The 246732-nt window shown below is 43.6% G+C and overlaps 5 protein-coding genes across 16 annotated transcripts; 3 read left to right on the top strand and 2 right to left on the bottom strand.

The window, feature by feature from the left end:
* Positions 1-71470: 71470 nt before the first annotated feature.
* Positions 71471-86546, top strand: cdc27 (cell division cycle 27). Its single transcript, XM_088906230.1, has 19 exons — positions 71471-71643; positions 73844-73919; positions 74459-74606; positions 75328-75453; positions 76432-76529; positions 76670-76821; positions 77019-77233; positions 77687-77795; positions 77887-78002; positions 79729-79828; positions 80209-80416; positions 81165-81337; positions 81633-81785; positions 82349-82557; positions 82697-82814; positions 83019-83147; positions 83223-83297; positions 83642-83804; positions 84318-86546. Exons 1-19 carry the CDS (start codon positions 71617-71619, stop codon positions 84401-84403), a joined length of 2481 nt encoding a protein of 826 aa, XP_088762356.1. The 5' UTR covers positions 71471-71616; the 3' UTR covers positions 84404-86546.
* A 5984-nt stretch (positions 86547-92530) lies between these two features.
* Positions 92531-149095, top strand: kansl1b (KAT8 regulatory NSL complex subunit 1b). Of its 5 annotated transcripts, XM_088906218.1 has the most exons (16): positions 92531-92655; positions 95318-95701; positions 106328-107786; positions 138725-138866; positions 139539-139637; positions 140706-140821; positions 140937-141132; positions 141496-141661; positions 142412-142588; positions 143625-143831; positions 144282-144439; positions 144922-145043; positions 145402-145459; positions 145764-145876; positions 146188-146440; positions 147234-149095. In XM_088906218.1, the coding sequence occupies exons 3-16, from the start codon at positions 106414-106416 to the stop codon at positions 147447-147449; spliced, it is 3396 nt and encodes a 1131-aa protein (XP_088762344.1). In that variant the 5' UTR covers positions 92531-92655; positions 95318-95701; positions 106328-106413; the 3' UTR covers positions 147450-149095. The 5 variants fall into 5 exon arrangements, with proteins under 5 accessions (XP_088762344.1, XP_088762345.1, XP_088762343.1 ...); XM_088906219.1 differs by lacking the exon at positions 92531-92655 and having other exon boundaries at positions 144925-145043; XM_088906217.1 differs by lacking the exon at positions 92531-92655 and having other exon boundaries at positions 141493-141661.
* Positions 149096-157814: 8719 nt separating this feature from the next.
* On the bottom strand, positions 157815-212114 carry maptb (microtubule-associated protein tau b). 8 transcript variants are annotated; one of them, XM_088906221.1, is made up of 14 exons: positions 212022-212114; positions 192725-192931; positions 187207-187305; positions 185346-185414; positions 183837-183890; positions 176745-176800; positions 175742-175927; positions 174052-174190; positions 172566-172831; positions 171167-171259; positions 164691-164772; positions 163612-163683; positions 163389-163495; positions 157815-158635 (listed from the first exon to the last, which is right to left on the bottom strand). In XM_088906221.1, exons 2-14 carry the CDS (start codon positions 192912-192914, stop codon positions 158420-158422), a joined length of 1629 nt encoding a protein of 542 aa, XP_088762347.1. In that variant the 5' UTR covers positions 192915-192931; positions 212022-212114; the 3' UTR covers positions 157815-158419. The 8 variants fall into 8 exon arrangements, with proteins under 8 accessions (XP_088762347.1, XP_088762348.1, XP_088762349.1 ...); XM_088906222.1 differs by lacking the exon at positions 212022-212114 and adding an exon at positions 203302-203539; XM_088906223.1 differs by lacking the exons at positions 171167-171259; positions 212022-212114 and adding exons at positions 160586-160733; positions 197689-197794.
* A 7165-nt stretch (positions 212115-219279) lies between these two features.
* LOC148814778 (myosin light chain 4-like) lies at positions 219280-226805 on the bottom strand. The gene is made up of 7 exons (XM_088906166.1): positions 226646-226805; positions 223594-223621; positions 222573-222722; positions 221919-222092; positions 221221-221298; positions 219748-219791; positions 219280-219537 (listed from the first exon to the last, which is right to left on the bottom strand). Exons 1-6 carry the CDS (start codon positions 226748-226750, stop codon positions 219763-219765), a joined length of 564 nt encoding a protein of 187 aa, XP_088762292.1. The 5' UTR covers positions 226751-226805; the 3' UTR covers positions 219280-219537; positions 219748-219762.
* Positions 226806-237372: 10567 nt separating this feature from the next.
* On the top strand, positions 237373-241871 carry ghrhr2 (growth hormone releasing hormone receptor 2). The gene is made up of 10 exons (XM_088906308.1): positions 237373-237528; positions 237617-237732; positions 238361-238493; positions 238870-239023; positions 239476-239536; positions 239710-239776; positions 240074-240165; positions 240866-240995; positions 241493-241534; positions 241758-241871. The coding sequence occupies exons 1-10, from the start codon at positions 237382-237384 to the stop codon at positions 241848-241850; spliced, it is 1035 nt and encodes a 344-aa protein (XP_088762434.1). The 5' UTR covers positions 237373-237381; the 3' UTR covers positions 241851-241871.
* The last annotated feature ends 4861 nt before the right edge of the window (positions 241872-246732 follow it).

The raw sequence follows: 246732 nt of genomic DNA, 5'->3' as shown, positions 1-246732 counted from the left end.
TTTTCACAGTTTATTGCTTTAAAGCTTGCAGTCATAACACTTTGAACTTACAGTTAATACTTGTCATACACACAACCCACTCCACACATTTGACACAAAAAAACAAAAAAACAAAAGAAGGAAACAGATCATTAACATGAAATAAAAATAGGAAAGTCGCGAGTGCGTAAGTATTCCAACTCTTTGCTGTGGCAAACCTCAGTTAATTTAAGTGCACAACATTACCTTAACGAGCCAGACAGTAAGTCGACTGGCCTCCGTCTGTATGCACTGACAGTGGTTCACATTATTTCAGATTGGATACACCCATCTCAGTAAAGTACCTTAGTCACACAGTGAATTTCAAGCAAGGATTCGACCATGAAGAACAAGAAGCTTTCAAAACAACTCAGGGATAAAGTATAAAAGGTACAGAAGAAGAGTGTGAATGGTGAAGTCTATCATTAAGAAGTGGAAAGCACCCAGACACTGCCTAGTTCAGATTATCTGTCCAAACTCTATGGTGTGGACCCATCATGCTTTGGTCTACTTGTTTCTCTGGGATTGCATAGTGGTTTGCTACGTTTTTCTTGTATTTACTGTGGCATGCAACTGTGAACTTTCAGACAGGATGCTCATTAAAAACGTATACCTGTTGACCTTATCATCTACCGGCCAAGCCCATACAGAGAAAGACGTTAGCTTTATTGCACCTGAATGGTTTAAAACTACCCACATTGCATTTCCAGACAGCAGCAGTAATCTTGACCCTTGTGCTGCTCAAACTGGGTACTTTTCTTCAGGCATTGCATATGCAATGCTTTGATTTTTGTCTTTTGTGTGGACGCTAATTTCCTGCAATTAATCCGCAGCACACAGTGCAGAAGCCACTTAGAGCTGGACCAGTTACTGCTGAGGGATATCCTGGCCTGCTACCAAGTTGATTTTCGAGTCTGGTTTACAAGCTTAAACCGTAATTTGTTTTTTCCCCCATAATGCTGCCTTTCAATCGGACCTAGAAGTAACACAGCAGGATTACATCAATCTGTGGTTCACTAGCCTAAAGCCTCCCATGTTATGCGAAACCAAAGTTCAGTTGAAGCTCTTTACTGGTTTGCTTTTATTTTATGAAATAGAAAAATTCCTCCTTTTCTAGAAAACAAATCGCAAAGCCATCTTGTTTTGTGTTTGAGGATGGTCGACTGGCGATATTTCTGTCTTGTGTGATTTAGCAATATTGCTTCCTCAAGTCACAGATCAGAGCCAGAGCAGCTGTTCAGGAAGTATTGTCAGTGCAAACTACGTCTGGGAGTTACTCTTCAGTAGATATTAAAATTGCAGCTTTTAAATAATGGCAACTGAAGGGGATTCACTTAAAGACAGTTGAGTTTCTGAATTGCGTGAAACTGCTAGTATCATGATTAAACATCACAGACACTGTTTATTCTGCAAATATCTAGCGCCCACGTATGCATGTCGGTTACTTTCATCCAGACAGCAACTTGCTGAAAATTGTGAATCTTCCCTTGAACTCCTCTAGAAAAATGAATATTTCAGATCAGCGAAGGTAGATAACTGGAGTCTCTGTTGTAGTGCACTGAGGCAAGAGGAAACCTAGTTTTGATAGATATTCATCACTGTGCTCCTGATTCTTTAATTGGGTGTAATTGGCCAGATGGAGAAGATGTAGTTTTAAAAACAAGCATGGCAGTGATTAGGAAACAGATGTCTATATTATTGTTATCTATAATATTGTTACTCCTCGATTTCTGTCATGTCAGCGAGAGAGATATCCATCAATCATCCACATGGCTCTGACAAGCCTAGAGACTTATCCAAAGTTTGTTTAGCCTCTGAGATTCTATTTCAAGAGAAGGTGGGAAAGAGTCTTAAGACTCTTTTTTACTTTGGAGAGCGGTTAGCGATGCTACAGCTTGTACCGATGCACAAACAGGACTAGCAATGCTCTAGATCATATTGTACATATGCACAAATGGGACTAACAATGAGCTGCTGATGACAGTATTGGTCCAATTTGGTCACGGTAAAATATTGCATTAGTAATCGGAGGGTTTCAGGCTCACTGAGCTACTAATAAATATCTGTAACTGGGATAACTGGAGATCTGCTTTGGGATTTAATCACAGTCACTTGCAGGCTCAGAGCTAGCACAGCGAACCAGCGACAAGTAGGTGATTTCAGGAACAGGCTCATTACCACTGAGACCTGTTGCTCAACCTCATAAGCTAAATAGCCCTTTAAGTTGCATGAAAGGTAAAAGATTAAAGACAGTGTCTTCATAACTCCCCATACTGTGTACGTACAGTAATTAAGAAACATGGAAAACATGGGTATGTTTTCCTTTTTCCTGTGTGTGTAACAATGCCTAATGCAATAAAATCGCTGAAAACCCCAGAAAATGGAAGATCCGTGCACAATATCAATGAAAAGGTCACAGGGTCAATCTTATCGGATTTAATCATGACATCCTCTGCTTTTAGCCTAACCCATTAAATGATATAGTCATCAAAAAATTAAAATGGGAATGGAAGCAAAGCAATGTTCCAGCGTGACTCAAGAGTGACGACTGTACTTGGCTGAAAGAGGGGGCAGGCTGCATCTTGTTTGGCCTGCCTCATCCTTGAGGATGACCTTGATCATCTGGCTGAGAGGAAGAGCCTGGCTCCAGCCACTCGTGTCCCATGTCTCTTTACTGAACGGGGCAGAGGGATGAAAGGCGAGATCACCCTTCTGAGAGCAACAGCACAAGGGAACTTGTACTCCCTCTGGGCTTCAGCCCGTTTAACGTTTCTTAAATCAATAAGCTCTACAATCAAAATATAAACCAGAACAAGTGGCCCCTGATGGTAAAATTAATATGGAAATGAGATGATTGAGTTGATGCTGAAGTTTTGTGGTGCTCAGCAGTCCTTTAACACAAGGTAAAACAGAAAGAAGGAAGCTTTCATCAATCATCCCAGGATGAAAAATTACAGTTGAGGGTTGTTATGATAGTATTTTGACTAACTCCCTTTTCAGGGATTTCAGGCATTCTAAAAAAAAAATGCTGTACGACTGCAATCTACTGAGTACGCAACCCATCTGCTCTGTCTGCTCCATTGAGTCTGTCAAAGTACATCAGGGTCTATCAGGGACCGGACAGCTATTCCCTCTTCCACATCGACTCCAGTTTAATTAGTGATTTCTTTCACTCACACAGTTTTTCTGAGCCAAGTTGTCTAGGGTGGGGAAAAAAATAATTCCATTAACTTTGCTTTGCTTCTAGTTCTCTTTCACGGCATTCGTCTATATCTTTTTCTATTGCCTATGGCAGAAGGATGATTTTTAAATCTTCTTAATATTTCGATACGTATTGTTATTTTGAAAAAAGATTTGACCTGTACCTTAAGCCTGTCTGCAACAGCTGAACCTTTTCATTCAAATGGAAGTGTCTTTTGATTATCAGTGCTTTAGACCATTTGAAGACATTTTGTCTTTAATGAAATACTTTTTTCTATTAATACCTTCAAACTTTTTAGTAACTAGGTTAATAATCCACTGTGTGCTTGAACTTCTACATCTAAATCAGTTTTAAATGTGGTTTATTATACAGTGTTCACATTATATCAGTGTGAAAACTTTTACTGTGGCAAATCTACAATGACACCAATGATGAGGTGCAGTTACTGCATACGTTGATGTATTCCTACACCACTCTTTACTTCAAAGTTCAACAGCACTACAATTTTATGAAGACTAATGGTTGCAAAACATCATCTACATTTCCCCCCCCCCAAAGTAGAGTTATATTAATAAAACAGTATGCTATTCTTGTTCTTTTGCAGGTATTTCTATAATACATTTCTATATTATGTGTAAAAATATAACATACAGTATATATATTTGTATTTATTTAAATATATTTGTCACAAAGATTTTTATATTTATCATTTATTTAAGAGTATAATATATCTGAAACTGCACAGGGTCACATTTGTGTAATACAACACACATACTGTGTATATACAGTATATACATACAGTAATTACATTAAATCTGGGAAATGTTTCTTTGTGAAGAATAGCTGTACATACAAAAGATGCAGTAAATATATAATGTTTTTTTTTTGCTTTTTGTGGGACGACCTTGCAGTCCCTTTTATGTCCGTTTCTTTTTAAGGTTGAAAAAGAAGAAAGTATTTATTGACTTTTGCTTTTGTTACTTTTTCTTTTGTAAATGTCAGATATTAGAGAACTGAGAATTGTACATACTTTGTAAAAAAAAAAATAGTGTTCAACGAAGATGGAAATACTTTGAAAATTAAATGAAGTACAATAGCGCTTAAAACTTGTATTAAAATGTGTTTTGTATGTCAAGAAGGGAGTCTGTGCCTTTTTTTGGAATCCCCAATCTTCAAGTCAACACTAATAGGCCTTCAGACCTCAGAGATATACCCCAGCATCCTGGCCAAATTTCTCATTGGCATTTACCAATCACCATCTATGAAATCTTCATCACTCTGTTCTCCTCCCTGCTGATAGTTGGTGTGTGGTGAGCATAATAGCACACTCTGGCTGCAGTTGCATCATCCAAGTAAGGCTGCATATAGGAGGGTATTAATTATTATTAATGGAGTTATTAATGAATGATTATTCATTAATATTATTAATGAGTCTTTACGTTTGTGAAGCACACTTACGTGCTGCATTTTAATTTCTTCTCAGCTTGGCCTGATCAGAACATTTTTTTTCCCCCGTTTTCTGGTGCCTTTGCTTTTCATCTTCATCCCATCTCCCCTTTGCGCTTCGGAAGAAGGCAGCCAAGTACTCCAGGAAGAGAGAGTCAGTAGCGCAAAGCAATGGCACAAAAACTGAGTGAGTTAAAAAAGGCGTAGTTGAATTGTGGCTGCTCTTTGTAGTGAACCATTAAAAAAAATAAGCTGAGAACTACCCACAGCCAAGTTCTTCTTCCAAAAAAGGTACGTGATGCCATTCTGACAGGTGCAGAATGCTATTCCATTCAATTAATATTTAAAATATTTTTTTTCCTGATGTTTTCCTGACTTTCATCAGCACATTAATCTTAGTGTGTCCGTTTCCACAAATTCAATATAAATCTGCACACTACCGAAGACTGAAGAGTTCAGAATATGGGTTTAGCTGAACACAGAATATAGATGCTGACAGACTATAAAACCATAGTAATTTCTATAATGATGTACGCATTGTGTTTTGTTGTTTTGTTAATTATGTATTTGGGCTGTATGCTATAGTTCATTTTAGAGCCCTGCACAATTAACCAAAATATCTCACGTTCAAACAGATTTTAGTCTTGCATGGACCATCTTTCAAGATTATGCTGAGCTTGCATACAAGTATATGTTATAAAGCATACCCGTTTCTCTTGGTCAAAATAGGATTATGCTTCACCGATAACTCCTAAGGGCAAATCTGCTGTCAAAAGCTGCTAAAATTGTTACATACTATAATTCTGCACAGCAATGTGGAAAAGGGTGCTGTGGGGGAAACAAAGGATTGATCAATTAGAATACTATGTAGATGACATGGTTCTTCATAGACCGATCTATAGCTTGTTGCATCTTTTTAATTTGAGCCAGATACAATAGAATACTGTATATACAGTAGTTCATTTGTAGACTTATAGAAAGGAGTTCAATATGAAGTCACTCACTTAAAGCTGAGAGGTGTAGCTGAAGGATGTTTTCAAAAAAACATTAAGACCAGTTGAGTTCCATGCAATTTCGAGAGTTCAACCATTGCAACTATCCACCGATTTTCAGGGAGATTCAAAGCACCACTTTACGGTGCAGGTGCTACTATGAAGGCCAGAGCTCCAAGAAGGAGGGCTGTATAAATTCAAAGCAGGTGTGATCGGTTGCTTGCTGATGTTTTCAGCCCGTCAGACCTTGCAGAGCTGTGACATTGTTCCAGATTCTTGATGATCGCGAAAGAACGTGAATAAGAAAAAAGGTTAAAAAAAAGAGGATGTCAGCATTCTTTTTTTCAATTTAAAGAGGAAATAAGCACAGACATTTTGACAGCTTTAGAGAATTCTAAACACAGATCTCAATTTCAGCTCTGTTTCCCTTTTATGCTAGCTCTATCCTCAAACACTAGATGCTTGTACTATCTGCAGTATGATTTGATGAACCCAAGCCTCAGCTTCAGTCAAGTTTGGAACAGGTACAGTACAGTAAGTGTCACAAGACCTGAAGCTCTGAATCTCAATCAATCCTGACAGAAACACGTTACAATTCATCTGTAGGTTGTCCACTGAACAAGCAGAGACTTTGTGCATCGTGTTCATTTTGGCATGTAAAATGCATTTGCACAATCCATCTCCTGTGTTGGGAACATCACACCCTAGTCCAGCATCGGTGGGTTTTCCCCGAGAAAAATGAACAGCATGAGGCTCTGTGAAGTGGCCAGGTGCAGCAGTTGCCTGTTCAAAAATGAGTAAGCATGCCGTTTCGGACGTGATGACACAGGGACATGCTGCCATGTTGCTTGAAGCCTGGACAAACCATTTCAGACCAGAAGATGTCAAGCTCTGAATCCTTGTCATATCATTTTCAGTCATCCTGCAACATTTCCTCTCGTTTGAGGACCAATTAGAAGAAAACTGTACTTCACACAGCCCTGTCTTGTGCTTGTCTGGCTGATATCAGGAACTGTGCAGAAATGTCCCTGCAGTTTCTCTTACCTCTCATTGTCATGATACAAGCCAGTCGTACAGGACTCACTATATTGTGGGGTGAAACTACAATGCACATAGCAATGGGCAGCAGCATGAAGGTATGTCCTTGAACACTTATGTCCTTCATGCAGTTCTAACCATTTCACAACTTAACTAAGAGGTTTTCACCTTTAACTTGCAAATGGGGAGTTTTTGGAAGAAAGCCATTTTAAAGCTCAGAAAGAGCAGAAATAAATAAAAAGTATGTCTCAAACTGCCAGCGATACGGTCTTATCTCCTAGCTATCACTGCCTAGTGTTCCTGAGTCTAGATGCCCTGTTCCCATTTAGCTGTGGTCAGTATTAATCTGGCTCTAAGGGAGTTTAGGCCACACAAAAGTATGCCATCGAGTTTCAGTTTCCTGTCATCTCTTATGAAATATGAAAAAAAGGTCTGTTTCCTTCCCACGGTCGAACATCGACAGGTAAAATGGGTTTTCTGGAGGTGAATTTTTAACTTGCAATAGTGAGAGGGCTTAAGCAAAAATCGCAATGAAAACGGGCCAGAGGGCTTATGAAAAAGGCAATCTGTATCTATTCCCCCTTTCAATTAAAAGAAATAAAAAAAACAAGTGTTCTGAGCAATTTCTAAAGTCAGAATATAAAGAATTAGATCATTTATTAACGTTAAAGTGAAACAGCCTTTTCAAATTTCATACTGAGAGTCTTGAAGATTTGGGTTAAACAGATGCAGATGTCTAATCTAAGAGATCTGTTGAATGTGTTTTTAAAAGCCTGTATGACAAATAAGACTTGCAAATCTGTGCGGATAATCATACACAGCCTTCCGTTCAAATTTCAAACCACTCCTGAACCGAAGAGGGCAGCTATCCGACTGAAAAAGAATTCTCTTTTAACTTGCACAACAGTTAATCTTTGCAAAGTCAGCTCTAAGTGATAAAAACGATCAGTAACAATTAAGGAGAGAGATGACAGAGACAACAGTAAGAGAACAAAGCACACAGACTGGGCTTCAAGCAGTTTAAATACAATATGAACAGAACAGATAATAGTTAAAGCCTGTAGTATTTTTTGGTTAACCAAAAAACAGGGGCCACTCAAAACAAGAAAGGCTGAGCAACAAAAGTCAAAGCTTTTCAGTAATTTAGTAATTTCAACTGTTTAATGTTGAGATAATTTCATGACTTTTGTGAGCCAATAGGTATAAAATGCATTAATTAGCAGGCGATGCTGCTCCGTCTCCATGGTAAACAAGGTTGGTATAGCATTTAATAAGGAGACCACAGTGGCTCCAATATATCAGGCATCAGTGCTGAAAAGTGATATAGGATGTTTATAGTTTGCCCAAAGTAAACTAAGGGGTGGGGGGAAAAGTGAAAAATAAATACGATGTTTTTTGGCAGAGGATTAAGAGGGTGTGTTCGGGATAAGTCTGCTGTGCGATATACAGTAACTCCTGGAGCTTGCAGTGCCACCGGCTCACATGACCTTCTCGCTCAAGAGATCTGCTTGTCTGCCAATGCTCTCTGAGGCTTTAGGGGCTTGGAGATGCCTAAGAGACCGAGGACGGACAGCAAGAAGGAGAGTGAACCACGTGTCACACAGAATTAGACTCAGTATCTCACTTACGGTTGTGACTGCTGGGATGAACAATGTTTACGTCTGCAAAAATGAATATAAACAATTCCTATGATCTATTGTGCTGTCCACATCCCATACCTAAATTCATCTTCTTGACAGAAAGGAGGTCTGTAACTAAAAAGCAACATGCTGGATTTTTAATTGTTTTTTTAAAGAACAATAATGAAGGCACGGGGCTGCTGGCACTGGCAGCAGCCACATCTTTTGATGCTGTTAAATTCCTTTGAAAGCTGAAAAGGGGCTTCATCAGAATCCCCAGAAACGTGCAACTTCTGCACAATTAGTTTTCTTCACCCATCCAATTTTTCTAAAAACAAATGCGGACCAAATGGGACATCAACGTTCTCATGTTGTCGCCTTCAGGAGGTGAAGGAGAAACCGACAACCGGTGAACTTGGTAGAAAAGAGGTTTCCTCAACACACAGGTAAAATGTAGATCTAGATCCATCCGTCCATTTTCCAACTGCTTTATCCAATACAGTTACATGGGAGTCTGAGCCCGTCAGCAAGCATTGGTTCTAGATGTAAAAAAAAGCATAAGTATTGGGACAATGAAGTAAAAATTAATAATTTGTGTCCTAATTAAATTTGTATTTCAAATCAAAAAACTAATTTGGGGCTAAAGTAAAGAATTTCAGATATACAGGTACAGTAGATGTTTCTCTCTGTACTTCATGTTCCTATATCACGTATTTTCTTATTTCCATGCTAAATTGCTTGGATGCGTGGGAGTCAAAAACATGAGGTTTAGGTTACATTTTTAGTCATCTTATAAAGCCAAGAACAAGATGCTGTGCAGGCAATTCGGAATGTCAATAGCGGCAGAAAGGAATCCTTATTACTGTTAGACAAGTCGCAATAAAACTTGTTTTGGAAAGTTTCGGATAACTGGAGAAAATGCCTTATGCATGCGAAAGGATATTTGTTGCCCAGCTTATGTACAGATATTAGATGAGAGCAGTGGGTTTTGGGTTGCTTTCATTTCCCTTCTATTTAATACTCTTTTATTCCTGCCCACCTCATTGTAGCATGAAATGTATAGGCAGATCCTTTTCAGTAAAGTCCAATAATTTTCCCCTATCCGTTACCCCAGCCACACATCATAACAACCTAATTAAATATTAAAAGGAGAAGAGCAAAACTCAGAAAGCAGAGGCTACCCTCTCCTCCCCACAGAACTTCATTATTATTTATTGACTGGGGATTAGACAGGTGCTCTCTGCTTCAATCTTATTAATATACCATGGCTTTCAGGCCATCATGCAGTACATCTTAAACAATAGTGTAGGACACAGTGTAATTAACTCTGGATTTAAATCCATGTACTTAGCAATAAACAGATCTGTATGTGGTTCAGGAAAGCGGTCTTCACTTACCAAGATAAATACTGTACTTCTAGCCACTTGTGACCACAGGCCAGTGCAATCTTGCACTTCGGTATTACGGCCAAAGTAAATTTCCAGCTGTCAATCACAATTCTGGAATTGTAGTACTTGCTTTTGGCTTTGCTACAGTCAACCCAGCCACACGGCCTGGATATTGCGATTGGTGAAGCACTGGAATGTAAGGATGTGAGGAGGGTTTGCATTGCTATTTAAATATCCAGCTGTATAAATACAGTACGTGAATGTGAGCAACTAACTTCGAGCTGTAATACATGCCATGCAACAAAGGTACACATATTTCTGCATGATCTGATATTAGAATTTGCTTGTGCCTGCGTATGCAGTGCCCTGAATTGGAGGACGAGGCAGAATTCAGGCCTGACTTTGACACTACCACAGTCCCTGCCCTGCCCATCCCTGGCTCCCTTGCTTCAAACCTCATCCTTGCATTTTGCTTCATCAGGTCCCAATCAGTACAACTGGGATGCAGTACAGGTTCCATCAAGAGCTTGCATTTATCCATCGTGGGTAAAACAGAGCATAGAAAAAGCAAATCACATGCAATTCCCTTTAGTACACCATGAATGCATTATCCGTCTCGAATACCACTTAATATCTCCCTTTTGTTCTAGAACTTTCCCATGCATACAGTTCTTCAAAAGTGGGCAACTTAAATAGCCTTTCATCTTAAAAAAGGGATCATTAACAGCTGGCAGTAACTACCAAGTAGGGTGCATACCACTTTAGGATGTTAATTTTCCATTAACAAAAAATTATCTGATTAGAAATAAAAATGACTCATTATTTCACTAAGAAAACACTTGACTGAAGCACCTCTTCAGTGAACTCGACTGGATAATGCAATTTAACAGCTGTTCAGATTTCAATCTCCTGTCCAGGAGATACAGATGCAGGAACAACTCTGGACAGGAGCAAAAATTCCCTCTAATTTTTAAAGACCTATGTGCGCAAAAATTGAGTTGTGCAGATTTTTTTCCCCAGTGACAAACTTGTGTGCATGTTTAAATGCAAACCTGAACTTATTTTTGTTGATATCGTCATTCTCATAGAAGCATAGAGATTCAAACGACAGGGACGTCGATTCAACGAGCCCAGTCATAGAAACTGAGTGTAGAGCAAGCATGAGCAGAGAGGTACGAGACTACGAGAGCAGGGATATCGATGATTGAGTAGCAGCAATAATGCACACAGCCAAGTTGGACCTCTCACAGCCAGTCTTGTGGTCAAGTTCGCATTTTTCCAATTGACGACCGGTGTTGGTTTGATCATTTTTGGTGGGGAATTTAATTTTTTGTGTGCAGTTCTATTTCCTATGTGCGCTGATTTCCCAACCTGTGTGCGCGCGCACACTTTAGAGGGAACATTGGGCAGGAGCCAGATTGGGCTGCACATGAAGTTAAGTTTCCTCTTTAAAAAGACCAAAGCTGTGGGTTTTAAGCTGGCAATGGACAATACCTTCCCCTGATACCCATACTTTTTTAAAAGAGAAATTAAAGTTGACAATAGCTATGTATTCATTCTGACATGGCTGGGTTATTTAAGAAAGCGCAAGTGTTTTCTTATCCTTTCTGCTCATGGGATTATATTTGACAAGTTGTCTTAATGGATTTCACATCCTGTCACGGCATATTCTGAATTTTATGCTAGAGGCACACCAATTTGGTCTGACAGTCCCACTCACCTTGGCACAGTCAGAAATGCCCATTATCTCCAAAAGCAGACAAAATATACATATTTATCCACCTCCAATGTTCAGAAATTGACTAGGAAATGCAACGAACACTCCTGTCAGGAGAACTCATGTGATCAGCTACTTTGTAGAGCATGAACGGAGCACATCCCCAATATATGTGTATGAAATGGCATCAAAGTCATCTGGCTTGTGGCCAGAGCCTTCAAGGAAAATGTATTTGGGGGAAAACCAAGCAGCAACATGGGGCTGGTGAGAAAAAGGGGAAATTGTACAGCAAGAGAGATTGTTGCAGGTAAGTCTAAAACTTCCTTCTTTGTGGTTCGTTGAGGACTGTTATTTTACTCATTACTAAGTGGTCAGCCTGGTATATAGAGGGGAGTTTTGTTAGCTGAAATATAAAAAATACTTTTAGTTTGCTTTGTGGCTTTTAGGCTGTGTATTCTATTTATTAGGCTCACAAAATAAAAAGACCCCACCTGAGCCCTTATTACTTTGCTTTCTTATTTCAAAAAATGATTTATGTTTTAAACAAAACCTTCGACATAGAGGAGTGGAAGCTGATCTTTTTTTTTCTGATCTATTTATTGCATAATGGAAAATTGCTGTGATGGGCCAGCACAAAAGTAGCTCTTGTGTAAGCGTGTTAGATAGTTGTTGTTTTTTGACAGACACATTCTCCCACTGAACCAAATGTGCTCAGTGCCAAGAGGATGATTTACAATGGGCTCTGGAAGAGATAGAAGTGTTTTCTCCAACGGGCAGTCCCAAGCACTGTTCATATGCTGAGTGGGTGAGAGTGCAGGCTTTAAAAATCCATTAAACATGTCAATCAAAACGTGTATCAAAAGTTTTTTTTTAACATTATATAACTATAAAACTAATTGGCAGTTTAATTGCCACCTAATCAGAAGATTGTAGTGCTGTGTAATCTACCCTCTGAGAATTTATTAACTCCTGTTCTCAATTAAAATTGCTCAGCAGCAGGAATGCAGGAACTAGAACATCCAGATTTAAGTCCTAGTCTGTACCGTCAACATAATTTGTTCAAAAAAGTTCAAAACAAAATTAACTTCAGTTGTTACACTTGTAGGATATCCAGCAGGACAGTCATACATGAAAAAAAAATAAATATCAAAGCTTGTGCCAAAAATAATGAAATGATCAAAACATGCGATGATGGATTCATTTTGGAAACCGCTAGAATAATTCCACAGCGGTCTTGAAACACTGAATAAAATCTGAGAAGATAAATGTCAACCCAAATAGCCCTACGATTAACATTGCCATAACTCATTGATGATAAAAAAAAACTTGTTTCAAAGTTACACAGGACAGATTCAAATTCTCTCTCCCCCCACCCTCATTAACCATCTAGGGTTCTTCAAACAGTGAATCACTCTCTAGTATCTCCTCTTAAGATGCAAAGATTCTTGCAAAGTAAACACAGCCTCCTGTTAAGTGCATTATCAAAAAGGCAAACATTTCTAAAATCATGGACACTCCTACATTAAAGACCAAGGATATTTTTGAACAGCTGTTACAGGATGCTGTCTTATTGAACATCTTCACTTTTTTTTTTGTTTTGTTACTGGCTGGCAGACTGAAGAGTTAATTTGTATGTTCCCTGCTGCATTTAGAAATATCAAAGCATTGGCCTCCTGGTCTCACAATTAGTTATGTAACACCATTGGCAGTAAAACCTTTACAAAACAAACAAACAGGAACTTTCAAGAACACTGAGGCTCACTTAGATCTTTCTGGTGGGTTTGCATGCAGCAACAGCTCACCATGATGGACTGGGAAGACCAGTTTCTATTCTTGTTGAGGCCTGCAGGTTCAACAGGTGATTGTCCCCAATCAGCAACAGATTGAGCCTGGAAGAAATTTTCAATTTTATTTGCGATCCAGGTAATTAGTTAATTTACGTAATCTAGTTCAGAGGTGGAAAGGGGTTGCTGCAGAGGCACATGGTGGTGTCATTTGCAAATCCTGGCAAAGAAGTTTCAAATTCACGTGACTGTCTGATGAGGCTACATCACTGCTGGCTGGGATCTTTCTATTTTATAACATTATCTCCTACAGGAAAACAGGCCACACAAACATTGTTCTAGTAGTTACCAAGTACAGCACAGGGTTAAATCTTTCAACTTACTTTCAAAACCAGAAAAAGTCCAACTCCTTTTCTGGAGCCTCAGCTTTCTTTCAAGCTCTGACTCCAATCCGAAATCCAAAAGATTCAGGTCTCTCCCAAACCACAAGACAAAAGATTGGGCTTGTCCCACTCTTTTACAGGTTGAGAAAACAAGCTAATTGTTGACAGCTGAGTCTCTTTACTCAGCTAATCAGGTCCCCTTTTTCAAAAGCACCAGGCAGAGGAACATATCACAACTGTGAGGATCAAAGATCTCTCCAAACTGGTAGCCCCACTCTCACCTTGATCTCTCTGATCTCTCTGTGTCTTCATAGAACGGTTTTGGGACTCTTATTCTAGAAAGACATCCAAAGTAAAATTATCCTTAATCTTGGATCATACCTTTTCCGCTTCTCTCAACGACAGACTCATCTTCTAAGTCCTCTCTACTCATTTGCAGATTTCAGCTTATCACACCTCTCCTCCTGCTCTCCCTGAGTTTGGACTCTTATTCTCACCTGCTTCATGTCCATTTCCTCACTGTTCCCCACACCTTCTTACCCACTCTGTATTTTGTGCCTTATTTATTTCCTACTTTCCCTCTCTCCCTCACACCTGAAGAAGGCTCCACAGCCGAAACATTGTGTCTCTTTTCTTTACCTTTCAGCACGGAATGAACCTTTACCTGTTCCTTTGCAGTCTACGCATGCTGATGCAGCCACCTACTTGAAAGATCTTTTCATGTCAGTTAACATTATTACATCGTTTAAGGTCCTCATTTATCCTGCTGTTTAGAAATTCAAGGTATCTTTAACCGATCAAATTGAGTCCTGAGTTGCACAGACAGAGCTGCAGGGCACTCTGCTCTCCCTGGTCTAGAAGAGAGGAAGTCACTTTGCAAGACTCCTCTCTCTCTCATTTATACTGAGATCAATGTCTCAACCTTCAGGAGAGGGGGGGCCGCTATCACTCACTGCCACAGCAATTAATGTTTATTTCCGGTCAGCACGGCAGTCACTGCAAAAGCAAACACTCCCCCAGGGGATGACATGTTTCTCAACTTAAAGAGGAGATACAATTTATAACCCGTCTCTCTGGTGCACAGTTACTGATGATTTATAACCAGCACGACCTTCTGGGTTCACCATACACCCCTCAACTAGATAAGAAGGAGCACTGACAGCAAGGAATGCTGATCAACACAATCCTATCACTCTCCAGTCTCTGGTCCATTCCCTGCAGCATCAGAACATTTATCCATCCATCCATCCATTTTCCAGCCACGTCTTCCAATTCAGGGTCTCAGGGGGACCAGGGCATATCTTGGCAAGCGTAGGGCAGAAGGCTGGGTACACCCTGGACAGGATACCAGTCCAATGCATGTCACAGAAAAGCCATTGTCTGCCTTCACTCTGTACTGCTGGAGAGGAAACCTGTGTGCATATAGTAGCTTTGATGACACAAACATTCCAAGATACTGTACAGTACGTCAAGGTCTAGCAAGAGGGAAAGGCAGGCATGAACAAATCAGTCTCGCTGAAACTCATTTCACTAGGGACAACACCCAAGGATTCAGTGCACTGAAAGGATTATGGGACTATTTAGTGAAAATTTGGCTTGGGCTGACCTCCTGGCCAGGGGACAAAGAGGCTGGGACCCCCCTACAGAGTGAGGGGTGACTAAGGGGCAGCTGCAGAGGGGGAGGGAGGGTGGAGAAGGGACTCACCAATGTACGCGAGGGACAGAAGGGGATCCCGTCCAGTATCTATAGTGTTTTAGGTCAAGGAATGACGTCAGGATTGATGGCTAATTATTGACAAATGAGTCTAATTGAACTTGGTTGTCATCCCTCCCAAACTTTCGTTCCCAACTCCATTAAAATTCCCATGAGCCGTAACTCTGAGTTATGAGCAAGGTAACATTGATTTCACCCAAGCGCTTTCGTTGTAACAGGACGTGAAGTGTTCGTTCATGTGAGCAGCTCCTGTGGACTGCTCCCGTTTGGGGGAATAAGACTAACAGTCCTTTTTCTAGAGAAGGTTATGGGGTCAAACTGCTTTTATAAACAAGGTGTGAAGGGTGTTGAACAGCCCACTCCCTTAACAAGCTGCTGCGCCATAGGAGAATGTTGTCACAGGCGAGCGTCCTGGCCAATTGGTGTCTCACTTACTGACCCGTCAACTGAGAGAGAGGTGTCCTTATCTTTAAACCTCCAGGTGGGTTACAAAGGGGGTCACAACAGCAGATGGAGTGGCAGTTAGGGCCCTGGACTCCAGCTCAGATGGTTTCTTGCTAGAAATGCCTGGATGAAGTCCAGGCATCAATTCCCTGCTGAAGAAAACAAACAAGCCAGATGCACATCCTCCCATTTGTCTTGTAGTTCTTCTCATGTTCAGAGACTCCTATTTGGGAAACTGCTATACTGGACTATGACGTACGGTGTGTTTCCAATCTATACCAGGAGCTTTTTCAAATTCAATAAAGGGCATTGGCTTTCATATTAATTTGTTGCATTTTTAATGTCTCTTGATATACCTTTCAAAATGGAAAACGCTTTGGGAAAGACATGTGGCTCTCAGGTTATATTTAGCTTCTATGTGGGATGACTTTCCAAATGTCATTTACAGATTAGTGGTGATGAGAGCCACATAGATGAAAAAACCCAAATTAATCTTTAAAATAATTAATCTATTGTGAAAGAGGAGAGTGGGGATCCCAAAGAAGTAATAGGATATCTTACAGCACCCAGGTATTGTGTCTTGGGACATATGTGTTGAATCTTTATCACCGGATACCCTTCCCATAGGTCTAAATTTATTTAAGGCCAGCAGAGTTTGTTGGCACAGCTCCTCTTCACTCAAGGTATTGTGTTAAAAGACAATATGACCATTATGTCTTTTTCAAGACTCCAGACATCAATGAAATAATTCAAATCAGCCTTCTGCTTGAGCACACACACCAGACACACACAAGACAGGCTTCCATCCTATGCTAGCCATTGTGTCATTGTGTGTCATGCATTTAGCCTCCATGCTGAAACTGCTTGTCACTGGTTTTTAAACACCATTGCACATGGTGTTTAATTCATCTCATTTGTGAGATGAGAAGCCATTCTATTTAGTGACAGGCACTTCTTTAATTTTTCCCATTATGTTAATTTGTGCTCACAACACTACAGTATTCCATCTATAAAATACAGAGTTATGGCACCAAAATCTTTGGCCAAATGATGAAATTTGTCATGTCTCAGAAATCCTGCAGTTCATCTGTATGTTTTTTATAAACAGTGAACAGAGATTAAAATTCTGCTCTCCTTTATTTTCACTCGGTAATTGTTTCTTTTCCCCCATCACACATTAAAATCTCATTTGCAATGAGAGTCTTCCTGTCTGATTGCAACAATACAGCACCCAGAAACCGAAAGATTTAAAGCAGGCGAAGAATTTTAATAGTTCCATATTTGTAGTGTGGTTTTCCCGGTTACATTACTGACGCATCTACCTATCATCAAGTGCATTTTGTGCCAGCTGTTATTTGAAACTAAATTGATCCAACCTAATTAACCATAGGATCGTTTCCAAGAAAGTGTCTTCTTCCAGTCAGTGAAGGAAGGAAAGCAGCCAGCTGTCTAACTGTTGTTCATTCTTCTGTGTCCCTGAAGCACATCTTAAACAATATAATTTCAATGCAGAGGCCTAGTCAATCTTTTCAGTTATTTCTTTACTAATTGTATACTTTATATGCTTTGATGGGTTCAGCAAGAGTGTATCTCTAGATGCCTTCTCCATTTGAAACAGGTGGCATGGTCTCTATCCACTGTGAGATGAGAGTAAGGTTATCAGTGTGCATGAAAGAATGGGGAGATAAGTGCTTTTTGTCACAAGCTACAGAAGTGGTTCCAGGATATAGACCATATAGAGTATATCACAAGTGTAATATTTCAATGGTTCACATACATCCTTTGACTTCTGATGTCACTACTTTGGCCACAACCCAGAGTTTACCTGAAAGTCCCAGCAATGATCTTAACCCCAAGCAAATACATGCCAGGAGCATCAGAACACAGGGGTGTCTTCATCAGTTAATCAGTTACTTTCATGTGGTTTAATTGAAGAGTGCAAAATGGTTTAAACAGTGCAAATGTCATCCCGACATGCATGTACAGTAGACAAGAGCTTTCAAACCCAACAAGTTCATCAGCTGGTGATTTCTATAGGAGACAAAATGAAGCTTGTTTCGTTTAGGAATATTTTTCACTTGTGTTTAGTTCAATGCAAACAGAAAACACATTTATTTTGTTTGCAGCTGACTAAGTGCCTTTGGGATTTTTTCAAGGGCAAAAATGCCTAAACCAAGAACACTTTCACCACCAAGCTGACCCCCTGGAACCAAGTTCTGTGTGTTGCTTTGTGTAGTGATATATTGTACAGTACTGTATGTCACAAAGGCACTTCCATTTAATTTTTCATGGCACTTAAAATACTTGAACAAACTAAAGCAATCTCAGAACAAAACCCAGATATTGTTGGAATTGAACATGAAAACTGCTTACAAATCAGACACAGTGAGATGCCAGCACACTCAGGACCATATGACAGACACTGCCAGTGAGTCATTTACTGTAGGTTTTTCTCATTTTAAGTTGCCTGTCCTTGTCTTTCAGACCTGCTCCGGGATACTTGATTTAAAATGTTGGTTCCCTCTCAGGAAAAAGTACAGTCACCTCGCTTCTCAGGCGTTCTTTTTTCAATGCAGTTCCACTAACACAACCAAGACTAGCATTTTCATATTCGCTAAATTACATCCAGTTTCTTATTGTCTTCATTGGTCTCTTAATCAGTGGGCGCTGGAAGATAATCCCTCTAACTCCCCAACACCCATTTGCGCTCTTCGCTAAAACAAACTCCTCTAACTCCAGACATTGAAGCATTAAACTCAGTTTTAACTCAAGGCCCAGTTTTTAATTTCCACGTCCCCAATCACTGCAACATGACCCGTCTCTCCAAGTCTTCACTAGTAACCACTAACTTTTCCAGCAGATGCTGTCTGGCCAGGGACACTTCACTTTAATCAACACTTCAGCCCCTGACACAGCAGCAGTAGCCAGTTTGAGGTCTTCACTCATTGCACATTGTGCAACCACCTGCATCGGTTGATGTTAAGGTACAGAAATATTCAGGACTTGACTTATCCAGACTCCTAATTATCCATGAATACAGAGCACTTCCCTGGAGTTCAGCTCTCATTCACTCTCTCCTAACATCCTGGAGACTAAATGCAGTCTAAAACCTATTTCCTCCTAGCTGGTTTTATAAACCTCTTAATGAACCCTGATCACTGACAAATTCCACACAAGGACTTTCACACCATCTCCTTTCCCTCACATGGAATTGCACTTCCTCTGAGTGTTAATTACTCATTCAGGGCAGCTGTGTCTCATTTTTTCAGGTTCTTTTAATTAACAGCCATGCATCCTGACACACGGCCCATGATGCTTGTTTAATCCAGGAAATAGATTCAACATTAAACCCATGGCCATGGTGATGCTTGAGCCAAAGGACATTCTTCCAGTGCAAGGTTCTGTCTGTGTTGTAGTCCATGTGATCCTAAGACACCTCAGCCAGACAAAACACTGCACTGCATTCCTTCCATGCAGTATTGCTAGTGAGGTAGTTTCACACCTGAAGCAGAGACTGGATAATTCCCTTGTGTTATTATTTTTGGAACTGAAATGGCTGAAAACAAGGGAACAAAAACAGAGTGCATCACCTGGAAACACCATAGTCAACCAGCCACTGCTTTGTGATATTTCTTACCACAACATGGAATCACAAAATGCTCCCATAGTCATTTATCTGGAAGAGTAAGTCACTCAATTAATACATCTTTGTTGTTTGTCCATTGCAATAGTTTGCCACAGAATGCTTTACTGACTTACACTGCGGTTGACGGTATTGTACAGCAACTGAAGTCCATGTGGGGGTGGAGGAGAGGAAAACACTGAACAAAAACTGAAGATTCCAGTCAATGAGTTTGTGGTGCATCAATCATAATAGAACGTGAACAATCTCTGCAAGATCAAGGGCTGGGATTCTGCTGTCCTGTGTCTGTCATCAGGGTTGTCAGAAGTCTCACAGGTCCCGTGGACATGGGTGTGCTTCCTCATATCAGGGGACTGCAATCCAGGCAATGGAGGAGTTAGTGCAATTTGCTTTTCCTTTGTTCTCTTCTATTCAGACTCCTAAAAGGGAAATGTGTATGTAGCTAAGATAAGAATCAAAAGCAGAAGAAAAATCACAAGTGAACCGCAGATAGCATGATGAGAGGAGTTTGCAGACCTTTTGCATTTCCTGTCTATCTAATTGGACAAATCCTGTATTTTCATATGTTAGGTTTGGCAGAGGATGAGACAGATGACTGGGACAGCACAGATGGAGCAGAGGTGTTAATAGGAATGCAGTCCAGTCTGCTTTGGGAAGAATTAAGAAAATAGTCTCCAATAAGTATTAAGCACATTCTTTACATTCGTATTTTTGGTCTTTTTTAATGACTTGAGTGATGATCATGCCTCAGTTATTGTTTTTCCAAAAATCACAGTCTGATTTTACAGCTTCTTTTGCTTAATGTTTGAAGCTGCTTTCTTTTCTGTTCGTAAACCATTGCAGAGTATCAGCCCTAACATTTCAAAAACTGAACTAATGCTCCAAATCATTTTAAGTGATAAAATGGACTCCAAAAAACACGCAGCTTGATTATTTCTTTTGACCAGTCCAACATTCATACAGCACAAGGAAAGGGTTTCCTTAAGCTTGCTGCCAGTAAAAGTAACTTAGTTTCCATGTAACTGAAGTAGGTTTAGCAGAGATCAAACAACGAAAAAGAAAGCTTCTGTTTTGCCAGTTTTTTTTGCTACGGCAATCACTGGTCCTGGAGTTTCAGGTTGCTGTAGGTTTCAGCGGCACTCTTTAATCAGCACCTGATTAAGACCTAGAAAACACTGCAGATTTGACATCATAGCCACTTAATTGGTTTGATTAAATCATTAATGCCTGTGCTCAAATGAAAACTGGAAACAAATTGACACTAAAGCTTTGTGTTTCCAAAAGCATTTGCAGGGGTAGGGTCACATTTGCAGACCCTGTGCAATGCCCTTCTGAAGAAACACCCCTTCCAAAAACGGACACATTATCGTGGCAACAGTCGGTTGTAGTTCTTACAGCTGTGTTTCTCACACCACACTGAAAAAATTGCTCTGCCACGATTCCAAAATGGCTGTCTTATAGTGTCTTACCATCCAAAACTTCAGTCACTCAATTAATAACTCCGAAGCAAGTGTCTAGAGGATGCAAAAAAAAATCTTTTCTGCTATACCTGTCCTGAAGACCATATCAAAAACCACCTGCTGGCCCTACATCTTTGTTTTGTTTGAAGTAATCGTGCTTCTAAATCCCATGCTGGTTCACCATGTTATTATTATTCATTAATTTCTTCATTTGTAGTCATAGCAACTAGCAGGTCCCACATGCAAACATTTAGCTCTGTCTAAGACGTCAGTGCTGCCCTACAAACCAATGTGTTGAAAGTACATCTATTCTGAGCAGTGGAAGGAGCATGCATGCCCAAGAGCTTTGTGATCGGTGTATCTGCTTACTTAAGTTCGAGGGCTGGAAGACAACTGATTTCCAATATGATTCATTGCAAGACAATGACAGCTTTTGAAAGTCTTTTGTCCCTATTGTAAGGTTGTATTCCTTCTGACACAAGGAAAAGCCTCTAAAATAACTTGATCTCTCTCTCTATTTCTGGCTTGAGGGTCAAATTCAGGCTTTGTTTGCATTTTCAGTCTTACCAAAGTACTTAAACTTTCACTTAGGAAAAAAATCTTGTAAAAATGCATAGCCCATCAATGTGTGTTCCAAAATGAGAATAATTTCAGTGCCCTTGCAGAACATCTTATTTTGTGATGCATAACAATATTAATAAAGTCCTCTTTTTTCAATCCTGTGCACTTTACAGAGGACCTGAACCTAATCTCATTAGCGCCTCTGCAACTGCTCTCTGTGCATAATGACAAGAAATAACACTCTGATCCAAGAGCTCTCTCTGCGAGGAGAAAAAAGGTACAAAGATATTCTTGTTACTGCCAAGAAAATACCAGAGTGTTACAGAGTGGGATTGCATGCATATTATTAAATGGGTGTTTTTTTTCACTGAAATCAACTGCCTGCAAAAACACAATTTCATTCCTTGAATTCAACCCAGGTAAACAGCGCTTAGATCTTATGAAGTTGTCCTCCTGCAATATATTACAGCATGTGAATTTTAATGCCACTAGAGAATGTCTCTCAACCCTCATTCATCATCCTCCCTCTGGTGTGCCGGCAGTTTTAACTATCCAGCCTTGTTTGGCATTTCTGACAGCTGAGGTCTTGTTATCCGCGAGATGTGCCGCCGCGCATCGGCAAAGCCCTTCGTCGCCACAAGAGATGCCCCTAGTCTTGCGATCCCTCTTCCTCGTTCTCTGACAGCCACCAGACAGAAGCATATTAGCAGGTCACCTCAAGAATACTGATTAGTATTATGAAAGATACCTTAGCAAATACACAGTACAATGGGGGGGGGGAGAGACTCTAGCATCTCCTTAATTTCCAGCTCTGCATTCCCATATGCTTGTCATGGATCGGTTTGACTAATACCCAAATGAATTAGGTTTTGCTAATGTATGGATTTTCGTGCAGGGCAGTGCAGACTAGGGCAGATGCTCTACCCGGCTTGAAAAACACAGTGCTTTGAGATCCAGTCTCCTTTGCTTTGTGGTGGAACCCAAGTGTCTTCTTCCCTGCTTCAGAAAAGAAAACAGCAAGGCTTCTGCAATCTCAGTTCTTCAGGAGGGGTACTGGCGGGGGAAAAAAATAAATATTGCATTTGAATATTAAAATGGACATTATAAATTGTTGGTGACATGGATTTTCAAATTTATTCTTACAAAGGTGATGTGATGGCCTGGTTGAATACGTGTTACAAAATTGGTTGGGGGGGAGCTACAGCTCATGGAAGTAGAGAGTCATGAGTCCTTCATCGTACCATTGATTGAGCTATTGGATTCTCTCTGCCTGAGCTCTGGCAACACCGATGAATAAGGACGCCACAGCAGTTCTATATAACCACATAAGAAAGGTTACCAATGAGAGGAGGTCATTTGATCATCTAGTCCTTTAGGTAGATTCTAGTTAATGGATTCAAGCATCTCATCCAGATGCGTTTTAAAAGAATCCAAGGTATGAAACTGGTGAAAATCAGGAACTGACCGAGCAGTTTAGTCAATAAGTAAAATAACCATTCATAACCCCTGATTTGTAAGTGATTTCTAATCATATATCTGACTAGAGGGATGAATTCTTTATCCTCTGGCACAGCTTTGTTGAGAGGAGTAATAATCCAGGCACACTTGGCTAAAACAAATATTTCTTACAATAAAATACACAAGACACAAAACATATAACACACCAAGTTACATTATGTTGTTACAAATTGGGCTGGACAGATATTTTAAAACAATGACAGCACACAACAAAACCTGTCTGTAAATACTGTATATAAAGTAACAAGGCGTTTCAGAGGCCTGACATCTTGATCACCCACAAAACCCCAGACTGTTACTCAGCAGTAAACTCTTATTATGTCTACAGAGGCCACACAAGAGATGAGCTGCCTTCTAACTAAATAAAAAGTAACCAGCAGTTAAATCTCTCTCTCTGCATCCTGGATGCCACAAAATAAATGGGAGCCTATATCCCTATCCATGAAATGCACCCTAATCAGGAAAGACGTTTCTAACTGAGGTACCAGGAAACCCAAGTTCCCTAAAAACACAGAATAGCATGCTCTCTCTAACAAGATTCAAATACTTAGCTCCAGTCAGGTTTGATTTGGATGATCATGAAGTAGGAGCTCTCGCTTGGCGCAAGCTTCAAGTCCCAACACCTCCGGACTCCTCTCTCTTCTCTCTGCTCTCCTTGCTTCTTCCTTCCTGCCTCTCTCCATTCTCTCCTCCTTTCTCTCTTAATGTGTTCTTATATTCTGTCTTTCTGCCCTGCTCCTTGCCAATCATTAACCCACAACCTGCCTAGGCATACTAAGATAAACTTTACTATTGTTTCTGCTCAAGGGACACCCCCCAGACCTCAGCAAACATCCCCGCTCCTTTAAAATTAGAGGTGTTTACTTTTCCCCAATGTCACAGAGACACTTCTCAGTTACCCAAAGCTGTAACAGCAGGGTAGCCTGTTCCACACTCCCTCAATCCTCTGGTTAAAAAGCGCTTCCAGTTCTTGGTTTCAAATGTACTTTTTAAAATCCATTGCAAAACTAAGGGATGTTAAGGTAGTGGAACATGTGAAACTCACAATAATAGATGAAATAATTAATATTCCTGGGCTGTTCACCGGGATTGAGCCCGGGAGCTGCTACAAGGGTGAGGATAAGGTGGAAGGAGGGGTTTAGAAAGTAACACAAATGAGGTGGTCAGCAAGCAGGATATTCATATGTAAGAGAGAGTGAAGTGACGAGATTTGACTTCTTGAACTTCTGTTTTAAAAACATAATTTGGAGGAATACCCAAAAATGAGCTGGGCATGGCTGATGCAGGAAGGATTGTGGGTAGTGTAGTTAACATTTCTATAGGGCTATATCTGTGCTTTGAATAACTACCTTTAATGGCACTTTAAATTCAGCACAGCCAGTATTTAAGGACAGATATATCCAGGCTAAACTCTCGTTCAGTCTCATGAGGACATGTGTTTCAGCTGCAAGTTGTATTTTTCTAGGGGAGAGCGCTATTTTTTAGATTCTCTGTACAGCACTGATCCAATTTATCAGGCAGTGTCAGCAGCTCACCTGAGGGAGTTCCCACAGGAAGGGCAAGCTATAGGAAAATAAACTGTGTGCCAGTTTTGAAGGAGTGCTGTGGTGTTTTAGAATTTGTGTTCTAACACCTCCAAAGATCAGAGTCAGTGTCACGGATGTTGGAGAGGACGAACCGTAGAATGGCAGGAGAGAGAAAAGACCCTGTGCGTAGCGGCGAGACGGGGGGTAGCCTGGGCTCAGCAGTTCAGGGAGTGCCATATAGAAACCTATGCCCTCAGGTAGCAGACGTGGGGCGACCTGGTGCTAGGCGGGTCTCAGGACATCCGAACGTCAATGCTGAGCGAAGGGAGACTGAAAGACCCGGAAATATATAGCCCCAGAGAGAGAGAAACACCGGAAAGACAGCAGAGAACTGGAAATGAGAGACAGGACAGCGAAGGAGCGCCCTCTGGCTACAGAGGGCATGACAGTCAGGCCCAAAGAAGAAGGATAATTGTTATAATTGTGATATGATGGACTGCTTGTCATATCAAAATGACTGCTGGATGGAGCACAATCCTGTAAAAGGATCTCTGAATGCCTACTGATGATTGTAGAGAAAGTGACAGGAACTGTCTCGGTACTAAATGACCAATATAGCAGAGTGGCAGTCTTACAAACGTGTTTGTAAACGTGTTTGAATTGAGGGGGCTTTCCCTTTAATGGAGTGTTTCCATACCAGTTTTGTGTGATAATACATTATACCCAAGCTCTTTGCCCCGAGCTCTTTTCAGTGAACTCATTAAAAATGGTTTCAGAGCCTCGCTAAGGCAGAACTGGTCAATCACTTCACTGTAAACAATCCAGGCAGGACAGAAGCCAGTAATTTCAATGACAAGCACAAGGCCATCTGCCTTGCTTCTGAGCGCCCAATTCTTTTTATGTATATTGTTACCTGGGCAAGTGCAGAAAATCAAATTACCTGGGATAAAATTTTTAATATAAAAGCAGAGACTGGCTCAGTTTTACTGCTTTGATATGTCACATGGGCCATTACCAGCTTTTCATTCGCTTTTCCATTAGTTCCAGTTTTGGTTTTACCTACAGAGTCTGCACTGATGAATAGTGTCTTACTGTAGCTGTAGGTTTGAATTTAGTATACTGTATGCACTGCATGTTGCACCACTGAAAAGCACTGTATTTTTAGTTAACATTTTTACATAACTAACGTAAAGTAATTATAAAAGCATTTGTTCATTTTTTAAATATGTTCTTTTTAAAATATCCTTCTTACCTATCATAATTATTGTCCGAGTTCTTAATTTACTATATTTTCGCTACAGCAGGGGTAGCCAACACTAGTTGCTTTAGGCTTCAGCACAGTATTTATACCTTTTTTTCTTTTTGATTAAGTTAGTGAATGTTTCTTATGTAATAAACTACATTGTAAGATCAGCTTGTGCAGTCAATACATATGCATACTTAATGATTTTTCATCCATATCTGGATGAAAACCACATATCTGGTACAGCACAGTACTGCGGCAGGTTTTGATTGGCAGACTTGGATCATATGAGCTGGAGTTGACCAATTTACCTGTGCCTCAGGAAAGAAGACAAGGGAAAATGTGGAAGACTAGAGTCAGAGGGCATTGACTGCTGATGAAAAGGGAGGGCAAATATTTTCTCAATGGTATTATTTTAACATTTTCTGTGTAGTAATTTCTGATTATATGTAGCAAGTCAAATAATTTTTCACCAATTCTGGCTCACTTTATTTTAGCTAAAGAAGAGAAATTAATCTTATAAGGATACAGTGTCCTTTAGAGTTACATTTTAATTGTAGTTCCCAAATATCCCTGCGATAACAGCCCTGCAATAGACTGGTATCCCATCCAGAGTGTATCCTGCCCAGTGTTTCCTGGGATAGGCGCTGAATTGGATAAGCAGTTATTGACAGTGATGTGATTCCTGTAACTGCACTGAAGAGAAACTTGTTTTTGTTATTTAAGTGCAAGTAGAGTTTTTCTTTTGAATTTTGAACTTTTTGCTTTTGTTGCAAACACTAGTTTGCAGAGAAGTGTTTTTCAAATTGCTTGTTATAATTGTTGGAGTTTAAAGTCACATACTAATTGCTACAGTTTCCTCATCTGTATGCGGTCTTGCAGGTGGACAGCTATCCATCTGGAACTTTTTTATCTTTTCAAATAAAAGCTGTGTAATTTCATTATCTGTTGCTTTTTTATTCAGAGTTACAGCTCTAAAATAAAAATGAGATTCTCTGGAACTCTCTTATCACATGGAGACTGTATAATAATTAGGGAATGTAATATCCAATTCTGAGGCTTCACAACACAAACTGTCTCTTTAGAACATGTGTTGATTATTGTGCTTTGTCTTTCTTTTAGCATTAATTAAACCAGGCATTTTCCTAATCTTGTTGTTTACTCAAAGTTTCCTTATTTCACACATTGCATTGTTTTTCCTTCCAGCTGTGAGATATGATCAATTAAATTTGGTTAGTTCAAAGTAGATATCAGACTGAAGTCTGATGTGTAGATCAGGCAATTAATAAGATTTTCCTTCCTAAGGAGGTCCCATAGATGTGGCACAAGCAACATGGAGATTTATTTTCCATTGGCTATAGTCAATCCATGCTTTTCCCAGTATACAGTATGTGTTAGGTGTGGTACGTGCGTAGCGTTGGAAATTGGGGGCAGAACAAAAATGTATTTCCTCTCCCAAAGCTAACTTTTTGTTTGCTATTTTGAGGCAAAAACCAAAGACAATCAAGCATCACCAAAATCATAAAATTTATAGCTGAAGTGGTTAAATATCCGCCACTATTTGACATCTAAAACAAATGCTATAAAGTCAACAAACAATAAATAATTTTTTTTCTATCTAAAAGTATGAAACCCTCAAGTGTAATGAATTAATGTTTTAGAATCATGTTTACCAATGAACACTCAATGCTTTCTCTGATGGCTGGTTTTATTGATTTTAACAGATGTTTGTTTTTGACCCGTCTGAAAAGGTTAATCACCAATGACAAATTTCTATACTTCTGACACGTTCAACAGCTCATTACCACAATGGCAATAGTGTTTTAGTGCACAGTTACACACAAAATTCAAATTCTTAATAATACATGTCATGTCACACACTTTAAATACTGAAATTGCTCTTCAAACACTGTAGATACAGATATCTGCACACACAGATGCTTAAATCTGTGACAGATCACTGAAGAAGAAAGGAAGAAAAGGAACAGTAAATAGAGACAGTTTGGTTTCAGTAATGTTCATGCATTTCAGTGAGTTTCAGTAAAAAAATAAATTTCTATTTTCTATGAAATATATTATAGCTATGAAATATACAAAATAACACAAATGACAATTACATCAAATAAATCTAACCTTTCCCCCTGTAAATATAGTATATTTTTGGACATCATAGCATGTAATTACAGGCTTATGCTGTTGTCCTGTTTTACAATATGTACAGTAACTATCCTAATGGTGTTTTTATATAACATAACACCTTTATGTATTTGCTCACTGTATCTTATATTGAAATAAAATGTATTCAAGAACTGCATCAGAGCTTTAAGATTGTATGAATTCATATACAGCTATACTATGTCACTGTATGTTATTGTTAAGAAGTCTTTAAAATATCAAGCTAGCTGTGACCTACTGTAGAACTCCTAATTTCTTTTAGAAAATACTGGGCTGTCTATTCATATTGGGAGTTTGACTGACAGAAGTCTGAAATATTGGACAGGTTTATGGTAACTATGGCCCCACACACATATAAACAGAAAGTACATTGGGAAACCACATCATGAATCTTAAATGCCTGTCATCATCCCCATTAGCAATCTAAAACATCCAGGCCCCAAAACAACTCATATGGTTCTCCTTAGTTGAATTTGCTCTGAGGGTTTTTTAAATCCTGCTGGCGATTAATGTTCAAACCCATCACATCCAGTTGCTCAGGAATTGAACACTTTCTTTGAATGCAAAATTTGAGAAGGTTTAAAATGAACACAAGTAGCACACTTGCTGTATTGCTTTTATTTTTCATCTACTTAATTCTGTTTTGGAATTAGTAATAGTGGTAGTGAAAATGTTGTTTGTGTGCAGGGCCTCTGGTGTGACCAGTCAGTTCTGATTTTCTTTCCCCAAACTGTAACATGACTCTCTCGGTCAACAAGGGTCGTTTCTATTTTAAAGCTTATTCACAGGAAGCAATGTCCTAGATGAAGTCTGGCTTTGATTATTTTTAAACAATTAAAGACTTCAGTTGCATCACCCATGAAAAGTACCAAAGAATTCTTAGAAAAAAAAATGTGTTTATAATGTTCTTGTTCTGCTAAGTATTTATTGGACATGAAAAAACAATAATGGTATTCAGTCCATGAACGACCTTGGGATAGATAGTTCATCTTTCCAGTGTAAGACGGCTTTACAGACATGGAGCTTGTGGTTCCTACAGTATGCGAGTTTCAGACAATTCAGAGAAGAATCTGACTCATGCCTTCTTTTCTTAGCCCATGGATAATGATCAGAGAAATTCCATGCGGGATCTCTTTGAAGAAAATCCATCTGTTACACCAGAATGCTGGGTTAAGACATTAAGTGGGGCAACTGTAGACACGTGCTACTGTATATTTTCACCCTGCCTATGAGCTATACAGTGTTGTTTCACCCAAACATCATGACTATCACTAGCTGGGGAGAACAGACCCAGGAGAAGCATAATTTAAAAACAAATTAATTCAACCAAACTCACTGTTGCACTTCCACTGTTACCTAAAACTTGTTTCACATATAGGGCGTATATTTGTACGTCTTTTAATCCATAGTGAATACTGTCATGTTAATAATGTCACAAAACAAATGCCTTGATCCAACCTTTATCAGAGAGCTCTCATTCCCAGTACGACTCCTGGCAATCCATAACCTGTTTCAGATTCACGGGACTCAAGTGCACCCTGCATGGGATGGAAAAGCCCACAGAAAAAAACAGGAGAAACAGCAGGTCAGCTACAGTACGTGCTGTATGTCCTTGTATGTGAGAGGAAACCAGACCACCCAGAGAAGACACGCAAAATGGGGAGACAGCTTTACATAGAAAGTTATATGTTGAGAAAGTAAAAACTGGGAAAGTTACAAGAAGGAATGGAGTAGTGATAACTGTAATTTTATACATAGCAAAATCCTAGAGAACCGACAACTGTTTACAATTTTTAACTTATACCCAGCCAAATCATCCAGACGTGATGCTACAGTACCATTCCACACAAAAATTCCAATAGCAGAATTCTTGTCAATAATGAAATTGTACCACAGTTGTTGATGTATTTTGCTGGGTGTGGAAAGGCTGCTAAGTCTTTTCAGACTAATATTTTGATCCCTGAGTTATATTGTCTGCTTAAATGAGTGTTAGGTTGCATTGAAGAAAATCTGAACCCTAACCCTAACTACCCAAACCCTTAGCTAGGGTTAGGGTTAGTATTATTAGAAAACATAGAGGATGTTTGATGGCATGGCTGTGTTTTAGGACAGAAGTGAAATTTAGGAAAAGTGATATTTTAATGTTCTCTGCACTTTTTTTCTTTCATAAATGGCTCTATGTACTGCATTGCCCTGAATGGGAATCTTGTCTAAATCCCCCAAAAAGTAAGTTTCGGATGGATGGGCGCTCTGAGGTTTCAGACCTGGATGTTGCACACGCAATAAATGAACCAAGCAGAGATAAGGAAAACAGTGCCGGTCGTCAAAGCCCTTCTGTTTCCTGTCACATGTTAAGCGTGTTTTTGGCTGTTTCAGAGAAATGGGCTGAGAACTTTTTCCCTCTTACATCAAAGTTCCCCTGAATTTTAAATGAGGCCCAGCCTGGAGGACAACTCATGAAAGCATTTTTTCTTTGATACGGCTGTATTAATTTAGTTTGTAATTAGTTTTAAGTGCACTTAGTGTATATGCCTGTTGTAACTCATAAAAAAATATCATGGTCCTTATTGGGGAAAAGTGTAGGTGTTTTTTCAGATGAGCTGGAATGAATTAAATGACCCCTTTGTGCTCTGTTGTTTTTAACGAAATAATGATTCAAGCCTGAACACAGATATTTATTGATGAAAAAACTCTATGAAAGCTCTGTGAAAGCATTGTCATTTCCTTCCTTTGATCTGCACTTCATTGCATTCTACTATTTATAATGCACATGGTTCAGGAACACTGGGAATAGACCCATAGTTAGGTGATCTTGACAAATGCTTGAGATAATGCAGTTTTGGCTGTGTCAGACATTAACAATGAATAATCAGCAGCATAACAAAATGCACTGCGTTAACAACACACCTTAACGAGCGCAAGAGATCATCACTTAAAAGCCACCACCAATCATTTAAACACCCGCCTGTTTTCCCCACAGCTGCTGTCTAACATCTTAAATTTCGTTAATAAACTCGCACCGTCAAGGAAAGAACAATAATTAATCATTCAGCCAATTGTGTTTGACTGTTATGCAACTTTATTATACAAATGCCTGGGGCCACCTATGGCATCATTCACGATTGCAGCCGTTTTCAATTGGCTTCATAGCCTACCTGAAGAAGATCAAAGCACAATGAGGGAATTTGCAGTTTCACAATACTTGAGCGTCCTGGTAATAAATCCTTTAGCGTTAGCTCGGGGCCCTCTCATAGAGAGTCTTCTTACATTAGTTCTACAATAAATACTGAAATAATCAAATAAAAATGGCGGTATCGCAACAAATAAAACAAAGAAGCGATTGATTTTTTTTTTATCTTGTACTTGGCCGATCCGCCCTCTTCACGAAGTTCCCGGGTAAGTAATAAACTAGTCATTGAATCTAATCGCAGAAAATCGCCGCCACGTACAAGGGTAAATTCAGAAGTAATAATAATAATAATAATAATAATAATTGCTTACACTTATATAGCGCTTTTCTGGACACTCCACTCAAAGCGCTTTACAGGTAAAGCTTTACAGGTAAACCCCCCCCCACCACCACCAGTGTGCAGCATCCACCTGACAACTAATACAAAGAAGTAACAGAAATATATATTTTTTATATATTTTTTTAAATGTTTCGCGATGATGCGTCATATTAACGAATACCCTTTGCGGAATCAAACAAAGCAAATTAATTTAGACTTCAAAAAGGGCTTATTTATAGCATAAGAGCACAGAATGCGCATCTCAAATTCGGGTTATAGTTGCAGGTCAACGCAATGTGACAAGTATAAAAAAGCATCATAATACTTTCAGACTTCTGTTATTTAAAAACCTTTAGGGAATATTCTTCAGGCTTCGGCTTCAGCCTTCCTTGTCCCCGAATATATATATTATAAAAGACTGCTATTTTCATTTTAAACCTTGTCTCACTAGATTTGCTGAGACATCCTATAATTTAATAAGTCTTGTCCTGGTATTTTTACCACAGTTTAAAAAAAATCTGTTACCCTTTCTGCTCTTCAGCTTTAAACTGACGCTTAAAATCTTTCAAAACGTCCGCATTCGGATTTTTTTTTATTTCAAAATGTAAGCTGTCAGATCGCGCTCGCTTTAGAATAGAGTTTACGAAAGGGGTTTGCTGTTTGCAACAAAAACGCTGTTTTAAGCATTTGTGGGACTCTGGAGAAAGATAGTTTGGCCCCTTGAGAAAGATCAATAAATAAACCGTATTATTTTTCTTTTATAAAAAGCAGGTAGATTAAGCTTAAGAGCTGCCCGAAGAGTTGACCCTCAAAAGCTCTGGTCGAAACCACAAAGACCATATAGAGTGTCTGGGAGACTTCAAAGAATTTTATCTGGAAGATGCAAATCTTCTAAAAAGCATAATAATTATTGGTTGAAAGTTGAAAGCTCCGGGCCAAGATTAAGAGTTCGCTTCTGCAAAAAAAAAATTTAGGTCGTCTACAATAATAAAACTGTCACAGTGGCTAAAGCTACACGAACTAGAGATACCCCTGACACACGATTAAACAGAGCATGTATGGGATCGGTATGTCAACTAGAATTAGGACTAGGAAAAAAAAGTATATTTCCGGTTTTTCCCTTAAAACAAAGTTTCTTATTGTTTCTTATTACACAGTACAAACAGAATTACATATTAAAATGTCATATAATTGTCAGTAATTAAAATTACTTATAAACGCATGTTTATATTATTATAACGGGTCATAAGGAAATGCTGTGCATTCTGTCCCTACAAAAAAGTCTTTTAGAAATAAGTATAACAGAACTCAAAACTATTTTAAAAAACGTTCAGGGATTCCAAAGACTAACAGAGCCTCAGGAAAATTATATTTTGTAAAAAGAGTAAGTACTCTTTGTGTCTGTTGTTGAGATTGTTAATTTTTATAAGAGTCAACATGGGTGGGCTGCAGTATCTCCTCTGAAAGCAAGTGCTTATGAACTGCAGTTATATTTATCACTGCTGCAGTTAGTGAACATGTGTTTCAAATGCTATCAAGGCCGGTTCTCTCTCATCCTGCCCATTAATTTTCTTCACAAATTGAAAACCTGTCCCTCTAACCCTAATAAATGTCTAAGATCATGCAATCAAACTCGGCAATAGCAAAGCTGAGCTCTTTAAGTTCTGAAACATTAGATCTATAAATTTCAGGAAATGCAGGTTCACATATGACACCTTATATGATTTTAAGCTATATTGAAGAAATTATATTCATAGAATTCTTCAGGCATATGTCACAGTAGTGCTGGAACTCTGCAGTTCACTTTAACATGTGGACAGCTGCATGATATGATTTTAATATGCCATTCAATGCTATTAATAATGCAGAAGTAGCTCAAACCTATTCCAAGACACAAATTTAAGCCTTTTGATCTTAAGGTATCATCTAAGAATAATCACAATCCCTGTAAAGGTCATGCAGGTAATATACAATCGTTTAAATACCATACATAATTCCATTCATAGTGTTCTTAATCACATTTGTGATTTCTTGTTCTAAATAATTAAATTAGTTGTTTAAATACTTCCCTGTGTGGTGAGTATTGTTGGGCAAAGACATACAGTATATGACGCAAGGCAGAGGAAGAGCTGCATCCTTATCGTCTAGGAAGCAAAGTGTTTTGATAAGGTTTAATCATAACAATTACTTTCTCTGCACCTTTCAAATAAAACAAATCTAGATCTTCACGAGCAAAAAAAAAATAGTAACAAAACATTTGTATAAATATCCTCCCAAAATGATATTTCTTGACATAAAAATAAATAGCTTGGATGTATCAAATTTTGGATGACAAACAGGAAAAGACTGTACCAATAGCAACATCAAATTAAGTCACGGAACAGGTCTGTGTCTAAAAATCACATTGGTTCTGAGTCTTGTAAGCAGACACAGGCTCTGAGTGCTTAGTAAAGAAGCCTGAAGTGTCTGAAGCAGGCAGCTGTGAGCAGAACGACACAGTACCCCATACTATGCTGCTGGCTCTTGGGTGTAAGAAATAATAATTGCTTACACTTATATAGCGCTTTTCTGGACACTCCACTCAAAGTGCTTTACAGGTAACAAGGACTCCCCCCCACCACCAGTGTGCAGCCCCAGTCCCTTTTTACAGTATAGTGTCCCAGTCACTATAGGACCAACATAGACCACAGGGTGAGTGCCTCCTGCTGGTCCCACTAACACATCTTCCAGCAGCAACCTTAGGTTTTCCCAGGAGGTCTCCCATCTGGGTGCTGACCAGGCTCACACCTGCTGAGCTTCAGTGGGGCTGCCAGCTGTGAGCTGCAGAGTGATGTGACTGCTGGCACTGCTAGGCAGATCACAGGACATGCATGGATGGGTAGCAGTGAAGGCAAGTCCTCAGTGTAACACAGACCCAGGCCATTAAAATGTTTGCAGCATTATACAGTAAAACATTACAGCGAACATTACAGTAAGAGTAAACTGACCATGTGGTCTAGTTCTGGTTACGATCTGAGCATGATAAATATGAAACACTCGTATCACAATTTGTCATACTGCAGCCTTTTAGCTCACTGAAAGAAACATTTGGGGATTTGATATACTATCTTCCTTTCAGAATGTCATTTTAATAATTACTTGCCCCTTTCAAAATAGTCGTGATCATACCATTTACTGTCGCAGAATACCCATAGTGTTATAATACCCAAGGGTACTGTACACGTAAATGCAAACATATTTATTATATCTACTGATGAGGTTAACTACTCTGTGGTGTGCAGGGTAAAACTAAGTCAAAGCCATTGCAAATCAAATATGACAAAGACAATTTAAGGTGGGGAAACACAGAGACATTTAAATAGCTAATGGTTATACATACATAGATAGATCATTCACTGTCAATTGCTTATGCTTTGAACAATTTTTTAAAAGATGTTTCTGTTACCTGAACTAAAGCCAAAATGAGTAAAAGATGTATGTAACTCAATTCAGAGTAGCAGAATTTGCAATGTACTGAGACGATATATGTGCTCTTCAGAGTCAGACTACTGAAATGGACAGAGATGAATTTGGCGAAAATGTCACTATTGCCTTGAGCTTTGCGAGCCTGAAGAGTTGTCAACACTCTTTCATGACAGAGGCAGTTTAGAAAGGTTCTCATTCCAGCTCATTCCAAAAGGTCTCTTTGGTGGATTCAAATGTGCAGTTACAGAGCGCTTTTCCGCTGGAAGCGTAGTCGCTTTGCAACAGCCTTTGAGACACAAACCGCCTAAAGAGATGAGGAGTCTTCCCAGAGGAGAAGAGAGCCACAGGCCTCTTGCAAAGCTGAAATGACTGGAATATACTGGATATGAGCAATGCTGTGGGTTAAGCACATGCCTAAACAATCAACGCTTCTGGAAGACTGGAGCTTTGGAGTATGGGTTTGACATTTTCTAAGCGAAAGTCCGGACTAAATCAGAAATTTAACCCACCTGCTAGTCTCAAACTGCAAGTTCTGTAGCTTTTGTTATCAGAACCTCCTTTCTCCACCCTAGAGAAGCTTGGCAGCTGGACTGGAGTTCTGTATTTTTTTTCTGTTGACTTAATAATAACCTTCATGCCATTTATGTGTGAGTAGAACACAGGCTAATTTGCAAAACAAGAACATCCTGTGCATGAGCAAAGCTTTTTTCTGTAATTACATGTCCTGCCACAAGATTTGATTTTCCCCACAATCGTGGCTAACTCTTACTTCGAATTTCTCTCCCGTCTGGAGACACGCCCAATGCCCCTCAAGCCTTTTTCTGGAGATCAGCGTACTCACAGCACTTTTTAAAGTGATGCATTTTTAAATCGGGAGCGTGTGTACTTTTTAAAACAAATGATGTTCAACAAAAGTGATCTGCCAAAGATGGTGTGGTTGTCATTCAATGTAATAGCACTATAGAAGTTAATATGCTCAAGTTGGCTCCAACGCTGTTTGATCAGATAAAGGGTAAAAGCTACTGGCAGCAGGATATTATTTTTTACTAAGAGCACTGGCTGAGAGCAGGACAGAGATGGAAAGATAAGGAGTCAGTTGTTGTCTCTGTTACTCAAATCCAGCACTGATATGCCGTACGAAATAGTGGCTGCCGTTGAGGACAGTGTCTTAAATAAAAGCCCTTTATTTGAATATGCTGTGCTTTTAGAAACCACAGGGAGACAGGGCATGTCTGTGACAGCCAGCTGGTGAATCCCAACTATATTGACAAGGATAAAATAAAGAGGGATATACACTCAAAACTGATTTACAGCAACTGTCAAGTCTGGGGTGCTTTATTTTCCCCACCACATATATTGCAGAACATAAATGCTCCCTTCTTTAGGAGACTCCTGTTCTTCTGAAGGGGGTCACTGGCTTCAACAAATTCTTTCTGACAGCTCTTCCGCCCTCTTAGTGCGCATAGACAGATTATTCCCAAACTGCACTGACAGCCCTTGAATGTGTATCTCTGAGCCCTGCTAAATCAGTCTGCTTTAAATCCACCATGTTCTCCGTTACTCAGTTGCTCTGGTTATGAAGTAAATTGCACACGTCTCCCAGGTCACTCAAATCCCTTATAGCACTTCTTGGGACTCCAGCTGATTTTCCTTCTGAGCTCTTGATTAATTCATGCAAACAGAATGTGATCTGATAACGGATGCCATTGCTTAGAAGGCCAACCTAAAAATGAACGATGTGCAATCTGGTGTGGAATCGCCAAACTGAACAAACCCCACCGCCAAAAACACCAACACAATTGCGTAAACCGAAAACACAAACAGCCCTGATTCAAACATATTACAGGTTACAACATGTTACAACTTGTTCAGTAAGTGTTCAATACTGGCATGTGCACCATGCAGTAATTATCTCAGAACAACATAAGAGAAGACAAAAACATCAGTGAAGTAATGAAAGCTAAAACTGGAATGTTGACTTAAGAACATAGGAATGGTTACAAATGAGAGAGGGGCATATACAGCCCATATAGGTTCTCTGGTTAAAAAATACTATGGAACTACAAGAATGGAGTTTAAGCCCTTTGGTGTTACCAAGCCTATATGCCATGAATTTTGGGGTTTAGATCATGAAATACTGAATAAGTCTATTTCTATGTTTTTAGAGTAAAATATTATTTTCCTTTGACAGTAGATTAAATTAATTAGTCTCTTTATAAACAGAGGATGTAGAAAATTATGATACCCATAATGGCACGGAAGATGCTGTGCAGCCATGTGGGGCGCCTCTGGATGGCACCACATGAGTCCCCGTGGGTGACGCCACTACGCACCTGTGGGCATCACCCGTGTCTCACAAGAATTTGAAGTTGTCAATTGTTCCGTCGTGGAGCTCAGCTCCAGACTTATAACTAGCGGCCTGGGTAGGTGGAGGCAGATCTGGAGAGAAGATGGATTGGTTTGAAATCGTGCTCTTCATTTTAAAGAGATGACTCGCGCGTTTCACTGCGCAAAGGGACAGCAAACAAAAAAAGACAGTCTCATTGGATTTGAACAGTTTCACCAAACTTTCCTGCATGAAAATCCGTGAGTAATGTGTGTTTACTGCCTTGACTGTAAATACATTCTTACTTTTTAAATACCTGTGAAGTCACCTCTGTAAGGAATGGAGTCTATTTTGATGTTCTCTGTACAGTAATGCTTTTCATTTATTTTAAGAGGCGGAGCACTTGTATCATTTAGGGTATGTATGCTCTTCGGATGTGTGAATTAAAAAAAATAAAAACCTGAACATACAGATTTCAAGGCCTCTCATACTCATTGACTTCAGAGTGCAGCTCCATTCCCCTGAGTGGTGCTGGGTCAGATCACTTCCCAGGTCTCTGAAGTGAGGGTAACACAAAGCAGGGATAGAAAGGCTTCTGTGAGAAGCTGGTAGATGGCTAATGGCTCTGCTTTCCCACTGGGGTCTGTCCACACAGCCACCATTCCAGCGCAAGGGAAAGCAGATTGTTTGAGTTCATTCACAACGCGACTTATTTTCAGTGTCTCCTTGGGGCCCACTTGCTTTCAAGCAAAAGAGCAAAAAAGAGAAAGGTACTGTGTCACACTCTCCTCAGCTAAGATAAGATAAGATCACTTTACTGGACATATACAATTTCTTGTATTTGGAATGTGTCTTTTCGCAGACTCCAGCTTGCTCTCCATGAGACACACAGACAGGGAGAGAAGCTTGGGGTCAGAGCGCAGGGTCAGCCATTTATACGGCGCCCCTGGAGCAGTTGGGGTTAAGGGCCTTGCTCAGGAGCCCAACGGAGTAGGATTCCTCTGCCAGCTGCGGGATTCGAACCAACCACCTTCCAGCCGCAGGCGCAGATCCTGAGCCACAGAGCACCCCCACTGGAGGGATGAAGGCAAATTGAACTGCAACGGGTGTCCCTTGTCCATCTTTCTTGACTCCTTGGCACTTTTGCTTTGAAACAAATAAGGAGGCAGGAGGTGATCAGAAGAATACTGTTCCTTACACATTAGCCAGAGTAGATGACCTGTACAGACACTTCCTTCACCATATGTGATTGTAGAATACCTAGGAGACCAGGGAGCAAACGTTATACACCAGAAAAGGTTAGAATTATATAGATCATTTAGCTGGTACCTTTACTTCATTTACGTCAGTGCACGTTCTTGGATTTCCAGAATTGAATTTTTAGGAAGTGCTGAGGAAAGACAATTTTTGCAGAATACTGAAAACCTTTCTTCTTACAGCCTTACCTAGAGCCTGGTATTTATGTTATTAAAGGATTTACTCTGTTTATCTCTTAGTTGGACTAAAGCACCAAGCTTAGACACCCAGTATTGCATGCTGTAAAATCCTTTGTCCTGTATACCTGCAGTTCTCTAATATGAACATACATCTAATAAAAGGTAAAAAAAGGCCAAATTGATTTCCATTTGGCATGAGCTCGTCATATACTTTTAAATACAAGAGTTCCCATTTCTTTCTTCTATTACATCCACAAAATCTACTGTACACAGCCTTTGCCTCTCGGAGAAAACCACTTCATGCGCATGATGGCAGGCGTTAAAGACTAATGACAGGAAGCGAGGTTCACAACCGCCTGCAAGAGTTTAATAGGTGGATGAGAACAGAAAATAAGCAAGACGGCACCAGCGATTAATACCTCTGATTAAATTAAAGTTCTCTGCGGGAGAGGCTTGAAAAACCAAACCCGACACAGGCAGCCTCTGGATTTTATGGACTCTGACAGTGCTAAGCACTCAGCAGAAACTGTCTTCAGTGGGACTCCCCCAGATGAGCAGCAAGCAGAATCCCCTGTCAGGGGTGACATAAGAGAGGGCACCTCGTTGAGTTCAACAGACGGGCTTGGTTGCGTCATTCTTATGGCACTGATAAGCCTGTGACACTTTATTTAAGGAGCTGTGACCTTTCAGTACAGAAAGCAGACTACAGCCTCTGCAGGATCGGAACAATGCAGTGTAATTTGATGTGCTATGCCAGTACAACACTTGGCATTTGCTGGGGTGAAAACGGGCCCATCTGTCCACCTGGGCTGGTGCACAGCTGCATGTATTACAAAGGAGCAGCTGTTCCAAGTTTACTCCAGTGGGGTGTGGTAAAAACATGGTAAACACACGATGCAAGCACGGCAGAATGATTGCAAAGGGTAGAGGAGCAAGTTAAAGCCTGTCATAAATTATGGGCATGTGTTAACGGGGTAGAGAAACAAACACACTGACTTATCTTATGCCAGTAGCCTTAACACCCTGCAGCTCACAGCTGGCAGCCCACTGAAGCTCCGCAGGTGTGAGCCTGGTCAGTACCTGGATGGAAGACCAAAGAATGTGCAGAAAACACACACAAATATTCGTATTTTATAATACATGCAGAAAATACATACATAAAACCTAAATGCAAAATACAGTAGTGGATTTCAGCGACGAATAATCTCTCGAACCATACTGTTCAGTTGCTCTATCATCCGACTTTTCTTAAAAGTTCATTCTCCTTGCCTAGTGGGCAATGATATTACATTACCTGGCAGTTGTTCTTTGCCTACAGGGAACTTAACATTTCGGTATCACTGTCCTTCACGACTGTGGCAAAACTATCTTGATCATTTGTCATTGTTTCCTCTTGCAGGAGCCCTGGTGACCTGCCTTTTCCCTGCTGCCTTTTGCAATGCAGTGCAGGTTAAGAGCAGAATTATTTTAAGACTAAGCATGCCTAAGACAAAGCCAAACCAGCTTTTGAGTTTAGAGGGAGTTTAGAGACAGTTGCATTCAGCACATTGAATCAGCACGTTCTCTCGATGAAATGATGAGTTTACCTTCCTTTGGGAGAGACACTGAATAATCTGAGCATTTAAGAATCTCGCAGTCTTTTTTTCTCTCTTTTGCAATCTTTTTACCCAGTATCCCATACTCCTAAATTGCATGAGGTAGAAGTACTGAAATGCTGTCTGTCACAATTGTAATTGTATGATAACATTAATATTATTGCAACAAATAACATCCTTTAGTAGCAATCTAGCAGTTCTGTATATCTGAATTTATAGTTATATCTGAACTTATGTCATATTTATGACAGCAAATTTAGCATACGTAGGAAACTGTCATCTTCCTTTTATCAAGACATCTATCAACTACATTTACAGTGTTGTTTAAAGAGGTCCTTTTTTATCCTCCTATAGCATTGCGGGTGGCTTCTATTGTTTCTCCCTGTTGTTTCGTCTTTCGATGGCCATTTGGCAGGTAACGTTACAAAGTTTTCCACTTGCTTTGTCTCTTCTTGTTTCCTCCCTTCAAAATTCAGCATCAGGATAGAAGCAGTTCATAATCCAATTCATTGATGGATCAAGTGATGAACTGATCAAGGCAAGACAGCATAAAAACAGGCTTAGAAGAGATTGTGTTTGCATGGTGCCTGGATACCATTGCATTTCAATGGAGAAGCCCTCCACATCTTAGGTGTAGCTATTGGCATAAGCCTAAACCTTATAGGGCATAGACAGCCTAATTTTTTAGGTTCACAAAGGAAAAGTATGTCTACTAGATTAAACGCATTTTCATATGTGTGGTTCTCAAAGATTAAGAAATTATAATTATATTTTACTCACATCTGAGATATTTTATTCACAACAGCTCCTATTTCATAATACATCATACTTGAGATTGCTGAACAGCTGTCTCTCTTCAGCTATCAAACATTGGCCTCGCCATATTGAGAAATCTCATCAACAGTTGCCCAAGAAATCAAATATATTTATTCATCTTTAGCATTATGCCTTTTCAAAATATATTTGAGCCATTTAGCAGTCTTCGTATTCTTATTATTCTTACTTTATATTTTGATTAAAGTATCCTAAAGCTATCAAAACGAAATGTACTAGGTTTCTTTCTGTCCTTCTAAACGAGTCCAATTTATTCTGAAGCTATTGTACCAATACAGGTCTAAAAGTTAAAACACGCCAAGTGAAATGATCAAATTTGGCAGGTGCCTTTTCAATCAAGAAGAAATTTAATCAGGAAACAGTGAAGCGTGCGAAGTAACATCCAGATTGGGCACCGAGGACTAATGTGGGTCAACCACTGGGAACGTTTTTCTGTGGATGGGAATGCTAAAGTCAGCACTACAGAGCTGAAAAGACACGCGAAACAAGTAAACTTACATAATATGCTGTCATTAATGATTTCGAATATAATAAGTGTAAAAAGTGATAGCGTGCCTTGAGCCCTTCATAATTTGTACACTCGCTGTCTCGTTAATAACTTTCTTTGTGTTCTCCTTTACAAGAGTGAAACACAACACTCGAGCCCACCAGTGAAAACTGTAAGCATGTGCGCCCAACACTGAGAACAGGAAGCACATCTTTACAACTAGGCTTGTGGGAATCTGGAACATTCGAGTTCCAGTTAAAGTTCCAGTTCTCTGCACTTCGTTAATGATTTTGGGTTTGCCTGCTGAAAGTCTTTTGTATCTCAGAACCAAGAGATTCATGCTCAACCAATTACCTATGGTCTACTGGAAGGTCGAAACACTAATTGTGCTGTAAATCAAGGTTAGTGATTTCCAATCTCTTTTGGCTTTTGATTCTGGACGAATTATGCCGATATCCTGGCTTCTTTCAAGAAATGACTGCATTGGATTCCCAGATCAATGAGCTGCTAGGAATCAAAAGAGCTACGTGAAGCTGATGGGCTTCCCTAATTTATTACGTGTCTTCAAATCTTATTTGCATTGCTGTCTTTAGCAGAGGTAGACATTTTCTTGTGAATGTTCTAATAACAGTGGGAAGATTCAGCTATTCAGAATGAGTCAGAAAATCAAACCTCACCAACGAATAGTCTAGGTAAATTGGAAGGGATGTAATTGCCCTTAAAACCTCCCAGCTACCGAATTTGACTTTTAATCCTTAAAAAAATGTCTTGGGGGTCCTCTGTTCTGTGACCTTTGACCCGGTTTTAAAAGGCGTACAGAGCAAGGCCAATTTCAATTGACCTCCACATAATGCATTTCCTTCTGTACTTACCAACCTGAAAATGTCTTATTATCTCTGAGTCTCTGAGGATCCCGGTGGTGAGAAGAGAGACACTGCAGGTCTCGCCTCTTAAAGCACAAAGTGCCATCGTCTGACTTGTATAATCATTCCACCCGAGCCACAGCCCCCAGCTCGATGAAAGAAATGATCCATGCTGGCCTCCAGAGGCTCAGCTGACCTGCCCAGTTGGATACCACTTATTTCGGAGTTTAGAAAAATAACCAAATACTTGAAGTCAAACACAGCACCTTAACAGCAGTCAGGTTTTCTGACATCAGATTCACAGCTGTAGCTTATCCACATGCAGTACAGAAATGTGCTCCTAATACATAGAGCAGACTTCTTTCCAGAAATGAAATCAGATCCATTAACTACTAGCAATCAAGCACATGGCCTTCTCTTATTGGTAGATTGTCTTATGTTCTTCTTTAGCACTTTATTCATCATAATAGACTAATTCTTCTTCACCAAACTGCAGTCCTTACATTCACATTACAAGGGCTCCATAGTCAAATTCTGCTTGTTACAGAAATCTTTCTTAAACTACTTTGACCGGCTGAGGTTCTCATTAGTTCCCTGATTCTCCTGCTCCCTCATTAAGGAGTCCGTTAACACTAGTTTCCCTCCACCAAATCCTTATTACTTATAGGCCTTGACTGCAGTTGCATAGCATACTGCCCAGGGTGCTTCAGACTACTTTCTGTGAAGAAATTCATTGGTATTTGGGCTCATTTTTACCACAGTTGTGGTCTGTTGCTTCTCATTTTTGCTTTCTTTTTTTTCCTTTCCTTTCTTCTAGTATAATGGATACCCTCCAGACACATCTGAAACCACAAGATTGCTTTTTTTCAGATGGTTTTTAATAAAGACCAAATAACAGGGTACCCTAAGAACACATTTGCATTGCTAAATAAACAAATAAACAGAGAAAGGAATGGCACCAAAAATTAGCAAACTGAATCCTTTAATATTCTCCTTTCTTTACTGCCATCCCTTTATTAGAATTGTATTGTATTTGTACATAAATGCAAGAGGAAGCCTCTATACATTATCCTAATTATTGCCACTTATACAGTATACTGTATATGCCACTGTACCTCAAGGTGAATGTGTTCTAAAACAGCAGGACCAAACTCAAAATCACCTCTGGAGCTCTTGGTTCATTAGTTGCACACACAAAGCTTTTAGCCAAGTGAGCATTAATTTATACATTTACTTTCATGTTCATAAGTTAATTGTGGCTTTTAATTTGGATAATAGCCTGAATGGAATCGTGGCTTTCCGGTGGCTTTCTGCATTAATCACAGTATATGCTCTCCTGAACCTTTTCAGTGGGCGTCATTCCTAAACATTTATCAAGCCAGGTTTAACATGGGGAGCTCCTGTTTCTCTTCAAAAATGTTCCTCTTTTTCAGTGCTACTTTCACTGCTTGATTAATGTTATTAGCCATAGTAGTGACAGTAGCAGTTGCTGTAGTATTCCTTCTAGTGTGTGCATTATTCAAGCTTGTGTGTATTAAAGTGACATATGTCTGTGCTTCTACCACTGTCAGCGCTTTTCTACACAGGATCTTTTTGGTGACATCCAGCAGTTCCTCTTGCCTCTTGGGTCAATTTCATTTGACATCCATAGATAGAACCTTCCAAAGCCTTCGAACAGTAACAAGGTAGTCACTGCAGAGATTGTGAACGGCAGCACTGAACGTCTAAGGATGGGGCAGCAGGAATTATGCAGTGTAACCAAAAGGGCAACAGTAACTTCCAGGAAGCTATAGTACCCCATATCCTTCCTTCAATTATGGAGGCTTGGCTAGTTCACTTTTTACTGAGGGACATCGATCATCTTTATTTGTGCGTCTAATGTTTCACTTGCAAGCTGATGTGGCAACACATGTGTCAGTAAGGAGCATTAAAAATAAAGAACTGCAGAGCTAAAATGCACAGGATGAAAGCACGTTAAAACGGCATTAGAAGAACCCACCGCCTTCAACATAACCCTGCTAACAGATACCACATACCGCAGTAGCAAAGCACTCATTTAAAGAATGGTCAAGCTAAGAAAAGCAAAGATAAGTAAGATTGGAACTTTGGGAAGCCAACGTAAACCGAAGCAAGGACACGGTAAAGCTGTTTCATTTTGTGATATTTAAGACAGGATTTGCAATTTATATGAGCTCCTGATTATGTGTGTTTTCCTTGCCTGCAGACTGCCAGTGTAAATCAGTACATAAGTAATTGGTGCAATACATCACATGACTAATCAGAAATGTTAAATGTTGTATTTTGTCCTTAATCAATATTGGAAGGCAGTAACAAATACATCATTCATAAGGAACCCATGCTCCTCTCTTATGCTCCCCTGATATCACAGTCCTGGAGTCTTAGTTTGATTTGAGCTGAGGGCATTCTATATCACCATGTATTTCAGAGTTTCCCTAAAACAGGGCAGATGTAGATAAAACTGATACTGCAATGGTTCATTTGGCCAGCCGGAGAAGCTCTGCTATGCTCTGAATTCCGCTGGCACTCTGGTGGTATTTTTGGTCTATTTTCAAACTCGCAATCAATAATTCTCATAACCCTATCTGCAAAATCTCTTTTAGATCTGCTGAGCTCAAGTCTGATTGTCTGCAGTTTGACCTGAAATTTAATCTCTTTTTTTCCCCTCTTCATTTATCTCTGCTGTTCCCTTCTGTCTTCTGGATTCAAAGCAGGTAATTCCATATGGACGTCAAAGTAGGGTATAGCAACTCTAGATCAATGCTTAAGAGATAAGATAAGATGACTTTTTTGGCCATATACAATTTCTTGTATTAGGAATTTGTCTTTTCACATACCCCAACTTGCTCTCCATGATATATACAGACAGGGAGAAAAGCTTGGGGTCAGAGCGCAGGGTCAGCCATTTATACAGCACCCCTAGAGCAGTTGGGGTTAAGGGCCTTGCTCAGGGGCCCAAAGGAATAGGATTCCTCTGCCAGCCGCGGGATACAAACCGCCAACTTTCCAGCCACAGGCGCAGATCCTGAGCCACAGAGCCACCGCACCACTTTCCATAGTTACAGACTGATGCATATTATTCGTATAATCCTGTATCATTCTAGCTAAGTCCTCAGTGGTTAAAAACCAGATAATTACAGTGAAGTGATTCTATGTGGGATTTCTTTTCCATGCATAATGACAATCTACATGACGGCCAAGACAATAGCGCAGGTGCAGCCAGGACTGTAACCCAATCAATCAGCATTGATTACAATCAAGCAGGAACAGAAAAGACCTTTGTCAAAACTTTTTTATAATTAGGGTAGTCATAAGAATATAAGACATGTTATGAGGAAGGAGGCAGCTACCCGGCCCATCTATCCCTTTTTGTATTTAGTAGTTAATTTTTCAGAGGATATCATCTAGCTGTTTCATGAACGAAACCAGGGTATCAGCGTCAACAACAGGATGCTTAGCTTGTTGCAGGCTCCCATACCCTTCCTGTTCTAGGATTTAAATTCATTTCCACATAGTTTCTACTAGAAATTCGCTGGATCAGTGCCCTTGAGCATATTGAATATTGTATCAGGTCCTCTCGTAATCTCCCCTGTTTGAAACTAATGAGGTTCAGTCCTTTTAACCTGTCATTGCAGGATGTTCTTTAAATCTGGGAATGTATCTGTTTCCTCTTCTCTGGACTGATGTTTTACATATCTTTTATGAAAAAAAATCATTGATAATTACTTGCTTAAATGCAGCACACAACACACTGTACTGTGCAATGGAATTGTTCTACTCCTGTGAACCATTTAATTCTGATGAGCTGCCTCTAAAAGTACCTTATTGGATAATGGCTGATCCTGCTGGCAGAGGTGTGTAGTTCCTGGATGTTTCTAACCAGAAATAGTCCTTACATAAAGACTGGAATGCTGTTTTTGAATGTGCGAGTCATACATGAAGAGCAGGGTGAGATCTGTTTCGCAATAGTGTCAGTAGAGCGAGGATGTCAGAAGCAATCAATTAGAACTTGAGCGGCGCTGTCCCTTCCAATTAAAAAAGAAGTCATTGACACAAGCAAAGCACATTTCTTAAAAGAAATAAAATTACACCATGTGAGGCAGCAGCCAATATTACACAGGCCCGCAATAGCAATTTTCAGCTGTTGAACGAGGGCTGAATAATCAACTTACAATGCTGTGCAGCTGCTCTGAAATGCTATTGCCTTAATTAGCGTCCAGTGCAGCAGACAGCACTTAAGAAGTCTGTCTAGCTATGCAGAGTGAAATGTTCAAATGAACACAGCAATTAGGCACAGTCAGAACAGCGTGAAACTTCAAGCTCGATACTTTTGCAAAGGTTAATATATTGAATTGCACTATAGTGAGGGAAAGAAAAGGCTTTTTGCCTTTTGTTTGAGGTGGCTTTTCTTATTTATTTTTTTCCCATTCTGGATTAAAGTTTGCCAATGAAAGCATTAAAAATTAACAATTCTCCAGCCCTTAACAGAACAATAGTGCACATGATGAATGAGAGATATAGCTGTGATCATTCCATCCCTTTTTCCCGCCATCCATCCATTTTCTCACTGCTTCACGGGGGGTCAGGGGGGAGCCGGAGCCTATCCCAACAAGCCACGGGAGCAAGGCGGGATACGCTCTGGATGAGACGCCAGTCCACCGCAGGGCACACACTCACACAGAAGCCAGCTGACCTACTGCTACGTCATTGTTAGGGCTGGACCCTGTGCGGATCCAGGGAACTCAAAGACTGCCAACAACAGGAAATCCAAGGACAAAAAGCCGCAAATCAAAAACCAGAAGCAAGGTAGAGCAAAGGTAACCGAGGGAGAATCCAAAAACCCGTGGTCACAAAATGTCCGTAGGCCAAAAAGGGAATGCAGGAAGTGGAGCTCTCAGGTGAAAACCTAATACTGAACTAGGATGATCCAGAGAGCTGGGCTCACGTAGGCTGGGGAGGGGTGGGGAAGTGCTGGGTTAAAGAGGTCTAGGTAGTCTAAGTCTTCCCCAAGTAGCTGAAGTAGGTGCCTGTGGGTTAGGAGCCCCCTGGTGGCGGGATGGTGGTACCGTAACACCTACCAGTATATTTTTGGACTGTGGGACGAAACTGGAGCACTTAGAGGAAACCCACATATCTGCAAGGAAAACATGCAAACTCCACATAGACAGCACCCCAGGAATTGAACCCCAGGCACTAACCACTGCGCCACCTCACCCCTTTTTCTCTCTGGATGATTAATTTAGGATAGGATTTGTATCAGGACCTTGCACAGAGTCCTTTGTATCAGGATCTTTATTTATTACCGGCTGCAGATCTGGATCACCTTAATGCTCTTTACTGTGTTACCATTAGGACACTTCTTACCAATTGAATGTGTACAAAAATATCTGCAATCTCAGATTTCTTCCATCTTTTCAGCAGGGGCCATAAACCTCTCTTGAAAATGCGGCGTCTTGTTTGCTTGAAGTTTAAAACCTCCCAAGCAGACTACTACACAGGGCTCCCATCTTTTTTGGGGGGCTGCTCCTTTCAACGTGACACCTTCATTTAAAAAAACCCCGCAGAGTTAATAACCACAGAGGCTTGCACTTGCCATAAGCTCACGAAGCAAGCTGCTGCTTTCATCACGGTGGCCTGAAATTAAATCTATACCGCTGATCGTTATTAGAGGGCTCTACTGTGGAGAGCTGAACTGCGAGACAGATGTGGGAGCAGACCTTTTCCCCCAGCTCCAATGCATCAGCCAAGTAATAAGATACCACATCTTCCTTGAAATGCCTAATGCAGTTTCTAATAATTGCTCTTTAGAAATGGTGGTGGAAGGCACTGTTATAAATTCCACTCGCTGCCGATTTCCCTGGAGATTCTTCATTCCCTCTTAACACATTCACTCTGCCCATCCTGGCCACCTCCGCCAACATCGTTCAACCGGCCTCCTCACCGGCGACAGCAGCAGGATATTTTAGACGTTGCTAGCAGGGGCCACAACCTGTCGGTGGCCGTTTTTTGGTGTGTGTCGGAAGGAGGAAGGGTTCTGAGGGCCTGCTGGCGATTACAGAAGGGAGAACGGTATCATCAGTATCCCGGCAGAAGCGTGCACAGGTGAGAGGGGAAACACAAGTGTCACGATTGTAATCCCTCCCCCTTAAGGGCGCTCCGGCTCTTTCACATTTTAGTTGCTTTTCTGCGCCTGCTCCCTGTTCCAGCCCACCTTTAAAGCCGGACGCTCACTCTGTTGCGGACTCTGCACTGGAACACGGACGCCCGGAGGCCCACCTACCTCCAAGTCTCTACTGTATGTCCGCCCTATGTCAGTGTGGGGAGGAGAGCAGAGTGATGAAGTTCAGTTAATAATCCCCAGTTCATAGGTGTGGATTATTAGGAGGCCATGATTGCTAAGGGCCAATGGGAAATTTGGGAAATTTGGCAAATTGGGCCAATGGGAAATTGGGAAATTTGGCCAGGACGCCGGGGTTACATCCCTATTCTTTTCGAGAAAGCCCTGGGATTTTTAATGACCACAGAGAGTCAGGACCTCGGTTTTACATCTCATCTTAAGGACGGTGCCTTTTTACAGTATAGTGTCCCCGTCACTATACTGGAGCATTAGGACCCACACAGAGCGCAGGGTAAGCGCCCCCTGCTGGCCCCCACTAACACCTCTTCCAGATGCAACCTTTTTTTTCCCCAGAAGGTCTCTAATCTAGATACTGGCCAGGCTCACACCGGAGTGTTAGTGTTAGCAGCACTGTTTCACTGTGATAGGGGCACCTGTGACCACAGATACTAACATATATGTATGGATAAAAATATCTGTGTTTATTAAAGGCTTGAGTCTGCATATTCTTCCTACACTTACTGAATTAGGGTGGATTGCTTTTCTCCACACTCCAAGCATTGGTGCTGCTTAGAAGAGTGAAATAAACTCGTTACTGACAAGTGCTGAAGTAAAGTGCACTCTAGGACCTCCCTTCTTTCAGTCTGCCGGTTTAAAGAGCAGTTTCAACCATCTCTTGGCACTGGAATAACTGCAATCTCTTCTTCATCTTTAACCCCAATTCAGCCCGGCTCTCTGCACCTTGCATTTCCTTCTTTTCACTGTGCCTCGTCATTGCAATAATATGTCGGAATTTAACGAAAACAGCTCTCCAGCGAAACGCTTCGAACCCGTGTCCACATAAGCCAGCAGCTTAGTAATGGAGGAATCTGCATCTGTGCCGCGTCACGGAGGTAATAACATGCCTCAGTCTTTCAACCTGCAGCCCCTTGGCGTGACTGTGGGGGTCAGAAGGAGAAAGCTAATTTCTCTCAGACAAGCTAGAGGCTGTGACCGTGTCTAATTTGTTGCCGAGCGGTGCATTAATAATAGGAAGTTGGTTTATTAAAAATTTAAGCCCTTGGTGTCTACAAAAACAGCGCGCCTTGTATTATTCATCTCAATGTGCTGTGAAAATAGAAAGTTTTTTTTATGTTGCTTTTTTAAGAAGAATGCTTTGGGGGGTTTGGTTCTGTCCGTGATATATTAGATAATCTTCCTCACACTTTGTGAAATCTGCTTTTCACACTCTCACTAAGAACGAAAACGTAATAGCTGAGCGATTGCCACGCAGCTAATGTGCTTTGCAGCCCTAATGTTTTCTTTTTCCACCTACAGCTGCTTAGATAATCACAATAATAAGCTGCATTAATATGATGCGCTCGTCCCAAAGGATCTCTAAGGGCTCCACACGTAGGACGGGGCTGGGACTTCATCTAGCGCTGAAGTGTAGCCCCCCCCTATCAGCCCTATAGTACATCAGATCAGGTGGAGAAGTCAGAAACTGATTGTTACCAAAAACTAGTGAGGAAAACCAGGGCAATCTCCAAAGGCGTAGCCGAAAGAACAAGCCGAGGTCCGAAAGCCGAAGATAAACTAGCCGGCGCAAAAGTACAAATAACCAGAGGCGGAGCCGTAAGTTATGAGGAAGCCGAGAGTCAAAACCAGAAAGAGTGCAAAAGTACCAAAACCGAAACCAGGAGACGTAGACGGAGAACGAACCAGGGTCAGGGAGCCGAAAACCAAGAAGTGAGTATCAGTGAGAATGGGAGTAGCTCTAGCCAGGAAAACCCTCATACTGAGCACAGGGGAGAGTGTGAGGCAGCATTAAACAGGCTGGGGAAAAGGGCTAATTGGGAACTGTGCTGGAATAATAATAATAATTAACTCTATTTTATATAGCGCCTTTAAAGGTGAAATCTTAGGAAAAGGCCAAATTGTGCAACCATTATCAGTTACCCTCTTTGACACCCCGCTCTCTGTAAATCCTGTAAATAGCCGTGCCTCCCAGTAAAACTTAGAGTGAAATGTAAGGTTCCCCCACCAGCCCACTGCCCCGAGACACAGTGGATCAGGTGTCAGTATCTGTAGCCCTACTGGCCCAGCATAGCTCTCTTAGCGTGATGTCAGAGGCCGCGTGTTGTGTTAGAGCATACTGTATGTGTTTTAGAGTCAGCATCACGTTAGAGCACAGCATCGAGTGTACGCTTAGCCTCCCAAATGAAATCATCGGGTTTCTGAGAGACATGTCAACTTCGGAAGCTATGCCAAACAACGCAGTATAATGAGGCTTTAAAACCCTGTTCAGAAGCTGAATGGGTGCCCCCAAAGAGAATTGCTTCTGCACTGCATGCGCCCTCATTATATCCATCGTAAAAGCACATTGGAATCCTTTCCTGGCGTTCGCCTTCGGTGGAGTGGGGAAAAGGTGGAAAGGGCAAAGTCACTGGACATGATTAACGAATCGGCTTCACAGTAACATCTGTCTGAGACCCTGAACATGAATGGCAATCGGTATCAATGGTCGAGGAATTCCGAAAGGACAATGATCTCTTATATAGGTTCCCTTAAATCTGTGTTTCCCAGAGGGCTCCATCCAGCCTGAAGCATTTTTTTTATTTCCTAATCACCATAGCCTAAGGTGTCTCATTAAAATACAGCTCAGCAACGAAGCTCGTTCGTTTAAGCATTTGATCTTTCATGTCAGTTAAACAGTCTTAATTGCTCTGGTCCATAATAATTTTTTTTGGGTGAATTGAGGCTTTCGTGTGAAGCTTTTCTATGCTCCGCGCTGCAAAGCACAGCCTATTTCCTATGATAAAAGAGACTAGTGTGCAGCAGTCTATATGTTCAACAAGGAGTTCAACACAACTTCTGCTAGGTAATACATAATGAACGTTCTGCACTTAATGGGTAGAGAATGCCTTCTTTTGTCTAAGGAAGCAGCTTCAAAAGACGAGTTGTGACTGTTTTGCTGGTGGATAGTATATCCCTCCTCTCCTCTCTTTTCTCTTACTGTGCCTTCTCTCTGTCTTGCTTTTCTCTCTTTCTCACTCTCTCTTTATGTCCTGTATATCTACAGAGCTTAATTGTACACATTTCAGCTCATTATAGGCAACTGCAGTCTGCTGTTCAGTGCTGAGTCTGCAGGCTCTATAACACACACACACACACCAGGCAGTACTATTCCACACACATCTGCAGCTCATGTTTGGCCAGGCTAATTGATCTTCTGCTGTGTGAGAAAACACTTTCTCTTTTCGATTTCAAAATCTCGCCCCGCAAAGCGCTTCCGTGCACTGTAACGCACCGAGATTGACTCTTTTTGATCAGGAAAGTGTCTTCCAGTTGGTAAAAACATCCCTGAAGGGATGAGAAACTTTCTTTTTAGGGATGTAATAGCCGTTTGATGAAGTGCTTCGTCTGAATGAGAATTGACAAGGGTAGCGAGCAATTCAGCTTTCCCAGTTCCCCAGCTCTGTTCGTGATTCAGCATGCATTATCTGGTGAGGCAATCAGTCTGTACCACAGGAACTATTTCACATGATTAATAGACCAGGTTTTTACAGCTTTTTACTGGTGCATTTGTTACATTTCAGAATCCTTCACAAATAAATCCAAAATAGAAAAAAAAATATTTGTGTGGTAGTGCTGGTATGCTCTAAGCAAAAGCTGTTTCTTTTATTTTTGCAAAAGCACTCTCTAATTATGTGTACTTTACCACAACAGCGACAGCAGTGGATGCTGACATTTAATAGTATTAATATTTGCTTTTGATTACTGTAATGTGTCCCAGGTTGGGTTCTGTGATATATCGGGATGATTTAATTACTGGATGTGCTCTGGGCTCTAAGGCTGGGCATTTCAGATCTGTGTCTCTTATTGTGTGTGTATCGCTTCCTCACAGAGTGGGCAAAGAGAGAGAGAGGTGCTTCCGTCTAGGAGACAGGACAAAGAAAGGGTCTCATCTGCAAATTGAACATATAAAAAAACATCTAAGTACATAGTGTTGCAACAGCTGTAAGAGAAGTGATTACAGTGTTGGTTTAATAAGTATTAACAGAAACACATGGTCCTTGGCACTCATAGATGTATAGGTAATGTTTAGAGAGGGATAAATAATAGCTAACTAATCCCTGTAACGCCTTAGAACAGTGACTGACAAGCCAGTAATTGCTACCTTCTTTATTTTTATGCAAAGATGATCAAGTAAATGTGGCTTGTTTTCTCTGCAATACAGGCCCACACTCTTGAGCTCTGTAGCTGTGACTGTGATGCCAGTGAATTGTGTTAATGTGCTGTTCTCTCAAACTGCATGTCATATTTGAGTTAATGACAGTCTGGGACATCAATTCGGCAATTATTCAGAAATGCTGTTTGTATTAAAATTGAAAGAGTATGACATTCTAATTTTATTGGCTTCTCTTTTCAAGCATTATCCAAAAACAGTCCTAAGCATATGTTCTCGTACAGTTTTCATTCCAGCACAACTGTTAATTATCTAATGGCACAAATGTTTAACAGATCTCCTCAGATCTTCAGACATTGCTGATTTAAAGACCTATAAATCCTGCAAGAATGACTCTCCAGGACTGGGGTTGGGAACGCGTGTCCTAGACATGACAGGAAAATCCTAGGAATTTCCTTGTGTCCAGGAAATCACAGGAGTCACTGTCCCACCCAGATTTAAAAGAGACCTGGCTGCATCATGCAAACCCACCACCCACTGGTGCACAAATCATCTGGGGCATTGTCAACATAGTCAGCTAGTGGCTGCAAATGTCAGGATCACGGAGGTGTCGTTTAATTGGTTTGTTTCAGAAATAAGTTATAATAAAAATCCCTCAGTTGTGAGGACCTCTAGGACGAGGACAGGGAATCCCTGATCTGAAAGTAAACATATTGTAAGAGTGAAAAATATCTGTTATTATAAGAGTTCACTAGGAATGACAACACCCAAGATGAAAGCATCATGGAGCGAAATTGTGGCTTAACCGGCTTGGCTGAGGGCTGACCTCCCGGCCAGAGGACAAGGAGACCAGGACCCCCATGCAGGGTGACCAAGGGGCAGCTGCAGAGGTGGAGCTGGGGTGGAGGTGGGATGCAAGAGACATGCAAGAGAGAGAGATAGGGATCCCGCAGGTATTTAAGGCGTCTGGGAGAGGAATGGATTGTCGGGAGCTGAGTCTGATTGAGCTTGGTTGTTGTCATCCCTCCTGAATTTGTGTTATAAACTCCATTGAGAAAATGTGCCATCTGAGAGAGGAATACACAGTGACATCACACACTTGAGCTGCAGAGCTGCGAGTCAGAGCTTTATGAGCAATCTTTCTTTGCAGGGTCTTTCTCTTACAGAAGCACTGGCTGGCTTCGCTTCAAGAGCAAAGGTATTACAACTGAATCAAAATACTATGAGGCACTTAAAAAGCCAGAAGGATGAAAAAACAAACAAACATGAAAGTCTGCTTGCTTCATTTAGGCAAATTCTTGTGCTAAATGGCTAGTCAGGACCAAAAGTCACACACTCTTTTATTATGGTTCATTTTTTGAAAGAATTACAGAGGGGAGGGCAACAAGTGTGAAAGGCAGAAGGCACCTTCAGGTAAGAAAGACTCGCTAAAGGAAACTCTGCTTGTGAGTGCAGTAATGGTGGTGATCCTGAGCCCTGATCTCAATGGCACTAGCCACTCAGATACACAAGCTCATATTTAAATGGTTCCTGTGCCCTTGACTGACGGGATTCAAATTTCCCTTCAAATTTCCATCAATATTGGGTAACAGAAGACTCTGTGCTGATGGGGACACAACGTGCCTAGGATAGATATATCTGTGCATTGCGGTTTTACTGTGAGATACAATCAAGACACATGAAATATTAATCAAGTGCATGCTGCTTATACAGTGCAGTACAGGGAAACCATCCTCTGTGCCTTTCCATTGAAAAACATTCCCCATGCTTCAGATTTCAGACGTGCAGCTGGGGCCCCTGGGTTTTGACAAACAAACAAGGACAATTTTCACAGAAAAAAAAGAGCTTGCTTTTCAGTCTTTAATGGAAGGCTTGTACCTACAGGCTCTCCATCGTGCCCTTGAACTCGCTTGTGGTAAATGTGGTGCCCGGATATGATTGAAAAACGCACACAATTACTCTTCATTGGGGACACCTGAATACACAGAAGTTTTCAGAGAGAAGTACAGTAGCTGGGAGGTACTGTACTTCCTCTTGTTTTTCAATCTTCTGGAAGGTTTAGAAGATTTACTTTTTGGTGATATTTATCAATTACGTTCTGAACATTTTTTTTTTCTGAGATCATAGACGCACAGGAAGGTTTTCCATGCACATAATTCTTTAACGGAAATCGCTCAATCACTGTAACTGATGAAAGGAATCAACTTAAATCTCTGTGAAAGTGTTCATTGTCCCTTCCATCCACAGTTCTAGTGAAGCTTTCTTCACTGCTCCACACGTATCTCTGACATTGTAACAGTGCATTCTCATCCAGACAGGTTCGTTCTACCCTATCGACAATGTGCTGCTGCAATAGATACTGTACATAGAAAGAGCATTTGCTGTACTGAGCTGTACTGTATCTGCTGTGCAGAGTGAGAAAGCTTTAAAATAACCATGTTGTCAAAAATGATGTGATCGTTATGAGATGCTCTTTCCGTTCTATGTAATCTCTGCTCAAAAGAGGCCCTTTTTAATGGATGAGACTTTGCAATATGCAATGAAACAGAATACAAACTGCATACCACAAAATTGTTTTACAATGCATGAATTTCTGCCATGGGGATAATGCAGTGCAGGTTCTTTCCTGTCTGTGCGGTTCCTCCTCAGCTCCTCTTCAAGGCATATTAAAGAGTGGGGCTGCTGGCTGGGTACAGTACGCCACTGCCCCATGTGACAGATGTTCCAGTTTAAACATGGTTGTGATTTCTCTGTTCTTGAATGTACAATACCTTCCCCCAGCTCTCCGACTATCATATCAGAAACAGACTGAATTGTAGCTTTAAATAGCAGTTTTTCACAACGATATTCCCACTTGTTTGGAACATAAGAGAACCCTGGAAGTTCAGTAGTTCTCTTTGTTTTTCTATCCTATTTTGTTTTTCCTTGATGGGCAATGTCATTGACAGTAGGAGGAAGATCTTTTGTGAGATCAGTGTGGTTCCCATGTTGTGAGACGTGAAGACTTTGAGACAAATGAAATTGGCTGATTTTGTGACTGGGCCTGGCGTTAAATTGTAAGCAGATAGTTGTTGTGTGGAGCAACACTGACGATGAGGCATTTTGGGTAGGCAAACAACAAAACGTTTTGGGGCTTTTGAGAGGAGATGGTAGTTGCCCGTGGAACTAGTGGGATGATTTTAAGGTTTGATCATCTGGGACATTCATCTTTGCAGTCCAGGGTTCCTGCAGCGTCCTCCATGCAGGAGACATCTGCAAAAAAATGATCAAACTGGACCTACAGGGATTAAACAAACTCTGCATCTCACCCGGCAGCATTCCTGCCTCATTGCGCTCCACTCCAGCAAGGAGTTTAGATGTTCTTCCCATGCTCTTGTGGAATTCCTCCCTGGTGGGAGTGTGGGCGTGTCTGTGTGTCTGCCCTGCGATGGACTGGCATCCTGTCCAGGGTGTATCCTGTCTTGCACCCACTGCTTGCTGTGTTAGGCTCCACCTCCCCTGCAACCCTGTTTTGGATAAAGTGGTTAGAAAGTAGATGGATGGAATTTTCTCACCAACAACACACTGGACCAAAGGGTTTCTTGAGCTTGATCTCATAAGCACCTTTCACTCCTAACAGATTTTGCCATGTGGGTGGGTTATGACTCCAGTTGCAAGTAGACCCCAGAGCATGGTCCAAAAAAACTAACAATCTCGAAACAGCTTATCTCCAAAGATATATCATCTTATCGCCCAGGCCCAGTGCTATGAGATGCCTCCAGCTACTGATTTCTTCCATTTACAGAATGATTCGATCCTGCAGAAGGTCTTACGTTAAGCAAATCGCTTGTGTTGCCCTTTTCCTATCCAAGATTTGGGTCTGATCATTTTTTAGTACTGTTAGTATAACTTCCCTCATTAAGTTGGCGCACAAAGCCAGAAGTGCTTTACTCCAGATGCCAAAACGTGTTGTACCGTGGGATCTTAGGATGTGGGCAAAGAAATGCAGAGTTAGTCAACTTTCCCGTGGGCAGAAAACGAATGGGAACATTTCAGCACCGCCCTGAGGTCTTTCTCTTGGGTTCTAATCTGTGGTTTCCCTGACATGTTGCAGACTATCTGTGTATTTGCCTCCTCTACCCCACACATCGAATGTGAACGCGTCCGTCCATAAGGCAACCACTTCATGTCTTCAGTGCTTTGTCTTTGCTGCTTCTTTTTCATTTGATTTGTACTTCAGCCTTTATGCAATTTGTTTATAGAGATCAGGAGATCTGAAGCTTTCCTGGCCGTCCCACACTCTTTTAAATGTGGCTTTCAGGGCTCCGGGTCAGCCGTAAGTTGCATCTGCCAAAAGATGTCGATCCTCAGTGTGTGTTGAGTGCAACAGGGCCAAGGATGATGAAATTTCAGAGTAAATTCACCCTCAGAACAGCAACAGATAATAGACGATTCTGCTTGGGGAGCCACCTTCTCCCATTTGAAGGATTATATCGTGCTGTTACCCAGTGTCCTAGAATATGGTTCCAATATTGTGTCTTCACTGACTCAATGGTACTTACCCTGACCTCTTTTTAAGGAGGAAACCCCTGCCAAAGAGAGAGTGTAAGAGGTGCAGGAGGTCACCAGTTTTACATCAAACCCATTTCAGACTATATCTGACCACTGGAGCTTGTAATTTTGAACAAAGGTTGTATGTTCGTTATTTATTTGAGTGAGAGAGTCATGGAAAAAGGTAACCTTATAAGACTAATTTTAATTAGGTGCTAGGAACTTGAAATAAAAAAACAAGGGAGAGGTAGAATGAGAGCAGTGAAGTGGCCTTACGTTTTCATCACAGCAATTAATGAGTCGTTTTCACATTTTCTCATTCTCACTCACTGCTAAATGTCGATGTCAAATGTCAATCAAAAGGTCAACCGAAAATGCTATCGAAACAACAGCAGGATTCAACTTTTATTTGCAGGTTAAGACATGAACGTTTTAAAAATGCTAAAAAATAGGGATAGGTGAGTGTCTCATGCAGATAACGTTTTGCTCCCAAGCTCTCTTTGAAAGATATGTGGGACATGTTTTGGGAATGTTTTTGGAACTTAATTATTGATCTTGATCAGACTAATAGTGTAAGAATAGACTATAAACAAGCCTTCTTAATCGTCTTCCTCCCTTAAAGGAGTTGCACTCCTGAGGGAAATAATTGTTGATTGTTGTGTTTCTGAGTCTTTCTGAGACAGAATGCAAAACACTCTTGTTTATTTTGAAGGTACATAAATAGTTGACACAGACCTCAAGTCACAAACAAAACAGGTTTACTAGTCCTGTTCCTGGCTTGTCTGTAAATCACTTTCATTATACAGCCTGTGCCACAGATATCATGCTGTTTCCTTTACTTTACTGGGTTTAACCCATTTCTAATGCTAGGCTGTTTACTCCTGTGAAACCAAAGTTCACAAACTAAAACAAGAAAATATAACAAGAGTTCAATTGTTTCAGGTTCCATTAGCTTTTGTAATGAGGCACGCAGGAGTCTTGAGATACATTTGAATGCTCATGTCTTTCTAGACAACAAAAACAACAAACTTGTGACAAGTTATTTCAACTTTCGTAACTTGTTTTGGTTTTTTTTAGCTGTGTGAAGGACAAGCCTAATCTTTGTAACTGATATGGAGACTACTGCCCTTTTTTGTATACTGTATATGGTAGCTCTTAATTAGAAACAGTAATGGAACATAAAATGTTAAAGTATGCGAGATTAAGAAATGAAATAAAAGTGGCAAAGAAATGTAGGACAAAAAGATTTGCACAGTTATTATGCACTGTTATCATAACCATCATATCCTAGAGATAAAGATCTGAACGGGTTATCAGCAGCAAAGTCACAACATCATCAGTGGGAATCAGCACGGGTAGAGTCTATTAAAGATTCTATTTGAACTACAGGCTGTAAAATTATAAAACAAAGAATTCCCTCTGAAATACTGTTCGTTAAAATAAAAAATTCATGGGGCTGTTGCCCTGGGCATTAAATGTAGAAAAATGCAGTTTGCAGAAAAGACTCACATTTGATTTGTAAGGATTTTACTTCCCGACTACATAACTGTCTTATTATTCGTCTCAAAAGCTGAACGGATTGAAAAACATTAGTATGTATATTAAGTTAAATGAAGAACATCAATTCTACCGCCAGTGGGTTTTCAAGAATCTTTTCCCCCCCAATATTCATATTTCTGCAGTGTGCAGATCGATGGAACCTGTCATGTACCGTATCTGGAGTTCACTGATAAAATAAAGTTGACAAGAATATCAGGAGCGTAATTTAATAAAAGTTTAAAGCCCTCCTTACAATGCAGTGGAAATCTGCTGCGGTGAATATTCCCATTATCTGTGCCATTTATCCTGGTTTTCTCGGCAGGACTGATTATGTTGGATACATCAGAGTGCATTTAAAGGTGGTATGGTGGCTCTGTGGCTCAGGATCTGTGCCTGTGACTGGAAGGTTGCCCGTTCAAATCCTGCAGCTGGTAGAGGAATCCTACTCTGTTGGGCCCCTGAGCAAGGCCCTACTCCAGGGGTGCTGTACAATGGCTGACCCTGTGCTCTGACACCAAGCTTCTCTCCCTGTCTGTTTGTCTGTGTCTCATGGAGAGCAAGCTGGGGTATGTAAAAAGATGAATTCCTAATGCAAGAAATTGTATAGGGCTAATAAAGTGATGTTATGTTATAAACTGCTCCGTCCAGGCTGCCTCCCACCTAGTACTGGCATGTCACTGATTGGATTTGGGGCCCAAGTCAAGTTTAGGACGAGTGATTTCTTGCTCCTAGCTTGGTACAAAAGGTGTCAGTAGCGCTTGCATGCTTAAATCAAGAATCAGATTGGCCCGACTTGCAGTTTAAGTGAGTTCCTCACATTAGCAGGGAAAGACAACGAAAAAACACACTGTGGCAACTCTTCTCAGCCTGGATCCCTCTCATTCCTGGTGCAGTCTTTGTCTCCTGCCTAATGGTTCACACAGACCCACAAACTGAATGATTTACAAGCTTATCCTTCAGGAGGCGTGTTCAGATCTATAGCCAATCGATTGATGCTTCAGCCTCGGCCACCAATTCCTTTCAGTTAGCGAGGAACAGGGAAAACGATACAGTTCAGTGGTGGTGGCGGTGTGTGTGTGGGGGGGAGAATTTGCGAATCTACAAGGAGCAAATTAAAAAAGGACTTTCATTCTGAGTCCGATTTGATTTTTAAAGGTTTTTTTTTTCCCCAGATAAATATCTTGCGTTTTAATTTATTTGGGTTATTAAAACCAAAATAACAATCAAAATACTCAGATGAGTATGAGATATGCCTTAGGGGTTTGGTCGTCCTCCAGTATTGAGCAATTGTCTCCCAGATCAATGAGCTTGACTTCTGCAGATATGAGTCTTATTTTCACCGGAATGATATGGGAGAAGAAACGTGCAATTTTGCATTTTTAAAGCCCAGGCGGAGTAGGATACTGCAGACAATGAAATACCTCTTGGGGTCACGCTCCTTGTATTTCATCCAAAAGGATCTCAGAGCGATTTACATGCTGTATCTGAGGATGCTCACTTCATGCTCCACTAAGGCTGTCTCACAACCATTTATCAGTGTATTGATGAGAGACAACTTCTTTAACTGTCTTCTAATCTAAACTTAAAACTTACCTTTTTACCAAGGTCTACGTCTGATTGTCTACAGTTTTTTTAAAAAAACCTATATGCTTTTATTTTTTTTATTTACTCTTATTGAAGTTTTCTTGTCTTTAATTTATTTTATTTGTCTTTTATTTATTCAAGATGTACAGTGTCCTTGGGTTTGGAAAGGCACTTTATACATAAAAGTTGTTGTTATTATTATTATTATTATTATTATTGACATGTGCGTGAAGATTAGAAATGGCCAATCAGCTCCAAGCTATGGCTGTTCTTGCATTGTCCATGTAATGGCCAATCAGAATCTTCCAATAATAATCCCACACCTCTGTTTTATCACTAAAACACTCAAACCACTATCACATGACCTGAGGGGCTGACCTTTGACATCATTTAATTGTCCTGACACCACAAGGGCTATTTCTTCTGTAATGTTTTTAAAACATTTTTTGTTCATTTTAGAGGTCTGCAGATGCCATTCTGAAAAAACAAAATAAACTGATAATTTGCCATATGCTGTTACTTAATGAATGCATGCATTTCAAAAGCAACATGGCTGTGCTGTCTTGTAAAATAGAACCAATTAAAAACTAAATTCCACATGTTACAAGTAATGCTTAACCTCCAGGGTTAAGGTGATTTTTTAAGAGCGTGCAGTCACTAGAAATTATGGGTAAAGGCTAACTTTGACTTTATATATACAGTATTTTATACAGTACTTGCAAAAAACAGAGTAATAGTAAGTTGAAAGGGGGTTCTGTATCCTAAGAGTTGTGAAACAATCAGAACTGTTTAATATACATAAACATAATATATATTGTATCTACTGTATATGAGTGAGTACAGCCATTTGGACTGTTTTATTCATTTGAGTGTCAACAGAAATCTGATCTAAAAAATTCAGTTGTAAAAACAATCCTTCTTGGCGTCAACTGCAGTTTGTTCCAGACTCCTACAGCTCTTTGTGCATAGATGCATCACCACTTTTGTATGCTTAATGTACTGCATGCTTTCAGTTTCCACCCATGACTCCTTGTCAGTGTTCACTCATTATATTAGAGCAATCCCTTGGGTTGACTCTGTCTGCACCTTTAAGGATTTTGAAAACCTAGCTCACGCTCTCTTGTAAGCTCCTGTGTTCGTGACTATATAAGGAGGTTGCTGGAAGGCTTCCAAACATCTGTGGAAATGAGAGTTAGTTGATGCAGCGAGGGCTATCTTTAAATACTTGCGGTTTGAGAAACAAACTCTGTGTCAAAAAACATAAATCGCAAAAGTCACAAACAAAAAATCATTACAGGAGATCATAGTTTTTGAGTTGCTCTCAGAAAAACACATGTACTGAATTTTTTTTGTGGGTGGTAACTTTGCTCTTGTTAAAAAAAGATGCCAAAATACACAGCAATAGGAAATCTGACTTTCAAGTCAGAATAGCAGCTTTTAGTAAATCCTGGAGAGCACAGTGCAGAGGGCAAACGTTTTATTGGGTCGAGCGTCCCAGCACCTTCAGAGAGACCAACAATCCTGTGACCCTGATAGTATCACTGGTCCATTTATTTCACAGGAAAGTGGTAAAAGTTAAGGACATACAGTAGTTACACCATGGTTTCTTAAAAGAAACTGCACATTCTGTTACATTCCACTCAAAGCTTTACAGGTAATGGGGACTCCCTTCTATCAGTTTTAGATGAAGAGCTAAAACACTTCCATACACTCTCCTTGACTGTCATTGCAGCAGACCTGCCTCTCTGGCACTCCTGATGTGAACATTAGGGGGGGTGTTGTTTCACTTTCAAAAGCACTGTCAGATGATATTGTTCACTATCCATTATACTGGCTCATGTGCTTGTACCACAGAAGTGCTATATCAGATGTTTCATATACTGTATATATAATGGATCATAAGTACATTTAAAAAGGTTTCAATTGAGAGTAGCCTTTTTTTTTGGCCTTTTCTGCTATTTTGAACTAACTTATTTCCTTTGCTTTACGCATATAAAACATACAATACATTTTGTAATCACATTTCCGAAAACACAAGTATCTAGCAATTGTGTTCTTCCACCCTATAAACTTAAATTAAGTGAAATTAAAAGCTCCAGTTTAATAATGTGCAAAAGACAGTTTGCCTGTCCTTATCTCTCAGCTGGTTTGAGGGGCTTTCTGTGCAATGCTTTTCTGTTTACCACAAAATGTAAAAGTCCCCCCCACTCGTGTCTTTTGAGGAACATGTGAACGTCTAACACTTTGCCCATCAAGGTAGAAGTTTGTGAGTGGATTGTTTTCAATGTGAGAACAACATCTGGGATTGTGTGTCCATAATGGTGAGAACTCCTGACCAGAAGGGTCTGAAAAACTCTGCACAATAAAAAAATATTTTTATAAAGAACGACATTCGACACTGTCTAGTTTCATTTTGATGGAGTATAGAATGAGAGGCAATGGGTGATTTTCACAATCCTGTGTGTGTGTGTGTGTGTGTGTGTGTGTGAAACACCAGATAGTTTAGCATCTCTGTCTGCAGCTGGCAGCCCTTCTAATGCTTGAGTGATTTTTCGGTCCTGACCTCCCCTGGTCACCCCATGAATACAGACTGTAAAAAAGGCTCTGCAGAAAATCACCTCTTGGCAATAAAAAAAATCACCTTTGCAGTGAAAGACTGATGGATGTCTTCGGTGTCAGGGGACGGAGAAAGAGGATTTTCATTTTTGCTGATTTGTGTTTTTTTTTTCCCCTGTTTTTCTTTTTCTGCTTACCCATCAGTTGACAGAACTTGTTTTGGACACGCTAACAGAAGCTGGATTGCTTCGGCCTGTACAAGAGCATCTTCTGTCTCTGCATGGATCACTCTAATGAGGCCTGTGACCTAAGGACTGTCAAAACAGCTCTCGCTTGATTGCGCGCCAGCAGGTATGTTCGTTGTTGTTACGTAAGTGTATCTGTGGAGCTCACAGTGTAGCAGCCTTGGCGATTTCTGCACCACGTTAAAGAGTCACCTCAACCGGGCCTTCTTCAGCTTTGAACACTGACCTGCCATCTTGGATCATCCTACGTCAGTGTGCATTGGCCACAAAGGATGAACTAAAGGGTGATTCAATGCTGAAAAAAAAGCAGAAAGATAAAAAAAAATAGATTTCAGCTGTTAAGCCTTTTTCAATCTGCTGTGCCCTCATGTTTCCATAAAAAAGCTGTAACTGTGTACTGAAAGGATACAAGAACCACTGCAGTGCTTCAAAAGTCTCTCCCTGGGAAACACCTAGCAGATTAAATTCAACATCGACAAGTACAGAGTGATACAATACATGCAAGGAGTAGAGACATCAATTCAAAATGCAAGATAAGAAACAATTAGCTTTAACAAGTGCCTGTGAAAAGGATTCTAGGTCTTCATCATGGTGCATCTATTTAGTTTTTGACATAATATGGGGAAGCAATAAAAAGGCACATGCAATGTTTGGATATGTATTAAAGATACAGAATTCAAACTAAGGGATGTTCTTCAGTGTGCTGGTAAGACCTCATTCAGAATATTGTGTACAGTTTTGGTTACCACGTTCCAAAAAGGATATTGCTGCTCTGGCATCAGACCAGAGAAGAATGGCCAGATACGTTCCTGGGCTTAAAGGAATTTCCTACTCTGACAGGATTAAAGAATTGAATTATTATATTCTTAAACAGAAGACTGCAATGGGACCTCATTCAAGTATTCAAAATCCCTAAAGGCATTAACAAAGACAAACATATTTGCTTCAAAATCAACAGTGAACAAGGAAACAGAGGCCACAAGTGGAAACTACAGGGTAGGGCATTTAAAACCTAGACCAGTCCATACCTTCTACACAAAGGGTTGTGGGAGTATGGAACAAGGAACCAGGACATGTCTGTTGAAACTGATACCCTGGCTTGAGATGCTTTGACCAATTAGCTACTATTTAACAAAGAAACTAGGTGGGTCTAATTTTTCACCATTCTTATATTCTTATAAACTCTCCAAACCTCATTTATTGACACCTGACGTGCATTTTATTACCTGTGAGGCAGACAAGTGAGTACCTGCTTCTCAGATGCCAAAGGCCTGGGGAGAACAGCTAGTTCAGGACAGCCAAGATAGTACCAGAGAGGCACACAGACCTTTTTATTGAACAATAGAGTGGGAACACAGACAGAAAAAAAGGGAAATTGGAGACAGAGAAAACTCTTTTCTGTTTTCACTGTAATATACCAAACTGTAAATAGTAACTAAGGAAATAAACTAAAAGAAAACAGCCAAATTCTGGGAAACATAAAGCTGGCTTCGCACAGGGGTTGTATTGTCAGATTCTCATTCTCACACACCCACATCAAACCACTCGTCCACCTTTCTGCCTTTTCAGGTGTGGGATCCAGTTTTTTTTAGGTGTGTGATCCAGCTGTTTTCAGGCGTGTAATCCAGCTTTTTTCAGGCGTGTGATCCAGCTGTTGTGAGGTGTGTGATCTGGCTGTTGTCATGTGTGTGATCTGGCTGTTGTCAGATTGATCCAGCTGGTGTCAGGTGTGTGATCCAGCTGGTGTCAGGTGTGTGATCTGGCTGTTGTCAGGTGTGTGATCTGGCTGTTGTCAGGTGTGATCCGGCTGTTGTGAGGTGTGTGATCTGGCTGTTGTGAGGTGTGTGATCTGGCTGTTGTGAGGTGTGTGATCTGGCTGTTTCAGGTGTGTGATCTGGCTGTTTCAGCTGTGTGATCCGGCTGTTGTCAGGTGAGATCCGGCTGTTGTCAGGTGTGTGATCTGGCTGTTTCAGCTGTGTGATCTGGCTGTTTCAGCTGTGTGATATGGCTGTTTCAGCTGTGTGATATGGCTGTTTCAGCTGTGTGATCTGGCTGGTGTCAGCTGTGTGATCTGGCTGTTTCAGCTGTGTGATATGGCTGTTTCAGCTGTGTGATATGGCTGTTGTCAGGTGTGAGATCCAGCTGTTTCAGGTGTCAGATTGATCCAGCTGGTTCAGGTGTGAGATACTATTAAATAGTGTCATACCTATAATCGTCGGACCACAAATAGTCACACCAACCTCACTGCTAACAACCTTAATCGTTTCAGCCCATCAGTAGCCATCACAATGTGCTACAGGAGGTAATCAGTGTCTCCCATCAGACTCTGATTCCTTCCAGTATTTAAGACACACCTTTCCATGCTCCTGTGCTTGGTCTTAGTCTTCATAGACTTCTTGCCTGCTCATCGTGTTCCTGGATCGCCCTTGTACTGTGCCTCTCCTGCCTCAGACCTCTTTACTGTTCCTGTGTGTATAGCAGTACTACAAACAGGCCATCAGTCACCATATCACCGTAGCAGGTCCCTGGTTTACTGAGGAGTCACAGCTCTGCTCACATGTCTTGATTGCCACGTCCTGTCCATCTTCTCAGTACACACACTGGCCAAATTATTAGATACCCTGTCCAAATTATTATTATGATCCTGTCATGAGCAGCACCATCATGGCCTATTTCTCTGGCAGAAATGCCTACGCCAGAGATTGTCATGAGGGTAATGGTGTGACACTGAGAATATTTTCATTTCCCCGGAGGTGCCTTATACTTACTAAGGAGTGAACCTATGAATTCCCATTTATGTTTTAAAAATTGTGCAATGCACAGCATTGTCAATTTTAAAATTCATAATTATGCATCCATTGACTTGTTTGATCAATTTACTTGGCTGCCATTCTGATCAAAGTTGACTTATACAGTACATTTATGTGGTCAGGTCTGTTGGAGAAATCTGGAAAAGGACCTTGTTTCACTGCATAGCCAGGATTTGAACTCCAGGCATAAATCCAGGACTCTCACCACAACTCCACATTGCCAAGCACATGCTAAACCACAACACTGAAGTGGGTAGATCTGGAAACTCACATCCAGCTCTTGTCTCAATTTCCCATACTTTTTTTTCTTTTTACAATTGCTTAGACATCTACAAATAACAGCCTATTAAGATCACAGAAATGAGTCATTAATAAATCCACCTTCTACACCTGCCTACCTACACCTATATATTTCACTAGGAAGGGTGAAAAGATGAAAACTGCAATTAAAACTGTCTTCTCAATAGGGCCGCACTGATTCTGTCAATCTACGAAATGTATTTGTTTATTCTTAAAATGACTATCGAAGGTCGAGACCCAACATCTCTGAATCCATCTCTTGCTCAGATCAATCCACAAGCAGAGGAAAGGAAATGTGATTTTTTTAATGACCTCCCGAGACCTAGCAGAAAGCAAAAGCATTCAATATAAAAGATAATAATATTGATTCCTGTAATAGAGAATCAATCCCTTGTGCCTGTACCCTTGGAATAGCTACAGCACCTGCTGTACGGTTCTGGGTACCTTGAGGACACTTTGGAACAGCAGAAGATAGATAATCCACCTGCATTAATACCTGTCGGTGCAGAGGAACCTCTGGAGTACAGCAACACCCTCTGCAACAAATTAACCACACTTCAGCAATCCACTAATCTCTTCTCCTGATGTAAGCCTTCTTTATTTTTTGGAACTCCTGTTTTTTTTTTCTTTTGCCTTGAGGATCTGAGTCCACACGGGGATTAGATCCGAGCTTTTTCCAAATCCGCCCTGGCACGATGAAGTCAGACTAAGTATGACCTCTGTCTCGAAAGTGAATGGAAGAAATGGAGGGTAGAAATTCAGACTGGGTGCGTCTAGGGCTTAGAAATGAAGGCAAACAGTGCCAGTGGGGTCTCTAACAAAATACCCAGAAAAAGTGCTTTTCTTATAAAAAATTATTTGTGTTTTTAAAATTACGAATTGTACCCCCACTCACATTTGGAATCACACACGCTTTACAACAGTCAAGGTGAAGGCAGAAACCATAGAAACGACTAAACACAAATGACTGCAGTCAATTTAAGGGAATCGAAAGCTGATGTATGAAAGTCAATTTTAAGTCGTGGGCTTAGGGATCATTCCCACAGCCTTGGAGAAAAACAGTACAGGAAACATGATCTCCCCATTATCTCGGGGTCACCCAGGGTTAGGATCCTGTTTTGGGGAACTAAAAGCAAAACCAAAGAGCAAAGAAAAATGTGACATTGTGTAGGGGGCTAACGGTTCACTGATTTACTTAGGAGACAAACCGCTCAAGCCCTTAAAGACAGCAAGATTTGGATTTTTATCGTAAAGTTCACAGGATGGCAGTGCAAGAAAACTACAACAGGGGAGATCCATGAATTTAAATTGAGTTACAAGCAGCTGGTTTGAACATGCTGTAGCATACTAGTTGTGTGACTGTGTAAATCTAGGTACTTCATTTTCCTTTAGGAGAGTTTTGGACAGAGTTAGGAAAACTAGAAGGGTAACATATTGTATTAGTGGAGTTGTGGCGCCACCTGGTGGCTTTATACACTTAAAACTTCAGGCTCTATTGAAGCTTTTGACAACATATCCATTTCTGTTTTATCCATTAAAAGGTCACAGGGGATGTCAAAGCCTAGCCCAGCAAACAACAGGCACAAACACCCAACAGGACCCCATCCCATCACAGGGTACACGCAGGCATAAATACACAACCACATCAGGGCAAAGTTATCTACCAGCAAGTCCAAGTCCAAGTTCAAGTTCATGTTTATTCAACTCAATTTATTTTTATATAGCGCCTTTCACAACAAGGTTGCCCCAAGGCGCTTAACAATGCAACTGACGATACATTTTGTCAATACAGAACAGAAGACCAGAAGACAACAGAGGAGAGGAACCAAAAACTCCTTAGTAAGGAGAAAAAAAAACTCTAGGGGTCCAAGGTCAACTGGTTGCCCAACCTCTTTGGGCATGCTAACATTATACAATTAAAAAAAGGAAATGATGAGGGTATTAATCCATCCATCCATCATGTCTTCTGTGTGTTAGTACTCCATGCAGATCTCTGTAGACCAGTAAATTCCTCCTAAACAATAGCTATATCTACGATGTCCCTCTTGGATCCAAGTTTATTGTCATTATACTCATATACAGGTATATGGTATAACGAAATGCTATTTAGCTCTCAGATGGTAAGCAGTACAAAAAAAACAACAATACAATTTTATGAGAAAAGAAAAACAGAGACAACAGGCAATGTGCAAAACAACAACAGGTAATGTCCATACAAACGCAAGGAGAACATACAAACTCCACACAGATGGATTGAGCCCAGGGCCTCAGTGCTGTGAGGTTACCATGGTAACTGCTGTGCCATCGTGTCGCCCAGAACAAACCCAGTGGCATTTGTCACAGAAATTCTATTGTTCATGAGCATATGAAGTCTGCATTGATCTAAACTTTGGATTTAAGCGGAGTGTGGCTGGAAAGTGATATAGTTAATGCAGATGTGAGCACTAGAATTTGATCGAGGCTGGGATCCAGGTTCCATGCTTCTGCATAAGAAAGGTTACAAACTTGTGCAGTCTTTTCTTGAAAGAATCCAGGGTATTGGCTTCAACATCCTGGCTGGGTAGCTTGGTCCATACTCCCACCACCCTTTGGGTAAAGATGTACCTCCTGTTCTTGGATTTAAATGCTCTTCCGCTTGTTCTGTCTGACTCATGTTTCACTGTTCGTGTGGAAGACATTCACTGAGTTGACAGTGGCAATACCGTTAAGGATTCTGAATAGTTAAACTAAGCACTAATATTAATACATACATTAGATCTGAAGTGCACTTTATTCTGTTTATGACATTCCCCTCTGCTCCTACTGTATCTACAGTAGTTGCTTTTTTTCTGGACTGATGTTAGAGCAGCAGTATCTTTTCTATAAAGTGGTGACCACAATTGTACACTATATTCTAGTAAGAGACCTTAGTAGTACATTAAACATTTTTAACATAACTTCCATTCATTTGAATTCCACTTACAGTATATGTCAACATAATCACTTACGTCTTTTTCTCATAAGTAGCTTCTTCTACCTCAGTGTGTCCCATTTTTACTCCAGATGTGCTATACTTTATTCCTAATGGTACTTTTGCTGTTGTAGAATGACAAGAACCCTTTTTTAATTTCTTCTAGCCTCCATTGTAATATTTTTTTTTATTTTCATTTTTTAATAACTTTATCACCTGTGCATGTATACTAATTGTCTTTTTTTCTGTTGTTTTAAATGTGTTATAATATGCTTTACTTTTCCAAAAAAAATAAAAATAGATATTTCGTAACTGTTTTCAGATCCCTTCGGATGCTGTTTTTCAGATTTTGATTTAATCACTTTTTTGATAAATTTGTTCTTTGCTTCAGACTGTTTAAACTCTAACCATCCCTTTCCAAATGACTTCGTACCTATCCTGTCCTGTTTTATTTCTCTTCCCCCGCATCTCTTTCCTTCAAAAGCCTGCTGTCCACAAATTGGACACTTTTGCTCCCAACTCACCTGTGCAGATTCAAAATATCCATCAGCACCATATTGTGGCCAAAAGCTCATAAAGGTTCTCTCATCTCTGTTGTCCTCATTCTCTCCTGACTACTTGAAAAGACAAGACTTGCTCAAGCAGTTCCACTTATAAGCCACCTGTCGTGCCATCAGTGATGAACTACTGTCTGCCTTCCATTTCAGCCTGCTGCTGACATCCCTGTCAGCCCTATGTTCCCAGTCTGTGTTGGGAAACCCATAAAAATGATTTCTTCTGTGGCGTATACATTTTTAACTTCATTATACGGTGTTGAGTAATAATCTACATCTGCAATTGGTGGTGGTGTCTAACACACTGCTAACACCACACCTATAGTTCAAAGACGTAACTCCTCTACCCTTAATTCCCCAGCCTGAATACTCTTTTTGATACATTGGGCTGTAGTCCCTTTCTGGTTCTTCGACCTCATTTCTGTGTCTCGACTTGCATTGCTTTTGTTATGTTCCTGCCAAGTTTTAAGCAGAGCCTTTTGTCTTTCCTATCTTCCCAGAAGAGAATCCGCTTACAGTATGTCCCGTTCCTCTCCATCAGTTTCAGTAACATCATAACTCCCTGCTAATGTGCCAGCTTCTATCTCATCTCATTTGTTTCCCAGCTTTTAGGTATCAGAGCCTAATTACGGAATAGTTTTTTTTTTCCTTTGGTCTTTGTTCCCCATGTAAAGTTTAAGTGTTGCTGGACTTTAAGTGGGTTATTGAGCCAAGACGACCACCATCTATCTCACTCAGATGCAATCTGTCATGACCTGAGCTGGTGGCCTTTGATGTGGAAAGGTTTTCAGAGACCCAGAAAGCTAAAAAGTTTATTCTGCACGCTGTGTCTTCATCCAGGACTTGTTTTAAAACCAGTCGATTCCAGATGGGACTCAAACCCACAATCCCTGGGTTAGGGGGACTACTAGCTTATCCAATTCTATGAATTGGCTTCATTACTCTGCTCTCCTCCCCACTGATCGCTGATGTGTGGGGAGCGTTCTGGCGCACTATGGCTGCCGTCGCATCATCCAGGTGGGGCTGCACACTGGTGGGGGTGGAGGGGAGTCCCCATTACCTGTAAAGCGCTTTGAGTGGAGTGTCCAGAAAAGCGCTATATAAGTGTAAGCAATTATTATTATTATTATTATTATTATTATTATTATTATTATTATTAGGCCACTGGGGCTCATTAAAAATGTGCTTTAAAAACATGTTGATTAAACTGGACAGAGTATAGGGCAGTTTTACTTTTAAAGAGGCATATATTGGAGAGAAGTCCATACAGAAGGTCCCAAACCCTAATTTTTCATTGAAGACAGGAAGAGAGAGCAAGTAATTGAGAACGAAAGCAGCCAGCCATTATCACTGCGCGCTGTAATTAATTGTGAATGGAAGTGTTATTTCACACTCCTAGCTTGCGCTTGCGTTTCGGGCTGTTGGCGAAGCTATCGGCAATTTCCGTCACAGTCCGTCTTTGTTCGTGCCTGTTCCGCATTAATCGGCAATCTCCGACGGGTCTCGGTTTGGTCGCTAACGGTCGATGTGTTTAAATCCTCGGAGCTCCTTCGGGCCCTGAAACTGAGCAAAAGGCGAAACAGGGGTTGCGGAAAGGGGGAAGCGAGTTAAAGGCAGAGAGAAGGAGCTTGATCGCGTAATGACGGTGCTACAAGAACCTGTGCAGGTAACGGAGGAAAATAAAGAAATGCGGCGCAGCTACTTGGTTAAAATGAGAGCGGCCTGTGGTGGGAACGCGCCCACCCGAGTCCGGCTCTCGCCAGCCGGTAGGGAGCTCTACTCCGAGCCCGAGGCCTGAAAACAAATAGTGGAGGCCTCGCGTACTCTCCTTTGGGGAAGCTAAAAAAGACGCGATTGAAAAGCCAAAAACGATGCGTTTGTTTGATTTAGAATTCCGGTTTATCAGAATTATAACAAGATTTTCGGGTGATATGCGATTCTTTTATAAACGCTTTGTTGCAGTTTATTGCTCTTGAAATTGTATTAGTCTTAAAAGTCCTAATTATTCGCCGGTGTGGCATCTTGCCCTATAGGGGAAAGAGGTGTTTACTGTAGTATTTTGTTTTCTAAAATACGGCAGGTAGTTCTGTAGCATTTTGCGACCTTACACAGGTAACTTAGCTGATGTGTTAGTGGTTAATAAATTGTGATTGGTCATTAACAGTTTGATCAGATGGCGAATTCATTCAAATTGTGGTACTGTGGAGTAAGGAGACATTGTGAGGGTCGTTTTTGAGGTTTTGTTCTGCTTTGAAAGACTTTGGTTCAACTACTGAAGTTTGCGATTTTGAGATGTGGAACATTGTAACGTAGATGCCTTTGAAGTCAGAACACCTGCATCTTTGTTTCCTCTGGCTTCAGTGCATTGCTTTAGCGACTAATTTTAGAATTTGAGTGACTATTGATCGGTAGGCTTTTTTTAGGTCTTTTTAAATAAAAATCAAACGGGAAAATTGTTACTTGGTGTTAGCGAATGCTGTTTATCTCGGAGTGTGTGGACAAATAAAACTAGGTAGATACAATTACACAACAACTTTCTAAGTTTTTGACTGCTTTTTTTTTTAACAATTTCTTTGGTCCTGAAAAGGCAAAGGTATTTTTTCGTATTCAATAAACACCTGAAGGGTGATGTGCGGTGATCCTGTAAAGTGAAATGTTGCATGTGAAGGACAATACTTTGAACGTGTCTGCAGTGCAAACGTCTTCATGAACAGTCGTTTATAATCAAATTCGGTTTATTGCTTTGTCGTCTAATGTTGCAGAACTGTGGGTTTAGTCTATCAAAGGGACTTTCTTAGTATTGTTTTCCATCTGAAGATATGCCCCAATCCAACACCTTCATAGTAAGTGAGGCTGTTGGGGTTAGGGGTTTTAACTGGGAATAACTGTGCTCTTTTTCTCCTAATAGCACCAATAACGCTCGTGCTTGTAGAATATGTACAGGTGTTTGGAGAAGTGTTTTACCTGCTGAACTGAGGTACTGTTGGGCGACATAGAAAGTAATGGACATAACTAGACTGGTGTATGATCACTGACACAAGTACATAGCCACCTATATTTGAAAGAGAATGTGGTTATGATAGCTTGAACTATCTATAACGCGGAGAGTAATACGATTGGTGACTGGATGAAGTGTCATTTCTGTGACTATGATGCCCATGAATAGCACTTTTGGGTTACACTTGAACTTCAGCTGTTAAAACATAACATGGCCAATCTATCTTGTGTGGCATATAATGGAGAACTAATGTGAGAGTGTTATCCACTCAGTTTCCTGAGGGGAGTCAAGAGTACCAGCTTCAGCTGTTGTATCTGAGTTCCAGACTCCCACAAACCTTTGCGTAAAGAAGTTATTGCTGCTTTTGATCTTAAATGCACTGGGTATGATATTATTCAAAGTAATGTTTTCTTTTTCACAAAATGTGTCAAGTTTCTTTGAGATAAAAAATGCCGCTAACAGGACAATAACGTTCTTTTTAAACTGCCTTACTCTAATTACACTGCCGTTTGGGTTGTATCTAGTTAATCTCTCTTGGCTATTTACTGAACTTAACCCATGTTTAGTCTGCTTGGTTATATGCGAACAGCAGTTAGTAATTATGACTTTTGGTTTTATTGAGAAACATTTTGTGAATATTTCTTAATATGCAGTCTTACTATTAGTATTCCTGATACAACTATATATGAATGGGTTTTTAAAAGTTTGATCTTGTTACCCAATTCAAAAAAGATTTTTAGTTTGTTAAATCTTTCCTGTTTCAAAATGTGTACAATAACTTAACACGTCTCGGATCTTGATGATATTTGTGCTGCAGATAAGGACCTCTGCTGCCAAGATGGTACTGAATTTTTCATTTCATTCCTAGGCAGCTGTTTGGCATGCACTAAACCAGTATGCCTACCGAGATGCTGTCTTTCTGGCAGAGAGACTCTATGCTGAAGGTAATGAAATAGATGTGAGGAGATCACCCAGCTGTTCGGGACTTTTTCTTGGTTGTAATAAATCATTAATGTCTCAGAAGTGATGGAGTCAGACTGGGAAATAAAATTATTAGGGACTCATGTATCCTTAATAAAGGTGGTGTAGTTGTACATCTTTAATCACGGCCCCCAAATTATTGTGAAGTGAGCTATATTTTAAGACACCTGATTTTTAGAAATAAAATAACAGTAGAATTCTTTGTGCCGATCTGTTTTGCTTCTCCCTGTTCTCCCTGTTCTTGACAGGTCTAATATGTTTTTAACAATTACGCCTAGACATTTCGTGGTCTTGAAATCCTGTTTTACATTTTAATACTCTTTTCTGTATAAATGTATAGTCTTTAACAAGAGTCCCTTTTTTTAGCTATTTGGGGTGGTTTGCCGGGGGGGAATAAAGTATAATGAAATGTTTGGTTGCCAGTTGTGTTTTGTTTTTATGCTTTTGAAATCTAAGCTCTTCATTAGGGCTGAAGCTTGTTTTTTTTTATGTGCCCGGACAGTGCATTCTGAAGAGGCTCTCTTCCTATTGGCCACATGTTACTACCGGTCTGGCAAGGCCTACAAGGCTTATCGCCTTCTTAAAGGGCATAGCTGCACTACCCCGCAGTGCAAATACCTGCTCGCAAAGTGCTGTGTGGACCTGAGCAGGTAAGGCCGACGGTTCTGAGCTATCTGTTGGGTTTTTGTATGTTCTCTGTGTTCTGTTTAGTCCAAATTCTCATTAACGCTAAAAGTATTGTATAGAATAACATACTTTTTTTAAGCAGGCACAGATCAGAGTAGTGTGCTATGTAAAAGTATTTTAGTTACCCCATCCAGTATATCGGGATGACCAAAGTACTTATTTAAGCTTACAGCAACTCGCAGCCTATCCAATAACATGGCAATAATAAAAATGTTCTTACATTTATATAAGCGCCTTTTTGGACACTCAAAGAGCTTTAAAGATAATAGGGGCTCGCCTCCACCACCGCCAGTGTGCAGCAGCCACCTCAATATATGTTGCACCTTTGCAACACAGGGTGCGAGGCAGGGCTACACCCTGGACTGGGACTTCATCCTGTCGCAGAATGCATGGAAGCAATTGGGAAACCTAGTTATCTTACATTGCAATGCGTGAGAAAATGGGATGAACTGGAATATACCCAGGTGGAGAACACGCAGACTGCTCCCACAGACAATCCCTGTCTGAAACTGAGTTTTAATTTAAACAGCTGGGAGACAGTGGCACTAACTGCCATGTCACTGTAGCCCCTTATTTTTTCTGCCTTGAACGTTTACAGTCTTCGTCCTAATTGTTTGGTGTTTCTTCCTTTGGCTTTACATTTTCATTTTTTTTTCTTTCCAAAAAATTCTTTTTTTAACTTAGACTTGCAGAAGGGGAACAAATATTAACTGGGGGAGTCCTGAATAAACAGAAGAGCCATGATGATATCGTCACAGAGTTTGGAGATTCTGCTTGCTTTACCCTCTCTTTACTGGGACAGATTTACTGGTAAAGGACTTTGGACGCTTATTCTTTCTGCATTTGTTTGAAAGTGTTTCTTTTTTTTTTTAAAGGTTAAAAAAATGTACATTACTTGCGCATTTGTTGTGAAATTCGGGCGAAGTAATATTAATCTCTTCATGGCACCGGTTTCTAATGCTGAATCTGGAGAGTCCAGTACAGCAGGATACTCTTAAGTCCTTAATTTTGAAATGCATGGAATGATTTTATGATGACCAATTAAGAAGGTGTTCTTTTTTTACAATTTTAAATATCATCTGGGAGTAAAATATCAATATCGTTCAGAACTCTGACTTCTTAAGAGCTGGAGTTCTTTTCATTGAACAGACTGCTTAATTGATCAATAACTTACAGGAGTTCCCAGTTTTTAGAAAGGGGTGACCTACAGGACCCCAAGAGTTGGAGCTGCTTTGAGGTGTCGAAGAACTCTGCTTTGCACCAATTCAAGATTGATTTTTATTTTTTGTTAACAACCTAAAAATCCTATGGAGAATCCAATTGTTCGTCTCAGTTAGGGCTCAAAATTAATGCTTTTTAATTGCTAGCTTCATAGAGTCTTGTCTGTTTTTCGAAGCATATAAATCTGTTTGATTGTTAACTGTACAAGCTGCTGCCTCATAATCTGAGCAGAACAAATAGCGTATTGCATCTGCATTGCAGGAATGCTTTACAGCTAAGATCTATAGCTACAAAATAAGTGGAAAAGCAATACGCAAGTCCAGGAAATTTGTAGTGTCAAATTGAGTGTTATGGAAAACATCGTTCAGCAGTTGAATGTAAACTTTAGCAACAGTCCAAGTGTTTGGTTTACTTTAGTTTATTTTAAGCTGTAATAAAGACCTCACAGTTACTTGCACATGACATGCTGTCAGTGCTTGACTGGTTCAATTCAAGGTGGTATAAAGCAGTTTTAATATGTGTAGTAAATTGCTTTCAATAACCTTGTTTTTCCTCCTCTGTAAATAGCAAAACAGATCGTTTGGCCAAAGGTTCAGAATGCTACCAAAAGAGTCTAAGTTTAAATCCTTTCCTGTGGTCTCCTTTTGAATCCCTGTGTCAAATTGGTGAGTCGCTGAATTCATTATCTGGTCAATGTATCTCTTGTTTGATAATTTGATAAATGTGTGACTAGAATTTAATAAACCGATATTTCTGAGCTAAGCGTCACTCTGTATTTCTTAATTACTTTTGTCTTTTTTTGCAGGTGAAAAGCCAGACCCTGATCAAATGTTTAAACTGACATCCCTTCAGAATTTTAGTAGTTGCCAGCAAAACTGTCCCACTTACATCTCCACTCACACTGTACCCCACAGACAGGTTGACACAGTGCTGATGGAAACACCGCAGGATACTTTAGTATGTATGATTTCATTGTGGGTAGACTTTATTAAAATTTGCAATCATTTTGTACTTGTAAAGTGTAACACTTTTTGGAATGCTGCTTTTGAATTGATTTTCTTTGGTTTGCTTCAGTTTATCTTGTTTGCAAATTACAGTTTTATTTTCTTTTTCTATGCGTGTAAGCTAAATACTTTTCTGTATTCTTTTTAAAGGAACTAAATAGACTGAATCTAGAATCTTCAAATTCCAAGTACACGTCTTTAAGTACAGATTCTACAGCTCCCTATATTGATTCTTCAGTGATTTCTCCTGACTCTGTGCCACTTGGAACTAGTAGCTCTTTAATATCCAAACAACCACAGAACAAACCAAAAAGTGGACGTAGTTTATTAGGTGGACCAGCAGCTCTTAGCCCACTAACACCCAGGTAATGTATTTAAAATGGGGCTTTGTCTTCTGATGGCTTCTATTTAGTATGTTATTCTTGCATAAAAATGTGCAAGGTAAGCTGTTGCAAAAAGATTGTCATGACATTGAAATTTTGCAAGATTGTACCATGCATCTCCACAACAAGTAGTGCCCTTCCCAATCATTAACTAAGGCAAGTGATCTAAGGCAGTTTTAGTTATTTTGTTTACAACCCTTGTTACAATAACATAAAACACAAGTTGGTAAGGTGCCACTAGGACCTTATTTGTTACTCGCTGCTGTGAATGAATGATTTACTGAGACAGATTTGACCAAATCACAAGTGTCATTTCTTATCTGTAATCCTCGCTGATTGATCCAAACTGGAGCAATATTTCCTGCTTAATACTGATCTCTGTTATGTGTTGAGCTGTTGGCTTTAAAATGAAATGAAGCTTACTTGTGATTTCAGCTTTGGAATTTTACCACTTGAGCCGAGTCCGGGAGATGCCTCCTACTTACAGAACTTCACAAATACGAGTTCTGTAATGGACCCACCCACTGGCGCGCCGCCAAAGAAGGTAACGCAATATTTTACATGCACCTTGATTTCAAAGGTTGAACATTTATCCTGTTAGCAACTGTTTATGTGCCTTGTCTCTTCTCATGCAGTCTGTGGCCCGAATTAGCCAAGCCAGTACAAAATCTGTGTTCGCACAGAGTGGGAACAGCAGGGAGGTTATCCCAATACCTTTTAACCAGACGCAGAGTTCAGCCCCACAAACGAGGTATGTATCACTGGTGCTCAAACTGTGTCGCACAGAATCCATCAAATGCCATGGTCACTGCACTGAGAACTTTTATTTTGTCATCATCTCTTTGCCAGGGGAATGAGCTTTTATGTTTAAATTAAGAAAGGGGTTTAGATGTTTTGTATTTAGTCTTTGGTGAGTGATTATTGATTATTATGAGTATATACCAAATGACCTGTCAAATAAAGAAACGGAAGCAAAAAGCTAATGGCTTAGCTAATGCTACATTAAACAATCATATTTTAATGGTTATTGGAAGTGACTATTGAAGTCTCTTAAAAAGTCCCAGTGGCAATTATCACCTGGCTAGTATCCACATTTGTAGTTCTGAGGAGCTTCAAATACAGAAAGGATTTGAGGAGTTTACTGAGTGGAAGTGGGTCTGAGACAGACTGATGAAAGGAATCATCTGGTAAATTAAGTTATGGGTAAATGATTGAGTTGTGAACAGCGCATCATCCAGAATCTCGCCGAGAAACTTGTCGAGGGGACCAACATCACATCGGTGCCCGTGTTTACGACCTATCTCCTTGGAAATGGAGACCGTTTGACTTTCTGCTGATCCGATCCTGTGTTTTGTGTGCAACGACTATGTTCTGAACAGCAAACTGCTCGGCAGTGAGGCATCATTTAAAATATATTGTAGCAGAGCTTGTTCGGATACGGTGACATCAGCGCCCTCACTGCACGTAGCAGGGACCTCAGCTGCCTGGGCTGGGGGAGGTCTCCTTTAGCTCACACAGCTGGTGCCCTGTTGCGTTACGCTGGAGACCCGGGTTCGCGCCCCAGGTGCTGAGGGACGGAACGGGTGGCGGGGGGCCCGACACCGCGCGGAACCACGACGATCACAATATCATGAGCTTAAAAAGACAAAAAAGGATTAACGTTGTTAGAAGATCATGTTTCTCTTTAGATCAAGCAGGAAGAGCCATTTTACTTCACAATTCGAGCGAACTCTCACTCTCGCCAGTGGTGACTGGTGCTTTCTCGTCTGCCTGTGACAACATGGAGCTTGCACAAAGCTCACGATTCTTAATTCGAAATTTGTAAAATTTTGCAATACCGTCAATTTATTTTGTTACCTAGATTTTATAATCAGTCTGAGAAATCAGGACTACAGTTTCCCTTGTTACCTTGTTAAGAGAGTGTACCCGCCTAGTACCCTCTTTACCACAGCTGTACAGGAGAAGAAAGAACTGTGGTGCCTCTAATCATACCAACTGCCTGGGTATTGTCTTGGCATGATCTTTACATTTGGGGTTATGATTTTCTAATTATTGATAAATCCAGTGTCATTTTTTGATATTCTCTTTTTTCTGTAACCCCCTTTGTAACAATATCTGAAGTCCGGAAACTTGTAATGCCGTTGAAATAATAAACGTTATTTTATATAGCGCCTTTAAAGGTGGCTTCTCAAAGCGCTTTACAGAACAACAACAGCAACAACAAGCATTAAAAATTAACAATTATAATACACAAAATTCAATACAAAAATACTGAAAATAAACACAGTAGATGGTGGTACTAAATACAGTAGGGGTAAAGAATGGAACCAGTTAAGTAAAGGCTCTTCTAAAGAAGAAGGTTTTGAGTCTGGATTTGAAGGAGTTTAGAAACAGTGACTCTCTGATATCCTTGGGGAGAGAGTTTCAGAGTTTAGGGGCATAACAGAAGTGTGATTATTTTTTGTTGTCCCTTAAAGTACAACACCGCAAGTGCTGAGCCCAACCATTGCTGCTCCTCCAAATGTGCAGCCAAGGAGGAGCACCAGACTGTTTACCAGTGCCAGCTCTACTGCCAAGGTGAAGCCACTGAATTTCCCTATCTGCCCTGACTTGTAACTCTGCATTTTAAAACTTCAAATCATTGAAATTTCTTCCTTGCATAAGGTAACCTATAATGCAACTGGAAAACCACACTATTAACTGATGCCTCCAAAGTATCATGTGAGAACTGTAAGCAGTTTAATCATGTGAGCAAAATGCTTGTCAGTGCCAAATAGGTTTTGTGGCTTAAGGTGTAAACTTAAGGTTGTATTGTCAAAAAAGGCTATATCATTAAATGGTTCATTTCGTGCAAGTAATGTTATGAGTAGTTCATTCAACTTCGTTTGATGTTCAGAAGCATGGGTCTACTGAAGGGTTGTCTTAACTTAAAGTTACGTTATGATTTTCTTCAACAGGAGAACAGTAAAAAGTTGAAAATGAAGTTCCCCACCAAAATCCCAAATCGAAAAACAAAGACAAAAACAAGTAAAGGGGGGATAACGTCGTCAAACTTGAACGAAAGTATAGACATTCTTAAGTTAGACTCTTCTCTCATTTCGGAGGGGAAAGGCAATGCAGTTACACCTCAGTTACAAGCCTTCACTATCCAAAAAGCTGCTGCAGGTAGGTATGAGCTTGGCTTATATTTTAGTACAAAGTACAGTAAGATCTGTATCTGCCGGCAAGTCAACATGAGCCCCTGAAGGGTTCAAGCAGTATAGTAGCAGTACAGAGGGAGCCATATAGTCAAAATAGTACTGTCCTGAACCAAGGCTATGTGATTTATCGTCAGGAGTGTCCATTGGTTGGCCAGTATATACACACTTAAACTGGTCTTCCATTGGATGCTCAAGCTGTATTAAGTCCTTTCAGGGTTCGAAGTTTGTATTGTATTTGTATTTGTATATATACTCTGTATTCATCCTGTGCTGGTACAAGGATTACAGTGATAGATCAGTCAATTGACAAATAGTACAAATTATGTGGTACAAAAATATATTTGAAGTGTTTGAACAAAATTGAGAGAATGCATGTTAATCCAAACACCTTTTGATCCTTTTATTCTTTTAATTAATATGGCGTAATAGCAGAAGCTTATTTTGCGAAAGCATTTCTATGCATTTTTTTCCAGTGTATTGTACATGGATTGAAATTGTTTTTGAGGTGAATGAAAATTCTGCCTAGTTGAGCAATCCCTAAGATTCAAGTGAAAGATGGAATTAATTTCTCCCAGTAAAATATTTAATAGATAACTCAGATTATTAATGTTGTTACAAGACAAAAGATGTCTGTGAAATGATTTTGATAGGGTAGAAATCCAAACCTTTTGTGCTGTGGATCTGTAGTTTAATTCTGTAAAATCCCATTTCAGATGGTTTGATGAACCTCATGCGTGAAATGGGAAAAGGTTACTTAGCACTTTGTTCCTACAACTGCAAAGAAGCAATCAACATCCTGAGTCAGCTGCCCTCCCACCATTATAACACGGGCTGGGTGCTCAGTCAGATCGGGAGAGCACACTTTGAGCTGGCGGAGTACATGCAGGTAAGCTACAATATGTTCTTCTTTGAAGCAGTTGTAAGATGAGGGTGGGCATGTATTTGTTCAGTTGCTTCTGATTTTCAAATCTGATTAAGTAATGACATTTCTGGCTGGGGTTATTCACTGCTGCTCCGTCGTACTGAAGTAAATGGCCTTTGAAACATCAAAGTATTACTTTGTGTTTCCTTAGGGGGGCTTAACCATGAACCAGTTGTGAATTGTCATCCATAAAATGAATCCATTTTGCAAAAACCTTTGTGATTTTTTTTCCCCCCCCAATGATATGTCTTATTGGCAGGCGGAGCGGATATTCTCTGAAGTACGGCGCATAGAAAGCTACAGAGTGGAGGGAATGGAGATTTATTCTACAACACTTTGGCATCTTCAGAAGGACGTGGCTCTGTCCGCCCTATCTAAAGATCTCACAGACATGGACAAAAACTCTCCAGAGGTAACGATTCAATGCCCAATTCCTCTATAGAATATGTAAATGGTAGTGCCATTCATTATACAAAATGTAATTCGGGAGGTCTCGCGATGTACTCGGGATAAAAAGAAATTGCAAATTTGGCCAGACCCTTACTGTAGTTTTCATATCTGTTTTCATGAGGTATGATTTGCTCTGGAGTAAGCATGTTGTAAATCGTATTTTCTGAGCTTAGCGCAGTGACATATTTTGTGAATGTGGGGTGGATTTGTTGATGAGTGGAAGTTCCTTTCACTAATAAGGGGCGGAGCAGTGGCTCTGTGGCTAAGGATCTGTGCCTGTGGCTGGGGGGTTGCCGGTTCGAATCCCGTGGCCTGCTCCAGGGACGCTGTATAAATGGTTGACTCTGCGCTGGGGGTCAGAGCACAGAGTCAACCATTTATACAGCGCCCCTGGAGCAGTTGGGGTTAAGGGCCTTTGCTCAGGGGCCCAACTCCTCTGCAAAAAGTGTCTCTCTGTGTCTGAGAAAAGACACGTTCCTAATGCAAGAAATTGTATATGGCCAATAAAGTGATCTCTTTCCCTAGGCCTGGTGCGTCGCTGGCAACTGCTTCAGTTTGCAGAGGGAGCATGACATCGCAATCAAATTCTTCCAGAGGGCAATCCAGGTGGATCCCAGCTTTGCATATGCCTACACACTACTGGGGCACGAGTTTGTACTCACGGAGGAACTGGAAAAGGCCTTGGCTTGCTTCAGAAATGCCATCCGTGTGAATTCAAGGCATTATAATGCATGGTAAGTGTTTTGTGTCAATTATGTCTTTTGGTAAGGGTGTATTTACTTGGAATGGTCTGCAGCTGTGAATGTGTGCAAATGAATTGGGGGGGAAAATCTAGCTTTCTTTAGAATTAAATTAAACTTTTTCACCACACAGGTATGGCTTGGGAATGATTTATTACAAACAGGAAAAATTCAGCCTGGCGGAAATTCACTTCAAAAAAGCCCTCAGTATCAACCCGCAGAGTTCTGTTCTGCTGTGCCACATTGGTGTGGTAAGTACATATTTTTAAAAAGTGTACATTCTTTGAAAGTTTTAATCTTAATTGGTTTATTCTTAGCAGCTGGATGCATAGATTTTTGTTTGCCAAATGAGGTTCATGCAAATCACTGTGGGTCAGCTGGTATAATTCAAGTTTATATTCTCTATTAAGGTTTATTAATTTTATATTATTTTTTCTATTTCAACTTGATTATAGGTGCAGCATGCGCTAAAGAAGTCAGACCATGCATTAGAAACTCTGAACAAAGCCATTAATATAGACCCCAAAAATCCACTATGCAAGTTCCACAGGGCTTCAATTCTATTTGCGAATGAAAAATACAAGGTAAGATTTTGCACTCTAAACTAAGCAGATTCTATAAGTTGTTCTGAATGTGTACTAATTGCATATTTTCTTTAGGCTGCTTTGCAAGAACTTGAAGAACTGAAACAAATTGTGCCCAAAGAGTCTCTTGTTTACTTTTTAATAGGAAAGGTAAGAGAAGGACATTTACATTTTCGTCTGTGAGGGGTATGTAACTGTATAAATACAATGATTTTCTGAGCGTGTGTGATTCTAAAATAGATAGAAAAAAGTAAAACAAACTGTAAAACTTGTCGCATTACAGTGTGATCCGCTTCAGGGTTTAGGAGCTGCAGAACATTTGACAACTTGCTCAAGTTTGGAAATAAGGCAAAATGGGTCTCAAATTGGAATGGAAACTTTGTCCACTCCTGCTGCTACAATACAACATTTCACTAAAGCAGGCAGGTCTCGTTACCTCGGTGTAACTGCGGACGACAATCGTTTGAGGTTTTTGTACTTTTGTATGTTGCCAGGTGTATAAGAAACTGGGTCAGACGCATTTAGCTCTGATGAATTTTTCTTGGGCCATGGACTTGGATCCCAAAGGGGCAAACAATCAAATCAAAGAGGCCATTGATAAACGTTACCTGCCCGATGATGAGGAACCAGTTCCAGAAGATTTTCCTTACGATTCAGGTAAGCACTTCTAAACCTATTACTGTTTTTCCTGGATGTAATTGTGCCGTTCTGACCCATCTTATTTCTAGTCTTGAGTTGCAGATTTGTGAATAATTTGTTTTCATGATACCAAACAATAGAGATAAGACAGTAGTTATTGACATTTAGTTCAGGTGGGGAGCTGCGTCAGCATGGGTAGGCTGCAAAGGAAAAAGTAATAGGTTTATTCCAGGCTGAAAAGAGAAGAAAGAAAACACAACGTTTCAGCTGTGGAGCCTTCTTCAGTTGTGGTGTTCCCAATCACACCTGAAGAAAGCTCCACGGCCGAAACGTTGTTTTCTTTCTTCTCTTTTCAGCATGGAATAAACCTATTACTTGTTATTGACATTTGCTGTGTATGATGGAAAAACCAGGACAATTCCACAAATTAGCACAGCTTCTTGCAAGAAGAAACTGACAGACATCACTGCATAAACATTCACCTTTACATACAGAATCTGGTTTATAATTCTAATTTTTATATCTTTACAGCCGAGGCTGAAGAGTCGCAGGAAAGCAGTATGACAGACGCAGATGACACACAGCTGCACACAGCGGAGAGTGACGAGGTCTTTTAACTCTAAGAATGCCAATCTGGAGTCAGCCGCTTGATTTCAGTTGTGAAAAACAAACTGCTGCTAATACAGTACCTCCTTACCTTTCTGCCATCTGCTTCCCCTCCCCCCTTTTGCCTTAGTGTTCATTGACCTCATCATGCAGCTAAAACCCATTCTGTTTTCACCCTGAAAACAAGTACCATTTCATGAAAAAGGCTCAAAACTCCATCTAATGAGAAAGGATACACCTTTGGACTTCCATTTAAGCGTTGTACCTTCCAAGGCAGCATTATGGTGTAGGAAGTGCAACTTTGCACCCTACTGTTTGGAACCTTGCCCTCATAAATTGAAAGCCATTAACTAATAATTTTAGTTGTCATATTTCTGCTTTTTCTTACTATTATTACATATGTTAATATCATGATAAGATGTATCAAAATAGGAACCCAAGATAGTGAGTATTCTCTTGAATGGCAATTATGGTATTTTAAATGGGTCCAGATTGTTGGTCTGGAGGTCGGTATTGTGGTGCAGGTTTTCTGTTGCTGCAACAAAGGGGGGGGTAATTGAAGCTGAACCATCACAGCTTGAAGTGGCATCACTGTGGCTCCGGGGCGTAAGGATGGCATGAGTGAGGAGAGAGAAACTGACTGGTGAAGCAAGCCCTGCATCTGAGTGGCTTAAATGACAGCACGTTTTTTAAAGAAATAACAGATCAATTCTGAAGTATTTCCCAACCTCCCTTTTCTAAAAATTGATATGGCAGCAAGGGCTAGTGAATTAGCAGGGGCAAATGCTATCCATTTGAAAGGCTTCAACAGTCTTGCCATTTTTAACCACCATTTCCATCCATGGGACACTTGTCTTTTTTTATAACTGTTTAATCAGAGGCACTTGAATTAACTGTCATCCAAAATATTTCAGTCACTAGTTCCCGTTTGCTTTTAATGTTGTCAATAGTATCCTTTTTTGTATATGGTAGCCCGGTTGTTAGTTAACATTGTATGCTTGTGTTGTGTACAAACGTTTTCTTGTCGAGATGAAATTTTGTTGGAAAAGCCAGTGTTTAATTGTATCACTGAGGTATTTTTAAAATCACAATCACAGTATAGTAAGAAAAAGTAATTGAAAAATTGTTCCAGAAACGTGTCATTTAGATGTACATTTCTCTATGCTAACCTTCATGCCTGCTGAATGATACCTGCATATGCAGCGTCCCATACATTTAGAAGTGAGTCTAAAATCTAAGATGCGTCAAAGTACGTATTTGCTGTAACTTACAAAAACAATGGGAAGTTTGATGCGGAAAGGTAGAGTCACATAAGTTCTAGTTTTTACATGTCGGAGTCCTAATTCCATTGACTTTGCCAAAGTTGGCTGGAGACCCACTGGGATTGTTCATTGGTAGTCTTGTTTTGAGGTGTGGCGAGTCATGCTAAGCAGACGCCCAGTCTGTGCAGACCGCAGACCTCCAGATGCTAATGCTCAAGAGGTTCTGATGAAGAGATTTGGAAGAAGTTCTGCATGTTAATATGGGAAGAATATTGCTTTCATGTTTTTCTGTTTGCTTGTGTAAGATGAAGTGGGCATTTATAATGCGATAAAGTAATGTAAGAACTAGCATTCAGCACACTTAAACTTTATTATGAATTAAATATGCCAAACCTTCAAGTAATCCTTCTTATACATATTTTTTATAGAAGACAGGTTTGAAATATTACTATTACTAACGACTAGTGTGAAAAAGGATACTATTACAGCTTTCATTATTCCTTTATGTTAATACAAATGTCCATCTTTTGCTTCAAGCCGTTCCAAAATTGTGCTGCTGTTTTTTTGTTTTAAATCAGACATGAATTCTTCTTTTAAAAAAACAGTATTTAAACTGCATTTTTCACGTTAATGTCAGGCATAAGTGACTGGAATATGGTGGACGTGTATGGCGATGGAGTCTGCTTCTAAGAAAATACTTGTTTTAAATTGAATTCCGCAGAATGAGTTTTGCATACAACGTTTTGTTTTTGCATTTTACAAGTGTAACTGGTGTCTTTTTTCTTATTTTGGAATTGTACAGTCTTAGGGAAACAAAAGTCTTTCTGTTAATATATATTTGCAATTCATTTTAAGGATGTGAAAAAATACAGAATAAACTACTTTGAACAAAGCCTTACAATTGGTCATTGGGTACACTTTACACTTTAGTTTCATTTAACATTTTAATTATTTTGGCTGAGGTACTATATATTTGACTATGAGATACTGCATACGAGGAAGGATTGGGTTCCTAGATTTTAGAACACTGATAGAAATGTTTTAATTATATTTACATTCTAGAAGAACACAATATGAAATTACTATATTCTGCTTAAGTTTTAGAAGTTAAAACTGTACATTTTATTAAAATTTTTCAAAAGCCCAATTTATCTCAACATATTTAATGCTTTCTTTGAACCTAAAGCTGAAGGGTTTTTTGAACTCCTGGAGAATTTCTTCAAGATGGCAACAAAAGAGGATCAATATCACAAAGAAGAGACAAAGATTGAAAACAATGTTGAACTTTGAAAACAATTTTGAAGTGTATTATAAAGTGGGTATTAAATTGAGGAGATTTATAAAAATATGCGATAAATGTTCACAACATGCTATATGAGCCCTTTATATAGTTTGGCATTTTTTCAATCCATTGAAGAATTGTGACTTTTAACACTTTGCACAGTCCATCCATGTGCTATGGTTGCTGTTTGACTTTGTCAGCACACAGGCAACTGCATAAGACTGCGATGAGATCAGGAAGGCCTTGGCAGCTTTCTGAGTGTTCCATCAGCCTCTTCATATTCCATTTGGCTTTTGCTCCATCGGCTGGATGTGTGGGGTCATTGTAGTAAGATGTACCCCGGCAACCATATCACTTAATAAATGCTCAAAGTTTGTATCTGTTGGTTGTTAAGGTGTCTTTGACTTTTTTTTTTGCCAATCCTTGTCACCCGTTGCTGAGATACAGCTTCACACTTGATCCACCACCATGCTTTACTACAACTTATTGTACACTGATGCACGCAGCTCTTCAGTTCACCGATGAACAAACTGTTGTTGATTCCTGACAAACAGCTCAAACTTAGACTTGTCTGCACTCTTTTCAGGTTTGATCATCCCGCTATTTCATTTCTGTCGCCTGATGTTTTGTTTTTATTCTGCTGGTCTCTTCGGAGCAGAGGTTTCCTAATCGGAGTATCCAAGCTTGTGTACGCTCTGTGGGTGACAGTTCTCTTGCTGTGCCCCAGAGCTCTGGAATTCTACCCAAAGGATAACAAAGAGTTGGTGTCCGGGAGCATATTCTGATTCAGACTTAAAGAAATCTTCTTCAAAATGGCTTTTTGTTTCATTGGTGGCTTACAGCAAGTGCTTTGAGTAGCTTCTTCAAAAAGCACTACATAAAATTGTAATAATAAATTACTACTCACTCTACCACTGCTCCCCTGTGGTTCTATTGGAAACATTAGTCTGTACTTGTAGCAAGATCTCTACTGGATGGTTATCCATCAGATGGAGGATTTACTGAACTTTATCACTATTGGATAGTTTGGATTTTTACTCCTTCACCCACAGTCCTGTCAACAGATCAGTTTCATCAGCCGTCGTCTGCTGGACCTTGTGTATAAAACTGGGGGGCTATGATCTGTTATTTTTCTAGAACTGTGTGATTTCCTTTCCAGGAGCCATTGGGTTCTAGTTTCAAACTTGAAAAATCCTGTTTCTGCCTGTATTTAAATAGGCTTTGTGCTGGATTAGAACGATTGAGTAATTGGTTGTCGGGCAACCAATGGTATTGTGCCGTATCTGTACGACCCTAGATCAAACAACGTTTCGTTTTAACACAAGCTGTATTCTGTTGTGTACATTGCGGGATATACCCTCCTTGTCCTGTTTCTGTAATTGCCTCCAGTGTAATTTGTAAAAGCATTTCTCTGCGACTTCCCTCACTGTGCCGCACAAGCAGGTAAGCTGCTCCCTTCATGTCTTTGACTTGTGAAATCGGGACGTCTCAGTTAGACCCGTTCCCCTTTCTGTTGTAATTTGACACTTTAGTGAAATGGATTTATAATCTCATAAAAGCAAGCATGAAATATTTCATGATGCAGTTAATGATGCACCTCTTCATTGATATCACAGTGTCAAAACTTTTACATCTTTCAGCTCATCTTCTGCTGCACACTAATACTCATGCGTGTTCTCACTGAAGCCAGGCTGGCCGTTACGCTGGCTGTTGTGTGTGCCAGGCTCCCTGGAAAGGGAGCCGTTTCAAATAAACCAATTCTCTCATTTAGCTAAAAGCTCACAAGACAACAGCATTTTATTACGTCTTCTGCTTTACGGGCACATACAGCAGGTAGATGGAAACTGACTGGAAAATTTTATGAAATTCATTGATGTCATCAAGTCCCTGCTGATGCAGTATTCTACATTTTTGCTGTACGTACTGTAGAACAACTGCAGGCAGAAACGCTTCAATGTATCTTTTCTCCTTGAATGCAAAGCTCAGTGGTTCAATTTGAAGCAATGGAATTGTAAATTCAATGAAAAAGCCCTGGAAGTCTCCTGCCTTCTGTAATTGCTGGTCAACCTTGGTGTGTCATTCCCCTGCCAGCTTTCACTCTGATAGGTAGCTATGTGGGAAACATTTGGCATTTTATGCATTGATTTTTGCCGAGACCACCAGCTGCATTTTAACATTAACTGCATCTCTTATACATTTCACCACCCCTTTTTTTTGTAAGGGGAATGCAGCACAGCTTTGCTGTTTGTTTGTTTTTTTAAGAAAAGAGACCAATTTTAATTAGAGGGCTATTTAGCTTTGACATTTACAGGAATTTGCACATATAAATGGGGCAGCAAATCGGGCGTTTTTTTGCAGCACAAATTAGAGTAGCTAGTTAAGAACTCCCCATTGTTATATCAATACTCTAACAATTAGGCTTTGTTAAAAAAGGATGCATACTACGATCCTTACAGAAGCATGTGCTGAAGAGGCAGAATGAGTTCAGTTGTTCCCAGTTCTAGATGTTGAGATCTAGAATCGATTAGGTTTTTGTGCATCTTTATATGGTCAAAAGCCTAGGCTAAGAGGAAGGAAAAGTTGGCCAAGCTGCAGTTTCATTTGGAACATTTAACACATCTGGAACAAGTAACAGGTTTATTCCGTGCTGAAAAGAGAAGAAAGAAAACAACGTTTCGGCTGTGGAGCCTTCTTCGGGACAGCCACTGCCGAAATGGTTGTGTTCTCTTTCTTCTCTTTTCAGCGTGGAATAAACCTGTTACTTGTTCCTTTGCAGCCTACGCCTGCTGACGCAGCTCCCCACCTGAACTAATTTAACACATCTTCCAGGTGAAGAGCTCTTTACAACTTAACGAAACAAAATAACCCTGAAGATCTCATTTGGTAATCCCTGCTCTAGCAAATTGAAAAGCTAGCGTGGTGTATGTAAGCCCTCACACAAAAGGTGTGGATTCCCTTCAGCTATTAATAAAGGCTTCTTCTCTGATCCTGGGGTTTAGTGTTAATACACAATTTGGATAGCTCCTGTCTCTATTTTCAGTTACCAAAAAGCTTAGAGTTGATGCTGCAGTACAGCATAATAGTAACATGTTTTATGTAAGTGCAATATAATTACCCTGAGGTCTCCACAAAACAGTCTTAATCCCTTTCAAAACACACGGGAGTTATTTTCAATTTTAAAAAGATGGCTTGATTTCTGTCAATGTATTTGTCTCGTCACATATAAAGCATAGTACATGTTGCCTTGTCTGCTCAACACTCCTCTAACCCTGAGGGTACCCCAAAAATGGTGTTAATGCTCTCGCACTATGACGGTACATTTAGAGAGTGGATCAGGAACGACAATGAAAACAGTTGAATCGTGGTTAAAATCCACCAAGCACTGTGATGTTGTGGGAAGGAAGACAGTGCAGTGTACGAATGACAGTGTTGTTAAAATTCTGGGTTACCCCGTTAAACAACACCCATGCTTTCTCATTTGCGAAAACAAAAGTCCTGCAAACTTCAATTCAACACACTTTCCATTATACGCCTCTCCGAAACGAATGACAGCCCTGCCTACCAATAGACTGTCCGCTCTCGCTGCGTTGTCCAATCAGAAAGCACAGAGGGTGGGCGATTTCGCTTCAAGGCTGGTTGAATTGTGCAGGTAAGTGAACATGGATTGCAGATTCAAGATATATTGTTTTTTAAAAAATAAGGGTTTTTAAGAAACACTGTGAAACAAAACGTTTGCTGTTCCTAAAGACAACGACAAGGGTAAGGTAGGGTCAGGTTTTGTGTACGTAGGATAGCTGAATTAAAATTGCACAGCATTGCATAAAGAGAGTTCTTTGCTCTGGTTACAGTCAACAGGCCAAAATAGTGGTTTAGTGTACAGCAGTACAAATAATGTCCAGACAATGAATCATTACAAAGAAATGAAACTTTTGCTGGAGTAAATGAACGAGAAAACATGTACAATATCGACATACTGTGCAAGATCTGTCAAGTTTAATGACAAAATGCACTGTTGTGAAAGCAGTAAAGCCAATATTTGGAGAAAAAGCTGGATGCACAGGCCAGATGTACTAACGGTGTAGCATTATTTTGTGCAAGAATGAACGATGTTAACTCACAAGCGTAAGGAGTTCTTGGTGTCAGACATAAATTCCAGGGTCTTGAACAAGTAAGTACGGAATTATTTTCAAACTTGGACGAGCATTATTTCCTGTTAGGAGGAGGAGGAGGAGGATAACGATGAAGATGATCTGAAATTGTAAAGAAAAGCATAAGGCCAACAAAAAGAAGCACTTTGCCTGGTCCAGTTTCCTAATTTCAAAATAGAGCTCGTAAGAAATTCGTTAGCCAGTAGTTATGAATATTATTAAAAGAAAACAACTAAGACTGTAACCACGGGTATATAATACGTTTTTTTTTATTCAGTTGTTTTGACTTTTTAAAATACAAATGCGACGCTTATTTCTACGTTTTGATGTTTCTTTTATAAATTATTGTTATATGTTGGTGTTTTTTTCTAAATACAGCGTAATATTTATAGATATTATGTCTTGCGTGCTATCGTCACGAATTCGTTTAAACATTTGTTTTAGGCACCTTTAATTATTTTCGATATTTACAGTGTTTTCAAAATGGGTACGGTTTCATTCATTGCACAGTATTTTAAATATATAGATGATACAGTTTGAGAACGTAAACATTTTCGTCCAATTTTATTACTGCAAGTGTAGTACTGTTTGTGTGATGCAAACAGTAGTCTAAATTAAAATTAACGTATTAATAGAATAACGAGAAAGTAGTTAATTTCATTCGAAAATGTATTTGAGGCCAGAGGCCAATATGTGTGATCACCGTAGATGTATCTGAAAGAATTGTGGAACTTTGATTTGAGAAAATCAAAGTAATAGAGGCCTTAGCAACTTCACACCAATATAACCAGGAATATGGTCCCACCTCTTTCATATTTGCACCACAGGAGTGATACAGTGAAACAACACATATTGTTTGTACCTCTGAAAAAACAAAACAAGTGAGAGAATCTTCAGATAGAAACAGCAAATAGAATAAGAGCTTCAAGCTGCAGCAAAAATCTCATTTCTCAGTAATGCTGTTTTTACAGGACAGATGAAGAGAACGGAACAGGTATAATATAAGCGTTATCCATGGAGAGATGTTTTTATGGGAAGAGTTTCTGCACAGGGTGCTCTATGATAAAGGCTTTCATCATTGCTCATGGTTTGCAGAACCAAATTTGTGGATATTTCTGTGACTTCTTTTAATACAGATTCAGCCTGAATGGTGTTAAATCCTGGCCAAAATATGTACAGTATTGATTTTTGCTGGAGTGGACATCTCTCGGCTGTTCTGACACATGTATCTGAGCAGGGCTGGGCTTGGCGATCTGTTCAACCCCCTGTGTGCACAAGAAAGAATGGATATGATACTGAATTGAAACCATAGTACAAGATTCAGGTGGTCCTGATTTATCTAACGTTTGCAGCTTGCAGTTTGCCTCATCGCTGATGGTAACAAGTTGTGACGGCATTCCTGTGACTACAAAACTGAAACTCTCTCTCCTTTCCGCGATCTTAGGAAATTTGGTTCCATCAAGATCCGTGGATTTATTGCCTGGCGAGATGGGCTGGCCTGGGAGAACCTTCTTGGAAAAGGCCTTGTATTTGATAAGGGGCCATGAAAATATGAACCCAAAGCTACACAGGTAAGTTCTTAAGTGCTGGTTCTTTTCACACGGTAACTACATGCAACTTTTAAATTCTACTTTAAATGCTAAGATGATAGTACTTATGGAAACCATCGCGTGTGTACGTATTAGATCCAATTTCCAGGTCACAGAGTTTGTCCTTTTTTACAGAACGATTTGGAGTTAAGTTTTCATCTTGATAGCGCTTTACCTTTATCTTATCTGCTTGGCCCGAGCAAGTGCCTGTGCCCCTCGAGTACAAAGCGCACCTGGATCTGCTGTCCACGTCTGTGTTCCTGCTCGGAGAACGAATCGGCCGGCCTATTGCAGTCATTTATCTCCATTCCTTCTGACACGCGTCTGAGCGCCAGCAGAATGCCAGAAAACATCTGAATCCCCTGCCTGCAGGACTAAGTTTCCCTTTTTTCCCCCCCCTAGAAATTTAAAGCAGCCCCCACTATTACAGTCAAGTGCATGTCTAGATTGCTGTTTCTCCAGGTTCTTTAGATCTCTTTGAGACCCCAGCACCTGAAATTGTTTAATTGCTCCAGTTAAGCCATTAATCTGCTAATTTAGGTCAGTGAGCTGATCTCATATTCACACCATCCCTCCTCGTCCAGGACTGCATTTCCCTGTCAGGGACCCCTTCTATATATATTTGCAGGTAGTATTGCTTACATTTAATGTGCTACTCTGCAGCAACTACTACTGTTTGTACATTTCTTTTTTTCGTGAACTCTGTTAATGCAGCATCCGAAGTCAGAGCAGCCAAGTCTTAATTCTCGTTGATCTAAAAATTCTTATAACCGATTGGAGCTGTAAAGAAAAAATGAAAGAGATCTACATGCATCCAAATGATGGTGTTCTATTAGTAAAAAATAATAATATTACTTAGAAATGTTGCAACAGGAGTGGGACTTGCTTCAGTGCAGTGGAAGATGGTTGAGTTATGCAGGATGATGCATTAAAACATAGGTGTGTTTTTCATGTGCGGACAGCACAGCAGCATTTTTGAGTTGATTAAAAACGGGCGCAATCGGCACTCGGAGCGCCACCGTTACCTTACTGTCATATCCGTGAGAAGACTGCCTTTGCGTTATGCGAGCGCCAGGGGGCGCTGTGGCTCCAGATGGGAGGGATCCGCAGCAGAGAGCTCCTGAAACAGGTGCTGACGTCAGCTTAGTCTAATGGCTGCGTGCGGCGTGGTGGTGGTGGGGGGGGGGAGGAGGATGTGTTGTGTCGCGCTCGCAGAACAATGACACCCGTGTTCGCGGTCTAGCCCTCGTGGCGGAGGGAGAGTCTGCTGCTGGACCAGAACCCCGCTCCCTCCTTCTCGAATAAAAGCATCGCGTTTCTTATTCTCGAAGCTCCCAACTTCCCGAGAGTAAAAATGTGATTCTGGGAGGCATTGTCATGGTGCTGCTCCAGCGGCAGGCGCTTCTTAATGCGTCACTGGCTGTTGAAAGATAGTGTCTTTATTTTTTTTTGGGGGGGGGGAGACAGTGGGCGTCTGCGCCTGTTTTGGACTGATGCGTCCATGATAACCGCCAGGACAGGCTGCCCCAGCGGCCGGCGAGACGGGTCCGTGTTGTGTAACGTGTTTTCCTCCCGCCTGGACGGGGGCGCGGGGGCGCCGTGTGGCCGGCAGAGGGCGCCTCGCAAGCGCGCGTGTGTGCGTGTGGGAGAGCACTGCGCCACGCCGGGCTGGAGGGCGGACCCGCGCCCTTGCACTTGCGTGACGCGCCCGGGCCGGCGGTGGGCAGTGACAACTCGTCTCGGGGCAGGGTGGAGAGAGAGAGAGGAGAGACCACGCAGTTTGCCCCACGGAGACCTCCCCCGGCTGTGACGGGAGTGACCGCCAGGGAGCACGCCAGCAGCGGCAGCCTGGGTCCTGGGAGAAGCTCCGCTCCCTCCGCCCGTGTGTCGTAAAGCAGCAGCCGGCAGGGCTGTACCCACTGAAGAGCGTGCTGCCCACAGGCGGGGTCCTCACTCCGCCCCCCTCAGCCGCCGCTTGCCGGCCATTGGCGCTTGGCTGGAGGCTTCCCTTGGCCGCTGCGGTAATGGCGGCGAGTTCCCTCTAGTGGCGCAGAGCAGGGTCTCTGTTCACTCTCTCCCCCCCCCCGTCCACCGGGACGTTATCAGCTCTCGTATACCCGCAGCCAGCCCGTGGAAGTTTCATTCCATTCACTTGTAGTTCCTTTGCGTCTAAACACGAAAAGCACCCTTCCGTACGCCCTATAACCCGCGCCTTTCTAGAGAGAGCACGACCCCGCCTCAACCTCCTCCTCCAGTTCCCCTCCCTCGGCCGGCACTCTCGGAGCAAAGCCCTTTAAGACAGCGCAGGGCCCGTCGGGCCTCTGCGAAACCACTGAACCCCCCTAGCGAGCGTCACGAAAGTTGGCAGTCCAGGATGGTGCAGTCGGAGCCGCGAAGGCGCCGCGGTCCTTGATCCCGTTTCGCCGTCCGGGAGGGTGGCGAGGCCGCCATTTTGAGCCAAGATGGCGGCCACCGGAGCGCAGTTTCCTCCTCCCCCCCCCCCCCGCTCGCCGGCGGAAGGCGCCCTCTGGCGGCCGCGGACGTCCCCCACGAGCCCCCGAAAGCTCTTCGTCGCTCTAGCGGCCAGTATGAGGAATGTCTCCCGCCGCGGCTCGACTACTCTTCTCCGTTTCTGTTTTGTCAGACTCAGAGATCCGAGGGAGAGGAGGCGAGCCGCCATTTTCCGACCGTCGCTCTCCCTGAAACAACGGAAAGAAAGAGAACCCCCCGATTCGCGCCGGGGAGAGAGGGCACCCGCGCCGGAGCGAGCTCGGCACGCGGATCACGGAGGCAAGGGGGAGACGGAGCCCCGCACAGCCCGCAGAGAAAGCCGAGGGGTCGGAGGGGGACCCTGTTTTAAACCGTGCTCCGTAATTTTTTTTTTCCCTCTCTCTCCTCTGCGAGTCGGGCTTCTTGACTCGTCGTCGTTTCGCCCATTTCGCGATTCCGAGAGCAACACGGGCTCGCCGACGCCGGGGCCCCGCCGGGAGCTGGTCGCCAAGGGGCCGGTGGGGACGGCGTGAGCCCGGTAATTCATTATTTTTTTTTTTACTATTTTTTTTTTGTGCGTGTGTGTGTGTGGGGTAAGGAGGGAGGGAGGAAGGGGGGGGTTGTTTATCGCGTTTTATTTTTTTTTGCTTCTCCAAACTGCGGGGATTTGTTGCCGAAATTCCCCCGGACTCTGCGCCTCGTCACGTGGTATGTTCCTCCTTTTTTCTTTGTTACTTTAAACTCGGCGGTGGAAAAAAAAAATTGGAACTTTTTTTTTATCATGGCCGAGGGAAATAAATCTTTTTTTTTTTAGATGGGGGGGGGGGGGGGTACCGCAGGACGGCCTTTTGTTTTGAGGAATTTGACGTGCACGGTGTTTTTATAGCAGACGGTGATGGGGGGGGGGGGGACGGCGGCCTTGTGATTCAGAAGTGTTTGTTTAATTTATCGTGCAGGATCGGCGGTGCGAGCATTTATTGTTGCCTGGCGCGGCTGAAGTTGTCGCCGTGAAAGGGGTTCATTTTTTTTTCCCCTCTCGTTTTAGTTTTCTTCCTCTCTGCCTGTAAAATAGCTAAAACAAAGCGCCGAAATGTGCGGTGTTTTTTTTTGCTGTACGGGGAGGCGAGTGCGTCTCCCGGGTTATTGTTAGGCAGCCCGGTGCCCTTGAAAACGCATTAAAACGCGTTGTTTGTTATTCGTGTCAAAGGGCAGCGCGCAAGTTTAAGAACATTCATGTGTTTTTTTTACTTTAACTCTTTTTTTGTTTTTACTCCAGCGGCTCCGGCCTTCAGCGCTCGGAATCGGGTTTTTTTTTTTTTTTTGAGTAGACCTTTCCGCATTTTGAAGTTGGTCGGGGTGCTTTTCTTGCTGTTGTTAAAAACTGGTGTAATCTTCAGAAACGCAGCTCGCCCAGAAGGATAGGGGCCCGTTTTGTGACTTGCCTGCTCCAGATACACCCCACAGGCATCGCTGCCGCCCCCGACACGCACACTCTCCCGTTTTTACGAGAAGGAACGTTTCTGTAAATTTAATTTCCCTCTCTTGTGTCAGAGATGTGTCTTATCTCTTTTTTTTTTTCGGTGAGGCCGTCATGATGGCGAAGCCACTTTCAGGCGTCACTTTCTAACCCTCCGCTCCCCGTCTTCTCTCCTCCTTAAGCTTGTGTTTATTAACCCCGGAATAAACTCGCTTATTAATAACGAGCGAAAATAATAATAATAATAAAAGCAGGGGGAGTGTGTGTGTGGAGGGAGGGGGGAGAGAAGGAGGAGGAGGAGGAGGAGGCGCGCGGGGAGGGGTGGGGGGTTGCTGGGAGCTCTGGCGCGCGCTCCCTGACCGTCCGGGGGTCTCGAGGGGGTCCGCGTGCGCCCTTCCGACCCGTTTCCGACCGCGGCCGCGCGCGGGGCGGGGGGGGATTCGGACCCGGTCTCGCTCGCTCGCTCGCTCGCTCGCTTGTTGTACGCGAACACGCCGGGTCGCCGCAGCACCGGGCGCCCATTTCCTCCAGCGGGGAGCTGCCGAGACAATAAAGGCGCGTTTTAAATAGCGAACTTTTGACATGTGCTGGGAAGGAAGAGGGAGGTGTGTGGGGGGGGGGGTGAGTGTAGGGCGGAGGAGGAGGCGGGGGGGGGGTGGTCACAACAAAACCTAATCAGATTTGTTTAAGGCGCGGGGGGGGGGGGAGTTTTTTATAACTGGGTGAATTACATAATCTCCATTTAAGTTTGCGAGCGCCTGGCATCGAGTGTGCTCTGTTCTTTCTTTGCCGCCGCTCGGAGCCGAGTGTTGTCACCTGCTTTTCGGTTTCACGGGTTGTTGTGTTTCCTCCTCCTCCTCCTCCTCCTCTTCCTTGCCGGGTTCAGCGTGTAGATCCCGCCCGGCGCCGCCACGAACGCGTCCCCCACGACCCGAGCCGCGCTGGGTGCTTAACGCAACAGAGCGTGGGATAGCAGCCTCGTGTTTCTCCTGGCCGCGCTGGCCTCTGCCTGGTCGACACACTTGTAAGAGGGGTGATGCGCCTCTTCCTCTGTCCTCCTGTGTTGACGTTTGTTTTGGAGGGGAGGCGGCGGGGGGGTTACAGATCCTTGCATCAGGCATGTGATCTTGGCAGTTTGATGATGTAATTTTGTGACAAAAGAAATCCTAAAAATAAACCCGTGAACCACCAGACGGATAGTAGCGACGTTCGGACAGATTATCCCCCTCGGCTGGTGTAATCTTTCCCGGCGGGATGTCGGGATCAGCTTCCAGGGCTTGTGCTGCGGCTGCCTGCTGTGAGACCCTCAGCCCTGTGACAGGGGAGGTCAGGGCCCGAGGGCCTGCAGGCACAGCCAGCACCGTCCAGGAGCCCGGCACAGACAGAGCCACAGGGCCTAGAGGCGACACCCACCCTTCCTCAGATCCGCTGACCTTTCCCTGGCGGAGAGCCGCCGATCCCACGCACCGAGGTCGTCGTGAAAACGGGTCATAAAAAGGATATCTCAAACCACACCGCTGCGCCGCAGAAGTGCTGTCGGGGGTCGCTGTTACAGCATAGCCCTGGGCTTCGATCCGATACTTCCTTACTCGCACACGCGCACAAGCAGAAGTCGCCGTATCGGCGCGAAAACTTGTTGGGCGACCTGCGGTCCGCGCTTGTTAGTCCCCACAGACTTGAGGAAAGGGGAGTCTTGACGCCGAAGAGCAGGGCACCTCTATAAATCATCCGGCGCTGGTCACGGAGGCTTGTGACCAGATCTCTGCTGCGTGGAGGGCGCTCCGCTGAGATCTGATCAGCCCGAACAGCGGGCTGCTCGGAGGTTCCTGCTTTACGCTCCAGCCTGCAGTTTGTGCCTCGGGTGTGGGTCCTGGCCCTGCAGTGGGGGGACGTGACAGTGGCCAGTTGCAGTGTTGTGTAGTGGCTCGTGAGGAGCCGGGTTGAAAGCGTGGAGCTCAGCTAGGTTGGTAGGTCGCTGACTTTTTTTTTTTAACCAGTTAACCTGTTTTCTGATACTTCCTGCGGTGCCAGTTCTCCATTCAGACTCCCCAGCCAGGGCTTGGTGGCTTTTCCTGCTGGTGTGGGTGGCTGAGAGGGACACAGAAGGCTGGGATAAGTGAGGCCCAGGGCCTTAGAAGATGAGTCTTAAGTTGATGCTTGAAATCCTGACAGTATGCTCAAGTTGAGGATAAGGTCGTTCCGGCTAAATGTTAAAAATCAGATGAATAAAATGAGTACAATAGTAAATATATTCGCAATCTTACAGAGTGAAAGCCTCTGTTTGCACCAGAGGGAGTATATTCCAGGATTGTGGGGTTGGCATCCTTTTTTTTCCCCCCACGTGGCTTTGTGGAAGGATGCAGGAGTTGTGCTGCATGTCTGAACACCAGGAGCTGCTGAGGTTTTCAGAGGGAGGAAGCCAGTGGCACCACGGTGCCGTGGGACTGAGCGAGCCGAGCACGTAGTCGCACTGCTGGGGGCTGGGCGTCGGGATCGAGGTTCCGGACCCCGGCCTCACGCCCCTGTGGGGTTGTGGGGTCGGACACCGCCGTCGTGTGTTTGTTCGCGCTGGCCCTGGCTGGGGGCGGGTTGCCCTGGCGTGGCGAGCGGAGATGGCGAGCGCAGTGGGAGGAGTCTCGAAATCTCAAGGGGGTCACTGGGCGGGTGGGGGTCAGTCCTGCAGGGCAGCACGGCCGCGATCGCCGCCCGCCGGAGGGTGGCGATGGCGCGGGTCGGGCTGGGTCGCGCCGGTTGACCCCTCAGCAGGCTCGGCAGTGTGTGGGAGACCAGGCGTGAGCTCTCGGGGGGGGGTGACCTCTGTAATCAGTGGGGGGCAGTGTGAGTGAAGTTCAAGGCCAGGGGCAACAAGGCCTCTCTTGCAAGGTTAGATCTTCCCCCTCTGTTGGTGGGGGACGTGGGCATGAGCTCTTGGGCTGGGGCACTTAAAGAGCACATCTTCTGCTTTGCCAACATGCCCACTGAGGAGTAGGTGCGGGCAGGTAGCATCCAGCAGTTGAAAAATAATGGACTTCGGACTTGCTGTGCAAGTTTGTTTTTGTAAGAGTGAATCAAAATTTCATAGCTGCGCCTATGGATAGGGCGAGTTCTTATTCACCATGTGATGTCTGAGCTACCCTTTTTTTTAACAAAGGGTAAAAATACAGGTAGGGATTGGCACAGTTGAGAATCTCTATGACTCTGGCGTACTTTGACAATTCCTGCCGCTCCGTACTTTTTTATGTAGATTGAGGGAAGAGAAATTGTGGGGGAGGGAATGGAGCTACTGAGTTTGTTTTTCAGGTCAGAGCCCCATTGTTCTGCACGGTTTTATTAAGACTGTTTTAATTTGTCTGCGACTTCGGATGTGATCGTGTGGGCTGTCTGAACCTGGTCACGTCCAAAACACTGGCGTTTGTCACCTGTGCTTGAGGGAAACCCGGAGGAGCTCAGTGCCATGTGGCTGCATCCAGTCCAGTCACCTGGAACCTTAACTCTCTGTGTTGGAGGTAGAAAGGACCAGGGATAGTTTCTGGAAGGTCATAATGTAGAAAGTCATATCAGCAGCCAGGTTTCATTTCTCAGTGACAGTGAAATAAATTCAGCATTAATGCTGATTCTGGTGGCAAGTACCAAATATTACCCTGCCATTTTTTTGGCAGACAAAACAGTGATATTGAGACAGGCTGCTGTTTGAGTGTGTGACTGCAGTTTTGTAGGCAGCAGACAAGGAAGTGTTTTGTGTTGGACATTTCCTACTTACATTCTGTTTGCTAGCAGTGTTGGAATTGCATCCCCTGTTGCAGGCAAATAGGGAAAATGACAGAGAGGAACAGGAAAAGCAGTGGACTTGAGCATGATAGTATTTCCAACCCTTGTGTCTGTTGAGTGCAACAAGTGTGACGTGTCCGGCTCCTGGTGATGTCTTGCACATGGGGCAAGACTTGAAAAACCCCAGATGGTTCGCACTGCTGTGCAGTACGTCTTTAGCGCCGTCTTTGAGGAAGGATGTTAAAACGGTCTGTCTGGTCTCTTTTAACACGTTCGGGTGACAGTTGTACTTTGAGGCTGCTTTGAGGCTTATGCAATGCCGAATGCCCTGGTAGTCAACATTCAGGTGCTGTGGTATGCTAAAACCTGTAATCAGATGTTCATATCTGAAATCTCTCAAATGCATACATGAAACGGTTCTTAATCCCAAGTATTTGAGCTTGTATGTTGGCTAGTATATGTTAGTGACTTCTGGTCCTGCATTGCTTAGGAGTGTAAAATCCCAAAATTGGTCTTTTCCAGTGCTAATGAGGAGAAAAGTCATTTTTTCCAGGGTCCAGAACGCTTTGAAGAATGACTAAGCGTAGTTAGCATTCTAAACTGAGCTCTCAAATCCCAAAAATACCTTTGCAGTTAAAGGTTTTTTCCTCAGGGTAGCAGGAAAAGTTATTAGCTTTTGGCTTTTGTCTTAAGGATGCCAAGCCTTTGCACTATTTCTTCAGCCCTTCTCAAGATCCCCTTTAAACTCCTTTTCTGTCCATTTTTTTTATACTTGCAACACCATTTGGCTCCTATGATGAGGGGACTTGCAGGAACAGAGTGTAAATCCTCTCCACAGTTTTCCTCTTCCATTAGCATTTTATCATGGTGCAGGATTGTTATTAGAGGAATCGCAGAGGCCTTGGGATTTTGTTCCAAGTTAATCCTCCCTTTTTCCTTCCCTTTTCAGTTTCCGGGCATCTTGCTTGGGCTGTGTAATCTCCCCAAGACGAGCATTCCAGGTTGGCACTGGTTGGTTTCTTGGGATTTGCCTTTCTGACTATCGTTCGCGTTTGATCAGATGTCCAGCAGCCTGGGCACCTGAGCTTTCTGACCAGGGAAGACCAGGCTGGGGGCTTGAGATTCTGTTGTCCCAGGTTAGATGTGGAAATTCTTCTGGATCTGCAGGAATTTCTAGAAGGACGTTGGGTTGGGGTGGTGTGCGAGTGCCTGCTTTGTTTCTGTTCTCCTCCTTAGGTGCCTCCGGTGTTGTGATCCAGTTGTGTAGTGACCTGAATGTGTGCCTTTCATACCACAGTGGTTTGTTCTTGCTATCTGATGGGCCTAGTGCAGTAGTAATGGCCTCTGGTCATTCGGTCCGGTCGGCCCACGCACCTGATGAGAAGGGGGGTGTGTGGAGCTATTAAAACTCAGGAAGGGGCAGTTAGCTCCGCGTTATTTTTACTGGGTTGTGTTGGTGGGGTGGGTTAGGGCGATCCCCTCTGCGATTTTGAAGTGAATAACCCCACTGTGGAATTTCGCTTCCCAGTCTCCAGTGCCAAAGAAGCACTCCCTGCTTATGACCGCATTCCCAACCCAATTCCAGGGAATCGGAGTCAGTAACACGGCTCTGCATCTTAACACACAGTCACAGCCTTCTTCTCCAATAACATGTTCTCCCATGTTCCTTTTGTCTCTTTGGCGGCTTGGTTTTGTTTCTGCGCCTATGATGCAATATGCTGTGTGAGATAAGAAGGCCAATACGCTGGCCTTTTTATTTTGGGGAACAAGGTTCCCTGAAGTACCGGTTGTTATGCAAAAAACTTCAGTTTTTGTCCTCGGACAGAGCTGACCGCTTTAAAACTGCTTGATTTTTTTTCAGCCTTTAATTAAAACGTTATACTCTGCATCTGTTGCTGTTCGGTGCTTTGAAAAGGAAAAATGGGATCTGATTTATACAGGGTGTCGAGGTGAGCACTTCCTGATGCCCCTCTTGTGCTGAGACTGGGGGACTTCAACCTGAATTTAACACGAGTACTAATCTGAAGCAGGTATTCTTCTAGAAGTTTTGAAAATGTTGCCTCGGACCATTCTGACAAAACATTTCTGCCTTTGTGTGCCTTAAGACCTTCAATTGTTTTATCATACCTGTATTAACCTTGTTGTGTTATTTATGTAGGTTGACTGTACCTGTTTGAAGAACTGCTTCTAAAAAATCAGCGAGGCAAAGTGAAACTAAGCAGCTCACAGCCTCTTCCTGACCATATTCCTTATAGTAGTTCAGGTGGGGGGCTGCGTCAGCATGCATAGGCTGCAAAGGAACAAATAATAGGTTTATTCCATGCTGAAAAGAGAAGCCAGGAATAAACGTTTCAGTTGTGGAGCCTTCTTAGGGTATATTCCTTACAGACCAAACTCTTGTCCATCATCCAGCTTTTCAGTCAAATGACGTGTAACTGATCTAGTTAAATACTGTATATGCCGGTTTATTGCACGAAGTTTCTAATATCTTTGCGTGCATGCTTACTGCGTTGCATGGTGGCGGAGGAGAATTTAGTCACGTTTGCGGGGAGAATCAGCTGGCGGTAAGATTTTGAGCCATTTGGTTTGGTTTGTAGTTACTCACAAGCCACCGCTGCAACAGCCAAGAGATGTCATAGTATTGGAAAGCCGAGCATCAATGTCGGTAGCTTAAAAGGTTTTCCCTCATTAGGAAAAATAAATCCACTCTACAAACATCCCCACCCTAGGTGCCGGGTAATGCAGGCCCACATCGGGTGAAAATAAGATGGCACGATGGCCCTGCAACGGATATAGAAAGAGAGTTTTATGTGGCCAGCTTCTGCAAACCACAGATAAGGCACAAGGATCAACCCAGTCAGCTCGAAGTCTCTAGTAAAAATAAAACGTCTTTGTCCACCCTCACGAAATACTGTGAGATCATATGAAGGCGTGAGGGTGTCGTTTTTCACAGCGTTCTGAGAGTGATGGGAGAGCTGCGTTCACCCAAGAGGGTTTCCTGCTGCTCTGCTTTCCAGGTTCCTGGGGTTTGCAGAGAGACTAGCCTACAGCAGGCATGGCTGCACTTTATTTTAAGGGAGCGTAAACTGAGTTTGAACTTGCAGAGAGGTGCTGGCGTTGAGGCAGCCACGTTTCCTTACTGCAGTCGACTCTTCCTCTCTGGTCTGAGGCGTGGGGGGGCAGCCCAGCTTTGATCAAGGTTCTTGCTGAGGAAGTGCATCGCGGCACCTCTCGAAGGCTGAGAAGGCCAAGGTTAGAGTGCGCGGATTAGTGGAGGAGAGAGGGCTCCGGGGGGCCGTGGGGGAGCGGGGGGCCGCCCCCTGAGGCTGCACTCCTCCTGGCTGGAGCGCCGTCGCTTCCCGATGCTCCTGGGGAGAAAACTAGTCGGCCCGCATCCGTGTGCGTCCGACACGAAGGCCTGTTGCGCCAGAGTGAGCCGCTCTACAGAGGAAATCGAAGCTAGTCTGAACAGTCATCTTCTAAAGCTGCTGGGGACTATTTAAAAAACAAACTAAGAAGTAGTTTTCACACGCATTGAGAAATACCGTCCCGCGCTTTTAGTGCGAGTGAGGTGGTTTCGTTTCTGTGTCCTTGTATGCTAAAAGCAGGTAGAAACTAGAGCATAAAACTGGAAGACATTGGAAGGTGTTGATAACTACAGTTTATTCCCCAGCTGCTCCCTCTGTTTCTTGCTGTACACCAAGGAGAACGTTTTCACGAAGAGGATGCTTGGTCCGTTGCAGGTTGTGTCTTCCAGTCGATCTGCTGCACTGGAGGAAGTGGTCGAGCCTGGTTTCCAGTTGCGTCCGAGACCGTAGTTTTACCCTCCTTTGGTCCCGTCTTCCGTTGGGAACCTGCCGGGACACCCAGAGTTAACTTTGACCGCGTTTCTGCTGAACTGAAAAGCCTTCTCGGAGGAGGTGTAGCTGTGTGTCGGTTGTGCTGTGGGCTCTGGTGGGAAAACGCTGAAATGGAAAAACGACTGGTATTAATTACACCACAAACAGGGCCAGCGGTGAGCTGTGTCGGTTCTGCTTTGGCAGCAGCCTGGATGGGGTTGGTGCGCTTGTGTGAACATGGCTTTTCAGCCGAGGATCGTGTCCTTAATGAGCCAGTCAGGGCCGGGGGGGGATAATGAGACACTGTTTTTGTGTGGACTGGTGGTTAGGGGTTAGGGGGTTCCAGTCCCAGGGAGAACCAGGGCTGCTGTCCCCCTGAGTGAGCTGTGTTGCCCAGACTACTGCAGCCACCCCAGCTGTTGCTGGGTTCCCCAGTGTGTGTGTGTGTGATAGCAGGCAGCCGAAACCACTGTACGTCGGGGTTGAAAAGGGCTTTGGCCAGACTAAAATGAGACGCATGGAAGAAATGGAATATTTAGTTGTCTGGGCTTTGGACAGAAATGCTGAACTGTCACCTTTAGTATGTTAATCAAGTATTTTCTTTTGTTACATGTGAAAAATGGAGAAATTACATGTTACATGTGAATGGAGAATTCATCATCTCTTTTTTGATGATGAAAGCCAGTGTGTTTACACTTACAAGAGTGCGTGCGTCGGTCTTCCGTAGTTCTGTGTGTTCCTGTGTGATGGGTAAAACTTGCCGGTGGAGCAGCCTGGAGTTTTCAGCTCGAGCAAAAAATTCAGCAGCCGCACTCGTCGTGCAAAACTACCCGTGCGCTGTTGGCGCGTTTTGATCCGAACATCAGTAGGCTTTATTGGTAGGACTACCATGGGATGATAGGTTGGCTGGAGTAATCGGAACCGGGTCTCAGTTCAAGTGTTATGACTGCTCCTCTAGTCCACGCCTGGTTCTGGAAACCAAACAGCGCTGCAGGCTTTCCACACCCGGTTCTGACCCAGATAAATGGGTTTAGTGTTCTTGACTGACTTACAGAAGGCTGTCTTAACATGAAACCCGTCCACGTACATGCCACAGCTGTGGCCAGACTGCGCTGTATTGAACTTCAGTACATTTGATTTGAAAAGGGCTGTTCAAAGAAATAAACGGCATAAAAAATAATTTTATAAAATTCTGTTATTTTAAAGAGGAAAAGGGTTGTGTCTTTTTAATCCCTCCGAGACTTCTGTGACCAAATTCTTTCTGTAGTTATAAATTAGGTCTAAAGTAATGCAAAGTAAGTCTTTTTATCACAATATGAATGAATGAGACTCTGCTTTATTAAAAATTAACTTCTATTTTTTGCCAACTTATTAACTCCACTGGTGTGTTAATTCAAGGATGTATCTTACACTTTGTAACTCCCGTTAGAAACATGTCACAGCTTGTCAAAAATCTGTCCTGCCCTGAACACACAAGTAGTGGCAAAATTGAGCTTGCTGGCGAGTTTGATTTAGTTGGAATTTAGTTTAAACCGTGCAGTCTAAGCAACGCAATGCGTAATACTGAATATAACTTCGCTATAGTTAATGCACCACGGTTTCGGTCCCCTGTACGCGAGAAGAGATCTGCAGCTGCCCTGTATGTGTCCGGAAGGACAGCGTTAGTAGGTTTCAGGAAGGCTGAGCCATTGTAGTGTTTTTAAAAAGGTGCACCTTGTAGGTTTTAAGCTGCAGTTTTCATTGCGTTGCAAATTGAAGATCGTTTACTTGAACGAGCAGACGCGCTTGAACTGGTGTTCCGCTCCTGGTGGGTGGGGAGGGAGGAGGGCGAGACGTGGCTGCACAGCTTTTTATGTTCCCGGGCACCGCACTCTCTTGCGGAGAGCCAGCCTTTCCGTGCTTGTGGCCGCGCTCTCGTGTAAGTCCGCGCAGGGCGGCGAGTGACTTGGAACTGCGGGAAACGCGCGTTGCTTTTGCACATGGGGCTCTGCAGCCTGTGGGGCTCCTCCGTTCGGCCGTGCCACCCCCCTGTGATGTCTCCTCTCACGGTTGTCTCCTCTCTTCCCGTGTCCCCCGGCAGGCTGTCCTCCGGAGAGGCAGGAAGCGGGCGGTGTGGAGCTGGCCTCGGCACTGGGAGAGGCCGCCGCGCCCGTGTCTCTGCGCTGCATGGCTGCGATGGCGCCCGCTCTTACCGACGCGCCAGCCGAAGCTCACCACATCCGCTTCAAACTGGCTCCCCCGTCCTCCACCCTCTCCCCGGGCAGCGTGGAAAACAACAGCAACGCCAGCAACATCCTGCTGTCCAGCAACGGCGCCGTGAAGCGCAAGCCCGCCGTCGCCCCCGCCCCCGCCGGCAGGAAGGAGGAGCCGCCGCGGCAGGAGCCCGCGCCGCCCACGCCCCTGGGCAAGCTGCAGCCGCTGGTCACCTCCTACCTGTGCTCTGATGTGACTTCTGTCCAGCCGCCCAAGGAGTCCCTGAAACTGGGCAAGCAGCCGGTCTTCAAGCCCCACACCTACTTCTGCAGCGGCGATTTCCTCCCCATGAAGCACCAGGCTCTGGAGTTCCCCGGTGAGCCCCTCAAGAGCATCATGAGCGCCGACGGCCCCCCGGCCGCGCCGGCGCCCCCGGCCCCGGTGAACGGCCTCGCCAAGAAGCTCGCCAAGTCCGCCGCCGGCGGCCCCGAGCGGGAGCGCGCGGCTGCCGCCCTGGCCGCCGTCAATGGGGACAAGGCCCCGGCCGGCCAGGACGCCCCGGCCCACGCCGCCAAGGAGGGCAGCGGTGGGGGCCCGGCGGCGGGCGGGGCCGAGGCAGAGCAGCCACGCCGGCGGCCCGCTGGGATTTTGAGAGACGCGGCAAACGGCCCCGACCAGCCCGCCCCTCCCGCGGCTCCGGGTGTGGCCCCCGCCGCCGCGGACCAGTCGGGCGAGCCGGCGCCTGAGCAGGCGGGCGGCGGGGAAGGGGAAAACTTCAGCGCGTCTTCCGATCGCCTGGACTCCGGTTCTGTGGATCCCCAGGCCGCGGGCTGCAGCGGGAGCAGCTGGCCGGCGCAGCCCCCCGCCTCCCCGTTCGGCAGCCCGGACGCGGAGGTGAGGGCCAGGACTCTGGCGAACCAGAGCCGGCAGGGCGAGATCGAGAGCCGGCTGCGGCGGCTGCGCAAGCGGCTGCAGGTGGTGCAGGCCAAGCAGGTGGAGCGGCACGTGCAGCAGCAGCTGGGCAGCTTCCTGCAGACCACCTTCAGCCGGCTGCCCAGCCTGGACGCCCTGCGGCAGCGCAGCCCCGCCGTGCTGACCCGCAAGGCCGAGGCCGCGCTGCGCCGGGCCGCCGGCGACCCCGGCGCCGAGGACGGGCTCAGCCGCTTCCTGAAGAGCGGCTCCGTGCCCACGGAGCTGGAGAGGCTCTCCCTGAGCGGCACGGCCAACCTGCGGGCCGCCGAGAGCGCCTTCGACTCGGACGTCACCGAGAGCAGCTCGGGCGGCGAGACGGACGTCGAGGAGGAGGAGCTGACCAAAGTGGACATTGAGCAGCGGCACATTCCTCTGTAAGTCATAATCCTTACACTCGTGTAGTGCTTTCCTGGACCCTGTTCACTGTGGACGGTTTGCATAATGAGATGCATGTTTAGGCCAGGGGGAAATCTGGCCAGGATGCTAGGGTGAACACCCCTACTCTTTTTACGAAAGGCCCTGAGATTTTTAAGAGAGTCAGGACCTCAGTTTTAAGTCTCATCCGACGGGCAGCCCCCTTTTTACAGTATCGTGTCCCCCTCACTGTACCAGGACGATAGGACCCACAGAGATTGCAGGGTGAGCGCTCCCTACTGGCCCCACTAACACCTCCTCCAGCAGCAACCTTAGTTTTTCCCAGGAGGTCTCCCATCCAGGTACTGGCCAGGCTCACGCCTGCTGAGCTTCAGTGGGCTGCCAGCTGTGAGTCTCAGGGTGATCGAGCTGCAGGCAGTGTGCGTGAAAGGTACGCAGGGCGGACTGCGCAGAGAGGGGGTGCTGTCTCGGTGGTGTGCACGGCTGCTGTGGGTAAATGCTGCAGCAGAGGCAAGAGATCACCAGCCATGCGTTGAGGGTTCTGGCGAGAGGGGAGCGCTTCTGGTCTTTTGGGGTCCAAGGTCCGATCGGCAGGACGTCGTGCAGTGCTAGAGGCCCAAAAGAAAACCCACTGATCCCGATGAAATAGTTGTGGAGCACTGAAGAAGAAAGCATGGACTGTTGAGATATTAGCAGTGTGTCTTGTGCTCTCCGTTGATGGGACCCAAAGCCGTTGTTATAGCTGTGTCATTGCTCGGACCGTTAAATAATGAGTGACGTAATGCTTTATCTGCACAGACAATTACCGTGGAAGGCTATCGGCTGTGCACTGTGTCTAATGCACTTGATCAGACTGCAGTCTTTCTGTGTGGTGGTATTTCACTGGAGGCGCTCTTCTTGGACAAACCAGCTACTTCTGCGCCCCCGTTCCTGAGTTTCATTCATGAATATTATCGGTGGGTCAGTTCTCTCCACTAGTTTGACCAGGGCTCATGGAGAGCTGCTTGCTTGTGCTTATTAATGTACAAAAAGACAAAATGCCGGTTCTCCATAATTGAGAAAGACTGCATGTGTGTGATGCTCCATCAGCCTTGCTTGCTTTCTTTGGCTTCACCACGTGCACCAGTCGTGTGACACTGCCTATACTAGGCTTCTCTCGGTACAGATAAGCTGAACCCTCTTCTGTGCAAACAACAGCTGAATATTTTACCATAATGCTCAGCATGGAAAAGGGTATTTGGTGAATGCTGATGGACGTATAAATGAGCTTTTAGTGTGAAGCACAGTATTCCAAGGTGGTCTGGGTCACATTTGTCCACCACTGACTCAGCAGGCTGCTGTAGCCTGGTGGGGCGTGCCCTGCTCTTTTGAAGGAAAGTGCTGGGGTGCAGCCTGTTGCACAAAGCCTGGCACCCAGTAGAGCTGACATTCGGCACAGAGCCCTGTTGATCCCACGAGAGGACCGAGAGCTGGAAAAGACGCTAGACCAGCGCGGTTAGTCAGCGTAACCCTTCGAAGGATCTAGGTTTCCGAAGTAGAAAAAAAAAACTGGAACAATCCGTCCTTTTTTTGTTAATTTAGTTTTTTTGGTTGATTAGATGCACGTCACAAGCTGGGGGGTGTACCCGGTGTGGGGTTACGCTAGTGGAAGCTGTTCTCCAGGTTCAAGTAAAACAGGTTTCTGGGCGGATCGGTCAGTAAGGACACTGGCTCGGAGCTCGGAGCGCCGTGGTGGAGATGCAGGCGGTGTGAGCCTCGGCTGTGCTCTCTTACCCGGAAATGAGGGGGTTTCCCCAGGGAGCAGCAGGAGATTGGACAGGGTGGGGTTCATCCAGCTTGGCAGCGACTCGGCTGTGAACCCACACACCCCCAGTGGCTAACATAGCCCCCTACTGCAGCTCCAGCAAGGCCTCCTGTAAGGCACCGTGGGGCTCTTGGCATGTCAGTTGACGATTCATTAGCAAAACTGGCCAGCAGGCTGATTAAAAATGAACTACATTTTTAAAAACAAAACTACAGTAGTTTTGGATTGGGGACGTTTTTTTGCCATTTGTGGAACTATGAAAGATTGCGTAGGTTCTGAAAATGTTAGTCAAGGGGGGAGTTCTTAAACGCTCTGGGGTATCCGATTATTTTTCTTTCTGAATGCAGTATGAATGTGTTTCTAGGAGGGACACTGGGATCTTGGCATTAGTGAGCAAACTAGGTTGGCGTGCAAGTGCTTGTGCATGCGCGCAGGTCGATCCTGGGATGAAGTGTGCAAATTATTGGGGGAAAGTTCATTTTGCGTGGTGTTTCTCTGTCCGACACATGGTGAGCCTTGGCGGAATGAGCTGGGCGCAGCTGGGATTCACGACGGAACAGCTCGTAATATCCGGATGTGTGGCCAGTGCTCTCCTGGCACCAAAGCAGTCTTATTGATCCGATTGGCTCTGGGCGCCGCGCTGCTCCTGGATCCGCGGTCGACCTTTCGCGGTCGGAGTATGAGGGGTGGCAGCTCGTCTCTCCGCCAGGAGGGAGCGGCCCGGTGCCCCTGCGCACGCGGGTCCACTCGCTGGGGACACCGGGTGTCCAGCGGTGGACGTGCGTCTCTGCCTGAATGAGCTGCTTTCAGCACAGGCGTACCGCTGGTTTGCTGCTCGGTTTCCACACAGATCGTGGGCATCTGTTGCCTAATATCTGTCTGGGGGAGGGAATCTTTCTTGCGTGCCATGAAGAATAGCACAATTTAATGTATGTGTGTGTATATGCATGCATAAATCCTTTATACTGAAGAAACATTTCAAATGCATCTCTAGCCCTGGTTTTGGAGGGTCCCAACCCAGATATATGTATAGGCTACCCTACACCACTTTCAGTGAAACAGTTCAAGCTCATCTGATCAGTGGTTCTTTCAACAATCAAGTAAAGTTTCAGGGAAAGGAGCACTGTTGGTTCAGGACTAGAGGAATGTCTTAGTTTTGTTCCCAATGATCCCTAAACGACTTAATTGGACGTGCCACCTGATTGTCTTTCCGGGCTTTTAAAAATTTGTTGCTTAAGGGCAAACTTGCTGGACTGGAGTTCTCCAGGATCAAGGTTTGAGACCCCTGCTTTCCAGGGATTTCGCTACCGATACGAGATGGCTCGTCACTGATGTCTAAAATGCCAGGTGTTACTGACACCCTGGTGTGCTTTGAGAAGTCTGTGATGACTCTGCCCCTCCCCCAGTACCCTTTGCATCACATCAAAGGCCGCAGCAGAGGAAGCTGTTGTCAGTGGTCTGCACGGTGCTGAGCCTTGGTTCTGTCAGGCCTACAGCATCCGCTAAGGTGAGTCACTGCTAGAGCTCTCATCCTGAAAGCCCCGCGGTGTCTGATACGTCTGTGCCTCCAGGAATAGCCCAGCTGTTAAAAGAAAACCTTACTTGAGTGCAAGCACACACCCACAGTCTAATGTGTTGAAATGGTTCCATTGTAGTTAATGTCACTGCTCAGAGAAGGGCCTGGAACTGATGGACTTCAAGTAGCTTTTGTGGATATTGACTTGTCAGTGTTTTGCATGAGAGTAAAAAACAGTGACAGCTACAGGGAGCTTGTGTTACATTTGCATTTCTTTTGTTTTCTTGCGGCCAAACCTGAGGGGCGTGTGTGTCTCGAGTACCTCCTTCGGGCCTGCCTGTCATGTGACGTGCAGCGTGTCTGCGTGTCCGCAGCCCGTGATGTCATGCGGGCGTCACCCTTATTGCATCGAGGTTGTAAGTGGAGACCCACATGGTCCCCCGACGATGATGAAGCACGCATGACCACATTTTTTAGTCCTAGGAAACATTTCCCCATCAACCTCTCCAACTCCTGAAAGAGTACTTGATGGCTTTTAGTTTGTTTTTCTGAATGTGAACAAGAGGGCTCAAACAGTATCTATAATCCAGCTCTGTTCTCTTCTGAAAAGTGTTGTTGTGTATTTATTGTAGTTCGGCACATGGTGGAGGTCAGGTAATTGATGACGAGCCTGTATGATGGAATTGAATGCAGTTAGGACAGGAGGGTGCTTTTGGGGGTATTGCACAGCACTGTGGGACAGTTTAAAGCAGTTAGTGTGTACATCTCGCTTGGAAGCGATCTCTGAGAGCCTGTCTGTGACGTGACTACAGAGGCTTCTTCTCAAGACGGAAAGCAGCACAGCGGTGCTGTGTTGTGTCCCGCATTTTCACTCCAGGGCACACATTTGGAAAGTGTTTTGTTGCGGGTTCGAAGTTCCCTGCTGTGAGAGACGCCTCCCGTTTCTTCTCGCGTGAAACCTGTTCCAGGCCGCAGTCCCCAAGGGCAGAGTATGGTAGACGGGTTTAAAAAGGGTCAAGTCTTTGACAGGAATAGTTCAGATGATTTTAAAAAAGCAGAGGGTCAATCGGATGACTGGAAGCAGTTATTTTTGCTTTGTCTTAACACTGCAGTGCACTGATTTGCAGGGGCCTTCCAGCCTTTGCTTTTGATTTTGGCTCTTATAAACAAATCACTGGTGGTGATCGTCCTGGCTTCACAGGTGGTGAAATTAAGTGTTCGGTACCTTGTCCCTTATGCAGAGTGCATCACACACTCTCCATATTCTTACAGCAGGTAATCATTGCAGCCTGCTTGAAATAGCTGCTGTATTTCTTGAAAAAGGTTATTTTTTTTCATGCATCAGCTGATGAAACAAAAATCAGCTTCTTTCTCACATTAAAGATAGAAGCACAAATGAAATCTTTGCAGAGCATCCAGTCAGTCACATGCCTATCTGATAGAAACAATAGGATTATATTCAGATCATGATGAAAAATAGTGAGACAGCTAAACCTGGTTGGTTGTAGTGTGGTGTTTTTATTTCTTTGTAATGAGTGTTTGTGTTCAGCTTTAGCTTGCTGTTTGTGTATTTTTTCACTATTGGTCACCTTTATCAGGAGATTCTGAAAGAGTGCTTAATGGCTTTTAGTCTGGGGATATTGGACAATTGAAGCCTAACTTTATGGCTGGTAAATTAGATGTGACGCACAGAGGACACCAAAAGAGGTTGCTTGCACTTTCCATTAAAAGAGACATCAGGATGGGTGTGTGGTTAAATATGTGTAGGAAATAGAAAAGTGTCACACAGAAAGTGAGGAAGATGGGATTTTTTGGAGACTCATCTCTTTCTACAGCTAGACAGTGTGGGGAAGCAATGGAAAAAAAGACCAGTAGCATGTTGGTATATTTGCAGTAGAATTTACATGGAGGGAAGTCATGTCAGGGCTTTGGAATTTAATAGCGAGTCTTTCCCTGGAAGGCGGTGCACTCTGAGAAGAATATCGCCGCCCTAGAGGCAGATCAGGGGAGAAAACCAGACTAGCCCGTGGCCCTGAAGGGCGTGCCATTCTAGCACAGGTAGGGAGAGTTGAACAGAGATGGTGACATAGGGGGGCATGATTCGGGTATTCACAACCCCGACAGGCATGGCCCACGCGAACGTGGGGGGGACCTCAAGGTCAGCAGCAAGACAAAGAGCCAGGGAGCACGACCGGGGCCGGAGATCGTTTAGGGCCAGTCGAGACCGGGCAAGACGGGGCGTTCCTCGTGCGGAGAGGATTATGGGAGCCTGGAACTAACGTCCAGGAGGCGCGACTGAAGCTGGCTCTGTGACATCCTTTTCGAAAGGGATAAATAAAATTGTGAAAACAAGAAGCTACTACCAGCCAAATGAGTGTCGTGGGCTGAGTGGCCTCCCCTCCCCTGTCTAGTGTGATGTGGAGTTTGGATCTGCATGCGGCCGATGAATTCACAGGTCCTGCTGTGCTCTCGTGGGAACGTCAGTTTCTTTTAATTACGGTTGCGTCGGCTGCGTTGGTGCTCCACCCTCTCTGCAGGCAGAAGTGAACCATAAGAGAGCAAGTTCTTGTTCTTGATCGTGTATGAAGTGTCCCATCCCGCAGCATGCAAATGAGCACCCCGAGCCGAGTTTCCTGTTTATCTTCTCTGAAGCACCTTTGACACAGCGAATCACGGGCTCGGTTTTTGAGTCGCAGACCACAACTGTAGGACAGGATCTTGCACACGTGCTCGAGCTGGGGGAAGTTTCACGTGCTCACAGATTGTTTAAAGTACACCCCACCCCCCCACCCCCCAAAAACTCAGGAATGAAGCACATTTCTTCCTAGGCCGAATTTGTTTCAGATATCATTTGTAAGATTTCAGCTAGAAAGACCTTGTTGGAGATGAGCCTCTGGTTTACAGATCCAGGTGGTACAGCAGAGGCTGCTGAGACCAGGTGACGTTTTTTTTAACAAGCATGCACCAGGCAGGCCTGTACTGTGACTGTATGTGCAGCAGAGATTTCTGCCCTTGCTCAGCTGACCTGTGTGCGTTTTGGCCAGATTGATCAGGGGCACTGTGCTGCCACTGCTAGAATATGCCTTTTTTCCTGGTATGCTGGGATGGGGGCAAGTATACAGTCGACTTGCAACTTGCATTTGCAAAGAAAACTGAAGAATAGCACAGATTTAGGGGTAAATTTTATCTAAATTGACGGTATGTAGATTTGTAGTGAAAATCGGAAGAAAGTTGTGCTTCTCACCCTGTAGCCACATGGCTTCCTCTTCTGAAGTTACTGGTGCATTGTGCAAGGTTTTGCTTTTTTCCCCACTGTGGAAGGCGGCGATGGAAATGAATCGTGAAGTTCGCGAAAGAACCAACCAGCCAGTTGTGTTCCTTCTTTTAACAGATGTTGACTTGTTGTTGTTGAAATCGACCATTGGTTTTCCTAAGGAGGCTCACCGGTGAATGAGTAGGTTTCAGCGGGTTGCCCTTGCTGCTGACCTTGGCAGTATGATCTCCACAGCCTGCAGATCAGGGCCACTTTTTCTTGGACTTGCATCTTGCAGTGGAAATCTTTGTGGTTCCTGGTGTTTTGACACACCCAGTCTGGTCTAGGAGTGAGATTTCAGCCTTGCAAGTCCTGCTTGTTCGGTGTTCTCTCTTTTGTTTCACAGCCTCATTTATTGGCTCAGGATGTGTGGAGACAACTGCTTGTCCTTGTGCATTGTGATAGTGACCTCCAGGAAAAATCGTACTCAAGAAATTTAAAATGGGAGAGATGAGCTTCCCAGTTTTTTTCCTTCTGTGAAATCTTAAATGCTCTCCTGATCAGAGTCCCCTCGCCCTCCACTGTGAAAACGGATACTTAATTGTACTGCATCATAGGTTGAAGGTGTGATTTCCTAACCCTCGGTTCTTAATTTCAGTAGTGTATGACATAAAAGCTGTAACAAAGCTTCGCTGAGCAGAAAGGCTAACAGCTATTTCAATGTTTGTTGGTAATACAGCAGTTTTTACATTATGCTTAGTTTAAACCATTGAGTGTTGGTATACAAAGTGAATGAACTGAAACTGATAACTCCCTGCACCACCTCTGAACCTCATATAGGTGAAAGGATAATACATTGATATACCGCTGTAGTGAGAGTCTTTGGCTTTCTGCAAGTTTCACAGCCTTGTTTCTGATTTAATAAGATTAGACTGCCGGGACGTTTCTCAAGTGTCCGTGCTCTTGAAGTGCTGCTGAGCAGTGTCATTCTGAAAAGGATGTTGATATTTCTGCGATCTAGAATGACAGTAGGCTCTTACTGATCCATCTGCTGACCTTTGACTTTGCCCTGGTCGTCGGTGTTGCGTACTGTCTGAAACACCTTTGTGAGGAATATCTCTCGGCTCACGTTTTAATTGGCCCGAGGGGGAGTCTGTTGGTTTTGTCTAATTGTTCTGCTGATAATTTTGCTTCCCTAGTTTTGTTGTTGGTAGTGAGTCTCATCAGCAAGCCCTCCTGCAGTTGGTTTGATCTAGATCTCGGCTGTGTGTATTTGTTTTTCACATTTTGAGACAGTGTGGCTGAAACCTGTGTTAAACCGATAGAGGCCTGGAGGACGCTGGGCACTGTTCACTCACAAGTATTGACTGTCCAGCCTGCAGTAGAGGAGGCTGATGGCTCTGCTGAAATTTGTTTATAGTGAGGCTTCGGGTGGAGGGCTTTCTGTGCTCTGTGCTTTGGATAAAACCTTTTGTCTGTATTTTTCATCAGGGGTGTCACCTATGTGCACCTTAATATATTTATCTGAGGTGTTTCCGCACGTGACTTTTTTTGTGTCAAATCTGTTCTGAACGCTCTTTTCTGCTTTAATTAACTAAAGTGAATCATACTCTGTTAGGCCCCTGAGCAAGGCCCTTAACCCCAACTGCTCCAGGGGCGCCGTATAAATGGCTGACCCTGCGCTCTGACCCCAAGCTTCTCTCCCTGTCTGTGTGTCTCATGGAGAGCAAGCTGGGGTCTGCGAAAAGATGAATTCCTGATGCAAGAAATTGTATAGGGCTAATAAAGTGATGTTAAACCAAACCAACGTGACATTTTTCGTGTTCTGCCCTTAATATCAGGTAGTAAGTTTTGAAACCTTGATGTGGTTTCCAGGGACTCCCCTGCTGGAAAGAGACTGTCATTTCTTTACCATGTTGGTGCATTGGTATATGGATTCCAGGTCTCCAGTGTGCTCTCTTTGAAATTCAATTACATTGAAAAGTAATGAGACGTAGGTTAGAATTTAGGAATTAGATGCCTTTTTAATTAGTCTGGAAGATTGATTGTTCAGGATTATTGTAAATCCCACACGCTAATGGAAAAATAGTATAGTAGCAGTCCTGTATTTTATAGTAGACCACCTCTATTTAGCACTTTCCTCCTGCAGAAAATTTGACAATGAAATGACTTATTTGGAAATTCAAATACATTTAGAACAATAGAATGAGACTTGCCAAAGATTCCATTTACCAATCCCACTCTGTCACCTGGATGTTTTATTTAGAAGCAGATGGACTTGTTTTAGTTATCTTTGATTCCAGGTTTAATAGTACGCTTGTCATGTTATATCGAATACCGATAAGGCTTTTTTTTTTATCTTTTGCGCTTTAATCTTGCATAAGCTTCAGTACCTCTCTGTACATGCATATACACATCAGTATTGCTACCCAAAAGTATCCCGCTGAACTTCAGTCTGAGGAACACAGAAGGATTCATCAAAATAAAGCTCTTGTGCTTTATGTACTGTTAGGAAAATCGAAGCACAGAACAGCAGTGCTGGTGCATTTTCTTGTGTGACTGCCTTAGAAAATGTTTTGTGTGCTTTCGGTACTGTGCTGTTGAGTGTCTTCAGGAGCACAGGGAGTTGCAGTATTTATTCAACAAAAAGAAAAAATCGAGGCTCTTGACGAAGGCAGGTGTACATGGCTGTGCATCTCGCACTTAAAAGGCAGATTCTTGGACAGACAATAACACAGTATGTGAATCTGATGCTTTTTCTGCCTCGCTGTTCACAAGTGGAAGAACCTTTTGCGTATTGCAGCCCAGAGCGAGCTGGCTGAGATGGGCTCGCTTTTGGGTGAGAGCCCATTGTGTAGTACACTCAGGAAAGTCACAGGGGCTTTTATATAAACCTGTAACTTGTATTCTTAGCAGGCCTGCAGAGATGGGTAGGTAGATCTCTCGTATTCAGTTTCTCTGTTGCTTAACACATAGAGCGATAGGTTGCAGACAGTGTGGTAAGAGGTGTTTTCTGGTGCTGATTTGTGATGACTACTCCAGCAACCCTTCTAGAAGCCGTTCTTTCTTACTGGCATGTTTTTTTTTTGCACAGAAGATTCATGCACTTCCTTACAGATAGGGGGCACATGCGCGCACCCACACCGTCGGGGGAGCGGGGGTGGGGCGGCCACAAGTGCAGCCGGTCTTCCCCGAGTTTCGAAGTAAAAACGAAAGAGAAAGAGCCCTGGGGGCTGGCCGGCTCCCGGGGCGAGGGAGCAGGAGCTGGAGGAGACGACAGGAGCATGGGGTACGGCCGAGGGGAGCTGAGTGACCCTTGGCAGGGCAAGGGATCAGCTCTGTCAGTTCTCAAGTGTGGCAGTCCTGCGCACGATCAGGTGCATTAAAGAGTTCAGGTCTGTGTGGTTTTGGTAGGTTCTTCTTGCGTTTTGCTCAGCTGAGCAGGTGAAAGGCCCCCCTGGCAGTTTGTATTGGAGAGTTCAGGTGTGCGCAGGCTTGTTCCCCTTCTGTGTAAATTTATACACATCACAGGCCTTAAAGCTGTGTCTTTTTATTGCACTTTATTTTGAATACCACTAGAAGGGAATAATGGCCTTTAGGATTGTCCTTCACCTGGAGTAATTTTTGCCCATTTTTCTGCACTTCTTCAGGGCAGAAGCGTTTTGCTGAGTAGCCTGTAGCCACATTTTGTCCTTGCCGTTTTCTTTCATCAGGCAAACAACATGGAACTTTTGCCAGTAGCAGATGCTTTCTCTAATGTGAAAGTGGTGCAGGGCAGATGTGGTGTGAAACGGATCTTCTTTAGGGCTTAATTGGTGTAGTCCAGCAATCGGATAATTTAGCAGGATTTGAGGGAGGCCTGGAGTCTTTGAAATGTGAGAGAAACCAGGAGCTCCCAATGGAAAAACCCACCTAACCACAGGGGGCATGCACACTTCACACAGAAGGTGCCCCAGTGCCAAATCGAACCCGGTTTTCCGAGTGCTGTGACACAGCAGGGCTGCCATGACACTGGGACGCACAGCGGCTGGACTTGACCAATCAGATGTGCACATCAAGGTGCAGCAGTCAGTCACTTGGGGCTTTGAAGAAATAAGAAGCATCTGCTGTACTAGTCCCTTGCAAGAGATTTGTTTTTTTCTTTTCGGTATTTGGCCGTGCCTGTCTACTGGTCTAAGCAGAGACTGCTTGCTCGACTCGAGGAGTTAGGACAGTGACAGGGCTGACACAGCCCTGCAAATGTGTGTGAACCTGGTGAACGTGACCGCCTTTTTCTTTCTGCAGCTGGATAAGCATGCTGTGTCCAGGGCCTGTCTCAGCCTCTCCTCTCCACGCATTGTTGTCTTCCATCGTGTGCTCTGCTCCGGGGCGCCACTGCCAGACAAAGAGCCCGACTGTTAGGGAGAAAGGCTGCAGCTTCTGCGTTTTGAGAAAATGTTTCTGGTGCATCAGCGGTGAGCTTTGCTGCCTGGGTACGGTTCCAGACCTGGGGTGCTATCGGTGCAGATTCGGTGTGGTCTCCCCGTGTTCGCTTGGGGTTCAGGTGCTCTTGCTTTCCTCCCACAGTCCAAAAACATACTGGTGGAGTAAATGGCTTCTGGGAAAATCGGCCCTGATGTGTGTGTGTGTGTGTGTCTGCTCTGCGATGGACTGGCGTCCCGTCCAGGGTGTAACCCGCCTTGTGCCCATTGCTCGTCTGAATGGGCTCCAGCTCCCCGCGACCCTGAATTGGAAGCAGCTGTTAGATGATGGGTGGGTGAATCTCTGGTGCATGTGCAGTTCCAGTCTGGGGAAAACAGAGCTGCTGTGTACCTAATACACGTGACCCTGCTCTCCCAAAACATAATCCTGAGAGGTAATATTTTGTTTAAACATTGGCCAGTACTGAAAAGAGTACTGGCCAATACAATTAAGAGTACTGCATTAATACAATTATCTGTTTTGCATTGTGCAGTTAGGATGTTTGCACGTGTCCTCAGAGGCCTTGTTCTGGGGTCAGCTGGTCATGGAAGTATCTACGTAGTAAAGCATATGCTTGCACATTACTATGAATAGTATGTGCAGTTCAGTCTCCACTCTCTAAAAAGGGCATTCCTGACCTAGAAAGGGTTTGAAGAAGAGCAGTCATAATAGTACCGGGTTTAAAAGGAAATGCATACAAATAGGTTAAAGGAACTGAATCTCTTCAGTGTTGATTTGACTAGGTTTAGGGACTCTGCAAGTATTCAGAATTCTGAAAACTACGGACAGGCAACTCAGTAGATTTTTATTCAGCGAAACGAGAGCAGCCTTTTCCTCATTTCCAGCTACATGTATTATGTACTGAGAACAGGAGGTGCGTTTTTGCACAAATGTGTGCTCGGCGCCTGGAACGAGCTGCTGAGCCATGTTGTTGAAGCTGGTTCTCCATGATTCCTCGAGAAAGGGCTGGGTGAAATTCTTCGGCCTCAAGTAAGCAAAGGAGCATAACGTGGTCACGTGGCCTCCCCTCTTCTGTACCCTCCTCGTGCTTTATAAATAAAAGTAGAAACATAAAAGGTGTTGCAGTGTGCAGTAAAGCACTTAATGCTTTTATCCTAGTCTTCTAAACACATGAGTGTGCTAGCTTTGCTGATGCCACCAGGGATAGAATTGGTCAGGCACAGGTTATTAGAACACGTTAAGGAAAGGCTAGTTTTGCACACTGAACTCTCAGGGGGTCTAAATTGTGCCCAGGTGCCTTAAAAGCTCATGATGAAGCCATATGTGCCGGTGTTGGACCTGTTTCTAGTAGGACAGCTGTTATGAGTTAGAAGGCCTGTCTCTGATGGCTGTCAGCTCTTAATGATCCTAGTTGCTAAACCATTAGTGCAAGAAAAAGCGTTAAGTGAGTGTTTTAAACAAAATCCTGAAACCCCACCAGAGAATTTGGATTTTTGAAACTGGCAGAGTATAATTTCCCTGCATGTGCACAATTCATAATTACAGGATAATGGAAAGCATTTATTTGTATAAATTCTCTGTTGCATGTTTCCTATATGGTGCTTTTAGTTCCTGTACCTGATGTTGGGATGTAGTGCTACAGTAAAGTAAAACTGCCACAGTAATTGTTGCACAAATGTTCTAAATACTGAGAGATTTGCATGCAGCACTGGTCTCTTCAGCAGTATGAGGTTCACAATGCTGTTTTAGACTTACGGTAACAGTGTGTTAGGCTAACAAACAAGCAAAGCAAACTTATAATTTGCTTTCAAATGTGGGAAGGCCTTATACTACACAAGACAATAAAACATGAATAGTGTGATTTGAATAGATTCTATTGTTTTTTTTAAATTTATGGCACCCTTGTTTGTGTACTTGTAGAATATGCTGCTAATTTCAGATTTGTGCATGAATAAAACTTCATGATCTGCCTTCCCTGCTTCACAGTGTAGCAGCTGTGCAGGCTGTACCATTGTGTGCTTGGATGTGGGTGGGACGCTATTCACACATCTGCAAAAGCTTTTCATCTGTAATTTGTAGGTAAGATAAGTAAAAAAAAAAAGGGATTGTGTGCAGTTTGATATTTTTTAAATAGTCTGTCTGCACAATCACAGAAGTATGGAGATGGTTATGTGAGACAGGTTTAGATCATGCTTTCAGAGAAAGAAAGGCCTACAAATTGATGGGCTAAAGTTTATCTTTCATCTGTGCAAGGGCCCCATTACATTACGCAGTACAGCTGAATCTTTCTCCCTGCTTGGCAGATGTGGAATCGCAGTGGGTTTGCGTCCCTGGGGATTTTCAGATCGCTGCGCAGGAGGGCAGGGCCTCCATGGTGGCTGTGACTCAATGAGTAAAGAGGGAGGAAATAAAAGGTTAATTTCCCAACAAAAAGCTGTGGAGCAGAAGTACAGATCTGCTGATTTAAAGTCGATAAATATGCTTAAAGAATTAGCTTGTGATCCCTTGCAAAGGCTGGTAGTTCTGCAGTAGGTCCCGGAATGTCTTAATTTATATATGTATTTAGGACCTTAAAAGATGTATTCAATTGTTGTGAATACCTGATGTTACCTGCAGTTATTTACTATAGAGTGGAAGGGAGAACAAGGCATAATCGTCTGTGATTAAAATGTTACAATTGATAGTGCCTGCATTTTACTTGGCTGGAACCCGGGGCCTCCTGCCACAGGCTCTGCTCCCTCACAGGATATATTTTTCTGAGAATCGCCCCCATCCAGAGCTGGGCAGGCTGGGGGAGTGTTCCTCATGGCGGCTGGTAAAACGGAGCTCTGCTCTGCTCTCGACACGCCTCTCCCTGCCGCACAGACACAGATCCAGGAAGTCGGCGTGTGTTGTGCAGGGCTGAGGTCTCGCAGGGCTTCCTGTTGCTGTCGATTGTGTTTTAGCTTCACGCTGCTGTCAGCGCTGGCTGGCGGGCCTGGAAAACAGCACATGTCGTGCCTCTCTGGCGGGGAGGAGGGGGAGGGCTGAGCAGTAGGGTGTCATGAACAATAGAGCATCTTGTGTCTTTCACCCCAGCTTGTAAATAATTCTAAATGTGCAATTCAGAAGGTGTTTCGTGAATCTGTTTTTAAAGACCAGCCTGTAATCATGGCTGATTTTACAATTATTACAGCTCCCTTAGTCTTCCTGCTTTGGTTTTTGATGCTGCAGCGTCTTTTCCAGGTTTTCATGCGGTACTGTAGGCTGGGAGCTCTGGATAATGAGCTGATTGGTTGTATGCCTTGGTGCACGTTTTCAGGCTCACTCAAAAGTGAGGCTGGGCCTAGTGGCTGAGTATGAAGAGATTGAGGATGCCTCATGCATGCACAGACTGGGTGACATAATCATGGCTTCGCATAAAATCTTTGTCTCTTGGCTTACCTCTGGCTTTTCAAGGTTGTAAGAAGATCTCCGCAGTGACCTGAGCTCTCTTGCAGAGTTATCAGCTGGGTGTGGCATGAAAAAGTAATTCTTGGCCTTTATATTGTGTGCAATAGTTTTTGGGAACTTTGTGTAGCCTTATGTGCATGGTTTACCTTATTCTTATTGAGCATGTGTAGAAATGGTAGTTATATGTGATAGATATGATATTTATGCAGGTTTGTGCACATATGAACTGTAAATAATGGATTTGGCTTGTCACAATATTCCAAGGATAGAGATCAGGTTGGTTTTCTTTGTAACATTCCAGGTACAGCCCTCCTGTTGGGGCTGTTGATTCATCTTTTAATTCTCTCTGAGCAGTTACTTTGTATGTATGGGAGTGAACCTCCTCTATCACAGTGTTCACTTCAAAATAGCATCTGTCTCTGGCAGCTCCTGCAGTGTCTGTCCCATAATTAAAAGCCTTTTATGTGAGAGTCTGAGGAGGAGAGGTTTGCCTCGCAGACCACACACCGCATCCAGCAGACCTGGGTAGCTTGCGTTTGTCAGATGCAAATTGCTAATGGGATTAGCGAAATAACAGGGACAGGCAGGGTGAAGATGGTTTTTTTCTTGTAAAATGGGATTTGAGGAGGTTTACCTGATTTCATTTTCTAAATGGTAGATTGGAAGTTGGGTCATCTTTGATGCATTGTCTTTGTCAGCAGAAGACTGGCGCTTTGCAGACCACACATGCAAGGTGGCGAATAGGCTGCCTCTTGTTTTAATCTCTCTGGTGGTGGGGGGCTGCTGCAGTGGCCGTTTCAGATACAGCCAGCTTGTTGCCCTCCAGTGTGGTTGGCTACAAACCAGAGAAAGCCATGTGGCCCGTCTAGCTTGTTCGGTGGCTGTCATCCAGTGCATCCAAGTATCTCCTCCAGGGGATGTGCGGCTCCGGCTCGGGTTTGCTTGTTCCAGACTCCCGCAACCCTTTGTGTAAGAGAACCTCTCCTGTTCTGAATTTTCAATCCATTTCCCTGTAGTGTGCGCTCGTGTCCGCCGGCTTTTGTTTCATCGTCAATTCTGAAGACGTCCAAAGGGTTGAGTTTGCCAGTGCCCTTGGGCATTTTGAAGACTTGAACCAGGTTCTCGCAGTCCTCTACGAGGAGGGGCGTGATTCAAGTCTTCTGGGTTGCAGTGTTGCCCATCTTCCTGATTGATCTTCAATCAGGAATCTTCAATGGCAGAAGACTAAAGATAAAGAGTAATAGCTGTGCTTGGTGTCGTTCTGCCCGATCCTATCACGCTGTGTGGGGAGTCCGCTCGATTGGTTTGTGATCATTCCCTCCTCTGCGGGTCTCCCCCAGCTGTCGCGTCGAAGATCCCGGGGAATCTGCCTCTGTAATGTGGCTAGGTGGCTCTTCCAGACGCCTTTGTGCGCTCGGTGTGGGTTTGTTGGGAGCCCAAGGCCGTGTGAGTGAGCAGGAGAGCTGCAGCCTGATTTGTAAGTAAGGATATGCTTCCCCACGTGTGGTCAACCACACCAAACCGGGTAAGGTCTGTTTCCAGGGTAACCCGTGGTTCAGCTCCCGGTCAGGTAAAGTTACCTCTCTTGGCTTGAGATAATTTGCCGTCTAGTTCTCAGTGGCCAGGAAAGAAAGGTGCTGGAGCCCTGCGGCATGTTTATGTGGTTAGAGAAATGGGGTGCAGTGAAGTCAGGGGTGCTGTCCCTCCCGGCTTTGTGTTGTGTTTTTGGCATCGGCCATCCCAAGGGTGCAGGTTCTTGATGTGCTGCTGCAGGTCGCTTTCGTGCGAGAGCAGTAGTAAGATGACTGTGTGTTTCTGTGCACAGGAGTCAGGCTGAGAAATTCTGACCTGATTTCGTGGTTAAATTAGGTGGGGAGGAGCTTTGTTGAGTCATGTGGATGATCTGAATGACGGCTCATTTCTCCTCTAGCTAAGTGGAGGCAAGCTGCTGAATGTGTAGGAGCGCAGGCCTCTTTGCTTGGAGAAAACAGTAAGTGTGTAGAAGCAGAAGTCAATCTGCCTGTTCAGCAGTGCTGTTTCTGGGCTTGCTGCTTTTTTACAGACGGACTAAACTCATTTGTAATTTTAAATCTTAAATGTATTTGCAGAAAGATAATTTTACATTGCCGTCTACCAGTTCTCACATTTGCAGTAATAGTATCCCTCGAAAAATGATGTAATTTTGTCTGTGGAGCATTAGAGTCGAAGAATTGTTAGGAAAAAGTCTTTGGAAATATCATAAAGTCCAAACAGGAAAGTTGATTTGCTCACAATTCTTAAGATGCAGAGGCCTTTTAGCTCAGTGTAAATGTGCTCATATCAGGAAGTGCAGCAAGCAAGCTATAGCGTTATATTGGTGAGACTAACATTTTCCGACCCACCACGTCAGGAGTACATTAAACAGCTTAGCAATGTTTCGACATGTTTTTAATTTTCACGCATAGTAGCATGCGTGTTTGTGATAAGTAGCAGGAAGTGAAATGGGAGCTGATTTAATCCAGTTCCAGCTAGGTGGAACCCAGTGGAACAAAGCGCATCACTGGCTGGATTTGCTCCGAGAATATTGTCCCCATTTCGGCGTCGTGAAATTCCTCATCAGTGGGCACCGACGATGCCAGGCGCCTGTAGATCCTGCCTGGTTGCTTTTTTTTACTTCTGATGCAAGATGGTGTAAATGGGCTCTAGCCTCTCCGTGGAGGAAATGAAGGAAACAAAAGTTGCTGTGAAGTGCCAACAAAGCTCTCTGTCAGAGACACGGGCACGTGACTCGGCAACCCACTCCACAGCAGGGACTCCGAGAGCGAGGTTACACATCCTCTCTGAAAGCCTGTGTCTCAGGATGCAGGGGGAAGGAAAATGTAATTCAGTTAAGCTCGTTGAAAAATGCCAGCAGTTCTGGTGGTTTTACTCTGCCATCCAGTCTTTTTTTTTACCAGTACGTTGGTTGCTGGCCTTTCGCAACAAATGTGATGCCCTTCAGCAAGCTTGCTGAAAATAATCTTGCATTTCTAGAACTCACTCTTGGTTTTGCCTCTGATTTAGTTCAGTTCCTTGCTGCCTTGACCCCAGTTTTGCACCCGTTTCTGGTGCAGCTCTTGGCCTAAACACTGGTGAGCATTCCTTCATGACGATCTGCCATCTCCCTGTCTCTGGGACAAGAGTGGTCCAGGTAGGACAAGCAGGCCTTTAGGGGTTTCACTAAATGACTGATTATGTACCCCTGTGTTTTTTTTCTTGAATCGAAAGATCATTTTAATAGTTTAATAGTTTTTTTTGTCACCTTCCTTTTTACCAAGGTCTGGGCAGTTCTTGTCAACAGTCTTTATCTGTAATTTATATTAATATACGATAAATGAGAAATTGGAACAAAGTGCAAGATATGGGTTTGCCTAGAATGTCTTTGCTTACTGGGGCTTCTCTGTATACCTTTCCTTTGTTGGAATCCAACTTTAAAATATGATCTGATGCCCTTAGTGTGTTTTGGAAGTGCCCCACACAAGATGAGCTCTCCTGCTGTTTGTGGAGCTCACTGAAGCCATGTGTGTCACCCAGTTTCGTTTGCTGCTGATGTTACCTGTTGGGTTTAAAGTCCGTTTTGCAGTCATCTCACCTGATCATCTAATAAATCGCTCTGAAGAGAATTGGAAAGGAGTCTTTGCCTCTGGTCCTTGCCTCACAGTCCATTTAGGCTCTGTGTTTAAAGGGGGATCGCAATGCTATTTTTTCATTTGGAGTGGTAATGAGTCCGCAATGATGGATGCATTTCAAATTAGATTGAATACTACCATCATGTATATATAGAACCCCCAATTTACATCACAAACTTTAAGAAGTTTCAATGTCTGTGATTCGGAATGAGGCAATAAAACGCCCATGATGATCCAATGATAAAGTGGCCCCTTTACATTGTAAACACGCTTCAAAACACCTTAATACTCAATATTTTTCATGCAACAGACACATACAAAGCGACATGGTTTTTGAGATACTTTTAAGTATTGCAAAATAGAGCAACCTGGCAACCAAATAAAGTAATCTCATAATAAACTGCGTTGTTAGGAGAGCACGTTTCTACTTGCTTAAAGAAACTAGTGACCAGGAAGGGCTGTTGTAATGGCGCAATTTGTGTAAACGCTCGCTCTTACTGGTGGTGAGACCAGTGGTTTCTCGTCTGCCTGCGACAACATGGCGAACATACAGAAATTTCACAAAGTTCACCATTTTACACTTAGTTCACAATTTGTAAACTTTTGCAGTGCTGTCAATTAATTCATTTTGTTACTGCGATGTAATAGCCTGTCCGAGAAACTGGGACTGCGGTTACTCCTGGTGATTTCAGAATGTTGATCTTTTAAAGGGCCACATCTGTGTTTTTTTCATAGTTTCTGGTCTGTTGTCGTCGCAGATTTGTAGACAGTGCCGTGGTTTTCAATTGTGTTGGTGCCTGCCCTGTTTCGAGGATAAGTTTAGGCATCTGCAGAAGCTTATTCTTTGCTTTTTTCATTGTCCTTCCGTGTTCGTCATTCAATCGCAGGCTTGATGTCTAAAAACTGTCCTTGCTGTACATGGTGCCCAGGTTGTAATGGGTCAGTCTATTTCTCGCATGTTGTGCTACATTATTTAATATGATATGATATGGGGTTGATATGCATATTTTATTGTCTTGGCTTTCGTTTTCCTTTTCAGAATGATTAGAAGACACCAAGCACCTGGTGTTTAGACCCGCTTTGTGTGTTGCAGGTTGAAGTGTTGCATATGAATGTGCAATGTGTAGTTAACAAAACAAAGAAAGACAGGAAAGTGAAAGTCTGCGTGTGCTGTTTTCTTGATTTTCAACATCTGTTCTGTGAGGGCTTAGCCACGTCTGTGTGAAGGAGCTGTGCCCATGCGTGAAAAACGCATCATCCCAGCTGACCTCGCCTCGTCTGCCCAGGCACATCACACGACTGGCTGGAAGCTTACTCCCGATCTCTGCCTTCCAGTGAATCCTGCAAAGTGCGAGACTAAGGACTTGAGTGGCTCTGCAGTGGTGATTGTCCAATGTCCGCATTAGAAATAAAATACAATTAAAAAACAAACGGGAGACTATACCTACAGGTTGTCCGAAGGGGTTAGGCAAGAGCTTGCATGGAGACATGATTTCAGTTTTCACTCCAGAGTGTTGCAGTGAGCTCATAGTGCAGACTGCACCTTGTGGCCGAAACAGGACGCTCGATAAGTCTAAATAGTACTACTTCAAATAATACTAAATTCGAAATAAGAGGGAATGTGTTTGTTTGCCACCTGCTCATGTGTGTTTTAAGGAGGTACTTCCAGAGGATCGTGGAAGTCAAAAACAAGTTACCTAGCCATGTCGTTGAGGCGTTAACCTGGGTTATTTAAAGAAACGAGTGGAAAAGATGCTCGGATTAATTGACCTGAAACCCAGAATGAGCTAGATGGGTATGTATGGGACTTTTGCTGTTGCAAATATTTTCTGAGGAACCATTATTTTTGACTTCGGATGTGTAGTGCAGTCAGAATTTCTTCAATGAGTTTCCTGTCATCCTTTAGCTCCTTGAATAAATTCGGTCTGAGATGACTGTTCTACAGGTCAAGCTGTTTGGTCTGTTCATTAGATGGGTCGTTTTTCCTGCATTTCGATATGTCCTCAGTAATTTACAACCTTTTTCTCAAGCCCTGTCTCTTCAAACACCGCATGCTGCGTGGATCCTGATGAACACGGAGCGAAAGGCACTGTAATTTAATTATCCGGCCTCGGATCAAGGCGGTGAGCTAGCACCGCCTTCGTGCTGATTCCAGTTACAGTAGTGTCGTGACCTCTGCACTAGTAAAGATGTTAGGTGCCTTTTGTGAGATTTGCTGAGTGCTGTGAAATGGAAGGTTTATCCTCTGGGGGTGGTGGGCTGGTAAAAGTTTAAGCTCAGCTCATTAAAAATACGTTTTTCCCCAAGATTGATGTAGAAGTGCCGTATTGATTCCGGAGTGATGCATATAGATTTTCCTTTTTCAACGAAGCTGAATTGTGTGTTTCACCTAGGTTCCTTTTTTTCCCCCAATGTGTGAGCCGCGATTCCCATTCCAGCGAGCGTGTTGAACTGATCCGCAAGCCAGCCGAAATACTGGGAAAACCAGTCGAGACGAGCTGCTGCACGAGCTCTTTTACAGCGCAGCCCTGCTGGTCCTGTCTGCTAGCGCCAGTTGTGTTAGTAGCGTTGCACTTTCCGTGCTGAACGTTGCGATTGTGCAATCACACACAAAGGAAGTTGTTTATGCGTAATTTCCCATAGTCAGCCCCACATCTGGATGTGTTTTGGCGCAGCGCCTCCGATTTTCGCTCCCACACCCATTTTGTAACCAGGTTTATGTAACATCGGCCAGCATCCCGTCTGCACTGCACTGTTGCCCTGGTACCATTAAAGAAATGCATTTCTAAGCCGGAATTTAACTGTAACACCACATCTCGAAAGACTTAGATCCTCTTAGGAGTAGGCTGGAATTAATACAATATTAAATTTATAAACCAGGAAAAAGTTGCTTACAAATCCATTTTCTCCCGAAGTCTTGCAAGATCATGCAGGCTGTTTCTAAGGTCCTCGCAGTGTTTAGACACCAGATATAGTTTACCTACAGAGCTTCTTTTCCTGGCCTTGTTGTATTAAGTGTGATAAAGGAATACCTTTAACTCTGTACGCTTAAAGAGAAAAATGTGCGAAGGGGCTGTTAATGCTGTAGGAATTGAGTTCTTTGAGTTCCTTTTGATACTCCAGTCATTCCTAGTGGAGACCTTGTTTTTACCTATGTCTGATTTAATCAGCTAGAGGCAGAATGGATTGGGTCCTTTGTTTTTTCAAAATCCCGTACCACTAGTCGTACCACTAAATGATTGATTAAGGAAGCGAAAAATCTACTGTACGTTTTAAAGAATTTTATTGTTGGTCTGTCTTTGTAACACTTGATTTCTTTCTTTGTCCCCACATAAACTTTATGCACTAGAAATGTTACTTCCTAGCACATAGAATCTTGTATTACTTCTTAGGCACTATTACATATTAAGGTATTTTATGACACTTTTAAAATACACGTTTTTCACTTGCTGTTATGACTGCAATGTTATTATTTTACAATGTACATCATAATGGATATGTGTGTACATTGTTATTTGTGTTATTTTGGATATGGTGGATTAATGCAACACATAATGCAGTCAGCAGAGTGTATGCTGGTGGGTAATACTGTTCTGTCTTAACTATCTTGTTTTTAATACATTATAGATTACTTTGAACTGAGTTCATTAGGTCAGATTCAGGCTTTGGCACTGTTTCCCCTTACTCCATGATCCTGGAGAAGTGATTTTTTTGTGAACTAATATTTCTGTCGAACTCCTGCTATTTTTGCCGCTGAAGTCACTCAGCGAAGACTTTGTTTCCGATCTCTTTTACTGTAGGATTTGTGTGGTGTACTTGTGGGGGGTACAGGCTGTGCTGTTTGTGCTTTTCAGGATGCCGGTGTTGGGGTACCCTGACAGAGCTCTGGCCATAGAGACTGTACATCCGTGGCCAGTCTTAAATAAGTAGAACACCACATCTACTCATGCACCACTATTCTCCATATCATACAAAACACACGTTTCAAAACATCCATTCTGTAACATGTTGTTCCTATGACTATTGAATTGTCAGGCACAGATTTTTTTTAGTAATAGTTCACTGAAACATGGCGTGAGCAGAATGATATTCTAGCTCTAAATCTGCTGCCACCAGTTGATTTCCTGACGTGGCTACATGCAACAGCCGGCTTTCTCAAAGCAAGGCGGGATTAGAGGCCATCCGTGTGTCCTGGTTCCTGCTCCTTGCTGATATCGTCCTGTGAAATCAGTGGTTTCGCCTTCTGTCTCTGCTGGTTTGGTTTAGCTGCCCCTGAAGTTTGCTTCCAATCGTAGAGCTGCATTTTCTGAAGCGCAGACCTCTATACTCTGTGAGGAATCTAAATGTTAATTGACCTCCCTCAACGTGAGTATGCTTGAGCAACAACAGTCTAGCTTTTGTTAGACATGGTACTGTTTTCACTTTGTTCTTCCTTGCTTTGCTGGTGAGAGAAGTTCCATGTGGGTTGCAGGCGGATGCCTGGCATGCAGATGGAAATTCACTGGAAAATGGCTCTCTGGGCTGATGTGTGTTTACAAAGAAAGTGCATCCAAACCTCATGCAGAAATCATGGCTTGGTTTTCACTGTCTGAGCAACTAGAAGCCCATTTTGTCATTTGCCCGTTTCAGGTCAAGGTTTTGGAGTATGTGGTAGTTTTTCGATCGCGTTAACAGCTTTGCAGTCATTCTGCCATTTCAGTAGGGCTGGTGCAGAGGTTGGAATTGCTGCCTTGCAGCGCTGGGGCCCTGGGGCCCTGGGTTCAGTGCCAGAGCTGGGATGTTTTTGTGCATGGTGTTTGTATGTTCGCTTGGGACTCCTCTGGGTTCTCCGGTTTCTTCCCACAGTCCAAAGACGTGCTGGTGGGTAAGTTGACTTCTGGAAGTATTGTCCCTGGTGTGAATAGTGTTGTGTCTGTTTGCTCTGTAGCGGACTAGTATCCTGCCTTGCGCCCGTTGCTTGCTGGGATAGGCGTTGGCTCCCTCACGACCCTGAATTGGATAAAGTGGTTGGAAAAGGGACGGATGAACACCAGTTCAGTGCAGTGACAACGTGACAATGTGAGAAAGGTTACAAACTATAGCTGGCCATTCGTTAGGCCTTTTGGTGCTTGATTGATTCAAGGATTTCACTCCGCCCTCTTTCTGAACGAAGCCAGGGCTTTGGTTTTGGTGATGTGGCGGGGCGGTTTGTTCCACACCCCTGCATCCCTTTCAGTACAGAGGTTCTCAGTTTTAAAGGGGAGCTGCAATGCTGTTTATATATTTCGGGGGTTAGAAAGAATCGGCACTGATGATGTGGCGCGTCGAACCACAATAAAAGTAAAATGGGCACAGTAACTATTAAAACTTCCAATTTACATCACAAAATAGACAACATTTCTGGGTACGCGCAGCGCCACCTTCAGTGATACAAAACATCCAGTGATGTGAAGAAGCTCGATTGTAAAGAAGTAAATACTAATTACTTGTTAACTCTGCCTGTAGATGTTCACATTGGAATATTTTGCAGTGAAACATCTGGTGCACAACCTGTACTTATTACAGTGACTAGAGAGCAGGAAGGGCTGCTTCACGTCCCAGTTCACACAAGACCAGGGGTTTTGCGACGACAAAAGCTACCATGCAGTACTTTCAAAAGTTCATGATTTTGTGCTCAATTTGGTATTTGTAAAACTTTGCGATACTGTCAGTTTATTCTGTTACCGAGATTTAATCAGCGGCCTAAGAAATTGGGACTGCTGTTATCCTTTTAATTATACTCCCACGTAGTTTGTGCTCATTCCACACCAGCACAGTATACAAACAGCTCTTTCGAGTTGTGAATGACCCTCTGATGGCTTCTGATTCTGGATGCCTTTTCCTTCTGGTTTCACTTGGTCTTCGTACTGTATTTGATACTTATACTGTATTTGACCACAGTATTTAAGTAAGAGGACTATTAGTATCTGAGGTGTAGCCCTGGACTGGTTTACACCATATGTGCCCAATAAATATCTTGTACTTTCTCTTCACAATTTTCTCCTTACCATGCAGTAATTTTTGGTATTCCACAGGGCTCCATTTTGGGACTCTTGGTATTATAAGAATTATATGCTGCTTTTAGTCCAAGTTATTCAACACCAATATATATATATGTTCTTATGCTGATTTATGGTTTCTGTTACTTCAGAACTAATTTTTGTGGGTGTTTTGTCCCATGCCGTGTTGCTGACACAAGTTGTATTTATGAAATCTTCCTATGGTTAAATTCTGTTAGGTCTGAATTTCTGTTAACAGGATCTGGCAAACAACTGCGCACACTGGTTTTCTCCTCACTGCCTTTTGACTTCCAGTATCAGAAATGTGGGTGTTACCATGAATTCTTCCCTCACCTTTCTGCCTCTGAGCTGTTACTAAGGCAGCTTTTCTTTCCATCTGTGCAGCATATCCAATTTAGATCATTATAGCCATTAGTAGGTGTTGGAACGGTTAGTTTGTGCACTTCACCTGAAAATGTGATTGTTGTAATAGACTGATTTGTGGCTTTCCCAACAGAACTTTGAGCTTTGGTATGTTTAGAATGCAGCCTGCTTTTTTTTTTTTGCAAGAACAAGATTTCGCCTGTATTTTGCTAAATGCATTACCATAAAATTTCAGAATTGGTTTCAAAGTTGCCCAACCATGTTGTTGGAGCCAATTCCCTGTTTTTTTTTCCCCCGAGGGGCAGCTGAATGAGATCCTCGGATCAATTGAGTACTTATTACCCAATAGAGAATTGCCTCTGCTGTGTTGTCAGCATTCTTCCTATGACTTCGTTTTCCTGATATGCAGTGCTCTATGGCTTACGTGTCGCACTAAACTCCTGGGTGCCTGCTCGGTGTGACAGGTTCCCACTTCCCCAGATGGAAGGTTTCCTTTCCGCACGCTTTTACACATCTCAAGTTTTCCACTGGGAGTCGGAAGTGATGCTTTCTTCTCCGTCGTGTGGATGCCCATAGAGAACGACCACTGATGATGTCTAGAAGTAAAAGAGCCACTTGTTATTAACAAAAATAAAAAACACCTAGTCGGATTCATGTACGGGTCTTAAACCAGCTTCCCAGCTCATCCTAATAGGTTTGTAAACAGATACCCCCCCCCCTTGTTTTATCAATGGTTGCGAAGCGCCTTGCGCTGCTTCAGAAAGGCGCTGAATAAATGAGATAGTCGTTAACGGGCTTAGATCAAAGCTCATAGCAGCGGTTTACCTGCATGCTGTACACAGACTGTGCCCGGCTCGCTTGGGGGCTCGGCCTGCCCCCCGCAAGAGGGAATTTTCCAGCCCCAGTTTGCGACGTGCGTTAGCAGCGCGTCTCCCAGCCAGCCAGCCGGCAGGAATGGGACCCGCTGTCCTGCGGCCCAGGAAGGGTTATTTAAGGGAACGCGCGTCCGCGGAGGGGGCGCACCACGCTGTCCGGCAGGCAGCGCGCGTTTCCAGTACGGGGAGTGAGGCCGGTGCTGTCCGCTTCCTCCTGGGAGGAGGGAGGAGGAAGCAGCCGCAGGTCTCCGAGATCCGCTGACAGCAGGAAACGTGGTGTAAGTAGTAGTGCCTGCCGGGGGCGGTGGGAGCCCAGGAGCTCGTCTTGTAAAGATGCCGTATTTGTCGAAGTGCCATCTGTCAGCTGAGAGTTTACAGCCCTAGCATGCTTGTTTGTTTTATGTTCCCGTGTGGGGAATACTATTTTTTTAAGGACGGTTCGCTCACTTTGCACTGTGGCCCTGATGTTCAAATGCTCACCTGCAGGACCTGCAGGAAAAGGCGGATTTTTTAGTATTTTAAGATCCTCCCCCTCCCTCTCCGCCAGATCTGCTTGTTCCCTGTTTCTAAGTGGCCGCCTGCTCGCTAGCGCAGGGCACTGGTTAATGGCGCTGCGCTGAAGGTCTGAGCTGTGTCGGTGTGAATTCCTCGCTTCTCTTTGTTCCCTGGAGAGAGCTAAGCCTCTGCCCCTGTCCTCCCTCTCTCTCTTGCTCGTGCTCCGTCTCTCTCTCTCATTCTCCCTCCCTGCCTCTCTCTTACTCTCTCTCTCTCGTTCCCTCTCTCTCTTGCTCGTGCTCTCTCTCTCTCTCTCTCACTCGTACTCCCTCCCTGCCTCTCTCTTACTCTCTCTCTCGTTCCCTCTCTCTCTCTCGTACTCCCTCCCTCCCTCTCTCGCTCGCTCCCTCTCCAGCTGGTTCTGTGCGCCACAGGCTGGTCACATGGTGCAGGGGCGGGCTGTTTGTTTTCATCACATTCAATTCTTTGTTCTCCAGACCCAGCCCAGAGATACGGTTTCCCTTCGGATAAGCCAGCAGTCTGAAAGAGAAGGCAGGCGCGTCGGCGCCCCCTCGGCAAAGTAACCCCCGTCAGGCTAGAAACGAAGTCCGTGTCCCTGGGGATTTGGAGTTCTTTGGCTCCCCTCCTCCCACCTCCTTGTGGCTAAAAGGAGCATTCCCTTTTATCGGAGGGAATAATATAATTCAGTAACTTCTCAAACCAGCAAACCCCCTTCCACACCCCCACCCCCTTCCCCTGTCGTTGTTGTTCTTCTTCTCCGCTGACTTTTCCGTGTTCTCCTGCGTGTGTGTGCGCGTGTGCGCGCGAGTTACGGGAAAGACATGCCTGTAGCGTGTGTATAATTCAGTACTGGGAGTCGGCAGACGTTTTGTGCAAAATGGGTTAAGTTTGATTCCGAAAAAACCTCAAGGGTTTCTTTTTCTTTGTAAAGGCACACGGTTAAAAATAATCCATACACTTATATAGCTCTGGGGGACTGCTCTCCAGCAGTCGGAGTGCGCCAGTCCGCTCCCCACACACCAGCTCTCGGTGGGGAGGAGAGCAGTGATGAAGCCAGTTCAGAGATGGGGTCTGTCCAGTCCTGTGGGTGTTTGTAATCCAAGCCACACACGCCTGGATGATGTGTGTTCCTTCTTTGACTTCTATCGGCAATGCTGTGGGCACGCCGTGGTGTTCACTGGCTTTGGGAATCTATCCCACGTGTGTTTGCACTGGTCAGTCTTGCAGCTGGGACGTCTTTTGAGAGGACAAGAGGATGCGTTCTGAACCCTGCTGGGTTCAGCCTTCACACCGCCGACGTGCTGCAGGAGAGAACTGGCTTCCTGCATGTTTCTGCAAGTGTGAACGGACCCTGTCCAGCGCTGCCTCCAGGCTTTCCTTCATCTTCCTCACTTCTCGCATTGTCTCCTGGTCCCACAGGGATGAAGGTGTGAAGTGAATCCTCTCATCCGTGTTGAGGTGAAAGGTCAGACAACCTGTGACCATGTGGATTTTCTCATGTTTTGTGAAGCACCTCCCTCCTCTTCTAAGGGAATGTGGTTCTTGGGTGCAGTTGGTTTATAAATGTAAATATTACTTGCATGTGTCCATCGAAATTTTGTAATGGCATGAGAAGTGCCTTTACTATAGGGCCTGGTAATGTTCATCATCCAGTAGCCTCTTAGTTTTCATTAAGAGAAATTAAAAAAAAAAATCAAGGTCATATGTTTAAAAAATGGTTGCTGTGCTTACAATATTGCTAGAAATGCGGTAGGTATAGTGATGTGACTTTAACATCTTTATTTAGTCCTCTTCAGCTATATTTTTATTTATTTTATTTTATTCAGCTCTGATTTCAAACCTAGCAAACCAACACATGATCCATATGGCTTCTAGGAACATTGCTGTGGGAGTGACAGTCACAGTTTACCTTCTCACTCACATTTCTGGACATTCTCCATTTAACACAGAGGTCTTCTGTGGACGGCAAAAGTTTACCGCTTTCCTGCTGACACTTTTCTGTTGATGCTGTACTTCAACAGGAGTAGGAACCTAGCAGATTGATTTCTGCCATGATTTGCGGAATAGCTCTTAAAAACACGTCGAACGTCAAAGCACATGTTGAAACTTTTCAGCTAGGCTGTTCGTGTTGGGTGTTATTAATTATACCGATTTCAATTTCTTCCAAGGTCAGACAGCATTGGATTCTACATTTCAGTGTTATGCACGGTGTGGCCATAATGTTTGAAACAATTCACTTCTAAGCTGGTGACCGGTGGATGCAGTAAATTGTGGGTAGTTTTTCTCTTTTCGATGTACTTGTCAAAAAATTGACATACGCTTAAAGTATTTTGCAGATTCAGATTCTCATTAGCTTTGAGCATGTCCCATCATCATCCTGCATCAGTGAGAATCGTACTTGAAACTGCCTTTATCAGCGTCTCAATCGCCTGCATTCCCACTGTAGCGCAGTCTTTTGTGGAAGACGGTGGAACTGCAACATCCTCTGCTATTTTGTTGCCTACCCCTCCCCCCACACAGGCATGCATACCGTGTTTCTGGCCAGCGCACTTTTGCAACCCAAGGCCGGCTTCAAGATGACCTGGGGCGTTGGGATAAAAAAAAATGTTATCAAACCAGCAAAGGGTTCGTGAGAAATAATCATCTAGCAACTGTTCGTTAGCTGAGCAGCACTCTTCATTGTTCTCCAAATGGATCAACTGTTAATAGTGATATAGCGCCCCCTGGATTGCAGTTTCCTCTCCTGGCTTGCTGCTTCCATTTCAGTTTTCCTGCTGTCCTCCTACCTCTGCTTATATGCTGTCCAGGGCTTGGAATTTTGCTTAGGGAAAACCACATTTAAATTTCACTTAAGAGGTGGAATAGCATATTTTGTCTACCTCCCATCTAAACAATTTTGTCCATGCAAAGTGTTACACACAGCTGCAAGGAAAGTATAGATCGCTTTTTTTCCATGTCATATTGTAAGTTTCTTATTTACATATCCCACAGACTAGACCTATGTCAACATAAGGCTTTTTGCTACACATGTTCATTTTAGTATAATTTTTAACTGTTTTATTTTCTGGTCCTGTGTACTTTCATGTCTGGGTCAAAAGCGGATTTGCTTTTAGCTAGAGGAGGATGGAGTCTCTCCTGCACAAATTTAAAGATTATTAGTGTAAATGAAAGGATCAGAAGTTGTTTCCCCTGGGCTGTGGGCTGGATATGCGTCGGGGTGTCTGGGTGATGCCTGCAGGGCCAGTGTCTCAAGGGGGTGTTTGGATGGTGCTCCCTCTTTCACAGACAGGTCAGACCTGGCCGTTACAGCATTGTCCACATTTTTGTATTGAGCACGATGATGCTCTGGAATCTCTCTCAGCTGTTTCCTTCAAGAATCAAATATACCCATGCCTGACGCACGTGTCTTTGAGAACAGGTTGCTCAGTGACACTTTCCTGAAGGGAGATTAATTCTCTGCTCGAGTCAGAATGGAGGATTTTAATACCTCTCCGTTTTGTGTTGGTCACTCCCGATTAAAACAAGTGAGAAAACGGGCGCTATAATATTTTGTTCCATCTGAACCTGGTTGCAGGTTTTCAGTCTTTCCTGTCAGGTCTCAGTTATAGTGGGTCAGGATCTTCGATTACACAGATCAGCCACTGTAATGCGTGTGACTCAATGTGAAGGTGCTCATTTGTGTTCCAAGAAGCTTTCATACTGTCAGTCCTGTGTTTTGTTTCCAGTTTTTCCCCCCAGTAATTGAAATTTCCTTTATCGTGATGTTGTTCCCTCAAAACTGATTATTAGATCAACTTCAGCAACTTAATACCCCATATCTAAGACTCAAGCATTATTGCAATCATCATATCAGTGATTGGAAGCTGGTTTTGTCCTCTCTCAGGGGAGCTGGCATGAGTCCGGGTGTTCTGAATCTATTACAACACAGCAGCTCAGCCCCAGCTTTGAAGGAGGGGGGGGCTCTTTTTTTTTAAAGATGTTGCAATAGTAAACACATTTCCTGTGACTGTGCATTGAATAAGCTGTTAAATTCTGTTCAATTCTTGGATCGGGCTGTTTATCTGAGCAGCCTGTCGGAAAGAGGAGGTAGGCACAGCTAGGTTTTAATTACTCGTCAGAGTGACGTTCAGCGTTTAGGACTTTTGTATTGTTGTATTCTTGTATTAGAGATGCAGCAAGCGAAGTAGCTAATTGTTAGTGACTGTAATTGTGGCTCACTTAAACCACATAGGGCAGATTCCATTAAAAAGGAGAATCCTTTTACAAGTGTGCAAACGCAAGGGAGATTATCAGCATGCAGGAACCTCCTCTGATTTCAGGAGCTTGTGGAAATGTACACAATCCAACTCGGAGCACATCAGCCACGTTGCTGTCTGGGGTATGATACTTAATAGACATTGCAAAAAAGAAACTCAGTGGCATCAAATGGGGACTGAAGACTAAACAGTTTAGATGTCAGGTACAACTTCAGTGCATCTTATCAACATTGAGCAAAATGTGAATTTTAATTAAAAACACAACTGGAAGTCAGTCGTGTAGACTTAAGACCGAGTTTTAACACCTTAGTTCTGTCCCGTCTGAACTGCAGTGACTGCGACGCGTGCAAGTGTAGCATTGGCGAGTTCAGTCAGTGATCTCTTAGCTGATAATTCTGTTTTCAGTGATGAACATTTCAAGAAAAAAAAAATGTGGTAAAAGGAGGAACTGGCTGCCGCCAGATGGCTAAGCTGTGAGTTTGCAGAGACAGGCCTTGAAAAAACATACCTTCCTTGCATTGTGTTTTGCTGTCGCAGAGTGTTTTTTGTTTTAAACCTGGTTGCTTCTTTGCCAGCGCTGAGCCAGACTATACATCGGCTCTGTATCAGTGCAGTTCTGTTGCCCGAGCTCTCCGCGAGGTCGGCCGGTTGAGTCCATCGTTGCAGTGTGGTTGTGAGTCGAAGGTGTTGAGCGTGGAGGCGAGAGTCCTGTTTGTGTAGCCATTGCAGCACGTTGCGTCCTGCCTGGGTCAGGCTGTGCGGGGGTGAGTGGCGTCAGCCAGAGGTGCTGATCACCTGTTCTCTTCTCTTCGCAGGTGGAGGAGGGCGGAAGGAAGATACGCCGTCGAGAGGGCCTCCATTGTGAGTCACTGGAACTGGCTGCAGGCTCACATTTCCGACCTGGAGTATCGGATCCGTCAGCAAACTGATATCTACAGGCAGATCCGTGCAAACAAGGTCAGTAAAGGAGAGAGGTGCACTGCTCTGTGTACCTTTTCTTCGGACAGTGGGTTAAATGGCACCTTACCATCCCAGTTAACATTGCGTTGTAGTGTGGTGCAGAGGTTTTGGAAGAGGTAGGAAGTTTTACCAGCTCCCTTACGGTTCCAGTTGCACTCTTGAAAATCTGATAGTATACAGATTTATTCCTCGCAATAGTGACAGAAGATTCACGCCACAGGAATTATTTAAAAAATGCACAATCAAACATTTCTGCAAACCAGCATATCAAAGACCTTTCAGGTATAATTTAACGGAATTGCTTTCCAGTCCCCTTCAAGTTGTATTTCACTTCACATTCATGGATAGAAAGTCTCCTGTGATTTTGTGAAGTCTGTAAAGCTCTGAAATAGATTAAAAAAGCTAAGTAAGTAAAAGCCCATCACAGTTTTTATAGTCCCAGTTTATCATATTGCTTTCATCATGCACAGTGTCATTCAACCATCTCTGGCTTGGAATATTGTGCCCCCAAATTAAACACTTGCTAGGCCACTAGAATGGTCTGAAACTGGAAATGAGGCAGAGGATGATGGATAGTGTCATAGTTGCTTTGCAAGTGGTCACACACCCATACCTTTCTGTGTTAAACTGAGCTGGGCGGAGCTTCATCAGTGTGTCTCATGTTGGCAGGGCATGATAGTCCTGGGAGACTCCGCCCCCTGTGACATCACCGCCGAGGATGGTCTGGAGGTGAAACTGGAGCCCTCCGCCTGCAGCCACCTCATACAGGTAAGACGAAGCTGTTCCGGGATGGTGCTGGGTGAAGCAGGCGGCCTTCTGAGCAGCTGCAGAGTGCCTGGTGGCAGAGCCAGTCCAGCCATGTTGGGTTCCAGCACCTGCAGCCTGTCACAAATGATCTCTGAGGAAAGTCTGGCAGACATCAAAACCTACAAAGCATTGCCCACTGAGCTGTTCTTGCCATGGAGATGCATGACCTGATCTGGTTTGCATTGATCTTGCAGATTGCTTACAATCCCAAGACAGAGCAGGACAGATATTTTAAAAGTAAAGGGTCATATTAGATCCATAGGTGGACTTCCTGAGTGTTTGTGTTGTCCATTTTCATTGTAATTATTGCTGCATTTCATGAATTTGTATCAGCTTTGTATCAGTGGAGTTGAAATGTGATCAGGTGTGTAGTCTTAGAGCCCAATTAATTTAAGAGGTTTGTCTGACTGTGTGTTTTGAGGTCCGCAATGTGGAGAGCAAGAGCAGACCAATAGCTAATGTCAGTATGTAGGGTAGTTTGGCCATATTCCCCTACTCTTGCAGTCTGGATAACATGTCTGCAAAAACATGTTGGTTTCTGGTGGACAGTTTGATCCAGTTTGTCCATGTACATGAAGGAAGATATTAAAGTACATGTGGGTCTTCAAGACGTTTTTTTGTGTAAATAAACCCAGACCGCTTCTCTATTGTACACTTCAAGATGACTGACAACCACATCCTTAGTTTCAGTGATCTGAAAGGGGAAATTCCAGCACAGAATCTACTGGTGCTTAAATTCCCCTATTGGACAAGTTCTACACAGCACCTGCAGCCCCAGTCTGGCCCTCTGCCTGTCCCATAGAGGCTGCAAACTAGAATTATTCACTGAATCAAACAGTTTCTCCTGGTAATGGGGGCGAGTTGTGGGCGGAAGTCGGGACAGTGCTGGTCTTTGTTTTCGGTTGGACAGAGTTAAGTTTTTCCACCTGGCGCGACCCAGGAATTCTCTTGTATTTGGACACCTTTCCCCATGTCTGGGCAGCTGACAGGAGGCATCAGGGATCTCTAATCGCCGTGGCTGTTTTGCAGGACAACCGCACTTCGGACTCGTCGGAGAGCCTGGCCCCTCCACACAGCCCCTCTGCCGACGGCGCCCCCCGGAAGGGCTGTGCCCCTGCCCGGCCCGTCAATGGAGTCATCAACAGGTAGGACACGCGTTTCATTGTGCTGATAACGCAGCGTCCCGGAGAGGGTTTAGCGTGTTGTTGCCGTGCGGCCCGTGACCACCTTGACGTGACTCTTGCGACCTCTCGCCCGTAGTCTCCACCGCGGCCTGCCCGACGCGGGGTCGCCCGACAGCTCCGACACGGAGGAGCTGACGGGCAAAAAGCAGCGCCTGAACCCGCTCCCCTCGCCTGCCGACAGCACGTGTGTGGCCGCGCGGACACGCCCCGTCCTCACCTACAAGAAGCGGCGGCTCGTCAGGCCCAGTGCCGTCGCCAACCTGAACCGTAAGGTGAGAGAGCCGAGCCGTTGAAGTGTCCTGGTGGCTTTCGGACAGATCCTCGCCTTCAGGGCTCTTTCCCATGCATCCCCAGTCTGCACGCCTGGCAGTGGTTTTTACAGCCCCTAAAAAGTTCCATAAAGCAACTTAATAGCGCGAGTGGTGTTGATGTAGTGGGTTTGGTGCAGAATAGATCTGGCACGTTGTTCATCCTGCAGTCACTGAAACCGGCTGTGACGGGATTGGTTGCCAAAACGTATTTTGCACCTTTTCGATTCTAACGAGGATGAGAAAAGGTGGGGGGGCTCACAGATCCCCGGAAACGGGGCCTGGTCTTTCTGGGAGTCGCGCTCACCCCTGGTCTCCGGTTAGCAGGTCCAGCGGAGCGCGGGGCCGCGCTGCAGCTGTGACGTCAATCCGCAGTGCGTCATCTGCGGCAGCCGCGTGTCGCCGTCCCCGGAGGTCCAGTACGAAGCCCCGCTGCTGGAAAGACTGTCCCTGTTCGACCCCTGTGTCCACCCCATCCTCTCCTTCTCCGATGGTAAGCACCTGTGCACCATGTCTTTACTAACATGAACTCTCTCCGTAGTCTATAAATGTGCTTCAGGCGGAAAAGATCAGGCATTCGGAGTCCTTCTAGTATGTCATTATCATGAGCAGTTCTCAGCATTTTCTTAGCTCACTGTATCGCTACCTTTCAGTCAAATCAGGTTTTGCTGAAAAAAAGACTAAAAACTCCTTTTTTCGCTATGGAAAGGGAGCGATCTTCATGCCCTTGATTTACGGAAACAGTTTAGATCAAATCGGTATTGAACATTATTGTAAAAAGTAAAAATGGTTACTTAAGAGAGTTGGGCAGGAAAAAAAATTGGGCAGAAAAATTCACGTTTAGGTTTGCCTCTCATTGACACCTTTGGATTTCTTAATGACTGAGGGATGTGTAGAATTCTAATTCAAGGAAAAGTGGAGGCAAAAAATAAGGCTTGATCTTGGGACAGTGTTTAAAATTCTGGCATAGGGCACCATCTAGTGGAGCTCCAGGGAAAGTTCAGATTGTTAAAAATGATGTTTCATTTTTAATATAATTTCTACTCACTTTCTACAAAGACAGTAACAATATCCAAATTGCAAAATGAATCGACGGAATGTGAAACTGGAATGTGGCAGAGGAAGATAGTATAATAGATAATATGTGTAATAAATAAGTATAATAAATAGTGTTGTAGCTGTCTGCCTAAATTGACTAACAGAATTTAAATAAGCTCAATACCCTGACTCCCTCTGGTTCCAGATGTGTCCATGAACCTGCACTTCCAGAGGGTGATGAAGTCACACTGGCAGAACAAGCCTCTGGAGAAAATCAAGCCCCTGAAGAAGCTCTCCCTAAAACACAAAATATCCCTGTCGGGTCGCCTGCCGGACTCCACTTCCAAAGACAAACACAAGCTGACAAACTCCCTGCTTGCAAGTAAGTCGTGACCTTCTTACAGTGTTTCATTTTTTCCAGCTCCCTCTGTTTCCATGAAGTCTTGAGTTAATGCAAGTTTGTAATATTGGAAAGCCCTTTGCAGAATCCTGACATGAACACACAGTGTTACCGGTGCGTCTGCATTAAAGGAGAACTGCAGCACTATTTTTGTATTTAATTTCATACCATGGTAAAAGTACAAATGTGCAGAGTATCTTGTAGCGGGCGGTGTGGTGGCTCTGTGGCTACGGATCTGCACCTGTGGTTGGAGGGTTGTCGGTTCGAATCCCGCGGCCAGCAGAGGAGTTGTACTCCGCTGGGCTCCTGAGCAAGGCCCTTCACCCCAGCTGCTCCAGGGGCGCCGTATAAATGGCCGACCCTGCGCTCTGACCCCCAGCTTCTCTCCCTGTCTGTGTGTCTCATGGAGAGCAAGCTGGGGTATGCGAAAAGACAAATTCCTAATGCAAAAAAATTGTATATGGCCACTAAAGTGATCTTATCTAAAACCTCCAATTTACACCAGTTTTGGTTGCATTTACAGTAATTTAATTTACTGTAAACAAGCAGGCATATGAATACATCTCTATTAATCCAATAAAATTATTGCTCTGGATTTCAAGAGCCGACAAATACTACTTGTTAGTAGTGAAATGTCTGCTTCGCAACCTGCAGTTATTCACTCATACATTTACGTTACATTAGTCACTACAGTGACTAGTGAGGAGGAAGGGCCAGCTTGCATCACAGTGCCATTCATGGGAACCCGCTCTCGCCCGTGGCGAGACCAGCGGTTTGCAGTTACTTACAGCACTTTCAGAAAGTTCACTATTTTGTGACTAATTTGACATTTCAAAAACTTTTCTGTTATATGGTCAATGAATTCGTTTTGTTACCGTGATTTAATATCCAGTCTGAGAAACGGGGGGCTGAAGTTCCCCTTTTAATGCCACAGCTCTTCCAAGACCGTTCGCCAGCGCAGCGTTCCGTCTTCCGGGCGAGGAGGCGCTGATCCGTTTCCCCCCTTCCCGCTCCCCAGGGCTTTCGCACCACAAGGTCCGACCCGACAAGCTTCACCGGCAGCAGCAGCAGCAGCAGCAGCAGCAGCAGCTGGACGAGCTGCTGAGCATGTCGAAGCTGGAGAGGACGCCCGCGGAGCGCGCCCCGGCCCTCACCCCCACCGCCTACGACAAAAGCAGCCACAGCAGGAAGAGGCAGCGAGAGCACTCCCTCGAGAGGACAGACAGTGAGTAGGCCCTGCTGCACCTGCCCCCGGCTAGCTCACACGTGGAGATCCTGATGAGTGATGATGAGACGTAGTGGCAGCTCCGGAGTAGTTACTTACAGGAAAATGTCTTGGGGGGGGGGGGGGGGGCAGGTGTATGAAAGGTGGTCCGGTTCTCCTGAGATTAACGCTACCAACCATCCACCATCCAGGTGGGGCTGCACATTGGTGGTGGTGTAGGGGAGTCTCCATTACCCGTAAAGCGCTTTGAGTGGAGTGTCCAGAAAAGCGCTATATAAGTGTAAGCAATTATTATTATAGCTGTTTTTTCTTGTCCTAAAAATGTTGCCACAAGCTTGCGGTGTAAAGCCTCATATGGGATGATGCACTGCTTGGAAACTGCCTGGTTACAGTACCCTAGCCACTTTTAACCTGGTCTTTTTGTTTCGTTTTTGTCCCGTTCCTTCCCAGCAACTCCCAAGATTTTCCTGGACACAGGAAGCCCGTGCTCCACCTCCCTGGCGAGCCTGCACACCCCTGCCCACAGTCCCTTGATGAGGCAGCTGTCCACCTCCTCGGAGAGCTCCACACCCCTTGCTCCCAACAGTCAGAGTGCCAGCAGTACCCCAGTAAGCACAGGGCACCGGCGCCCCTTCTGAGTAATGAGGCCCTGCTCAGTGCAAAGGCCTCTTCTCACTCTTGTTTTGCCAGTGTTGATGAGTTATTGGGTGATTAAAAAAACATGCTAATTTAATCCTTGCAGGTACACTTCCAGCAGAGCCTCACACACAGACGGGCACTGTACTTTCACAGATATCTCTGGTCTGATCTATGTGTCATGCTTGGGTTCTGCACAATACGAGCTAGTGATTTTTTTTTCTCCCATTTTTCATTGGCTGATATATCAGCAGTTTAATTCCAATTTCTTATATGCTCCTCTTTTGTGTTTGAACGGGGTTTGTTCATCCTGTCATCCAAAATATTGATCATTTAAACATGTCTTTTTTTAATGCTTACTAGACAGCACGCACACAGTTGATTTAAACATAACCAGTATACCTCCAGCGTTCGTTACCATGATTTTTACCTTTTCTTTGCTGTGTTTTCCTAGCAGCCAGTGCGAAGGCGAAGAGGCGAGAGTTCCTTCGACATCAACAACATCGTGATTCCAATGTCTGTCGCGGCCACAACTCGAGTCGAGAAGCTCCAGTACAAAGAAATCCTGACGCCCAGGTAAAGCGCTGTACACGATCTGGGGCACAGTTAGCTTTGCAGCTTTAAAATCCAGCTGAAGACGTTTCAGTCTCCAGGATTATAGCATTGAGCATTTACAGATACAGCTAGGTAGATGATCTTTCTCATCCGAGATGCTTTCTATTTTGAGACAGCTGCTTGTGCATTTTTATTTGAATAAAATAACTTCAGATTTCTCAGATTAAAGATGATGATTTTACAAGGCAGCGTGTACTTTACAGTTTCTGCTCAGTGCTACGTAACGCATTTCATTGTATTAGTTTTGATGTCAGTGTTAATGTTTAAATGCTTAAAATTGATCAATTTGTGAACATACTTGATCTTCAATCTTTTCCAGTTGGAGAGAAGTGGATATTTGTGCACAGCCAATAGCCGAGGAGGATGATAGTGTTGAGGTATGCGCTTTCCAAACACATGTGCAATGACGTGCACGTCCTGTAGTTCTCTGCGTGAAGAGCGAAGATTGAGGGTTAAGGGCCCGGCGCAGAGATGAGCAGTGTGGTTGGATTGGTTTGTGATGTGGGAGTCCATTTGCTCCCCTAGCGTTCAGAAATCCCCAGGGATGCATCAGTAAGGCCAGCAAGAGCAAGTGACTTCCCTAAGGCCCTGCGATAGGGTCGGGGTTGGGGGGTGGGGAGTGTGTGGATCTGTGGCTGTAAGGACTGCGCTGACGGGGCTGTGCTTCCCCTGTGCTCCCAGATCGAAGACCTGTCGGACGCGGCGTTCTCGCAGTTGCACTTGAAGTGCGAGGAGCAGGAGCGCTCGCGGTGGACCTGGACAGCCAGCGCTCCCGCCAAGAGACGGGGAAGCAGGTGAGGGCCAGCGTGCCGACTTACACTGACCGCCGCCCAAACTTCAAGCCCTCCCGGTCAGATATCTCCCGTTAATAATCTGGGAAGCTCGTTCACCACGTTTGCCTTTTGTGACGTTTATGATGGCTGTTTGCTGATGTTGGGGGTGCACCCGAAAGCCTTGCTTTGGTTTTCTTGTGCGTCACGCCTGTGAACTCGGGAGTGTTGGTTGCGTTTGCTCTGAGCCGCTAGTTTGACTTGGTGGGTTTTTGGGGTTTGCCGCTACACCCGCGTGATCTCACCCCCCCTCCCGCTCCTTGTCTGGCGTCCAGGTCTTACAAGTCGTCGGATGGAAGGACGACCCCCCTGCTGGGCGGCACGAACCCCCCGACCCCGCAGCCCGCCTCCCCCGACACGGCGCACTTCCAGGCGCTGCAGGACTTCGGGCCCTTGCCCTCCCCACGCAGCCCCGCCAGCCCCGACCTCCTGTCCAACCCCCACACCCCCGGCTCCCGGGACTCCCACCGGCCGCCCGCCAGCGAGGACACCCGCTGCTCCACGCCCGACTTCAGCTTCGAGGAGCTGGTGAGGAGGCACCCCGCGCTTCGGCACGGGCGCAGCTTGAATTCGGTTTTCCCCCATTTTAGTTTTTTTTCCCTCTTGTGCCCATGCAGAGCTGTTTCTGCCTCGTCTTGACTCGCACTGTTAGCACAGCTTTCTCAGTCTCTTGGAAAACACGGCGCAGGTTGAGCCAGTCCAGTTAATCCGCTCTCTGCGTGTGTTAGGAAGGTCTCGAACCCTCACGTCTTGAGTTTTGGCCAGATTATAATTGGGAGAGGGTTTGCACGGGGTTTAGTACTGCTGCCTGGCAGCACTGGTGCCCTGGATTCTGCCCGCGCTGAGTTTGTATCTTCTCCCTGTCTTGGCATGGCTTTCCTCCTACACACAAAAGACAGACCAGTAGCTTAACGGGCTGCTGGGAAAATTGCTTGCGAGTGTGTGCTTCTGTGTGCCGTGCGATGGCCTGGCGTCACGTCCAGGATGAACCCTGCCTGTGCCCATTGCTTGCTCCTTCTCCCCTGCAACCCCTAATTAAATGAAGCAGTTTGAACCTGGATGGATAACTGGGAGATCGTTGTTGTTTGTTTTAATGGTTTATTAGTTTTTTGGGGGGGGGGGTTTCAAGTGGGGGTGGTGTTGGTGGGGTTTAATTGAATCGTTGCGTCCCCTGCCCTGTGCCATCGTTGTCCTCCTGCCCTCCTGCCCTCCTGCGCGTGCCGTAGCGCTGCCAGCACCCTTCACAGGTTCTCCTCGGGTGAGGCGTAGGCGCTCCTGCTTCGCGAGCTAAAGGCTTCCCGTCCTCCCCCCTCTCCCGCAGACGGTCCAGCCGTGGGAGAGGCGAAACTTCCCCCTGCCGTACGACCCGCCGACGGAGCCCGACGACCCCGGCGACCCGGCCGACCGGCCCCCCCGGGGGGTCCGCAGGATCTCCGGCAGCAGGTCGGAGAACGGCCCGGCCCCGGGCCCGACCTCGCCCCTCTCCGAAGACGGCAAGCAGAGGCCCCCCGCGGCGCTCCGCGTGGCCCACCGATGAATGAAGCGCGAGGACTTTTTTCGGCATTAAAAAAAAGAGAGATCCTGTTGTTTGATATTCAAACACAGTCAAATTTTTTCACAGTTTTTAGTGAACATACAGAAATTTAGAACCTGTTTTTAAACTTGTTTTTGTCACAGGAAAAAAAAGAATAAACCATTACGAATTAGGTTGAAGGTAAAATACAATGAGGATTCGGGGTACAGCATCCTTCTAATGTGGTAGGCATACACTTCTAGCGCACTATGTAGCAGACTATGGGCTCAGCCGATGTAATGGAAAAGGGGTATTTTCTATTGATTAGCTGATGTCTGTGACCCCATGTTAGTTTAAAGTGGAGTGACAAATGCTTTTTTTTACCCAGATTAACGCAAGCTTGTCACATTGTTTCCTTTTAAGAGAACTTCGCGTTCGAATTGGACGTCCTTCTCTGTTGTGGCGTATAAATCAGTGTTTCAGTCCCCCTGGAGCGTGTGCTGCGCTGGGGTTGAGGGATGGGCCGTCGTTTGGGAGAGTGCCTGTTTCCGTGTCCTGAAGCTCAGAGGCTTCTCCAGCGCCCAGCTGTCCTGTACGTCAGCGGTTCCTGTTTCTTTCCAATAAAGTAAATATTTCTGTTGACCCGGAGGGTTGTGTTCTGTGGCAATGTCGTCTTTGTGGCTCTGCCCATCGCATTTCTCTCACCAGCTGTGTCAAGACACGGCATGCAGCGCCGAGTCTGGGCTTGTCCGGTGGGAAGATGCAGTATGACTGCGGCTTGTGTTAGAAGCACTGACCTCTTTCCCGGGTTTCTGTAATGAGCACGTCGGCCTACTCTGCGAAGCTCACACGAGGGTCTTTGACGTTGAGATTTCATACCAGCTCGGGAGAACCTGGCGGCTCAGCCTTGTGGGAGGAGCTGGGCGGAAGGAACGGGTCAGCGGCGCGCTTGCAGGTTGCGTTAGCGGTGTACAGGCGTTTCGGATGTCTCGTTGGCATTGCCCTCCAGGGTGGTGAGAAATTCAGAAAGAGAATCTGTCGTCTTTATTCTGTAGGGGAGCGAAGTGGGGAGACGCTTGTGTGGAAAAACCCGTGACTCTGCGGTTGTGAGTGGAATATTGTCCAGCGCGGAGCAGAGAAATTCCGATTTCTCTTCAAAAGGAAACAAACATTCCATCTGTATCGGTTAGCGTTCCGTCTAAAACAGCACCCAGATCTCAGGTGGCAAATTTTAAGGGAAAATCTTCAGTCACTCGAACTATTGATTTCCAGATTTTTTTTTTCTTTTCATGTTTTTACTATTTATTGCAATCGCTTCGATTGCAGGAGGAGACTACTCAGCTTAGCAATTTTTTTGTCACCCTAAACGTTGTGTTGGTGTAACTGATTCAGCAGTCTTATGAAAGAACTATTCCATATTTGAGTTGCAAATTGCTATGCAATCCCAATTTTGTTAAATATATATATACATATATAAATATAAATAGTAGGTTATATTTTACGCATCAGTTGTGATTTTCAATCTTGTATCACTGTACTCTGTTTTTGTAGTAAAAGCAAGACAGGTTTCAATGTACTAGTATAATTGTTGGAGCAGTTATAACAGAATCAGATTGCGAAATTGTTTTGTAAATAGTACAATTAAAACCATTCATGTTAAAACTACCTGAGTTCTGGGTTTGTGTTTTCTTGTTTTTTGCATACTAAATCACTCCACTGTAAACTGAGGACAAAAATAAAAAAGCCAAATTGTATTTTTCCTTCTGAAATGTTTCCCTTTTTTCCCACAAACTGCCATGAATTTTGATTGGTCTTTGTCTTTCTGAATCAACAGTCATCTGTACCACAGCTGCCTCAAAGAGTTCAGGCTGTCACCTTGTGTGTGTGTGTATAACCTCATTTTAATAGTCATTATACATGTATTGACAGGAAAGATCAATTCCTTTTAACTGTTGTATGAGAATAGCAATGAGAAGGGGGTCAATTTAAACTTTCAGTTTCACAAGCTTTTTCTTTCAACTTCATATTTAAAAATCAGGTTTTTGTTTTGCCCAGCTATTGTGTAATTCCCGTTTTCCCTCTGTGGGTGTGACTGTAATCTTAAATAGAACAATGCCTAAATTAGCAAGTCTTGGGGACTTGGAAGGAAAGCAGTGGAGGTTTAAAATTCAGCTTTAAACTCAGATGGATTAAAAAACATCACTTGGACTGTTAATAGATGTGCCTAATAGCTGACCACCTCTATCCTGCCTGTCTTGCTTGCATGACAGACCCAAGTAGAAAACAAAATTCCCATGAGGAGGCCGTTTAAGATTACCTGCTTGAGAACTAGGACACACGATGTGGAGATGACCGTTTCTGCACCAGGTGTAGTTCCGGCTCAAAACGGGGAGCGTTCTGATCCTGGAGGAGGAGCGAGTGGGTGTGCCACTTTTTTACCAAATCATGCACTTAAATCCAATTTAATATACCGAATGGATATTTTTTTGTCTAAGAACGGGACAGGTTGCAATCTCTTGATCAGGTTCACAAGGGAAGGGGGCTGGCAGAAGGGACTCCTGTCCTCTGGCCTGTGAAGAGAACTGTGGGCCCAGTTGGCTTTTCTGTTGTCTTGGACTGTGATGGGAACTAATGTCTTTCACCCCTCCCTGTATACAGGTGTGGGGGGGTCTAAAGTTGAGCTCATGAATTACAAAACCTGTCCTTGGCATATTTCTCCATTTGATGGCAGAGCATTTTATGATAACTGTTTCTGATGTATGGGCAGAAATTCATATTTGAATTGATAACGTATGGCACTGATTTCATCTCAGTCCCTCCTGCCCTTTAAGCATAACTTTGCTTTTTTTTTGTTTCGAAGGGTTAGGGGGAGTTGGGATTATAAATTAAAGGATATTTTTTAAAAAATCATTGTTGAGAAAATAAGGGACCATCATCACCTGTGCTAGCTTTTTTTTTCTATTATTGTGTTTAAATTTGCCTGTTAAAATCAGCAAAACTACTTAATGAGCAGCCAATCTACTATGTGTAAGAGTGTTGAAGAGATGCTGTATTGTATGGGTTAAATTAGTTATTCTAGAGTTTCCAATCTAGTGAACAGTCTTGAAAGGTTGTTGAAAGTTTCAGACGCCCCTTTGTGCTTTGTATAGAGTTCTATTTTGTAAATATATGTTTCTTAAAGGCTGTGTAATTGAAGCTCAGGCTGTAGCTGTCCTGATTGTATAGGAAGAAAAAAAAACAAAAAAAAATCTTTATGCAGAGAAGCAACTATTTGTTAAAATTTATCAACAAACCTACTGGCAAGCACTGTACGTGCTTCTAAAAAATAAAGAAGGCAAACTATTAAAAAGCAATTAAAAATATACAAAACAATAAGGTAGTTTTCCAGTTTTTTTTCCATTTTTTTGGTTGGAGGTGGGGAAACTCCTTGTACATCTTTCCATCTTTGTGGAAGAGGCCTGTCTTAAGGTTTTAACCCAAATGGATCATAACCGTTGCCTTCAGCTTCTTGTAAAATTGGTCTCTTCATATCAGGGTTCTCGACTATGACCTGTCTTTCCTGCCTTTTTTACTTCATTTAACCTTTTGGTTTTTCAGCTCTTAGTGTTGGAGATCCCTACTTTTCTTGTTAATTTTAATGGCGCATTTAATAATTCTGCGTAGACTCTTTTTTCCCCCATTAATTTCAACTTCAGTTTTTCTTACTTTCTGTCTCTTTTAAGTGCACTGGTTTTATTTGCAGATTCAAATCTACTGCTTCTGATGAGTAATGAGAAAGATGGGTCCGGTTACAGGCACAACTTCACATTTCCTGAAGTACAAAATGTAGAATAAAGGACAAAAAGAAACCCGAAACTGTTCTTCAATACCGACTTTATTTCCAAATTCACGTTTACAGCAACGAGTATCAGTGTAAACCAGTTATTATTAATAAAACACACAATAACGATATGGACAATCACAAATTGCCAAGCTAGAATGTAGATCTGCAATAGAACTCAGCAGAGGTTGGAAAAATAAAATTAAAAAAGGCATTAAGGAGATTTAAACTGCAGTACCTTGAAACTCCCCAAGTGAAGCTAAGAAGAATTTACAACACTGAAAAAAGCCTTACAGCACCAACTCTTTCCGTTCCAGTCAGCTTAAAGAAGGACACTGTAAGGCACCTGCCACTACCCTAATACCCTCATTACTCAGATCAAAAGGCTGTTCTTCACAATCGTGAATCTGTGGGACTGCAGATGTACAGTATGGATATAGAATGGAACCTTGCACTCCTGCAGTTTGTAATTTTAATGTTTCTGGATCGGTGTAAGTTGGTGGCCATTAATAACGGAGAAAACAAAAATATTATATGTACATAACAAATGCAGGCCTCTAAAGGAACTCAGCGCTGCAAAAGAGCCAAGATGCTTCTGCTCCCTGGAGCAAATGCTTTCCTGGGAATGAGTTTATTGAAATAGCCTTAAAGCCTATGCCTTTTGTGTCCAATTTAAAAAGATCTGTATGCTTCAATTTGAATTCTTGATCATTAATTTGGCTTCATTTTTTTTTTGTCCTGCAGTGTTGTGGTGGTCAGTTTGATTTAATCTAAAGCTTTCCACTGCCCGTTACTAACAGAAAAACAAAATGCTCAGACTGCATTCAAGTTGTAAAAGTACAGAACCTGTAGCTGCCTCCATGCAATCAGGCATTGAACAGCCGCACATTACAGAGACTAGCCTGGACTAGCCAACAGCTGAAGCGTGTTCTAATCCCTTCTTGCTACAGTTCAATACCAGCCAACCACTAATGATTCCTACTATGGTGTTCTCACGCTATTTAAATGTAAATTGTGGTATGGAAAAAGCTGAGTGAATACCTAAGGTACTTTATTCAGATCTAAACTCCCAGGCATCACACTAGGCCCTCCCAGTTTTCCGTAGGTGGAAACCGGACATGTTCATGAAAACAACTGGACGAGTTTGTTTTTGTTTGTTTACAGAAGTAGTGGCAAGTAGGTTATAACTCCTGCTGTTCCTTAACGGGGGCAGTTTACGATTGTGAACATTATTCCTTGCGAATAAGCAGCAATCCAATTGATAAGGTGAAACAGAGAAAGGTAAGGTTCAGATTTACAAAGTTAATTTTCTATAGCACTTGGACCAAAGAGAGCTGTGTCCTTTTCAAACACTTCTGAAGGTTTTCTTTATTCAACAGTCAGGCTCGACATTAACAGCAGTCAATTAATTCCAAACACCCTTTTTCTGACCCTAGTAATATTTTTAGAGAGCACTCAAATGTAGTCCTCATGTGCGTTTCAGTTTAGAGCACTTGGTATCATTGTGTTCACGTTTGACAAAGCCCAAGGTTTCAGTTTAAATCTTTTCAAGCTGGTCAGTTGAATGAAACGTTCCTACATATAGTATTAGCAAAGTCAGGAGAAAAAAAAATACAGGAAAGGAGCAAAAGAGAAATTATAAATTAAGGAATTGCCAGCAGAACATTAAAATCATTTTCTTATCGGTTACATCTCACATCCACGGAATACCATTAGAAAAAAAGGTGCATGACACAAGCTTTAAGCATTGATGCATTTAACTTCGTAAATGAGGAAATATTGATGTCTTTGATATGCATTGCCTGCACCTGAAGAGAGCTGTTTCATTAGGCTGTGCAGGACAGTTAACATCACAGCTTTTGAACCTCACCATTCAAATGTCATCAAAGGGTTTTTAGAAAAACATTGGAAAAGCCTCTCCTGTTCATCCACCAGCATCTTCAATGCTTTTAATGTACCCTGTTGACACTGACCTCGATTTTTGTTAATACCCTAGTGCCAGGGAATGAGCTTGCTGGATGCCGCACTAATCTCACAGAAGGGTTTTCAAGTCAAGGCATCCCACAGTAAGACATTCTGAAAAAATACTCGTCCTCACCTAAAGCTGATTGGGTAAAATTGACTTGACCAGATCTCAGCGCAAACTTAACACTGGAGTCTGAAGGCCACAAGGAAGCAAGATGGGTGCTGCTGTTTAATGTTAAGTCACGATGTAAAGCACTTTCGCCTGTTTACCGGTGCTCTCTAGCCCTTCACTGAAATACAGATTCTTAGAGCTTTTGGTGCTGTCGAGATATCCGTCTGTGAGAGAGGACAGGTTATATAAAGTGTTGAGGTTCTTGAAGGGAAGGCACCCTGTGTTCACCGGCAGCTCTCATTCTTTCCCTTGAGGTCAGCTAGCCCTGTATTTCAATTACCATCATCGACAAGGAGTGTAGGCACGCGCTAATAATGATGCACAAAAATGCCACAAGGCGCGCTAGGAAGCAACAATGCACTGGAGGAAAGACAAAGGGTAAAATGAACAGAGGTCCCCCTCACTCTCCTTATAAAAAGTGACGTAGATGATGCCGCGTGACGGATCTGCAGATTTTCCTCGTACCCCGCCTTTCCGGTGGTCCGCAACAGTTTGTATCACACTTCGGCACAGCTCCCCCTGCTTTAGGGTTATCTACTCTAGCCCCTGTGCCATAGACGGAAACTGTCATGTAAAAGTCTTAGCCAAAAGACGGCTGAAAAAAACGTTTACTTAGTTTTAAGTCATTTTGTTTTAAGCCGACACATAATCCTGAACTGTATTTTGTAGGTCGAAAGGTAGCCTTTCAGCTTTGTGTGTTTAGAAAGGAACGAAGGACAAGAAACACTCATCACCAGGTCAGTTTTGATTTGTATGAGAGATGCTAGACCTCATTCTGGCTGCTGAAGCCTAACTTGATCATGCAGCTGAACTACAGATGGTAACGAGAAGAGCTTGGTTTCTTCTCACCCACAAGAACACATCAGTGGAGGCTCTGCGAGGATTGATCTTCATATTTTCTATTTTATACTGTATATCCATCCAAAATATTATCCAGAAGGTAAAGAATCTCACCTCCCCCCTCCCCACCCCACCCCAAGCAGAATCAACATGATGGAAATTAAATGGACTTTCATTTCAAAGACGAAACCACTGCCCTGATGAACCATGCACAAGTCTCCCTAAGACAACTCTAAACAGAACCACCAGGGGGGAAGCGGTGGCTCTGTGGCTGGAAGGTTGTCGGTTCAAATCCCGTGGCCAGCAGAGGAATCCTACTCCGTTGGGCCCCTGAGCAAGGCCCTTAACCCCAGCTGCTCCAGGGGCAGTACAATGGCTGACCCTGCACTCTGACCCCCAGCTTCTCTCCCTGTCTGTGTGTCTCATGGAAAGCAAGCTGGGGTATGTGAAAAAGACAAATTCCTAATGCAAGAAATTGTATATGGCCAATGAAGTGATCTTAAACTTGGCATCATTTGATCACCAAAGCATGCACCAAGAAAGAGCAATGCTGGACACTTAAAATAGCCTGTGTCACTGTTGACATCATCGCCCAGTGACCTCTCCCACACACAGCTCTTGTGTCTCAGATAATGAATATAGAACCAAAACTCCAACTGACTTGCACATCTTACGATTAAGCTTTATAAAGATTCTGAGGTACATGCCAAACTAGCAAAAATCTAATAAACCACACAGCCATGGTAAGTCTTTGGGAGAAGTCATTTTACTGACTGCAAAGTGAGATGTGGTGGGGAAAAAGCAAAACCAAAAAATTCAAGAACAAAAAAAAATAGCATTACCTATACACCTGCTTTCTGGCTACACTTTCAGGGGAAATCCTTTACATAAAACTCACAGATCTGAGTCCTGAAAAGGTCAAGTTAATGCAGCCCCCAGCCAATACACTCCCTGAAATACAAGGAGGACTGATCAGTTCCAGAGTCTACCAAAAGATACGGGAGTTGAAAGCATTTCAATCCTGCGATTTAAAACATGATTTCACAAATGCCCGCTTAAGCCAAAAACAGGAATTAGTACTGCATGGCACCATCTACAGCACATGAAAACGTGGGAGTCCAAGAGCAGAATATCAATTACTGTATATTCCACCCTACGCTACGCAAACATCAGCAGACCGGTCTAGACATACAGAGCGAGGGCTTGTAAAAATCAGTCTTCTAGCAGAGATGAGAAAAGAAAAGCTCTTCCAAGCAAGATTCCTTCGGCTCCTATACTTAGCTCCGAAGCCCCTCAGGCATTTCAGCTCATCAAAGAAGGACTTTTGTTAATATAAGCCAAAACTAATTCTGTGAAGAAAACTACCCCAGAATTCCCCTACAACTCACAGAAAGAGCGATGCTGCTGTGTTCGTGTGCCTGTATATACAGTATTGTGACAGGCCAGAATGGTACAGGGATAAACTGCATTCAGATTTGCATGACATTTGTTCCAATACATCAAAATGAAAGCTTAACATCACCATTAATACTGATCAATACGAAACTGCTATTTTGGAAGCTATTCTGGAGGATGGTTGTTATGAGAACAACAGCTCTCTGACCCAAGCCTTGAGCATCTTTGTTGAGAACTGCTGTAAAACCAGTCTTGCTCCGGTTTATTAAGTTGCAGAACACCTGGGTGACATGGGATGACAGTACCTAGCATCAACGGAAACAACCTCAATCTTGACTCGGCAACACATGAAATCCAACAGAGAAAGTATTCTATTAAAAAAACGCTTTGATCTACTTCATTCACATTGAGAAGGCAACTCCTCATGGTATTCTACAAGTCTACAAGCGTAAAAAAACTATCGGCAAGTCTAGTTTTAATTAAATGCCAGTTAAAAAACCACTAAAATCCTTTTAAGCATCTTACCCCACTTGCTTCTTTTGTCCGATTTTTTTATTTGAAGATGTGCTTCAGTACACTGTATTTACACAGGATTTCAGCAACTATCTTGGTATTTTTTCACTTCTTGCTTGACGGTATTTTGACAACAGGTGCACCACCTTTTTTCCAGACACTGGATCCTCTATATGATTAAATATGTCATGACTTATACATATATATAACACTCAGTATTATAAATATAATACTGAGTATTATAGGGTTTATAGAAAGGTGGCAGCAGCAGTATTTGCAGTTACAGTTGCGGTTCCTGAGCTAGCAGGGGGATAGCAAGTTGAAATACAGGAGGAGCACAGCTGACCTCTGATGCTGTCTTGTAAATTTAAAATAAAAAAGAGCAACACCCACAGTGTGGACCTGCTGTAGACTGACTGGCACCTGAACAAAACAAAATGCCAAATCAAAGTTTCCCCACCAGCCTTTCCTCCTGAAAGCTCATCCCAATATTTCAGCGTGGTATGTTCCCATGCGTCTATGTTTTTTTTTTTACTTGTGTGCCAGTTACTCATTGCTTTATCAGCTCTCCAACTCCTGTCCTCTGCTCATACCATGATTAAGTGTACCTTTACTACATTTACTCAGCTGGTACTTGGCTGTAAATTTGGTATTCTAAGGTGAGGCAAGAGCAACACCTTTCTCTCAGCTCTGCAGGTCACAGGTGAAGCAGGAAAAGCATGGTTGGAAATAAGATTAACATTTTTACTGTCTCTCCAGCATACATCAAACAGCACGTTTTTCCCAACAGGTGCACAAACTACAAGCATGTAAATATCTCTTCATGGAGTTCTGGAATATACTGGCTTTAAGGATTATCGAGAGCTATTCTTCTAGTTGTAGAACACTAAACGACATGTGGAATCTTCTAGGGGATACTTGGCACTTCACCTCCAAAGATAGAGACTGTGTCGCAGTTCAAGTAGCTACATTGAATGAACTGCAAACACTAATGCTGAACTGGTTTTGAAAGTGAAAGCAGCTTTTGTAGGGAAAATCATTTGGAACGCAAACTGCTGGGGCACCTGCTGAAACACACTAAAGAGCAGAATTGGTGCTGCTTGTCTGTAACTGGACGCAAACCACTTCAGGGAAATAAACTTGATTGTTTCCACCTTATTCAAACTCATCTGGGTGGGGGGATCGGTTTCAAGCAAGGCTAGGCTATTCCAATGATCTCAAGAAGCACGTACTGAAAAATCTAAAGAAGACGTATTCCACTCCCCACACTGGGGGAAGAATTTAAATTAAAGCTCTAGTCGTTTCGAAGCAAAGCAGTGGTGAAAGGTTAGCCTCGAGTTACTCTGCAGCACAGGGGCAAAGCTCCGGTCCTCAAAGGCCAGGATCCAGCAGGTTTTCCAGCCCTCTTTAAATCATCCGCATTGGAAATGTAAAAAGTGTTAATCAGCTCAGTTGGGACATTAAGAGCAGGGATGGAATGAAAACCCGGCAGCACCGCTGGACTCCAGGACTGGAGTTGGGCCCCGGTGCTCAACAGCAATGTGCCCAGCAGAAAGTAGGAAAAAAAAAATTAAGCTACAGCACTTTATTTAAAAAAAATAGCTTACTCCTGTCAAAATCATCCTAATTTTGGGGCATGAAATCTCGAGCATTCAGATGATGATGATGAAAGGATGAAATAATCTTTAGCGGAGGAAATTCCTTTCCTTTTAATCTGCCATAGCATGTCTTTACAGAACTTGTTACTTCTGATGAAATGGTTGGGGTTTTTTTTTTTTTGTCATCTCCCTTCGCATAAGAACTGACCATCTTCCATATTTTCAGGAATATTCACTAAAAAAAGCCGAGACACGTCATGATGCATACATATACTGGTGTCTAAGCAAATCTCATGCAGGGGGCTACTTTGTTCGGGTGTGTTAAGCATGGGATGCTTAAAGGGACGCGGCTAGTGTTTGCAATTAACTGCCTCTCGAAACGGTCAGCAGTTCTTTTTTAAATGCAAACAAACATCTCCATAAAGGGATCTGCACTAAATCGGATTTTTTTTTTTTCTTCTTCGAATGACTGCACTGTACTCTATTTTGTATCTGGGTCTACATGTCATGCCCCAAAAAACTGGTCTGCAAAAAGGGAGGTTAGAGACGGGCTGCTCTGGTAACCGGTTAGAAAAACTCCTGCGAGGAGGGGTTGTTGTAAAGGAAGGAGGGAAGGTGAGGGGGGGGGGTCTTTTTCCTTGGGATCTTCGGGCTGGAGCCTTGCTGGGGGAGGGCGAGCCCGGGAGAGAAATCACAAGCCTTGCTTGGCCAGGGACGCGGAGACCTCGTCGGCTAGCGTGGCGAGCTGCGGCGAGTCCATCATGTTGATGCTGCCGGTGGAGGAGACGTTGCTGAGGCGGCGGGGCGAGCCGTCCGTGGAGACCGTGGGGGACTTGTAGACGATCTCCGCGCCGTGGTCCGTGCGGGCTTTGGCCTGCTCGCGGAAGGTCAGTTTGTGACTCTCAATCTGTCGGGACAGACAAAAGAGGGGGGGGTTGGGAGAGACGATTGGAGACAGGCGGACACCTCGAGGTGCGGAGGCCAGCACCAAGACTGTACGCCTGGGGTGACCGATTGCCTACAACCTGCTTCTCGAGCGTCTCATGGTGTCCAGTCCAACGTCAGAGCTTTGGGTCCCTGCTTTCGTTCATGTGTTGCTGGCGTTTCAGATTGCAACACTACCCTTGCGTGTGTGTATGTGTATATGTTGTATATATATGTATATTTTCTTCTAAATTCTCTCTATTCATTGCAGGTTTCATTTCACACCTCTCTACACCTATTCTGACCTCTTGATTGGCCTCTCTGTCTGTCCCCTGCTCCCGCCTCTCGGTCCTCCTCTCTCCCAGCCTTTGTTCTCCCGCTACATTACCTTTGCCTACTGCCCTGTCTCTCTCACACCTGATGAAGGCTCCACAGCCGAAACGTTGTGTCTTCTTTCTTCTTTTTTCAGCATGGAATAAACCTATTACTTGTTCCTTTGCAGCCTACGCACGCTGACGCAGATTCCCACCTGAACTACTGCGTGCATATGTGTCTATCAGCCAGCTTGCTCTGATCAAATCCGGCTGTTGAAGGTCTTGCAACCATGACAGCACAGGACAGTCCAGACTATGAACCGTGCAACCATGTGAACTGTTCCGCCAGAGTTCCTTTTACCCACCATAAAGCACGCTGAAACAAGGCAGGATCCGTCAGCCTGCAGAGAGGATGTTATCGCGCGCAGCAACAACGCTCAGCACATCTTACATCTCGACACCGTGACACCTCAGCGTGCCCAAAGCGCAGAAGAACTTGTGCACTGGTGGACATCCTTCTCATCGCAAAAAAAAATCCCGCACTTCTCACTCGTTTCAGCGGGGAGTGGGGGAGTGCGCCATCTGGTGGGAGCAGGGAGAAGCAGCTCGTGGTGCTGCAATAACACAAGTGCAGCCATGTAGCCACTGCCTCTCCCCCCCCCCCCAGCAGAGACTGGAACGCGGGGAAGAACAAGTGAACTTGTCAAACCCTTCTGTGCTGAAAAAGGAAATGGGAAGAATGTCCTTTTGATCTTAGGCCTCTTCGGCCTCGTGACATCCTTCTACTGCACTGATACATATTAAGCTGACTGTGTGGCAGTAGCAGGAGTCCAACAGGGGCAGTGGAAGACCTGAATTGGTATTAAATAAGTGGTTAATCCAAAGATGAAAGAATCGTTAAGGGTTCTAGATCTAGTATCAGAAAAACGTCACAATCGTAATGCTCCAGCTGATCACTGTTTTTACCCAATATCTTTTACAGTTAGATTTTTTTTTTTTGCAAGAGTTACCTAACACGTTTACTTAAAAGAATGGTCGGAACAAGGCACGGCTCTGCAAACTCCACGTTTTATAAAACCTATTCTCGCTTTCACAAAAATAAGAAATCTTTCATGAGTGCCCTTAAAAGAATCTATGGAGATTCTCACCAAGAATCCAGCACAGTCTGGAAGGTATGGCCTTTATACAAAATATAAAGGATATATGTCCTGTTATATAAAAGCATGTACAGAATATACAAAAACATCATATACAGTATATGTTACGGTCAGAATGTAAAACCAGGAATTTCACAAAAATCCCTAAATATTTAACCAGGCTTAAATGCATTTAATAAAATATTTAGGGATTTAGGAATTTAATGAAGTCCCTGGTTTCTCATTCTTACTATAATATATACGTATAACATGAATGAATCCTTTAAAATCCATTAGGAATGTTGGAGAACCCCAAAGTATTTCTATAAGGAAAGCTTTAGGGTTACTGCAGAACATTCTTAAGAGAATATTTTCTCCACCAAAAATGTGTGGCAAGGGAACTCCTAATGGATTTTTAGAAAAGGATCCTTTGGGTGTCTCTCTCCGAGAGCACGGCATGGAGGCGGGCTCAGGGTTACTTACTGGTGTCCTCGGGTTTAATCTGGGGGGCTTCTTCTGGGACGGCAGGCGCGGTAAGGGGTGACTGACAGGTGTTAGTGGGGGCAGGGCTGTGACAATCCCCATTTAGGGAGACTTTGGGACCCTCTGGAATTTCCTTCCCCTTCTCCGTCTACGGATGAAAACCAGGGCGCCGCGCAGAAGCAGCACGTCGCCGTTAAACAAACGAAATGGGATGGGTACAACAACGAAAATCAAACAGGATGGAGAAGCAGAAACCAAAAGGGAACTTCCTGAGGCCACCAGCTGGATTTTATGCGGGGATAATTCTTAACTGCTTTGTTCAGGCATCCCGTCTGGTTTTAAATTGAAATTCTAAAATATATATTTTTTTAAATCATGTACTTGGCATTTATCTCCAAAGGGGACACAAAAAATTAATGCAGCACAGAGAGTTTCAAGACTATAGGCTCGAACTCCTGCTGCATCTAATCAGACTGATCATTTCTTACATTTGACAATTTCAGAAAGAGAGAAATCCATGTTATGCTGAAAAAGCCCAGATTTTTTTAACTGGTAAGTCTGAGCAACATTAATGTTTTAAGAAAATATAGACCAAAAAAAAAAGAAAAATCTGGCCAAAATGTGTCAGAATTCACCATGACTGATGGGATATACAGATTTCAAGTAGCCATGACCGTTTCCCAGTGGTAGAAATCAGCTGTTTTAAGAGACGTCATTCAATGTAAGAAGCAGAAGGCAGAGGATTTGCCAATGTCCTTCTAAAACTGTGAAGCGTTCATGATATCTATCAGGCAGCTGATATCTATCGGTCCTGTTTAGCAGGGCCAATTAATGAGAATGACTCATACTGGTGAGGACCTTAGACTGTGGTGTACTATAACAATAGTAAAGTTAGTAACAATGCTATAGCAGTAATAGTATAGTAGTGATGCTATAACAGTACTGGCACAGTTGTGATAGTACAGTAGTATCACTGGTTATGATTTCTTCTTTTCTATTACCTTACTAAGGTCATTTTTTCCCTGTCCTTTGCTCTTTGTGGCCCAGGGGGGGTGAAAGACAGAAAGATGAGAGGGGAAGACAGGGCAGTGGGCAGAGGTAGAGAGGGCAGCGGCACAGCGAGGCAGAGGAGAAGAGGAAAGGAAAGCAGGGAGTCAGGCGATCGCCAGTCCGGATCGCAGAAGGATGGCGGAAACTGGGAGGCATTTGGAAATACTGTTCAAGCTTTTTTTTTTTCTGAGGGGAGCTTGGAATTGGCATTGGTGGTGTTTGTGTTTAATTTTATTTATGCACTCCCAGGCTCGCTCCCGAGACGTCAGGGCCGCAGCGCCAGGCCTGTGCTCCGAGAGCAGCCCTCACTCCTTCAGCTACCCAGCTGCTGCTCAGCGGGTTCGGGGTCGTACTTCGGAGAATCGAACCCTTGGCTGAGAGGATGGAGTCACCGGAGGTGAGTCTGACTGAGCCGACGACAGCGGGGCGAGCTGTGAACAGCAGGTCTCACCTTGATGAGCAGGGGCGACTACGATCTTAAAATGACTTGAACAGTGTTCAGAAATGCATCTGAAACCAAGTCCGAACAGGGTCCTGATCGCCTTTTTGTATTGGTCTTGCCTTCGAGGCTCTCTTCTGAACTTTTAATACAGCAGCCAATCGGCTACAGGCAGGCAACCTTCGGCAACTGAGAGCTGCTCTCACCGAAACGAAAACCTTCTCGATACTCATCAACCCACACAGTCGGTTAAAGATTTGGGCTGTGCCCAGATAATGTGCTTTCATGTTCCAGCCCTCACAATCTGCGAGTTTGGGATGCCAGACTACGAAGTGCACATCATTCCTGTTTCCTATTAAATTTAAATGGACAAATACCAAATTCTTTCCTAACAGTTTGGAAGTTGACAGAAGAACAGCAGCACCTACTCGGAGCACAGGATAAACACAAACTTCTTTGCGGTTACATTTTTACCAAATCCTTCAGCTTTCTTTGGTAGACAGAGGAGACGCTGTACACCCAGAATCCGCATCTAACTAAAGGAACTGACACCATTACGATGTCCATTTTTAAACAAGATAATAACAGACAACGGTGCTGAGGGATTCCAGAATCACAAGGCTCTCCAGTGGCCTGGGTGTTTTGTATGAGCTTTTCACACACAAACATGCTTCCAGTTTTCCAATACCAGATGCCACATGTAGGTACTCTAAAATAAAGATCTCACATTCTGTGGTTAAGAAGATTAAATGCTTCTCGGACACAGGGCTGTAAAACCTAAACCATGGAAACCTTAATTCTGTCTCTTCCTAGTGTCTGCAGTCTAACGAGGAAGATGTGGGATGTCTTATACTTCATCTTATTGAATAAAAGCTGAAAAGAACAAGGCAGGAACTCCGAGCAAGTTGCAAAAGATGACAGCAGGAATTATTGCAGTAAAGTTTGCAAGGCAAGATAATTCATCAGCTGTGCCAGGAAACCCAGAGACAGAAACTTGGAAGTGGACAGTCAATTGAGGCATCAACACACAGAACCATTACTCAGTGACTTCTCAAAGCAGACATTTTAAAAAGAAAATGTCAATTCTGCAAACTGAGGCGTTGTTCCATTATCAAAGTATTTCAAAGTCTAAGCACTGAAAGTTTCCATACTGTAAGTATGGAAAAGATCATATAAAAACATTAAGGTGATTCACGTAAAACATATACAGGATTCACAGAAAAGCGCAAATAGTGTTGTTCCTGTAAGAACAAAAGGAACGAAATGTATGTTCTAAAACCATCAGAAGCTGCAGTCAGGGCAGAGGGAGTTTACCTTCTTGTTACCACCTCCAGGAACGTGGCCGATGTTGCCCAGAGACCCAATCTTCGACTGGACCTTGAAATCCAGCTTCTCCGATTTGATCTCCACATTGCCCCCTCCTGGTGATGGAGGATATTACACACAGTCAATGCAGGTTCACTGGGTATAACAACAACACCCAAGAATAAAGTGCACTGAAAGAATTATGGAGTGTTTAGTGAAAATTTGGCTTAACCCGCTTGGCTGAGGGCTGACCTCCTGGCCAGAGGACGAGGAGGCTGAGACCCCCCTTGCAGAGTGAGGGCAGCTGTAGAGGGGGGAGGGGGGGAGGAGGAGGGATGCAAAGAGACGTATATGAGTGAGAGAAATGGTTCAGTATTTATAGTGCTTTAATGGAATGGAAGGAAATGACCTCAGGAGTGATTTGCTAATTACTGACAGCTGAGTCTGATTGAACTTGGTTGTTGTCATCTCTCCTGTCTTAACAAACTGTCTTTTGTAACTGTCTTTACAAACCCCTTAAAACAACACTTCACAGAGATGCACTCCACACATATCACTGTTCATGATTAGAGAAGAAGCATCTGTTCTGATATTTCAAACATTGTGAGCTACATAGCAAAATATTAAGGTAATCATTATATCCCAAATGTCTTTTTGCTACAATAATTCAGGAACAAATAATTGTCGAGCTCTGGTTGAACATTTGGGATTAACTAACTCTGGTTACTCTGATTAAGAGAAACTAGCCTGAGTGTGAAGGCAGCTGACAAGGTTAAGGTAACATTTGCTCTGTTAACTGTAATCATTAAAGCTATGTTTTAAATGCTTGATACCTGTTGGAAGAAAAAGAATACTGCAAACGTTTTAAAAAACGTTTTACCATTTTTTAAATAAATTCATTTAGAAATAACTTGAAATTGTTTGCAATATTAACCAGAAAGAAATGTTAAACGCTAAGGGAAGCTCAGAGCAAGATACTTCCCTGACAGGCTGCAAATCACTACATCCTCTGTGTGATTCCTAACAATCACCTTTTTAAGACTTTTTTTTAATAGTTTCTTAGAGGCTTTTTCTTAGTAGGAAAATGCAAATGGGTTGCATATAATAAGAAACTGTTTTGAAAGCTCCTTTAGCATATTTAAAAAGACTTTACTCTTAAAAATTAGAGCTTCCAGGATATAGATCTGTCAGAAAGGAAGTCTATATGGTTAGTTTCTTTGTTCTGTCTGTACCTATAACGTTCCTTTGTCCTGTGTGCATTATTTATCAATGCATCGAAAGTCACAAGACTCGTCACACAAAAATAAATACCTGGTTTGTGACGAATGTTGTCCTTGGATCCACACTTTGATGTGACGTTGCTCAGGTCAATCTTTTTGTGAACGATTTGGACCTAGTGAAGAGGTAAAGGAAAGGAAGAAGTTGTAAGAGAGCACAATAAGTTCTCCGAGATACAGAATCAAACCACACATCCCGTGGTTTTCCCTGAGGCATCTCGTTCAGAGCTAGCGGACCACACGTGCACAGGAAGCAGGATTTGTGATCCAGGGTTTCCAGATTAATCGGTGCTCCAGGTGAGGAAAGGATCCAGATCTCCGTCACCGGGACAAATTTCTTAAAATCAAAAAAGAAAGCTGTAGGGTAGCTTGCCTCTTGACTATTCGAACAATGCAGGCGAGCAGAGCAAAAAAAAAAAGAATGTTTTCCTTCTGGCTCAGTAAATTGAAATGGGATGCTTTGGAAAACAGCTGTGCTCACAGATTCAGCAGATGTCGGGAGAAATCTGACAAAGTCATAACGAAATACCTAATGGCATTCAATTTGTATTGTTTATTGGTGCAGCAGGTCTTTCAAAACAGCCGTTAAGCCAACAGAAAACTTTTATTTACTTTTTCCTTCACAAAACATAGCTGGATGCACGACACAGCTCAGAAAAAGACTCTTTAAACAGCTGCTCCATGTTTCACATGTTATGTAGCCCTTCTGTGAATGTCAGACAACTGTGTTGTCAGTTATTGTTTTGCATAGCACATTATTTATTACACTGATTTCTAGATTTTTGTTACAACACTACGTATGTAACTATGTAACTCTTACACTCTGCATCTTTTATACCTCTGTCATCGTGCTATGAATAGAAGTCACTAGCTAAACAGCATCATAATCTTCATGAAAGTAAAATTTGGGCCCTTTTTAATTCTGAGTCTTTTAAATATTTAAACAAGTGTTTTGAGACGTCTTAGCAATGCTCAAGACCTACATGTCTTTTCTTGATTGTTTTTCTGCTTAACCTGGGCATTCCTTGTAACTATGTGCTGGAGCTCACAGGTGCTAAGGTCACCAACTGGGACAGCTTTCAGCAAAATCAATTATGGGTTTCAGGGTCACCCGAAAGGTTCAGCTTTCTTTTCCTTTTGGTCTCCCTCACACTCTAAGAAATTTGTCTCTGGGTGCAGAGATTTGTCTCTTGCAGTCTCGACCAGTGAAGAAATACGAAGGACTGTGAGTGATCAGTGAGATTAATGAGAACAAAATTGGAGGGGAAGTTTTATTAAAAAATACAAAATGAAATACCTTTCTGGAGTGAAACGTAAAGATTATCTTGGTAAGTACTGAAATAACAAAAACGATAGATTATATAACAAAAGATGAAATGAAAACAACATCAGGCTATCACAAAATAAATCACACACCTCTAAAATCCCACTAAGAGGGTTGTGGGTTCAAGATCCCATATTTGACACTGATGAATAGATTGTAGGGATATCCCGCCTCAATCTAATTCTACAGAAACTAAGTAAACTGATGAGTTTCATGTACATACTTTACTATTTGTATTGTGGTCTCATATTATTTTCTTACTTTTGAGAGCCTCATTAAAGTCTCATTCCTGCCTAGTGCAAGTCCACCATGTTTAAGACATCGGAGCACTAAAGAAATTCAGCTATTAAATATCAAGTCAACACATCATACCTGTTTTACATAGTAACAGTTATGTCATTTTTGAGATTATGTCAAGTTTGAGATTAACGTATCTCTTCTGTGAAGTAAATAAGCCTTAAAACCCAAATATGACTATTTTTCTCTTAACAAAAAATTAAGATTTTCCAGCAAAGACAGTGAAGAGAACATATTAGGTCTTAATACGATAATAAATAGCTTCAGAAACAGACTCCCATTTATTAGCAGCGAATCTGAATTCTCCCTTAATTATGAAAAATGGCCTGAGGGAAAAGTGCAAATTCAGATTATTTTAGTCAATCACTTTGAAAAAAGGTGTTAGACTTTTTTGCTTTAGCTTTACTTCAAATAGTTATTAAATGTATTAACACATATAAAGAGGTGACATCGCATCTCATCGTAATTTATTTGTGTGGTAACAGATATATTCAAGATCACTATTTCAAGAAAAGTTACAAACAAGAGGAGAAGCTTTAACAGGTCGACCATTCGGCACGTTATAGAAGCCAGGGTATCGGCTTCAGCAACATGGTTGGGCGGCCTGTTCCAGACTCCCATGAGAATGCGAGAGTCGAACCTGCAACACCAGGAGTACAGCAGGACCCAAAGACGGTGACTGGCCACCCTGACCAGACATGTTTTTGAGTCTTGAAAATGCAAAAAAAAGCAGGTCAGCCTAGGAGCAGATACAGACTCTTTGAACGCGTTCACAGACACAGCAGCCGAGCTGCTGCCAGACAAGCGTGTCAAGAACACTCATGCTAAACGAGCCTTTGAGTGCTGAAGTGCCAGCCATCAGCCCATATCCCACAATTCAGCAGGGCCACAGCTCGGTGTATCATTATGGATCAGTCTGAAACCCTCTACTGATCCAGGTGACGCAGACACTAAACCTGAGCCAAAATCCATACAAACTGTACTCTACAGTCTTCATCCTTTAGACCTGTTTTACATGCACATCTCTGATAAGCATCCTAAAAAGCAGCCAGTTAATGCAATGCAATATCCCTGTCATATTGGTATATTGAACCAGAATGAAAAATAAATCTCAAACACTAAACCACATCCTGTAAAAGGTATTGGTGCCCATCCACATGTTTGTAGTTGGTTTTTGTTCAAACACATGCATCCTTGTTTTAGCAGAGGTGTGTTTTTGAGAGGAAAAGCTCTCCTATGAAGCATTTCCCATACAAGTATACCCTGTACTCATATTCACACCACTGGGCACTTTAAATTAATGACTTTTAAGTTTCCCTCTTAAGATGATCTCAGTCTCCTCCCTATTTCCTACAAAACCTTCTACCATGCTTAAATATTCTTTCTTACCTTTTATCACCAAAATTCTACTAGGACACCAGGCATCAAAGGCATGCAAAGACCTGCTCACCCATTTGCAAATCGGTGGTGAGGATAACGTGTCTGATCTCATTTTTTTATTTTACCTTTATGCACAATCCTGTTAAATCAATTTCTAGAGCATTTACATTTCCAAAAGAAATTTCCCTAAACTCAGGTGTAGCACAATTACTAATTTGTGCACGTTCATAGCCATTAACTTACTGAGTGTCCCAGCTCTAACAGTGCCTGGCTGGCCCTATTTTTTAGAGCTACATGCAGCTTGAAAATTCTGTGGTGAAAATGACAGTCAGCCAGCAGAACTGAGAGGCTCTTTTGCATTTTCTCCTCAAGCTGTGCCAGGGAGTGCAGTTTGTTTTCTGATCACTGGAATACACCTGCGGATCCTGGACACGTCCTTAGCCATAAAATAAGGTTGTGGCACGCACATGCCCTCTGATGTTGAGGAAATCTCAAACCTGCAAATGTGGAAATGTGTCATGTCCTCCAAGGGGGACCACAACAGTCACTGGTTGAGATTGCAATGAACTGTGCACTAGTGACTCCCAGGCCTTCCTGTGGTGATGCCAGAGCTGCGCATATGCCCAGCTGATCTGCAGATTCACCAGTCTGCTCCTCGGAACTAGTTGGCAATACCTCCATGTAACAACACACTCGGTTCTTACCAGAGAACATTAGCACAGCAAGAAGGGCCAAGAGAGATTTGGTCTACCTCTGTAGGACAGATCCGAAAGCAATTCCTTGGTTTGCAGCAACATGATCACATCCCTATTATGCTGCTAAATGTTTTGCTGCCACACACTTCAAATGCATTAGTTGTTCTCTAAGCTACTCACAATGGAGTGTCAATCACAGGAATATCACCATGGGGGGGGGACAGAAATGGGAGGAGGACAACATATCAAGGATCAGGGCTCAGGCAGAGAGAGTTACCAGGACACACAGCAGCCACTGCCTCTCAAAGTGCAGAGCAGGAAGGGCAGCGTGTCTCGTGGCAGCCATAGTAACTGTCAGTATGGAGACCCCACGTTATCACATTACTGAAGCATGTCAGTGGAGACACGCACACAATAAAAATGAGTTTACTCTACTCTACGCATTTTCCCCATCAGTGGTGCCATGCAGGATAAGGAGGCTCTTCATTGCTAGGAACAAAATTTTAGGAGCTGTTAACAGGACAAGTCAGCAATTGTGAAGTTAAACACTCAGGTTGTGGTAGTAAAGATTACATCAAACCAAACAGATGGGCAGAAACGCAGTTGTCAGGGACAGAACAGTCAGGATTGACAGACGCCAATTTCTGCCAAGTAGGTGGTGTCATGCAATAGGGTCTTGGTCCCATACAGGCTTGAGAACAAGAGGACAGACGGTCTGTTTTCTCTGTCTTATTGCAAAACAAATGTGTCCTGTTGCCGAGGATGCAGAATTAAAGCATTCAAGAACATCAATCTTGTCTATATTACACTTTGTTACCAATCCTTAGCACCTGACGTTGCTTGTTCCAGTCAGATGCAATCAGTGGATTAAGATGTACTCCTTGTGTAAACTGCAAAGGAACAAGTAATAGGTTTATTCCATGCTGAAAAAAAGAAGAAAGAGAACACAACGTTTCGGCCGTGGAGCCTTCTTCAGGTGTCAACAAGTGTAAACTGTACAGCTGAGGAATTATGCAGCTCACCAGATCCAACCCCTGATCAATCTCTGCTTCAGCACATCCTGAGCGCACTGAAAGGATGGCAGTGCTTTCTGGCTCTGGACGCCTCATTTACATCTTTCCGTTGGCAACAGAGAAGCATCAGGTATCACCAAGATGCTTTCGGCCTCATGTTGAACTGCTAATTACTGTCAAAGCATGCCAAGCAGTTCTTGTGCTAGAGACTGATGCTGGTGAGGAAGGGCCACCAGATTTCCTTCCGCTTGTGCAAACGTGTGGCAGGGGCTGTGCGTTCATGCCACACGACCAGATCTTTTCTTTATCTGGGATGTATTTAAGAAGCATCCAGGCAGCACAGAGCAGCAAAGCCTGCGCTCAAAGAACAGGCTGGGTCAGCTCGGGGCAAGCTTCGATCCAACAGATCCTTAAGCTACAGTTCCCAACTGACTGCGAACTACCAGGGCAGTGTGACACCTGGGCTACCCAGGGCTTCCTCAGCTCACTGCTCAACACAGACCCGCATGGCACTCTCACTCAGCGAGGCCGCAGTTTCTCTGCGGGAGGACTGAGTTCTGCACTTAACGCAATGGCGTTTTGATAGCACATACCTCCAGATGCACATGTTAGCACCTACTCACTGGCCCAACAGGCTCAGTGGGAGGTATCACAAGGAGATAACTCCAGGCACCTCCTCCACATTTTGAATAAAAAAATAACTTGCAAGAAACTGAACACGTCTAGGCGGTTAAGGAAGGATTTAGGACCAGCCTGACAAGAGCAATGAAGCAATGAATCTCACTGTGAGATTTGCTCAGGGGATGAAGATGGAGAGAAATTGCCATTAATTGATTTAATCACATGGAACTGTACGTGGCAACATCAGGAGGAATTAGCCAGGAGTCTTAGCAGGAGTGGTAGAGTGTTCTTTGAATGCTTTAATGACAGTAAATCATCTGATCTGTGGGAGGACTTGTAGCCATGGCCAAAGTCTTAAGGACGCAACTCAAAAAAAGAAACACTTATTAACATGAAATGTTCTTGTCTGCCAATGTGATACCTCTGTTGGTCTGGTTAAAGTCTCACACGACTGTAGCTGCTTAAAAATAAAGTGAGTGACATCACTCAGAATACTTAATTTATTTGCAGTGTAGGTCAGAATTTCTAAAAGGCTTAGTGATCGAAAATCAAAACCCACGTCCTTCGAGTGGGGTTTCCACAGGGTAGACTAAACGGGCCTCCGGATAATGAAGCAGGTGTCATTAATTATGATGACGGAAATTACGTAATCATAATGATAACATTTTAAAAAATCTACTAAAAATTAACTTTCATTTTTATCACCTTTGAGACGCAACAAAGTTCTTTCAAGTGAAAACCCAGTTTTCTGCAAAGAAGACGAACACTTTTTACATAACTGATACATTTTAAATAATGTACTGTATGTGAAACAAAATAAGAGATACGCACCCCATCTTCTGAAGCCCTGGTTTCTCAAAGGAACAAAAAGGTTTTAAACTAAATTACCGATTCTGTCCCAGAATATTTAGTCCAGGAATCCAGGACAGGCTCCAACAGATGCTGTAAATGATCTCATGTCTCTACTCTCTAAAGGCTAAAACATGGAGGCCAGAAGATAGACTCTTGACAGGAGCTAGTTTCTCTCGGCTGCTCCTGCGTCAGCTCCTCCAGGGTCCAGCTGAGGACCAGACTGTTCACAATTGGAAATATTGTCCTTAAAGTTTTGGCCAGAGCTACAGGATGGTCTTAACTGTAGGAAGACTCACACCCAAACACTGTTCATCCCTGAGTTACTCACAGTGCCCCCTCCTGGGATATGCTTGATATTGTCTTTGGAGCCACACCTAGACTGAACACTAGTAAGGTCCATCTTCTTATTAATAATTTGTACCTGGAAGAGGCAGGGGGAGAGAGCATTATGCTTCAAGTGGCCCAGTGCAGTCAGTACTTAAGGGATGCTGAAGACAAGGGTGGGTTCAGGGCTGTGAAACTACAGAAGGATTTGGACCTGTACTGTAAATAAATGTTCCTCAGCCTGAAAGCAGCCCTTGCCTCACTTTTCAGGCGCCATGGAGATAGCTAAGTTTCAAACTACCCATGACTCCAGACCCTATGGATGATAAGGCGTACTCTTGCTGCGCCTCAAAGCCCTGGAATTCTATCCCTAAGGATATCAGAGAGTCATCTTCCCTGAGCTCTTTCCAATCCAGGCTCAAAACCTTCTTCTTTAGAAGGGCTTTTGTTTAACTGGTTCTGTGTCGGCCTCTTTGCTTTTCTACTGTATTCCAAACCCTCATTGTAATCGTGTAATTCTACTGGCTCCTCTCACTGAGTGCTTTTTTTTCTTTACTGTAAAGTGCTTTGAGAAGTCACTTTTAAAGGCGCTCTAGGAAATCAGAGCTTTATTATCTTTTTTATTATAGACGCACCTGTCACAGAAGCCCAGACGTGTGCGTGTCCATGTGCGTGTGCGTATTTCTCTCCCGTGAGTCAGCACGAGCAGTTCGGGAGAAACAAAGCCTTTAAACCAAACAACAGCGTGTTGCAGAGAGGGGGGGAGGGGAATATCACTGGCAAAAGAAAACTAACTACGAATTCAAAATAAAATTGAATTATTTGTTTCCTGTATATCTAATTCTCAGAAAGTACTAACCGTCTTTAAACGAGGTCTCTTTCACTTGCCAATGAAATACGTGTGCACTTATGTGCTCTGTACAGCCCCGTCTTCAAGCTCTTGTGTGCTCAGACAATGGGGAAGCAGTAGGGTGGTGCGGAGGCTCTGTGACTCAGGATCTGTGCCTGTGGCTGGAAGGTTGCTGGTTCGTATCCCGCGGCCAGCAGAGGAATCCTACTCCGCTGGGCCCCTGAGCAAGGCCCTTAACCCCAGCTGCTCCAGGGCTGCTGTATAAAAGGGTGTACTCTGACCCCAAGCTTCTCTCCCCGTCTGTGTGTCTTGTGGAGAGCAAGTTGGAGTATGCGAAAGACAAATTCCTCATACAAGAAGTTGTATATGGCCAATAAAGTGATCTTATCTTGTCTATCTTCCCGTTCAACTTCCTGGAATTTTGAATGCACATTCAGAGTCTAGGGGGAACATGAGCTGATGCAGTGGCTTGGCACTGCATTGAGACCACCCCACCCACCCATGGTGCACTGGAGCCCCAGGGCCCCTCACACATCTCAAAGCTGAGCCTCACCTTTCCGCCTCCAGGCATGTGCTTGATGTTGTCGATCGAGCCGATCTTGGACCTCACGTTCTTGAGGTCGGGCATGGGGGCCAGCGGGACGGGCGCGCGGTTCTTGACGGAGGCCGGGGACTTGGGCGGAGTGCGCACCACCGCCACCTTCTTCGCCTCTTTGGCGGCGGACGCGGACGCCTGGCCCGGCGTGTGGGAGCGGCTGCCGGGGGATTTGGGGGTGCTGGGACTGCTGTAGCCACTGCGCTCGGGGGTCTTCGGGGATTCTGCTCGGGGGGGAAGAGCAAGAAACACCATCAGGAGGGGAAAAAAAAAAACGATCATTCTCCTGCAAAAAGTCACGTGACCGGACAGTCCCTGGTTTCTTCTCTGGTCCAGTTTTGAAGCTGCTTTGTCACACAGGAACAAATATCACACACACCCCGAGTCATTGTGTTGTGAGGAATTGCAATGAAGAGCATTCTGTTTGCAACTAATTTTGTAAACGGGACAAGACCATTCCAGCTATTTGTCGAACTGAAACTGGCATTCTTTGTGCAAAATTCTTTACAACGGTGAAGTTTCTTTTCTTTTTAGTGAATAATGCCAGCAGGCGTAGCACCCTGCAACTCACAGCTGGCAGCCCAGTGAAGCTCAGCAGGTGTGAGCCTGGTCAGTATCTGGATGGGAGACCTCCTGGGAAAGGCTGCTGCTGGAAGAGGTGTTAGTGGGGCCAGCAGGGGGCGCTCACCCTGCGGTCTGTGTGGGTCCTAAAGCCCCAGTGTAGTGAGGGGGACACTAGACTGTAAACAGGTGCCATCCTTCAGATGAGATGTAAAACCAAGGTCCTGACTCTCTGTGGTCATTAAAAATCCCAGGGTGTTTCTCAAAAAGAGTAGGGGTGTTACCCTGGTGTCCTGGCCAAATTTCTCATTGGTCTTTACCAATCATGGCCTCCTAATAATCCCCATCTCTGAACTGGCTTCATCACTGTTCTCCTCCCCACTGAGAGCTGGTGTGTGGGGAGTGTACTGGCGCATCATCCAGGTGGAGTTGCACACTGGTGGTGGTGGATCCCCATTACCTGTAAACCGCTTTGAGTGGAGTGTCCAGAAAAGTGCTATATAAGTGTAAGCAATTATTATTATTTTAGTTTTTAGTGGAGTATGGATTTACAGATGAAGTCAACTGGATTGGCCTTCTTTGTATGCGCTGCATTAACATCTACACCTTTGCAATGAATCTTGACATGCACAACACCTTTAGGCCAAGATCTGAACTAAGAGCTGTAGTGGCAGTATTACAGCCCGGAGAAAGGCACTTAATCCTTCACCTCATTCCTTAATATACCCCCCAAAGACTGCACTCATCCACCACATCCATCATCTCCTATTTTATCTGCTGCTCCTCTTGCAATGAGACGGAAGCTCAGAGTGGTAATCGTATTCTGAAATAATCGTCCATTATTTTCTATCGATTGAGGAGTGTTGTTGCAGTATGAGCTCACCAGAAGAAGCTGCAGGCACGCCTGCCAGGGCTCCAGGAGTGGGGGTTTTCGCTGGGATTTTGGACCCGGGAGCCTGAGATCTAGCGCCCCCTGCTGCCTTGGAGGCCGGGCTCCTCACTGCACCCTTTGCTTCGGCACCCTGTCACCAACAGGAAACAGCGTCATTGCTGGCATCTCGCCTTGCAACCAGACAACACGCATGCTTTTGGCAGTTCCACTTGCAAGCGGTTCAGGTACCATGTTTAAGCATTTATAAACATGTATGGCATTTATGAAACAAGGAAACCGGACGATACACAAAGAGACAAAGGTATTTCTTACTCCAATCAGAACTGGGCAATAAGGCAGTGATGGGATTTAATTCCGCACAGATATTGTGGAAGAATTAGAATGTGGCCACATGCCAAAGTCTTAAGACATTAACATGTAAGTGCACTGCCGTGGCCAAACACCCAGCTTAGGGAACTTTCAGTTTGTGGGTTAGTTTCTACGGAAGCTTATTAGCGCCACGGAGAAAAAAAAATCATGCGTTTATACGAGATAGTATTGCGTTTATACAAGAAAATTATCTTGTTTCTACGACAAAATCATTGCGTTTATACGAGAAATGCACCTCATTTACACGCACACTGAACGAAATACTGTAACGCATACGGCCGACATTGCAAGTTGTGCGAGCCGGCTTACCAGCGCGGTGACGTCACCGCCCTTCCCTGTGAATAGCAGGGACCACAGCCGTCGGGCTGAAGGGAGATTTCCCTTTAGCTCAACTGGCTGGGTCCCTGTTCGAGTCCCCAGCGGTGGGGGGCAGACCTGAGGCGGCAGCGGCGAGGGGGCATACCCACGTGAACCCCAGAGCGCTACAATGCCATCTCGTATAAACGAGATGATTTTTGTTCTCCGTGGCGCTAATAAACGTCCGTAGATTTCCCCCGGAGGCTGAGCTGAGAGCTCCTGTACGTGGAAGGTGCCTTCCTCACTCAACAAAGCTCCCTCTCATGGGAGTGGACCCCTTTAAAAAAAAGCCTCAAACGTGTTCAAAACCGCCGAGGTCCCCGAGACGAATGAAGGGCACGGCAGCCGAAACAAATCTGACTTGGATTTCCTGTTTACGAGAAAAACGACAACAACGAAATAATAAGGTAGCGAATTCGCCGCTCCCACCCCAGTTCGGCCCTCATCGTATCGGCTCGAACCCAGCTCTCCAGCGTCACCCGACGGGGGTATTGCCGGCTGAGCCAAAGACCTTCCTCAACCCAGCCGGCCGACCTCCCTGTTACGAGCAGGGGCGTATTCGTTACACTTATAACCCGGTGGTGCACATGCGCCAGCAGCTCTTCCCCCCCAGGCAGGGGTGAGCGATCACTGGCGTGTTGCACTCCGGCACTCGGACCCCTGATCGGCGCGGTTAGCAAAGAGAAGCCAAAGAGCTGAGACTCCGATAGGCAGGAGACGCGACACAGATATCAGGGCACGGATTCGGCCGCACAGCGCCGGAGCACGTCTGTTTGTCTATTTGTCCTGGGCTTGATTTCACAGGGGAGAAGAAGAGAAGAAGGCGGGAGAGGGGGAAGGGTCACTACTGGGTTGCGGAGGGGAAGCGGTAGCAGGTGAAGGAAAAGGACAGCGACGCACTGACTGGCAGACGACTGCCTTGTTTTCCCAGCTGATGCTCTCCTGGCGTACTCACCCGCGGCTTGGCATCGCGGGGTCCTGCCCCAGGCTTACTGGTCACCGTGGCGAGTCTGCTAGCGGGGGAGGCCGCAGTGGAGGACGTCGGGCCGGGAGCGGTTTTTTTCGGGGGGGCGGTGGTGACTGAGGAGGGTCGTTTTGGGGTGGAAGTGGGTCTAACTTTGGTGGCAGATGTTTGGGGGGTCTTTGCATTGAAAGAAAAAGCAAAAAAAAAATGTAACAAAAAAAACCAAAACAAAGCAGCAAAAACATAAAGCTAACGACAGGTGGATGACAAGTCAAAGAAATGCTTCTGCGCTTTTATGTGAAACTGAAAAAGTGGATGAGAACTCGGCAAGGCTGGTATAGGAAGTTGCCTGTCACGCACTGAAAAGGTCAGGATGAGGACTGAGTCTGGAGAATCGTGCAGGCAGGAGGCCGTAATTGTGCCTGTTTTGATACTGGATTATCAACTCTTACCGAGTTATGCCTGCCAACAATTTCAAATACCATCCCTGCAAAAATAAAACCATGCGCTGTGAAATTAAAAATTGGCAAAACGGCAGAAATCAAATGGTTTTTGAAGCAAATGTAGTCAGAAAGGAATGCCGGCAATAAGGATGAGTGGACTGTGTCATAAATAATGTCCCCTGCTCACTATTCTCAGTTATCCATTTAGTACCATCCTACTGGGTCCAGTAATGTGAAAGAAATTTGGCGCACAAAAGCTGTTAGGTGTGAAAGCTGACAACACAGGGACTTCTGCTTCACGTCTCTGTACAGTTTAGCAAGCTGTTCTAGGAGTAGAAAATCAGCCCGAAAATATTAAAAAGATTGTCCCATTTGGACCTCTTTAAGTCTTTTAGTTGAAACGGGAAAGAACCGCGCTCAGGAGATGAAAATACCCACGCAAGACAGACACGCTAGTTTCAACATGCAGCTCACTGCTGCAGCGTGCAGCCCGGAGGTCTCAAGAGCTCACTCCTCTCACTTCAGACAGAGGCCTCAGCCAGGTCACCTACCTTCACTTTTACATCAGCGGGAGTGTGTTCTTTTTCAGCTTCAGCCTTTGCTTTAGCTGGGGAGGAAAGCACAGCAGGAGAGTTAATACTTCTCTTGGAATAAACGCACAGATCACCTCCAGGTAGAAATGCTTGGCGCCCATAAATCAAGGAGCTTTATCACAGCTCAGCCTTTATTGCTCCTGCGCCTTTCTCAACAGTCCAGCCAGCTGTGCTAAGGAAGTTGTTAATCACTGAAATTCAAGAGCAGTTTAGGAACAGTCCTATTATTAAAAAGGTGTCTTTGTTTTTGAAAGTGCGTCAGTCTGTGCACTGATAAAAAGGTCCATAATGCAGCTCTAGTGGGAATCATTCAGAACCAAATAACAGCAATTACTGCTTCACAGCGTGACTGTCTGGCTGTAAGCTGTCAGCTGAAAATAAATCAGAGATTTGATCTCCCAGACCTAAATTCCTCCAGGTTCAATCTCCATGTTTGTTTACGAACGTCACTAACAAGCTTGTAAAGCAGCTGTTGATCTTTACTGTATATATTGTACAGTATGGTACTGAGTTCACTCTATGTATTCGCTGTATTTGAAAGAACAAATGTGAACCTAAAACACAATCTTGAGAATCATTCTTGAAGAGCACGGCTTTGGAGTAGCATGTCACTGAAGATGTCGAAAGAATAAATATTCTCTTATATTACAAGAACTAACAGCTGAGGTTTTAAAACCAAGGGTCAAAGTCTTTGGACTATAATATGTAATAGTTCAGGTGGGGAGCTGCGTCAGCAGGCGTAGGCTGCAAAGGAACAAGTAATAGGTTTATTCCATGCTGAAAAGAGAAGAAAGAAAACAACGTTTCGGTCTGGGAACACCTTCGGGTGTGACTGGGAACACCACACCTGAAGAAGACTCCGTGGCCGAAACGTTGTGTTTTCTTTCTTCTCTTTTCAGCATGGAATAAACCTGTTACTTGTTCCTATAATATTTAATGCTTATTATTTCCACTCAAGTATGTGCCGGCAATCTGCGATCACAGCACTCAGTATTCTGGGAATACTGGCCCAGCCGCTGTAGTAACTGGCCACCAGCCAGTGTACTAACACTCATTCCTTGTGTTTAGAGTGCATAACAGCTTCAAATTAAGACAAAGCACAATATCCTGTTCCTGTATCCAGGTTTAAGAGGATGGGAATCTGTATCATCTGAGCAGCAAAATGAAGTTTTACATTTCAAAGTTGTTGTTTTTACAAAATGCAGAATAAAAGCTAAACCAGTTTTTACTTGCCCAGAGGGGATATTAATAATAACGGAAATCAGGGCATTATTTCTCAGCACAGGAGCATAAAATGTGTTTTTCCGCCGGCAGGTTACAGCAGGTTAGCCGCAGGTGTACACACACGGGGAAAAACTGGTTCTGAGCTGTTGTGCAACTGAATTGTTTCAAAGCCATGCTGTGAATATCACAGCTGTTGGGGAATTCCATATTAACACAGTTCAGGTTTTTGCTGCCGTGCTCGGCTTGCAATTCAAATCAGTTTCAGACATTTTAGAAACAATGCAATTAGTGGCGGATTAACGAACAGGCTGGCAAAGGCTGTAGCCTAGGAGCCCATATTGATCAGGGGCCCCTAACTGGTCAGAATTATTGTTATTGTAATTAATACGACCGACATACAGGTTTTTTAATTTTTTTTTTGGCCGACATACAGGTTTTTTTTAAAGAATTTTTTATTAAATGTGTAAAGAATTTACAAATACAAATACAATCAGAGGATCAAATTAGGTACAAGAGAACAAACACAAACAGAAAAATGAACAGTTAACCGCCAGAGGTAATAAGTAAGTTATATGATGCCGACATACAGGTTGTACATGCTGGTTACAGCGCGGTGACGTCACCAACCTCCCCTCCGCTTAACGGGGATACCGGAACCCGTATCTGTTAATTAATTAAACAATTAATTTTGTAGCGGACATTATTTAAAAAACGTTAAATAATTAATGAACCGATGATTGGTTAGATGCAATGGGTTTGCAGTTCAAATTTATTTCGGCGGAGTTTATATCGCTGTTGTGTCTCTCAGTGGGGTCTCCTCTGGTGCACGTTTACGGTAGCTGGTAGTGACGCGCCTGACTCACACCTGCGGGTCGGGATAAAAAAAGCCGACCCGCACCATCACTAGTGGCTAGCGTCAAAATGAGTAATGGAAAATATGACAGTGGGGCGCAAAAACGAAAAGCACAGCGGTTAAAAGAGCAGCGTGAGCTGGATCTACTTAAAAAGATCCCCACACTGGTTATTTCAAGTCTGCTGGATCGTCATCCACTCAGCCTGAGTCAGACCCCGAGTTTACGGATGCCTAAGTAGTATCTATCAAGACTGAATCACCTGGCCCTGATGCCCATAGGAAGGTTAGAAAGCCTTCTCAAGGTAAGGACATGATTTTTTTGTGCATTGCTGTTTGGTCCGTTGCCTGCATCTTTCGTATCTAATCGTAGATGCCGTGTATTGACCGATCTGGGTCTATTGGCTGCGGTGGACTGGCGTGAGTTGGGAGTGTCCCGTGATTGTTGGTGCTGTTCTGGAAATAATGCGCTCGCCCAGGGTGCTCACTGGCCTCTGCTGTGTCGATCTTGTTGTTGTTGTTGCATGTGGTCGGCCTCAAAGCAAGCGTGCACATGATTTCTGTTGTCAGCAACAGATTGGCTTGGAATCTGATTAATTGGTTGCATTGCTGTATTACATTACAGGCTATAGTAGTGTGTGTGTTCCCTAAGTGTGCCGCGTCATACTCCGTTTGAATCGCCGGTAGCAACCTCTTACTCGGAACGCGTCACTGAATTATTACAGTATTTTAACTCGCATTTTTCTTGTAATGGGAAGGGGTAGGAAGGGAATAACCAACATGTAGCTTAGGGGCCTCTGATCACCTTAATCCGCCCCATTTGGCGATTGCAATTTCCAATTTATTTCCTATGTAAAAATACACGTCTGGGAAAATGAAAGACCAGCTGTCTTGTTGCTGGTGTCGCCAGTCAGAAATGTACCGTGTTTGTGCTTTTTCTGTCATTTCTCCAGTGTTGTTGCAGTTGAGGCAGATAACACTTAAATTCCAGAAGACAGATTGGTCTCGTATTTCTTTCACATTCTAAAGAAGTCTTGAAATGCATGCCTGCACGAGACTTGAGTCACTTAACCTCTCTAAAAGGCAAAAGCACTGACTGACAGGTATTCCAAACAAGAGCCTGAATAAAACTATCCTATTTTTTGTTCTGCTATCGGTTCACTCCCTAAAAGTGGTCTGTGTACAGCTGATAAGGGTAACAGTTAAAATTAAATGTCACTGGCGCATGTATTATCAGAAGACATTTGCTGTTGGATACAGCAGACTAATAAGGAATCGGAATTCAAGTTTTTGACATTCAAACCCCTAATGAAATAAACAGGAGTACTTTAAATTGCAAATTATTTTAATCTAAAAAGAATCAGGCGTACATAATAAAAATGTCTGTACAGAACGATGTCTAATTTTCTATCTCGGATGAATAAATACTCGTGGTGTGAAAAAGCAGGAATTTTTTTTAAGAGCCCAACATAATGAAGAACACATTCTCTATGTTTGCAAGATATAGTTGCTCAAGAAGAAAGATTTGTTCATCTGACTTCAAAAGCTTTCAAACGTGTAGATTTAGATATGGGACAATAGTTTTCACAGTAGACTAGAGGTATCTCTAATGCTTTGTTCATCTGAATGACATTATAAATTGTGTCCAAATCAGAGGTGTCCAATCCAGGCTTAACTGGGCCACTGAACAGCTTCTCCCAGCTCTTCAGATGCTGCTGCTTTAAAAAGAGAGCTTTAAAACCTGCAGACACACCAGCCCTGCAGAATCCGTAGACACCCCTGATCTAAGATATTGCAGTGAAACATGGCAGGACTACATCCTAGACAGTACGCCAGCCCTTTGCAGGGTACTCAGTCACATAGAAGTACAATTTACAAGACCTAGCTGAACCTATCCAGCATGTCTTTATAAGGTGGAAGGAAACTGGAGTGTCTGGAGAATACCCACAGAGGAAGAACATGCAAACTCCACACAGAAAGTACCCCCATCTCAGAATCGAACCCCGGACCCCCAAGAAACTGTGAGGCAGCTGCGTGAGCTGCCATTCCACCATGCTGCACCAAGAACCTCTCCTTCAGTTCCAAAACTCAAAGTAAAAAAGGTTTGTGGGGGGAAAGGTGAAGCAAAACACTGAATGGAAAACTCATCCATGCCTGCAGCAACGTATATCCAGCAATGGTAACCGTGGATATCTACAAATCAAAACCATTATCATAACCTGCACAGCTTTCACGGAAATCACTTGTATTAGGAAAGGTACTGCAGTCATGCCATGCGATTTCAGGGAGAACTAGTGACTTATTTAAAGGCCAGCATGATGGAGGTGATGTGGAATGGTTAGAGACAGGCACAGAGACATGCACGCAGAACCTGTGACTTAACAGCCCAGGAAACGTTTAACAACAAGACAGGGCACTTCACCGAAAACCCAAGGACAGGACAGCCAAAGACCGGGAGAGAGAGAGAAAGAGAGCGCAAGAGAGAGACAGGAAGAGAAAACCAGTCGCTACAAGCTGGAGTTTTTTTTTTCTTCTTCTAAACCAGACAGATTCATTCGCAGATGGGCTTCAGAAAGGGGTGCAGCCTTAGCTGAGCTTGGTCGCTTTTCAAAAAACGATCTGTGAGACAGAGCTGGGGGCGGGGAGGGGGGAGGGAGTTTAAAACGATTAAAAACAGACCTTTTCCGTGTGCGACTGGAGCACGTGTTTGTCTTGGCGGGGCAGCGTCTTTCGGGCCCGTTCTTTGAAATTTGGCTGCGGTCCTGGGTGAGGAGGCCACCCCAGCTTCTGCGGGAGCCTTAGAGGAAGAAGGGGAGGCAGACCGCTGGTTGTCTCGGGGGTCTCCAGCTTCCATTTTGGGGGTGAGCCCCTGGGCTTCAGGCTCTTCTGACACCACGGAGGTCGCGTCGGACGTCGCCACACTGGGGGGCTGCGCCAACTGAGCAGCCTGCACAGTGTCAATGAGGTCTTCATCCGTAGGCTCCGTATAATCAGTGGGAGCCACACCAGAGTCGCTTTCCTCGGCGAATTCCGGCTCGGTGTCTTCCCTACCGGTTTCTGCTGGAGGTGCGCGTTCCGTATTTGAGGTTGGAAAATCCCAAAAGCCGTCCGCTTCTTCCAGCTCAGACTGTCGGCGGCTCCCCGAAACGGCCTTTCTCTCGCTCGTTTCCACGTACGGGGAGATGGGGGACCCCGGAGAGGCGGCAGGGCTCGCTTCCCCCTTCCACAACGGCTCCACCCCGTTTTCCTGTCCAGGGCTGCCGAAAGCCAAGCCGTCTGGACCCGCCGGGCCCTGGGGCTCAGCGTAATCGAAAGAAAGGACCCGTCTCCTCTCCTCCTCGGAGGGAAGGGGGAAATCTGGAGAAGGCTCCGCCTGCTGTTGATCGTCGCCTGGCAAATCCTGCTCTCCAGCCGGCGACGGTACAGAGGCAGTGCTCCATGCACAGACTGTGGCCTCTTCTGCTGCCCTGAAACCACGGTCTGGAAGCTGTTCTCCAGCGTAGACGAACCCATCTCCCCTTCCTTCTTCCCGGGTGAGCTCGGCTGTCATGACGTTGGGCTCCCCAGACTCCGAGACCCGAAGATCTCTTTCCTCTTCGGACCCGGACAGGCTGCGGCCTGCCGAGATGTCACCAGACGGGCTTTCTTCTGGCTCGCTTTCACGCCGTTCGGCTGCGTCAGGAGAGAGGAGCGGGGGTCTGCCTTCGGGGTGCCGGAAAGAGCCAGAGGGGCTCAGAGGCTGATCTCCCTGCACCCCCTCTTCCTCGGCGAAGCCCCAGCTAGCGCCCTTCGAGCTGGGACGACCAGCTCCGGCTGTGAAATCCTCTGGTTGTTGAAAAGTAGAATATTAATCATAGCCACAGGGAAGACAGAGGTTAGTAGGAGTCACTCTCCCGTTGGACATTAAGTGCAAACATAAAGGACTAAAGAAAAAGCAAAAACCCCTCCAAAAACACATCCATAGACAACGAGACGCAGGAACACAACACATAAAGGACACATAAAACCAAAACGGTCTGCTGCCTTTAGGCACACACCCCTCCCAAAAGAAATCAGATATTTAGTTCAAACTTGAAACCAAAAACTAGCCTGCAGGCACTTTTATAGGAAGCAACGATATGCCAGCTGTTTTGCCCATTTCCCCCTTTTGCGAAAAGGTTTCAGCGGCTTCATGAATTCGGCGATGACCACAAAGGAGGCACGTCTCTCACGCACCAAACTGCCAAACGCGTTCCTGTTCATAAAAGTGCCGTACAGTTGGAGCTACAAAAAGGAACGCAATCCACCGAGGAAAAAAAACCAACCAAAACAAAACGTAGCAATACGCAACAAAAAGTAAACACTACTTTAAAAAAAAAAAAAAGCATTGGAACAATAATGAAATTCAACCTCCGAACCTGGATTGGATTAGCAATGCCAGAATGAACTGCAATGAGAATGAATTAATGCAACACTGGCTGCCACGATGTCTGCGTGCACACGGCGTTCTGAATAGAGAAATCAGTTCTTGGTGGTTGGCACTTTAATGCTGATAACCAAAAGTGAGTATTTGATCCCCGTTCCCTCCCCCTAGAGAGTTTGGTTCTCCCACTGGGATCAAGAATGAATTCTGCATTAGCTTTAAACCAATACAATTACTTCACTTTGGGTTATTGTGGCTCTTTATTTGCATGAATCAGAACCTAGAATCATAGCTTTGCAATGCAGATATTTAATGTTGTTGCCTTTAAGCCACGCTCGGATCACAGCAGTTCAGCCTTGCTTTACATATTCAGAAGACCGTCCATCTACAGATTTGTAACCTAGATCTAGATAATGAGCAGGACACGCACTGTATTTCTGTAGATCCTATCCTGCAATCCCAGTCCTACTGCTGCTTTAGTTCTGTTCTCAATAGGTTTTAACAAGAAGGTAGTCATTACGTTCAGCGCAATCTCGACAAGGAGCTACAGTACCTAGAGGAAGTCTCATCATACCTTGTCCAGTCGCTGGGACAGGGGGCACTCCAGCACTGCCGGTTCCTCCTGGTGCTGTTAGGAAATACAAGCAGAGAGAGAGAGATAGCACCATGTTAAACATCGCGTCAGGTGGAAGCATTCAGGAGCAGGCAAACTGCTGGGCCCACAAGCAAAAACGCAGGCTCTGGGACACGTTTAGCTGCACAAACAAGGTAAGGACATTGCAAAAGCTTTCATTGCCCATCAGAAGCTGTACATTTCATCCTTGAACAAAGCACACCCGCCCCGGCTTGCAAACCTAGTCATTTGGGCACAAACAGCACAGCTTAATCTGGACAGGTGGACAAACCAAAGAGTGACTGCAATCAGCACGACTGCTTCTGTATGCTTGAACAACAGGGGTCAGGACATACAGTACTGACAGCTGCGAGGAGATTGCTAATGCACTCCCCCCATGCATGATGGCTACATGTGAATTAGCACACAAGTTCTATTTATTACCCTACAGAAGCACTGTTCCAGTTTTGGTTTCTAAAATGAAAGAAAGCCCCATTTAAGGTACCACGAGTAATCACAGGATCAAGGTTTAAGAATAAATATCTCCCATATTCACACCTTACTCTTATTTTTATGGATTTTTTTTACAAGAAAGGATGCATGTCTTACAAGGGAAGAAATATAGTAAGTGCTGTTGCTTTTAAAAGTAAAATTGTTTAAACATAATGCTACTACCTGTCATAAGCCATATTATAACACAGTGTGCTTATATTATATACTGTACATATAATTTAACACCACTTCAGGTAAACCTTTCAAAAATTAGTGACTGCTGGCAGGAGGCAGATTAGCCTTCCCCTTCGTTTCCTCTAAAAGGAAAAAGCAAAGCAAAATCACTTTGGAAATCTCATTTCTGCTCTAATAATGTGCTCTCATATCGGTACTCTGTACCTTAACTCTGGTCTTTACTGCCATATGAGGTGCAAAATTAAGATGGGTGATTATGATGCTGACAAAAGAAATACATTTGGATTCGTGTTGCCCGCGGACATGAGGTCGGCTTTGCAGAGGTCACACAGTGTTGTCAGATCTCTCAACCGCACTTTCAGGAGGGATAAGGTCACTGCTGAGTTCTTTTGAGGGGCAGAGCAAAGCACTGCAGTGGAAAAACGGAGCTAATTTTAAGTTTTGCTAACAATCAGATCGTCGCTATTTAAAGCTGGCTTTGCAACAGACAGGCCAAAAAGGCACAAAGCAACTGCAGCAGCCGGAGGTACTGCTGGCTAAAATAAAGCATTGGGAAAGCAAATTGACCCATTAACCTGCACCAGGATGCAGCCTTAGTACAACTCTGTGTCAAGAGTAGCAGAGCTCACACAGCAGTGATGCAGCAGCTCTCGCTCAGGGATCTCCATGCAGCAGCTCAGAAGCGGTGGGTCAGCACAAGGCTACAGGAAGCAGGGTGGATAGCTGCACAGCTGGAGCTAAAGAGCTGTGTGGATAAGTGCCACCGCGAGAGCTACTCCTGACCTGTTTCCTCCGGTACGTTCTCGTGATCCTCCGCTACCGGCGCGCCTTCTGTTGATGGAGCCGTCGCATCTGTTAAACCGACAGCGTTAACCTTTTTCACCCAGTTTCTTTTTTGTTGTTGTTGTGGGAATACCCTCTGAAGAATGGAGCCAGCAGCGAAGAGGGAATAGCAGCAGGGCCAGACTCAATCACGCAAGCACGCTTCAGATGCGTCTGGCTTTGCAAAAAGATGCGATTCCGGGAACCAACACTTTCTCTCTTAACTCAAGGAAAAGATTTGCAACCAGCAGGTCAGAGGGAGGTCAGTATACCATCTCTGCTGTATACAATGAGGAACACCACCATTCTCAATCCTTCAAACCCATTACGATTCCTTGAGTCTGGAGTGAAGAGTCGAGCATCTTCCATCCACCCAGCTTATTTGTGGTTGCTCCATCACAGGGCACACAAATACACACACAGGGTCACGTTGCAGACACCAGTTACCCTGGCCAGTATGGAAATTGGAAATTGGAAATCTTTGGAAATTGGGAGGAAATTAAAGCAAAACCCAGTGGGCACATTGGAAGAACGTGCAAACTCCCCACAGAAAGCATCCCTGTCCAGGTTCGAACCCGGGGCCCAAGAGTGGAGAGGCAAGAGCACTAACTGCCATGCCATCACCCTGCACGGTCCGAACACGTCATGTGCAATTAATGACGCCCACCAACAGGCTTTACGATCAAACCACCGCACACTATAAAAGCTGGGAAGAACAAACGGTATTGCATGTGAGACTTTCTGAGATTGAAAGAAAGTTAGTTGGAGGTAGCAAAAGTCAAAAGGGAAATCAAAAACCTATACAGAGAAGATGGGGGGGGGGGGGGAGTAATTGTAATTGTAATTGAAAACAGCAATGTGGGAAATGCCTGGGTCAGTGTTGCATGACTGCTTCTTTAAGGAGAAACGGCACAAGAGCTGCAGCTACCCTTGTTGTAGGAGGTGCAATATAGCGTACAAAAATCCCAAAATAGAGATGTGAGCAGAGACGTTCAGTCCTACAAGAAACCAAAGAATGATCTAAGCAGCAGGAGAAAAAGATTACATTTAAAGAGTTTAAAAGTTATCAACAGCAGTGTCGAGAAGCTATGGAAGCAAGCAAATTAGTGCCAAATAACAACACTTTGATCCCTTCTTCATTTCCATTGTTCTGCTAGCCTGCAAATGGGCTGCTGAAAGCTTGGGGTGGCCACTGCATCTTTCAGCTGGCTGCTGCTGCCACAACCCCTGATCAAGTCCCTGTGAGTCTCTTTTAAAAGACGTTTCCGGTTTACCTGGAGGAGAGGAGGTGCTGGACTGGAAGAGTAAGTGGGAGAAGAGGACCCCACTACATCGGCCATGTTAGTCACAAGCAAAGTGGAAACTCGCGGAGCGAGGAAAAAGCCACCAGCCACCAGCCACATTCAATAAAACAATATTGGATCTCTTTGGTTGTTTTTAGGAGAGGGTTAAATAAGGAATGCAGGGTGTTCTTTATGAAACAAAAGGTTTTTACTAGATTGTTAATAACATGTTTAGATAAATATTTTACTGCCTTTACTGTATAGTGTGATTTTAATTACGTTTTACTAACCAGTCACAAAATTCCAATCCAACCTATAGTACCTTTTCTAAGGGAAGAATATGAACTGGTTTGTGATCCAATACAAATGTGCTGGTGGTCAAAAGAGCTTTCAGAATTTCCTCGAAGCCAAAGTGCCTTTATCAGGGATTAAAAGATATAAACCACGTCACGTTTTAGCAAAGCACAAGGCAGTGGTAATGAGTGGCGACAGATGGTGTTCGAGGAGCTAGCTGTGCACGTGGGCTGCAAGGGGCATACCCTGTTGCACCTCCTCGCCAGAGGAGGCGCTCTCAGCGTGGGAGGCCTCAGACACTGGCTCCTCCGGCATCTCATCAGCAGCAGGCTCCTGGCTCTCCACTGAAACAGAAGCAGCTCTTCGTTAGGAAACGAAGCTCCAGCTCCACGGGCATCCAAAAGAGGCAACAGCTCCTTTGTACAGCGTACATCCCAGACAAAGCCCAGGGCACAGGCACCAAACCAGTAACAGAAACAGCTGTTAAATGCACAGAGCATACAGTACCAACACAGCTCGCATAAAACAGGTATCACACCTTTTACATGGCTTCTTTGGTTTTTAGCTACTTTATTGCTTCTGACATGAAGAGAACAGACTGTATGATGTCACACTAACTTCAAGCAATCCTTGCTCATTTCCTTGCTTTTGCCTTAAATGATGTCATGCTGTAAGAGGCTCTGCGGTAGAATTTGTTAATGCATATCTCCCTGCTGGTCCCCAACCTGCTTGGGATAAAAGCATCTGTTGAAAGATGCAGTATTACCACAAAGACAATATTATTGGAAAGTCATTAGTAGGTGTTTTTCTGCTGGTCAAAACAAAAAAAGCATCATCATTAGAAATGAATCAGGATTTACATGTCATTATATCGCAGGTAAGTTCCCATTTCTCAATCAATGCAGGTCTTACTTTTAAATCCAGGACTGATGCAAACCTGCTGACTTGTACTGTGCGGTTTCTGTTTCAGTGGATGATGTAAAGGCACAAGGTCAACAGCAGGCAAACTGCATCTCACCCAGCTTGAATTCTTTGCATTTATTCAAATATATCTCCGTATCGGGACAGGATTTCAGGTTCAAATCAGTGAGCTCCAACTCCAGGGTTTGGTAGAGAGAGCCCAACAAAAGCACAGACTCCCCCTTAAGGAGCTAACATTCTACAAATTAAGCGCTGTATTTCCCAAATAGGTACACAGAATTTGAATACGTTTGTATATTTTATGCTTATAATGCATCTATGTATCTATTTTTAATTTCTTGCTAATATTAAACACACTTCTCTATGCAGCAGGGTCTGGACATTTGCATGGGTTTTGTGCAGAGAACCGTGGCGAATAGTCAAATTCACATATAACCACTGTATAATGTACTTCAGTATTTAGTATGTATATTTCAAAGATATAAGTCACCCTCCCTTATAATTCAAGAGCTAATGCACTGGCTTTGAGTTTTTTAAACTTAATTAACATTGATCAACCAAAAGAAACAGACATCGTAAACTTATAGTGATCAGTTAAAATAAACGACCCACATCCCTCCTCTGCGGCCAGCCTGCCCTGTCTCTCTCGGCCTCTGTGATCGGCACGCCCCACTGTAATGAAACGGGATATTAAACTGTCACAGAGCCTGTAAAGTCATCTCCAGTCTTTCACACCCCACAGTGCGGACACAGAACCTGGAGCGTTCGTGACGATACAAAAACAAGACCAGGCTGCGTTGGGGATGCTGGGTAGTGGGTCCCTGGAGGGGGGGGGCAGGGAGAAGATCGCTCACTAGCTAGATTCATTTCGTGATACTAGCCTATTGCACCACTAAATTGAAAGCTGCAATTAACAACCTTCAGCTAAGCTGTGGATTATCATCTGCTCATCTTCCATATGAGACCCAGACCAGTTGGCCAGACCGAATCACAAATGCCAAATTCGCAGATGTTGAGACCCGACTGTGTAAATATTATATCGGCACCACACGACCACAGGGTTCTAATCGGATGAACAGGGAGTCACCACACCAGCTATGGTACCACAGGAGCACTGTTCCTAAATCCGACTGAAGAGGTACGATATACTGGATCGTCCCTTCCTGGAGGAAAGGCAAGCGGTCGGCACTTTCTGAAAGCTAGCGGGAGACTAGTGGGGAACAGTGCAGCGATCCAACACATCCCGTACTCACAGTCCGTCCTTGAGTCCGCGCCACCGCCGCCCGACTCCCGGGCCCAGTCGCACAGCTGCTCCGTGCCTGCGGGGGGAGCCAGGGGGAGTCGGAAGGGGAAGAGGGAGTGCACGAGCGAAGGCTGGAGACGGGGGAACGCCAGGCAGCGGACTATCGGCACGTCGTGTTGTTATCGCAGCGGTAGCACACACGGGAAGGGGGGGGGGGGTCACGGGGGCGAGAGGAAGATGGACATTTTTTTTCTCTAAAGATGAAAACGCGAGCTGTAGCCGATCAAGGCTGACAGTCAGCAGCGGTGGGTAGGCGCTCTATAAATTTGGGGGACACCTGCACCCCTTTGGAGAATGATCGGTCCACAAAACCCCCAAGGCATTCAAACGATAAACTATTAATTTCGCGACTCGAAGTACTTTAAAATCAGTTCATCCATAAGAAATACGGTTCTTCTGTGCAAGGTCTTGCTAATGCTGTTGTGAGAGTGTCCCCTTGCTTGCTTTCCCAAGCAATTCTGGCCCTTAACACTTAATAGGAATGGGCTGTCCAGTACTAATGACCACAAGTCAACATTTTTAAGGACTTTCTCTTATGTCTGATATTTTAGAGATGGACAGGCTTTGTGGTTGTCTGATGGTACTGCGGGACTCTGGGCTGAAGTGTGCTTTACCACTGCAGGCTGAAGGCTGGCGATCATGAAGGTTCCTGTCATTCATCAAATCTATTTCTTTATAACAAAGAATCACAGAATACCAGTAGAACAGATAGCAACTGGGGATTATTCCCAGATTATTGTGGGTCAAGAGCCTGGTTTGCAATGAATGCCTGTTGATATTTGTCATTTGCATGAGCCTGTCCACTGTGATAGCTAAAAGGCGCGTTGCTTGTATTTCCAGAAGAGTGGCACGATTCGTGCACAATGTGTTTTATTGTTAAACCCGTTAAAGAAACGTGTGCCCTTTAATTATAAAAAAGGAAGCAGGGAAGATGTGTTTTAGGTCTCAGAAAAAGTTAGAAACTCTTTTCTAGAAGAGGAACTGAAAAACAAAAATACAAGAACTAAGATTTGTGTTGGTCCTTCATCAAATCCCTATACTACCATATTTTGTATAATCTAAGAATTACATCTCCATTTTTTGAGGATATCCTATGTCTTCAAAATAACCTTTTGTTTTGCTAAGTTCAATCGACAGCATTGCAGAACCATTTTTGGCAAGTTCCAGTCCTCGGTGTTAATTGTAAGCAAGTGTACATTTATTTATTTCCCATAGAAGATGGAACCTTTCTTAAGGAAGAAAAATACTCCTCATTTCTTGTTGCCACTGTGATGTTAACATGGCTGAAATGAGTATGGGGCCCTACCTGGACTGTGGAAAAAAAACAAATCTCTTCTTCTATACTTGCTTTCATTCACCCAGTCCAGCTGTATTATTTTATTATGAAATCAGAATGTAGAAAAAAATCGAGCACTGTACTGCTGCATTCACACAAAACCAGCACACATCCTGGCAAAGTCTGCCAGCAGAAAAATTGCTAGGCATAGTTCCTCAACAGTATAAACCACATTCCAACATTTTTGGTGCTACATAAATCGGAATGATCCGGCATAAATGCCTAACACGCTACGAATTTCTAGAAGAAACTTGCTGCCATTTTATGAGCAACATGGTACACTGGTACAAACTGTAGTAGAAACCCAATATTAATTATTAGGCTAATATTAACATGTGTAACACAATTTCCAATATTGCAGACTTACATTAGAGCCCTATACTGAAATGTAATTATGGTGCACCACCAATAGAGAGCAGATGGTACATTGGTACATTAAGATGGCCTCTTAAATACATGTTGTAAAGCTGTTTCACAGCTCTTGTAAAACAAGAATGTCTTGATTAAGAATGTGAATAAGACTGAAAATCATTGCTCTTACTGGACATTTAAATACTCGCAAACTGTGAAGTGCTGTAAGCATTTGGCGATTGTTTTCAGGAATCGATGGGTGCAATCTCACAATTAGGACTCCCTGTCCAAATGCAGGGCTTTGAGGAAATGACCCAGATGCTCAGATTACTGTACAGCAGATTACTGCTGCTCTTAGGGACTGAAGCTCAGTCAAGCATTTATTTCTGCAAGCAGAAAAATCAAAGGAGAGCACGCTGGTTTAGTTAATAAAACGTTTCCAGGTTTATTCAAATAAAAGGAACACAGGACGTCTGCCAGCTGTTTTGATTTTCCACAGACAACTCTTCCAAAATGTCCTGTTGGCCCCCTCCCCCCCAAAACCCAACCAATTATTCCTGACATGAACTACCACACGCAACACTGACTCTGGTTGAAAGAAAGGCCAGTTGAAGGCTGTCTTCATTGTCTTTAACAGCAGTCACATTCATCATGTAGATTCACAAAATGCTTTCGCTGCAAAATACTTAAAAACAAAAATCTGAAGGCAGTCCCATTTGCCCCAGCATTAACATCAACATAACATCAAAGCACGCTGCTATCAGAGACCTTCCATGAAATTCAGAACACAATGGTTAGAAACGAGAGAGGCCCATCTAGCCTGTTTGGTAGTTAGCAATTGTGACGAAGGGCTGTGCTAGACCAGGACATTTGTATATAGTTTGTTTTCAGTATGTTTTGCTGTGTTATTTCTGTATTACATGAATTGATATATCTTGTTATGCTACCTGTTGTGAATCCACAATGTTATCTTGTGCCTGTCTGTTCCACCATCTTGTGGAACCATCCCTTTAGATGGAGGTTCACCAGTCCATCAAGAGGACCAGGTGTGGGGCTTACAATATATAACCTGGCCTAGATGGTGTAGTAGTTGTTGGTTGTCGGTCCTGTGGATTTTCTGTTTGCACTTTCTGGTTTGGTTTCCCTTATTAAACCTGTACTTATCTGGTTCCTTTTCAGACGGTACAACTTTTTTTTTTTTTTGACTTGGCTGACTACCCATGTTGGGTAGGTAGTCCCACTGGTTGATCTGAGGATCTCCTCTAGCTGTTTCTTGAAAGAAACTTGGCTAGGCAGCTTGTTCCCCCAACCTTTGCTTATCGGGTAAGTCAACTGAATTAATTGCTCGACGGAGTGTTGCGTTTTGAAACCAATTAGCACTTCAGGATCACCATCAACTATTTTTTAGAGCACACATCACACGGAGGCGGCGTCCCGCTGTGCTTGACAAAGTGCAAATGAAGGCGAAGAAACCAAACAGAGTCAGTGTAAGCATTACACCTAAAAGATTGTAGCGAAAAGATTAAATTATAAGCTGCAAGATGAAGATGGGAAGCGAAACTGCACACCCAGATGTTTTAGGGTTAGGAGAGATACACTGCCTATACATTTCTAGGTCTCTCTCGGTGGGCTTCTTACTAGGAATAAAGTATTGAACACTGGTGGTTTTTCCACACAGCAGCCTTTAAAAAAAAAATACAAGCCTCAGCAGTAGATCAGAAAGGGGTTCTTCACTGTTTTGGGGCCTTCATCAGGGGACAGGGCTGGCATCTTTATCAACAAGACTACCTCTGCATGACAAAAACGGTGACCACCGGGTCTTCACCAAAGCTGAACCCGAGTTCCCACTCACCTTTCATCGGACCATCCCCAGGGACCACGTGCACGGCCGCTGGCATCCCGTTCTCCTTCACTTCCTGGTGCAGGGAGTCTTTCGTGTCCAGGTCAGAGGCCGTCGCCATGGTGTCCCCAGAGCTGTACTGCACCGCCTGGGCCTCAGGGACAGAGGAGTTCATTGTGAAGTCTTGTTGCTGCTGAGCCATAGTGACACAAGTTCAGGCTGGAAAGAACACAGGGGAAATGTCAGGCCAACAATCACTGCCGAGGGCACTGCAATATTTTTGTCTCATGCTGACCTGGTCATTTACTTGCCTCCATTTAGAGGTTAGAATTCTCTTTATCTTGGGTTTTAAAATTGGCGGTACTCAATCTTTATTTAAAGGGGAACTGCAGTCCCAATTTCTCAGTTCGGTTATTAAATCTGGGAAGCAAATTAAATTCATTGATGGTATCGAAACATTTTACAAATTCCAAATTAAGCACAAAATCATTAACTTTATGAAAGTACTGTAAGTCGCCATGTTGTCTTAAACCCCTGGTCTCACCACAGACGATGTGGCCCTTCCTGCTCACTAGTCCCTGTAATGACTAAAGTAATGAGAGGTACAAGTGGATAAGTACAGGTTGAATTACAGGTTATGCAGCAGACATTTCACTGCAGAAATGTTCCAGCGTGATCTGCAGGCAGAGTTTACAAGTAAGTTGTTGGCCAACCCGTCTCGAAGTCGAAAACAATATTTCTATTGGATTAAAAGAGATGTTATCGCAAGCCTGCTTCTTTACAGTGTAATAAGGTTGCAACATGTCACCGGTTGTTTTGTTGTCTTGTTCTGAATCGCAGAATTGCTGCGCGTACCTGGAAATTTTGTCAATTTTGGGATGCAAATCGGAGGTTTTAAAAGTTACTGTGTACATTTTACTCTCATCGTGGTTTGAAATGCACTCGAAGCTGATTCTTTCTTACACCGAAATGTAAAAATAGCATTGCAGGTCCCCTGGAATTGCTATGAAAACGGTTGCGGCCTGTTCCGAGATTATCACCTGGAATCTGAAAGGGTTTGAGCTATTAATGAGGGAGGATTTAACAGACAAGTCATGAGTTGTGTCAGCACACAAACTACAATGCATCCAACTGAATTCAATGCCACACTGGAAAGTGAAAATTTAGTTAAATGACTTTTTAATGTGGTATTAACTTCAGCTGGTTCCTTCATACACCATTATAAGTATTTTATATAATCCTTATGATCCTAGAGTATGCCATCTTTCATGTCTAAAAGCATTGCAATCAGTGTTAACATACTGTTTCAGCACTTCAGATCTCCATCCCAGAAACAGATTCACGTCATGGCTGGAAGACTTGAAACTCCTACAACATGTTGCTTCACATTCATTCACCAAACTGACCCTGAACAGTATGAAAAAAATACTCCATTGAAGGCCAAACGGCCCACACATGCAGTCAAAGAATAGCAGGAGACTTTGCAACTATTTCAGCTATATTTGCAGCACTTAAAAGCTGGTAATGTCATTGTTGCCTCCACAGTAAGACAGGCCTGGCATTGTTCTGCCTCTTTACATCATAGGTCACTCTCTAAAGGCAGCACGGCAGCCTGCATTGCTCCTGGACACTGACCACACTGTCCTCGTACAAACGCAACGCCCAATCAGGAAATCCAAATGCAGACAGCAGAGAAACCACAGACGAGGTGGCATCTCTCAAATGCATTCAGGGTGATCAGAAGAAAACAAAAAGGGCTCCCTGCATTCTCTTTCACAGGAAAAATATAGTAAATCTTGGATTTTCTGTGGCAACTGTTCAAACGCTACATAATGATACTGTCACGATTGTAATCCCTCCTCTTAAGGGCGCTCCGGCTCTTTCACATTTTAGTTAATTATGTGCACCTGCCTCCAATCCAGTCCCTCCTTTAAAGCCAGACGCTCCCTCTATTCCGGGCTCTGCGTTGGAAGGTGGACGCCCGGGGGCCCGCCTACGACCAAGTCGCCCTACGTCCACGGCTTGCGGGCGTAGGCCTCCTACCGGCGTCCTGACCCAGCTGAGTCCGGGGCTCAGAGCACCTGGTCCCGTTATCCCGAGTTTTTATTCCCTCTCCCTGCACCGGATCCCGTTCCGGTTTTTAACTCTGTTTTGTTTTCGTCTCGTCTGGATTTCCCAGTTTTGGACTTCGCCCCAGATGTCCCCCCCCCCCGGACTCCCTCGGACTTGTTTGCCACGGTCAGGCCCCCCGAGCACCAGTGCACCCTCGTCACGCCCCCCTGTTCGTCAGCCTGCCCAGTTCCTCGCCGTCTCCTCCCCGTGTCTGTTGCACACCCTTCTGGATTCTATTCTCTGCACAGGGTCCTGAAAAACGCTTCGTAAACAGATACGCTTCCCTGTCAATCAAATGGCATTAATAACGCAAGTTTGGGAGGAAGGTTGGGTCGTAATTTTGCAAACGTTGACGTTGACCTGCGTATTTAAAGTCTCGCACCCAGGATTTCTTTTCACATATCTCTTTCGCATCACAGCCTCCTCCCCATCTACACACTCTACATAGTTCATCCCTCTGACACATTCGATCGGATCTAACCGAGCTATCGAATTGTAAATTGGAGAATTCATCGAGATTGAAGTGGGAAATCTATCATCTGTTATTATCTCTTTGACTCTGGCAATCATACACTTTTAAAACGCATTCTAGTAGCACTTGTGTTGCCTAAAACTGGGTGCTGTGCACTGAATCACTGAATCAAATCAGTATTATATTTCTCTGTATAAAAGAAAGAGAACAACAATTAATTATTCAGGACACCGGAAGCTGTGACTCTACTGACACTCTCACCTACAAAGAAGCAAACACAAGCAGAATGTAAACAGATACATCCCTAACTAAAAGTTAGCTATTTATACTTGAAACATATAGCTTTGAGTTACAGAACCACAGCAAAAATAGCCCTGCTTGCAAGTCTGTTCTGCAACCTGGCACAGCTCTGCTCCTTCCTCCAGAAAGTGCCCTGTTGATATTGCATTTTACTGCAATATGAGAGTTCATGTTGCATTTTTAATTAAACTGCACCTAATATGCAAATGTAAAAGATTTCAGTTTTAAAGGCAGGTACTAAGAAACGTTTTGTGAATGTAGGACAGGATTTATTTGTAACACAAGCTGAAGATATGCAAAAGAATTACAGTACTCAAAGACATTGCACATTGTAATCTAATGTTCTTCAGGCACTGCAAACATTTCTTGAAAAATCCAGCGTTCCACAGTGAAAGACAGACCGTTTCGACGACTAATTCTTGTCCAGCCAAAGGGATTTCCCACAGTGCTTTCTAAAGAGAAGCGTTCGTTTTTTTTTCAGGGTCATTTCATGACAAGTGCATCCTGTTTATTTTTTCTTTCACCCGCCCTTTCTGAGCGAAGCAGAGGACTGGCTGTCAGACAAGAGCCCTCAGCTCCACAGCACTTCCTCTCTTCCTGTTGATACCAGTGACATTAATAACTGACTGTGGCAACAAGACCAGAGATCAAGAGCACAAGCTCACTGGGTTATACTGGGAACTTGTAGGTGGTGCACTAAATACTCTTAAATATTGGCTGAAATGCTGTTCCAAACCCTGAAATAATCTATCTTGCTGGTCATTTCAGTTTTAGATTTTAGTTTAATGTAAGTTAGCAAGACACCCAGGAAGCCTGGAGAAGACATCTACTGAATTAAAATAACTTGATAAAAATAGCCCTGTTTAATTAGACCTTTGATGCTATGAGACAGGGGAAATGGTAATGAGTACATCAGATGTGTTACTGGAAAAAGCAAAAAAAAAACCCATCACACAAAGATCTGCAGGAAGGAAGTGAGCAATACATTTGCTAATCAATACGTTTGCATTACTTATCTTATGTGGTCATAGATGGGTTACAAGTCTAGCATTTATTTGAAAGACGATTTGCGAACAGTAGTTACTTATTTCTATTTATTTTATTACTTATATCTACTTATTTTAGTGCTGTGGATTTCGGATTTTCATTTTTGCTCCCATTAATGTCGTCTGACATACCCATTCAGAGCACTGAACGGGCCAGCCTGCCAACGATCTCGGATTTTCTGCGCTCTCCGTAATTTTGGTAAGCTACGAAAAAAATGACTCATGAATTTTTACAGAATGAAAGGATGGATAATAAAATGCTTTTTAAAGAACGCTTTGGTAGAGGCCAACGCATTTTCCACAAAATCCACTTCCTCCCCAGCTTTCAAAGCCGGAAAAAACATTTATTTGGTTAAAAAAAGTGGCTGCACTGCTTATTTCTAGTGCTACTTTTCTTTGTGGGGCCTCAGTGATGGCTGTGCATATAGAGGCAAGAGCAAAACTAACAAGAGAAAAGAAACTTTTGGTCAAAGCAGGAAAAGGCCAAATGCCAGCTGTGAGTATACTGGGGGCGCATCGATTCTGAATGATCTAATATGGACTCTCCTTGGGGCACAGGCCCTAGATCTCACCATTCAGGTCTCAGCAGATGTGAAATGCTTCCAGAACTAGCCCAATTCTTAAGCGTCAACATGCAATTCCAACCAAGTTGTTCAAATGCCAAGGCCCCATCTGCAAAAGTACTGTATATAAAATCAATGCTGGCTACGGTTTCTTCAGAGCTCTCCTTTATGACAGTCGGTGATATACAGAGAATTAAGTAATAGGTTTATTCCATGCTGAAAAAAAGAAGAAAGAGAACACAACGTTTCGGCCGTGGAGCCTTCTTCAGGCTCCACGGCCGAAACGTTGTGTTCTCTTTCTTCTTTTTTTCATCATGGAATAAACCTATTACTTGTTCCTTTGCAGCCTACGCATGCTGACGCAGCTGCCCACCTGAACTACTACAGAGAATTAATTTCAAAGAGCAGGTCACGTCTCTAGGTCCTTATTGTAAGAAAACAACAGAAGCAATGATAATAATCAGAATAACATCGGCACTGTACCTTGAGTAAAGTCCTGCTGCGACCAGTGTCTGTAGTTTGAGACCCTTCGCTGCCTATGGATGAAAGAACTTGGCGTGACACCCCAGCAAGCTAGCTGTGGACTACTGAGCCAGTTTTAAGTGCCTTGCGCTCTTTATCTGTTCCTGCACGCATCCAAGCAAGCCAAGCTAGCCCCTTATCTAGGAGCCACAGGGGGTCCCGCCCTCCAGTGCCAGCCTCCATCAGTCACGCCTGAGGCAAGCCGACACATGTCGAGCTTGATGGCAGAACGCAACTTCTGCCACTGAAGGATTTCCCTCTCTTTAAAAATTCCCATTTCAGGGACTCGACCAGATTTCCAGTTGCATCCCAAAAAGCCGTGTCGCGTGTCGAAAGCAGCGTAGATTCAGTTTGAGAAACCAGTGAGTGACACCCGTGGACCAGCAGGGGGCACACTGCAGGTGGACCAGTATGGTGACTGGTGAACTGTGCTTTAAAAGGTGCTGCCCTAGGGATGAGACCTTATGAGGATGGGGTTGCAAATGAGGTTGCAACTACTTTGTCATTAAAGAACCCATGGCATTCTACAGTATGTAAGAGCTGAGGCGTATTAGTATTATTATTATTATTATTATTTTATTATTATTAATAGGTCTTATTAATATATCCTCTCATTTGCCTTCAAAGGAGGTTAGAGCATGTTTTTAGAACTGTACAATCACTGACCAGAACAACACCAGAATGGGTGGATCACAATGATTACAATTCATCTTGCTCAGGGCTCCTCTGGAGGTCTCCTGCCCAATTCATCACAGTGCTCAGCCTGGGTACAGCAGCCAGCTCATGTATTATTTAGCCAAACAGTAACTGTGCTAATTAGCACAAGAAGGTGCTGATTGTAATCCCAGATCTCCGTAATTACCAGCGCTTCGGTCAACAGCCTCAAGTGAGATGTTTAAGTGCCCCTCAAAGCAGAAAGGGGGGCCTTGATCTTTGGAGCAACTTTTAGGTTCCATTTTGAAAATGAAAATTTAAACTTAAGAAAGACAAAGATTTCTTTGTCACACAGTTACTCCACATTCCGTAATCAGTCTGCCAGGGGAATAAAACTTCATTAAATGGAACAAAACTGCATGTCTGTCTGAGGTCTAAAGTAAGAGAAATTATGCATCCATTCGCTGGCAGTTTCTTTGTCCACTCTTGCTGCTTTGACAAGTCAAGCACATGATGAGTGCCGATTTCTCAGCACAAAGAAAAGCAGCTTTAAAAATGGCAGTAACATGAGTGCAGCACACACTGAACGAGCCAGACAGGAGAAGACAAGCAAACAGAAACAGTACTGTACCCCTGGAGAGGCGCCCCTGGACCCTGAACACTCCCAGACGGCCTGAACCCCACGCGATGCAGCTCGTTCCCGGAGGAAAGGGAACCTTGCACCCACGACATGCCACCTGGCATGTCAACCTGTGGGCACTACGTTCGACACCGACGCACTTCCAGCTGTGCGCCCGAGAAAACAGAGGGGAAATTCATGTTCTGTGCCAGCAGACTGTTTGTCTGGGATCCCAGTCAAAAGCAGAAACATCGGTAAATTAAATTCTAAACTCCCTGTCCAATCTATTGGCACCAAATCCACAATCTGTAACACCTGTGTGTGCTTTGGTACCTCAGAAAGAGAAGTGCTTCCAGATACATTATTTTATTACAGTCCATCAGGGCTGCTGCTGGCCTGCCTGGAGGTGACCCACAGAGCCAAGGATGACCCCACAGTCCCCCCCCCCCCCCACCAAGTGCTAATGGAACTGGCCTGAAAACAAATGAGCTGGACAGCAGGTGGCCAGAACAGCCCATTTCCTGCTTCTCGGGGACAGAGCTGCCAGACGACACAAACTCACGAGGTCAAACATCACCTCCATCCAGCAGTGACAGCAAGTGGTGCCTCAGGCAACCAGAGGAATGTGGCTCCCGGCTTGATCCACCACAACGAGACACCTAGTCCCTTTCCCACGATAATCCGAACCTCAAAATCCAGCAGGTTTTCCTGATTCCCTGCAGCTCACAGCTGGCAGCCCACTGAAGCCCAGAAGGTTTCTCGAAAAGAGTAGGAGTGTTTCCCCAGCATTCTAACCCAAATTTCCCATTGGCCTTTAGCAATCATGGCCTCCTGCTAATCCACATCTCTGAACTGGCTTCATCACTCTGCTCTCCTCCCCACTGAGAGCTGGTGTGTGGGGAGAGTACTGGTGCACTATGGCTGCCGTCGCATCATCCAGGTGAGGCTACACATTGATGGAGGTGGAGAAGAGTCCCCATTACCTGTAAAGCGCTTTGAGTGGAGTGTCCATACTTATTTCTACTGCACTTAACACAGTGTTGCAGCATTTTCTAGATTCTCATCATCATTAGTATTAGTAGTTCAGGTGGGGAGCTGCGTCAGCATGAGTAGGCTGCAAAGGAACAAGTAATAAGTTTATTCCAGGCTGAAAAGAGAAGAAAGAAAACACAACGTTAAGGCTCCACGGCCGAAACGTTGTGTTTTCTTTCTTCTCTTTTCAGCATGGAATAAGCCTATTATTATTATTATTATTATTATTATTATTATTATTATTATTATTATTATTATTGCAGTGCGCTAAGAAAAGTGCTCAGGGGTGGAAGAGTGGGGTAATTCTGTCAGCAGAGCACTGTCAACCCTACCACACGATGAAGATGTGCTCTGTCTTTCAGGAAAGGTAGGAAGACAACCAGCGCTACCCAATATTGTTTTACGTGTGCTATTAGCCTTCTTTATAATAATGTATTGCTTACTAGTCCTTGGTTTCAAAATACCCTAAAGTGCTTCATTGTATTTCACACTCTGTGTGATGAACACCTTTATGAAATAGTGTAAATTAACATGCGATGAAGAACTCAAATGGGACAAAATGCAGAAGACAGCGTCCCTGCGTTCCTCCAGGAGTAGGACTGAGAACCATTGGTGTAACCCATATGTTGCATATATGTGCTTGAAAAGGGCTGTTCCAGAAAAAAAATACTGGGACGACAAAGGCTGTGAGCAGCTGTACCAGGAAAAAACTTGTCACTCTGCCCGAACTTTCCTGATTACAGCTGTGGAAAGAGTGGCTGTCCCCGATTCTGCCAAAACCAGATCCAGCCACTCGAGTTTTCTTGGAGAGGGGTCACTTTCTAACTTCCTGAGTTTGAGCTGGAATTTAATTGTCGCGTATCTGTGGGGCGGGCTACACATTTTGTTTTCTTTCAAAGGCTAACTCAAATCAGCCTCCTAAAACACCACTGCCTTGCCAATACAGGCCGTCTTATTAGCATGTGGTTTTGAATGCAGACAAAGAAAGCACATGTCCTTATGGTAAGGTCACGGAGAATTCAAGCTTGCACATGGACGCTAAGACCACTGGCAGCAAAATGAAGATTATTAGCTTAGTATTAGCCTTGCTTGGATACAGAGTTCTGATAAAGTCGGCGACACACTAATTGTCTGTGTGTGCCCAAGGGTTGCAAATTCTTCAAAATCTTCAGAGCACAGTCTGGAAACTGTCAAGCATGTTAGTTGCTACATACAGCTGCAGAGAAGCCACAAGTTCAGATATCTGAGGACCTGATTCATATTTAACTGGGTTTATACCCCTATAAATCTGGGGTCTCCTCCCCTTTGATTATTTTTCACTTCGAGGACCAAAGTCTTTGATTTGAACCAGAGGTGTGGTATTCTAGGCCCTAGGCTGCCCTCCACTGAGTTTACTGAAGAGTGCTCTCTTGTGTAAATGGGCATTCAATTATGAAGGGTGGTTTCAATGGAGATTAAAAAAGCATGGTGATTAACACTTCAAGAAACAGCCTTCATAAGTCATGTTAAAAGTAAAATGGAGGGAAGTGACAAAGCTCTGTCTGCTACAGCTCATTCATTACATCCCTAACAGTAATGTGGATTTTGCTCTGAGATTTATATAGACAAATGGCACTTGACTGCTGAGTAAGGTAAGGCAACTTAAAAATATCAGCTGGCATTCATCCTTGCTAGAGTTATTAGCCAAAGTAAAAATACAAAGTAGGCTCAACATATCAATTCCAATCCTTGAGCGCAGCTCATCGGAATTTGGACTCGGCTCCTGATCCGTTGGTCTGCGTGCCAGTGAGAAAATTATCGAAAAAATGCAAGATAAATACAGAAAGACTCTGTATGATAGCCTGGCCTTGGTTCGGATTGTTAAACCTGCTGACTGTGTCAGACACTACAAGCAAAAAACACTAGATTCAGCGGTTTGGTGTATGCGTCCAGAATTTACCCCGACTCTGCAGGTCACTACTGCATCTGTAAACTCAGAAGGAACAAACAAATTCAGTTTCTTGAGTCAGCCAGGTCCCAGGATCTGGATATCTAATACCGCTGTCTTTTCTGCAGTGGTGACAGGATGTCCCATTCACAGGTGTAGTGTTTTGTTGTGAATTCACCACTTCTTTAAGCTGTGGCAACAATATGATTGCACAGAGTCCCACTGTATACAAATCGAAACAAGCAGTTTCATACGTGAGCAGAGAGACTCACCAGGACAACCACCTGGACGAGATTCTACTCCACTGCAAGGTTAAAGCCAGCAATACTGACACCCATCTGTACAGCTGGGCAGACTCGAGCAACTGGGATAAAGTCCTGTGTTCAAGGGTGCAAAAGCAGAGTCTGTAAGAGAGAACTTGAACTCAAAAGCTTTCAGTTAACGATCTAGAATCCTAATTACTACTGAATGGATCCCACCACCATATTGAACTGAATACTTCATAAATAGTAAGACTGTCTAATTATCCTGCAGGACAGCACTTCAACATCCATGAAACTGACAGTCTTCTCCACGCTGAAGCACAAAACCCTTAAAAATGCATCCCACGATGCCCCTTTATGCATTTAGCATTTTATCCCCACATCAGAGCTGTTCACTTTAACCTGCCCAGTCTTTGTCTAACACTGGGGTCATATCAATCCAAACAGAACTAAACAAAAATTTGCAGGAAACATTTCTAATAAAGATCTTCCTTCTTGTGCATATGATACTTTGCGTACAGGAGGTATCAGGATACATCACATTAAGACAAAACGACGGACAGTAACCCAGCAAGTTTCCAGTCAGAAAAGCACAATTTCCTCAACAGGTTCAGATTTAGGGCCATAGAAAACACTGCATGTAATTGCGCCAGCTGGTATCAGCCGAGTTTGTGCTTCAGGATTTTATTTCCTAATGCATGCACGTAGCACATGCTGAGCTCAACCGCTGCAAGACAGAGAGCAGGCAATTAAAACCATCCTGTTTCATCAGTGCCAGTGGGTAACAAAGGAGCTGGCACAGGCAGAGTAACAGGGCAAAGGGGCTGCCAGGGGGATATCAGACACTGGAGCCGGAGAGCATCCTCCTTGTTCACAACCAGTTTAGAGAAACCGAAAACGGACTGTGTCCCCATTCCCAGGGCGGAGACGGGATCAGCCAGAGCCAAGACTTGTTAGCTCTCCGGCTGCTGGGAAAACAGCAGAGGTTTGGAGCCAAATGCACTCTCTCCACCACGCAGTCCAAGACAGTGGTTAAACAGACAACAACAACAGCAGCAGAAAAACAAGAAACAACTCACTGTTAAGTACTGGTTTCAGACGACTCTTCGCCCAAAGCCCACCCCAAACCCTTCTTCTCTCATTCCAAAAACAAACACAAAAGCCTACAGTACAAGAAAAGAGCTGATACTGCACAGCCTGGCTTTCCACTGCAGCGATGAACGTTATTCTGATAGCGAAAGCTCAGTGCGGTTTTCAGCAGATGAGGACTGGAAACGCTGAAGAGATTTGAAACAACTGTCAGTGCATAGCGCAGATGATGTAACCGCCCAAGAGGCTGGACAGCAGGGGGAGACAGGAGGAGGGGTTCCTAACACTGGAACCGTTTCTTTAACCCTTTAAGTGCCCAACCCTGCAGCACAGGGAATGGATGGGGTTTTCCAACTACAACAAGTGAACAGAAATATCCATTTACACAACATTACTGCTGACCCCTTCCCCTACTTATGTGAATTGATGCCCTTTGTGTGGCTCAGCCCTCACATTCACACAAGCCTGCTTAGCTGTAGTTTCTTGGCACTTTGAAAATTCTAACACTGATCCAGATTAAGTCAGAAGAACACAATTCCATCTCCCAGCTGCAAATTACAGAGCCAGTACACAATAGTGGCTTCTTGTTTGACAAGGTTTTCTTGCATCTACAAAATGGAAACACAGAACTGGGCCTGCAACTGGCCACTGCAGTAGGGGGGGTCTATCATCAAGACAGTAATTAAATAGGCAGTCACTTTTATCATCAAGAAGATTAAATGCACTTGTTGCTGACATAACAAAAATATTACAAACGAGAAGACATCACCCTTATCTAGCCCATTTGGTTAGTACCTTATTGACGCAAGGATCTCACCCAGATGTTTCTCGAAAGCAGTCAGGGTGACCGCTTCAAGAAGCCTGTTCCCTACTCCCACAACCTTTTGGGTAAAGAATCGCTCTGATCAAAATCTATTGTACAGAGAAGGTTCTTTGTCTTCCAAGAGCTATGGAGTTGTATAGCGTAAGAACTGCACTGCAATGTTCAGGAAACATGCTGATCTTGTTACTTACTGAGGTTAAAATGAATAAAGTACACTGCTTTACCTCCATGTACGCCTAGATGATCTCTAATATAATTAGGTCTGGGATCACTCATTCGGCTATCATATTTTATCAAATACAACCTTTCAAATCTGATATCTGAAACTGCGTAGTGACACCCAAAGGCCATAGCAACTGGCCATTTCCTTTCCTGATTTGAACATGATCTCTACTTCTAATCACTGCAATCAATAGGCTGGTGTTCCTTGGACATCACAATTCCAAGGAATGTTCTTTCCAAAAAGTATCTATTTGTGGTTATAGATTTCCCATTTCCTTTCGAAACTGTATGAACAGGATGGACATTAACTCCAACTCAGCCCCATTCTTCTGTAAGTAAAGGTGTTACCATGTTTTGTCCACATTAATGCTTCACAGGGTCTAATTATATAGTTTTTTTATCTCAGGGCACGTGTGGATTAAATTTGTAAAAGTCCTGATTAATTCTTCTAAGCAGCTTCTGGTAAGATAAGAATTAGCAAAATTAAGAATTCTTAGGTTTGCACTGGCACTTCTAGAGCTCTAGAGTTCACTAAAAGGCAAAGGAGACATGCTGACAGCAAGGGGTACCTGTTTTGCCACTGCAGTCAGTCAGTCATGCTTCTGCTACTTCCATTTCTCTGAAGACAGATCTACCGAAGTGCGCCTTTTAAGATTTGCAGGCAGAGCAAGTGTGGTATGTTTCAGAACGGTCGAGAACAAAATCCGACATCCCAGGTTAATATAAATAATCTTCCCCCATCATCTTGGGCTCAGAACCCACTGGTTCTGAGAGTTCCACACTCTCATTGCTCACTCTCACACCACAGAGCCCAGCCTATCAGTACAGGACAGCTGCAGTTTCAGATGGGCCTTTTCTGGGTGGTGGCACATTAATCAAAAACCAGGACCTTTAAAGATCTGAATATGCACACAAAGAAGCTGGCACTACAACAAAGTTACTCCTGCATATGAAACAGGTACAATACAGTAAACTGCATTAAAGGAGCACACAGCTTTTTAATCGGCATACATGCAGCACTAAAATTAAGAAAACATGCAATGCAGCAAAGGTTGGAAAGCATCTAGTACCTTAGGAATATGCAATACCATAGACATTCAGTAACTTCATTTCTGATCCCCTTATGACTGACTAGCACTGTGTCTCTGGCCTAGTTTTCCCTGTTCAAGTAGAATACAACATGATGTCATCACTCAGTCCTCACTGGAAATATACAGAGCATGCATACCATACTCTTCATGCAGATTCAGCATGGGTAGCAACAGGAATGTTAAGACTGTAATGGAAAACCGTACATAATAAAAGGAATATCTCTTCAGAAAACCACACTATGGAACCATTAGATTACTTTTTGCTCAAGCACAAACGAGCACGTTTGGTTTTGTAATTGTTTGAAAAACATATTAATACTTTCGAAAAGGCCTATACTGTAAGTATCCTCCAAGGACTCATAAGTCTTTGAGTTTGGAAATTCCCTTTTAAATGTGAGTGACTCAGGAATGGTCAGACAACAAGTCTTAGGCCTCTCTCTTGCACCAGATAAAGCTTGATCCCTCAGTGAAAAGCTTATCTGATACGTTTCGAGGCCACAATCTCTATGTACATCTTAAATTATCCTACTGAGAAAATTCGTTTCCCTGGCAGCTAAAAAGTTCTGAACTTCATTTACTGTGCACATGCCACTCGCCTGTACTGTAAATCAAACACATTTCCGGCCACTTGAGCCACTAAAGGTTAAAGTCGGACCAAACAGCTTCTCAGCCATGATTAAAGCACATGAAGCGGAGTGAATACTAACAGATGAAGCTACAGTAATACGCAACATCTCAAAATAACAAGTGAGGCATGTGATCTTAGCTAAACGTGAAAACCTGCAACTTTAGGAATGTCAGAATGCCCTGCCAAAGAACCAGGGCCTCAGCCTCCTAGCTGGAGGATTGCCACTACACTGGTGAAGGTACAACTGCCCTCAAATCTTTTCCAGATGCTTTGCGAGGAGTCCGATCCCAGATTCCCGATTGGAGTGTGGCTCTGTTATGACCGATGCACACCCTGCCTTGCTCTGTTCACACCACTGAGACGACTGATCTCATGCGATAGCACTGCTGACCCAGAGAGTGGCTGAAGGATGAGCAGACAGAGCTCAAACACTGAAAATCAATAAGGAAACCATCCCAGTTCAGTTTTGGAGGACCGTAAAAAAAAAAAAAAACACGGAACGTCTGGCAGGAGGGTTCATGGGTCCTGCACTCAATTCGTCATGTGACCCCACGTGACTTACAACTGCCCTAGTGAGAAAATGGACCGGTCCCACAGCAGGACTGGTTTTTTAAATTCCTTCTACATGTTCATCATGCTGCAAACCCAGTGCTGGCGTTCCCCCCTTTGGAAGACTGAAGTACTGGCTGTTGTTTAAAAATCCAGAAAAGCTTCTGCCAAGCGGAGCAGCACAAAGAGCTTGGAGATTTTAAGACGGGGGCCTTTAGTTATAAATAAAATAAAAGCTTAGGATGCCAAGCTTAGGTGGCTTCTTCCTAAAGACATAATTGCTGTGTTTGAGATTCTGTTTAAACACAACCCATGCATAATGCCTCTCTAGGGTATAATCATAAAAGCTGTGGTTGTTGCCTACCCTGCGCTAGAATGCTGGGTTTTTTAAGTACAGAACAGTAGGAACAGTAATGTGGTGAACTGCTGTATCTGTATGTTCCTCCAGAGCTGTAGGCAAAACAGTCCGGCTGCTTCCCATTTCCTCTGCAGCTTTCTGGCCATTTGCAATTAATTTACCATGCAGTCTGCAATCTCAGCTTCAACGCGGGCCATCGATTATTATCGACAACGCCAGCGTTTTTTTAAAGCGCCGGCCTTCTTCGCCCACCCAAACTGACAGACAGTCTCGGGGACTGCCTGATACGGAACGTCTCCCTTCCGCGTTTCCCGCAGGTCTGATGTCTTGCGCGACGTCCGTGCGAGTCGTTCGCTTTGCTCGCTGGTTAAAAACCGATTGACAAAAAAGCAAAACGATTTGGAAAACATAATCAATTTTTTTTTGGGGGGGGGCATTTTTTTCCTTTATTCTGCTTCTCGAAAAGTGCTGCTTCACCTTATAGAGTGATCAGAACCCTAGTAGTTCAACTCCTAGAATACGGCTGATAGATCAGATTCAAAATTTCCCAAATGCGAGCCTTATGCAAAGATACAAGTTATCGATCATTATTCTTGATTCACAGTTTTGTACCTAGAGGAGCACTGAACTTGCAGCTTAAAGTAGGCTGCTGTCTAATTTTTTTTTATTGACCTCATTTGTACTTCAACAATGATGTCAATTTTAAAAATCCAGCATTTCTGCCATTTTCCCGAGGAAGCACGCATTTACTATGCGTGCAAAAAAAAACCCAACAATACATGAAAGCATTTAAGCACAGAAACAGCAAGGCAGAGAGTACAGGGAGTGGTCTTTGCAGCTGGAATAGAAGCCGTTTGTCAGTCTGGGTTCTTCCATGTCAACAGAAACAGGTGTGAGCTTCGGAGTTTCCAGAGACTGTGGTTTGAAAAGCTTCTCTCATCTGAGAACCGCGCACTGCTGCCCATTTCTACGTCACACTGGGACATCCATCTCTAATACAGCCTGTTTCTTCAATTAGCATTTCTGGGCTTATTACAATGGACATGGGCCGTGGACTCTACATAAGCTTGTCCTTAAAAAGTAATCAGCTTGCCCTGAAACACTCTTGTACAGTATGCAGAACAAGACAGTCCATTATGTACCACTTAACAGCAGTATGCAGCTGATTAAAGTGATTAAAGGATCTGTATCTCAATTGTTCACATGTAAAATGTATTTTATGCAATGAAGAATTGTGCCTTTAAACTCCGACAGGTTGCACTGGCTTGGTATTAATCCAAATCAGTTACAGACCAACAAATTGCTCACTGCAGCACCAGCCTTCGTTTAAAAAAATACTGTTTTAACTTATTAAGCTAGTGCTTAATAGAACAGAAACCGACATGTTATAAAAATAATTTATTCATTGCTACAGACAGGATGGTAAAACGATACTCAGTGTTATTGCATACAGTACTACTGAATTAAAGGCACAGTTATGTGAAAAGTTAAGAATGCTTAAAACAATTACTTTACTTCAGGAAAGCCCTCATTATTACCTTATTCCACTGCTAAATGTATCTAGTGGCCACAGGCAGTTGTAGAACAAAGACACTAATGCATTTTAAAACCAAACCACTCCTTTTGATTAAAGCCAGACATACAGCAATCACTAGCAGACTGACTTCAGATGTAATGATTCTACTGTACACCATACTAAGGAATGTGGCTTGGCTGCCTTAGTCCACTGGGTTGCGTAGCTTGTTTGAGAGAGCTCCTTAATTGGTCATCTTAATTAACCGCGTTCTTTAAGTCCGCTTCAATTAAATTGGAGAGCTTCCCTCAGCAGCTCAACTGAGTCCCAGATCAGAGCCAGCTCAACAGCTCATTTTAACAGTTTCTCTGTACTGACTGCAGACCCCTGTAACAACCCCTGCATGTACGTGCTTGATGGGTATTGTTCATGACAAGGCAGAAGAGGGCTCGTCTTCCAGGGCGTTCTCTCTACAGCAGGCAAAGAAATTGCATTTGGAACAAAGTACTGTAACGCTTACGGCCGTCAGGTACTGTGTAAGAGCCGGCGTACCAGAGCAGGTGACGTCACCGCCCTTCCCTATGATAGCAGGACTACAGCTACTGGGCTGGATAGAGATCTCTCTTTAGCTCACGGGGCTAGGTCGCTGCAGAGAGACGCGGAAGTCCCGGGTTCGAGCCTCAGTCGGGATGGGGTCGACCTGATGCGGCAAGGGCGCCCGCCTGAGCCCCCGTTGCGTTACATTGGTGTCAGAAGCGGGGTGGGATAGCCCTTCGCCGGGGACGGCGATTTAAGCGGGGGAGAGTGTAACGCTTACGGCCGACAGGTACTGTGTAAGAGCCGGCGTACCAGAGCAGGTGACGTCACCTGCTCTGGTACGCCGGCTCTTACACAGTACCTGTCGGCCGTAAGCGTTACAGTACTATGTTGTCATTGAATTAACATTTTTTATTTCTCAAAATCCACCGGCAGACATAACAATTTCTCAGCAAGACGGCTTCTGTAAAACGCTTTTAAAGGCACCATGATAAAGTTTATATTAATTGCTTTTCTCCCTCACTACATTTCCTTACTTCAACGTTACAATTTCCTAGACAGAAGGGAACCAAAATGTTGAACCCGGACCTGTACCTTCCCAGAGAGAATCACATCAACCAATCTGTGTTAGCTTTGAAATATGCATTTCATACGAACGTGGAACAGCAGAGCAGAACACCGACTGAGGAGACGACCTCACCCAGTGGGCTAAACCGCTCCGTTAAGATTGAATGAAACAATTTCAGTATGAAAAAGAGCAGTCAGCTCATATCTTACTAAAGCGACCATTGTAACAGACAGCGCTTTAAACGAATAATAATATATATCAGAGGTAACAAAAGCACTGCCTTCGGTACTATATTCAGCTAGTCAGACAAGCCAAATCTGCCTACTCTATTTATTCCACCAGGACACAAGACGGGCATAAAATGAAGGAACGCATTTTTGCCTTAGTAAATGTTTTTCTCTTTGTTCTTACGTTTCCTAACGTGCGCTTTGGGTATCCGAGGAGTGGCTGCTGAGTTTTTCCAGAAGGTGTGTAATTTCTGTGGGAAGAAGGTGGTGGTGGAGGGGGGGAGGGTCTTTTTGCAAGAAGTCATAGCGCTCTACGTTCACCCGCACAGTTGGCCCTGCTCAGTAAATATGCTTCGCCCTCGGCAGACTCGACAAGGCGAGAAAATCCTTTGTCTGTCGATTTCCCAAGCGCTTCCGCTCGCCACAGAGCTCGCCTTGAGCATTAGGCCGGCAGCGTCTTACAACAGGTCCCCTTTAAGACCCCGAGAAGGGGGGGGCGGTTGAGAAAGGTGTGTCCGGAGCCATGAAATCGGCAAGACAAAGATCTCAGCAAAAGCATGCAGCGGCCATTGACAATCCAAATCAATAGAAATACCACCAGTACAGCACATTTAGCCTTTAAACTAGAAATACCAGAACTGCCGTGGAGATTCGATTTGGGGTTTTTACAGCACAATAACGCTCTGCTCACCCACCAAGGAAATTCGATATGAATTCACCTTAAGATCGCCACTATTTCACTTAACTGCCGTTAAAAAAACAAATCCAGATAAAGCCCGTCTCGTTATTCGCCTGCAAGGCTGCGCGGCGCGGCGCCTGTGGTGCGTGTGCTCTCCTGCCCAAAGGCTTCGGTGCTGTTACAATGCAGCACATTACCACACCACTCAATTGTAGCGACGTTACCGCAGTGGCTGTTCTGACACGGCAAGAACACCGCCGAAGAAAGTCATTTCTGTTATTCATCTCTGCTGCACGTTGACCACGCCAGGCGCGGCGATCAGATTCTCCACTAGGCAGATGATGTAGAGCAAACCTACGTAAATGCAGTTTTTTTTCCAGGCTTATGCATGTAAAGAATGCGCCTTTCTGGGGTTTTTTTTTACCCCTCTGATCTGATCTGACACTCCCGGGGCGATGGCACGGTGCTGTCACACACCCAGCAGCAGGGCAGCCCGGTCGCGCCGGCTGCAGCCCGCATCAGCACCACTGGGCGCGGATAGCAGAAGGGAGAGAAAAACTGTCCCTTTCCACTGCATGTCGAAGGAAAGCGCCGACACCCCTCTCTCTCTGCACAAAGCCGCTAAGCGCCTTGACTGCTCTACCGGCATCTACTGCCTGGCATTTCTCCACGCGGGGAACGTCGCGTTTGTGCAGAGCGAAACCAGAGAAAGCTCCAGAACAGCCGGAGAAGCGCGTTCCAGCACACGCATACATTTTATTGTTTGTTGCCACCAAACACGGAGGAAGGTTCCGCTTTTCTTCCTCCTTTCCACACGCTAAAAGCCCGCCTTTGTGTGCAAGCGCCTTCCACGCGGGGCATCTGGTTTTGCGAAACATGCAAATCAATTTAAATTTAATCGCAATTGAATAGAAATTAACCGCTGGAGGTTGCAGAGGGGGGAAAACGGAGCCAAACGTCTTTTTAAACGTCTGGGCATGACAGGCGCATCGCTCCCCGTATTCGCGAGCTTACGGGTCAGCCCTGTAGCGCGAAATGCCCAGAAGAGACACTTTAAAGAATTTGTATGCATTGTGGCAGCATCCGAAAATCTCATTTCAGCGACAGAAAGCGCCGGGCTGGCCTTTTCGGCGGGTGACAAGCTATAACGCAATTGTTATAGACGTGCAAGCTCTTAACCACGGCCCGAGCATTCGTCGAACTGGTAAAATCGAAAATAAAACGCAGATGCCACATTACCCACCTTTATTTTTCAGAGGAGCATGTGAAATTTCCCAGTTCGTGCTGGTGTAAGCTGTCATGCATAGAACTACACAGGCCCAACCTCTCCCACCCAACGGAAAAATATTATACTGACATGACAGGCACGAACGCCGGTTTTAAATCGTGACAAAATTACCCAACCTGGACAGCTGACAGTGGCCCCGCTGCAAAGCCGTGTCTCTTAATGAAAGTTATGACTGAAACCGTGCAGATTTCAGTTTCGCTAATGGCCAGAAATATAGCTTTACTTACCTGTGTGGCAGACAGTGTTATTGTCTCTCCAGCTGCAGTCAGTCACTGACCAATCGATCGAGCGCTGCAGTTCGCTTGGAGCCCTCTAGGGGGAGGGGGCGCTAGAGAGCCGAGTGAATGAGGAAGAGAGAGGGGGGCTGCTTTTGAGCTGTCATCTTCTATTTAAAAGAAAAATCTTCCTAAATAAGCGCATTTACTGATGTTAATATTGTGGCATCTGTCATGTTGTTTTAAATACCACCTAAAATACTATAGCGAGTATTGCTTATCGTTGTGCTTTAAGAAATAAGAACGAAATACGATTTTCCTTGGTCCTATATGGTAATGCTTACTCATTCTGTAATATCATCGGCCGGGGAAGGATTTTTCTTTGCCCTTCTGTATAGTAACGGAATGCCCATCGTCAAAAACATACAAATCAGAAAAGCTGACATACTGTATGTGTCACCAAATATTGCATGTGCCCAGAAGTACTGTTCTAGTTTTCTCCCTTATTTACCTGCCTTATTCATTCCAGGTTTAACATGTTGTGGACTTCTGTGCAAATTAAAGGTATTATAACAACTCTTTATTATTTGGTTGACAGTTTTATTTATGGGGAAGCATTGCTGTCTTGCAGTGTTGTGGCCCAGGTCAATTCCAGACCTGGAGTGCTGTCTCAGCGGTGTTTGCATGTTCTCCCTGTATTCATGTAGGTTTTATTTCTGGGTGTTCCAGTTCCCTCCCACGGTCCATAAAACGTACTGGGAAAACGGGCGCTGGTGCGAGCGTGTGTTTGTGTCTGTGTGCCCTGTGATGGGCTGGTGTCCTGTCCAGGGTGTGTCCTGCCTTGTGCCCAGTGTTTGCTGGGATAGGGCTCCGGCTCCTCTGCGACCCTGAATCTGAAGAAGTGGTTAGAAAATGGATGGGTGTGTTTTATTCATAGCAAATTACTTTGGTATCCATTTGTGCACCTGGGTATTATACTGTAGCAATCAGTGGGAAGTACCTTGATTAAGTTGATAATGATAATAATAATGTTGCTTTATTGGCCCTGTACAATTTCTTGCATTAGGAATTCGTCTTCTCACAGACCCCAGCTTACTCTCCATGAGACACAGACAGGGAGAGAAGCTGGGGGTCAGAGTGCAGGGTCAGCCATTGTGCACCACCCCTGGAGCAGTTGGGGTTAAGGGCCTTGCTCAGGGGCCCAACAGAGTAGGATTCCTCTGCCAGCTGCGGGATTTGAACCAGCAACCTTCCAGTCACAGGCACAGATCCTGAGCCACAGAGCCACCGCTCCGCCCTAATGAGAGTAGCTGTCAGGAGTGGGATCCTACAACAGTACTGGTACAACAGTATCTCGCCACCCAAGATCTGGACCCCAAATTTGTTATGAATCCAGAGGCCTTGGAGACAATATCCCTAAGCTGAGTTTGTTTTTATGACTGAGGAAGACACTAGGGTTTGGAAACCCTGAAATGGCACCTACAGCTCTGCCTTGGCATTCAAGGGTCACAGAGCAAGTTTGAGACATTCCCAAAGCTGAGGGTCTCTGCAATGTGCTCCTGCCTACAATCTGCATGTAGGCTTTGAGAAGCCGCCTTTCAAGACGCTACATAAAACAGTTTATTACATGATGATTATTATTATCAGGCAGACTGACAGCTTATATCGACAGGTGGAACATAAAATAGAAGCAAGAGAGATGCAGGAAACTGTTATAATGCAATGAAACACAAAATAGTTCAATTATTTGAATGTATTGAATATACGTGTTATCATTGTTTTACTTACATTTCATGCACAACATATTAATAATTACAGCAATTAGAATTTAATAACCCTAAATGGAAATAACGGATTTCTGAATAATCACTATTGCAATTCATCTTTATAAGTGTTCTGAACGTTTCTTTGCAGCTCGTGTCACGTTGTTCTTTCTGTGATTATGCCAGTGTGTAGTGTCTTCCATGGCTGCATGAATTAAAATAACGACACAGTGTGCTGGTGACGTTTCTCGCCGTCATTGCAAAAATGTTCCACTAGATGGCAGGCACGCTCAATGTATGTGTGATTTGATGACACCGGAGGCACAATTCAATGTTTCACCTCGGCCTGTTTGACTAGTATATTGTTTTGAACTAAAGCCATTATGAAAGTGGTCTTGAGTTGGGGTTGTAGGTCAAAGGATAGTACTTAATGGTAAGGCAATATTTATTGAGTATGCAGCACTTATCTATATTATTTATTATAGGTTTATTGTAGGTTACTATACAATATAAAAAATATTAGCAACTTTCAAGGACATTAAAGACATTTACAAGAGAGTCTTGAAGGTGAAAAGATAGTTATGAGTAATCCCTATGCTTTTACAAAGGAAAAAAAGACAGAGATCTTCTAAAGGAAAAATATTAGCTATCTAGTCTTTAATTGAAAACATAACATATCGCACGAGGACCTTCCTATTGTGTTATTTTCTGTATATTTTCTGTATAAAGTATAAAACATCTGCCAATCAACAAATACGTTCCAGAAGAAATTTATATGGAGGTCCCATGATTCAGAAGGAGAAATTCAGTCTTCTGATTACACCATTCAGCAAAATCGATGCTACTGTACACAGAACGCATTACATTCTGAGCCAATTACTGTAGTAGGATCCAAAGATTGTGTTTTCCACATTCTTATTTCATTCTTACTGAAACCGCGCTCAAACCTTTATGATTTTTTTCAGAATACTACTCTTCGTGCATTTAATCCTTAGCAATGAGAACTGACTCAGCATTTGATTTATAACTGACTGAACAATAAGAGCACACTCAGTGGAAAAAATGGGTAATGGGAATCATGATAAACATAATGTTATATAAACGTACATGTTGCTTGGGTTTGCAGTTCTTACATAGTGACATAGTGTTGATTTATAATGCACTGTTTTTCAGGTCATGCTAAAATGTCAGAAACGTAAAAACACCCTTTACTGTTCCTTGCACTGAACTAAACCTTCTGAATAATTTGTCTTTTTTTTTCGAATCATTATTTCTGACGTGCTGCCTAGACAGTATGTTATACCGCTGACGGTCACAAGAGAGCGGTGTTGCAGCTGAACTCTCTCTTGTGCCTGGGCCGTCAGAACAGCCTGTTCCTGGGCGAGCATCACAGATTATCAGAGAATTTCGTTCCTATTAGCTACTGGTCCAGTGTCTGAGCTAAAAGAAGTTCCTGGTTCAAGTTCTGTTTCTGGTACTAAGTGTGGGTAACCCAGCATTCCTAAAACCTTGTTGTGCCCTGTATTTTGGATAAAATGTAAAAACGTGATTTTATTATAAGTGACTCTGCAGGAGTGATGACTACATTTGGCATTAGTTTATGTTTTTGGGGATGAACACATCTCCTTGTCTCCTTAGTGACTGTTTATTGCTGTTAATTCTTATTGGCTTATCATGAACATCCTGAATGCCTATCATATAATACCAAGTATTTCCTTAGGAATAAATGTTGCTTGTTAGTTTGGCCTGTGTTCATTTAAATAGAAATAATTATTTCTTTTTACTCCTGCCTCTAAAATGATCTGCAGTTCTTCGATAACCACTAGTCGATTAAGCGTTGTCTACCGACACAGCCTAAAAGTCAAAAGCAATTAAAAATCCCGTGCACGGCTGGCTTGGTGCTCGAATGTTCTTGGACAGCCTAACCATGACTTTCTGCATTCCTGGAACATTTGTCGGACTGTCCAGGGCTCCACGCTCATGTCCAGAGCTCAGAACCAATTGAGGAGGAGGAGCTGTAAGCCAGTCTCCCAGATGAAGAGTGTGTGCATGCTTCTGAACAAAATGTTCTTCTCTCCAGCAAGGTGGTGGTGACCATTCAAGTCCTCGGCGAGTGAAACAGGAGATAAGACCGTACACAGCTGGTGGAAAATGCTGAATGATGTCTAAAAATGCATCCAAATGTTGTTCCTGTACAGGACTGAGAGCGGACGGCCATGTTGGTGATCTTTGGATCCTTCACTTGCAGAAAAACCCCAGGTGCAGAAGGAGAGATGGGGCCTATTTTGGTCTCTGTGTTCCCTGCATGTGTTAGAAGAGCCCTTCTATAAAAGGGTAAGGCTATTGTCCTGGGGATCGCTCCGGATCAGGTGACAAGTCGATTTATAGAGTCTCCCCACCCCCTCCCGCCCCTTGGATCAAATTCCTCTGTTGCTGCCCCGCTGTGACAAGCCGCTCTGGAAGGTGCTGATGTCTGTGGATGTTTTCGGAAATGCCCAGAGGACGCAGAGCCCTCCAAGCTGGCCGCGGGCACTTGCTCAGCCGGGGTATGTGGAGCACTCTGGGAAAGAAGGCAACAGCTGGGCCAGTTAAAAAACACTTAGCAGGGGGAGGTCGGTTGTGTTCAGAACAATGTCTCATTTTGTTTTTTGAAACACATAGTTACTGTACCTATTGCCAACTTGGACGTCCAGCAAGGAGGAAAGTGTTACATCCGTGCAGTCTGATGAAGTACAGTTCAAAGTACAGCAGCTCGCAGAGGGCTGTCATACACAGGGCAAGCAAACCAACTCTCTTCAGTCTTGCATAGAGGAGACTGAGATTTGGACATGGAGATTGGATCCAAGTACATAAAAGTCCAAGAGTTATATAGACATTGCCCACCTGGAAGATTCAAATTCAGACAAGGACAGTTGGAAACTAAAAGGTAATTCATTTAATAATTAAAAATAAGTCCTTACACTTATATAGCATTTTCCTGGACACTTCCCTCACAGCGCCGTACAGGTAATGGGGATCCCCTCCACTGCCACCAGTGTGCAGCCCCACCTGGATGATGCACCAGTACTCTCCCCCCCACACACAGCTCTCAGTGGGGAGGAGGACAGTGATGAAGCCAGTTCAGAGATTTAGGAGGCAGAATAAGAAATACAGTTTTACCCTAAGAGCTGTGGCTGTCTGAGCCGGCTTCCCAGCCAATTGCTTGAGGCCCAGAGTCACCACAAGTTAAAGAAGCAGCAGAACGAGGTTGTAAAATCGTACCTCCTGAGCTGCCAAGCAAGAAGAGAGGCCACAGGCCTTCCTCGCATTTGCAACTTTTCTTCTGTTCTTATGTTACGGTTATTAGAGTCATGATATAAAAATATAAGAATTGCTTGCATTTGCGTGGTGCTTGTCATCTCAAAGGATCCCAAAGAGCACCAAATACAAGAGAGCATCCTGTCCTCTTTATCCATCACCTCCCAACACATCCTTCTTATTGCTTTTTGTATTATTACAGATACAATCTGCCTTGTCCTGCTCTTACCTGGTCCTGACTCTCCATTGTCATTAAAAATCCCAAAAAGAGTATCCTGGCCAGATTTGCCCCTGGCCTTTACCAGTCATGGCCTCCTAATAATCCTCAGCTCAGAACTGGCTTCATCAATCTGTTCTCCTCTCCACTGAGAGCTGGTGTGTGCGGAGTGTACTGGCGCATCATCCAGGTGGGGCTGCACACTGGTGCTGGTGGATGGGAGTCCATATTACCCGTAAAGCGCTTTGAGTGGAGTGTCCAGAACTGCGCTATAGAAGTGTAAGCAATTATTATTTCTACTGCATTTAACACAGTATTGCAGCATTCTCCAGATTCTTCTGCAACACACAGTGGGTTTCATGTGTCTCTTTGGGCTGAGGCTGGACTAGAATGCTTACGGCGCATTGCTGGCCGTGACTGTTTGGGAGTTTGACCGTGCACACTTCTGGAGCGTCCTCACCTCGGTGTCATGATGGAAGCAGAGCGCAGCATCCCGAAGCACAGTTTGCCTAACAGGAAAAGACTGCAAGGCACAGAGAAATGTGGCAACTCAGGACGCAGATGGAAAGGAAGCCACATGCCTGCTGAAGACATACTGTGGGTAACCTGCAAATTTACTGTGCTGGTTTCTCGATTCATCATGGTAACCTGGCATAAGGATCTTATGACAAATACTTCTGCAGTGTATATTGTATGCATATAATTTTATATGATAACCCACTAGGTTCAGGTAGCATGTTTTCCTTTTTTTGAGTTAGTTTTTTGCTGAATATTACTATTACTGTATATTACTATACATATACTATATATACATATAGATATACTATACATATACTATACTATATAGTATATATACTATACTATATATATACTATATATTACTATATATATATTACTATATTACTGTACTATTATTATTATTGTATTATTGTATCATTCATTACACTGTGGCCGTGTTGTCTGTGTAAAGCTGCTGTTGCACTGCAATTTCCCTCACGGGATCAGTAAAGTATCTATCTATCTGAATACAGATCGTGGAGGGTAGGATACTGTATTAAAGATAGCACTTGTTTTCTTCCTCTGTACTTGCAGATACAGTCTCTCATGATTCTCCACCTTCTCCTCCTGCTCTTCACCAGAGAACTAGCAACTAGAAAAGCCCCCCAATAGAAGCCCTTTGAGTCTGTAATCTTAAAGCCCCCTCTTCCACTGGCACAGTATCTGCTGCCTCCAGCCGTCTGCAATGTGAACCCTGCAGCTACAGACCTGCTCCCCATCATCCGGCACCCTGGCCACTACCCACCGCACACATCCGGCCCCTTATCAGCTCCTCAGAGGCGCTCTAAGATTGCTCTAGAAGGAAGCAGGCTTGTACCCCTCGCCTTCTCCAGTTCTGACAGTAGAATTTTGTAAGGAGGTGTGTTTGGATTCCGTTTTCAGACCCCTGGGAAAGGGGCAGGGCCGGATTTTGGTGTCCGTCGGCCCCCGGCACTTTTCACTTCGAAATGTGCAAAAAGAGAGGGGTAAACGCCATTTGAGTGACGTCGATTGACGAGATGCACTTGAAACCCGTCTCATGCTTAACCACGTGATTGATGGAGCGGGGCCGAGCGACCCTCACTTCGACACTTCCAGTCTCTAGAATAGCCGCTAGAGGGCGCATGACTATTGATTTGGAGCACCTCGCAAGCATGGTGTTTCAGCTCGTTTTTGGTTGGCGTTTCCCTCCTTTTGTAGACCCTACAATTTTCGTAGGCCCTATGCGAGATCCGGCACTGGTAAGGAGACGGTTCCGACATATCTGAGTCACATGTACAAGACACGGGGTATGTACTTTATAGTGGCATTAGGTTGTAGAAGTGGCTTCCACTCCGCTTCCGAGCTTGGAGTGGGGGGACCAGAAACTGCCCGTTTGCAGCGCCGCGTCCTTTGTTGAACCAAACAAAAACCACGCGTCACATTTGAATTTATTTTAATCTTTGAAATATGACAGAAAAATAAATAAAAATATCATCAGACAGCTGAACATCGGGAACAGGACTTTTCTTCTTTTTATACGAACAAAGTTGTGTCTTTTTACATGAAAAGTACAGTGCGCTGGAGAGCAAGCGAGCAAGCGCCTGGATCTCTAAGCCGCTGTAGGTACCAGGGTGTGTAAGGACACCTCTCAGCACTAGGGGGCGCTGTACACTGAAGGCTCACAAGGCTGGTTTCGTTGAAGGTCGTTTTGATCGTAGGCGCTTCTCAGCTTCTACAGAAGAAGAGAATAATTACTGTTAATATGCGGTAGAACTCGGTGGCATTGAAGAGTCTTCCCTTTTTTTTACCAAATAAAAAAGAAAGGAATTCTTTTACAAGTTGGCCAAAATACAAAACGAGTAACAGTAGAAACCAGTGAGAAACAAAAATCGGGATTTAATGATTAGTAATGGTTTAAGGTCACCGATCATGCCTCACTTACGTTGGGGGCTATCTTTTATCCAGACATGATGTGCTTGATGAAAGCTGCAAGAGAAACAAACACATTGTTAAAGAATATCATCAGCAGAACACCGGCGCCGCTTGTTCTCACAATCGGTTCAAGTCGTATCAGACGTCATGCAAAGGGCGGCGTATCTCTATGTTGAGTAGATGATTTTTCATTTCCGGATGGAAACATCACAACCAGAACAGGATCATATAAGAAAAAAAAAATTTTCACAAAGCAAAAATGTTGTCATGGTAACATCCATCTTTTTTCATGGAGCGCTGGATAAAAGAACAGCTAACTGAGTTAGCTCTCTTCCCGATGGATTCTGTCATTTGCATTAGTCCCTGCTCCTGAGGTGCTGTAATGCTTTCTGACAATATTGCAAATACTTCTAGATCCACATGTTGATTTATGAGGTATGTGAACAACTGACTGCTGTTTTTCTATTAAATAATTGAAGTCTGTTAATGAGTCTGTGAGGACTGACAGTCGTTGCTATGCAGTAGTCTAGACACAGTCAAGAGCATCAGCAATGCCACTTTTGTGGGATCAGGTTCCACTATTGTAAGTATTTTCAACTATAGCAACATCTTGGATTGTTATTAACAGAGCTTAGTTTGGGCGAGAAGAAGCCAAGCTCATCATTCACCATCTCTCATTCACGGATTGAACAGAATCTTCAAAAACACTGTCGCAGGTAAACAGGTAAACTATACACGAGCAGTCAATATGAAGGGTTGTAGCAGCCAATCCATCGCATTTTCCAACCAGATCTAAATGACACCCTGCCAGGTGAGACTCGTAATGAGCATAATTTGTTTCTCGATAAAGCCGACTTATTGTAGTGCAAATGATAGATCTATCAACAGATCTGTTAGCTGTTGGCTTAAAACAAAATGGCTGCAATTTAACAAAATGGTCATTATAGAATGAAACAAGTAAAAGGGGTCTGGGAGTGCAAAACGTCTGAGACTTTTGCACAACATTTTCTGTCTTGGTACCTCCCCCTCAAAGTAAAGCCTTAATCATATATCCCTGACCTCCCTACAGCATAGAGGGATGTGAAAAGCTGAGAAAAAAATCGATGTGCTGTTTATTGTGTGCCCACAGCATTTTCCTTTTGTGAAGGTGTCCTTGGAAGGCAATACAAATTCTTGGGATAACTGAAAAATACAGGTGAGATTGACATTTGATTGCTGCTTTCTGGATGTTTGAAGATAGTACGTCTGTGTCATAAGTAAAAAGCAGACAGTGGATTAAGATACAAGGTTTTGCTGATACTTTTTCCCTCGTTATTACAATTGACAGAACCTAATCTGAAATGAGAAAATGATGGAGCAGTTGAGGCCACATGGACCAATGGGCTTTCCCAGGAACCCTGTGAATCTGTCATTTTCACACGCAGGGCTGAGCAGAGTCTCACTGCAGAGGGATGGGGGGGACTGGTTTGCACAGAAATCTGACCTTCGTAGTTGATGCACCCGTTCGCATCCTCCTGTCCAGCCATTAACTGCTCCACTTCATGCTCTGTCATTTTCTCTCCTGCAGGGGTGACAAAAGTTACATTTTGTCGTTTGTGTGGAGCACTTTGCGGGCGTGTGCATGCAGCAGCGTGAACAAACTGCATTCCCTGAAGTAGGCATCTGCAGAATATTCTCACATGTGTGTCTTTGGAGTCTGTAACATTTAATCAAAGCTATCATGTCTGTGATGGAGTATTGGGCACAACACAGAGCCACATTTGAAAGCATTAAGAGTGTTCTTATTTGCTTTTGAAAGGTCTACAAATAATTAGCTGCATCTTCCTCATTTATAAATACTTGAATAAAAGCTGTTTTTTTACATGCTAATAAAGTTTAACTCTTAAAGCAGGGTAGTCCAGCCCTTTTACTAGAAGGACACAATCCAGTGGGTTTTATTGGTCTCTTATAAGTCTTTATAGGTCTCTTTAAAGGCACAACAGCTTACAGACTGGGAAAAGCTCTTAAACTGGTCCCATTAGGCCAATAATGGTGGAGTGTCATAAAGCCAGACTAGAATAAAGACCTGCAGACACACGTGCTCTGCAGAAGCACATCCATAGCCCAGAGTGGTCCCAGCGTTAACACTGTGTATTCTGCCGCAGAATAAAGGCTCAGCAAAGCGGAGGAGCAGTGTCTCACCGAGCGTGGCGAGGACGTGGCGTAACTCAGCACCCATGACAGTCCCGTTCCCCTCCTTGTCAAAGACGCGCAGACCCTCTATGAAGTCCTCCATGGTGCCCTGGTCCTTGGACTTGGAGATGTGCTGCAGCATGGGGAGGAAGGTCTCGAAATCCAGCATCTTGGTGTTCATTTCTGTGGGAAGAGGTACAACACTCACTGCACCCACCCGCTACCTGTCGAGGGTTTCAAGGCACAGCATCCCAGGAGGAGAGGAGAATATCAAGAGGGCAGCTGTGCAGCCTAGTGGTTAGCATTCTGCACCTGCAGCCTGAAGGTTATGGGTTCAACTCAACCACTGGCACTGCTGTTCCCACCTTGAGTCAGATACTTCCCTAACACTGCTCCAGTAAAATACTTAAGTGTAGGAATGTGAACCAGTGTAAGTGCTCTGGGGAAAAAGCATCTGCCAAATATAATAATGAGTCTGCAGTGCTGTAAGTCTGCAGACACAAGCAGTTAGAATCTTGCGGAAGCAAAGCTACCTGGGTCCAGAAGACATGGGAATGAGTACTGTATATTGAATGAGCTTTAGTCCTCACTGCCTGTCACACTTATTCATTTGTTAGTTGGTTGACTTGAGGGGCTGGTTGGGACGGAGGTAAAGTCACTGACCCTCGGGTTTGGGCTTCCCCAGTATTTTCACGACCTCAGCGTTCGTGGGGTTCTGGCCCAGAGCCCTCAGCACGTCCCCACACTGGGCATAAGTGATCTTCATCTCCCCGGTCGGTGTCCTGTCGAAGAGTGTGAAGGCCTCCTTGAACTCTGTGGAGACACGGAGACGCAGCGGGGGTGAGAACTGCTGTATCTACGCAACACGGGCTAGGGAGGAAACAGAGCCACACAGCAGCACAGAGTAATAATGTGGGGTACCCAGCTCTCTTCCTCGGGGGCGCCAGGGACCACAGCCTGACAGTTTAAAGTAATAATTAATAATGAATTATATAGCGCTTTTCTGGACACTCCACTCAAAGGGCTGTACAGGTAATGGGGACTCCCCTCCACCAGCACCAGTGTGCAGCCCCACCTGGATGATGTGATGGCAGCCATAGTGCACCAGTACTCTCCCCACACACTAGCTCTCAGTGAGGAGGTGAACAGAGTGATGAAGCCAATTTATTGATGGGGATTATGAGGAGGCCATGATTGGTAAGGGCCAATGGGAAATTTGGCCAGAACACCCCTTCTTTTTGAGAAACGCCCTGGGATTTTTAATGACCACAGAGAGTCAGGACCTCGGTTTTATGTCTCATCCCTTTTACTGTATATTGTCCCCATCACTATACTGGGGCTTTAGGACCCACACAGACGGCAGGGTGAGCGCCTCCTGCTGGCCCCACTAACACCTCTACCAGCAGTAACCTTAGTTTTTCCCAGGAGGTCTCCCATCCAGGTACTGACCAGGCTCACACCTGCTGAGCTTCAGTGGGGCTGCCAGCTGTGAGCTGCAGAGTGATATGGCTGCTGGCAAGTAGACAATTTCACCAAGTATTCCACATAGGATGAAGGAGGAAACTAGAGAACATGCAAACTATACACAGACACGCAAATCAATCAGGAATAATATAAAAGCTATATAAAAATATCTTTACATTATCTGCAAGGCTCCACAGAAGTAATGTCATACAGTACATACCCTCAATCTGGTCTGCAGTGTATTCAATCTGAAAAAAGGCAAAAAATACCAAAATTGAGACAAATCCCATGGACAAGAACTGTATTGCTAAGCTTTGGATACATTTTTACCGCTGTTGTTCTGTTATCCTTTTAGGCCCGTAACAACAAAACACCACAAACAGACCAAGCAACCGCAATCGCTTTTTTGCCAATCAGAAAATTAGTAAAGGCAAACATTGAGTCCTGTCATCACTGAAATTCAATTAGGAAGTTGTCCATGTATTTTTTTAATGGATATTAAGCATCAGAAGATTCTGTGTTGCAGATATGAAATAAATGGGTTGATTCACCTGCTGGCACTGGTGACATTAGGTTCTGCTTCATGCAAGATGGAGGAGTCCATCTACTGCTACGCGAGATGGTTTCTCTTTCTGTAAGGCCTTTGCCAAACTAATTTGTACCTTCTGCTCTGTTAGTTTCAGTGACGATTTTGCCTTCCTATTCTGTACATGAGCATGATTTCTCCCCAGACCGCAAAACCTGTTCAGCAGCAAGAGAACATTTGTGAAAGTTGGGGTGAAATTCCGATCTCCTGGGGGGGTCTGGATCCCACCCCTCTGCCGCAGAAGACGAACCTCCCCGAGCGTCTTTGTGGAGACCCACTTTCAACAACAGCAGGAGCCCAGCTGGAGGGGCAGAGGTGTCGTGTGTCTGACATGTGTGTGTGGTGGGGGGGGGGGCGGCAGGGGGGTTCTCAAGATGTTATTCCAAGGCGTGCTTCAGGGTCAAAGTTGGGCACTGCCGTCCTTCCTTTCCTATCCCACGGACTAAAAATAACTCGGCCCCGTGCTGGCGCCAGGATCCATGCGAAACCCAATCTCCCACATGGTCCCGGTGGAAAAACAGGAGCTAATTTTGGGAACAATAAGAATGCAAAGCCATGCACAGGGACCAGCCGAAGAGCAGGGAGTAGCTGCAAAGCCGTTGTAGTAAACATCTCGCTGTGGAATCCCGGTTGCACTTGCTTGCTTGTAAAACGCCAACAATTTGTCAACCTGCAGGGCCTGCAGCTGGTAAGGGGCTCCAGGAACCATAGAGAACAGCTGGGTAGCTGTGAGACTCACAAACAGGGCTGCATGGACCAGGTGCAGGATGGAAATAACCAGTAATTACAGTAATTACAATGAACTGACGCAGCTCAAGACCCCTTTTCCAGAAATGCACCTTGTGGATGTCTGGGTTTAATATTAGGTGTAGCATCGATTTTTTCACGCAGAGGCCAAAAGCAGCCAAACAAAGACCTCCTGCTGTAAAGAGTCACTGTAGCTCTATGCTGGTCTGTGGTGGAGATGCCCTGGGAGAGAAGATTCAATATTATCGAGAACGTGTAATATTACCTCACTGTTACTGATAACGTGACTTAATTTAATTCCCAAGTATTTACTTGTTAAAGCCAGTTTCAGCAAGTTTCTCTTCCTCTTCTTCCAGGTAGGATGTGGCTGTTGTGAAAGAGAGCACTGGCAGCCTGCTGAACAGGGCCTGACGTCTCCCCTCTCCCAGAGGAGACAGCGTGAGCCGAGCGCTGCTTTCTCAGGGATCCAAATGAGATGAGAGGTGACGAGGTATTGATGGCTCTTCATCATCAAGGGTTTGGTAAAAGCACGAGAGGAATTAAGAAACCATTCTAACTGAATTTCATCCTTTATTCCTATTTGAGCTCAGGAGATAAATGAACCTTTTGCTTCAAAGCATTAGTTGCCACATGAGCAATATTCGAGCAAAATATCTATATATTCTTTGAAATAAAACATTTCTACATATACTGTCACTGACTTTATGACCAGTAATACGTAGAATTCTTATTATGTAGTGTAATAATATAAGCATACTCATTAGAATGCTTATATTATTATACTAGTTGATCATTTTTTGTCATGCAAGTTTTGCATTTGTGATTCAGTTATAACTAAAGCGTATGTCTTCTTTCTCAAAAGACAATGATTGCAAGAGTCAACAAAATGACCTTATTACATTTGTAAGTCACAACGAATGTGTAGGTGAAACTCTTGAATAACTTCCTTTTAGAGATTTTAATGTCTGAAAACATGGGTTCTGACCAATGTCTTGCTGTTTTATAACTGTAACTACGCAGGGTGTAGCGCCATTCACAGTAGCTTACACAGTTGTTGGCATTTTAACCAAACCATCTTGGAGTTACACTCATTTACACAACTGGGTATTTCTCAGTACCACACTCACGGGTCGAACAACAGCATCTAATCTGGGCTTTGAACCCACAGCCTAATGGTTGTGTCCAAACCTGTCACCACTCTTCCACACTGCTGCCCTGGCACAGTGCTCACACCATTGTAGTCAATGGTTTGCCTGTGATATTGTGCCAGTACAGTAGATTCATTTGACAGCTGAGATTAAAGCAATGCCTGACACTTAGCTCCATTCACAAAGAGAAGACTGGCATCCGGAGCCTGTTTTGGTACACAGAACGAAGCTTGTCAAGCATTTCAGCGCCAGCTCAGCAACTGTCTGCTCTTTTGTTCCATCTGTCCTCTGTGCTTTCAAGGTATGGTAATAATCAGAATCAATGAATCAGACAGGAGGCTTTCTGTTTGCAGTTCCAATTAAACAAATTAAAACTGGTTTGGTTTCCATAAGAAAGCACTCTATTAATTTTTTTAAATAACGTAATTATTTTATATATTTTATATGATCTGTTTTCACAAATCATGACTGTTCCAATGGATTCATGACCATTCAACTTCATGATTCTACTGAAGAGCTGTAAAACACAATCTTACAGGAGCTACGAGCAACATTTTTTTGGTTTTCTGGCTGTGGCTTGTCCTGAATTAGGACGTTTGTGAGAAAACCAATGCCAATTTAGAAAAGCAAAATTCAGAACATTCGTGAAAAGGCACACACCCCTGAGTGGCGCTGGGAATAGGACGCGCTTTTTAGACAATTCCAATGATAAGATCTGGCAGGCAGGCAAAGGTCCGGAGCTTGGTCTTCCTCGGCGGGTGGAAGAAGACCAGCTGAGGCGAGGAACTCACGGTGACGCTCTTGGGGTCAAACTCGGGCTCCTTGGGCGGCTCAGGCTCGGGGGCGGCGGCCGGCTTGGCTGCCTCCTTCTTGGGTTCGGGCTTCTTGGGGGCCATGATAGAGAGAGAAAGTCTTCCACAGAGCGGTGGGCACCGGGGGTCTTGTCACAGAGGGGCTCCAAGGGACAAAAGACTCAGCCCATTTCCCTGGCAATATATACCCAGCCCCTCTGTGACACTGGAGGGGGGTGGGGGGTGGGCAGTGCACAGGCAACTGGAGGAGTTAGCTCTGCCTACTATATAAGGAAAGAAGTCTTACCCTTGTGCGCACTTCACAGTTTGCCCATTGTCATCAGCCCCTGTCCTCACATCCTCCATTGTGTCACCAAGCAGCTGCCTTCTTGTAGCTGCAGATAATTGCTTTCGCTTATTAATTTGTCTTTCCCTCGGGGTGTGAATCGTTCACGTTGAACGAGGAATCGCACGTTGACAGAAAAGGCATTGCTCTAATTGGGAAGGCCAGACAATGCACAGGGGACATGGACTTTTTATAACCTCCCCCACCACCCCCGCCTCATTCCTTTCAAGCAACCAAATCTGCCTGCTTCAACATCTCTTTACTTAGAAGTGATGTCTTTACAGATCGCCAAGATCCTTGCGGAGGAGCCCCTCTCTCGGCCGATTCTTCGATGAAACAGAAGCGGGGCAAAACTGCAACTTGTCACTGGACACCATTGGGACTCTCTCCTCAGGACCTCCAGGTGGAGTCTGTGAGGTGGTCCCTAGATTTGGGATCTAAATGCGAGAATGAATCATGACTTTAGCAATAGATAAAAGACAGGAAATTCGTCAGACGAACAGCTCTTAGCTCCTCTGCGTTAATGAAAGCTCTGCTGTGTCTCTTTCCCTGCTGTCAGCTGGGCAGAACCCTTTGAGTGGCAGGATTATGGACCATAATGTTCTTTAATGGTGCTAAGTGAAAAGGTGACGGGATTAGTTTATACAGACAGGGTGGAAATCCATTATAGCTGTGAACCACAGGCAGGCAATATGGCACAGGATGGCTGTTTGAACATTTCCATTGCAGGCAAACCACATACTCTAAAGTAAATGAATTATGCAGGTTACTAAAATGTGACAGGAAATTAAGAAACATCAATGACAAGAGCAATTAACGTGAACGCAGGCTTGCTTCTCACCAGGATCACCCATCAGCCCTAATGCTGCTTGTTGGACAGTGCCTACCCATCTCTTGAAGGGAACGGGGCTCTGGTCGTTAACAGCTGACTACCTCTGGGAGTAACGTTTTCAGAATGGGAAACTGCTGATCTATCGCTGGCAGTCCTATTCCAGTTCCTGAGCTAAAGTTTTCATCCCAAATCTGACTCCCCAGCTGCAGTATGAACAGTCAGTCACAGACTAACCCAACTGAGAAACACTATACTGTATGTACCTTGATTACCTACACGGGACATTGTATGCTGTCTACATCACTGGCTTTACAATTATAGTTATTTTTATCTATGAATTTTATCTAATCCTTTGGCTGAGGTATTTATCCAAACCACTGTTCGAAGCTGGCTTAATACAATGGGTTACGTGGTCTATGCAGTTGCACGTGTGATGAATTGTCCCTCCTTGTATCTGAACCATGGTTATTCTCTAATTTCTGAATTATGGTCAAACTATAACCATAGTACTACTGAAGATACAGGTCGGCAGTGCAGAAATCGCTGGTTCAAACTGGTCAGATTTTATCACTGAACCAGGAGGTGTGGCACTGACAGAGAGCCACAAGGGCTTGAAACCATCCTTTTTCTAAACTGCTTTATCCAGTGCAGGGTTGCAGGGGAAGACATAGTCTAACCTGGCGAGGAATGGGCATGAGGCACCCTGGACAGGATGCCAGGGCACACACAGGCACATGCTGATACCAGGGCCAGTTCTTCCAGTGGCCAGTTAACCTGCCAGCATGTCTTTCGACAGTGGGAGGAAACCAGAGCACCCGAAGGAAACCCACGCAAACATGGGCAGAACATGCAAACTCCACACAGACAGAATTCCCCAGCACTGCAAGGCAGCCACCATGCTGCCCGCCTGAGTTAGCCTGTCTGTTCTCAGTTTTCCATGCAACAGACGAGCCCTGAGACTTGCCTGGCATCTGAGAGCTTTGACAAGAGCGGTTGTCATTCCTGCTCAAATCGAAGGTGACTGTGCTGTGGGCACCGCGAGGCCTGTGGTGTGAACAGGAAGCAGGTGGCTCCGATAGTGCATGTCAGAGAGGTCGTGGCATGTGGCACAAGGGTTGTAGGGGGCTGAGTTGACAAACAATTGTCGATTCTAAATTCAGAAAGGGAACCGCTTTAGGAGTGTGAACTTCTGGGAGGCTCAGTACTTCTCTGCTTGTCTTCTAACTTTCTCCTTAAGCCTTAACCTTGAGCAGTTGACAGCCTCATTGTCATTACTCCTTGGCATCACTTCTGGAAGAGTCTCAGTTTCCTAATCGGTTAATTGCAACTCTGATTTTTGCAGGTGCTTTTCTCCTCTGCTTCATCTCGAAAGCGGAAATACTTTTGCTCGGTTTTGTACAGTTCAACCTGTAATCTTTCATCCATTTTTAAAAAAGGAGGTGGCAGCTTGTGAAACAGGAGACCAGTCTATCCTGGTGTTCAGAGCACACACATGAAGACTGAAGCACAGCTTGGAGACTCCAGCTAACCTAGACTTACCAGCTAACCTGGTTTAGTCCAGACTTCAGAAGGTAACTCAAATTTTGGAAGTCTTTAAAAGGTGGGAGAAAATTAAAGCACCCAGAATGCACATGGAAATAGAGAGAACATGCAAACTGTTTTCTTCCATTTTTTTTAAATTTACAGTGTAAGTATAAGCAGTTTGCTGTAAAACCCCAGGAGTTTTAGAGGTGACACTTTTTTAACAGGCTCTTGAACTTATCAGCTTTCCAGTCCATTAACCATAAAAGTTGTCTTTAAGATGAAAGATTTATTTTGGAAAAAAAACATAATAAATAACATCATAAACACTCTCTGTCAGCAGATGAAAGATGAAATAGATACACAGGCAGACTCTCCTCTCTTATAATGCAGTTAAGGAATGAGGAACAGAGAATAATGCTGAATTTGTTAGTATAAAATTTCAAACTTTACATAAAAATGTAAAAAGTGCCAATCTGACCTGTGGCTCGTGTCCGGAAAATGACCGGGCTGTGTTCATGGCAGAGCCTGTCTTTCACAAGCACGTGCTGTTTGCATGACCTTTCTTTGTGTCCTAACAAAACTGCGAAGGCTGAATAAATGCCTGAGGGAGGTCAGGCCACTTAAAAATACCTTGAATAATAAATCTGTCCTGGCTGCCCGAACAGATAATTATAGATCTATTTTGAAAGGATATGCTTTTATCAATCAGCTTAGTGAAGGATATAACGATTAAAATTCCACGGTGGAACACCCTGCTTCTTTGACATCTTTATTCAGGAACTGTCTTATGGATATTGACCACAGGCTGCTGGAAGGATGGTAGAATCGTGCATTTTTCAGGTAACAGCTTAGATTTGGATTTTTTTTTTCATGGTGTTTTTAACATTTTCTCCAAAGTATTCCTCATTATTGCCGACTTTACCATGTCACAGAAGGATACTCACCATGCCAGCACGGACCACGACACTGAGCACAGAGAATGGACCGTTCAGAATCTGATCTAGGGTGGGCTGTGCGCTTACTTTTCTTGTACTGCTTTCCCCAAGGAGAGGCTTGGCTTGGTTAGAAACGTGACTTGGCTTGTCAGCTCAGGGCTTGCCTTGTGCATGCTCTGAGAACAGAGCACGCCTTTACTGGATTGCAAGACACCGTCAGAGTCATGGCGAGGGCTGAATTCCTCTCCGCGGACTGGACTGCTGTTGACGTGCACAACCGTGAGACGGCGTGTGGCTGCAGCCAAAGATGGCACTGTGCAGACGGTCAGTGTCCACAATAAGCCCACAGAGCATTCAATACAGACCTGCAGCCCCTTGTTCCAGGTAAATCTGGATAGCACTGCTGCTATTGCCTGGAGAGCAATCGGATCCAATAGTATAACATTATTAGTAGTAAAGTCTTCATCCTCCCTTCAAACTCTCATTAAGGCAGAAGCTGAGTTTCTCTTTTAGGTATCTGGAAAAGTAACACATTGCTCATCTGTGAATATTGATATTGGCTCTAACTGCAACTTGTTTTTTTATTGGAGGAATAATTCTATCATAATAGATAGCTTTTCCCCAGGGAATAAACTTCAGCTCTTTCACTTGGAGCCTTTTCATTCTGCTGCTGTGCATTCATTCACAAGCTTTGTCCTCGGCCTCCTTCAACACAGAGGGCTGGAGAAGTTTGTACTTGCACTGTAGTTACAGAAAACAGACCACTTCCACGGCTTGTAGGGGCTCATTATAAAACCGCAGGACTCCTCTGAAACAAATATATGAACAAGAAATGTTTTATGGAATCTGAGTAGTGCAGAGGGCAAAACTCAAGGAAGAAAAAGGATTTTTGTGGAAGGAAAGGTCATGTTAAGACCAAGTCTTGGTGTATGAGGCAGATGAACAGAATTATCAATGTGGAGACAAAAACACTGATTAAGTGGTTGATATGAAAATCAGTATTTCATTTATTTTTGCCTGTTTTTTTTTACTAATTACATTTGTCCTTTGAAAGGTCGATTATCACAAAGCCACAATATTGATGAACGTCTGGAGCATGTTAAGCACTTTAAGGGTTGTAATGCCCCCTAGTGGGAAAAGTTAGCTATGCCACCACTGTTCAATTTAAAACTGCTTCCCAAGCCTGGTCCTGGCGGAACACTGTTGAGTTCTTAATCACAGGCTAATTGATTTCAGTTTTACATCTGGGGCATAATGGTCATTTTTATCTTCAGGTTTTAAAAGATCAAATGGGATGTGCAATTGGTATCAAGCCTGCACCTATTTCTAAGTTTTGGAGCTGCCCTGTTTCAGCTGAGCTGCTTGAAATGAAACCAACTGGAACTTGAGAAGGAAGAAATTCAGATTGTGGGCGGGTCATTCCCACCTGTATCAGCTTATCATCAATTAAGCAGCTATTTAGCAAGAGCTGGTTCAGAAATCTGTTTTAATAGCCAGAATGGGGGAAGAGACGTTCTATGAAGTTCTTAGTGCTTACCCTTGAAAGAGGATTTTTCTTCTACCTAGGAGTGACTTGTTAACTAAAAACAGGTTTAAGAGAAGTCTAAACAGCTAAGTATATTGATTATGTCGTCAATTACCACTGGAGGTGCAAAGTTCAGATGAAAGGAAGACTAGGAGAAAATGGATATGGGCTGGATACTGATGATCCAAAGTAGGTTTATAGACATCTTCTGAGCTTTTACAACATGTAAAACTAATGGGAGGAACAAACAAGCTTAAAACGGTTGTATGACCAGGAATCTCAAAACTTTCTCAGGTTTCTCTTATTGTAACTCTTTTGTCCAGGATACCTTGCAGTGTTTCGACAAGTGACCAACATTGCCCAGCTGAGGATTAAATAAGCTTAGTGCAATTCAATGTAAGAATGACTGAAGGCTGTGCCTGCGAGGTCACTGGTACTGTCTGGACAGGTGAGTCCTGCGCAGGTGCAGAAATGTGGTGGAGGACTGAGCAATCCTGATTTCTGTGGATTGGAGGGAGGAGTATTGAGGTATTTGGGAGGGAAGGTGGGAAAAATGTTTCTGCTCCTCCTAACGGGGTAGGGTGGTAGCAGGGAGAGACTGGAGAGTAACGGCGCACCAAGTGGCAAGTGATGCAACTGCACAAGGCAACAATTCGGCCCTGTAACTCAGACTCTGAGCTCTGGCTCCTACATGTGGAAAGTTACACAATGTAGCATGAATGACATGCAGAGGCATGCTGACCTCTAGCTGCATGAAAATGCACACGTTGGCATTGAATACAATTATGTATTGATTGCTGCAGGACTTGCCAGTGTTCCAAATGCTGGTTTATTTGAATTTTTCCAATAGAAGGAAAAGAGCTCTATATTCTCGATACCTGAAACTGGAAACATGCTTGTCCCTGAGTGCCCCTTAACACATTAGACTGATTTATGAACAGAGTAAAAGGCTTGGAGTGAAATCGCAGCCCCCATTCCTCCCGAGAGATTGCGCTCTTCAGTTCGAGATGAAGAATTTGCTCGTCAGACGGGTTACACGCCAGACGAAGAGACCATTTCTCAGACTAGACTCGTCAGGCGCAGGCATGTTTTATTCATTTATTGAGTACACCTCATCCCAGTAGCTCTAACAAATCATTTCGTTCTTTTGCCTTTAAAACTTTAATACAGTTGCTAAACAGAAATGTCTAGTGGCAGTCTACAGGAAGCTCATGGGCAAGAGTTCTGTGGTCACTGAGGCTGTAGAGATTGTATAGGATGTCAGAAAAAGCTACAGTATAGTCCCTTTGCTATTTGCCTTTCTTATTATGTTCTCTTAGCTTTGCAATGTATTTCTGTATTTTGTGTGTAGTTTTCTTTGCTTTGCTGTGTTTCGCCATATTCTTATCTTGTATCGGAATTTTCTTGGGCTTCATTTACACTTTGCATTGCTTTTACCGGAGTACACCTCAGTCATCTCTCTGAAGTGTTCCTTTGATGGATACATTAACGACACTTTTGTGAAAAGATCATTTGCCTGCTGGTATTTTGGGGTTTCCAGGAAGGTGCTTTCAAATGAAGGTTAAGCAGGGGTGTCCAGTCCTGGTCCCGGAAGGCCAGTGTGTCAGTCGTTAGCTCAGCTCTTAATTGCCCAAATCGGTCCATTCCTGGTTTAATGGGACCAACTTACTGCAACAGTTTTGGTTGTTGGTGCTTTAAAAAACAAAACAAGATCTGCAGACACTGGCCTTCCAGAGTCTGGACTAGGTACTCCCGCATTTGAGAGTCTAAGAATTCTTATCAACCAGGAACTGAAGGTCTCCTTTTTTTTTTTCCTGTAAGGGCCTGGGTTCAAGTGTGCATTATGTTACCAGAGTTATATTCCTGGTGCGCAAATTTCATTGGGGTTGTAGAAAGAGGAGTCTCCATTCACGAGGAAAATATTGGGCTTCTCTTATAGAAATGCTCAGCTAGACGTGTTAAGGATGTACAGTAGGATCACAGACCTTAGAGGTCTAAGGTCAAGGATTGTGAAGATCATCTTCTCAGGGCTCTCTATGCTGAACCAGAGGGATGGCGCTAACTCATTATCTGTATGTAGGGCCTTCCAGACAAGGTCAGTACAACGTGTTTAAAAAAAACAATGAATCTTTCAAGAGGTAAAAACCTGCTTCAGGACCGTCACCTAACGCAAAGCAGAACTCTCACGACAAAATACCTGCATTGTTTTCTGAGTCGTTAGCAACGACAACTAAAAAAATCAATTTGTCTTTCATAAATTAAACATAATGAGAAACCATTTGGGCACGCAAAACAGAAGCCGAACCATTTAAAATATTCAGTCAGTTGACGTTACGTCCCTGTTAAAATTCCATTATCCCCCCCCCCCACCCTTCGTGCCCAACTGATGAATGATTTCTGCTTTTCGTGTTGGCACATTCTTCACTGTCAAAGACAAGGCTGCATTCCTCAGGACTGGCCCCTGATTGAGAGGAGAGCTGTCCTCAAGAATGATCACCGCTAATGAGCGTAGCTCCTGTATGGGTCTCGTACACAGCAGAGAAGGGGCTGCTCAAGAGACGTTGAAATCAAACTGTCTGACACATGAAACAATTGTCAGTGTTATGTTTGTAAAGTACATTGTCTTTTCCAGCATTCCGTTATTAAGATGCGAGGTGGTCACGAATACTCTCCTTTATCCTATATAAGGTTTGAGAGTAGACGGTGCGTGTTGGGGTGGGGGGTAAACATATTTAGAGAAAATAAGATGTGAGAATAACACTGCTTCTGGTTTTATGAAACTCTAGTTTTAAACACTAGAATACTCTCCGCTTATTATGCCCCGGTTTATAATCTTATGTCAAGGTTTTATATTGGAACATTGGCTTGCTTTAAACCTGGAAAAATAAAACTAAAAAATTAAAATCGGACTTTTACAGTAAATGATGCAGAACAACGCATTAGAGCAGCGCATTCTGAACATCACACGATCTCATTGGAGGACTAATTCTCTTGAGTCTGGTGTTGAGAGGGCTGCTGTTAATTGCGACAGAAATAAATGACATTTTCCGCGCTGTAGCGAGTGTAGCTCGAGGGGAAAGAGGGAGAAGACCCCCTTTTCATTTCTAAAACTTGCTTTCGAAGCCTCTTTTATTTACAAATGAACACAAAGCGCCCTGGAATCCGTTTCCTTTCTGTGCAATGGATGTTTTTAACAATTGTGAGTATTATTATTTTCTTTACAATGTGATATACACATCATACGTGTTTTTGGGGCCGCAACATTCGGGAATTGGAGTTCCATAGAAAACTGTTTTGCTTTAGTCGTTGTAAATTATTTACTTCACTAAACGTAAAATTCAAAATTTCTTTTGAACAAGGCGATTGTTCTAACGATGACAAACAAGTTAAGTAATGTACATCGGAGAAAGCTTAAAAAACCGCTGAACAAAAGGTGTTTTTAATGTTTTAAATACGATTAAACCGATGTTTTGAAACGCTTAACAATAAAACATATATGGTCCTATTTGTTACATTGGTGATTGAGTTTAATAATTTCTAAATAGTTTCTATAATAAAAATTAAACTTAATGCTCTTTCCGTTATCGTGCATATACAGTACAATACGTACATGAAGACTCCTTTTTTGTAGAACACACGTTATCTTTATTGAAGTGGTGCAGTACTTTCCTTTCAGGTAGAGGACTTTGAAGTGAATGTAAATCGAGGCTTTTTGATAGATTTTAAGTTATTTTAGCATCTCAACAGCAGGTTCAGGTTGTTCAAGGGTGGGGAACTGAACTCGTCGCTTTGGAATCTGTTTTTCATCATTTTCATTTATCGTCTTTTTTGTTGTTGCCATTTTTTTTCTATTCCCGACTGAGAAGCATGTATGAAAAGAAAATCTTTGTAAAGAACGCGTATTCTAATTCATAAAGCAGTCGACACATGTCGTGTCTGCGGGTTGTTCGCACGCTGCAGGTGACCTGTACTCATCCTGACTGCTCTCTAGTCCTCCATTTCCAAACGCAAGCAGCCCTGTGCCTCGCTCGGATGAAGACCGGTAACGACCACGCGTTGACGTCCGCCGACAACGACAGCACAGGTGAGCTCAGATCTCCAGCTCCGCAGTTTTGGATGCAGGTTGATGGAAGCCTGGATTCGTCAGGCAAACGGCCTGAGATAGGTGCGCTCAGTGTTCTGCAAAATCGCCGCATTTGTCGTCAACGAAACACCATTATGTACCACCGTGTACATTCAGCATGTTGACCTATATTGGGAATGCATTTTGATCTTGCAAGAACATCGTGTAAAACTGCAAAGGGTTTGGAGGCAGAAGTAGCCCATCAGGTCCTCCTTGTGTCATTTGTTTTTTTTTGCAAAAACATTCGATGTCTACGGAGTGCTAGCAAACGTAAAATCAATCTTCTCGCCATTTCCGTATTTCTCCACGCTTGCTGGCCTAAAAACAGCCATGTAATTGCGGGGCCTGCGTGTCCGTCCTCAGCCGTGACCCCCCAGTCTCCTGCCTGTGTTCCTGCCTCATCTAGGCTGTCTGGTGGAGTGGGACGGCGTGAACTGCTGGCCGGCAGCTGCAGTAGGAGACAGAGTGACCATGTCTTGTCCTGAGGTCCTGCGACCTCTCGGTGCACTCAAAGGTAACCACACACACACACACACACACACACACAGAGACAGAGCGCGGCGTGGGATTTCTAATCTTGTATTAAAATCGAGTGATCTTTCGGTGGGTGTTGTAAACTGTTTGTTTACCCCGCCACCCCCCACCCATAACAAGAACACGCGGTCCACTCAGGACCGTAGCCCACCCCCGTTTTCGGAAGCACATCAGAGTCACCCGACCTAGGGTAAAAAAAAAAAAAGTATAGAGAACGATCATATCGGTTTTCTATGACTTTGAAGTTTATGAAGATTATTGGCGTCTTCTGCCTTAAAAAAAATGCAGAATATAGGATTCCTTCAAATATACGACTATTGAAAATATAGTCTGAAGGCCTAGAGAAGGTATCGGAAATAGCACTTTCTTCCTACGTTCAATTTTGTTGTTTCAATTTTCATATTTTTTGACACAGTACTCAGAATGGTCATGCAAAGTACGAGAACTGCCCCGTTCGTACCCACATACCCCTCCGTGTCTCTACACTGTGTGGTGTTGTCTGCTGTACTGTGAACAGTATGTCCCGAGAGATCAGCGCGAATAAGAATTCCAATGTACATGTAGATATGGCAATAAACTACTCTACTCTGTGCTCACTGTGCAGCATCGGCTTATTTTTTTTTTACAGAACTTATTCGGTCCAAAAGAAGATGCTCATTAAGAGACTGTTTTGTTCAGCTAGTAGTACATTCGAGAACCTGCAAGCTGTCTGAAGAGTGTCTACAGACTTCTCTGGTGATGCACGTATATTTGAACTTTTCTGACGGCGTAACAGACCGAATAACATGGTGGGATACAGGATCTGCCAGAAATACGCAATGAGCAATGTTCATTAGTGGATTGACGTTTGTGTCGAGGTTAGCCTGGTAACAATACACCCACTCACCAGCAGGGGGCGCGCTTGTCAATGAAGAAACATGGATTGCTTTACGCTGGCGTCTTCGGTTTTTTCTTCTCCAGCTTCAATCAGCAGAAACTGCACTATTCGTGGATGGAGTAAACCCAGCCTGCCTTATTACCACGCCTGCCAGTTTGAAGACAATGGTGAGGAAACGGAAGATAAGGTAGGGAAAAATTAAGTCTCGTCTTTTCATAATTAGAAAAACCTGTCCTTGGCTTATGTGAGACATAGTTTGTTAAATCTTTTCTTAGATTTCCTTACACTTAAAACAAGAATACTTTGCTACTGTCAAGCTGCTATACACGTTTGGATATGGAACTTCACTGACTGCTCTGGTCACTGCTGTCCTCATCTTTTGTACATTTAGGTAAGCAAGTATTACAATTATTTCTGTCTGTTAATGTCTATCTGATGGAAAACCCAACTTTTTTGTTGTGTATTGTAAATAACAATGAAGTGGCATTGTGTTCTGGAAACACGCAAGCTGGATCTCTATATTTACACTTACCCTATTCTAGGATTTTGAAAAGAATTTGTGCTAGCAGAACCGCATCCTTCAGGCTTCCACAGAAGTTAAAATACAGAAAACTGCAGGGAGAGGTAAAAAAACAGGTCTATGTGGTTTCCATCTGTTGGGCCGTGTCTTCAGGCCCTTTTAATAAATGGAAATTAGGCCAAATTTACCCAGGTGGAGTGGTGGCACTGTGGCTGGAAGGTTGCAGGTTCAAATCCCGCAGCCAGCAGAGGAATCCTACTCTGTTGGGCCCCTGAGCAAGGCCCTTAACCCCAACTGCTCCAGGGGCGCCATATAAATGGCCGACCCTGCGCTCTGACCCCCAGCTTCTCTCTCCCTGTCTGTCTGCCTCATGGAGAGCAAGCTGGGGTCTGTGAGAAGACAAATTCCTAATGCAAGAAATTGTATAGGGCTAATAAAGTGATCTGATCTACCTGTAAAGAGCCTTTCAGCTAACAAGTGGGAGGGTTTTGTGTTGCAGGAAACTGCTGTGCATGAGAACTTACATCCATATCTGCCTGTTCTTGTCCTTCATACTGCGGGGGGCTGCTGTGTTTGTGAAGGACGCTGTGCTGTTCGCGGACGAAGGCATGGACCACTGTGCCACCTCAACAGTAAGGGCTCAGAGTGCAGAAGGAACATGGAGTTCCCTTCTCACAACTCGCCTTTCAGCTGCATCCTGTCTCTGTCTCGCCAGATAATAACTTGTAGGAAAAAAAGTTCACCCCGTGCACGGTAGCCATTTGTGTTCTTGGTACCCATGAATGTCTGCAGCTAGCCAAAAGCCATAATGATTTTATGGGTGTGAAAAAACAGCTTTTTGGATCATTAAACTTAACTGATGGAGGCAGGTTTAAAAAGATTTCCTAGTCCAATTGATGCAGGAAGATTTGTTTCCAGTGCCCTGCAACGCCTTGATGTATCGTTTTGTGGCTGGACTGCTAGCACTCTCCACTATAGCCTTTTCTTCCTTCACTCCGGCTCTTCCAGGTGGCCTGTAAGATGGCAGTCACATTCTTTCAGTACTGTGTCCTAGCCAATTTCTTCTGGCTGCTGGTAGAGGGGATGTATCTGCAAACCCTGCTGGTATTTACCTTTACTCTCGAGAGGAGGTTCTTTTGCTGGTACACTGCTATAGGATGGGGTATGTATGTGACACCTCTGATATTAATTTTTCCCCACTTCTGTTATGTCTTTTAACTTGTGGGTGAACTCTTTGAACAGAGATTATCCTGTCATTTGTAACTTACCTTTTACTGTTGTTTAAAAAGTGTGGTTGAATTAGCATCTTGTGCACTTTTTTTTTTGTTTAAAATCTTCAAATTCTGCCCCTGTTTTTGGCATTGCTATTTTTTTAAACTAGCAAATATAGGATTTGTTAGGCTGAACCCAAATCATACATTACATCTTCCAGTTGGATATCAGAAAGGAGATGCTTTAAAAAGTCAATTTAGAAATGTACTTCAGTTGTCGTGTTTGTCGTATTGCATAAAAATACACATGATGTCAGAAATGGCACCACGTATCATATCATAATGTGTGTCCACAGAAAAAGGTTTTTGCTGTGTTTATAGAGAGAATTTGTCTGCTTTTCAGGTTCTCCTATGATATCAGTTTTAATCTGGGTCCTTGCCAAATCACAGTTCGACAACAATGGGTTTGTATTCCCACCCCCGAGAAGATGAAAATCCTGCATTGTAGGGATTTTTCATGGAGCTGTCTGTGTGGAGTTTGCATGTTCTCCCAGTTTGTATTGGTGGTGTATGGATACCTTTAATGCACTATTTCACAAACACGAGGTCATTTGCAGTCTCCTTGTGTATCTGGCAGGTGCTGGGATGACTTGGAGAGCTCCTTTTGGTGGATTATCAAAGCCCCTATTCTCCTGTCAGTGTTTGTAAGTATTGCCAAGTCGGGCTTTGATCAATGTCCGAAAACACTGAGACAACTGCAAAATGTATCTGTCGCATTTCGAGACCTACTTTTTTTTTTGTTTTAACCAAGTGTCTTTTTAATTTTGAATACAAGGAACAAACAGCTTTGATGTTTTTTTTCCCCCCAATGACAACTAAAAAAGAAGGAAAGATAACGTTGAGTCAAAGAGCTGAAAAGATTTAAATTCTTAGTGCTGTTCTGTAACTTGGTGGACATATCGGCGGAAATGTAACTGTGTTTTTTCTTCTGTCATGTCCAGGTTAATTTCATTATATTTGTAAATGTCATCAGGATAATTCTTCAGAAAATCAGGACCCCAGAAGTGGGCGTGTGTGACAGATCACAGTACATGTAAGTATCGGAGCACTCAAAATCAGACCCCCTTAAAAGAAGAATGCCACCGGATCAAAATCTTAAATATATTTAAGAAATCCTTCAGCTGAAATCCTAAAAAAAAACGGAACATATTAATTGAGGATATGATTTGGCATTGTGGAAAGAGGATTATGGTACCACAGTTTTGAGAAAAGGATGGCCCATTTATAGTTTTTATTTACTTTTTAACCCTGCACTTGATGTTCAGGAAGTTCTTTGATGCTATTCATTAGTTCCACTTCAAGACCCTTTTGGGACCAAGATGGATGATGCAATTCCTTTTTGAGGTCGAAAACGGTTAATTTACAGCACTCGGTGCCTCAGGTGCTTCGGCTCGTGACGTAACAGAGGCAGCCTTTGGAAAATCAAGGCTTCATTAAACGATTGGACTTGTATGCCTTGCGGCAGGAAGACTTGAATTTGGTGCCTGATTTTCTTTTTCCTGTGCAATACTTCAATTGAGCTTCTTCCCATAAGCCACAAGCTGAAACTGAATCCCATCATTCCCCTCTGTGCATTGGCGTGTGTTTGCTGTGGACTGTAATATAATGGATGTTACTTGGCATTTCTGTGCGTTAACCATAGTACACTGCATGACTCGGTTCGGAGCACGGTACAGCTTGCTTTCCGAGTGAAGGTGCTGGCCTTGACTACTGCAATTCCCTGCTGTGTCCAGGAGGCTGGCCAGATCCATGCTGCTGCTGACCCCTCTGTTGGGAGTCCACTACGTCGTGTTTGTCTTCTTCCCTGAGCACGTGGGAGAGAAGCTCCGACTGTACTTTGAGCTTGTCCTGGGGTCTTTCCAGGTATGGGTAGCTCTCGGAACGCCCTCCCCACATCCCTGGTTTTCCTGGAGTTAGCTGAATTGCAGAAATCGTAACAATGAAACCTCACCAAATTTCCTTAAATATGAAAAGATTCTTTCCGTGTCTGAGAGCTGCTGGCATCACTACCAGTTGCTTTGTCCCTTTTTCCAGTTGGCACAACGTCACCTTGTGCTGCCTAAGTGCTCTGGTACTCTGGCATTTCAACTCTAGCTTTGTGTTGTTCGGACTTTCTTAATTCCATTCAGAAGAGACCTATAACCTAAGAGGTTCGCCACAAACCAAAATCGTTTCAGTTAGATGATGATATGCTTGAAATAAATAAAAGATGTATCAAACCAGAAGGTCTTGAATATTTATACCTGGGTTCCATCATGGTGTTGTAATCTGAAAGGCACTTCAGATTGGGTGCACTCAACAGAGTGGCGTGTTGGGTACTGCTGAGACATGAATGATACATTTTATTTTTTCTACTCTAGGGATTTATTGTTGCACTCCTGTACTGCTTCTTGAATGGAGAGGTAAGCTATCTCTTTTGCTCCATCAGTTGATGTTTTTTTTTCCGCATGATCGAATTGGTTTATTTTCCTTTGTTGACAACGAACACAAAACGCTCATGCAAAGTACAGGAACTGTCCCGTTCATACCAACCTACCTCTCTCTGCAACATCAGCTGATTTTGTTTTTGATCAGCCTTATATGGTTGAAAAGTAGATGCTCATCAAGACTGTTTTGTTTTTCCAGGTGCAAACCGAAATTAAGAAGCATGTGGGCAAGTGGCTGTCCACAGCTGAAAACAGCCCCTTTAACCCCATCACCCAAGACTACACGGCCTGAGTGAGCTGTGCCAAAGACGACACAAGGTTACCTTTTGATGAGGCTGTGCTTGCAGTCTTCAAAAACCCATTCATTTCCCAATATGTCCAGACTCTCACTAGATTAAGGTGCAGTGATAAACAGACACTTCTGTGTGGTGTGTGCGACATACACATCCTAATAAAATGGATTTGTGTAACTTGCAGTATGAAAATCTTAATGAAAGTGGAGCCCACTATTGACTACTCACTTTTTTTTCCTATAATATTAAGCCATTCCACTTTGCACTCTCAGTAATGCAAAAAATAATCATTTTTAAACGAAGGTACTGTTGAGAACATTCATGCAAATGCGACGAGTGTCTCATGTTTGTGTCGGAGCATTCTAAATCTAGGAACCTTGATCATATTCCCTAAAGCTTTTAAAATGTACAGGATTGATTCGACAGGGGTAACTTCAAAACATGAACGCTAGGTGGGGCCAGTGGTATGTGAAGCGGTGTATGGCCATCTAAATTTGCATTCTGCCTGTACACACGCGTGTTTAAACACGCACATGGAGAGTACTCTATTGAGTGGTCCAAATTATGTTATGAAAGTACTGTTTGCAGAGAATATGGGAAAGGAGTACAATGGAAAAACTTTCAGAATTAACTGAAGAATTCTGGGGGGATTTTTAAGAGGGTTTTTGAACATTAGGCGGTGGTGATACAGTATGTCAATACTGTAGCTGTCTATTTACATCTGTATGTGTAGATGTATATCTTTTTGCAGAACACTAACATCTAAATTAAGACTTAAGACAAAAAACACTGTTATGTTGTAATAAATGTTTTCACATGCAACTAGTATTTTGTGGTTTCGTACGCGACGGGTACGACTTGCTGGCGTGTCTTTCATTCAACACGATCCTGGGAATTCTTAAGCAACAGCCCCGTGCTGTAAAAGGTTCACCCTGGTGACTATGCAATGATACTCATCCCTTCCAAGAAATTGTCTGCTCATTATGTTAGAATATGGCAACGTTATCAGAGAGAGCAATCTGCCCTGGTATTAAATTTCGGCTCAGCTGCTTTATCTGCATGAACATTGAGTGTAGAGCGCAGGCAAGAACATGGCTTAGTTTATTGCAAACAAGAAGAAAAAAAACTGTTAGGTGAAGCACTGATTACTCCTGCTTTTCCCCCCTTCGACATTGCTGATTAAAACCCTTTTTTTTCATTTCATTTTTATTCCGAAAGAAGGATCATGCACATGAAAAGTCAGGAATAGTTTCCAAAAATGTTAAAATTGATTGCGGATTAGTCATACCCTGTTGTGCGCCAATATCTTTTTTTTTTTTAATCTTGCTTAACGCTTGATGAGTGCCTTTATTTTGCAATTGCAATAAGGGAATGTGGGCACAGCCTTGTGTCCGATCGGCACTTCAGAACACACGAATGGTGCCACAACCATTTCCTTGTGTTTCCTGTTCCTAAGAGTGCTGCTGCAGGTGTAGTCTTAAATTCTTCAAAAGCGCGGAAGAAAAGCAGAAAGATTTGTCAGAGGTCTATACAGTACATGCACTAGGAGATGCAACTCACTGACGATGCACGTTTTAGGATGTTTTCTTATTGGACATATGGATAAAGTGCTGTGGGATGACAAAGATGTCTGGTGGTGGGTTCAGATATCATCTGATGCACTTGATGGTACATTATTTTGCTTCACTTAACATGGGACTATGTCACACCCTTAATCTGCTAAAGAGCTGATTCATTAATGCATTTTATTTATTGCAGGCTGAGATATAGCTACGATTTTCAGAGGTGAAAGAAAGTGTACAGTTGCTTTTCGTTCCAAGCATCAAGGCAGGTACAGCCACAGGGAGAATTTCCAAAGCTATTTAAATGTATGTATGTATGGCATTTCATAAGTGCCCGTTCTTTTTGCATTTCTGGTATTATACATTTCATATTGCGCTTCACCGTCTTGTCCTAATAAACTTACGACACGTATTTGTTTCCCAAATAATGTCATAATTGGATTTTGGTATATTATAATTAATATGCTGTTAATAACTGTAATGTATTATTCTGATGACATGAATCATGATCAGTACCGAAAGGAAATAAATGAAGCATTTGTCCCTGCTGTCGAAAATTAGGACGAGAGATTAAACATGATTATATTCAGTTTCCATACATATAATCGCTTAGGTACAGCGAGTAGCTCTTCCAAGAAACCCAGTGCAAAAAAAATACTTAAATTCACTTCCAAATCATTTCCCTTCTTCTGTGCTGTTTCAGCGTCCAAACTACTGTAAGTAGGAAAAAATTAAATTCCCGCATGGCGAGACACCTGTGCGCGTTTCCAGTAGGCGACCCTACTGCAAACAGCTAAACGTCTCCTATCCCTGTAAGGCACAATTGCGCTCCGATCTGTGGGTTACAGGATTCAAACTAACCGGCCATACTGCTCTAAACCCTACAGAAAGCGCGCAGTGTTGCCGTGTGCTGTACAGTCCAGTCATCGTGTAAACTGGGGGTTTATACGACGGAAAAAACGTGAAGGCTGCCCATTTCGTTTTAAAGTCCTCATTTAGCAGTTGCCGAAAACAAATCTTGTCAAGATGACAATTTTCCCCGCAAAAGTCACAAGAAAGTCGAAAGGATACAGAGGGAGACCCCCTGTTACAGCCTACACCCATTTTCAATAAGCACGAACACATCCGCTCCTATCAACAAAATCACGATTAACGCGCAGGAACAAATAACATTATTTAGTCGACGTTTTATGTAAACTACTTTATGCATCTTTAGGTTAAAGAATGTTTGCAAAACGACAATCAAACGTCACGTTAGGCACAGTAAAAAATTGACTTCAAATTGACACGTTATGCAGTATATGTTTTTGCCGTAGTCGCCCCGTTACTTAACGGTTTGTAATAAAATAGCGTGAGATCTTTAAAGCCGTTCCCCTCTTCGGTCTCTGCTTTAGCTGAGTTGCTTTCTAAGTGTCAGAAAGTTTCGGCGAAGTGATGATCCTACCTGAAGCAACTCTCAGGTTTCATTCAAGACACCCCTGCGTCAGCAACAGCTGTCTTGGATCGGCTCTGCCTTAGATGAAAAAAAAAACCTTCTTAGCTTAAGGCTTGAAGGAAGACAAACTCTCGGGCTATAACTTTGTTCTGTGGGAATTTAAATTTTAACAGTACAAGGTAAATACAGCGTGGAATTACGGAGTGGTGTGGCTTGGCTAGTGCGTGTTTTTTTGGCGTGGGAAACCGCTTGTGCTTGAACGTTTGGAAAGGGAAACCTTTGCTGGTCAGCTGGGACTTTGAACTGTGATTACAGTTATTGCACTATTTACAACAGATTACCAACATGATAACGCCTGATTAACTGACAAGAGTTTTCCTATATTTTGTTTCTGTTCCAAAACGCGTCTTGTTATCAGGAGGTACAAATGAACTGAGGACCGACGGACACGACCAACAGCTTCAGTGCGCTCCATATTTTCTGGCTTTCTAGTTTAATTATTTCTGAAACGAATCCTAGGCGATAGTCCTGTTCCCAGTGTCGTTTAATTTTAAGCAAATGGCAAATTCATGCAAAAAAAAAACATTCAAGTCCGTTTGCCAATCTTGTGCACTTCATGCAGATACTCTATTATATAACCCGTTATATTATGATAGCGGCCAGCAAAGTTACAGTTGAAACTCAGAGGAGAAATGAAGTGTCTTGTTCCTGGTAGATGAAGACAATTCATGGAAAACAGACATTAGTAAATTGTGCCGGGTGTGCTTGCGTTGTTGGCGTTGGTTTTGAATCTTGAGTTAGCTGAAAATGGCTTTTTCCCATTCGTTTAAGGGTCTAGCAAATTTCATCCTGCCTTTGCTTAGGTGTTCATTGGTTTTTTTATTGGTGGGGGAGCAACGAACCACATTTCCCACTAAAGGTGGGATTAACCAAAGATAACATTTTACCATGGACTTTGCTGTTGATCAAACATTTCTGTGGACAGCGGAGGGGGTAAAGTCGACATTTTAGAGTCTTGCGCAACATGCTCTGTGTAGTTAAAAGAAACCTCTGAAAAATAAAGATACAAAACGCGGGTAGGGGTGTCATTGCTTGTATCATGTCTGGACAATTAGGCTCAAATCCTCCTTCTACCGAGTGTTTAACTAACGCCACTGGATTGTGAGGCCTCTTTGATTCGGTAAAGTGTAAAAAAACAGGCTTTCCGTTCGTATCACAGATGCACATTCATACTGTATTGTATATCAATAAGTGGATCACTGAGTCCTTCCTCCGCGTGAAATGCAAAATGCAACGTGAGGTGTTGTTTTTAGTTTTGAGCAACATCCAGCTATTATAATATGAAAGGCTTATGCCGGAGGAGGGTAACGCTTACAAATTAATAACAACAGTGGGTTTTTTTTTTCTGTTGAATAAGCAGCACTTTCCCCCCCAAAGAACTAAAAAAAGTCTGTCTAGCGAGAGAAAGGGGAAGGAAACTGTTCTCACAGCAGGGGTTTGGTCTTGATTGTTGGCAAAAGCTGATTTTTTAGTTTTTTTTTTGTTATGATGATTTTTGATGTCGTGTTTGATGTGGCTGCGCAGTTAACGTAACCATGCTGTTAGCAGTTTTTTTCTCCCCCAGTAAAGTGGACCCAAATGGTCATTTCATGCTACCCCATCTCATGGATGAGAATAACAAAATGCAGAGAAATACTACTACAGTAAAACCATAATTCTCACTGCTAACAGTTTGCTGAAGAACAGATGCCATCTTCTCCAGTCACAGTCCCACAGTAGCTGGATAAGTGGAAGAGACCTACATGCACGGCATCTCTGAATGAAACAGGACAGAGAGCTGTATTTTACTACATCGAATTGAACTGTAATAAGACGATGAAAATC

Source organism: Atractosteus spatula, chromosome 26 (assembly GCF_055471065.1).
Source record: "Atractosteus spatula isolate fAtrSpa1 chromosome 26, fAtrSpa1.hap1, whole genome shotgun sequence".
NCBI lineage: Eukaryota > Metazoa > Chordata > Actinopteri > Semionotiformes > Lepisosteidae > Atractosteus > Atractosteus spatula.
This window is presented reverse-complemented; position numbering and strand designations above follow the sequence as displayed.

What these genes read in the sequence shown, in the direction of transcription:
- cdc27 (XM_088906230.1), top strand. Translation starts at nt 71,617, where the DNA reads ATGACGGTGCTACAAGAACCTGTGCAG. An exon ending in AGCTGGCGGAGTACATGCAG is followed by an intron (nt 81,338 to 81,632) that starts GTAAGCTACAAT and finishes TCTTATTGGCAG; the next exon opens with GCGGAGCGGATATTCTCTGA. An exon ending in TTTACTTTTTAATAGGAAAG is followed by an intron (nt 83,298 to 83,641) that starts GTAAGAGAAGGA and finishes GTATGTTGCCAG; the next exon opens with GTGTATAAGAAACTGGGTCA.
- LOC148814778 (XM_088906166.1), bottom strand. Translation starts at nt 226,750, where the DNA reads ATGGCCCCCAAGAAGCCCGAACCCAAGAAGGAGGCAGCCAAGCCGGCC. An exon ending in TTGACCCCAAGAGCGTCACC is followed by an intron (nt 223,622 to 226,645) that starts GTGAGTTCCTCG and finishes GCCTTTTTTCAG; the next exon opens with ATTGAATACACTGCAGACCA. An exon ending in CCACGTCCTCGCCACGCTCG is followed by an intron (nt 221,299 to 221,918) that starts GTGAGACACTGC and finishes TCACCCCTGCAG; the next exon opens with GAGAGAAAATGACAGAGCAT.
- ghrhr2 (XM_088906308.1), top strand. Translation starts at nt 237,382, where the DNA reads ATGGATTGCTTTACGCTGGCGTCTTCGGTTTTTTCTTCTCCAGCTTCA. An exon ending in GTGAGGAAACGGAAGATAAG is followed by an intron (nt 237,529 to 237,616) that starts GTAGGGAAAAAT and finishes ATCTTTTCTTAG; the next exon opens with ATTTCCTTACACTTAAAACA. An exon ending in TGTGACAGATCACAGTACAT is followed by an intron (nt 240,166 to 240,865) that starts GTAAGTATCGGA and finishes TGCTGTGTCCAG; the next exon opens with GAGGCTGGCCAGATCCATGC.
- kansl1b (XM_088906217.1), top strand. Translation starts at nt 106,414, where the DNA reads ATGGCTGCGATGGCGCCCGCTCTTACCGACGCGCCAGCCGAAGCTCAC. An exon ending in GAGCAGCGGCACATTCCTCT is followed by an intron (nt 107,787 to 138,724) that starts GTAAGTCATAAT and finishes TTCTCTTCGCAG; the next exon opens with GTGGAGGAGGGCGGAAGGAA. An exon ending in GGCAGATCCGTGCAAACAAG is followed by an intron (nt 138,867 to 139,538) that starts GTCAGTAAAGGA and finishes TCATGTTGGCAG; the next exon opens with GGCATGATAGTCCTGGGAGA.
- maptb (XM_088906221.1), bottom strand. Translation starts at nt 192,914, where the DNA reads ATGGCTCAGCAGCAACAAGACTTCACAATGAACTCCTCTGTCCCTGAG. An exon ending in ATATCCCAGGAGGGGGCACT is followed by an intron (nt 164,773 to 171,166) that starts GTGAGTAACTCA and finishes CCTCTTCACTAG; the next exon opens with GTCCAAATCGTTCACAAAAA. An exon ending in CAACATTCGTCACAAACCAG is followed by an intron (nt 163,684 to 164,690) that starts GTATTTATTTTT and finishes CCCCCTCTACAG; the next exon opens with CTGCCCTCACTCTGCAAGGG.